General features: G+C 48.0%; 1 protein-coding gene and 3 long non-coding RNA genes across 6 annotated transcripts in view; 2 read left to right on the plus strand and 2 right to left on the minus strand.

Moving 5' to 3' along the window:
• Positions 1 to 10,802, plus strand: part of LOC140396231 (uncharacterized) — a 19,039-nt gene extending 8,237 nt beyond the window's left edge. The window contains exon 2 of the long non-coding RNA XR_011936488.1: positions 10,538 to 10,802. This is a non-coding gene — a long non-coding RNA (uncharacterized lncRNA). The remainder of the gene's footprint in view (positions 1 to 10,537) is intronic.
• A 53,142-nt stretch (positions 10,803 to 63,944) lies between these two features.
• On the minus strand, positions 63,945 to 92,559 carry LOC140396234 (uncharacterized). The gene is made up of 3 exons (XR_011936491.1): positions 92,189 to 92,559; positions 85,579 to 85,646; positions 63,945 to 66,954 (listed from the first exon to the last, which is right to left on the minus strand). It is a non-coding gene; the product is annotated as an uncharacterized lncRNA (long non-coding RNA).
• Positions 92,560 to 94,398: 1,839 nt separating this feature from the next.
• LOC140396233 (uncharacterized) lies at positions 94,399 to 97,834 on the minus strand. Its single transcript, XR_011936490.1, has 2 exons — positions 97,547 to 97,834; positions 94,399 to 94,714 (listed from the first exon to the last, which is right to left on the minus strand). It is a non-coding gene; the product is annotated as an uncharacterized lncRNA (long non-coding RNA).
• Positions 95,648 to 241,815, plus strand: LOC140396232 (protein Wnt-7b). Of its 3 annotated transcripts, XR_011936489.1 has the most exons (5): positions 103,433 to 103,643; positions 104,446 to 104,672; positions 210,647 to 210,918; positions 221,959 to 223,069; positions 226,800 to 241,815. XR_011936489.1 is itself a non-coding variant. In XM_072484565.1 (4 exons), the coding sequence occupies exons 1-4, from the start codon at positions 96,329 to 96,331 to the stop codon at positions 222,436 to 222,438; spliced, it is 1,050 nt and encodes a 349-aa protein (XP_072340666.1). In that variant the 5' UTR covers positions 95,648 to 96,328; the 3' UTR covers positions 222,439 to 241,815. The 3 variants fall into 3 exon arrangements, 2 of the variants coding, with proteins under 2 accessions (XP_072340666.1, XP_072340665.1); XM_072484565.1 differs by lacking the exon at positions 103,433 to 103,643 and adding an exon at positions 95,648 to 96,399 and having other exon boundaries at positions 221,959 to 241,815; XM_072484564.1 differs by having other exon boundaries at positions 221,959 to 241,815.
• The last annotated feature ends 1,978 nt before the right edge of the window (positions 241,816 to 243,793 follow it).

Raw genomic sequence — 243,793 nt, forward strand, 5'->3', positions numbered from 1 at the left:
TGACAGATCCAAGTTACTGAAAACACCTACATTACTCATTGACTGGAGACATATCTTGATGCATGAATGCTTGCACACATATGCCAAGTCCTACTCATTGATATCTAGATAGGACCAAAATTAGGCCATTCAACCTCTTGAGCTTCTTCTGCCATTCAATTAAATCATGGTGGATTTGCATCTTAACTTTATTTACCCAGTTGTGTTCCATGTCCCCTGATACCTTTGCCTAGCAAGAATGTTATCAATCTTAGTCTGACAAATTTTAATTGACCCTTTTGGGGAGCAAGTGGTAAGTTTTCACCTCCCCAAGAGCTCGTCAAGTTTGAATTTTGGGAATGAACCGAAAGTGCAGTTCTCGGCAGGCGTGGCAGCGTTTGTGCAGAGGGAAACCGAGTTAATGGGCGCGATTCATCCAAAGACGTGTCATTTTGGGAGGGTTTCGCAGGCTATATTGCCGCCGGGTGTTCGGGCGCGCTTCGGATCACTGTTCACCCACACGTAGTCATTTTTAGGAGCCTGGGAAGATTGTCGCTGAATCCTCCCACAATTCGAATGTTTTCTGTAGTGGCGAACTAAAGACGCCGGCAAGACCGGCTCCTCAGTCAGAGATCGGGGCATCATTTTTGAACCGTTAGGTTGATGGTCCCCCACATCCGCGCCCACGGACATCAGGACCCCTCGCAGACATGGGCAACACCCCCAACCCTCGACCTCAGAGGGGCAACCGGTCCATCACTAAATGTCTGCATGCCACCCCCTCCCACAGGCATGAGGGTGACCCGGCCCCCCACATCCATCCATATTCGTCGGCATCGGGACATCACCCTCTCACCCAAATGAGCATACCCCACTATAGGGTCGCTGAGGTCCCCCCCCCCCCCCCCACCTTTAAGGCCACAGCCCTTAATGCCATCCCCCATCCTTTTGGTTCCCCCCTTTCAGAACCCCCCCCCCCCCCCCCCCGCGCACACTTCAGGCCCTCCCCCTTTATACCCATTCTTCACCCTCCCACCCTTCATACACCCCTTCAGGCCTCCCCCCCCCCCCCCATATGCACCTCCTTCACCCCCTTTCATGGGCATGTCCCCCTCAGGCCTCGTCACTTGGCACCCAGGCAGTGCCAACCTGGCAACCAGTAAGTGCCTGGTTGGCACTGCCAATGTGCCAGGTTGGCATGCCTGGGTGCTAAGGGCATTCCCCTGCCCTGACCCCGATCACCTACGAGCGCAAATGGTCTCTGAGCCTCCCGGCGTGGCCATCATGTCTGGTTTCTGCTTTTTGGAGACCAGTATTAATTTGCTGGTGAGATCAGTGAATACCGGAAGCTGGGAGGCCTTGCATATGTAAATGAGCTTAGTTTCTCATTTAAGTATGTAAAACAGAACCACGCCCAGCAGGGGGGCGGGGTCCAGATCATACCGGGTGCAGCGGATCGGTGCATCGCACTGGGCTCGGCGCCCGGCGTAAAACCCGTTTTTCACCAGTAAGACCGGAATCGACACCGGATGCAACACGTGGGGAAATCGCGCCCAGTGTTTCAAGTCAATATGATTCTTCTTCAGAATGTTATCTCTGTTGCTCTCTCCACATTTTGTCCAGACATGCTACGTTTTTCCTGGCACTTTCTGTTTTGATTTCCGATTTCCAGCGTCCTGCAGTATTTTGCATTTGTAGGAAAGTTCCTGATTTGGTCTACACTGAGTTAACTGATTCCAGCCATTGTGGAGCTACAATTGGCCTCAGTAACCTTGGACTAAAAATGGATACGTTTGGCCATAACATTCACTATTGATAGAAATCCCAGCTGTGCGTGCGTGTGGAGTCAAATGAGGATAGTAACTAGTTTGGCTCTGATTTCCTTTGGGTCGAATAGTCTGTTAAAAACCACTGGCAAGGGTCAGGTATAAATATTGGCCAACTGTGTAAGGTGACAAGTTGCACGTAGCAGCCCCGAAACTGAAGTCAAACAGGTCCTGGATATCTTCAGGAGATAATAGCAGAAAAGCAAAATAGCAGACCAAAGCTACCTTCTGGCGATGTCCTTTGCTATGTTGCCTAAGTGCACTTCCGCTGACTAAATGACATGACACAGTCCACATCAATGGAATGCTGAAAAACATTGTATGTAATAAAACCAACAGCTTGAGTAAGAATTCCAACATTGGACGGCACATGGTAATCATGTCCTGATTGTTTATTGATGCTGTGGCAATTTTACTGGGATATTCATTGATTGGGTTTTTACCATTCCAGAGGTTATTCTGGGAGATGGCTAAACTGAAATAAGAACAGAAAATGCTGGAAAAACTCAGCAGATTTGGCAGCATCTGTGGAGAGAGAAACAGAGGTAACGTTTCGAGTTCAAAGTACTCTTCAGAACCTTCGCTGAGGTTTTCCAGCATTTTCTGCTTTTTATCTCCGATTTCCAGCATCTGCATATTTTGCTTTTATTGCAGATCACACTGTTTTGATTCAGTATGGCATTGCCGTTAGATCATGTCTTATAATATAAGGAAATTAATTGGCACTGTGCCTACATTATAGGTGTAAAATTGACAACAAATCATCCAATAATATGGTGCAGTGTGTGTGTGTATATGCATTCTGTGCCAGCAGTACTCACCATATATTGGCAAATGCTCTAGTGTTAGGCATCCAGGACTTATCTCCAAAGAGGCATTAATCCCTTTCCACTACGCAAATGGGCAGTGGAGTAACACTTGCTTTAGATGCCCTTTCCAAAATTAGGGGTATTGAAACAAACCCTGTGCTGGGCCTAGTAGCATAAGCATGCTGACATGTGTTCTAACCAGTAGACTTTAAAGGATTCAGAAGGCTTCCATTAAAAGGGCTGCACGGTAGCACAGTGGTTAGCACTGTTGCTTCACAGCGCCAGTGTCCCAGATCCGATTTCCGCTTGGGTCACTGTCTGTGCGGAGTCTGCATGTTCTCCCGTGTCTGTGTGAGTTTCCTCCGGGCGCTCCGGTTTCCTTCCACAAATCCCAAAAGATGTACTGTTAGGTCATTTGGACATTCTGAATTCTCCCTCCGTGTACTCAAACACTGTGCCTACATTATAGGTGTAAAATTGACAACAAATCATCCAATAATATGGTGCAGTGTGTGTGTATATGCATTCTGTGCCAGCAGTACTCACCATATATTGGCAAATGCTCTAGTGTTAGGCATCCAGGACTTATCTCCAAAGAGGCATTAATCCCTTTCCACTACGCAAATGGGCAGTGGAGTAACACTTGCTTTAGATGCCCTTTCCAAAATTAGGGGTATTGAAACAAACCCTGTGCTGGGCCTAGTAGCATAAGCATGCTGACATGTGGTCTAACCAGTAGACTTTAAAGGATTCAGAAGGCTTCCATTAAAAGGGCTGCACGGTAGCACAGTGGTTAGCACTGTTGCTTCACAGCGCCAGTGTCTCAGATCCGATTTCCGCTTGGGTCACTGTCTGTGCGGAGTCTGCATGTTCTCCCGTGTCTGTGTGAGTTTCCTCCGGGCGCTCCGGTTTCCTTCCACAAATCCCAAAAGATGTACTGTTAGGTCATTTGGACATTCTGAATTCTCCCTCCGTGTACTCAAACAGGCGCCGGAATGTGGCAACTAGGGGCTTTTCACAGTAACTTCATTGCAGTGTTAATGTAAGCCTACTTGTGACACTAAAGATTGTTATAAAAGGAAATTCAAAACATTTACTTAGCTGAACATGGATCCAGGAGGAAGGCTCCTGCTCCTCCCATCTTCACAATAGCAGCCCGTGCTTAAACACCTGACTTTCTCTTTCCTCCTGATTGCCTTCAACCCATTCCTAGGTACCCAGCCTAACTTTGTCCTCGTAGAATGGGCGTGTTGCCTCTGGGCGCCCAAATGACATCTGTCACTCACTGGAAATATGGTGACGAGGCTCGAGGCTAAATTTCAGGTGAGCCTCAGGTCTCCGACTTCTAGTGTGCAATCCTAACACGCTGTCTATATCTTGTATGAAACCAGACAAAACAAATTTCCACCTGAAAGATTTTAACCCCGTATGATCTATCGTTGACTAACATTAAACAGTCAAACCAGGAATTCTCTGGCTACACTACAATATTAGAAAAGTCATTAAACTTGGGAAATGATTTATTTTCTGGGTTTGATTGCAAAGTTAAATTTACATTTTCTGGGTGAGAATTCTAAAGAATGAATGTACAGAAAAATGAATAAAAATTAAATTGCTGTACACAAAAGTTTTTATAAAACATGATTTAATATAAAATATGATATAATCTAATACATTCTAATTTAGAACAAATTAGAAATACCAAATGAGTGAAACAATTCTAACATTTAGTTACATGTCCCTCAAAAAAGAGAACCCGAATGTGAATTTATACAACTCTGAAAGTTCCCCATCTTCAATTATCACCATTTTTGCAATGGTTTTAAAATACATTTATTTAGTTTTTACTATTTTTTATGCAAAACTGATAGGTGTGCTAACTGCTGCAATTTCTTGAAGTCATTTTTAAAAACCCACCTAATTATTCCTGTGCGCTTCTTCCCTCTCCACCTGGAGACAATATATTATGTGCTAAAAATTCTTTTATCTTCTTTTATCTGTACAATATCATCAAGAAACAAATTAGCATGGTGAATAATTTACCATTCTGCACCATCAATTTACACTTCCCAAATGGAGGTTCCTGGTCTGTCCACAATTTTCCTGTTCTTTTCTACCAAATATTTTCTCTGCTGTGCCTGGACAAACTGGGACAACTAATTCCAAGTAATTTTGAGCTAAATTCAAATTCGTCTGGGTTTGGATCCCCATTCTACTGTTAGATTGTTTTGAAAAACAACTAACTGGTTTTAACCATTTTACTGATTTTACAAAGTTTGTTAAATTAAAATATTTAATTATAATCAATAAAGACAGGGTCACTGAAAATCATGTTTTTTCTGTAACTTGACTTTTTTTGCATTCTCACCCACAAAATGAAACATTAATCTCCCCTTTTCACTCATAAAACCTAGCAATTCCCCATTCCCAACCAGAAAATTAATTCCTACATTCTTACCCAGATTATATGACATCAGCCTCTTGCCATTCATGCAGAAAGGATAATAGAAAATATAATATTAATTGTCAATCAGAAATGTAATATTTAATTCCCCCATTCCCATACAGAAAATGTAACATAAATTACCCAATATTTACCCATAGTGTAAATAGGTGTAACATTAATTCCCCCATTCACACCCAGGAAATGTAACATTAATTTCACAATGCTCACCCATAAGCATAATATTAATTTTCCCATACCCATAACTGTAACTGGAATTCTGCTATTTTCATCCAGAAAATGTAACATTAATTTCCCCATTTTCAACCAGAAAATGTAACTTTAATTAATCCATTTTCACTTAGAAACGAAATATGAATTCCTCATTCTCACTCAGAAAATGTAACATTAATTTCCCCATTCCATCTCAGAAACTGTAACTATAATTCTCCCATTCTCATTCTGTAAATGTAACATTGGTTCCTCCATTTCCACCCAGAAAGGGTAACACACGGCTTCCCAAGCCGACTCAAAGAATGTCAGTAATTTCGTCAGCTCCATCAAGAAACACAACATTCATTCCTTGTTATAATCCTGAAATCTAAGACCAACTACCCTATTCTAAATCAGTGCATTATATCATTAATTCTCATCCAAAAAGTAACAGTAATGACCTTAATCCTCACCCAGAAATGTAACATTATTCCCTCATTTCCACCCACAAAATTGTACATGTAATTCTCCCATTCTCATCCACAAATGTAACATTAATTTCCCCATTCTTCCGCAGAAATGTAATTTTAACTCTTCCAAATGTAACATTAATAATTCCACTTTAATCGGAAAATGTAGCATTGATTTCTTTTTATTCCTGCCCATAAAATGTTACATTAGTTCTCAATTACACCAAATATATGTTAATTCTCCCTTTTCTTCAGGAAATATTATTAATTTGCCTGTTCTCACCAGAAAATGTAACATCAATCCCTCTAAAGAATTAACATCCAATTCCCACATTCTCACCCTGAAAACGTAATCTAGTATTAATTTCCTGATTTTCCTTTGAAAATGCAACATTAATCCCTATTCACCCCACCAGTAAAATGTAACAACAGTTATCCCATACTCATCCAAAAAAATGTAGCTGCAATTTCCTCTGCACTAAAAAATGTCACATTAATTTCCTATAATTCTACCTGGATTTATTTTTTAAACCAAGCCAAATATCCATTAATATGATTAACAGAAATAAAATTGCCTCGAAGGAATACACAACTGTAGAAAAACTGAAAAGGTGTTTATGGTATCCAGGACAACAATTCGCACTCAATATAATGTGGCTGCACAGATGTTTGTACACCGACAATACCTAGACAATCTTTCATTTCTCAAGGGCAGAGATCTTGAAAGTAAACGGTACCGTTTGTATTAAATACTTGGGACGCTTTGAGCTCCAAATTGCTTTCATTCCTCCGTTTCGCAACTAAAGTTTAATGATTTAAGTGCATTAACCTCCAGCACTCAGTTGAATTGGCGCAACATTTCATTTTCTGAATTAAAAGAATCAACATTATTTAACACATTTCGAGACTAGACAACCATTGCATTTACAAATCAATTTATATAATGTTGAGTAGACGACTCAGTGTAGTTTAACATAACCCTTGATGCTTAACACATGGAGTAATACTTATTTCGAAATATAGTAATCCAAAGTTAGGGACTGCGTATCATATATAGCTCCGAAATAAATAACTGGAATGTTTCACTGGCCTGAGTCCGAATGAGAGTACATTTTCTGATGTGAGTGTAGTAGATTTGCTTCCCCCAGCAGAGCGATATCACTACGAAAGTAATCTTATTTTAAAAAAGATTTGTTTTTGTCATGAGTTAATTAAACTCCCTGGAGATTGCCTGTTGGAACGTTTCAACATTTGCCTTTTGTCTTTAGAACTCAAATATTGTAAGAAGTCAAACCACCGGAACATTTTGTATCATCCCTGCTGCGTGCCTTTGGCCCTGAATATCCAAGTGTACAGAGAAAGGGTTAATAAAACACAAAGTAAGCGCAAGAAACATCATTCGATTGAGATCAGTTTGGGATTTGCAGCGTTTAATGTCAAAAGTTGAAGTATGTTGGTGAAAGGCTTTTAGGCAAAATGAAGTATTAAAAGAGTAAAGTGCAAGTGCTTCAGAAACAAGCCAGGGATTTACGTTGGGCTAACTTCAGTCTTTGTTTGTACGTGGAAATAAATACTATTCACACCCCAGTCCGGCCAAATGAATTGACAAAATTAAATATTTAAGAAGGCATCTTTTCCCCACTCGAGATTATACTTTTACAATACATCACAAGCCTGGAGTGCAGCAAATAGGCCCACTCCCTTCCCAGCAAAACGAACGAAAACTTGGAGCCTGGAGGAAAAATGTAATAGTCCTTGGATTAGGTTTTTATTAAGTGTGCATTGTTTGCTGCTGGGTTATCAATCGGAAATTAAATTCCACCTTTTACAAAATGGGTGTAATTCAGTGCAGGAGGAGCATGTTTAAATTTGTCTATTTTCAACCACTTTCAGGAGACCGAATGTACAGTTTAATTCCCCGAATTATTTCTGGCTGTGATTCCGGTGGTCACTTGCAAAGTGCTGATTTCACCAAGGAAAGAAATGAAGGTTTAAATATTTAAAACAGTTAAAATAAATCCCAGATGTTATAAGGGCATTATGTAAGAACGCATTGACTTAAACCATTTCCCTAAACCACTTTAAAAAAAAAACTCTGTCGGGTTTCCATATGATGTTCCAGATGTTTGATCTTTCTCCAGCCAGTTCTCCAGTGTTACTGTATTATAGCGAAGTCCATTTTCGGTTCACACTTGTTAATTTCTAACACTGTTAATGAATGATTTGACTAGAAAATTATCTGGTGCATTAACCACAACATCATATTTAAAAAGCAACCGTGGCCCACAGTGCCGGATCATTTAGATGTTTAAAAAAATCAATGTCTTTCTCTTGTTCCCTATCTAATAAAATTATTCAACTCCAAACTTTGATGAGACAAAGTATAACAATTTCATCCCGGGATGTCGGTCATGGTTCGCTTTCCTATACTGGAATAATCCTTCAGGAAAGCTTTCCCCCTATAACTTCTGCAAACGCCAATCGTGTTCTGGTTATACGCGTTTACCCCCTCAGTGAAATTTACGGTGAAAGTAAAATAAACTCGGGAATTTTTTTTTTGGGGGGGGTGATCACTTTATGCCTGACTTCAATTTTGCTGGAGAACCGCGTGAAAGAATGAAAGTTAGGGAGAAAAATGAAAGGACCGTTTACTAGTGGGCTCAGCTGAAGTATAGCCAATGTCCCTTTTAACAAAGTGAGAAAAATGTACACTGTGAAAGGATTGAAAACCGGAACTTCTTGCATTCAAAAATCCCATCAGCAGGGGTTATGTTGTATGTAAAAGTATTATTTCTGCCACGGAAATGTATCAGTCGTTTCCCCGTTTTTATTTCCACGGGGATAAGATGCAAACACAAAATACTAAGGAATCTGAAAATCTGGGAACAGAAAATGGTGGAAATATTCAGCAGGCCTGTCCGCATCTGTGGAGAGGTGAACGTTAACTCTGTTTTTCTCTGCCTACAAATGCTGTCGAACTTGCTGAGTATTTCCAGAATTGTCTGTTTCTACCAGAGGATTAAATAATTTTGGTCCTGTCTTCTACCGTTGATCCTGAAAGAAATCCCAGATGATATGACTTGGTTTGAAGCGAGAGGAACTGACTGACTGTCAACAGCAACCCGGGAAGAATGAGGAAGTTTTGTTTAGCTTTTTTCGTTCTTCTTTTTGCATATATATTTTGTGCCTCCCAAGTATTTCAATATTACCCATATGTGGTAGAGTCTGGTGACAACACTGTTTAGTATTGTTTTCAAATACAACTACATTATTTGATGTGAATATTAACATTAAATATCGCAGCTTTCTGTAAAGCCACAGGGTTAATGAGGAAGCACTGGCTTTGCCCGTGCCAGGCCAGTTTCTGATCAGCAGTCGGTACTTGACGAGGAGTGCACCTTTAAGGCACCGTGTTGACCAATTTCTAAATTTATTAAGGAGTTCAGCTGAGTTGGCGGGCGGGAGGCGGGGGACATCTCTTCTCTCCCCCCCCCCCCTCCCCCTCCCCCAAATGGGCCATGGGAAGGAGCTCAGGAAAAATAGGTTCGTTTATTTTTTTTATTGCAGTTTGCACCTTAGAAATCGTTTATGTTAAAGGGCAAACACATTGAAATGAAAAAGGCGTCCATGTTATAATTTTTTTTAATGCACCACTAGCAAATGGGTTTTTGACACACTAAGTTTCCAAAAATATATACACTGGATTTTATTTCAGTAAGCTACAGGACTACTTTCTGCATCTTTTCAGCTATTTGTTTGGGAACGTACTAAATATAAAGACACCTTAAAAGGTCAAATCCACATTTTAAATAGTACAATTGCTAGCTAGCAACAATCCACGGAACGGTCACATTCCTCTCTTAATTTGCAATAATGAATAACCTCGTTTCACAGAGCAGAGTGCCAGGAAATTCTTCATTGAAGCAGTCATTTTTTGGTGGGGGCGATTTACTTTTAAGGATTTTTCTGAGAATAATCCCAGTATAAACAGATGAAGGGTTGAACCTGTGATGTGGCAATAAACAGAATCCGTTCGAGAGAGAGAGATAAGGGTTTGTTGCTTACTGCCTGCATTGACCTCAAATGACACGGGAATTCTTGGGTACCTTCATATCACTCTGAAATTAAATCGCCTTGCAATATTTGATTGCCGTATTTTACACACAAAGGAAAAAGTCCCGATACAGATTGTGAATCAATGTAGACTCCATTGGAAAGTGCATTCTTATTGGACTGAATGTTCTACACAACACCCAGTTTAACACAGCCACGGCTTCATTACCTCCCACTTTACATCTGAATATGCAGTAAATAGGCGTTTTAGTTATCGAATGGTTTGTTTAATGCAGTCTATTCTGATTCATAGATCAGCATTAGAGCATATATGGGTTACTGGATCGACAGGTTTTTAAAAAATGTACATTGGAATTTATTTCAGTAACCTACATTATGCATCTCCTCAATATCGCACATTGCATGTTTAAAGCTTTCTGAAGTCCAGACACAATTGCACTCCCTTTTAAAATTGTTCATTTATCTATCCCGTAGTATCTGGCAAGCGGACCAGTAGATAACAGTCTAAAATGCAGCATAACTGCAAAGGAATGTATTTATAAATGAGGATTGAGTGTGTATATATAGTTCGAAGTGTAACGATTTTATATGCTAAGAATGGACGATTAATCAAAAATACAATTCAAACAAGGTCGAATTTCGTGCAAACCTTAGCAGGGGATTTCAAATTTCGCCTCTGAAACTTATTTTTAATATTTAAACTTATTTTTTTTGTTTCATCAGAGTAATTCGTGGCTGATTTACAAAACTTTAAAATGAAGCATTGTTCATTTTGAAGCTGGAATGGGAATGCTGTCTTCATCCTGGTTTTAATTACCGGCTCTAAAAACTGAGTGAATTCAGCTCCGCCGATTTAAAAAAAACAATCTTTTTTTAAAAAATGCATGTAAAATAATGTATTTATAACTTCAAAGTATAGTGAAGCAGAAAGGAATCGGAAGCTAACAGTTATCTTCATCTAAGACGTAAATAAAAATCTGGAAAAGGTTGTCTGTGTATCTACATTAGTTAATGCTTTGTGTGAAGTCTTTCTCGCAATTAACTTGGAAACTGCATTTCTCCTGTGATTTTGTGTTTAGCAACACTTACGTGATCTGGAAACACGATAGATACATTTCAAACAGCGAAGTGAACAGCCTATCTGAAAATATGTTTTAATATATCAGCACCATTTTAAACTCGCTAGATGAAAGACCGATTTGGATCAGAAATGACCGTTACAATGAATTAGAAACATGGTTTTTTTGGGGGGGTTGTGTGTTGTTGGGAAACAAACTTAAAAAAACAAAAGCCATGATAAAGGGCACTTCGCAAAAGGTGGACTTTCACGAAATGATATTCGTGACCGATCAAATACAGTTGGGAAGGTAACGAAAAGTGCACGAGAAAATATTGCTATTTCAGTTCGGAAAATAACACCGTCTCCACTTCCGAGCACTCTGACAGTGCAGCAAGCACCGCTGTGGAGCGGAGCCCTCGGGAAAAGTCAGCCAGCCTCGCACTGCATGTGAAATTCACCCGGTTACTTGTCATCTACAGAAAACGGCCGGCGAATGATTGGAAGTTGGTGGAGGGCGAGTAGATTTTAATTTTACCCATTTTATTGGAATTTAATGCGGTGCTTGTTGAAACTCTGCCTTGCCCGAATTGAATGGAGTAAAAGGTCGCAACAATAAATACGTCTGGAAAGCGGCGCTGAATTTCTGACCAGAAATGAACAAGCCGACCCCGGGAGAGCACGAGACCCCCGAGCCCGGGTCTAGGCCAATCACCGTGCAGCGGCAGGGGCACGTGACGTTGGAATGTGGAGTAGCAACGTTGGGCGGGGTCACGTGGTGCTGTCACGTTGCATCCATGTCCGTCACTCAAGTTGGAGCTTCGAACACGTGCTAATTCCGAAAAAAAATTCCCCTGCTTTTCTATATTTTTCCTCTGGGTTTTATTCCAAGTTGTGTTTTCCTGGACTTTTTTTTTTAAAGAGATCGGACTCCCTCTGCTGGTGATTGCAGATAACTGCCGCTGTAATTAGGAAAATACCGTGCCCGAGAACTTCCGAGTTGGGGGGGGGGGGGGGGGGCAAAGATGCGCTGGAGAATCCCCTGCTAAGGTTTGCACAGCAATTACTCAGAAGTGCAACCTTCCCCGGGCAACTGCCGTGCACGAGGAACCATATAAAAATTAGACTCGAATCGATAACTTTGGATGGTTGCGAATGCGTTAGAACATAGAACATACAGTGCAGAAGGAGACCATTCGGCCAATCGAGTCTACACCAACCTCATTTCCACCCTATCCCTGTAACCCAATAGCCCCTCCTAACTTTTTTCTTTGGACACTAAGGACAATTTATCATGGCCAATCCACCTAACCTGCACGTCTTTGGACTGTGGGAGGAAACCGGAGCACCGGAGGAAACCCACGCAGACACGGGGAGAACGTGCAGACTCCGCACAGGCAGTGACCCAGCAGGGAATCAAACCTGGGACCCTGGTGCTGTGAAGCCACAGTGCTATCCACTTGTGCTACTGTGCTGCCCACAGTGCAGAAGGAGGCCATTCGGCCCATTGAGTCTGCACCGACCCACTTAAGCCCTCACTTCCACCCTATCCCCGTAACCCAATAACCCCTAACCTTTTTGGTCACTAAGGGCAATTTATCATGGTTAATCCACCTAACATGCACTTCTTTGGACTGGGAGGAAACCGGACCACCAGGAGGAAACCCACGCAGACACGGGGAGAACGTGCAGACTCCTCACAGACAGTGACCCAGCGGGGAATTGAACCTGTGACTCTGGCGCTGTGCAGCTACAGTGCTATCCACTTGTGCTACCCTGCTGCCCCGTTACATTAACAGGTCATCAGAAAAAGTTAGAAGGATTAAAATAACGTATAAATTCTGGCTATTATGTAAACCCAGACAAACCCCCCCTCCCATCACCCCTCACACCCTTGAACCACCACGGGACTCCCTCACTCACCCCAACTACCCACCCTCACAGGATTCCACCCCACCCAAGTGGACTACAACCCAACGATAGGAACTACCCAACCACGGGATTCTTACCCACCCCCCACCCGCCATAGGGACTCTTACCCGCACCACCCCAGCCCCCCCAACACTCACCTTCACCTTTCAGGTCCGACCCAATCTCCAATCCTCCATAATCTCCCCAACCATACCCTGGGCCTAACCCGAGTCCCATAACCTGAGGCCTGACTTAAACCCCAATGATACAGAGACTTCTGACCCCCCACCACACCCCAGGCATAACACAACTCAACCTCCAACCCCCTGACCTCACCCACCAACATAAGACCATAAGACATAGGAGCAGAATTAGGCCACTCGGCCCATCGAGTCTGTTCCGCCATTCAATCATGGCTGATATTTTTCTCATCCCCATTCTCCTGCCTTCCCCCTGTAACCCCTGATCCCCTTATTGATCAAAAACCTATCTATCTCTGTCTTAAAGACACTCAGTGATTTGGCCTCCACAGCCTTCTGCGACAAAGAGTTCCACAGATTCACCACCCTCTGGCTGAAGAAATTCCTCCTCATCTCTGTTTTAAAGGATCGTCCCGTTAGTCTGAGATTGTGTCCTCTGCTTTTCCTACATGTGGAAACATCCTTGCCACATCCACTCTATCCAGGCCTCGCAGTATCCTGTAAGTTTCAAAAAGACCTCCCTTCACCCTTCTAAACTCCAACGAGTACAGAACCAGAGTCCTCAACTGTTCCTCATACGACAAGCTCTTCATTCCAGGGATCATTCTTGTGAACATCCTCTGGACCATTTCCAAGGCCGGCACATCCTTCCTCAGATACGGAGCCCGAAAATGCTCACAATACTCCAAATGGGGTCTGACCAGAGTCTTATATAGCCTCAGAAGTACATCCCTGGTCTTATATTCTAGCCCTCTCGACATGAATGCTGACATTGCATTTGCGTTCCTAACTGCCGACTGAACCTGCACGTTAACCTTAAGAGAATCATGAACAAGGACTTCCAAGTCCCTTTATGCTTTTGATTTCCTAAGCCTTCTTCCCATTAAAAAATAATCTATGCCTCTATTTCTCCTTCCAAAGTGCATAACCTCTGCAGCCCACCTGCTTCCTCAATACTACCTGCCGCTCGACAGATCTTTGTATCATCTGCAAACTTAGCAACAGTGCCTTCAGTTCCTTCTTCCAGATCATTAATGTATATTGTGAGCAGCACGGTGGCGCAGTGGGTTAGCCCTGCTGCCTCACGGCGCCGAGGTCCCAGGTTCGATCCCGGCTCTGGGTCACTGTCCGTGTGCACATTCTCCCCGTGTTTGCTTGGGTTTCGCCCTCTCAATCGAAAGATGTGCAAGGTAGGTTGATTGAACATGCTAAATTGCCCCTTAATTGGAAAAAAATAATTGGGTATACTAAAACATTTTTTTAAAAGAAAAAGATGAATGTATATTGTGAAAGGTTGTGGTCCCAGCACTGACCGCTGAGTCACACCACTAGTCACCAGCTGACATCCTGAAAAAGATCCCTTTATCCCCACTCTCTGCCTTCTGCCAGTCAGCCAATCCTCTATCCATGCCAGGATCTTACCCTTAACACCATGGGCTCTTGACTTATTTAACAGTCTATGTGGCACCTTGTCAAAGGCCTTCTGGAAATCTAAATAAATCACGTCCACTGCTTCTCCTTTGTCTAACTTCCTTGTTACTTCCTCAAAGAACTCTAACAGATTTGTCAGACATGACCTCCCCTTGCCGTGCTGACTCAGTCCTATTTTATCATGCACTTCCAAGTACTCCGTGATCTCATCTTTAATAATGGACTCTAAAATGTTACCAATGACCAAAGTCAGGCTAACCGGCCTATAATTTCCCGTCTCCTGCCTTCCTCCCTTCTTAAACAGTGGTGCTCCATTAACCGCTTTCTAGTCTTCTGGGACCCTTCCTGCCTCCAGTGATTCCTGAAAGATCATCACCAATGCCTCCACAATCTCCTGAGCTATCTCTTTTAGAACCCTGGGGTGTAGTCCATCCGGTCCAGTTGACTTATCCACCTTCAGACCTTTCAGTTTCCCCAGAACTTTCTCCTTAGTAATGGTCACTGCACTCACCTCTGCCCCCTGGTTCTCCTGGAGCTCTGGCACCCCACCAGTGTCTTCCATTGTGAAGACTGAGGCAAAGTAACTATTCAGTTCGTCTGCCATTTCTTTGTTTCCTATTATTACTTCTCCAGCCACATTTTCCAGTGGTTCAATGTCTATTTTTGCCTCTCTCTTACCTTTTATATATTGAAAAAAACTCTTCGTATCTTCCTTTTATATTACCAGCTAGCTTGCACTCATACTTCATCTTCACCCCCCCTTATTGATTTTTTAGTTGTCCTCTGCTTGCTTTTAAAGGCGTCCCAACAATCCTCGCCACTTTGTATGCTTTTTCTTTAGCTTTTTTAGACCTTGACTTCCCTCGTCAGCCATGGGTGCCTTGTCCTCCCCTTAGCATGTTTCCTCCTCCTTGGGAAAAATTTCTGTTGTGCCTTCCGAATAACCCCCAAAAACCCCTGCCATTGCTGTTCCACTGTCTTCTCTGCTAGGCTCCAATCAACTCTGGCCAGCTCCTCCCCCATGTCTTTGGAGTTACCCTTATTTAATTGTAATACCGTTACATCTGATTGCAGCTTCTCCCTCTCAAACTGCAGGGTAAATTCTATCATATTGTGGTCACTGCTCCCTCAGGATTCCTTCACCTTATCCAAGTCTGCCTCATTACACATCACTAAATCCAGAATTGCTTGTTCCCTAGTGGGCTTTGTCACAAGCTGCTCCAAAAAACATCTCTTAGACATTCCACACATTCCTTTTCTTGGGATCCACTATCAACCTGATTTTCCCAGTCCACCTGCATATTGAAGTCCCCCATAATTATTGTAATATTGCCTTTTTTACATGCCTTTTCTATCTCCTGATTTATTTTCTGCCTCACATCCTGACTACATAACTGCCATTAGGGTCTTTCTACCTTTGCGATTCCTCAGAGATTCTATGCTTTCTGATCCTATTTTGCTCCTTGCTACCCCTCCACTCCGACTACTCTGATCTCTGACCACTTTGTCACCCCGCCTCTGACAACCCCCCCTCATCGCCAACTTCCTCCAACTAACCACCCCAACCTCACCAACCAGTCTTTTAATGTTAATCAGCTTGATAGAAGAACAGAATCAAACTCAGGGACAAATTAAAAGGGGCCGCTCCTGGCAGGTGCACAGGCCAAAAATAACAAGAGCGATGGAAACTTATGAAACATCAAATCTAAATATGATAAGAGAAATCGATAAAGCAATCAACCCCTGCGGTACCCACTGGGCACGGAAGACCATGAGGGTGCCTGTGGACACCGCATCCTCCCAGTCCAGGGATTGACGTCCCCAACCTCTGATCCGGAAGGTTGTGCAAGGTAGGATTGAAAAAAATTAAGGTAAGAAATCAGGCTGGGAAAGGCAATCTGATGCTGATTTCCAGTCCGAGGAAGTTCAGGCCTGTGACATACAATCAATGGTTCACTTGGAATTTGCTGCTGTCATTTTTGAACATTATCATGGAGTCTTGGTTTGAACAGAAACTCTTTCGCCAATACAGCACTACTTCAGGATTGCGTTTAAAATTCAGATGGTTATGCATTCATATCCTTGTCTGGATGTTCCATCCACAAACCTCACATCAGAGGTGAGAGAGCTACCAACTAAACCAACAAATGTCACTAGTGACTTTTGGTAGTTCTTTTGTTGCCCCTGAAATTTCTGCAAAAGACAGTGGTGTATGGCACGGTAGCACAGTGGTTAGCAATGTTGCTTCACAGCGCCAGGGTCCCGGGTTCAATTCCCGCTTGGGTCACTGTCTTGCAGACTCTGTTCATTCTTCCCGTGTCTGCGTGGGTTTCCTCCGGGCGCTCTGGTTTCCTCCCACAAATCCTGAAAGACGTGCTTGTTAGGTGAATTGGACATTCTGAAAGCTCCCTCAGTGTACCCAAACAGACGCCGGAGTGGGGCGATTTTCACAGTAACTTCATTGCCTACTTGTGACAATAGTAAAGATTATTAAAATAATCTGGCAGCGGACTTCTCCGGTGGCGGCTATGAAGGAATAAGTCGCACATTTGGTGGCTCCCGCTCTGGTCGGACATTTGGACCTTTCCCCCGTTCTTCTACAGGGTTCGAATTGTAAAACGGATGTCAGTAGCAATTGTTTACTGAATTCCCACTTCGGTGCATGGTGAGAAGGACTAGAAGTGTTCGTAAGGGCAGAAACAAAAAGATAGAGAAGGCTCGGGCTGTAACTGCAATAGAAGACAGCATGGTGGAGGTTTGGACCTCTGGCTTGTCGACCCAGCAGTCTATGGAGCAGCTGGTGCAAGTCATTCAGGAAGGCTTTGCTACGCAGAAACGGGACTGCTTGGACCCGATAAAAGAGTTGATTGAGCGGTTGGAGCATAGAGTGGACACCCAAGATCGGGCGATCCAGAAGGTGGAGAAGACGCTGGCTGAGCAGGAGGAACATCAGACTGTGGTGGAGCTGGAGGTGGGGATGCTGAGGGACCAGCAGAAGAAGCTGCTGGAGAAGGTGGAGGACCTAGAAAATAGGTCCCGCCGGCAGAAGCTAAGAATCGGCGGGCTCCCGGAGGTCTCCAAAGGAACGGATGCTGGGGCATACATTGCAGACATGTTTGTGAAGCTGCTGGGGGATGTTAAGTAATGGGTTAAGAGACATTGCAATTGGTTGTCTCATTTATGTTAAGTATCCATTAATTGACACTGATATGTAAAGGGGCTTCAGGTGGCCTCTGTCAGGTGATGTATAGTGAGAGTTTTGTGCAAAGGCTGTTGGAATGAAATAAATGGGTGTTTGTGAAAAAGGAACAGAAATTTAGACTCTTCATATCACAGCAACTAAAACGTCTTGTATTCCATTACTGACAAATAATATTTCAGGTAGAGTGGTTAAGGGTGTGTTAATGGCAGTTGAAAATGGGACTTTAGCTGATAAAAAGCTTGTGGTATTAAAACTGCATAGGCAATTTGCACATCCGTCTCCTCGGAGGCTGAAAAATTTATTAAAGGATGCAGGGGTAAGGGATGACGACTATACTAAACTGATAGAACAAGTTAGTGACCGCTGTGAAGTTTGTAGGAAGTACAGAAGGACACCAGCACGATCGATAGTAACCCTACCTTTGGCCAGGGATTTTATCAACATTGTGGCCATGGACCTTAAGATCTGGGATAAAGCAAATAATTATTTTGAATTTTGTAGATTTAGCAACCAGATTTAGTCAATCAACGATTGTACGAAGTAAAGAAAAGAGAGTAATTCTGGATCAAATCGTGGAAAAATGGATAGGGACAGGAATGAGTCCACCGGCAAAATTCCTTACGGACAATGGGGGAGAATTTGCTAATGATGAGTTTAGGGATATGTGTGAAAACATGAATATCAGAGTTATGAATACGGCTGCAGAAAGCCCATTTAGTAATGGTGTCTGTGAAAGAAATCATGCTGTCATCGATGACATGCTTCGGAAAATTTTGGCAGATCAACCAAATTGCAGGCTAAATTCAGCTTTAGCATGGGCAGTACATGCAAAGAATTCGTTGCAGATTGTTGGGGGCTATGGTCCTTATCAATTAGTGTTTGGTAGAAATCCTAAAATTCCGTCAATTTTGGATGACCAGCCTCCAGCTTGGGAGGGGACTACAATTAGCTCTGGTTTTGCTGAACATTTAAATGCATTACATAGCAGTCAAAAAGGTTTTTTGGAAGCAGAAGTCTCTGAAAGAATTCGCAGAGCTTTAAGACATAACGTACTGCCATCAGATGCCGTTTTTCAGCAAGGAGGCATGGTATACTATAAGAGAGACAATTCTAATGAATGGAAAGGCCCAGGGAAGATCATAGGCATAGATGGCAAAACAATTATTTTGCAACATGGTAATCAAACTGTTAGGGTACATTCATCAAGGATAATGGGTACAGATTACAAATTTTCAAATTTAGACAGAGCAGACAGACATGACGAGGAACCAGAGTCATCTGGTACGCATGTGTTACAGAACTATGAGGACCAATTAACTGATATAGACAGGGTTTCTGTGGAGGAACACAACACTTCTGATGAATTAGAACAGGCCATTTTTCCGAAAGGGCAACTGCCAAAAGTTGGTACAAAAGTGACATACTTGCCTGAAGGGTCTAGTCAATGGAAGGATGCTTATTAGTAGAGCAGGGAAGGCCACTGGAAAGTATAAACATTGGTTGAATGTACAGCATTCAGGGGAAGGAATCAAGACAATGGATTGGGTAAACAAAGTTCAGAAATGGAGGGCAGAGAAACGCAGTGCCAGTTCAGATAGTACATTGGATAGTGAACAGGTCCACAGGAAAAGGTCGAGAACTATTGAAAGGACATCCCACAGCAGAAGGGAAAGATCAAGCAGTAGCAGTACAGAACGAGATACCAGGCGGGAGAGGGGACGTAGTTTATCAAGATCTCGGAACATGAGTAAGACTACGAATACTAATAGGAGTAGAAGCCCACATGCACGTGAGATTTTGGTGGCTTCAAATAAATTAGATGAAAAAATTATCAAAGAAGCTAAACAGCAAGAATTGCATAGTTGGAGTGAATTTGGGGTATACACGAAAGTACCCGATAGGGGACAAAGAGCTCTATCCCACAAATGGATTTGCACGGAAAAGGTTCTTCCGGGTGGAACTTATAAGGCAAAGACCAGGCTTGTGGCAAGGGGATTTGAAGAAAACTTAGAAGATCAGGATTTTAGGGTAGACAAACCGACAGCAGGAAAGGTTATTTTAAAGATCTTCTTGGCTCTATTAGCCACAAAGCCATGGGAATGCAAATCTATAGATATAAAAGCTGTCTTTTTGCATGGGCATCAGCTCCAGAGAGACATTTTTCTCCGTCCTCCTAAAGAAGCAGCTAACACAGAAGGGGTACTCTGGAAGTTGAACAAATGTGTATATCATTTAAATGATGCATCTAGAGTCTGGTATTTTTCGGTAAGGTCAGTTTTGTTAAAGTTAGGCTGTTGCCAGTTGAAAGCAGATCCTGCAATGATTTACTGGCACTATAAAGGAAATATTTCTTGCATTTTTATGATGCATGTCGATGATTTTTTGTGAGGTGGGACTAGTGATTTTGAAGCTATTGTAATCTCTGGTTTGAGGAAAGAATTCAGGGTTGGAAGTCAGGTTTCCGGTGCATTTAAATATATTGGACTGGAAATTGGACAGACTAAGTTAGGTGCCACTTTACGTCAGCAATCTTATTTGGAAAGCATCAGCCCAATAGCAATTAGTCGTGGCCGAGTTTCACAAAAAGACGCAATGGTTTCAAAGATAGAAAAATGGGGCTGGTTTAGCACACTGGGCTAAATCGCTGGCTTTGAAAGCGACCAAGGCAGGCCAGCAGCACGGTTCAATTCCCGTACCAGCCTCCCCGAACAGGCTGTGGCGACTAGGGTCTTTTCACAGCAACTTCATTTGAAGCCTACTTGTGACAATAAGCAGTTTTCATTTCAAAAGAGCAACTGCGAAGTTTAATTGTGCAACTGAACTGGTTAGGTAGACAGACTAGACGGGACGTGAGTTTTGATGTCTTAGAGTTGAGTGCAAAAATGAATGATCCCAAAGTGGAAGACATAATAAGAGCAAATAAAGCGTTGGCCAAACTAAAAATGCAGGAGTGTGTTTTGAAGTTCCCGGTTTTAGGTGGCCTTAGGCACTTGAAACTCATAGTTTATAGTGATGCGTCCTACGCAAATTTATGTGATGGGGTTTCAAGCGCAGGAGGTTTTATAATTTTCCTTTTGGGGAACAATGGTAAATGTTGCCCGCTTGTGTGGGAAACAAAGAAAATAAGGAGAGTGGTAAAAAGCACTTTGGCTACTGAGACATTAAGCCTTGTAGAGGCGGTGGATATGGCCTTTTATATAAGTATGATATTGACAGAAATTTGGGGATTAGGGGATTTGTGTAATATACCTATTGACTGTCACATTGACAATAAATCCCTGTGGGAAAATGTGCACTCTACAAAAAGTGTCAATGAAAAGAGGTTGCGTATAGACATCGCAAGTTTGAAGCAGATGTTGGACAGAGGGGAAATGACAAAAATTAAATGGGTCGACAGGCGCTATCAACTGTCAGACTGTTTTACAAAAAGAGGGGCGAGTTCACAGAAACTTTTGGATATTGTTAATGAAGGGCGCTTGTTTCTGTGACTGTTTTTTTTTTCTTTCTCGTCCAAACAAAAAAAAGGGGGGGAAATGATGTGTGTGTTTTTGAGTTTCTTGAAATTTTGTTTTCACCTAATTTTTTTTTTTCCAAGGAAGGAGAGACTGTTAAGTAATGGGTTCAGAGACATTGCAATTAATTGTCTCATTTATGTTAGGTATCCATTAATTGACACTGATATGTAAAGGGGCTTCAGGTGGCCTCTGTCGGGTGATTTATAGTTAGAGTTTTGTGCAAAGGCTGTTGGAATGAAATAAATGGGTGTTTGTGAAAAAGGAACAGAACTTTAGACTCTTCATATCACAGCAACTAAAACGTCTAACAGGGGATGGGGCATTCTCCCGGCCCTTGGAGGTGGATAGGGCTCACAGAGCACTCGCGAGGTGGCCAGGAGGAGAGCAGGCTTCAACCAGATCAGGTCGATCCTTTATAAGAAAAAGGTGACGTTTGGACTGTTATACCCAGTCCGTCTCTGGATCACGCATGAGGATCAGCACTTCTCCTTAGAGTCGCCTGAGGACGCGTTGGACTTTGCGAAAAAGAAAGGGCTGGTGATGGATTGAGAACTTTTGAACTTGGCTGCAACGTTCATGTTTTTGTTTTTTCTTTTTGTTTCTCTGTTTTTGTAAAAGTTTCTCGTTTTGCGTTTCCTGTAAGATGTTTGTGATGCCGTTTGCATTGATTTGGAACCAGTGGTAGAGCTGAGTGAGTTAAGATTTTCATTTGCACTGTTGGGGGATGGAGGTGTGCTTGTTTTGATCTTTGTGTTTTTCTGTTGGGCAATTGTGTGGGGATTGTTTGATGTTGGAGTTTGTTTGTATGAGCAGGGGGGGTGGGTGGGGAGGGAACAATAGGTGGGAGACTATCTGGCACCAGGGATGGGGGCCACCAAGCTAGCTGGGCGAGCTAGCTCTCGGAAGCGCAGTGGGGGGGGGGGGTGCATATGTTTGGTTTAGTAAAGGGGTTGGGTTACAGGGTGTTGTTACTGGGGGTTCTGCTGACGAGGGAGGGACTTGGGCTGAGGGACAGAGAGGGGGTTGGGGCGGGGTCTGCCTGGGGATGGGCCGGTGGAGGCGCAGAGCACGGGCTGAGGGCAGGCCTAAAAAGGGGGATGGCCGATCGGCGGAGGGGGGGACAATGAGCCCGCCAACTAGGCTGATCACCTGGAATGTTCGAGGGTTAAATGGGCCGGTCAAAAGGGCACGTGTGTTCGCGCATTTTAGGGGATTGAAGGCGGACGTGGTAATGTTGCAGGAGACGCACCTTAGAGTAACGGACCAGGTTAGACCGAGGAAAGGCTGGGTCAGTCAGGTCTTTCACTCGGGACTAGATTCAAAGATTAGAGGAGTCGTGATCCTGATCAATAAGCGGGTGGTGTTTAAGGCGGGTAGAATAGTCTCGGGCGTGGGAGGTCGATACATTATGGTCAGTGGGAAGCTAGAGGGGGTGCAGGTGGTAAATTGGTAAATGTGTATCCGCCAAATTGGGATGATGTGGAGTTTATAAAGAGGATGCTGGAGAAGATACCGGACCTGGTATCGTCGCATAGGTTGATCATGGGAGGGGACTTCAACACAGGAATGGACCCTGGCTTGGACCGGTCAAACTCGAAAATGGGCAGAGTGCCAGCAATGGCAAAGCAACTAAGAGGGTTCGTGGAGCAGATGAGGGGAGGGGGGATTGGATCCATGGAGGTTTGGGCAGCAAAGGGTGAAGGAGTTCTCCTTCTACACACACGTGCAAAAAGTGTGTTCCCGGATTGATTTCTTTATTTTGAACAGGGCCTTGCTGGCTGGGTGGTGGACACGGGGTACTCGGCGATCACAATCTCAGACCATGCTCCGCACTGGGTTGACCTGCAGGTTAGTAAGACAGTAACCAGCGCCCGCACTGGAGATTAGATGTGGGACTTTTGGCTGACAAAGGGGTGTGCGAGCGGCTGAGGAAATGCATTCAGGGCTACCTGTAGGTCAATGACACGGAGGAAATTTCAGCAGCGGTGGTGTGGGAAGCACTGAAGGCGGTGGTCAGAGGGGAGCTGATCTCGATCTGGGCCCATAGGGAGAAAGTGGACAGGGCAGAGACAGACCGGCTTGTAAAGGAGATACTGCAGATTGATAGGAGGTATCCGGAGACCCCAGAGGCAGGGCTTTTAAGGGAACGGCGGAGGTTACAGGTGGAGTTTAGCTTGCTGACCACAGGGAGGGCGGTGGAGCAGCTGAGAAAGGTGAGGGGGGCGATCTATGAACATGGAGAGAAGGCCAACAAAATGCTTGCACAGCAGGTTAGGAAGAGGGAGGCAGCTAGGGAGATAGGGAAAGTAAAGGACGGAGATGGGAACCGGGTTGGTGATTCAGTCGGGGTGAATAAAGCGTTTAGGGATTTCTACAGCAGGCTGTACAGGTCAGAAGCCCCTACGGGCCCGGAGGGGATGAGGCACTTCTTGGAGAGGCTGAATTTCCCAAAGGTGGACGTGGAGCGGGTAGAAGGGCTAGGGGCCCCAATCGGGCTGGATGAGATAGTGGAGGGCTTGAAGGCCATGCAGGCGGTAAGGCCCTGGGTCCGGACGGTTACCCAGTGGAGTTTTATTAAACGTTCTCGGGGATATGGCGGCCGGTGTTGTTGAGGATGTTCAATGAGGCAAGGGAAAGAGGGGTGTTGCCCCCGATGATGTCACAGGCAACGATTTCGCTGATTCTTAAGCGGGACAAGAACCCGGAGCTGTGTGGGCCCTACAGGTCGATCTCCCTGTTGAATGTAGATGCCAAGTTGCTGGCCAAAATCTTGTCCTCCAGGATCGAGGATTTTGTTCTGGATGTTATTGGGGAGGACCAGACGGGGTTTGTTAAGGGCAGACAGTTGGTGGCCAATGTAAGAAGGCTGTTAAATGTGATCATGATGCCCCCGGAAGGTAGGGAGGTGGAGGTAGTGATCGCAATGGATGCAGAAAAGGCTTTTGATCGGGTAAAATGGGACTATCGGTGGGAGATACCGGGACGGTTCGGATTCAGGCGGGGCTTTATTGACTGGGTCAGGTTGCTGTATCAGGCTCCTGTGGTAAGTGTACGGACGAATAGGACAACATCGGACTATTTTAGACTGCACCGAGGGACGAGACAGGGATGCCCCCTCTCCCCACTGTTGTTTGCGCTGGCTATAGAGCCGTTGGCAATTTCTGTGAGAGCCTCGAGTGGCTGGAGAGGACTGGTCCGCGGGGGGTGGGGGAGGGGGAGGGGCAGGGGGTGGAGTGGGGGGGGGGGTTGGAGCACAGGGTTTCGCTCTATGCGGATGACCTGCTTCTGTAAGTTTCAGACCCAATAGAGGGGATGGAAGAAATCATGAGGACGCTAGGGGAATTTGGCCGTTTTTCAGGGTATAAGCTTAATATGGGAAAGAGTGAGATGTTTGTGGTGCAGGTGAGGGGACAGGAGAGGCAACTGGGAGAGCTGCATTTTAGGTTAGTAGAGGGAAGCTTTAGGTACCTAGACATCCAAATAGCGTGGGAATGGGACCGCAGCATAAATTGAATCTGGCCTGGCTAGTGGACCAAATGAAGGACAATTTTCGGAGATGGGATGCGCTTCCGTTGTCTCTGGCTGGGAGGGTGCAAACAGTGAAGATGACGGTCCTCCCGAGATTCCTATTTGTATTTCAGTGTCTCCCCATCTTTATTCCGCGGTCCTTTTTTAAGCAGGTCAACTGAGTGATCACGGGCTTCGTCTGGGCGGGCAAGACGCCGCGAGTAAGGAAGGTAATGCTTGAGCGGAGTCGGGGAGAGGCTGGGCTGGCGCTGCCAAATTTTAGCAACTATTACTGGGCGGATAATATAGCCATGATCAGGAAGTGGGTGGTGGGGGAGGTGTCGGCATGGGTGCGTATGGAGGCAGCTTCATGTAAGGGCACACAGTTTGGGGGCGTTGGTAACTGCGCCTCTGCCGTTCCCGCCGGCACGGTACTCCACCAGTCCAGTGGTGGTGGCGGCCCTAAGAGTTTGGGGCCAGTGGAGGCGGCATGTGGGAGCAGTGGGAGCATCGGTCTGGGCCCCAATCTGTGATAATCATCGGTTTGCCCAGGGGAGTATGGACGAGGGATTCCGGTTATGGCGGAGAGCGGGGATTGAGAGGATGGGGGATATGTTCATAGAGGGGAGCTTTCCGAGTATGAGGGCATTGGAGGAAAAGTTTGGGTTGGCGAGGGGAAACAAATTCAGGTATCTGCAGGTGCGGGACTTCCTCCGTAAACAGGTGTCAACCTTCCCGCTCCTACCGCTAAGGGGAATTAAGAACAGGGTAGTTTCCAGAGAGTGGGTAGGAGAAGGGAGCGTCTCGGACATTTATGAGGAGCCTATGGGGTCGGAGGAGACGCAGACCGAGGAGCTGAAGCGTAAGTGGGAAAAGGAGCTGGGAGGTGAGATAGAGGATGGTCTATGGCACGCGTCCACAAGCCTGATACAATTTAAGGTTGTTCACTGGGCTCACATGACAGTGGCCCAGATGAGCAGATTCTTTGGGGTGGAGGTCAGGTGCGCAAAATGTGCGGGAGGACCGGCGAACCACGGCCACATGTTTTGGACATGTCCAAAGCTTAGGGGATTTTGGCAGGGGTTTGCGGACGTCATGTCCACGGTGTTAAAAACAAGGGTGGCGCTGAGTCCAGAGGTGGCAATTTTCGGGGTGTCAGAAGACCCGGGAATCCAGGAGGAGAAAGAGGCAGACGTTCTGGCCTTTGCTTCCCTGGTAGCTTGGATACGGATACTATTAGCATGGAGGGACTCAAAGCCCCTGAAGTCGGAGACCTGGCTATCGGACATGGCTAGCTTCCTCTGTTTGGAGAAAATCAAGTTCGCCTTGAGAGGGTCAATGCTGGGGTTCACCCGGAGGTGGCAACCGTTCGTCAACTTCTTTGCGGGAAATTAATCGTCAGCAGACGGGGGGGGTGGGGAGTAGTTTAGATTAGAGTAGGGGGGGGCAATAAGGGTGGGACCTGTATGAGAGGTAAATGGCTTTTGCACTACGTTTATGGTTTCATGTCTATTGTTTATTTTGTTGTTGTTACTATACCAAAAATACCTCAATAAAATGTTTATTAAAAAAAAGAATCTGGCAGCCTGAGAGTGTGATGGAGGCAGGTTCAATCGAGATATTCAGAAGGGAATCAGACTCTTATCCGAAGACTGCGCGTTATCTGAAGAATGCGCAAAGTTACAGGGAGAAAATGGGAGAATGGAACTCGGTGAATTGCTCTTTTGGAGAGCCGGTGCAGAAATGTAGGGCCAAATGGCCTCCTTCTGCGCTGTACCAATTCTGTGATTTTAGGGTTAGTGTGGCCTAGGGAGGTATCCACAATTTCATTTAAATGTATATATTTTTTAAATCGCTTATTGTCACAAGTAGGCTTCAATGAAGTTACTGTTAAAAGCCCCTCGTCGCCACAGTCCGGTGCCTGATCGGGTAGGCCGGTACGGGAATTGAACCTGTACTGCTAGCATTGCTCTGCATTGCAAGCCAGCTACTTAGCCCAATGTGCTAAACCAGCCTGTATTTCATCATCATTTTGCCAGTAACAGAGAGGCTTTCTGAGTGTGATGTTCACAGTTTATTCCATATTTAGGAAAATAAGTAGCATAAGCAGGTGGCATTTTGAAGTTTGTCCGAAAGCTTTCAAGGAAAGAAAGATAGCCACAGACCACATTTTGCAAGGTACTGGTGACACAGTCTTACAGATCAAATGGTTGTGGAGGAAGGGATGAGGGTCTGAGGTGAAGGGAGAAATCTCTTTCAGAACTGCAGGCTCGCTTTGGGATATGGGTTGCAGCATGACATCTGGGGCACAGTTGGTGGGTGGCAGCTGTCAGAGGTGGCAGAGAGAGATCTTGCCTCGATTGCAGGCACAATTTCAGGTTATCAATTGGAGGAGGGTTCCATCCAGGGCTGCAGTCAGGCTTCACGTTGTTGGTAAGGGAATGAGTCTGCCCTGTGTGCTGGGCAGCATTGGGAAGTAGAGTGAAGGAATCATAGAATTTACAGTGCAGAAGGAGGCCACTTGGCCCATCGAGTCTGCACCGGCCCTTGGAAAGTGCACCCTACTAAAGCCACACCTCTACTCTTCCCCCATAACCCAGTTACCCCACCTAAACCTTTTGGACACTAAGGGAAATTTAGAATGGGCAATCCATCTAACCTGCACATTTTTTGGACTGTGGGAGGAAACCGGAGCACCCGGAGGAAACCCACGCACACGGGGAGAATGTGCAGACTCCGCACAGACAGTGACCCAAGCCGGGAATTGAACCTGGGATCCTGGAGCTGTGAAGCAACAGTGCTAACCACTGTGCCACCTGCTGCCCTAGGAGGTGGAGCGCTAAACCATGCTTGCAAACCTATGCTAATTCTGGGTAAATCTTCTCACTTATTCACTCGCCCATGTGTCTCCACCTTCCATTTCCTTTTTGCCTCCCATCCTCTACTCCCTAATCCTGTGTTTTTCAAACTTTTTTTCCGATGACCCATTTTTACAAAATGGCCACCTCTAATGACCCACGCCAAATTCACAATAGATTCTCCATCGTTACTCTTGAAAACATCATGTTCATTGTTGGCACTTCTGTATTATCAAATGTAAACATTTGTAAATGAAAATATATTTTCTAGTTTTTGTTGTTATTTGGAGATCTAAATACCTTGTAATAAAAATCTTTGCTCAGGTCAGTGTGCGAGTCTTTTGATCGCACACTCCTAAGCTATTTGAAGGGGGAATGAGGAAATACTGGGAAACACACCTGGATTTTGGGCTGATGGGGACCATTGATCGCAAAGTCAGTCTCACTGAGAGAGCGACTGATCTCAGAAAGTGAGTGGAGAGTGGTTCCTCATTTTAAATAAACATCAAACTCTTATGCACACCGAGCACAACTTTAAACATAGACCTGATTGACAAGGTTAAGAGTAACTGAAACTCAACAGACATCAACAAGATTAACTGTCGCAGAAATTGAACCAACACTGACAACGTTAATGGGAACAGAAATTCAAGATTTAGTGACAATAATAACCGTGGCAGACATTAAACATGCATCCGATTCAGAACGTTAACCCTGAAGTCGGTCTCCTTGTGTGATCATTAACTCTGTGCTTCCTATGAGCTGTACATGCATTTCCCCCGCTCACTGACATGGAGGGAACTTTGTGACAATGGACCAATTAAAATGTGGGAAGATCCCCACAGGCTACACAAGAATTATCTGTGAAATCCTGTATATGGCAGTGCTCCAGCTACAAGTTACTGACTGGGGTACTTGTGGAAACATATTCCAGTTGGAAGTCACTTGGTTTTGGGTGGGGAATGCAGGCCTCGAAAAATAAGAGAGTGAAGCACTGATGGAAACTAACTATGCAGGAGGAGTATCTGCAGGAAATAAATGTAAAGATAATTGAATTTTTTTCTTTTAAACTCCTCCGTTGTAGGTGCAGGTGCTGACTAACCTGGATGAACAGCTGCTGCAGAAACGGGAGTGGCTACTGGAGGCTGTGTCGGTAACGGTGACGATAACAGTGACCCAAGTAGGCAGAAAGTCCACGGCACTGGCCTCTACATCAGCGTCATGTGGCCACACACTGCACTGTAGCCAGAATTCACCCAGAAAATAGGAAAAAAGGTCAGGCAATCCTCGGGGATCATTTTTGGAGACCTTTTGGGGACCTATTTTACATCATCCCGTGACCCATCTGTGGGTCGCGACCCCCACTTTGAAAAACACTGCTCTAATCCATTGTCTCCCATTTCCCAAGCCCTCCTATTTCCTGGTGAAGATTCCCATCAACACCCCTCCCCCAATTCCCTTCTCCTCTCTTTTCTCCCCTCTCTTTATCACCTCTCCATTCTATCACTTCTTCAACTTGGTTTTGGGTGTGGGGAGGGCTGCACCGTACCATTGTGGATAGCACAATTGCTTCACAGCTCCAGGGTCCCAGGTTCGATTCCGGCTTGGGTCACTGTCTGTGCGGAGTCTGCACATCCTCCCCGTGTCTGCGTGGGTTTTCTCCGGGTGCTCCGGTTTCCTCCCACAGTCCAAAGATGTGCAGGTTAGGTGGATTGGCCATGCTAAATTGCCCTGAGTGTCCAAAATTGCCCTTAGTGTTGGGTGGGGTTACTGGGTTATGGGGATAGAGTGGAGGTGTGGACTTGGGTAGGGTGCTCTTTCCAAGAGCCGGTGCAGACTCGATGGGCCGAATGGCCTCCTTCTGCACTGTAAATTCTATGATAACTCAGTGCTGGGAAACCAGTGAAGATCAGTAATCAGACTCAAGGCAGCAGGGAGCGATTGCATATGTCCAGAAGCGGCAGTAACAGGAATGGGTGCAAGGGTCTGAAGGCAGCATTGGTCTTGGATGGTTGGGGGATGTGTGGCCAGTGCGGGAAATTAAAGGGAAGGCCTGAAAGTTCCAAAAATAATTAATTAAAAATACCTTCAGGAAATACAATGGATCTTGAAACAAAAAAGCTAATTATTAAATGAATCAAGCTTACCTGCCAGAGGAAAAAGTAGGAGTCAGTCAGCACAAGCACCACCAAGTACCAAGGAGACCGAAAGGTAAGTATACAGGTAAGTTACACTCTTTACAGTAAAAGCTAGGCATCATATATAGATGTGATACCTGTACCTGATGGAAAGCTTGAAAATTGCATTTTGATGCAGAATATAAATGTGTCAAATTAGGTTCTTGCCATAAAAATAACTTGCATTGAAGAAGCATAATGAAACAAATATGACACCAAGATTGGGATCTTAATAGGGGGACAGTTTTCAGAATTGAGTTTTGATGTTGGCTCAAAACTCACTTGTGCCAGCAAAAAAGATGGCTGACGTATTTTAACTCCTGGGCCTTGTTTAAGTAGCGCGAGTAACTGCCCTCTTGTTTCAGGCTGCAAGTTGCAAATTTGATGCTGCTTGCCGAGACCCAGAATATGTGGATGTGATTCGTGGGAACCCCCCTGCCCCCTCACTCTTCCAACTTCTTCCATCGGGCAGGAGATACAGGGGCGAAATTCTCCCGAAACGGCGCGATGTCCGCCGACTGGCGCCCAAAACGGCGCCAATCAGACGGGCATCGCGCCGCCCCAAAGGTGCGGAATGCTCCGCATCTTTGGGGGCCGAGCCCCAACATTGAGGGGCTAGGCTGACGCCGGAGGAATTTCCGCCCCGCCAGCTGGCGGAAACGGCCTTTGTTGCCCCGCCAGCTGGCGCGGAAATGACATCCCCGGGCGGCGCATGCGCGGGAGCGTCAGCGGCCACTGACAGTTTCCCACACATGTGCAGTGGAGGGAGTCTCTTCCGCCTCCGCCATGGTAGAGACCGTGGCGAAGGCGGAAGGGAAAGAGTGCCCCCACGGCACAAGCCCGCCCGCGGATCGGTGGGCCCTGATCGCGGGCCAGGCCACCGTGGGGGCGCCCCCCAGGGCCAGATTGCCCCGCGCCCCCCCAGGACCCCGGAGCCCGCCCACGCCGCCTTGTCCCGCCGTTCAAAAGGTGGTTTAATCCACGCCGGCGGGACAGGCAATTTATCGGCGGGACTTCGGCCCATCCGGGCCGGAGAATCGAGCGGGGGGGCCCGTCAACCGGCGCGGCCCGACTCCTGCCCCCGCTGAATATCCGGTACCGGAGACTACGGCAACCTGCGGGGGCGGGATTCACGGCAGCCCCCGGCGATTCTCCGACCCGGCGGGGGGGGTCAGAGAATGACGCCCCAGAAGTCTGAGAACACGCACGAACAGACTCAAAAACAGCTTCTTCCCCACTGTCACCAGACTCCTAAATGACCCTCTTATGGACTGACCTCATTAACACTACACCCTGTATGCTTCATCCTATGCCAGTGCTTATGTAGTTACATTGTATATGTTGTGTTGCCCTATTATGTATTTTCTTTTCTTCCCTTTTCTTCCCATGTACTTAATGAGCTGCTCGCAGAACTGCACCTCGGTACACGTGACAATAAACAAATCCAATCCAATCCAATCCAATCCTCCGCACACCGGACACACCGCAACCGTCATGTGGGCCCGATGTACCACCTTAAACTGGATGAGGCTTAACCTCGCACCCGAGGAGGACACGTCCAACCTCTGCAGGGCCTCTTTCCATGTACCGGCCCACACCACTCCACCCAACCCCTCCTCACATTCACGCTTAATCTCCTCCACTGGACCACCCTCCCTCTCCATCAACACAATGGAAACACAATGGATCTTGGAACAGAAAAGCTAATTATTAAATTAATCAAGCTTACCTGCACTGTCAGCCAGAGGAAAAAGTAGGAGTCAGTCAGCACAAGCACCACCAAGTACCAAGGAGACCGAAAGGTAAGTATACAGGTAAGTTACATTCTTTACAGTAAAAGCTAGGCATCATACATAGACGTGATACCTGTACCTGATGGAAAACTTGAAAATTGCAGTTTGATACAGAATATAAATGTGTCAAATTAGGTTCTTGCCATAAAAATAACTTGCATTGAAGAAGCATAATGAAACAAATATGACACCAAGATTGATGTCTCCCCTCCCCAATATCATCCTCCGACAACAGCTTGTTCTGCAACACCGGAGGCGGCAGCCCCGGGAAGGACGGCACCTCTCTCCTCACAAAATCCCTCACCTGCAGGTACCGGAAACCATTCCCTTGGGGCAACTCATACATTTCCTCCAACTCCTCCAGACCTGCAAACTTGCCCCTATAAACAAGCCCATAAAGTACTCTATCCCCACCTGCCGCCACCCCCAAAACCTCGCATCCCGCCCTGCCATCACAAACCTGTGATTATCACATATCGACACCCACAACAACGTGCACTCCATCCCAAAATGTTGCCTGCACTGGCTCCACACCCACAACGCTGAAACCACCACTGAGCTCTCAGAGTACCAGACCCCGAGAACGGAATAATTAAAAAAATATATATTTTTTATTCTCCTCCTTTTCCACATTTTCTCCCAAATTTACACCCAACAATAAACAATAATCAATAATGAATGTAATGTCAATCCCCATATCAATAACAACGATTCCATCCTCCCACCAAACCCCAGACATTAGTCCGCATGTTAACATAAACAAATGACAAAAAGGAATTAGGAATCACCCATAGTCACCATTAACACATACAGACCCCTCCCCCCAACCCTCCCAGCCCCAACCCCCCTAATGTTTGATGTGATCCAATTCTCGAAAGTGCATAATGAATAACATCCATGAATTGTAGAATCCCTCCATCCTTCCCCTCAGTTCAAATTTGACCTTTTCAAGCATCAAGAATTCCAGCAGGTGGAGAGGTTGATCTTCACCCTAACAGGATCCGACTTTGGGCGATCAACGAGGCGAAGGCTACAACATCTGCCTCCGCGCCTGTTTCCAACCTCGGTTGGTCCGACACCCTGAATATGACCTCCCGAGGGCCCGGGTCCAGTTACACGTGCACCACTTTAGAAATTGCCCTAAACACCTCCTTCCAGCAATCCTCCAGCTTTGGACAGGACCGAAAGATATGAACGTGGTTTGCGGGTGTGTGTTCCCCCCTCCCCCCCTCCCCCCCCCCCCCCCCCCCGTTTCCCCCCCTCCCCACACACACACAACGTTCACACACATCTTCTACCCCCTTAAAGAGCTGGCTCATCCTCGCCCTTGTAAGGTGCGCTCTATACACACCTTCAGCTGTATCAGCTCCAACCTCGCACACGGTGGAGGCGTTCACCCTCCAGAACATCTCACACCAGAGCCCCTCCTCCATATCCTCTCCCAACTCTTCCTCCCACTCTGACTTGATCCCTTATAGCAGCGCCTTCTCTTCCTCCAAAACAGCCCCGTAAACCGCCAATACTTACCCCCTTCTCCAGGCCCCTGTCGTCAGCACTTATTCCAGCAATGTGGAAGCCGGCTCTACGGGGAAGCTCTGTATCTCCTTTCTGGCAAAGTCTGCATGTATCTAAATATTTCCCCCTGCTCCAGCCCATACTTCGCTCCCAGCTCCTTCAATCCCGCAAAACGACCCCCAAGAAACAAATCTTTTAGTGTCCTAAGTCCTTTCTCCTCCCATCTCTGAAAATTTCCATCCCACTTCCCTGGCTCAAATCTATGGTTCCCCCGAATTGACATTTCCCTTGACCCTGCCCCCAACCTGAAGTGCTATCGAAACTGCCTCCAAATTCTCAACAACGCTATTACTACCGGAATCCTTGAGTATCTCGTCGGTGACGGCGCTGTCGCTAGCGCCTTCAATCCTGACCCCCTACCCAAATTCTCCTCCATTCTAACCCATTGGGAGTCAACCCCTCTGATCCAGCCCTGTACCTTCTCCACATTTGCTGCCCAGTAATAATACATCAGGTTTGGAAGACCCAAACCCCCTGCCTGCCTTCCTCTCTGTAGTAGCACCTTTTTAATTCTGGCCACCTTCCCTACGAGAACGGAATAATAATAATATTTATTAGTGTCACAAGTAGGCTTATATTAACTCTGCAATGAAGTTGTGAATGTTTTGCAATGAATGTGAAAATCCCCTAGTTGTCACACTCTGGTGCCTGTTCAGGTACACCGAAGGAGAATTCAGAATGTCCAATTCACGTAACAAGCACGTCTTTCGGGACTTGTGGAAGGAAATCGGAGCACCCGGAGGAAACCCACGCAGACACGGGGAGAACCTGCAGACTCCGCACAGACAGTGACCCAAACCGGGAATCGAATCCGGGTCCCTGGTGCTGTGAAGCAACAGTGCTAACCACTGTGCTACCGGGAAGGGTTGCCAACAACTGTACCCTCAGCCACGTTCCCCTACACGACACTTCCTCCATTCGCCCCCGCACCGACCTCTCCTCCACAGCCCATTTCCTCACCATTGCGATGTTCGCTGCCCAGTAATAATTCATTAAACTTGGCAATGCCAGCTCCCCTTCATCCCCTCTCCAAAAACAGTCTCCTCACCCGCCCAGATAAACCTCGAAATTATCTCATTTATCTTCCTAAAAAAGGACTTACGAACAAAGATGGTGAGGTTCTGGAATTCAAACAAGAAACTGGGCAACACCGTAATTTCAACCATTTGCACGCACCCAGCCAGTGACGGCAGCAACACATCCCACCTCTTGAAATCCCCTTTCATTCCTTCCACCAGTCGTGCCAAATTCAATTTATGCAGCTGTGCCCAGCTCCGCGCCACCCGAATCCCGAGATACCGAAAACTCACCCCATCACCTGGAAAGGCAACTCCCCAAACCTCCTCTCCTGTGCTCTAACATTAATCGGGACACCTCGCTCTTCCCTATGTTCAATTTATACCCCGAAAACTGGTCAAATCCCCTCAAGATCTCCATGATCCTTTCAAAGCTGCCGACCGGGTCTGAAATATACAAACCGGGTCCCGAAAGACGTGTGTTAGGTCATTTGGACATTCTGAATTCTCCCTCCGTGTACCAGAACAGGCGCCGGAGTGTGGCGACTAGGGGCTTTTCACAGTAACTTCATTGCAGTGTTAATGTAAGCCTACTTGTGACAATAAAGATTATTATTACAACAAATCATCTGCATACTCGTGTGTTCATCTCCTCTCTCCACCCCTCCCACTCGATCCCTTTCCACCTAGACAACGACTTAAGTGCCATTGCCAGCGGTTCTATCGCCAAAGCAACAGGAAGAGCGGGCACCCCTCGTCCCCCGATGTAACTCGAAGTACCCCAAACGTGTCCTGTTTGTCCAGACACTCACCATCGGCGCCCTGTTCAGAAACCGAATCCAATCCATGAAGCCCTGGCCAAACCCGAACCGACCCAGCATCTCCAACATATATGCCTACTCCACCCGATCGAAGGCCTTCTCTACATCCATTGCCACCTCTACTACCTTGTGCCTCTCCAAGGACATTGTAGTAACATTTAGCAACCTACGCACATTTGCCTACAACTGCCACCCCTTCACAAATCCCGTCTGGTCGTCCCCTATCACCCCCAGCATGCCATCCTCTATCCGCGGTGCTAACACCTTCGCTAACAACTTCACATCAACATTAAGCAACAATATCAGGAGGTATGGTCCTTATCTTCAAAATTAGGGTAATGGACACTTGCGACAATGTGGGGGGGGGGGGGGGGGAGAGATCCCCCCTACCCCTCGCGTCATTGTACATCCTCACTAGCAGAGGCCCCAACTCCGCACCAAACTTCTTGTAAAACTCCACTGTGAACCCCTCTGGCACTGGAGCCTTCCCTGCCGGCATCGCACGAATGCGTCCACAAACTCCCTCAACCCATTCGGAGCCCCAATCCCTGCATCCTCCTGTCATAATATACACATCAGTATATGATGGTGCAGAGACACACACTGACTGACACACTGCAAGACCAATCAACACACACAACTCAGCAGCCAATCACCAGTTAGGGCCCGGTCACTATAAAGACAGAGGGCACTAGTTTTCCCGCTCTCAGAGCCCGCAGTCAGTAGCACAAACATCCACCATGTGCTAGCAGTATAGGCTGGTCAGGTTAGGCATAGGTCTTCAGTCAATCTAACATAGTGTCGACCCACAGTGCAAGTATGTTTAACAGCTCTTAGTTAAATAAAATAGAGTTGTACTATTTCAAGTGTTAGCCTGTCTATGTTACTGCTAAGGTAAACGCAGTCTCCACAGATCCAGAGTACCCACTCCCCTCCCCTCCTCCAGTCTAGGGAACTCCCCTCCTCCAGTCTAGGGAACTCCAACCCATCCAGGAATCATTGCATCCCCTCCTCCCCAGACGGACTCTCCGATTTGTTCAGCCTTCTGTAGAAGGCCTCAAATAGCCCATCTATCCCCTATGGCTCCGACCCGAGCTTACCCCTCTCATCCCTCACCCCACCAATCTCCCTCACCACTGCCTGCTTCCTCAGCTGGTAGGTCAGCATCTTACTGGCCTTTTCTCCATACTTCTACACTGCTCCTCTAGTCCTCCTCAATTGCCCTACTGCTTTCCCTGAGGACACTAACCCAAACTCCATCTGGAAACTCCGTCTCTTCTTTAACAATCCCTCCTCTGGTGCCACCAAGTACTTCCGATCCACCTTCAGAATCTCATCTACCAGCCTTGCTCTCTCCTCCCCTTCCACCCTCTTCCTATGCGCCCGGATCGAAATAAATTAAGAGATGGGGTTTGTTTATACTATATTTCAAGGAACTGGTTACCATCAGCCGCTGTGGGGGTGGGGGGGGGGGGGGGGGGGGCGCGCTGTGATGGGGTGAGGTGGGATGGTTGGTTAGGGTGGTGGACGGGTTTCGGGTTTTGTGTTGGTTTTACTTTGTACTGGCGTACGCTGTCAATGTTAAAATGTTACAAATTTGGAATAAAAATACTTTACAAAAAAAAGAAATGCATTCTTGTGCAGCCTGATGGAAAAGGAGAGCTCCTCTAAGTTTCATTGCAGTACTGAGAACCATTGCAAGCCACATTCGGCCTCCTCAAGGTTGCTTCCTCCTCCAGCCACTCTTTCCCCCCCCCCCTCCCCATTACTTCTCTCCCACTATCCTGACCGCTTTTCCTGCCCAACATGTTCCATTTCTGCTGATCACCTCCTTTTCCAATGCTTTTCTCCACCTTATTGCCTTCTTGCCTTCCCTCATCATCATACCACTCTTTATCACCCCAAATCACCTCCCCTCCACATTGACCTGCCCCTGATAATCACCTCCCTATTCACTTTCCCCTCCCTATCACACACCCACTTTCCTTCTCTTATCAACTTTCCTCTCTCACCCTGAAGGTTACCATTGACCAGAGACTGAATTGGAGTCTCCAATTTTTTAAAAATCATGTCAGATACTGGGAACTCTGAGGTGACTAATTCATTTCCTGATTTCCCCAAATCCTATCCACCATCTATAAGTCAAAAATAAGAAGTGTGATGGAATACTCACCACTTGTCTGGATGAGTGCAGGTCCAACAACACTCAGCAAACTTGACACCATCCAGGCCAAAGCACCCCACTTGATCAGCACCCCATCCACCACCTTAAACATTCACTCCCTCCACCACTGGTGCACAGTGGCAGAAGAGTGTACTGTACAAGTTGCAGTGCAGCAACTCACCACGGTTCCTTCAACAGCACCTTCCAAACTCTTGACCTCTTCCACCTAGAAGGACAAGGGAGCAGACATGGGAACACCACCACCTGCAAGTTCCCCTCCAAGCCACACACCATCCTGACTTGGGCCTATATTACTGTAGATTCACCATCACTGGATTGAAATCCTGTAACTCCCTCTCCAACAGCACTGTGGCTACAGCACATGGACTGCAGCGGTTCAAGAAGGCAGCCCACTACTACCTTCTCAAAGGCAATAAGGAATGGGAAGCAAATGCTTAGCCAGCCATGTCCACCTCCCTTGATAGAATTAAAAAAGCTCTTCTCCCCATCACCCTTCCACACACCTCCCCAAATTGCTCTTCCATCCCATCCCATCACTGTGTTTCTCTCCTCCCCCACTCACAATTGCTTCCTCTTTATTGACTGCAGTTATTTTTAAAGAATATTTCTTTCGCTATGCCATTTAATATAAATGTAGTCCTGTCTGTTCTTTTCTGCATGGTCACATTACTGCAGTTCTTTTATACTGTTGCATTAATTACTGAATTTAAATGGATTTACCAGGGATTAGAATAGTTAGGTGGTTGTTTTTGACCAGCGCAGATGCGAGGGGAAGGGCCTTTTCTGTGCAGTAGGACTCTATTACACTATGACCAGCAGTTACTTGCTAATTGTACGTAGCTGATTTAAGTATATTACTCAGTCTATCTTTGTTACTAGCCTGAAAATAATTTTTAATGCAATAACATAAAAAAGAAAACTTTCAAAGTATTCAGAAATATTAGTTGGAATACTTTTGCTTCTATTTATTTGACTTCTGGCCCTGAAGTATCCAATCGGATCAACCCATGTTAAAACAAAATCATACAGTGATTTCAGGGCATTACAGACAAGATTAAAAATGAAACGGTATTTATCTGAATATACTTAATTATCAAAACTATGGAAAATCTCAGTTAACCCATCAGTTAGATTTTAAAAAGATGTAATTGAAACAGGTCTAAAATTGAGAGGCATTGTGGTCGACGGGAAAATACAGTTTTATGGCGAAGGATCCGTTTCTGGATGAAAATAGTTCTGGGAAAATAAATCTGCCCTGATGCCAAGTTGTTTGGTTTATTTCTTTGTGCCAGTCCAAATCTGAAGTGCAAATTTGAACCCTGGGCAAGCAGAGAGCGAGGCATGTCCTTTTTTGCCTGAGCTATTTTAACTCCTGAGCCTCATTTAAACAGACCAAGCCCTCCTTAATCTGACATCAGACAAGTCGGCAAGAGCCTAGCCAACACTCAACACAACATGGGAATGCTCCCAGCAAAACAAATGAAGGGGGTGAGCTGAGGGTTGGTGGGGATGCTGGGTCTAATGTAATTCCAGGAAGCCTGAGGCAGATGAGGCCCAAGGATTCATTGTACAGCCCAAAGGAGCACTAATGCTCATCCTGATTGTACTGATTTCCACTTTTCATTTTAGGAAGAGGTACCAAAGAATCTACCAGAATTCCCCTTGAAGGCTGGAACAGAAATTAAAGGCGGCTGTTTTATCACAGCTTGTGGTTTTCCTATCACTTGACATGTTGGAAAAAAGCTAATTACATCTTTGTGTAACCCAGACCAGTGAAACTGTTTCTGTTCCTTAGCCTGAGATTTCCTTATTCTTAAATGTCCCCTAATGGGATCTCATGAGCAATTTGCTGAAATTATTTCCTATATCCAAGTGGTATTACAATTTGACATAGTTTTACCCATTTCCCATCCACTTGCACATGCAAAGGTCTCCGCTTTCTCAATAATATATTATTCTTCAAATAATTCACAGTAATTCTAATTCAGAACACATATTTGATATACTTGTTTCATCTTCGCATCTACTTTCTGCAACTCTTATCGATTTCTCTGAATGAAACACTTCAACTCCCTTATCTTCCCATCTTTCATCTTGAATCATCTCACTAAAGGTAGTATCAGCTAGTTGTATTTCTATACATCTGTTTCATCTTATTTGCCTGTGATCACATCATCACACAACCAGGAAACAACCTTTCTCTATCTTTAATATTTCTGTAGATTGGGTTTATACAGGTTATTCAACTAAAGTAGACATCACTATCATCTGTGACCCAGCTATATCATTCCCTAAAATAAATTGAACCCCTGCAAGAGGTAATTTCTCTACTACTACAATCACTTCACCTGTCTGCAAACTACTTTTCAAGTTTACTTTAAACAATGGAATTCTTTTTGCTTCTCCATGGCATGGCATGGCTAGGGAACTAGGAGCATTTATGGAGCAGATGGGGCGGTGGACCCATGGAGGTTCCTGCACCCGGGAGAGATGGAATTTTCATTCTTCTCACAAGTACACAAGGTATACACCCGTATCGACTTCTTTGCAGTGGGGAAATCGGTGCTTCCAGGGATCATGGGAACGGAGTACTCCGCGATCGTTCTCTCTGACCACGCTCCACACTATATGGATGTGAGGTTGGAGACAGGCCGTGCCCAGCGCCCCACATGGAGGCTGGACACGGACCTCCAGGCCAACAAGGCCTTCTGTCAGAAAAGATCGCGGGCCATAGGTGACTGCGTTAGTAACAACCAAAATGGGGAGGTCTCACCCTCCACGTTCTGGGAGGCACTGAAGGCCGTGATTAGAGGAGAGATCATAGCCTACAAGGCAAGCAGAGATAGGGAAGAGAGGGTGGCCAGGCAACAACTAGTGGACTCCATCCTGGAAGTCGATAGAAAGTACTCCGAGGCCCCGACCGTAGGGCTGCTGGCGGAGAGGAAAAAGCTGCAAATGTACTTTAACATGCTATCCACTAGGAAAGCAGTGTACCAACTCCGTCAGACACGGGGGACCTCCTACGAACACGGAGACAAGGCTGGCCGCCTATTGGCTCACCAGCTGAGAAAGCAGGCAGCCACAAGGGAAATAGCGCAGGTAAAGGACAGCAGAGGCAGACTGGTAACAGAACTAAAGGAGGTCAATCGGGCATTTGAGACCTTCTACCGGGGACTGTACACCTCCGAGCCCCCCCAACGGGGACGCTCGGGATGAGCGGGGATGAAACTGTTCCTAGACGGACTGGAACTACCAGTTGTGGGGGAAGACAGACGGGCGGAGCTGGAAGCACCAATAGACCTGGGAGAAATCATGGAGAGCATCAGCTCCATGCAGGCGGGGAAGGTACCGGGACCTGATGGGTTACCGGCGGACTTCTACAAAATATTTGCACCAGTCCTGGCCCCACACCTAAGGGACATGTTCGCGGACTCACTGGCACGGGGCACCCTGCCCCCAACACTAGCGCAGGCCACAATTTCACTGATACCCAACAAAGATAAAGACCTGACAGAATGCAGATCATACAGACCCATTTCACTGCTGAACGTGGATGCGGAAATACTCGCAAAGGCCCTGGCCAAAAGGCTGGAGGGCTGTGTACCAGAGGTGGTCGCAGAGGATGAAACCGACTTTGTCAAGGGTAGGCAGCTCACAGCGAACATCAGGCGGCTGCTGAACGTAATAATGAACCCCCCCCCCCCTCCGCCCCGGGGAGAGAACACCAGAGGTGATCGTCTCCCTGGACGCAGAAAAGGCCTTCGACAGAGTCGAATGGAAATATCTCCTCGAGGTATTGGAACGGTTTGGGCTAGGAGCGGGGTTCACCGCCTGGGTGAGGCTCTTGTACAACGCTCCCAAATCGAGCGTCCGAACGAACACCACCAGCTCTAAATACTTCTAGCTGCAGAGAGGAACAAGACAGGGCTGCCCCCTGCCCCCACTCTTGTTCACGCTAGCCATCAAACCCCTGGCGATAGCCCAGCGGGATGCGAAAAGCTGGAAGGGAATCCGGAGAGGAGACAGAGAGCACAGAGTCTCACTCTATGCAGATGACCTGCTCCTCTATGTCTCGAAGCCACAGGAGGGACTGAAGGCAATACTGCAAATACTGAAAGAGTTTGGAACCTTCTTGGGCTACAAACCTAACCTGGGCAAAAGCGAAGCATTCCCAGTGAACCCAAATGGGGGAGGGAGAGAGCTGGAGGGGCTCCCGTTCAAAACAGCCCAGAACAGATTCCGCTACCTGGGGATCCAGATAGCCAGAGACTGGATACAGATCCACAAGCATAACCTGACCAGCCTGGTGGAGGAAGTAAGAAGAGACCTTCAAAGGTGGGGCTCACTCCCACTCTCCCTGGCGGGGAGAGTGCAGACGATCAAGATGAACGTACTGCCAAGGTTCCTCTTCCTGTTTAGATCCATTCTGATCTTCATCCCCAAGGCCTTTTTCCAAAACGTAGACAGGCTAATCATGGCGTTTGTGTGTGGGGGATAAGAACCCGAGAATCCCAAAACAGACACTGCAAAGAAGGAAAATCAAAGGGGGCTTGGCCTTACCAAACCTACAATACTACCACTGGGCAGCAACAGCAGAAAGAGTGAGGGGTTGGGTACAAGAACCCGACACAGATTGGGTACAAATGGAGGAGGAATCCTGTAAAGGAACGACCCTCCGGGCCCTGGCTACAGCAGCACTCCCATCCCCCTTAACAAGATACACAACAAGCCCAGTGGTAGCGGCCATGCTGAGAACATGGACCCAGCTCAGACAACACTTCGGGATAACTAAAATGTCCCCCATGGCCCCCATCTGCAGCAATCACAGATTCCCCCCAGCCATGCTAGATACAACCTTCAAAAGATGGAGGCGGGACGGGGGCACATTGACGGTCGGGGACTTCTACGTAGGGCACAGACTGGCGACACTAGACGAACTGACGAGGAAGTGGAGGCTAGCAAAAGGACAGGAAATGAGACACCTCCAAATAAAACACTTCCTCCGCAAAGAGACAGTGGGGTACCCTGGAGCCCCAGAAAACACACCACTAGAGGACCTGATAGGCTCAAGCAACGGGAAGGGGGGGCTATGTGGGAAAATATATGGACAGCTACTGGACAGAGCCCGGACTCCACTGGACGAGACCAGTTAGAAATGGGAGGACGAACTGGGGACAGAGGTAGGTTGGGGACTCTGGAGCGAAGCACTGAGCAGGGCGAACTCCACCTCCTCCTGCGCAAGGCTAAGCCTAATGCAGCTCAAAGTGGAGCACAGAGCGCACCCGAGCAGAACCCGAATGAGCAGGTTCTTCCCGGAGGTGAAGGACAAATGTGAGCGGTGCCAGAGGGGCCCAGCCAACCACACCCACATGAAATCCCTTTGGATTTCGGCGGCAGCGGTGCGCAGGGGCCTTCTGGGAGGTGAGTACTTACTTTAAAAAGCCTTGCCTTTACAGGAGCAGCCCTTTGGATTTCGGCGGCAGCGGTGCGCAGGGGCCTTCTTGGAGGTGAGTAGTGTATTTAAAAGCCTTACCTTTACAGGAGCAGCCCTTTGGATTTTGGCGGCAGCGGTGCGCAGGGGCCTTCTGGGAGGTGAGTACTTACTTTAAAAAGCCTTGCCTTTACAGGAGCAGCCCTTTGGATTTCGGCGGCAGCGGTGCGCAGGGGCCTTCTTGGAGGTGAGTAGTGTATTTAAAAGCCTTACCTTTACAGGAGCAGCCCTTTGGATTTTGGCGGCAGCGGTGCGCAGGGGCCTTCTGGGAGGTGAGTACTTACTTTAAAAAGCCTTGCCTTTACAGGAGCAGCCCTTTGGATTTCGGCGGCAGCGGTGCGCAGGGGCCTTCTGGGAGGTGAGTACTTACTTTAAAAAGCCTTGCCTGGTCCCGTGTCTGTTCTTCTTTTCTGTTTTATTTGTTTTTTTATAAGACGGGAACCGGAAGTTCGACCCGCGGACCTCTGGCAAGTCCCCACCCCCCCCCCCCCCCCCCAACCAATAAATTCTGGTGGAGAGGAAACCCGAGACACTACACGTGTAGTGTCTCCCACCCGCCCTCCTCCTCAAACCTAATAATAAGACCCATTGGTGTAAGGTAAGTGCCATATTATATTATTATTATATTATTAGCATTGTGCAGGTCAAGGTTCGGAGGTGGAGGAGCAGTCTCTGTCAGCGAGAGAACCTGAGAACATCTAAGACACTCAGAAGGTAAGTAAGTTATTTTTACTTTTATACCTTTTTTCAAATTGTGTGTGTTGGGGGGAAACTAAAGTGACATCACAGAAAAGCTGTGGCCAGAGTGGCTGGTTGGGATTCTAACCTAAATTTTTTAAAAATTTGAGTATCTGGGAACTAATTAAACGTAATAACTTAATTATAATTTAGAGGATATCTAAGCCAGAGATTGGAGAGTATTATAGTTAGCTATCGCATTTCTATTAGAAATCTAGTGCTAGGAAACAGATAGTTGACAGTAACTTTGAAATTTTAAAAAAGTATTTTAAAAAAAAAAGACAAATTTTAATTAATTGACGCAATGTCAGTTAGAGGGGTGCTGTGCTCTGACTGTGAGATGTGGCAGGTCCGGGAGGCTTCCAGCGTCCCGGATGGCTTCATCTGCAGAAAGTGCACCCAACTGGAGCTCCTCACAGACCGCATGGTTCGGTTGGAGCAGCAATTGGATGCACTTAGGAGCATGCAGGTGGCGGAAAGCGTCATAGATCACAGTTATGTAAATGTGGTCACACCCAAGGTGCAGGCAGAGAAATGGGTGACCACCAGAAAGGGCAGGCAGTCAGTGCAGGAATCCCCTGTGGTTGTCCCCCTCTCGAACAGATATACCCCTTTGGATACTGTCGGGGGGGATAGCCTATCAGGGGAAAACAGCAGCAGCCAGAGCAGTGGCACCACGGCTGGCTCTGATGTTCAGAAGGGAGGGTCAAAGCACAGAAGAGTAATAGTAATAGGGGACTCTATAGTCAGGGGCACAGATAGGCGCTTCTGTGGACGTGAAAGAGACTCCAGGATGGTATGTTGCCTCCCTGGTGCAAGGGTCCAGGATGTCTCCGAACGGGTAGAGGGAATCCTGAAGGGGGAGGGCAAACAGGCAGAGGTCGTTGTACATATTGGTACTAACGACATAGGCAGGAAGGGGCATGAGGTCCTGCAGCAGGAGTTCAGGGAGCTAGGCAGAAAGTTAAAAGACAGGACCTCGAGGGTTGTAATCTCGGGATTACTCCCTGTGCCACGTGCCAGTGAGGCTAGAAATAGGAAGATAGAGCAGATAAACACGTGGCTAAACAGCTGGTGTAGGAGGGAGGGTTTCCATTATCTGGACCACTGGGAGCTCTTCCGGGGCAGGTGTGACCTGTATAAGAAGGACGGGTTGCATCTAAACCGGAGAGGCATAAATATCCTGGCCGCGAGGTTTGCTAGTGTCACACGGGAGGGTTTAAACTAGTATGGCAGGGGGGTGGGCACGGGAGCAATAGGTCAGAAGGTGAGAGCATTGAGGGAGAACTAGGGAATAGGGACAGTGTGGCTCTGAGGCAGAGCAGACGGGGAGAAGTTGCTGAACACAGCGGGTCTGGTGGCCTGAAGTGCATATGTTTTAATGCAAGGAGCATTACGGGTAAGGCAGATGAACTTAGAGCTTGGATTACTACTTGGAACTATGATGTTGTTGCCATTACAGAGACCTGGTTGAGGGAAGGGCAGGATTGGCAGCTAAACGTTCCAGGATTTAGATGTTTCAGGCGGGATAGAGGGGGATGTAAAAGGGGAGGTGGAGTTGCACTACTTGTTCGGGAGAATATCACAGCTATACTGCGAGAGGACACCTCAGAGGGCAGTGAGGCTATATGGGTAGAGATCAGGAATAAGAAGGGTGCAGTCACAATGTTGGGGGTATACTACAGGCCTCCCAACAGCCAGCGGGAGATAGAGGAGCAGATAGGTAGACAGATTTTGGAAAAGAGTAAAAACAACAGGGTTGTGGTGATGGGAGACTTCAACTTCCCCAATATTGACTGGGACTCACTTAGTGCCAGGGGCTTAGACGGGGCGGAGTTTGTAAGGAGCATCCAGGAGGGCTTCTTAAAACAATATGTAAACAATCCAACTAGGGAAGGGGCGGTACTGGACCTGGTATTGGGGAATGAGCCCGGCCAGGTGGTAGATGTTTCAGTAGGGGAGCATTTCGGTAACAGTGACCACAATTCAGTAAGTTTTAAAGTACTGGTGGACAAGGATAAGAGTGGTCCGAGGATGAATGTGATAAATTGGGGGAAGGCTAATTATAACAATATTAGGCGGGAACTGAAGAACATAGATTGGGGGCGGATGTTTGAGGGCAAATCAACATCTGACATGTGGGAGGCTTTCAAGTGTCAGTTGAAAGGAATACAGGACCGTCATGTTCCTGTGAGGAAGAAAGATAAATACGGCAATTTTCGGGAACCTTGGATGACGAGTGATATTGTAGGCCTCGTCAAAAAGAAAAAGGAGGCATTTGTCAGGGCTAAGAGGCTGGGAACAGACGAAGCCTGTGTGGCATATAAGGAAAGTAGGAAGGAACTTAAGCAAGGAGTCAGGAGGGCTAGAAGGGGTCACGAAAAGTCATTAGCAAATAGGGTTAAGGAAAATCCCAAGGCTTTTTACACGTACATAAAAAGCAAGAGGGTAGCCAGGGAAAGGGTTGGCCCACTGAAGGATAGGCAAGGGAATCTATGTGTGAAGCCAGAGGAAATGGGCGAGGTACTAAATGAATACTTTGCATCAGTATTCACCAAAGAGAAGGAATTGGTAGATGTTGAGTCTGGAGAAGGGGGTGTCGATAGCCTGGGTCACATTGTGATCCAAAAAGACGAGGTGTTGGGTGTCTTAAAAAATATTAAGGTAGATAAGTCCCCAGGGCCTGATGGGATCTACCCCAGAATACTGAAGGAGGCTGGAGAGGAAATTGCTGAGGCCTTGACTGAAATCTTTGGATCCTCGCTGTCTTCAGGGGATGTCCCGGAGGACTGGAGAATAGCCAATGTTGTTCCTCTGTTTAAGAAGGGTAGCAAGGATAATCCCGGGAACTACAGGCCGGTGAGCCTTACTTCAGTGGTAGGGAAATTACTGGACAGAATTCTTAGAGACAGAATCTACTCCCATTTGGAAGCAAATGGACGTATTAGTGAGAGGCAGCACGGTTTTGTGAAGGGGAGGTCGTGTCTCACTAACTTGATAGAGTTTTTCGAGGAGGTCACTAAGATGATTGATGCAGGTAGGGCAGTAGATGTTGTCTATATGGACTTCAGTAAGGCCTTTGACAAGGTCCCTCATGGTAGACTAGTACAAAAGGTGAAGTCACACGGGATCAGGGGTGAACTGGCAAGGTGGATACAGAACTGGCTAGGCCATAGAAGGCAGAGGGTAGCAATGGAGGGATGCTTTTCTAATTGGAGGGCTGTGACCAGTGGTGTTCCACAGGGATCAGTGCTGGGACCTTTGCTCTTTGTAGTATATATAAATGATTTGGAGGAAAATGTAACTGGTCTGATTAGTAAGTTTGCAGATGACACAAAGGTTGGTGGAATTGCGGATAGCGATGAGGACTGTCTGAGGATACAGCAGGATTTAGATTGTCTGGAGACTTGGGCGGAGAGATGGCAGATGGAGTTTAATCCGGACAAATGTGAGGTAATGCATTTTGGAAGGTCTAATGCAGGTAGGGAATATACAGTGAATGGTAGAACCCTCAAGAGTATTGAAAGTCAAAGAGATCTAGGAGTACAGGTCCACAGGTCATTGAAAGGGGCAACACAGGTGGAGAAGGTAGTCAAGAAGGCATACGGCATGCTTGCCTTCATTGGCCGGGGCATTGAGTATAAGAATTGGCAAGTCATGTTGCAGCTGTATAGAACCTTAGTTAGGCCACACTTGGAGTATAGTGTTCAATTCTGGTCGCCACACTACCAGAAGGATGTGGAGGCTTTAGAGAGGGTGCAGAAGAGATTTACCAGAATGTTACCTGGTATGGAGGGCATAAGCTATGAGGAGCGATTGAATAAACTCGGTTTGTTTTCACTGGAACGAAGGAGGTTGAGGGGTGACCTGATAGAGGTATACAAAATTATGAGGGGCATAGACAGAGTGGATAGTCAGAGGCTTTTCCCCAGGGTAGAGGGGTCAATTACTAGGGGGCATAGGTTTAAGGTGAGAGGGGCAAGGTTTAGAGTAGATGTACGAGGCAAGTTGTTTACGCAGAGGGTAGTGGGTACCTGGAACTCGCTACCGGAGGAGGTAGTGGAAGCAGGGACGATAGGGACATTTAAGGGGCATCTTGACAAATATATGAATAGGATGGGAATAGAAGGATACGGACCCAGGAAGTGTAGAAGATTGTAGTTTAGTCGGGCAGTATGGTCGGCACGGGCTTGGAGGGCCGAAGGGCCTGTTCCTGTGCTGTACATTTCTTTGTTCTTTGTCTTTGTTCTTTGTTTTGGGCTTGCCCCAAGCTGGCTGGGTTCTGGACAGCCTTCTCCGAGACAATGTCCAAGGTTTGGGGGTGAGGGTGAAGCAATGCCCAATAGTGGCAATCTTCGGGGTATCGAAGCAGCCAGAGTTACACATGGGGAAGGGGGCCAACGCCTTGCTTTCGCTTCCCTAATCGCACGCCGGGGAATCCAGCTTGGCTGGCGATCGGCAGCACCGCCCAAAGCTGCAGACTGGCTCGCTGACCTCTCGGAATTTCTCCACCTGGAGAAGATTAAGTACGGCACCAGAGGGTCAGAGGAAGGCTTCCTGGATACTTGGGGGCAGTTTGTCGGTCTGTTCCAAAACCTGTTTGAGGCCAGCAACGAGGAGTAACCTAATAAGAATTTTTTTTAAAAATTATTATTAAAACACCAAGATAGATGAGTTACCAATGAGTTATAGATGGGCACCACAAGAGATGATTCCACTCTGTCCGGAAAATAAAAGGAAAGCACAGCCGAAGGCGGGGGGGGGGGGGGGAGGGGGGGGGGGTGGGGTGAACGGGGAAGGGGGAGGAACCATAGACAGATCCAGCGGGCAATGAAAGGCACGCAGGGTCAGTTAAACGAGGGACAAACTAAATCTCTGTATAATAAAGGAAATTAGCGCAGGCGAGAAAATTGTGATGTGTATATATACAACTGTTTATAAATATGAGAAATACCAATAAAAAGATTTTTTTTTTAAATACTTCTGTATCTTCTGCCTGATGTAAGGGTCTGAAAGAGGGCAAAGCCTGGGTGTGAGGGGTCTCTGACATTGCTGTCTGCTTTCCTGAGGCTGTGGGAGGTGTAGACAGAATCAGTGGGAGGGTGGCAAGCTTGTGTGATGCATTGGGCTGAGTTCACCACACTCTGCAGTTTCTTCCGATCTTGTGCTGAGCAGTTGCCATACCAACCATTGATGTAGATGGGGTGGGGGAGTGGGGGGGGGTGCGGGGGAGAGGGGGGGGGGGGGGTCGGGAGTGTCGTGCTACGCTTCCTGAAGACGATGTTCAGTTCCTTGGTCTTACCGACATTTAGGGAGAGGTTGTTTTTGATACACCATGCAACCAAGTGATCTATCTCCCTTCTGTAGTCTGATTCGTCTTTGTTTGAGATAAGACCCATGAGAGTCGTATCACCCGTAAACTTATAGATTGAATTGGAGTTAAATCTTGCCACACAGTCGTGTGTGCATAGGGAGTACAGTACAGGACTGAGCATACATCCTTGCAGATGCGCACATGTGCAACCTTGTATGGAGGCCAGAAATTACTGTCTGGCCAGGGTTTTATGAAATGAAAATCGCTTATTGTCACAAGTAGGCTTCAATGAAGTTACTGTGAAAAGCCCCTAGTCGCCACATTCCGGCGCCTATTCGATGCGTCGCTCTCCACCTGGAAGGGGACGGTCTCGTCCACCGCCGCACCGCGGCTTTGGCAATGTCCGCCTTGATGCAGCTGAAGGCCTGGCGGGTCTCGGCTGCCAGTGGGAAGATGGTGGCTTTGATTAGTGGGCGGGCTTTGTCCGCATAGTTGGGGACCCACTGGGCATAATATGAAAATAACCCGAGGCTCCTCTTCAGGGCCTTGGGGCAGTGGGGGAGGGGGAGTTGCATACGGTCGGGGTCGGGTCCTAGGACCCCGTTTTCCACGATGTACCCGAGGTTGGCTAGTCTGGTTGTGCGGAAAACGCATTTCTCCTTGTTGTACGTGAGGTTAAGGGTTTGGGCGGTTTGTAGAAATCTGTGGAGGTTGGCATCGTGGTCTTGCTGATCATGGCCGCAGATGGTAACATTGTCCAAGAACGGAAATGTGGCCCGCAGCCCGTACTGGTCCACCATTTGGTCCATTGTTCTTTGGAACACCGAGACCCCGTTCGTGATGCCAAAGGGGACCCGGAGGAAGTGGAAGAGGCGGCCGTCTGCCTCAAAAGCCGTGTAGTGGCAGTCCTCCGGGCAGATTGGGAGCTGGTGGTATGCAGATTTCAGATCCACCGTGGAGAACACCCGGTAGTTTTCATTTCATTTCATTTTCATTTCATTTCATTTTCGTAGTGTGCGATCTGGTTAACTATGTCTGCAATCCGGGGGAGGGGGTACGCATCGAGTTGCGTGTACCGGTTTATGGTTCGGCTGTAATCTATAACCATCCGGTTCTTTTCCCCGGTCTTGACGACCACACCTGAGCTCTCCAGGGACTATTGCTGGCCTCGATGACTCCCTCCCGCAAGAGTCACTGGACCTCAGACCTGATAAAAGTCCTGTCCTGTATGCTATACCGCCTGCTTCTGGTGGCGACTGGTTTGCAGTCGGCCGTGAGGTTTGCGAAAAGTGTGGGAGGGTCGGCCTTTAGGGTCGCGAGGCTACATGCAGTGAGTGGGGGTCGGGGCCCCCGAATTTCAGGGTTAGGCTCCTGAGGTTGCATTGGAAATCTAGTCCCAATACGAGAGGATCGCAGAGGTCTGGGAGCACATACAATTTAAAATTGGCGTACTCGGCGCCCTGTGTTGCGGTAGTGCACCCTCGGATTTGTACCGAGTGCGGCCCAGAGGCGAGGGAGATAGTTTGGTGCACCGGGAAAATTGGGAGCGAGCAGCGTCTTACCATGTCCGGGTGAATGAAGCTCTCTGTGCTCCCGGAGTCGAAGAGGCAAGGCGTTTCGTGTCCGTTTACCCGGACAGTCATCATGGACCTCCAGAGGTGTTTGGGTCGCGACTGGTCCAGGGTGACCACGCTGAGTTGCAGGTAACCGACGTGGTCGGAGGTGCTGGGGCAGTTCCACGATGTCTGCCCTTGTTGATCGCACGTGTCGAGCGGCGTAGTAGATGGCGGCTAAGATGGTGACCCCCGTTGGTCGAGTGTTTTGGGCAGTGAGGAAGATGGTGTCCAAGATGGCGCTGAGCCATGGATCGCACGTGGCCGGCTGCGTGGGGGAGGATGGCCAAGGTGGCGGCCCCCCGTGAGTCGTGCATGCTGTGAGGGCTGGAAGATGGCTGCCCCCACGGATAGCACGAGGCTGATGACGCACCTACAGGGAGCGGACTCGGCAGACACGCTGCCTCACTGAGGGGTCTGCGGGCCTGTGAGTCCGAGGGTCGGGCCTGCAGTTTAGAGTTCTTGGACCTGGCCAGGCAAACTTTGGCGAAATGTCCTTTTCCCCCGCTGCTGCTGCTGTTCACGTTACGGGCCAGGCAGTGCTGCCGGGGGTGTTGGGACTGGCCGCAGAAATAGCAGGGTAGCCCCCCATGGTGGGCGGGCGGCCGCGCGGCACAGACCTGTGGTAGTCTTTGGTCGGGGGTCCACGAGGGGGTCGTGGGGTGAGACGGGAACGCGTTAAGGCTCTGGAACGCTACTTCCAGAGAGGAGGCTAATTTTACCGTCCGATCCAGGTCCAGGGCCCCTTTTTCGAGTAGGCGCTATCTCACGTAGTTGGACCTGACTCCCCGCCACATAGACGTCTCGGACGGCGAGTTCCATATGTTGAGTGGCCGTAATGGCCTGGCAGTTGCAGCTGCGTGTGAGGACTTTGAGATCACGTAGGTAGTCTTCTAGCGATTCCCCGGGACGCTGGCGACGAGTGGTGAGGATGTGTTGCGCGTATACCTCGTTCACGGGCCCTTACATAGAGGCGTTCGAGCATCGCGAGGGCGTCTGCGTAGGAGGAGGCCTCATCGAGTTGAACAGAGATTCGATGGCTCACCCGTGCATGGAGGAGGCTCAGCTTCTGTTCATCAGTGACGGAAGGCGTGGAGGAGGCGGCGAGATAGGCCTTGAAACAGCGAAGCCAGTGCGAAAAAATTTATTTCGCCTCCGCGGCCCTGCGGATCGAAATTCCAGTCGGTGAGGTTTGAGGGCCGATTCCATAGTTGCGTTGTAGTTGATTAAATTGATGCATGACGATCAATTCACTCGAGACATGAGTAGAAATAAACTGTGGCTTTAATCAACTAGAACAGTGCCTGCCTGCAACTGATCTAATACTGAGAACTGCCTACAGGTCGACTGCTCTTTATACTCCCTTCAAGGGGAGGAGCCATGGGCAGAGCCCATAAAGGCCCCAACATGTTCCCTTATGGATAATGCCATACAATGACCCATAGGTGGAGCCACAAGGGCAACAACATAGCACAGATACAAATACAAGGGCAACAACATAGCACAGATACAATGGTGGATTATTAGTATAATACACTCACCATAGAAGGCACCACTGGAAGGGATCAAAGCAAAGTGGGAGGAAGAATTGGAGAGGTTATGGAAGAGGGGTTCTGGTGTGAGGTGCTCCGGAGAGTGAATACCTCCACCTCGTGTGCGAGGTTGGGGTAGATACCCGAAGGCGGTATACAGAGCACACCTCATGAGGGCGGGGATGAGCCGATTCTTTGAAGGAGTAGAAGATGTGTGTGAATGTTGGGGGGGGGGGGGTTGGGGGGGGGGGGGGGGGCCGCTAATCACGTTCATATGTTTTGGTCCTGTCCAAAGCTAGAGGATTACTGGAAGGAGGTTTTTAGGGTAATTTCTAAGTGATGAACGTGAAACTGGACCCGGGCCCCGGGAGGCCATATTCGGGGGTGTCGGACCAGTCAGGGTTGGAAACGGGTGCGTTGATCGCCCGAAGGCGGATCCTGATAGGTTGGAGAGCAACCTCTCCACCCTGTGCCTGGCGTGGCAGGGGGACCCTGTTGGAATTCTTGACTCTTGAGAAGGTTAAGTTTGAACTGAGGGGAAGGATGGAGGGGTTCTACAGTTCATGGGCATTATTCATTATGCCCTTTCAAGAACTGGATAACATCGAACATTAGTTGGGGCGGGTGGGTGGGTGGGTTGGGGGAGGGGGGGCTGTGTGTGTTAATGGCGACTATGGGTGATCCCTAATTCCTTTTTGTCATTTGTTTGTGTGAACATGCAGGCTTTCGAAGGATGAGGCTGGGAGCGGCCAGGGTCAGCAGGAGTCAGCTGACTTGCGGAAGTGCAATGGGGGGAGTAAATCAGCTAGGATGGGCCCTAGCCGGGGGGGGTTGGGGGGTTCAGTGGGGGGGAATCGAGTTGCTGCTGCTATGGTCAAGGAGGAGCTGGAGCGAGTGGGGGGGGGTCGAGACGGGGGTATGCCGCTGTGGGGAACGGGCTGGATGTGGGGTGCGGGCGCGTGGCTGGCCGAGGAGGGGTCATGGCTAGTCGGCGGGGGAGGGGGGGTGGGTAGCCCACCTGATCCGGCTGATAACCTGGAATGTAAGGGGACTGAATGGACCGGTTAAGCAGGCCCGCGTGTTCGCGCACCCGAAGGGGCTCAAGGCGGATGTGGTTACGCTTCAGGAGACACACCTGAAGGTGGCAGACCAGATAAGATTGAGGAAAGGGTGGGGTAGGTCAGGTGTTTCACTCGGGCTAGATGCCAAAAATCGAGGGTGGCGATCTTGGTGGGAAAGAAGGTGTAATTCGAGGCGTCGAGCATTGTGGCAGATAATGGCGGTAAGGTACATAATGGTAAGTGGTAAGTTGCAGGGAGAGAGTGTGGTACTGGTCAATGTGTATGCTCCGAACTGGGACGATGCGGGTTTTATGCGGCGTATGTTGGGTCGGATCCCAGACTTGGAAGTGGGGGGCCTGATAATGGGGGGAGACTTTAACATGGTGCTGGATCCGGCACTGGATCGCTCCAGGTCTAGGACGGGTAGGAAGCCGGCGGTGGCTAGAGTGCTGAGGGGGTTTATGGACCAGATGGGAGGGGTGGACCCTGGGAGATTTGCAAGGCTGGGGGCTAGGGAATTTTTATTCTTCTCACATGTCCTTAAGGCTTATTCCCGAATCGACTTTTGCGTTTTGAGTAGGGCGCTGATAGCGAAAGTAGAGGATACTGAGTATTCGGCAATAGCCATTTCGGACCACGCCCCGCATTGGGTGGACTTGGAGATGGGGGAGGAGAGGGACCAGCGCCCGCTGTGGCGCTTGGAGGTGGGGCTGTTGGCGGACGAGGAGGTGAGCGAGCGGGTCCGAGGAAGTATAGAAAGGTACTTGGAGTCCAACGACAACGGGGAGGTCTGAGTGGGGATGGTCTGGGAAGCACTGAAGGCGGTGGTGAGGGGAGAGCTGATTTCCATTAGGGCCCACAAGGAGCGGAGGGAGCGGGGGGAGAGGGAGAGGCTGGTGGGGGAGATGGTGAGTGTAGACAGGATGTATGCGGAGGAGCCCGAGGAAGGATTTTTGAGGTAGAGGCTTAGCCTCCAGGCCGAATTCGACCTGGTGACCACCAGGAAGGCGGAGGTGCAGTGGAGGAAGGCCCAGGGGGCGATTTACGAGTATGGGGAAAAGGCAAGCCGGATGCTGGCGCATCAGCTTCGGAAGCAGGACGCAGCTAGGGAGATTGGGGGAGTTAAGGACAGGGGAGGGAATGTGGTGCGGAGCGGGGTTGGCATCAATGGGGTCTTCAGGGACTTTTACGACGAAATGTACCGATCTGAGCCCCCACGGGCGGAGGGAGGGATGGGCCGCTTCCTGGACCAATTGAGGTTTCCAAAGGTGGAAGAAGGACTGGTGGCGGGATTGGAAGCCCCGATTGGGCTGGAGGAGCTGATCAAAAGTATAAGAAGCATGCAGGCGGGGAAGGCACCGAGGCCGGACGGTTTCCCCGGTCGAATTCAATAAAAAATATATGGACCTGTTGGGCCCGCTGTTAGTCAAGACCTTTCATGAGGCAAGGGAGGGGGGGGGCTTTGCCCCCGACGATGTCCCAGGCGCTGATCTCCTTGATCCTGAAGTAGTTGGGTGTGAGTGAGCATTATTTCAAATCATCGCCAGAAGAGACATACACCAGGCCAGTGATCTATAATTTCAGGATGCCCGCATACGGCCATGTTGGCTGTTCAGCAGGTTTTGTGATTTTTAAAGACACCTCTCCTGCAAATGCCTACAGGTTGACGGAAAATCCAGTTAAAATAATATTCCTTTACTCATTTGAAACTGTCCACATAATATTCATATTTTTCATAAGTGAGACAAACTCACCATACACCAAGAGTTAAAGAATAAATTAAACCTTCAGGAGATATGGGAGCACAGTGGTTAGCATTGTTGCTACACAGCGCCAGGGAAGCGGGTTCGATTCCCGGCTTGGTTCACTGTATGGAGTCTGCACTTTCTCCACATAAGGAGAGATTAGGACAGGTTTTAAGGAGAATGTCAAAGGACGATTAAGACCAACAGAAAGGTTTAAGGGGTAAATTCCACAACTTAAACCCTAGACAAGGGGCGAAATTCTCCGTTATCGGCGGAAACTCCGCCGATCGGCGCAAAAAACGGCGCAAATCCCACTTGCGTCACGTCATAAAAATGGGCCGATAGTCTGCGGCCCGAAATGGGCTAGCAGCGACGTAACGGGATCCGCGCTTGCGCAGTGGTTCACGCCGTGCAGCGTCATACGCGCTGCACGGCGTGACGGCTCATAAGGCCGCGCAGCTCCCCCCCCACCCGACCGGAACAGCCGACCGCAACACCCGACTTGATGGCTGGCCGTCGCTCAGCCCCGAGGTTCGAGTCACGCGATGTGGAGGCGCTCCTGGATGCGGTGGAGCAGAGGAGGGACGCCCTGTATCCCGGGCACGGCCGCAGAGTTGCCCCACGCCACAGCCGGCGTCTGTGGAGGGAGGTGGCAGAGGCCGTCACCGCTGTGGCCCTGACACCACGGACAGGCACCCAGTGCCACAAGAAGGTGAACGACCTCGTCAGAGCAGGCAGGGTGAGCGTCCCCCATATCCCCCATATCCCCTCTCCCCCAAATCCCCCCCTCCCCCATATCCCCCATATCCCCCCTCCCCCATATCCCCCATATTCCCCCCTCCCCCATATCCCCCCCTCCCCCATATCCCCCATATTCCCCCCCTCCCCCATATCCCCCCCTCCCCCATATCCCCCCTCCCCCATATCCCCCATATTCCCCCCTCCCCCATATCCCCCCTCCCCCATATCCCCCCTCCCCCATATCCCCCATATCCCCCCTCCCCCATATCCCCCCTCCCACATATCCCCCATATCCCCCCTCCCCCATATCCCCCATATCCCCCCTCCCCCATATCCCCCCTCCCCCATATCCCCCCTCCCACATATCCCCCATATTCCCCCCTCCCCCATATCCCCCCTCCCCCATATCCCCCATATCCCCCCTCCCCCATATCCCCCATATCCCCCCTCCCCCATATCCCCCATTACTTCCCCCCTCCCCCATATCCCCCCTCCCCCCATATCCCCCATATCCCCAAGTGAATCCAGCCCTAACCTTAACCTCTGCAATGCACGCGCAACCGATGGCGTGCATTCATATACCTGCCTAACACTGTTGCCTTTTACCCCTGCCACCACCCCCCCCCCCCCCCCCCCCAGGAGAAGCGCGCACACAACAATAGGGAGCATGTGAGGACTGGAGGAGGGCCCGCTGATGAGAGGCCACTGACCGTACACGAGGAAAGGGCCCTGGAACTGGCTGGCGGACCTGACGACCGGAGGTTGCTGATGCAGAGGTCGGGGCCCCACGAGCAAGTGAGCCACCAACAGCCGTCCCCATATCCCCCCTCCCCTATATCCCCCTCTCCGTATCACCTGATCACTGCCTGATGTCTAACCATGCCATGCTTCATTGTGTATCGCAGGACCAAACGTCCAGGCACCCATCCCCGCAGATGCAGACCGCCCGCAGGATGCCCCTCGGAGACCACGGGAGACGGAGAGACCCGAACCCTCCAGCATGCGACGCCCGCAGGATGCCCCTCGGAGACCACGGGAGACGGAGAGACCTGGAGCAACAGGGAGACGACACCCCCGTCCACGTGCGGGAGCGACCACCCAGCGATGAGGGGGGCAGCCACAGGCCCCCCGTCACATCCGAGCCAGGACACCACTACCCAGGACACCACTATCCAGGACACCCCTACCCGGGACACCACTACCCAGGACACCCCTACCCGGGACAGCACTACCGGGACAGCACTACCCAGGACACCCCTACCCGGGAAGACGAAATACCGGACAGTGACTCAGAGTGGATGGGTGGAGACGAACCCCCCACCCCCAAAGTGCATGGACTCCAGAGTGGGACGAAGAGCACGACACAACCGCCACTGCTGTCACAACACCCTCCACCATCGCAGAAACACTCACCACGGTTGGGCACCTTTAGTGATGAGGCGTCTGGTACACTCACTGGTGCGCACAACACAGCCGTCCCGGTACAGCAGGTGGAGGTAGGAGCAGCAGAGGGACCGGGCGGTCGGAGGGCAGCCCAGGCCAAGCGAACATCTGCCGCCAGATGGATCCCGGGTTCCTGCAGTTACCACACCCACACATAGATCCGATGCAACCACCGACACGGAGACGAGCGAATAGGGTGACGGGTGGCTTGCGGCGGCTGCGGTCGCAGGTGGAGGAGTCCACCCGCGTCCAGGAGCTGGGAGTGGTCCCGGTCATGCGTGCCACCCAGGCTGACACCGCACGGGTGGCGTCCGCGGTGGAGGCAATGGGTGCGACGGTGTCAGACATGGGGAACGGTTTGCGAGGCCTGGGGCCTTCCGTGCAGGCGGCGTCTGTGGCCCAGGAAATGGCTGCCCTCTCACAGGAGGCCATGAGCCAGTGCCAGCGCCAGATGGCAGAGGCGCTCAACGCCATAGCCCAGTCTCAGCAGGCCATGGCCCAGTCTCAGCAGGCCATAGCCCAGTCTCTGCAGGCCATGGCCCAGTCTCTGCAGGCCATGGCCCAGTCTCAGCAGGCCATCGCTGAGGGCATCGGCGCCAGTGGCCATGTGCGAGCTGGCGTCGCACTGTCGCAGACAGGGTTCGACAACCCCCTGGGCTCCATGGCTGCAAACCTGCAGACCCCTGTCGATACCAGCACGGGCCTCCAGGACTGGCAGCGCCAGATGTCGGGGGCGCGTCGGATGGCCAGTCCGTTCGCATCCCCCACCCATGTAGAGGCCTGGGGGCCATCGGGCACCCCGAGGGAGGAGGAGGTGGTGTGGTCCATCCCGGCTCCCTCTGTAGGGGAGGTCCCGGTACACCGCGACACCTCGGACTCCCCCCCTTCCGTCCCAGGTGCATCGGGTGGGCAACGGGCAGGACAGGCTGGCAGCTCGCCATCCCAGTCGCCCGGGCCGCAGCCTGGCCCATCTAGGCCAGGACGCCCCAGGAAACGGCCGCCAAAGGGATCCAGTGTCAGAGGGCAGGAATCACAGGAGTCCACCTCCAGTTCTGCTGTACCGTCTGGGGAACCACGTAGACGTAGTCAAAGGGCCCGTAAGGCCAAACAATTAGACACTGAGTAAGTTGGCACGGGTGCAGGGCACAGATGAGTTTTAGGCGCTAGGGCACGTGCATGAACTCCTTTGGTTATTAAAGTCAATGTTACACCTACCGAAGCTGCCTTTATGCTCTGTCCAAAGTGTGCGGGGGTGTCATGTACGTTGAGCGCAAGTGTGTGTGTGAGGGGTGGTCTTACCTCAGCCCCAGGTGAGTCTGCCCCCTTCCCCCTGGGCCGCCATCAACATCCCCCGGGCAGAGGACGGGACCGTGCGCTGCAGTATCACAGCCGCATGCAGGGATGGTCCGGGTGGATGGTGGTACTGTGGCCATGGGTCAGACATAGTCCAACGATGTAGAGCCAGGAGCTCATCGGAGGCGGGCTGTCATCATTCTCCATGGCCTGCGATAGACACGCGTCCACCCGCAACTGGGTGAGCCCGGCCCGTTGTGCCGCCGGTGGATCGGCAATTGGGAGTGGGGGGGTGGTGTGCATGCGGGTGGGGTGTGTGGGGTTGGGGAGGGGGGTGATGGTGCTGGGTGGATGGATGGGTGGGGGGTGTGGGTGGTCGGCTGTTGTCATGGTGTGCGGTCTGTGGCCATACTACCCGATTCCCACGCCCATCTAGTCAGTGAAGCGGGCGTCTATCAGTCTGTCCCGTGCCCGCTGGGCCAGCCGGTAACGGTGGACAGCCACCCGTCTGTGTCTACCCCGTCTGCCCTGACCATTGCCCCCATCCCCCTCATCTGGGGAGGACTGCGCCTCTTCCTGCTGCTCCTCCACTCCGCCCTCCTCTGCCTGCGGCACATCGCCCCTCTGCTGGGCTATGTTGTGCAGGACGCAGCACACCACAATGATGCGGCCGACCCTATCTGACCGATACTGGAGGGCGCCCCCAGAGAGGTCCAGGCACCTGAAACGCATCTTCAGCACGCCAAAGCACCTCTCGATCACTCCCCTTGTCGCTACATGGGCATCATTGTAGCGGTTCTCCGCCTCATTGCGTGGCCTCCGTATAGGCGTCATCAGCCACGATCGCAATGGGTAGCCCCTGTCGCCCAGCAACCAGCCCCTCAGCCGGGGATGGCGTCCCTCGTACATGCCGGGGATGGATGACCGCGACAACACGAATGAGTCGTGTACACTGCCTGGGTAACGGGCGCAGACGTGCAGGATCATCATGCGGTGGTCGCAGACCACCTGTACGTTCATCGAATAGGTCCCCTTCCTATTAGTGAACACGGCCCTGTTATCTGCAGGTGGCCGCACGGCGACGTGCATCCCATCGATCGCGCCCTGGACCATGGGGAACCCGGCAATGGCAGAGAAGCCCACGGCCCGGGCATCTTGGCTGGCCCGGTCCACGGGGAAGCGGATGTAGCGGTGCGCCATGGCATAAAGGGCATCTGTCACTGCCCGGATGCACCGATGCACCGATGTCTGCGATATGCCGGACAGGTCCCCACTCGGTGCCTGGAATGACCCCGTTGCATAAAAGTTCAGGGCCACCGTAACCTTGACGGACACGGGGAGAGGGTGTCCCCCGCCAGTGCCACGCGGTGACAGGTGTGCCAGCAGGTGGCAGATGTGTGCCACGGTTTCCCGGCTCATCCGGAGTCTCCTCCTGCATTCCCGGTCCGTGAGGTCCTGGTATGACTGCCGGGGCCGGTACACACGGGGCGCCCTCGGGTGCCTCCGTTGCCGTGGGGCCGCGACGTCCTCCTCCCCCTCCTCGTCCTGTCGGTCAGGTGTCCCTCCAGCCTGGGCGGCTGCCGCCTGCCCCTCTGCGGCAGCCTGCGCCGCCTCTCTGGCACGCTCCTCCTCCTCCTCCTCCTCCTCCTCCTCCTCATCCAGGGCAACATAGACATGAGCGGCTGCCACCACGGCGGCCAACATCGCTGGATGATCTGAAAACATGACGACCTGGTGGGGGGGAGGGGAACGACGACATGTCATCATTGCCCATATCCCCTCCTCCCCCCAGCCAGGTGGCATGGACCGCATGGGTCCAACTGTTGGAGGCTGGCACCTGGCCAGGTGGACCAACTCATTTGCCCTCCCATCACCCACCCCGGCACGGACCCCCCCCCGCCCCAACCTCCACCCCAGCACGGACCCCCCCCCAACCTCCACCCCGGCACGGACCCCCTCCACAACCCCCAACCTCCACCCCGGCACGGACCCCCTCCACAACCCCCAACCTCCACCCCAGCACGGACCCCCCCCCCCCAACCTCCACCCCGGCACGGACCCCCTCCACAACCCCCAACCTCCACCCCGGCACGGACCCCCTCCACAACCCCCAACCTCCACCCCAGCACGGACCCCCCCCCCCCAACCTCCACCCCGGCACGGACCCCCTCCACAACCCCCAACCTCCACCCCGGCACGGACCCCCTCCACAACCTCCACCCCGGCACGGACCCCCTCCACAACCCCCAACCTCCACCCCAGCACGGACCCCCCCCCCCAACCTCCACCCCGGCACGGACCCCCTCCACAACCCCCAACCTCCACCCCGGCACGGACCCCCTCCACAACCTCCACCCCGGCACGGACCCCCTCCACAACCCCCAACCTCCACCCCAGCACGGACCCCCCCCCCCCAACCTCCACCCCGGCACGGACCCCCTCCACAACCCCCAACCTCCACCCCGGCACGGACCCCCTCCACAACCCCCAACCTCCACCCCGGCACGGACCCCCTCCACAACCCCCAACCTCCACCCCGGCACGGACCCCCTCCACAACCCCCAACCTCCACCCCGGCACGGACCCCCTCCCGGCACTCCCCCGGAGCCCAGCCTACTCTAACCACCCACCCCCCCCCCCCCCGCCGCACACACACACAAGCCGAGACACACCTCTCCTCAGGCAATCAGTCTGCGGCCACGCCATTTCCTGCCCAGAGCCAACCCCCCAGGCCGTCACTCACCTCCTCGCTGGTCGGCGTGAGCCTGGAGCACCGGGTCACGCCGATGAAAAGGAGGTTTGATTGACGTCGACGTGAACGGTCATCACGTCGACGGGACTTCGGCCCATCCGGAAGGGAGAATATCGGCAGGCCGAAAATCGGCTGCCTTGCGCAGGCCCGTGACATTCTCCGCGGCAGCGGCGCCATTAACGCCCCGCCGACTTTTCTCCCTTCGGAGACTTCGGCGGGGGCGGGGGCGGGATTCACGGCGGCCAACGGCCATTCTCCGACCCGGCGGGGGGTCGGAGAATGACGCCCAAGGTGACTGATGGAAATCAGGGGCGCGATTCTCCGACCCCCCACCGGGTCGGAGAATCGCCGGAGATTCGGCGGGGGCAGGAATCGTGCCGGTTGGCTGAAATCGCGCCAGTCGGCGGGCCCACCCCCGGCGATTCTCCTGTCCGCGATGGGCCGAAGTCCCGCCGCTGTCAACCCACGCCAGCCGGCGTGGATTGAACCACCTTTCGAACGGTGGGACAAGGCGGCGCGGGCGGGCTCTGGGGTCCTGGGGGGGGCGCGGGGCGATCTGGCCCTGGGGGGTTGCCCCAAGGTGGCCTGGCCCACCGATTCGCGGGCGGGCCTGTGCCGTAGGGGCACTCTTTTCCTTCCGCCTTCGCCATGGTCTTCACTATGGCGGAGGCGGAAGAGACCCCCTCCACTGCGCATGCGCGGGGATGCCGTGAGCGGCCGCTGATGCTCCCGCGCATGCGTCGCACGGCAAAGTCATTTCCATGCCAGCTGGCGGGGCGCCAAAGGCCTTTCCCGCCAGCCGGCGGGGCGGAAATCACTCCAACGCAGGCCTAGCCCCTCAAGGTGAGGGCTCGGCCCCTCAAGATGCGGAGAATTCCGCACCTTTGGGGCGGCGCGATGCTGGACTGATTCGTGCCGTTTTTGGTGCCGGTCGGCGGAGATCGCGCCGATTGCGGAGAAACCCACCCCTGATGTGCACAGTGTGGTAGTACCAGGTATTGCAGTACCTAAGAGGCTGATGACCATTGGTTAGACCCAGGAGTCTACCATTGGCTGTTCTACGTAGCTCCGCCCTGACAGGCGGAGTATAAGGAACGGTGCCGTCCCAGCAGCCTTCACTTTCTGTATCGAAGCTGCTGGGGAACAGGTTCTAGTAGATTAAAGCCTTCAGTTATGAAATCACTTTGGCTTGAGTGTAATTGATCGCGCATCACACAGGAGACCAGAATTGGGAGAACACAGAGTTCCTAAAAAGCTAATCGAGGTAACAGAGAAAAGGAAAGGTGAGGCCAGAGAGATGAGAACCTGAATGCAAATTATAACAATCAATGAATAGCTGGTCTGTGAGCCCGTGTAGGTCATGAAACACAGAAGGTGATGAATGAACATAATTTGATGTGAGTCAGGATATGGCCAGAAGACGTTTGGATGAACTTCATGGAAGATGGGAGCATAATCAGAAGAGCATTTGAATAGTTGAATTTGGAAGTAACAAAATCATGGATGAAAATATAATATATGATAACAGATGAGTAGAGATTATTTATAAATAATGTTTCCTTAATGAAGTTTGAACAGGTTCACTTCCAATTTGAATAAAAAGAGGAAACTGGGATATTGCCAACAGGAGAGTGCAAAGGCAATAGCTACCGATTGGCACTGCTTTCTCACAGCGTCAGGGACCCGGGTTCAATTCCAGCCTTGGGTGACTGTCCTGTGTGGAGTTTGCACTTTCTCCCCTGTGTGGGTTTCCTCTGGGTGCTCTGGTTTTCCTACAGTCCAAAGATGTGCAGGTTAAGTGGGTTGGCTATGGTAAAGTTCCCTTAGTGTCCAAAAGATGTGTAGGTTCGGTGGGGTTACAGGGACAGGGTTGGGGGACCAGGCCTAGGTAGAGGGCTCTTTCAGAGAGTCGGTGCAGACGTGATGGACCGAATGGCCTCCTTCTGCACTCTGGGTATTCTGTGGATTGTGTGCTGAGATCTAAATGAGAAAGAAGAGGACAAAGAAAATCAGTTTGGTGGACCATTCATTCTAAGCTATTCTGAACTTGTAAACGTGAACTGAAATGGTTACTTATTGCCATTTTGCAATTAAATAAAGTGCTTAATAGTTTCTATGGTTGTTGTCGCCACCCAGTGTCAGAATAAGAAGGATAACTGAAATAGAACCTTACAAGCTTTCTTTAATTCATCCACCTGTGCCCAAGAGACTTAATGTTTTCCCCAAATTATCATTTCTAAAAGCTTCCCCACCACCAAGATTAGATTGACTTGGAGTTGCTGGGCTCATCCTTACAAGGATGTAACATTTGCAATCTTCAGTCTTCTGCCAGTAAGGAGGATTGGAAAATTCTGGCCAGTGCTTCTGCAATTTCCACCCTCACTTCACGTTTTGGGTCCATAATTGACACCACTTCACCTTTTCGGACCTTTTTTTACTGTTTGTGTGCCGATTGAAGACTTTCAGATTACCTTTTATGTTGGCTCTCAGACATTCGTGCTTCCCTCATTTGTTTTTCATATCCCCTCTGAAGCTATTACATTGAGCCTGGTTCTCAGTTGTGTTATTCACCTGTTATCTGCATCCTTTTTCTTCTGAATCTTACTCTCTATGTATTTTGTTCACCACATAGGGAGCTCTGGATTTGTTTGCCTTTCTTTTTTACCTCGTAGGAATGCACCTTGACTGTATCCAAACTACCTCCTCTTTAAAGGCAGCCTATCATTGTTAGATCATAGATCATAGAATTTAGAGTGCAGAAGGAGGCCATTCGGCCCATTGGGTCTGCACCGGCTCTTGGAAAGAGCTTACCCAACCCAACCTCATGCCTCCACCCTATCCCCGTAACCCAATAACCCCACCTAACCTTTTGGACACTAAGGGGCAATTTAGCATGACCAATTCACCTAACCTTCACTTCTTTGGACAGTGGGAGGAATACACTCTCAGTCCCTCGCCACTTCTTGCACAAACTCTCTCTTCCTCCCCACCTCTCGCACATACTCCTAGTTTCTCTCTAGCCCCCACACACTTCCATATCCCCCCACTCCTCACACACTCACTCTTTGCTCCACCCCTTGCGCACATTCTCTCTTTTTACCACCCTCCCTTCACACCATGCGTTGGCCTTATAGTTTCTCAATATTCTGTTATGTTGTTTTCTTTTGTATTAATCATTTAAGTGCTCAAATGTCAGTAAAACTATGTTTGTTAAGTGAAAAATATTAGTGCCGGTTAGCATTTTATTTCAAACCATGAATCATTGAATCATTAGCATAGCTAAAAATTAATTATGGAACAGTTTAATAATAGATTTCAAGTCCATTAAAACATGAATTATAGAGCTTTACCAACAAGATATGGACGAAAACTAGGTAAATAGAGTTCAGAAAAAGATCAGCCAGAACAGCAGAACAAGCTCAAGGGGCTGAATGGCCTACTCTTGTTCCTGCGTTCCTAGCTAGATATTAATAAGGCTTGGGCACATGTGTGCAAGCATTCGTGCATAAAGCTTTAGTCAATTCAAACTAATTCAGATCCCAAATAACTACTGAACAGCTAAACCAATGGCTCAGCTCACATAGTACCTTTTCGAATTTCTCCAGCATTCGAGGTTAAATGTTATCAGTTCCAGCAACCTGGTCAATCTACAGTGAGTGCCTCAAACCAAACTAAGGCCATGTATGCATTTAATGCAAGGAATCAATATCTAAAGCATTTATACCCATCACTGTATCATCTTGAATCGTGAAAATGAATACAAAACATATATATTTACATTTCAGCCATATTCTACTCCTTTATCCTAACCACCAGGCTAAATCCTTTGAAGGATCTATGCAGCTTTTCTGTTGACTCACAGAACTTCTACAACGTTACCATAGGAATGCCACCCGATCAACTGTCTCTTTCCAATGCATTTTTGGCATTTAAGTGTGGCTTTAGTTAACTTCAGCTGTATCTGATACCTGTGCATGCAATCTTGCCATTGTTTTATGCTTTGTGAAATATTTATTTTCAAGGCTACTTTCTGACTATTTTGGAAATAAGTTTTTTTTCTCTGCAAATTTTTTCCATCAACAAGTACACCCTAAACTTCATTTTTGAAACCTTTCTTTATACCTGAAAATTGAACTGATTCTTACAGCAAGTACCAGGTTGTCTGCAGCAGTAAGGTTCTCAATCAAATTAAATATGATGATGCAATAACTATTGATATGAATTGAGGGATTGTTAGAACATAGAACGTTCCCATCAGAAACAGTGGCAGGAATAGACCCCATCATTTGTTTCATACCTGAGACTTAAAAAAGTATGGGAAATAGGATGATGGAAACAGTTCATTCTGACAGCTGCGCAGTCACAATGTTGGACCAAATAGTTTCCATCTGTCCTGTGACGTTCTACGGTTCCCACATGGAAATAAGATCTATCATCTCAGGAGTACTGCTACTGATTAAATCTATTACTTCCCAACATGTTGAGCAAGGAAGAGGATTCTTGCCAGCAGCCTCAATTATATTTTCCCTGCCATACTATCTATTGAATAAGATAACATATTTCACCCCTGAAGGAGTCTGGATATAATTGTAAAGGGAATAGATAGGCGTTTCTGTGGTCGCAAATGAGACTGTATGGCAAATTTCCTCCCTGGTACTAGGATAAAGGTTGTCTCAGAGCGGCGACAGGACATTCTGGAAGGGGTGGGTGAACAGCCAGTGGTCATGGTACCAATGACATTGGTTAAAAAAAAAGGATGAGCTCCTAAAAGCCCAATATAGGATGTTAGGAAGCAAGTTGAAAAGTAGGACCACAAGGTAGTGATCTCAGGATTACTACCAGTACCATGTGCTAGTCAGAGTATAAATAGCAGGATATTTGGGATGAATCTGTGGCTGGAAAGATGGCGCAAGGTGAGTGTTTTTGATTGCTGGAATATTGGGACCGGTTCTGGGGGACATGGGACCAGTACAAACTGGACGGGTTAAACCTTGGCAGGACCTGGTATCCTGGAGTGAATGTTTGCCTGTATGGTTGAGGGGGGGGTTAAACTAGAATGGCAGGGAGATGGGAATCTAATCAGGATGACAAGGGAAAGAGGAACAAAGACAGTAGTAAAAGAAAGAACAGATAATGCAAAAACAGTAGACACGGTAATCAAGAGTGAGAGGCAAATATGACCACAGTACAAAACAACGTTATGATGATTAAAAATGCCAATAAAGACAAACCCATAGGGTTTGTATCTTAATGCAGGAAGCATTTGGAATCAGGTAGACGAACTGATGCCGCAAATCACGATAAATCAATATGATCTCATAGCCATTATGGCAACATGGTTACAAGGACATCAAAACTGGGAACTTAACATTCAGGGATATTTGACCTTTCAGAATGATAGGAGGGAAGAAAAATGGTGGTGGGGTAGCACAGTTAAAAAGAGATGAAATAAGGACAGTTGTGAGAGGCAATCTAGACCAGACATTGTCAAACTCGGGGGCGCGACCCGCGGGTGTCCCCAAACAGTAGCCACACTGTAGGAAATTATAAATCAACAAATAATAGGAGCATGTAAAAATAATAGAACAATAATTATGTGTGACTTGAGGCTTCATGTTGATTAGGTTAATGAAGTTGGTAAGAGTAGCTACGACAACAAATTCATTAATTGACTTAGGGGTAGTTTCCTAGAGCAATATGTCATTGAGCCAACCAGGGAACAAGTTATCTTGGATATGGTAATGCAGTCATTTTCAAAGTCAGGGTCGTAATCCACAGGTGGGTGTCTGGAGGGTCGGGGGGCCATCGGTCGTGGCGTTTCTGATTGCAGGAAGAGGTTCCCATCGGCCATGACAGGCTTTTAAAAATGCCGGCTGCAACTGACTTTCAGAATGCCGGCCATTCCACACATGCGTGCCCCCTCAGCAGTGCGCAGGCCCGGAGCCCAGCAAGGAAGAACTCCTCCTCCTGATGTCAGTGTGCTGGCCCAGGAGCGAATTCTTTTTAAAAGTCGATGGAGTCTTCTCTCCAGAACAGCGGCAGAGAGGTGATGTGCCCAGTATACTGACGTCACGTGCTCTGAGCGTAAGAGAGATTCCTCAATTTTGTAGCTGCCAACAGTGCTGGTGTGAGCTCCAGGGCCACTGGTGAACAACCCATGAAGAAGAAGCTGAAAACAAGAACAAAGCATTATAAAGATGATTTCTTGAGGTATGGGTTTATTAATTGTGCCATTGCAAATCAGGATGCAAATCATGTGTGTTATATGTGGGGATGTACAGGCAAATGAAAGATTAAAACCCTCAAAACTTCAAAGGCATTTCAAGACTAAGCATTGCGAGTTCGAGGATAAACTACTTGTTTTTTTTCAACAGATGTAGTAAGATCTTAAATCATCAGCTGAAGTCATTTTCAGAACTGTAACATTGAATGACAAAGCAAGTGAGATCGTGAGGACCAAGCCTGTCACATTAAAGGTAAGTGAAAATGGTGGGTCGTGACGTTTGGGCAGCTTGAGTTGCGAAGCTTGGGTGGCGTGGGTCGTGAAGGTCGGCCGGTGTGGGTCAGTTGGTAAAAATGTGTCCCGGGCAAAAAAGTTTGAAAATCACTGTTTTTCAAATGGGTAATGAGGCAGGTTTAATAAATTACCTCAGAGTAAAAGATCCCTGAGGAAGTAGAGACCATAACATGGCAGAATTTAATATTCAGATTGAGAGTGAAAAACGTGGGTCAGAAACAACTGTGTTTAATTTAAATAAAGGGAATTACAATGAAGTGAAGATAGAGTTAACTAAAGTGGACTGGGCAGATAGATTAGCAGAAAAGTCATTAAACAAGCAGTGGCAAACATTTAGGGAAGTAATTATTGACTTTCAGTAAAAATATATAAAAGAGGAAAGATTCTAAGAGCCCCGATGATTGGGATAAATTCAGAATCCAACAAAGGAGGACTGAAAAGATATTAAAAAGAGAGAAAATAAATTACGAGGACAAACTAGCGCGGAATATAAAAACTGACAATAAGTGCTTCTTTAAATATATGAAAAGGAAGAAAGAGGTCAAAGTGAATATCGGCCCCTTAGAAAATGAATCTGGGAGATAGTTATGGGGAACAAGGAAATGGCAGAGGAGTTAAACTGATATTTTGCATCAATCTTTACGATGGAAGGTACTTTGAACAATCCATTAATACTAAGGAATACAGGGGAATAATTAAATACCATCACCATCACTAGAGAAGTAGTATTAGATACACTAATGGGGCCAAAGGCAGATATGTCCTTGGCCCTGATGGCTTGTATCCTAGGATCCTAAAAGAAGTAACTACAAAGATAGTGGATCCATTGGTTGTAATTTTCCAAATCTCCTTGGATTCTGGAGAAGTACCGGAGGGCTGGAAAACTACCAATGTGACACCCCAATTCAAAAAGGGAAGGAGGCAAAAGGTGGGTAATTATAGGCCGATTAGTGTAACGTCTATTGTTGGAAAAACATTGGAATCAATTATAAATAAAGTAATAGCAGCACATTTGGAATATCATAATCTAAACAAGGTCAGCATGGCTTCATGAAAGGGAAATCGTGTCTGACTAATTTATTGACTTTTTTGAGGAAGTTTCAACCAGAGTGGATAGAGGGGAACCAATAGATGTGTTGTATTTGGACTAGGTATTCGACAAGGCACCTCACCAAAGGTTTAATCATATGATAAGATCCTATGGTGTTGGAGGCAGTATATTGGTATGGATAAAGAATTAGCAAATGGGCAGCGAGTGGAGATAAGGGGTTCTTTTTCAGATTGGTGACCTGTAACCAGTGGGGTTCCACAGGAATCAGTGCTGGGATCGCAACTGTTTACAATATATATTAATTACTTGGAGGAAGGAATCAAATGTACTGGAGCCAAATTTACAGATGACACAAAAATAGGTGGAAAGGCAAATTGCGAGAGGGATACAGACAGTTTGCAAAGAGATATTAATAGGTTAAGTAAGTGGGCAAATGTTGGCAAATGTGGGAAAATGTGAAGTTGTTCATTTTGGAAGGAAGAAAAGAACAAAGTATGACTTAAATGGAGAAAAGCTGCAGAAAGCTGCAACACTTGGGGGTACTTGTGCATGAAACACAGAAAGCTAGCACACTGGTGCAGCAGATAATCAGGGAGGCTAGTGGAATATTGGCCCATATTTCAAGGAGATTGGAGTATAAGAGCAGGGAAGTCTTGCATCTACTGTACAAGGTACTGATGAAACCACATCTGGAGCACTGAGAACAGTTTTGATCCCCTTATTTAAGGAAAGATATTATTTCATTGGAGGTGGTTCAGAGAAGGTTCACTAGGATGACCCTTGATATGGCTGGATTGTCTTATGAGCAAAGGTTAAACAGGTTGGGTTCTACTCACTGGAATTTATAAGAATGAGAAGTGATCTCATTGAAACATATAGGGTTCATAAGGGGCTTGACAGGGTAAATGCTTGAGAGGATGTTCCCTCTCATGGGAGAGTATTTGACCACAGAGCATAGTCTCAGAATAAAGGGGTGTTCCATTTAAGACTGAGATGAGGGGGAATTTCTTCTCTCAGAGGGTTGTGAATCTTTAGAACTCTTTGCCACAAAGATCTGTGGGGCAAAGGCCTTGTGCATATTTAAGGCTGAGATAGATAGATTTTTGATCAGTAAAGGAATCAAGAGTTATGAGGAAAGGGCAGGAAAGTGGATGTAAGGGATGTTGGATGAGCCATGGCCCTATTAAATGGTGGAGCAGACTTTAAGGGCCGTATATCTCATTAACACACAACGTCCCTTTTGAGCACACATGACTGTGTAAGACACACTCCTCCCTGAACTCAAGACAGTGTCTGTGGTTTTCTCCTCATGAGCTTCCAAACTCCAACCCCCCAAAACACGCTTTAAAATCTTCTCTCACAATAATGCTTTTCCTTTGCGGTTTGCATTCCAAAATCCAGTCCAGGTTATACAAATGACTCTTAAACGGAGGTTCCATTCCACTTTTTAAAAATAAATTTTGCGTACCCAATTAATTTTTTCCAATTAAGGGGCAATTTAGCATGGCCAATCTACCTAGCCTGCACATCTTTTGGGTTGTGGGGGCGAAACCCACGCAAACACGGGGAGAATGTGCAAACTCCACATGGACAGTGACCCAGGACCGGGATCGAACCTGGGACCTCGGGGCCGTGAGACAACAGGGCTAACCCACTGTGCCACCCCGTTTCACTTTTAACAGGAAATCCCATCCAGGATTTACAACAGCCCCTTTAGGAATTCTTTGTCTTGAGTGCTAGACAAACTGTTCACAATTGCTTTAACTCTCGATTCCCAAACTGGAGTCAAATGGCATCATTTTTGATTTACCCCTGAAGTCTGCTTTCCCAATTTAAATCTGGTTACTGCAATTGTCTCTCTAACTCATAACCCTTTGTTTACTTTTCTCTAATTCTTCTGAAGAATACCGTGGTCTCTGTTCTCTTAACTCCAGCCATCTTCTTTGTTTTTTAAACTTAGAGTACCTAATTATTTTTTCCCCCAATTAATGGGCAATTTAATGTAGCCAATCTACCTACCCTGCACATCTTTGTGGGGAGTGAGACCCACGCAGATACGGGGAGAATGTCAGTCCAGTCATCTTAAACATGTTTTCTACCCTAATTCACTGGTTATTTGGATATCACCTTGTTCCTGAGGAAACTTGCAAATTATTTGTCCTGTCCAGCCTCTCCTGGCAGTTTTGAGAGTTGCTCACTCCCCAGTGTCCTGTCTTCAACTGCTCTAGCTTCCAGTTAAAACTAAGAACAAAGGAAAGATGTGGCAGTGTTGAAGGAGAACCATGGTCATGGGGGGAGAAGGGGGCCATCTTGGATGGGTCCGGTTTAGGGTGAAATTAAAGGGGACAGAATTGGTAGGGGAGGATGGTGGACAGTAGAGGTGAATGGAGGCGCAAGCCTCCAATAAGACTTACAACATGGAACGTATGGGGGCTGACACACCGGTGAAGTGATCTCGGGTCTTGGCGCACTTGAAGCAGGGCGTGATCTTTCTGCAGGAGACACACCCCCAGATGAGGGATCAGGTTAGGTTGGGAAAGGGATGGGTGGGTCAAGTGTTTCACTCGAGGTTTGATTCGAAGTTGCGGCCGTGGCCATTCTTTTGAGTAAGAAGACGGTGTTTGTAATGCGGGACCCGGGGGAGAGCGAGTACTCCTTCTTCTTGCACATGTACAAAGTATCCTCCAGAACTGATTTTTGTTTTGTTGGTGGGGGTGGTGGGGACAGAGTGTGTGGAATTGTAATCTCGGAGCATGCGCCACACTGGCTGGAGGTTTAACTTAGCTCGATGCAGAAACAGAGGCCAGGATGGAGGTTAGACACGGAGCTGTTAGTGGACAGTGGATTCTGCGATAAGGTGCGTTCGGTGATTAAGGACTACGTGGAGCTGAACCAAAATGGGGAGGTTTCGGCGGCCATATTCTGGGAGGCATTGAAGGCGCATGAGATAGGAAGAGGAGTGTGGCTGATTACTGGATGAGTAGTCGAGGTGGAAAGGGATTATTTGAGGGCTCCCATCGTGGAGGGATTGGCGAAGAGGTAGAAGTTACAGGGGCAGTTCGATAGGGTGACTACGAGAAGGGCTGTTGGGCGGCTACAGAGGGCGAAGGAGGTGTGCAGTATGAATTTGGAGAGAAGGCGAGCCGCATGCTAGCTCATCAGCCACGGAGGCAGGCCCCTTCCAGAGAAATCCTGAGAGTACAGGGAAGGGGGAGGTAGCGGAGCTGGGGAAGATAAATGAGGCATTATGGGAGTATTACGAGAATTTGTATAGGGCCGAACAGGGGAGGTGAGGAAGGCGATATGGGATGTTTTTTGGACGGGTTGGAATTCCCACGGCTCGTTAGGAGAGGAGGCAGGCGCTAGAGGAGCCAATAGGGTTGAGAGAGGTGATGGAAAGCACAGGAAGGATGAGGTCGGGGAAGGCCCCAGGCCCAGGTGGTTCCCGGCGGAGTTTTATAAGGGGTTGTAGCACCATCGATCACACACGAGGCGAGACGTAGAGAACTTCAATCGAGGCTTTATTGAGCAGACTTGTTCCCCAGCAGCTCAGTCACAGAATGCAGCTGCTGGAAGCAAACCGGGTTCTTATACCCCGCCTATCTGGGTGGAGCCCAGTAGGCGGCAGATCCAATCAGGACCCAGCATCTGTCCTCCAATAGCTCCTCGGTATTCATGGTGTACCGTATTACCCCTAATACATACCACCACATTCTCCCCTTGTTAAAAAGGAACCCGACATGGTGCTCTGGTCGCCCTTTTCGATCGTCTCAGCCCGGGTGGTGGTGGTCGTCCTGCTCGAGGCTATGCCCTTGCTGAGCAGGAATTGACGCAGCTCGTCACTCATGAAGGAGGACCCCCTATCGCTATGGATGTAGGCAGGGAAACCGAACAGGGTAAAGATGGTGCAGAGGGCTTTAATGACCGTGGCCGCGGTCATGTTGGGGCAGGGGCTGGCGAAGGGGAAACGGGAGTATTCGTCAACGACGTTAAGAAAGTACGTGTTGCGATCGGTGGAGAAGAGGGGGCCTTTGAAATACAAACTGAGGCGTTCAAAGGGACGGGAAGCCTTTATCAGGTGCGCTCTATCTGGCCTGAAAAAATGCGGTTTGCATTCTGCGCAGGTTTGGCAGTTCCTGGTGACTGTTCGGACCTCCTCGACAGAGTACGGGAGGTTGCGGGCCTTTATGAAGTGGTAGAAACGAGTGTCCCCCGGGTGGCAGAGGTCCTCGTGGAGGGCTTGGAGACGGTCCACTTGTGCGTAGGCACATGTGCCGTGAGATAGGGCATCGGACGGCTCGTTCAGCTTTCCGGGATGGTACAAGATCTCATAATTGTAGGTGGAGAGTTCGATCCTCCACCGCAGGATCTTGTCGTTCTTTATCTTGCCCCGCTGTGCATTATCAAACGTGAAGGCTACCGACTGTTGGTCAGTGAGGAGAGTGAATCTCCTACCGGCCAGGTAATGCCTCCAATGTCGCACAGCTTCCACTATGGCTTGGGCCTCCTTTTCTACTGAGGAGTGGCGAATTTCTGAAGCGTGGAGGGTCCGGGAGAAAAAGGCCATGGGTCTGCCCACTTGGTTGAGAGTGGCCGCCAGAGCTACGTCGGATGCGTCGCTCTCGACTTGGAAGGGGAGGGACTCGTCGATGGCATGCATCATGGCCTTTGCGATATCCGCTTTGATACGGCTGAAGGCCTGGCGGGCCTCTGTCGACAGGGGAAAAGTAGTGGACTGGATTAGTGGGCGGGTCTTGTCTGCGTACTGGGGGACCCACTGGGCGTAATAAGAAAAGAAGCCCAGGCAGCGTTTCAGGGCTTTGGCACAGTGGGGGAAAGGGAATTCCATGAGGGGGCGCATGCGTTCGGGGTCGGGGCCTATCACTCCATTACGCACTACTTAGCCAAGGATGGCTAGACGGTCGGTGCTAAACACACATTTTTCCTCGTTGTAGGTGAGGTTGAGGGCGTTAGCGGTTTGGAGGAATTTGCGGAGGTTGGCGTCGTGGTCCTGCTGGTCGTGGCCGCAGATGGTGACATTGTCGAGGTACGGGAACGTGGCCCGTAAACCGTGCTGGTCAACCATTCGGTCCATCTCCCGTTGGAAGACCGAGACTCCGTTCGTGACGCCGAATGGAACCCTTAAGAAGTGGTATAGCCGCCCGTCTGCTTCGAAGGCAGTGTACTTGCGGTCACCGGGGCGACTGGGGAGCTGGTGGTAGGCAGACTTCAGGTCCACGGTGGAGAAGACCTTGTACTGTGCTATCCGATTGACCATGTTGGATATGCGGGGAAGAGGGTACGCATCTAGCTGCGTGTACCTGTTGATGGTCTGACTGTAGTCTACGACCACCCTCTGCTTCTCCCCTGTCTTCACAACTACCACCTGGGCTCTCCAGGGACTATTGCTGGCCTGGATTATGCCTTCCTTCAGCAGCCGCTGGACTTTGGACCTGATAAACTTCCGGTCCTGGGTGCTGTACCGTCTGCTCCTAGTGGCGACGGGTTCGCAAACAAGGAGGGCGGTTCGACCTTGAGTGTCGCGAGGCCGCAGATAGTCAGTGAGGGTATAGGGCCGCCAAATTTAAATGTTAAGCTCTGGAGGTTGCATTGGAAATCCAACCCCAGGAGAGTGGGAGCGCAGAGATGGGGGAGGACATACAGCCGGTAATTTTTGAACTCTCTCCCCTGCACCGTTAGGTTTGCGATGCAGAACCCTTTGATTGCAACGGAGTGGACCCCGCCGCCAGGAAAATGTTTTGGGTGCTTGGCCGAATTACAAGGGAACAGCGTCTTACCGTGTCCAGATGAATAAAACTCTCCGTGCTCCCCGAGTCGATCAAACGCGGTGTCTCGTGCCCGTTCACCAGCACCTTTGCCGTTGTCGTCTGGCGCGTCCGGGGCCGCAACTGGTCGAGGGTCACCGATGCCAAATGTGGTTGGTGCATCAGATCGTTGTCTTCAGGCAGTGTGGAGCCGTCCACGCTGGGGTCCTTGCCTGTCAGCCAAGATGGCGGCGCCCATGGATCGCACGCTGCCGGGGGTGGACAAAATGGCCACTCCCATGGGTCGCACGTGGCCGGGGGTGGACAAAATGGCCGCTCCCATGGATCGCACGCGGCCCGTGGGTAGGAAGATGGCAGCGCCCGTCCCCCCTTCGTGGTGTGCGGGGTCCAAAATGGCGGCGCCCGTTGGCCTCCCGTGGGTCGCTGGGGGGGTTGAGCCCGTGGTCCCGTTTCTTCCCCGGAGATAGCGGCGACCCCACGGGACTGGCACACCGCTGCGTTGTGCCCCTTTGTGCCGCAGCTTTTACAGGTAGCCGAGCGGGCCGGGCAGTGCTGGCGGGGGTGTTTCGGCTGCCCGCAAAAGTAGCAGCGGGGCCCCCCCGGGTGGTCTGGGATTCTGGCTGTGCACGCTTGCGGAGGGGTGGGGGGTGCCAGGGGGTCGGTCCCGGTGGGGGTCCACGGAGTCCAAGGGGCTGTAGTGCAGTCGGGGGCGTAGGCGCGGGCGTTTTGGGAGGCCACGTCGAGGGAGGCTGCAAGGGCCCGTGCCTCTGTGAGTCTGAGAGAATCTTTCTCTAAAGGTCTCTGGCGAATTTGCGACGATGCCAAACCTGCTATGTAAGCGTCTCTGATCAGGAGGTCCGTATGTTCATTCGCCGTTACCGCTGGGCAGTCGCAGTGTCTTCCCAGGATCGTCAGCGCATTGAAGAATTCGTCCAGCGATTCCCCGGGGATTTGTCGTCTCGTCATGAGCTGGTAACGTGCGTAGACCTGGTTGATGGGCCTAATGTAGGTCTTTTTCAGCAAGTTGATCACCGCTGGGAATTCTTCCGCGTCCTCGATGAATGTGTAGATTTCGGGACTCACCCTGGAATGCAGGACCTGCATCTTCTGGTCTTCCGTTGGTCTGCCGGGAGCCGTTCGGAGGTACCCCTCAAAGCACGCCAGCCAGTGTTTAAACGCCGATGTTGCGTTAGCTGCTTGGGGGCCGATTCGCAGGCACTCCGGGGCGATCCGGAGCTCCATATTCCTTTTTAAGTCTGCTCAACAAATTGTAGCACCATCGATCACACACGAGGCGAGACGTAGAGAACTTCAATCGAGGCTTTATTGAGCAGACTTGTTCCCCAGCAGCTCAGTCACAGAATGCAGCTGCGGGGAGCAAACCGGGTTCTTATACCCTGCCTATCTGGGTGGAGCCCAGTAGGTGGCAGATCCAATCAGGACCCAGCTTCTGTCCTCCAATAGCTCCTCGGCATTCATGGTGTACCGTATTACCCCTAATACATATCACCACAGGGGTTTGCGGCGGATTTGGCACCACATTTTCTGGGGGCATTTAGCAAGGCACTGGAGAAGGGGGAGCTGCCGGTGACAATAACACAGGATAATACCAAAGAGAGGGAAGGACCTGCGGGAGTGTGGATCATACAGGCCCATATCACTGTTGAATACAGACATGAAAGTGTTGGCTAAGTAAGTGGCAGGATGCGTTCCGGGGGTGGTTGCAAAAGATCAAATGGGCTTTGTGAAGGGAAACCCTTGGTAATATTAGGCGGATATTGAATGTGATCCTGGCCCCGTCGAGAGGACGGGTAACGGTGGTAGTGGTGTCTATGGATGCAGAGAAGGCTTTTGATCGGGTGGAGTGGCGGTACCTGTTTGAGGTTCTGGGAAGGTTTGGATTTGGGCCGAAGTTTGTGGTAAGGGTGCGTCTGCCGTACATAGCTCCGGTGGCAAGTGGATGGACAACTAAAATGAGCTCATGGAGTTTCGGGTTGCATAGAGGAACGAGGCAGGGACCGCTGTTGCTGCTGTTCTTTGCGCTAGCGATAGAGCCCTTGGCGATGGCTCTTAGGGGGTCATCAGAGTGGCAGGGAATTATGAGGGGGAATAGGGAGCACTGGGTGTCACTGTATGCAGACGACCTGCTGTATGTGTCAGACTGCTAGAGAGTATGGGGGGAATTATGGGATTATTAGAGAGTTTTGGGACTTTTTCGGATTATAACTGAAACGTGGCAAAAAGCAAGGTGTTTCCGGTGAACGAGACGGGTTGGGGAGCTAATTTTGGAGTGTTGCCATTTAGGAGGGGTTGAAAAAGAGGAAAAACTTGTACAGACTGTAAAATCGTGAGTTGAGAAGAATGTTCCCCAGAATATTTATGTTTTTGTAATTTTGAATACGTTTGGAATAAAATACATTTTTTTAAAAACAAAGGAAAGCCCTTCACTCTGGATAGTGACCTCCTGTTGCTAAGTAGCAACTTACTTCTATTTACACTTCACGCTGTAACCTTCTCTGAGCACAATTCTTCATGTTCCATAAAATATTAATTTTTTTCCATCTTTAATTAACTCTCTTTTAACTTTAATTAACTTCAATTAACTCTAATTAACTTTTTCTATGTTTCTATAACGCACTACTATTTCACTGCGTGAGTGTTAATTTTAACCAGAATGATTGCCTTTAGAAACTAACCAACACTGATGTTAGGCTAGTTGGTCTGCATGTATCTTTTTTATTGGTCATTTTTTCATTGCAGTTCCTCAGCCCTTCCAAATTTATTTTGTTTCCTGTCCATATTTTGCTCAATGCTCTATTGTATCAGTCCTAAATGCCATAAAGTTCTTCCTTTAACTCTCAAATTAATTTTAAATTCACTACTCAACCAAATAACGCCAACTTTTGCTGTGATACATTTACTTCTTTTTGCCAATTCAGTATCTTGTTTATCTTCCTAGAATCATAGAATTTACAGTGCGGAAGGAGGCCATTCGACCCATCGAGTCTGCACCGGCTCCTGGAAAGAGCACCCTACCCAAGGTCAACACCTCCACCCTGTCCCCATAACCCAATAACCCCCCCCCCCACCCAACATTAAGGGCAATTTTGGACACTAAGGGCAATTTAGCAAGGCCAATCCACCTAACCTGCACATCTTTGGACCGTGGGAGGAAACCAGAGCACCCAGAGGAAAACCACACACACACAGGGAGAATGTGCAGACTCCGCACAGGCAGTGACCCAAGCCGGGAATCGAACCTGGGACCAGTTTGAAGATTTGAAATTGCTGCCGCATTAATTTCTTTGACAACTCCTTCCTGAATTTATTACATTTTTCCCTCAGTAATTTCTGTTTTTGTTGTGTCTTTATCTTTGATTGTTCCCTCTCCTTTTCAACTTTTACATTAAATCTAATGTGTTATGGTCACTGTGTTCCAGATATTCCCAACCCTTACATTATCTAGTTCCATTAATTTCCTATAACTTTATCTAACACTGCCCCTTTCCATGATGGACAAAACATACTGCTCCAGGAAGCAGTACTGGGCAATTGTAGAAACATTTCTCCTTCTTTTCCATTTCCATGACCCTTACCCCAGTCCACATTTAGTTAATAAAAGTTACCCAATACCATTGTTCTGTTGGTTTCTGTATTTTACTCTAATCTGTGCACATATGTTTTCCTTTATTTAGTGGATCTTCCAACAACTGGGTATGTCACTAATTAAATCAATTTTTTTTTTAAATCAGCAGAGAGTAAGCCTCCAATCTTGTCCAACTTACCAATGAGAAGCTTTGAATGGAGGAAGAATGACATGCATGTCTTTCTGACCAGCTCAAAAGAAACGGGCAGATGCTGGAAAGTACATGCACTCAATATGTCGGGCAGAGAATGATAAACACTAGAACAGTAAGCATATAGGAAGTCACCCTGTACAAGTGAGTAACTTTTTGTTTTGCTTGGAACGCTATTTGGTCAGGCTACAAGAGAAGCATTGCTGATTCTTCTTCCCTCTCAATATGTGCAGATATATTTTTACTCTGCCTGAAGGAGAATGATGGGGGCTCTGTCTGTTTCTCTAGGTACAGCTAGAGACTCAATCAGGAGACTCATATGGTCCATTCAACATTGCTTTCAGCATTGGGATGTGACCAGATGAAATAATCTTTCTGACTCTTAAGATTTCCCATTGGCATTAAAGGTAATTTTGCAGGCCAGTGGGTCGAGAAAGAAATGTTTGCCCGCAGTCCACTTTCTCCTGACCTCCCATAATTAATTCATCCTCAGCAGTTTTCCTCCTTCTTTATAGTTAATGGGGAACTTAAATTAAATGTAGCTAAAGAATAAGAAGCCAAAAAAGACACTGTATGCAGGAGCAGAATGCAGTGCATGAGGACAAGGGCATTGGGGGCCTTCAGGGAAACCAACCATTTTCTTCCTAACTGCTCAATAGAATAGTTACTTACGCTAATTTTAAAACATTTTTACCTTGCCTTCACAATTTTAAATGTTATTTTCAGCAAAGTCATGAAGGTAGGTAGAATAGATCTTCTGGGTGGAGTGGAGTCATCAATATAAAGGGTAAATAGAATGGGGAGAGGGGGCCGGTGCAAGGAGTAATGTATATATTGTAACAATCCCGGCGAGACCAGCAATATTGTTAGGATCTGGCTAGGGATGAGTAATGTTTTGTAAAGTAGACATAATTTGAAATCCAAAATACTTACGAAGCGATAAAGCCACAGGATTCCACAGTTTTAAACAAACAAAATAAAGTTTGTTATACAAGAGTCAACAAAGCAAACCGTCAATACTATCTATCCAACACAAAACCATATAGAATTAACATGAGGTAAACATGAATTAACAGGCAACCTGTGGTCGAACACACCATAAACTGCACATTAAAAGGTGGACACAACCAGGACAGATCTCACAAGTGTTCTCAGCAATCTACCTAGATATTAGTGTTCATGGTGTGTCACAACAATTCTTTAAAACACTATTTTCCTCATTAGGATTTCAGCTCCTCTATTTCAAGGATCTTCCTCAACTGCAGTCCCAAATGCTCTCTTGCTTCTTCTGACTGCAATGAGTTGTCGGGCAACTGGACTCCATCTTAAATATCCCCAAAGACTGCTTCCCTTCCATCCTCTCAATTATTTCATCCAAGACTGCATCCTACTGAGTTGGCCAAGCTGCACCCCAGCATCTAACCACCTATAGCACGATCCCAGCTATCTGGCTGAACTGAGATGACAGCCACTGCTCACCAAAGGCTTCTCTCTGCCCCAACTGACAGCTTTATGGAGCAGACAGCCCAGCTTCACTGAGCTGACATTTGCCCCAGGGCTTCTCTGAGCCCCAATCTCCTCAGCTGCATGGAGCTACCAATTGCACCTGAGCTTCTCTAAGGCCCAGCGCACCCAGGAAGATTTCAGAGCCCCAGCTCCATGGAGCTAAATACAGCACTAGAGCAGTTACCTGTTCAGCTCCAGAATCACTGAGGCTTATCGTGCTGCCCCAGCTCCCATGGACAGATTTCGTGCTGCCAACCAGTCCCATGGGCAACATTTTTGCACCATCTCCCCAGCTGTCAAGGGGAACCTGAAACCAAGCATTTGTCCGCTTGCTGCGCTCTATGCCAGAGCTGCGGGCATGCTGTGAGTTGTAGTCCTCAGTCTACTCTCTCTCAGGGGTGCATCACAACTGCCCTCCTCTGCACCTTGCAGTTCCTCCCCCAGCACGACCCAGAGCAGCAGACAATCGTGTCAGATCCCCTCAAAATATGTTTTTAATTTTTTTTATTGAAGTTTTCCCCGTTATAATAAATAATGCAACAAAACCTCAAGATTGGTACAATACAGCATAAATGTCTCAGCATACATAAAAACAGAAGAGGACTCTCTTGAAAACTTCATAGAAACCAAATTTGCACAGCCATTGCATTGAATAGCCAATGAAGGTTGGAGCCCAGCCTTTCCCAAGGCCATGAATACCATCTTCTTTCACAGTGCTAGAAAACACTTTGAAGATGCTCTGGTATTTTCCAGGATCCACCTGAACGCGAGACTTCACCAGATCTAAGGGCACAAAGTAATGTGCGTTAGACCAGAACTCAGGATACGTCCAAAGCCGCAGTTGCAGCGCCCACGAGAGTCCAGGATCAAGATCTTTAGGCCATGCTCAAGAGCACGCCAGACCACATCTCAACCAGCTCCAGTCATACCAGAGGCATTAATAACAATTGCCTATGCCCCCTCTCGGATACAGACCTGTGTGTACCTTTGCAGGAACCAGTCAATGATTCTTTAACCCCCAAATAACAGAGACAATAATTATAGAAACAATTCATGAAGATTAGTTCTAAAAGGATATATTACATATAAAGACCAGACACAACAAACCCATCCCCGGCACAGCACAGAATGATCAGAATTCCACACAATTACACAGAGAAGATCAGCAAATATTCATACAGTTGGTTTGGATTATAATCGATGTGGTCAGCACCTCTCAACAGACTAGCAATGACAGGATAAATAAAAAAGTACTGCCAAAACCCGAGGGTCTCTGGGAAACAGGAACCAAGATACAGCCATGAGCACAAAGTTCCCTGGTGCACACCTCTCACCACAAGACAAGACAAGAAAAAGCAGTTCATTCGAAACCTCTCAGGACATCCCGGCCCAGAAGGAACCTCCCAAGCAAAAGGGAACAACAAGATACCGACCACAGTACAAGACCTGGCCCGGGAGTGTACACCCTCTCACACAGAGTCAAGAAACCAAGGTTAACCACACCATGCCAGGATTCACTACACACCCAACCTCGCTCCTCTCTGAACACATCAGAGGCAGCACACCATCCCTGTCAACACTAGAAGATTCACACTGTCCTTGACCAAGGAGATCCCACCACAAGGAGAGGAATATTCGTTGAGACTCCCATCAACTGGGCCCCTCAGGAGGGGTATGATCCTCCCCCAGTCGCAGCTAGGGAACCCCCTCCCAAAGGCACAAAATACCAAATCGGGGCCTACATCAGCACGCTATCTATGCAAATAAAAAAAAAGAAACCGCCAAAAGAGAGGAACACAAGGATTAGCCAAAGGATGCCAGACAAGGACCAACACCATGACAAAAATGGATACTGGGGCAGAGCTAGGTAGCCTCATTTCAGACATAACACTGCCTCCCCGGGGGAGCACCAGCTTCAAAAAGCAGGGCAATCTGGAAGTTAACTTGGGCATCTATTTCCCCCCCTCAGCCTAACCTCCAACTGAAAGAAGGACTCCAAAAGTGCCAATCCACAGTACTCAAGCTCTCATTCAAACTCTACAACCCACAGGGTACTACCTCTCCAGTGGAACTCTACCTCAGAGGGGGTGCAGACCAGGAGCCCCAAAAAGGGGACAACTCGGGGAAGGGAAACTCATTCCGCCACCCAACAAATCTTCCGCCCAACCCAGGTAATCACAGTTACTCCAGCCTCAACCTACCCAATCAAGTAACAACCTACGCAGCCAAAGGAATATTGAAGAAAAGTCAAACAAGGATTCCTAGACCACACCCAGGTGAGCACCATTCCACAGTTCCCTGTACTCCAGCAACTTCAACCACAGGGAAGAATCAGAAGGAACCCCATCCCCTCTCGGATACATGACCTGTACAGACTTTCATAGGAAATAAGCATGGATTCCATAAACCCAAAATAACAACAAAAAAAATTTAAACACGATGCAGGTAGTTCTAACTGGGGTTTTCCAGTGAGGACTTACATATGGATACCACCCTCCAGTACACCAAGCCACCACTCTGCTGACGTACCACTCAACCTTTCTGAAAACAAGGTGAGGGGTATCTAAAATGTACTCACGCTTTGTAAATACAAGGATTATGGCACATAAGAGAATTTTAAAATGGCATGACTATGCACAAATTTCCTATCAATTTTTTTTTGCCATAACAGGACAACAGGCTACCACCGCCTCCGTGCTCATATATGATGTACGCCCTTGTCAGGAAGAAAGACAATAACATAAAATTAATGGCACGGTAGCATTGTGGATAGCACAATTGGTTCACAGCTCCAGGGTCCCAGGTTCGATTCCGGCTTGGTCACTGTCTGTGCGGAGTCTGCACATCCTCCCCGTGTGTGCGTGGGTTTCCTCCGGGTGCTCCGGTTTCCTCCCACAGTCTACAGATGTGCAGGTTAGGTGGATTGGCCATGATAAATTGCCCTTAGTGTCCAAAATTGCCCTTAGTGTTGGGTGGGGTTACTGGGTTATGGGGATAGGGTGGAGGTGTTGACCTTAGGTTGGGTGCTCTTTCCAAGAGCCAGTGCAGACTCGATGGGCTGAATGGCCTCCTTCTGCACTGTAAATTCTATGATAATCTATGACAAGGGAATGAAGTTCAGGATTATTAATGAACTGCAGGATGATAACACATCCATGGAGTCTGGAATGCTCAAAGCCATGACTGGATTGCTGAGCAGCATTCAGGATCCTCCCAAAGCCCCATTGAAAGATGACTATGCCATCGTCCCGACGCCAAGGTACCAATAAACCTACACCCTGATATAGGCGATGACCCGATGTGTCCAGCTGCCTTCAACTCCCCTCAGTGAACATCGATGATAAGACAATGCAGGTCTCCGACCAACCCCGAACCTCAAAGACCGGATACAATGTGCTCCGTCAAACACAAAATGCCCAACCTTCAAGTCAAGATTACGAAAGCATGGCACCTGATTCTCAAATTCGGCCAGAAACTTGTCCCCTGCTCCCTCAAAGGACCAGGCACATGAACACTCTCCGTCCGGCTCCAACCCCCCGAATCGGTCAGGATAAACAACAGACTTTCCAGGGACCGAGGGCTCACCATGGAGATTCCCCCATCGAGCAACAGGAGTCTCTTCTCCACTTCCGCTATTCACTCAAGGATATTTTGTTGTTCATAAAAGTGAATACCAACAACCTGCGCCACAGAGCTGAGACTATCATTCCCAACATCATTCACAATGGCAGCCATCATCACAATGCTGACATCACTGAGGCATAGGCCCACTCACCAGCAAAACTACCACTACAACCTCGGCCCCACCCCAACCGCCTCCGACTGCCTCATTCAAACGAGGATTTTTTACTTAACTCGGCTCCTCACCGCAAAAATCTGGGCGGGATCTTCCAGTGATATAGCACAAGACATACACTCCAAAAGCAAATAATCTTGGAATGTTCATCAGGATAAAAAAAAGATTAGAAGATGGGCAGTGCCTGAGCTCGCGAAAATGCAGCTACTCCTGCTCTTACATCATGTGACCCCCTCACAATGTTTTAAATGGACATTGCACTCAGACCTTGGGCTTTAAAACACAGTCCTCTCCTGGAAAGTACCAATTGTCCAAGTATTAAATATTAATTCACCTCACTTTGTGGAACTCTTGCCTCTCAGGCAGAAGGTTTTACTTTCAAGCCTCACTTTCAAAAAAATAAAGACTTGTATTTACAAAGCACCTGTTATAACCTCAGGACATCCCAAAGCACTTTACAACCAATGAGATCCATTGAAATGTAGCCAGTGATTATACTTGACCGACTGATCCCGAGAGACCATGGAATGTCACATCTGAAGGGTGTCAAGGCCTACTTCAGGCAGAGACACTTGAAAGGGGAGATAGAAAAGATGCAAAAGACTGAACTTTCATCTCCTGTGATTGCAGAGACACCAGAGACTTATTGTCACATCTCAGCTGACACCCAAAGCCCATCTCCTGTTGATTTGTCTCTGAGAATTTTGAAATTCTCTGAGTTAAGACAACTGACTCTGGGGCAAAAGACATGTTGTTTGTTCCCTTCATGAATACACAGGGAAATAGGCTAAGCTAACTGCAGACCGGATCTGTGTGTGCTGGTGCTCGGGTGTCTGTGTGTGTGTGACACAGGAACAAGAAGAGAGAACAGCCAGTCACCCCTGCAAAGAGACAAGTGGGTGGTGTTGATGAATGGATAAATATTGGCCAGGACACCATGCATAACTCTCCTGCTCTTCAAAATAGTGTAATAATACCATTTATACCCACATGAGGGGGCACACAGGCTCTCAGTTTAATATCTCATCTGAAAGACAGCCCCGTTTCCTGCGTGTTTCACCCTCGCCAACAGCGAGGTTCTCCGTTCCCACAGCCAGCTAATGGGGTTTCCCATTGTGGGCCACCCCACGCCATCAGGAAAAGCGCGGACGTGGGTGCCCTGCCAGCAGGGCAGATGATTCCGCCGATGCAGAATCCCACAGAACACCTCTGAAGGTGCAGCACCTTGAGCACTTGAGCATCAGCCTAGATTTCTGTGCTGAAGTCCTGGAGTGGGACTTGAATCCGAGAGCCTGCTGAATTAGAGGCAAGAATGCTACCAGCGAAACCATGATACACACATAAAACCTGAGCAGATAAATTAAGTTGAGAAACTGCTGTATTACCATTTAACAGGAGATATGATAGAGGTATTTGAACTTATTAGGGGATGAGACTTGGTAGATAGACGGAAACTCTTTTCAGTAGTTGAGGGATCAAGAACTTGGCACCATTTAAATAAGTTTAAATGTAAGAGATAGAATGGAGAGCAGTAGAAACTTATTCACACATGCAATTATAAGGTTGTGGAATCCACTTCCAAGGTTAGTAATTAAGGCATAAATTATGGTAACATTCAACATTAGGTTGGGTAAATGGAAAGAAAGAGCTGTAGAAAGAAAATTAGAACATGATGGGTAAACATGATTACAACTATTTTTGAAATTGGAGGCTAAACGTCAACACAGGCTTGTTGAGCAGAATGGTCAATTTCCATGTTGTAGCTTCTATGAATGTCTCGGTGGTATTCTTTGGATGAGACATTAAACTGAGCCCTTGTCTGACGCTTCCAGTTGATGAATGTTGACATTATGTGAAGAGGAGGAGAAAATTCTTCAGTGTTCTGACCAATATTCTTTTCTCAAACCAACAGGACCAAAAACAAATTCACAGTTCATTCGTCCAATTGCTGCTTAAGGAATTTTGTTGCCCAGAATTTGCCAGCTTACATAGGAATAGGCAATGCACTTCAAATCTGTTCATTGTGCCATTTTTGGGATATTTCAGAAAAATATAAAATGCTTTTTTTAAATGTATGCCCATCTTCCTGCTGGACCACCTATTCCAGTTTGCACCAAATCCTCAAACATTAAAACAACAAAATCAATACTTGCAACAGACAAATGGAACATTTCAAAAACTGGTCCTGAACAATTTTGAATTGACAAAATTGCTTAATGGCACCCAAAGCAAATAAATTAAGTGGGCACAACTTTTGTAATGAAGGCATTAGATATCATGAAGAAATGTCTGTGCAATCACAAAACCACTTGAGTAATAAGTGAAATGTTTAAGTGTTACCTGTGCTCAGCAGCCCTGTGTAGATGGAAAAACTGGTCTTTCAACGCTGAAGCAACTAACGAACAGTTCTGAAGAAGTCAAATAGAAATTGAAATGTTAACTCTGGTTTCTCTCTCCACAGATGCTGCCAGATCTGCTGAGCTCTTCCTGCATTTTCTGTTCACATTTCAGATCTCCAGCATTCACAGTATTTTGTTTTTGTTAAGGGGTGAAGGGGCTTGTGTCACTGTGCTCAAAACAGATGTCTAAAGTTATTTAGATAAAGAACATTAGTAACACCAGGGTTCCTGAAAGAGAAGTGGTGAGGCTTTTCAATGAAAAATGGTGTACTGTGGAGACATGTTGCTGATAGTAATGAGATTGAGAAGGCGGATTGATCCTACCTAGCTGTGCAGTAACTGGTAAGTAGGGGTCAAGTAGGTCTCCCAACTATCAGATAAAGAAATAGTTGCATTTATATAGTGCTTTACGTGAAGGAAATGCGTCAGCCAATTTGCACAGAGCAAGCTCCCAGACACAGCATTCTGGGATGTTAGGTGAGGGATTAATATTGGCCAGGACACTGTGGATAACTCTCCCGCTCATGTTCAAAATAATGCCCTGGGGACTTCCGGTTGCGGCTATGCGGAGCTAAGTCGGCAGCTCCCGCTAAAAACGGACTTTTCGGCTCTTTTCAGGGCCCCCAACAGCATTTTTCCGACGTTTCCGGTGTGGGAAGGAGATTGCAATAGTTCCCCGACAGTGTATGGCTTGGACCAGGAGCGGGGCGATTAAAAAAGTGGTGCTGAACCCAAAGAAGGTGTGAGGGAAGAAGAGCAAAATGGCGGCAGGTGGGGACCAGGCAGCGTGGATGCAGTGGGCGCAGGAGCAGCAGGAGGTTATTCAGCGCTCCTTCAGGGAGATTAAAGTGGACCTGCTGGAGCCGATGAAGGCTTCTATCGACAAGCTGCTGGAGACCCAGACGGCCCAGGGGGTGGCGATCCGCGAGGTCTGGCAAAAGATCTCTGACATGAGGACGAGATCTTAGGCCTTGCGGTAAAGGTGGAGGCGCATGAGGCGCTCCACAAGAAATGGCAGGAACGGTTCGAGGAGATGGAGAATCGGTCGAGGCGGAAGAATTTGCGGATTCTGGGCCTGCCGGAGGGGCTGGAGGGGTCGGACGTGGGGGCCTATGTGGTCACCGTGCTAAACCCGCTGATGGGAGCAGGGTCCTCCCAGGGGCTCCTGGAGCTGGAAGGGGCCCATAGAGTGTTGGCGAGGAGGCCCAAGGCTAACGAGCCGCCGCGGGCGGTTTCATCGGTTCGCTGATCGGGAGTGCATGCTCAGGTGGGCCAAGAAAGGGAGGTTCGAATATACCAGGACTGGAGTGCGGAGGTGGCGAAGAAGCGAGCCGGGTACAATCGGGCGAAGGCGGTGCTGCACAGAAAGGGGGTGACGTTTGGCATGTTGCAGCCGGCACGACTGTGGGTCACCTACAAGGACCGGCACCATTATTTTGAGTCTCCGGAGGAGGCGTGGGCCTTTGTCCAGGCCGAGAAACTGGACACAAACTGAGGGTCGGGATGGGTGGTCGGGGATTGCTGTTGGGGTGTTACACTTTGAGGGGGGGGTTCTTTGCTCTTATTTCTGTTTTGTTCGATGAGGGTGGTTAGGGTGGGTTGGGCATTGTTTTGGTTGGGTCTGTCGGGTGGACTCTTGGAGGGGGGTAAGTAAATGGAGTAGGGGTGGATGGCCGGTAGGGGAAATGGGGCCCCGCGGGGGAGGGGGAGGCACGAGTCGGGGGTGAGGGGACTGGGCCTGTAAAAGGAGCTGCGTCAGAGGTGGGGTGGCCGGGCAGGTAGAAAGCGTGGGCTTTTTCCCGCGCTAAAGCCTGGAGAGGGCGGAGCCGGGGCGGGGAAGCGAGGGTTGTTTCTCGCACTTAGAATGGAAGGGGGAGGCGGCGAGCCTGTGGATGGGTAATGGAGGAGGAGCGTATGTCCCGCAATGGGAGGAGTCGAAGGAGAGGCGGGAGTAGCCGGGGTCAGCAGGAGACAGCTGACTTGCAGGTGTGCAATGGGGGGAGTAAAGCAGCTAGGAAGGATCCTAGCTGGAGGCGGGGTGGGTGGGGGGGAACCGGGTTGCTGCTGCTAAGGTCAAGGGGGAGCTGGAGCGAGTAGAGGGGTTTGGGACGGGGTTCTGCCGCCGTGGGGAACAGGCCGGGCGTGGGTTGCGGGCGCGTGGCTGGCCGAGGAGGAGTTATGGCTAGTCGGCGGGGGAGGGTAGCCCCCCCTGATCCGGCTGATAGCCTGGAATGTAAGGGGACTGAACGGACCGGTCAAGCGGGCCCGGGTGTTCGTGCACCTGAAGGGGCTGAAGGCGGATGTGGTCATGCTCCAGGAGACACACCTGAAGGTGGCAGACCAGGTAAGATTGAGGAAGGGATGGGTAGGTCAGGTGTTTCTCTCAGGGTTGGATGCCAAAAATCGGGGGGTGGCGATCTTGGTGGGAAAGAGGATGTCGTTCGAGGCGTCGAGCATTGTGACAGAAAATGGCGGCAGGTGCGTAATGGTAAGTGGTAAGCTGCAAGGGGAGAGGGTGGCGCTAGTCAATGTGTATGCCCCGAACTGGGACGATGTGGGTTTTATGCGGCGCATGTTGGGTCGGATCCCGGACTTGGAAGTGGAGGGCCTGATAATGGGGGGAGACTTCAACACGGTGTTGGATCCGGCACTGGATCGCTCCAGGTCTAGGACGGGTAGGAAGCCGGCGGCGGCTAAAGTGCTGAGGGGGGTTTATGGACCAGATGGGAGGGGTGGACCTTGGAGATGTGCAAGGCCGGGTGCTCGGGAATTTTTATTCTTCTCGCATGTTCATAAGGCTTACTCCCGGATCGACTTTTTATTATGAGTCGGGTTCTGATAGCGAGAGTAGAGGATACCGAGTACTCAGTGATAGCCATTTCGGATCACGCCCCGCATTGGGTAGACCTAGAGCTGGGGGAGGAGAGGGACCAGTGCCCATTGTGGCGCTTGGAGGTTGGGCTGTTGGTGGACAAGGAGGTGAGTGAGCGGGTCCAAGGAAGCATAGAGAGATACCTGGAGGCCAACAATAACGGGGAGGTCCGAGTGGGGATGGTATGGGAGGCGCTGAAGGCGGTGGTTAGGGGAGAGCTGATCTCCATTAGGGCCCACAAGGAAAGGAGAGAGCAGAGGGAGAGGGAGAGGCTGGTGGGGGAGATGGTGAGGGTAGACAGGAGGTATGCGGAGGTGCCGGAGGAGGGACTGTTGAGGAAGAGGCGTAGCCTCCAGGCAGAATTAGACCTGTTGACCACCAGGAAGGCGGAGGTGCAGTGGAGGAAGTCCCAGGGGGTGATTTATAAGTATGTGGAAAAGGCAAGTCGGATGCTGGCGCATCAGCTTCGGAAGCGGGACGCAGCTAGGGAGATCGGGGGAGTTAAAGATAGGGGAGGGAGTGTGGCACGGAGTGGGGTTGACATCAATGGGGTCTTCAGGGACTTTTATGAGGAATTGTATCGGTCCGAGCCCCCACGGGAGGAGGGAGGGATGGGCCGCTTTCTGGACCAAGTGACGTGACCGAAGGTAGAGGAGGGACTGGCAGCGGGATTGGGGGCCCTGATTGGGCTGGAGGAGCTGGCCAAAGGGATAGGGAGCATGCAGGCGGGGAAGGCACCGGGGCCGGATGGTTTCCCGGTCGAATTCTACAAGAAATATGTGGACCTGTTGGGCCCGTTGCTAGTTAGGACCTTCAATGAGGCAAGGGAGGGGGGTCTTTGCCCCCGACGATGTCCCGGCCACTGATCTCCTTGATCATGAAGCGGGACAAGGATCCCCTGCTGTGTGGGTCTTACAGGCCGATTTTGTTGTTAAATGTAGATGCCAAGGTGCTGGCGAAGGTCTTAGCCACGAGAATTGAGGATTGTGTGCCGCAGGTGATCCACGAGGACCAGACGGGATTCGTGAAGGGGAGGCAGTTGAACGCGAATGTGCGGAGGCTCCTGAACCTTATTATGATGCCGGCGAGGGTGGGGGAGGTGGAGATAGTGGTGGCGATGGACGCTGAGAAGGCCTTCGATAGGGTAGAGTGGGGGTACTTGTGGGAGGTGCTGAAGAGGTTCGGGTTTGGGGAGGGGTTTGTCAGGTGGGTTAGGTTGTTGTACGAGGTCCCGGTGGCGAGTGTGGCCACGAACAAGAGGTCTGAGTACTTTCAGTTGCATCGAGGGACGAGGCAGGGATGTCCCCTGTCCCCCCTGCTCGTCGCACTGGCGATTGAACCCCTGGCTATGGCACTGAGGGAGTCGAGGAACTGGAGGGGGCTGGTGCGGGGTGGGGAGGAGCATAGGGTGTCGCTCTATGTGGACGATTTGCTGCTATATGTGGCGGTCCTGGTGGGGGGAATGCCGGAGGTAATGAGGATCCTCAGGGAGTTCTGGGATTTCTCAGGGTACAAGCTCAACATGGGGAAGAGTTGTTCATGGTTTACCCAGGGGACCAGGAGAGGGGGATTGGCGAGCTCCCACTAAAAAGGGCGGAGAGGAGCTTCAGGTACTTGGGGGTCCAGGTGGCCAGGAGCTGGGGGGCCCTGCATAGACTTAATTTCACGAGGCTGTTGGAGCAAATGGAGGAGGCGTTCAAGAGGTGGGACGCGTTGCCGCTGTCCCTGGCGGGTAGGGTGCAGGCAGTTAAGATGACGGTGCTCCCAAGGTTTTTGTTCCTGTTCCAGTGTTTCCCCATGTTTATCATGAAGGCCTTCTTTAGGCGGGTCAACAGGAGCATAATGGGGTTTGTGTGGGCGCGAGGGACTCCGAAGGTGAGAAGGGTGTTCCTGGAGCGAAGTAGGGATGGGGGAGGGGGCTGGCACTGCCCAACCTCTGTGGGTACTACTGGGCCGCCAATGCAGCGATGGTGCGCAAGTGGGTGATGGAGGGGGAGGGGGCTGCATGGAAGAGGCTGGAGACGCTGGCAAAGGAGCCGCTGCAGCTCCCTCCAATGAGGTATACCACGAGGCCGGTAGTGGCGGCTACCCTCAAAATCTGGGGGCAGTGGAGGCGGCACAGGGGGGAAGTGGGGGCCTCGGTGTGGACCCCAATACGGGGGAACCACCGGTTTGTCCCAGGGAGAATAGATGGAGGGTTTTCGGGGTGGCACAGGGTAGGGATAAGAAGGTTGGGGGACCTGTTTATGGACGGGAAGTTCGCGAGCCTGGGTGAACTGGAGGAGAAGTATGGGCTCCTCCCTGGGGAACACCTTCAGATATTTACAGGTAAGGGCGTTTGCCAGGCGGCAGGTGGTGGAATTCCCGCGACTACTGCCACACACAGTACAGGAGTGTGCTCTCGGGGGGGGGGGGGGGAGTGGGGAAGATCTCGGAAACTTTCCAGGTGATGCAGGAGGAGGAGGAGGCCTCGGTGGTGGAGTTGAAAGGTAAGTGAGAGGAGGAGTTGGGAGAGGAGATCGAAGATGGGACGTGGGCAGATGCCCTCGGGAGGGTAAACTCTTCCTTGTTGTGCGCGAGGCTCAGCCTCATACAGTTTAAGGTGCTGCACAGGGCACACATGACCAGGACAAGGATGAGCCGGTTCTTTGGGGGAGAGGGCAGGTGTGTTAGGTGCTCAGGGAGCCCAGCAAATCACACCCATATGTTCTGGGCATGCCCAGCGCTGGAGGAATTTTGGAAGGGCGTAGCGAGGACGGTATCGGGGGTGGTAGGATCCATTTTAATTTTGTTTATTTACCCTGGGGGATCTGAGGAATTTGCTATATTTGCTTTGTGTTAACTCGGGGTGTTAATTTATTATTTATGTATGGGGAGGGGGGCACGGGGGTTGTTTTACTTTGTTCTGTATTTAATTCTATTGGGGTTTATTTTCATTCTGTTGTTGATATTTTGTGAAAATCGTAATAAAAATTATTTTTTTAAAAAAATAATGACCTGGGGGGAAGAGGGGGGGCTTCTACATTCACCCGAAAGAGCAGACACGGCCCCAATTCAAAGTCCCATCTGAACGACAGGACACCTGATAGCATAGCGCTGGAGGGCAACCCTTTATTTTTTTGTGCTCGAATCCTGGAGGGGGGGGGGGGGGGGGGGGGGGCATGAACCTGCAACATTTTTGAATGTGAGGCGAGAAAACTAAGCTATTGCTGGCAGAACCGATAGACAGACAGAGACACGTTTAATCAGGTAGTCTGCTGACTGTACAGCTCTGACTGGGACTAAAATCAGCTACTGAAGAAGCACCTGACTGAAGTCAGGCGAGATTGAAACTGTTCAATGACTTGTTTGCTAGATTGCCAGTCCAACGCCGGCATCTCCACATCATGTTTGCTAGATGGCAGTATTGACCTACAGTTAGAGCTATCAGGTGGAATTGCCAACTGTGCGATTGCTGCAATTATGTTCGCTCACCACAGGAGGGTGTTACTTCCAGTTAAGAATTTCCATCCTCTTAGTAACCCCCCACCAACGTCAAAATGCTGTTACTGGAGAATGGCTTGTATGGGAAATCAGATCTCTGAATACATTTTATATCTGAGCAAACAACAGATCTGTCACAGCACATTAGACGGTTCAATTACCTTTCATTTCAAAAATGTTATTTCAGAAAACTTACCGTCTTCTCCTGCCCCAGAGTGAAAAGGAATCCTCCTTCTGGCTGAAGACCTTTCCCCCAAGTTCAAAGCACGTTTAAGTATTTGCATCCATGTTTCGATTGAACAGATGCGAAGATAGTGTCTTACCTATTAATGAATTATATTTCGTAGACACATCTTCCCTTTTACTTAATAATGCATCAGGTGAGACTGTTAATATTAGTAGGATTAGTGAATTGCGTAAAGATGGCGAGGAAACAGAATTAGGAGAATTTTTAAAAAATTAATGAATCAATTAATTATTCGGAATGCAGACAGACCGGGCCCCAAGAAACCCGCCATTCTGACACCACAATCGTTATCACAGCAATAGCAAATTAGGGGGGGGGGGGGGGGGGGAGAGAGATCAAGAACTGGGTGGAATGGAAAAGGAGATGGCTTAAGAGGTCAGTGATAGAGGAAAGAGAAGAAAGGATAGCTAGTGAGAAACAAGAAGGCGTGAAGACATTGAAAAGAATAAAAGATTAAAAAGCGAATAAAAAATGTAGTGGGGCTGCGAGGAAATGACAAAGGGGGGGGGGGAGAGAAAATGATGGAGGTGACAATGAGATAAAGTGTGAAGGAAAGAAGAGTAAAGGCTGAGAGCGAAGGAGTGACCAAACACAGACTAATATTGAAGTAAAGGAAGCGATAAATACTTTAAAAACAAGTGTAAATCTGAGGTAGACAAAATGTGTGGGGCCTAACTTCCTATTTTGTTCCTAGTATAAAATGTTAGATATGCATTACAGGTTCAAGTTGATCAACAATTTCCGATAACAGCTAGATGATGGCGTGATATTTACCTACATCAGATACAAATGACTTGAAGGAGTGAGTGATAACTGGTACAATCGGAGACGCAGTATAGGAAACAGGTCGGCCAAAGTCACTGATTGATTCAAACAGGCACACACACACACACACAGATACTGACACACACACACAGATAGAGGTGTACATACATTCATACAGAGACACAATGTTGGCACACATGCACACAGGTACATGAATTCATACACAGATACAAGCATACACATTCTCACACACACACACGGATACAGACACACACACGCAGATACAGGCTCTCACAGATATAGGCACACAGCAGACACAGAGATACAGACACACACTGATACAGGCACACTAACAGATACAGGTACACAAACATTCACACACAGATACAGGCACATACGTTTACACAGGCAGATACAGGTATCCACACACACTCATGCACACATGTACACACAGATGCAGACACACAGATACAGGCGTACACATTCACACAGATAGAGGTGCAAACATTCACATACACGCACATTCATATAGAGACACAGATACAGGCACGCACTCACAGATACAGGTGCACAGAAATTCATACACACATTCTCACACACACATAGACAGATACAGACACACACTCACACACGCATATAGAAACATGCACACACAGATACAGGCACTCACAGATATAGGCACACAGCAGACACAGGTAGACACAGAGATACAGGCACACATACAGATACAGGCACACACACAGATACAGACACACCCTTGCACACACACACATCCATACACACACAGGGGCTAGTTTAGCACAGTGGGCTAAACAGCTGGCTTGTAATGCAGGACAAGGCCAGCTGCGCGCATTTAATTCCCGTACCGGCCACCCCGACCAGGCGCCGGAATGTGGCGACTAGGGACTTTTCACAGTAACTTCATTGAAGCCGACTTGTGACAATAAGAATTATTATTATTTGATACAGGCACACTAACAGATACAGATACACTAATTCACACACAGATACACATTTACACAGGCAGATAGAGGTACACACACATGCAGACACACATTCACACACAGATACAGGCATGCACATTCACATACAGAGGTGCACACACACATTCAAAAATAGACACAGATACAGGCATGCACACAGGTAGAGGTGCACAGAAATTCATACAAGCACACACATTCTCACACAGATGGAGACTCACACATTCACACAGGCATGTACAGGCACGCACATGCAGATACAGGCACACACAGATTTTGGCACACAGCAGACACAGAGATACAGGCACACACACAGATACAGGCACACACACAGATACAAACTCGGCCTTGCTCACACAAACACAGATATAGACACATACACAGGCACAGACAGATACGAGCACACGCACGTAATAAGGTGACTCTCACAATATATCCCCAGGTTTATTTGCTTCATGCAATACGATTGTACAATGTTCCCTAGGTGACGGCATTATTTACTCCCAGGTAGAAATTGAGTCTTGCTCTTCTCTTAGGAGGAAATTTGTGTGTCAACACTCAAGATAATTGCAGGAACGCATGTGTCTGTATTCAGACTGACTCCTTTCATTAGACTGACGAGATGATGGATAGTAACAGGCTGCACAATCTGTGGCACCCTCACAGCTCTCTTTGTGAAGCCACTTGAGAATGAGTGTTCCGAACACAGGAAGTCCTTCACCGTCTGTATCTGCAAAGAGAGGAGACATTTGGATAAGGAGAGCCGCCTCCTCGTGGGCAATGGGGAAAGGCTAGCTGGGAGTGGGGGGGGGGGGGGGGGGGGGGGCACGTGGTCTTGAACAATACTTCCTCCATTTCATCTCGACCACGAGGATTATGCCAATGTTACCAGGTTGTGCCACATTGTTGAACGAATATAGCTCGCCACAAATGCGTTTCCCTCCAGTTTAGTCCGAGGCGTTTCTCAGAGGCGGTGATAGTTTTTTTTTTTGGGGGGGGGTGGGGGGTGAGGGAATTCTAAGTGTAGTTAATGGAAAACTACTCAAATTTAGACGAGGTCAAATTTATGCTCGATTATTTAAGTATATGGAGTGTCTTGGCCCAAGCCCCCTTACATCAACTGCACACAAGCTGTAGATGTAAGTTGCTGATTTCGGACAAGGGCAACTGTGGACATTCATGCCTCTCGGAGAATGACCTCCTCACCAGCACCACTTTACAACAACCTGTCACATTGAGAATGCTCTTATTTGTGGCTGAAATTCGCTGAATAACATAAACAAAATGTGCAGCTTACATTCAAAATAAATGATGTTTCCCCGTTAATAAAAGGCTTGTTGTGCTCACTGTGGGGAATGAGTTCGTGTTGAGATTCGATGTGAAACGATTATAAGACATTCCCGTGCAGGATACACATTTCTTGTCTTTTTGTCTCGCTCTGCATCTGCTCTGAAGGCAGAAATGTTGCTCTGTGATGTCAGATCCAGGTTTGCTGTACCCGATTACGAAACTTCAGAGAAAAAGCCGCATCTTCGATTTAAAAATGTAGTTTGGGCGTTTCCATAACGCATTAAATGAAATAAATTAAATCAGGGGAAGGAGAAATCCAACAGGAATTGCCTTTCAGCAGAATAGCATTTATCTCAACACAACCTGTCACATTCTATCTTTTTAGTTGGCAGCGAAGGGGTTTTGGAACAAAAGTAGCACGTGTTTTGGTGAGCTATGGGCAGCAGCTTGCTTAGACACCGTTTTCCTATCTTGATTTATTAGAGGCGTATCTCTTGTCTGCATCTCCCTCATTTCGCTCCTTTGTGACGACCGTGTCGCTCTGCTCTGCTCCAACCTCCATCAGCAGGTAAATGGATGTCGCCAGGCGGAGGTCGACGCGAGCGAGTTGAGGAGATATTTTAAAACTAAAGGGCAACCGGCGACCGTCTGCAATTAGCCCAGCAGTTCAACACAGATCGTAGGTAGCAGAGTTACTGGAGAATTCGGGACAAGTAACAACACATGCAATGCAATGCCTGAACAGACCTGGAATAACCCGCTGCTATCCTCTCTTGCTCACACTGTGGAGTCAGTCTGTTTCCCTCTCTTTATGTGAACTGAATACAAATGGGGAAGAGAGATCCTCATGGAATTGGAAGGATCTGAACGGCCCATCATTGGCACTGCGCACGAGAGCAGGTTATTCAGTGATCTGAGTCTCGCCCGACTGCTCAAACTGGGAGACTGGTTCTGAGAGTTTGGGTGTGAGTGGTTTTTTTTTGGGGGGTGGGGGTGTTTCATTTCAACACGATCGCACAATTTGGGCTTTCCGGCGAAACCCTGATTCTAGAACATGCACAGGAACTTTCGACGGTGGATTCTGTATGTCTTTCTCTGTCTGGGCTTCATCTACGTCAAGTTAGGGTAAGTAAAGACATTGACAATCTTGGAGAGGCGGGGGGGGGGGGGGGCAATTAATCTTGACATTGTTCCAAAACAGATTACAGCCAGATGCTTCAATGCCATGGGATGTTCAAACGGCGGTGTTTTCTATCTAGTATAGAAACATTCCGCATCTCAATAAATATATTGAGGTGTCTGGGTGACACACGTGTAATGACCCCCCACAACCCCTCCAAATATGACGTTGGTCACCGAATGAGTTTTATATCGGATCTTTTTCAAAACAAAATTAGAAGAACAAATGAATCGCTTGATAAGAAATCTCCAGCAGCCAGTTTCCAAAGCATAACGAATTTACAGGCCTGGGCAGAATCCTCGATGCTATCCATCATACATACGTGTTGAAATTATTTGACAACTGGTTTGTCTGCCCTCCTCTGATGCAACAGATTGGAGCAAAGTGGGAGTTTAACGCGGACAGGCAGAAGAGCGAGCAGAATTTATTTTGTTTAAAACCTCGGTCAAAGTGGTGGAAATGTGCCCGCAAACCACAATACCAGCTATTGGCAAATGAGACTTTGGGGTTTAATCACTTCGACGCAGAGATTTTACTCCCAGTAAACAGGTTGTGCGTTTATGAATATTTGCCAACTTTCTTGCCTCTATGCCCTTATTAGTTGCAAGGCTAAGTTGTATTTCCACATTCCTCAGCACTAACCCAACAGTCCCGGGTTGTTAGAATGCGCTGCTACCTGTTACCCCCCCTGAACTCAAATACTTTCGGCCGCTGCATAGTTGTGGGATTTTGTATGAAGAATGCATAACTTTTTTTTGAAGAGTCTGCTCAATCCCATCTCTTAAAACGACTTGGCGATGCAGCTGGTAACTGGACTCTGCGAATAACAGTGAGAAAAGGCCAGTCCCCCAGAGTCCAAACAAATCAAGAGGAAGGAGCCACGCACGATATAGCAACCCGGTTCAAGATTAGTACCAAAAAGCACCAACTTTCAGCTGGATTGGCCACTCCACATGGCACCGGGAATGATTGGGTTCGGGGAAGGGGTCAGTTGCTGGGGATTTGCGCTCTCGCCATGGTACCAGCGAGGTGTTGCTTCCTGAGTGTGTGTGCGCTCCCCTCTCCCCCCCCCCCCCCCCCCCCCCTTCTCACCTGGACAACACAACTGCCTTCTGATCGCAAAACTAACCCTTGCCCGTGGCAGCTCCGAGCCGCAATACGGTGTCCACTCGCTCTCCGTCTGATCTGATAGAAATCAGCATTGAGACACCGACTAGCCGCGGATGTGGCTGAATGACGCAGTGCGGCAGTGTGGGCGATTTTAACACGTGTTGTACACATCAGGGAAGTTGGTCGTTGGCACACGGGTTTGAGAAAAGCAGAGGCAGGTACAATTGCGCCCGAATTGCGGAGGACGCGATTCCATTTGTGAGTGGCGTGGTTCAGTCGTCGGTTTCTCGCAGGATCATTTACCTTCCCAAGGTATTTGAAAGATACTTGGGAGTTTCCCGCGGTGGGTCTAATGCACCGCACCAGGTTAGATAACCTGACTGCACACTTCGAACCGGTGAGCCAGCCCCTGAAAGAGTTGTGTCGAAATATTTCGTTTTGTATGAAGTCTTTTCCCAGCAATGGTGCCTGTGCTCCCCAGGTTGACCTGGAGTCACTTCACCAGGGGGAATGTGAGCCAGCATCTGTCCAGAAAGCACGTTCTGCCTAGAGGGGGGCGGGACGAGCTTGCCCTGTTTGATGCTTTCTCGGGTGGGATGCTCACTTTTGAAGCCCGCAATTCTCACACGTTAGAAAACACTGACCGCAGGTAACACGCGTGTATCCAGATGATGCCGCGCACAGACTATTCCTCGACCATCTGCTGTGACTTTCGCGTCGCCTACATCCACTTGGTAACCATCAGCGGGCGGCACATGATTTCTGTCCAGAGATCTTGGTGTCCGATCGTCAGACAAGTGCATCTCATTTAGGGACTTCTAGCTTCACGCTCGGCTTATTAATCAGAAAGCCCCCTTTAGGGGGTGCACTTTGCATTAAACACGCAGTTTACAGATTCACGGACAGTGACAGTCTCATCATTCACATTTGTTCGTGTCCATAGAGTTCATCGATTGGCACAACTCTGCAGCCAGCCCAGGAATGATTACCCGCAGAACTGCCTTTTTAACGAACAACATATATCTTAGCTGTGTTTACCGCTAATTCCCGTCCAAACCTCAAACTTTATAACGAGATCGGATGTTGCGGGGCTTAGTAAACAAAAATAGACAGGAACGTCCCTGACCCTTAAGTGTTTCCAGCATTTTATGTTTTTATTTCATTTCCGCAGCATTTGGGACATAAAGTTTCCTATTTAACGCCGATTGACACCGCCAGAAGCGCCTCTGTTATTATCAAATGAAAATCGCTTATTGTCACAAGTAGGCTTGAAATGAAGTAACTGTGAAAAGCCCCTAGTCGCCACATTCCGGAGCCTGTTCGGGGAAGCTGGTGGATAATTAATATATATTAATTAACAAATATTAAATCCCCACTTCCCCTCAGCAAAGATAGTCAGCGGGACTTGTGCCAGTTTTAGCAGGCAGCCGGGTTAGTTTATAACGAACAGGATGTTGAACCAATGTACCTGTTACAGTTTAATTAAAAGCCTTTATTTATGAGTCCATTTAAACTTGTTCTTGTCAGAGGCAGTATACGGCAACGGCCTGGTCTGCTGAACTGTTTTTAAAGTGTTCTTAATCTGTTTAAATAGACGTGTTGCAAAAACTATTTATTGGTGATAATGGGCCCAAACATTGATTCTGTGCTTGACAAGAGATCAGTCAAACGGTGCAGATTAAACTAGCAATTAGATTGGACACATATAGAGCACCTCAGGTACTCTGGCTGTTGGGACAGAAAGCTCAGCGTCTCTCTCCTGCAGGTGTTTCACTCTGGGCATTACCTGGAAAACGTCGATCATTTAGAAACTGTTAAATTATTTTTTACTAGGCTTCATTGTTAAGGGAAATGGATAGTAAGACCCAAGCGGTAGGTGCTGGTCAGTTTCCAAACGCACAACAATTAAGGTAGTTTCAACCGTGCCACTATATATTATTCAGTAACATGTCACTGGCCCAGCTCCTAAGAAGTAATCAACTACAAGATATTCGTTAAATCCAGCTGCAATTGCACCTGGGTGTCAGTAATTCGAAAAACTATGCCTTAAGTCCCCAAGGCTTTCCAGTAACAAGAATGAACAGGAAGACGTGTTATTTGGGAGCAAAATCTATGTTCCTTTAACGGCCAGTTGCACCTAATGGTTATATTCAGGACTGGGTGAAACGACGACAGTGGGCAGAGCCTGAACTACTGATGAGGCCAACTGCAATGGTGACTTTCGGTGGTCCAACGAAATGGATCTATATTACAAAGCTGACTGTGGATTGCAAGGGCACCGATCCATTGTGTCCTCGTAACCTCAATCGCAGTAAATTCATGATTGTCAGTGTTCGGAATTAAGAAATTACTGGAACTCACTCACGAACAATAACGTTTTGACGTTCTGTTCTTTTATCTGAAACTTGTGTCCTACCCAAATCTCGAGTTTTATCATTCTGTTATGAATATAAATTGTGATTGCACATTGGTTTTATTTAAGTATATTATTTTTACGGCACAGCATCTGTGGGGAGAGAAGGGAGCTAACATTTCGAGTCAGTGGGTGGTGACCCTTTGTCAAAGCTTTGACAGAGTCACCCAGACTCGATACGTTAGCTCCTTTCTCTCTCCACAGATGCTGTCAGACCGGCTGAGATTGTCCAGCATTTTCAGATTTTGTTTCAGATTGCAGCATCCGCTGTAATTTGCTTTTATTTTTTACGGCTTTTGACGTAGAATTCAGATGCGTCTAACCAATGATGTATTTGTATTGTTATCATTGTGTTGCGCCTTTTGTTGACTTTACACCAACAGAGCAAAAGGTTAATAATAGAAATGATTTTTGAAACATCACAACTTGAAGCGCCTATATCTACTCAAATGATGCCAACAACTAACGTGACTCCAGCCCTTCATTTTGCAGGTAGTCTTTCTGAACGAATGGTAGCTCAGTTTTAGGAGGCAACATTTGTTAACCTTCCAGCTCCCGGCAAGCACCGATACAAACATAAGGCACTGTTCAAGAGACGGACACTGAGCACACAGGCAAACTGAAACACAGCGTGTTGGTCACAGATAGAAATGATTTGTAACATCTTTACTGCAGTGCGTTGACCCTCATTAATCCAGCCAAATAAACCCCGGGGTAAAGCACATCATTTAATGAAGAGGTGGGATAACATTACCATGACACCAGAGGCGGCTGTAAAGGAGTGGGTTATACATTCCAAGCAGCACAGTGAATGCAGGTGAGCTCTGCTCAGTGGCGGTCCCAATGCGGCTTCAAAAGAAAGCCTCCGCGAAGAGCCCAATAACATTGACAAGGTAAAGGGCAGTCTGTTGTCTTTCTGAAAGCTGGCTTCCTGCCAGGCATTCCTCCACCAACGTGAAGCTGAAGTTCTGCAAAGCCCCGCCCCCTCGGGATGACCTCACGATTCCCACCACAATTGTAATTGGTTCCCATCGACCCTTCCAAACCAGTTACATTGCGCCCTGCGTTGCCGTGGCAGCGCGCGAACCGTTGACTGGCTGGCGTGAAGAGTAAATACAGGAAATGGAACCCACACATCACCAAGGTGCCGCCGCGCCGTTACCACTGGTAACATCACTCTTGGCACTCCTTTCTGTTTCGGCTCCAAATCAACTATTAAATCCTGGAGTAGAATGTGATCGATGCAGACCGCTAGCTGCTCACCTTGCCGAGATCTTTCCTGCAGATGGTGTTGAGCAACCCATGTGTTCCAGCTACGAACACTCCTGGGGAGGGAGGGGGGCTACTGCTGGTCTGGAAACCACTCCCCCAGTGGCTTCACTGGCCAAGCAGCTCTGCATCCCTGCCTTAAGCTTGTTCCAAATACTCGGCGATTTTCGGCGTTAATGACATATGGGCGGAGCGTGCCACCAGCTCAAAATATTTGAACAGTTTATGGAGTGCGTGCCCCCTCTCTATCAGTATCCCTGTGTGTGTGTGTGACTTTACTGAAGTTACACTCCACGTGCTTTCAAACTCCACAGTGTGCAATCCCAGCTAAGGGGCGGGTGTCTGAGCTTAATCGAGTCAGATCAGAACATCACATTCAGGGCGATGCTGGACGTTTGCATGGCTGCTAGGATCAAACAGCTTTATTATGGTGATGCAAAAGTGACAATATCCCTGCGTCTCAGAGAACGAGGCAACTGTGGGCTCACAATAAATAAAGTATTGCTTGCTGGTGAGGCCAGCTTGGATTTATATTGGCTGGAGCAAAACTGGAACTGGTGTGAAATGAACCGTTTTAATATTTGGTGCGCCAGTTTACAACACCTTTTTTTTTAATAGCTTCAGTAGAGAGCCAGGATTACAATCAGCTTTTACATGTCGCTTATGGGATTCTGCTTACCGCCGAGCTGAAAGCAGTACGAGTGGGGTGGGTATTTTAACTAGGTGCTGCTGTAAGATAGGTTCCCTCTGAAATGAAGCAGAAAGAAGGCGTCATTCTTTAAAATGTGGTAGTTTTTTTACATCACCTTGGCAGTTCAAATACATTTCCTACTTGATTTCGTTTAATCAGTTAAATCGATTTGTTTCTAAGAGAAAGGAAAACAAAGTACACAATTGTAAAATCCCCAGCTCTAGTTATATCGATTCAGTTTAGTGACATTCGGCACGTGCTGTCAGGACCCTGTCACAATTCTCAACATTTTCATTAAAATGCATATTTTCCTTACCAGTGCCAAGAGCATACTTGCAAATTAAAATATTGAGTTTATTACTTTAAAAACTTGATGAAATCTCCTCCTAATGACAATAAAGAGCCAGTCCTTGTCTTCAGGGCACATTTATTGTTTGAGGCTTTGCACTCTTTCCCTCAAACTGATCATACATTACATATCCTATTGCTCTCCACTGGATATTTTCTATATACTATACATCCCTTGCTTGCTTGTAATGGCCACCAGAAGCCCCTTTCCTCACCAATCCGGTTACACTGTACTATAGCATCTGAACATTTTGAAGGTACTGTTACACCTGCTGTCCTGTATCTTACAGGGCGTGCATTATGATGTTCAATTCTCTTCCACCTACATCAATCAGCACAGTCAACGGTTCAAACAAGTTATATTATTACATATTGAAACCGCAGACATATTATCAAATGTAGACAGTAAACTTAAGGCAATAATTATACCTCGAGAATCTCCCCATCGTCATAACCCATGTCTCAAGTGCATCCTGGACTTCACGGATCGAGTGCGCATTATGATACCAGCAGACTGGAAAGCTGTCTCCCAGTGTGAGGCACGTCAGCTGGATGCTGCTTCCTCAATGGCCGGCAATAACCCTGTGGCGATGGATTCACATACAGAACGGTGGCATTTGCGAGGATCTGCTTTATATCTTTAAAACAAAATGCGTCCAATCTAAGATTTAAAACAGAACCAAAACCAGATAACTAAATTAGATTGGGGGCTGCCATGTTAACGCGAGGGATATGTCCGCATGACCTATTGCTTTGTCACTCATTCTTTAAAATAACGCATGACTGTTCTAATTTCCACCTCTGTCACCATAAGGTTGAAACCGAATGCCTCTTAAAAAGTCAATTTCACTGAGTTGTGTCCCGTAGCCAAGTCTAATCTCTTAATTTCCCTCCCTTTAAAATGTTGAGTCCGGAGGTTGTGGGGCTTGTCTCGCTGCCTATAAGCAGACCGGAGTGATTTCCATTGTCATTTTTGCCCCATTGTGATTTGAGAGGGAGTGGGCGGATTGCAGTGGCTGGGATTAGCCTGTCTGTCCAATTGCAACAGGCCGTCTCCTGAGAGCAGATGAACTCTCACAAAACACTCAACCATTTGAACTGCAACTCCCAACAACTGCTCCGTCATGAAAGAGAGGCAAAAACACCAATCTAGCGACAAGACACTGGTCAAGACTAATTACCGGGGAGTTGGACAAGGATCCTGCTCACAAATAGCATCTAACATCTCTCTAATAAAACCAACAACACCGATAGGAGCTGACGCAGACAGCGAGCATGATCATCTTTCTATCGCGCAGTGTGCTCCTATCGGTTTATTATCCGCAGATGTTTCTTATCCTCACCAGCGGAAGTTACCTGTAAGTCAGAACAATCGTGTTTTTTTTGATGACTTCAGATTTACACCGTAGGTCCGTCGAGTAGCCTGGGAGTTCTAACATTTGGGGAGAGAAGGTGCTGTGGTTTGCATTGTTTCTGTCCCTGGGTCTTCATCGGACGCCTGGCCTTACCTGTGCACCGCTCTGCGGTTTAGCAGCTACTTGCTTGCGGTTATGTTATTCACACCGCCAGCTAGGAAGTTGGATGTATGTGCGCCAGAGAAGGGAGGAAACGAGCAAAAAGCACATTGCTCTAAACTGGGAGGGTTTGCCTGAGCCCCGGCTTGCTGCAGGTACACGGTGCACTAACCTCCGGATCTGATATTCATTGTCCCACCCCTCCTTGTGTTAGAAATCTCACTCTCAATTTCATCCGTTTAAACTTACTGCACATGTGCTCTCTCTCTCTCTGGCCTAATTATATGTTTACCCAAATCCTTTCGAATATCTCTGGCTGCTTATTTTTCTCCGGGGAATTGGATAGAATGCGAGTTTCCTGAGACGGGAGCGAATGGAAACCTCCGCATTGTGGTGGAAACGTGTTCTCTCCTTTAACCCGTTCGTATTCTGGCTGCCTGCAAAAGGATCACTCGAATGGAAACTTTGTGCCGCTTTACGCCCATTGCAATAGGTCAGGAAGTGGGAGGGTGCCAATTTAGCCCAGCTAACACCGCAGAGAATATTTTGCGCAGGGGTCACACGAGTTAATGCTTCAGTTGCGATTTGACTTGAGTTAACTCTTTGTGCTGGTTTGTGATTTGTTTTTTTCCTCTCTCTGTTTCAGAGCGTTGTCCTCGGTGGTCGCCTTGGGAGCGAATATCATTTGCAACAAGATCCCAGGTCTGGCGCCCCGGCAGCGGGCGATCTGTCAGAGCCGCCCGGATGCCATCATCGTGATCGGGGAAGGGGCTCAGATGGGCATCAACGAGTGTCAATATCAGTTCAGGTACGGCCGCTGGAACTGCTCAGCACTCGGAGAGAAAACCGTCTTCGGGCAGGAGCTCAGAGTGGGTGAGTCAAAAACAACTTGCAGCCCGGTGCCAATGTAAACTTTTCATATCAGACTAGGGAGCAACTTTGCGATGTAGGCCCGCGATGTCCCGGACTCCCAGTAAATCACTGCAGTGTGAGCTGCCCTGTTAGATAGCCTGCCCTCATTGCACATCTGCATACATCTGTCCTCGGGAGTCATTGCTCAGCTTTTACCTGGTACCCAGGAATGGTCTGGGGAATTAAGTAAGTGATCCATTTTATGTTATATAGCTTATGCTGCTATCAATGATCTAATTTAGCACTCATCTTGCACGAGAAGTTATATACGATATCAGCTGTAGACTGCAAAATTACCATGACAATATTAGCATGTTGCTACGAAGCTGCTTTCAAAGCCACTTAAATGAAATATACATCTTTTAACACGAGCAGATTAATATTTGATTTAAAGTTGTAAGGATAAATGTGTTGGGCATTTTACTGCTGATATTGTCAGAGGAAATTCCCAGTCTCCTGTCATTTCAAAGGCAGAAAATATCAAATACCACATCCGCTTTGAACAGGTTAAAATTATTCATTGGCTGCAGTGCTAATTAAATTACATTTGCAATAAGATTATTCAGAAGAACAAAAAATGCAGTCAGATAACACACACAGCACCAATTTACAACACCTACATCTACAATGTCCCAGCTACTTCCTCTGAAATACAAATTTCTGGCCCTAATGTGTAAACCTGCTTAAAGAGTTCGGTATTTCTGAATGTACATCAGCATTGCCACAGACAGCACAACATTGTTGTATAGAATCATAGAAATTACAGTGCAATTTTCCTTCTTTTCCCACGTCCATAGAGCCTACTCCCGGATAGATTTTTTCATTTTGAGTAGGGCGCTAATCCCGAAAGTGGAGGGAACGGAATATTCGGCCATAGCCATCTCGGACCACGCCCTGCATTGGGTGGAGCTGGAGTTGGGGCAGGAGAGGGACCAGCGCCCGCTGTGGCGCCTCGATGTGGGACTGTTGGCGGATGAGGGGGGGTGCGGGCGGGTGCGGGGGTGCATTGAAAGATATTTGGAGGCCAACGACAACGGGGAGGTGCAGGTGGGGGTAGTCTGGGAGGCGCTGAAGGCGGTGGTCAGGGGAGAGCTAATCTCCATTAGGGCCCACAGGGAGAAGAGAGAGGGGAGGGAGAGGGAGAGGTTGGTGGGGGCGATTTTAAGGGTGGACAGGAGGTATGCAGAGGCCCCCGAGGAGGGGCTACTCAGGGAGCGATGGAACCTCCAGACGGAGTTCGACCTGTTGACCACAGGGAAAGCAGAGGCACAGTGGAGGAAAGCGCAGGGGGCGGCGTATGAGTATGGGGAGAAGGCGAGTCGGATGCTGGCACACCAGCTTCGTAAGAGGGAGGCAGCGAGGGAGATTGGTGGAGTTAAGGATAGAGGGGGGAATACGGTGCGGAGTGCGGTGCGAATAAACAAGGTATTTAGGGACTTCTATGGGGATCTGTACAGGTCTGAGCCCCCAGCGGGGGAGGAGGGGATGCAACGATTCTTAGATCAGCTGAGGTTCCCGAGGGTGGAGGAGGACGAGGTGGCTGGTTTGGGGGCGCCGATTGGGCTGGAGGAGCTGGTTAAAGGATTGGGGAGCATGCAGGCGGGGAAGGCCCCGGGGCCGGATGGGTTCCCGGTTGAATTCTACAGGAAATACGTGGACCTGCTGGGCCCGTTGCTAGAGAGGACTTTCAATAAGGTGAGGGAGGGGGGAACCTTGCCCCCGACAATGTCTAGGGCGCTGATTTCTTTGATCCTGAAGCGGGACAAGGATCCACTGCAATGTGGGTCGTATAGACCGATCTCACTCCTCAATGTTGATGCTAAGCTGCTGGCAAAGGTGCTGGCTACGAGAATTGAGGACTGTGTCCCAGGGGTGATTCATGAGGACCAGACGGGATTTGTGAAGGGTAGGCAATTAAATACAAATGTGCGGAGGCTCCTCAATGTGATTATGATGCCCCCGGTGGAGGGGGAAGCAGAGGTAGTGGCAGCTATGGACACGGAGAAGGCCTTTGACTGGGTGGAGTGGGAGTATCTTTGGGAAGTGTTGCGGAGGTTTGGGTTCGGGGAGGGGTATTTCAGCTGGGTCAGGCTGCTATATCGAGCCCCGGTGGCGAGTGTGGCTACGAATCGGCGGAGGTCGGAGTACTTTCGGCTGTACCTGGGGGGGGACGCAGGAGTGCCCCCTGTCCCCCTTGTAGTTTGCACTGGCTATTGAGCCTCTGGCCATGGCACTAAGGGAGTCCAGGAAATGGAGGGGACTGGTCCGGGGGGGAGAGGAACACCGGGTGTCGTTCCATGCTGACGACCTGTTGCTATATGTGGCAGATCCAGTGGAGGGGATGGCGGAGGTCATGCGGATCCTAAGGGAGTTTGGGGACTATTCGGGGTATAAACTCAATGTAGGGAAGAATGAGCTCTTTGTGGTGCATTCAGGAGACCAGGGAAGGGGGATAGACGAGCTACCGCTGAAGAGGGCGGAAAGGAGCTTTCGGTACCTGGGGATCCAAGTAGGTAGGAGTTGGGGGGCCCTGCACAAGCTCAATTTGACGCGGTTGGTGGAGCAGATGGAGGAGGATTTTAAAAGATGGGATATGCTGCCACTCTCACTAGCGGGTAGGGTGCAGTCAGTTAAAATGACGGTCCTCCCGAGGTTTCTCTTTGTGTTCCAGTGCCTTCCCATTGTGATCCCCAAGGCCTTTTTCAAACGGGTAAGTAGGAGCATCATGGGTTTTGTGTGGGTGAATAAAACCCCGAGGGTGAAGAGAGTGTTTCTGGAGCGTAGCAGGGACAGGGGGGGCTGGCACTGCCGAATTTGTGTGGCTATTATTGGGCAGCCAATGTGGTGATGATCCGTAAGTGGGTAATGGAGGGAGAGGGGGCGGCGTGGAAGAGGCTAGAGATGGCGTCCTGCGTGGGCACGAACCTGAGGGCACTGGCGACGGCACCGCTGCCGCTCTCGCCGACAAGGTACACCACGAGTCCGGTGGAGGCGGCAACGTTAAAGATCTGGGGGCAGTGGAGGCGACACAGGGGCGAGGTGGGAGCCTCGGTTTGGGCCCCGATTCAGGAGAATCATCGGTTCGTCCCGGGAAGGATGGATGGGGGTTTCGGAGCTGGCATCGGGCAGGGATTAGAAGAATGGGGGACCTGTTCATCGATGGGACGTTTGTGAGCCTAGGGGCGCTGGAGGAGAAGTTTGGGTTACCCCCGGGAAAAGCTTTCAGGTACATGCAAGTGAGGACGCTTGTGAGGTGGCAGGTGAGGGAATTCCCGCTGCTCCCGGCACAGGGGATTCAGGACAGGGTGATTTCGGGTGTATGGGTTGGAGAAGGCAAAATTTCGGCAATTTACCAGGAGCTGAAGGAAGAGGAGGAGGCCTCGGTGGAGGAATTAAAGGGCAAGTGGGAGAAGGAGCTGGGGGAGAAGATAGATGAGGGTCTGTGGGCTGAGGGTTAATTCTTCCTCCTCTTGTGCCAGGCCCAGCCTAATACAGTTCAAAGTTACTCATAGAGCGCATATGACAAGGGCGAGGTTGAGTAGGTTCTTTGGGGTGGAGGACAGATGTGGAAGGTGCTCGGGAAGCCCGGCAAATCACGTCCATATGTTCTGGTCGTGCCCGGCATTGGATGGGTTTTGGAGGGGTTTTGCGAGGACTATGTCCATGGTGGTGAAAACCCGGGTCAAGCCGAGCTGGGGGTTGGCATTATTTGGGGTAATGGACAAGCCGGGAGTGCAGGAGGCGAAAGAGGCCGGTATTCTGGCCTTCGCGTCCCTGGTAGCCCGGCGGAGGATTTTGCTATTATGGGAAGATGCAAAGCCCCCTAGTGTGGAAGCTTGGATCAATGACATGGCAGGGTTCATCAAGCAGGAGAGGATAAAGTTTGCCTTGCGAGGTTCTGTGCAGGGGTTCCTCAGGCGGTGGCAACCGTTCCTAGACTATCTCGCGGAGCGTTAGGAGGAGGTCAGCAGCAGCAGCCCGGGGGGGTGGGGGGTTCTTTCGGGGGGGCATTTGATGGGTGGGGGGGTTCCCTATTGGTGCTTTTAAATGTCATATGGGGGTTTATTGTATATGGGGGAAATCCAATGTACAATTTTTGTATAATTTTTGATTGTTGTGTTCTCGTTTCTTTCTTTTTGTTGGGGGGGGTTGAAAATCTGTTGAAAAATTTGAATAAATATATATTTTAAAAAAAATAGAATTTACAATGCAGAAGGAGGCCATTCGGCCCATCGAGTCTGCACCAGCCCTTGGAAAGAGCACTCTATTTAAGACCACACCTCCGCTCTATCCCCATAACCTAGTAACCCGACCTAACCTTTTGGACACTAAGGGGCAATTTAGCATAACCAATCGACCTAACCTGCACATCATTAATTAGTTTGGAGATCAGATACCAATTATTGTGATCAAAAGAATAACAAACTCTCTGAACCTTAAATTGCACCATCATGAAGGTAATTCATCAATAATTAATATCTAGGCTCTGAGCTTCTGCCCACAATTCAAGTTGACGTTAGCACAATAGGCCAATGATGTAAACACTCATTCCAGATACAAATCCCATTCTTGCAAATAAATCCCCATGCGCACAGAACACCAAGTGTACAGGATTTCATGTTACTGAGGATAATCTATTACCTTTGCCATTGTGTTAATTGCGAGGAAGAAAAATGAAGCTTCTGAAAACTATTATGCCCTATTATGTATTTTCTTTTATTACCTTTTCTTCCCATGTACTTAATGATCTGTTGAGCTGCTTGCAGAAAAATACTTTTCACGTGACAATAAACCAATCCAATCCAATCCAACTAGACAAGTTGCCTGAAAACTCAAAACAAAGTACTGAATAACCCTTGTTAACCTTGCACAGAGCATAATAATAAAATGGTTACATTCTTTTATACCAGCACAAACATGCTACTATTCCTGTACTACTGATAGATGTCCAGCCTTTCCCTGCTATGATAACTAGAGGTTGTTGCTCACCTCCAAGAATAACTGCAAAAGCATTTCTGATGTGAAGTTTCTATTTGGGAAGATTTCATTTGCATCAGGTGCAATGAAATGTAGTTTAAGTCAGACCTTGTGGTGTGTTGCAAAACAGCAATGTATAGTTCTGTTGAGACAATATAAAGCTTTCAATTTGTTTCCACCTTGTATTTTCCCTATGCCAATGTGATGTTACTGCTTTGAAATGTATTCCACAAGTGCGCTTTATTTTGTATGATATTTACAATTGCTTAGTGTGTTTCATTTTTGTTCTCATGGGTTAATTGCACCCATTGACTGAATCACCACAATGTGACTAATATTAGTATTCAATTTCTGATCAAAGAGAGAGGATCATACCTTATATATCTTATGTGAAACTTGTTTGTTTTGTAACAGAAGAGCTCCTCCATTACCATATTACATTCTGTTTAAACATAAAACTCTTCTAAGAATGTAGAGAATTTGTAAATGGAAAATTAGTTCCTGACAAAGTTGCAATAGTCAGAATATTTCAATGGGGACATCATTACACTTAAAAACATGGAGCTGGATTTTACAACTCCCTGTCAGGCATGTTTCTGGGGGCGGGTGGGGGCATGTTAAATATGTCAGGTGTCCAGCCCACCTCTTTCCCACCCACCCCTGACATGTTCCCCATAATAAAGAAGGGAGTGGGGGGGAGTTGATGGGTAAGTTCCCACTAAGCCATCTGCCCTTAGGCCTATTGAGGCCTTTAACTGTCCAATTAATTGGTAATTAAGGACCTGAATTTGCCTCCACTGCCATGAATTGCTGGGAAGTAGCAGGTGGGCCAGACTCTGCCCCTCTGTAACATCCAGCCATGGAATGCATTAATACCAGTTAATAGGGTCAATCAATGTTTGGAGGTTTAATTGGACAAATCTACCCTGTAAAATAAAGAGTATAAATTATGAAAAAGGTTGATATGCTGGAGTAATTGAAGTTGCACTCCAATGCTGGAGCAGGGGGTGATACCTGTTGCAGGAGTTAGGTGAAGGATAGAAACTTGTTTTATCCTGATGTTTATGATGTCACTAATATTAGATTAGAACTTCCATTCTTGTCAGCTATTTATCATTCAGTGGGGAGTGAGGAAGGGGGAGGGTTTGGAAATAATTTTACCAGAATTGAAATTTAAACAATGGAAATATGCAAATACAAAATGTCAGATGTGTCGCAAGTGTGGGATACAAGCCATTCCTTTGCACTTTGTATGTCCCAAAGCTTCATTCTGACAGAACGCCTCCATTGTTTGCAATTAATGTCTACTAAAATTATGTTCATGGGTTACAGTGAGTGCTGTGAACATGCAGATTGGATTTTAGTGTTGTTATTCTGTTCCATTTCACAAGACTGAACAGCTTTGACTGGTGTCAGCAGAGGGCATTGACAGGAATGAAATGTTTGTCTGGTGTGTCTGCAGAGCAAAACTTTGAGCTGAGTAATTGCTTAAACTCGTTAAAAAGTATTGCAAAAAAACCCATAAAAGTAAGATATCAGATGCAACATCTATATTTGGTAAACAAATGGAAAAAGATTGCTCAAACTAACACAATAGTCAGCCGCATTGACTCATGAATCATAAGAAATTTCTGTGAATGTGCAAGAAATGTTCTGTTATGTTCTCACAGAAACATTCTCTTTGAAAGATCTACACTGGAAGAAAGCCAAACAGTGGTTACACTCCAGTATTTACCACAGATACCTCCTGCAAATAACTTAAAACATTTGCACACCCAATTGAAGCTGACACCTTTCCAAAGATGAACACTGAAACATCAATCTCTGCTCTTAGTCTTAGTTCCAAGTAACCTCTGCTGCTCATTGTTGTCACTAGGAGCTCAGGGGCATCAAGCAATGGTAATTGTGGTGATTCAATGCAAGACAAGAATGCAACATTTGATACTTACTAATTATCTTTTTAAAGTCCAATACTTTAAATACTCAAGTAAAAGGCCATTGCCTCACGTGAATGTCTGTGGATGGGGGGGGGGGGTTTACCTTGGTGATTTTAATTAAACAAATATACTTTCTGAATGAAGAGCACCTTTTTATATTCAGAACAGATGCCTGGTTGTCGCCATGTCACTTGACAATGTTACGGAGACGTTAACAGCCCAAGAGTGACAAAAATGGCAGGGACAGCTGCTTTCCACTACATCTTAACACATCACTCAGGAGAGCTTTATTCTCACTTTGCCACATTGAACGTCAGCAGTAGGATGTTGTTAGACTAACTGGTGGCAGCTGGAGTCCTGTTATTAACATTAAAATAAATAAGGTGAATATTTTATTATCCTTTGTTGTTCTCATTTAAAAAACAAATAAAAGGAGGCATTAACATGAAAAGGTGCACAGTGCGTGCTTTCTCCTTTCCTTTCAGTAGCATGCAGGGTTTCTGGAATGGATCTAAAACCATAACAAGGTGCCACCAGGAGTCACATGCTCAGAGAGTAAACAGAACCTCCAGTTCTGTCACACCACTGATGCTCAGCTTCAGGTTATTTTCCTCATTTCAAAAGAGGAGACATGAGATACACTCATGAAAGAGCAGCTTTGTCTCACCATCAATGACAAAATATCCTCCAGGTAGTGTTAGTCAGGAATTTCTGTACGAGCAGGTCTTTGCATTCCAGTCACTCCAGTGTGTGCACAAAGCACATTTATTTGATGTGCAGATGAATGGAAAATCCCTCACACTGTGCCACTCGGAGAACGGTGTCTTGGGAATCTCCAGCTAAGGGTTTTATATAGAACATAGAACATACAGTGCAGAAGGAAGCCATTCGGCCCATCGAGTCTGCACCGACCCACTTAAGCCCTCATTTCCACCCTATCCCCGTAACCCAATAACCCTTCCTCACCTTTTTGGTCACTAAGGGCAATTTTATCATGGCCTATCCACCTACCCTGCACATCTTTGGGCTGTGGGAGGAAACCGGAGCATCCGGAGGAAACCCACACGGACACGGGGAGAACTTACAGACTCTGCACAGACAGTGACCCAGCGGGGAATCAAACCTGGGACCGTGGCGCTTTGAAGCCACAGTGCTATCCACTTATTTTTGCTTGCATTACTTAGTCCATGCAGATTCCCGTATTTTCCACAAATCAGCAGACCATTTTACATCTCTGTTGTATTTTATTTCCATTCTTAGAAAACATGAAAAACAAAAACAAAATACAGCAAGTGCTGGAAATCTAAAATTAAACAGAAGATAATGGTGATATTCAGTAGGACCGGCACCGCGTGTGCAGAGAAGGGGGTATGGTTAATGTTTCCCGTTGATTACCTATGAACCATTTGTCCCACAAAACCTATATAATAAAGCATCAGTTCTTTAATCAACCGATCTCCCCATGGTACCATTCACAGGTCGTCTGTTCCAGACTACAGTTCAGGCACTCCCTGTGATGAAGTGGTTTACGTAGCCCTGTGGTCAGTCTAATTGAATTATGAGGGAAGTTTGCTGATTAACAAATGGCTAAAAAATACAATTCAAAGTCAGAAAATAACAAACCTTTCTTTATACTTCTGATATTTTGATCTCTTGAGTGTGATGGATGTGCTCAAAACATTTCTCTAATTAGATAATAGCTGATGTAGTTCACTCCATTGTCCTTGCAAATACTGCCATATCCCAACCTCCCTTTCCTCTCCAAAACTTTGAACATGTTGTCACCTCTTTTCTGGAACTTCATGGGTGAGATTCTCCGACCCCCCGCCTATTTAATGGCGTCAACCAGTGCTGATGGTTGACGCCGTCCAGCGTGGAGGTAGGTCACGGCCTGGGGGGTGGGAGAGGTGTGTGTGGGTGTGTGTGCAGTGGGGGGGGGGGGGTTGGGGTGGGGGGGCTTCGGGGGAGTGCCGGGGAAGGGGGGGGTGAGTGCCAGCGAGGGGGACGGGGGGGATGAGTGCCGGGGACGGGGGGGGGGGGGGGGATGAGTGCCGGGGACGGGGGGGGGGGGGGATGAGTGCCGGGGACGGGGGGGGGGGGGGGGATGAGTGCCGGGGATGGGGGGATGAGTGCCGGGGACGGGGGGGATGAGTGCCGGGGACGGGGGGGTGAGTGCCGGTGAGGGGGACGGGGAAGAGTGCCGGGGACGGGGGGATGAGTGCCGGGGGGGGGATGAGTGCCGGGGACGGGGGGATGAGTGCCGGGGACGGAGTGGTGAGTGCCGGGTACGGGGGGGAGGTGAGTGCCGGGTACGGGGGGGTGAGTGCCGGGTCCGTGGGGGGTGAGTGCCGGGTCCATGGGGGGGTGAGTGCTGGGGTGGGGGGGTGAGTGGCGGGTCCGGGGGGGTGAGTGCCGGGTATGGGGGGGGTGAGTGCCGGGTATGGGGGGGTGAGTGCCGGGGACGGGGGTTGAGTGCCGGGGACGGGGGGGGGGGGGGTGAGTGCCAGGGATGGAGGGGTGAGTGCCGGGTACGAGGACGGGGGGGATGAGTGCCGAGGACAGGAGGGGTGAGTGCCGGGGACGGGGGTATGAGTGCCGGAGACGGGGGAATGAGTGCCGGAGACGGGGGTATGAGTGCCGGAGACGGGTGTATGAGTGCCGGGGGATTTGAGGGTGAGTGCCGGGGTGGGGGGGTGGGGGTGAGTGTCGGGTACGGGGGTGTGAGTGCCGGGGACAGGGGGGTGACTGCCGGGGACGGGCTGGTAAGTGCCGGGTACGGGGGGGTAGAGTGCCGGGGGGTGGGGGGGGGGGGAGTGCCGGGGGGGGGGGTGAGTGCCGGGGGGGGGGGGGGGGCCAGCGATGGGGGGGGTGAGTGCCGGGTACGAGGAAGGGGGGGATGAGTGCCGGGGACGGGGGGTGAGTGCCGGGTACGGGGGGGAGGTGAGTGCTGGGTGTGGGGGGGGTGAGTGCCGGGTCTGGGGGGGGGGGTGAATGCCGGGTATGGAGGGGGGTGAGTGCCGGGTCGGGGGGGGGAGTGAGTGCCGGGTATGGAGGGGGGTGAGTGGCGGTTATGGGGGGGTGAGTGCCGGGGACGGAGGTTGAGTGCCGGGTACGGGGGGGGTGTGAGTGCCAGGGATGGAGGGGTGAGTGCCGGGTACGAGGACGGGGGGGATGAGTGCTGAGGACAGGAGGGGTGAGTGCCGGGTAAGGGGGGGGTGAGTGCCGGGGACGGGGGTATGAGTGCCGGGGACGGGGGTATGAGTGCCGGGGATGGGAGGGTGAGTGTCGGGTACGGGGGGGGGGTGAGTGCCGGGTAAGGGGGGGGTGAGTGCCGGGGACGGGGGTATGAGTGCCGGGGATGGGAGGGTGAGTGTCGGGTACGGGGGAGGTGAGTGCCGGGGACAGGGGGGTGAGTGCCGGGGACGGGCTGGTAAGTGCCGGGTACGGTAGGATTGAGTGCCGGGGGGGGGGGGGTGGTGGTGAGTGCCGAGGACAGGGGGGGGGTGAGTGCCGGGGACGGGGGGGTTGAGTGCCGGGGCCGGGGGGGTGAGTGCCGGGGACGGGGGGGTGAGTGCCTGGGATGGGGGGGTGAGTGCCGGGTACGAGGACGGGGGGATGAGTGCCGAGGACAGGGGGGGGTGAGTGCCGGGGACGGGGGGGGTGAGTGCCGGTGGGGGGGGGGGGGGGGAGGTGAGTGCCGGGGACGGGGGTATGAGTGCCGTGGACATGACTGCCGGGGATGGGGGTGTGAGTGCCGGGGACGGGGGGGTGAGTGCCGGGGACGGGGGGGTGAGTGCCGGGGACGGGGTGGTGAGTGCCGGGGACGGGGGGGTGAGTGCCGGGGATGGGGTGGTGAGTGCCGGGTACGGGGGGGTGAGTGCCGGTGGGGGGGGGGGAAGGTGAGTGCCGGGGACAGGGGGGTGAGTGCCGGTGGGGGGGGGGGGAAGGTGAGTGCCGGGGACGGGCTGGTGAGTGCTGGGTACGGGGGGGATGAGTGCCAGGGACGGGGGGGGGGGGGGTGAGTGCCGGGGGGGGGGGGGGGGGGCGTGAGTGCCAGGGACGAGGACGGGGGGAATGAGTGCCGAGGACAGGGGGGGTGAGTGCCGGGGACGGGGTGGTGAGTGCCGGGGACAGGGGGGTGAGTGCCGGTGGGGGGGGGAAGGTGAGTGCCGGGTACGGGGGGGGTGAGTGCCAGGGACGGGGGGGGGGGGTATGAGTGCCGGGGACGGGGGTATGAGTGCCGGGGACGGGGGGGTGAGTGCCGGGGACGGGGGGGTGAGTGCCGGTGGGGGGGGGGAAGGTGAGTGCCGGGTACGGGGGGGTGAGTGCCAGGGACGGGGGTATGAGTGCCAGGGACGGGGGTATGAGTGCCGCGGACGGGGGCGTGAGTGCCGGGGACGAGGATGGGGGGGATGAGTGCCGAGGACAGGGGGGTGAGTGCCGGGGACGGGTTGGTGAGTGCTGGGTACGGGGGGGATGAGTGCCAGGGACGGGGGTATGAGTGCCGCGGACGGGGGTGTGAGTGCCGGGGACGAGGATGGGGGGGGTGAGTGCCGGGGACAGGGGGGTGAGTGCCGGGGACGGGTTGGTGAGTGCTGGGTACGGGGGGGATGAGTGCCAGGGACGGGGGGGGGGTGAGTTCCGGGGACGGGGGGGGGGGTTGAGTGCCGGGGACGGGGGGGGGGGCGTGAGTGCCGGGGACGAGGACGGGGGGAATGAGTGTCGAGGACAGGGGGGGTGAGTGCCGGGGACGGGGGTATGAGTGCCGGGGACATGAGTGCCGGGGGGACGGGGGGGGGTGAGTGCCGGGGACGGGGGGGGGGGGTGAGTGCCGGTGGGGGGGGGAAGGTGAGTGCCGGGTACGGGGGGGTGAGTGCCAGGGATGGGGGGGTGACTGCCGGGGACGGGGGGGATGAGTGCCGAGGACAGGGGTATGAGTACCAGGGACGGGGGTATGAGTACCAGGGACGGGGGTATGAGTGCCGGGGACATGAGTGCCGGGGACGGGGGGGTGAGTGCCGGGGATGGGGGGGTGAGTGCCGGGTACGGGGGGGTGAGTGCCGGTGGGGGGGTGGGGGGGGGGGAAGGTGAGTGCCGGGGACGGGGGTATGAGTGCCGGGGACGGGGGTATGAGTGCCGGGGACGGGGGTATGAGTGCCGGGGGGACGGGGGGGGTGAGTGCCGGGGGGGGGGGGGGTGAGTGCCGGTGGGGGGGGGAAGGTGAGTGCCGGGTACGGGGGGGTGAGTGCCAGGGATGGGGGGGTGAGAGCCGGGTACGGGGGTATGAGTGCAGGGGACGGGGGGGCGTAAGTGCCGGGGACGAGGACGGGGGGGATGAGTGCCGTGGACAGGGGGGGTGAGTGCCTGGGACGGGGGTATGAGTGCCGGGGACATGAGTGCCGGGGGGACGGGGGGGGGTGAGTGCCGGGGACGGGGGGGGGGGGTGAGTGCCGGTGGGGGGGGGAAGGTGAGTGCCGGGTACGGGGGGGTGAGTGCCAGGGATGGGGGGGTGACTGCCGGGGACGGGGGGGATGAGTGCCGAGGACAGGGGTATGAGTACCAGGGACGGGGGTATGAGTACCAGGGACGGGGGTATGAGTGCCGGGGACATGAGTGCCGGGGACGGGGGGGTGAGTGCCGGGGATGGGGGGGTGAGTGCCGGGTACGGGGGGGTGAGTGCCGGTGGGGGGGTGGGGGGGGGGGAAGGTGAGTGCCGGGGACGGGGGTATGAGTGCCGGGGACGGGGGTATGAGTGCCGGGGACGGGGGTATGAGTGCCGGGGGGACGGGGGGGGTGAGTGCCGGGGGGGGGGGGGTGAGTGCCGGTGGGGGGGGGAAGGTGAGTGCCGGGTACGGGGGGGTGAGTGCCAGGGATGGGGGGGTGAGAGCCGGGTACGGGGGTATGAGTGCAGGGGACGGGGGGGCGTAAGTGCCGGGGACGAGGACGGGGGGGATGAGTGCCGTGGACAGGGGGGGTGAGTGCCTGGGACGGGGGTATGAGTGCCGGGGACATGAGTGCCGGGGACGGGGGGGTGAGTGCCGGGGATGGGGGGGTGAGTGCCGGTGACGGGGGGGGGGGGTGAGTGCCGGGGACGGGGGGGGTGAGTGCCGGGGACGGGGGGGTGAGTGCCGGTGGGGGGGTGGGGGGGGGAAGGTGAGTGCCGGGTACGGGGGTGTGAGTGCCGGGGACAGGGGGGGTGAGTGCCGGGGACGGGCTGGTGAGTGCTGGGTACGGGGGGGATGAGTGCCAGGGCCGGGGACGGGGGGGGGTGGTGAGTGCCGTGGACGGGGGGGGGCGTGAGTGCCGGGGACGGGGGACCGGGGGGGATGAGTGCCGGGCGGGGGGGGGGGTGAGTGCCGGGGGGGGGGGGGTTGAGTGCCGGGGGGGGGGGGGGTGAGTGCCGGGGGGGGGGGGGGGTGAGTGCCGGGGGGGGGGGTGCGAGGGCAATGGAGTTTGTCTGCCTGGCCAGGTGTCATCCTCCAACAGTCGCGCCCATGCCACCTGGCTGGGGGAAGGGGGGGTACGGGCCGTCATATTTTCTGATCAGCCAGCGATGTTTGCCGCCATAGCGGCAGCCGCTGTTCTCCATGTTGCCCTCGAGGAGGAGGAGGAGCGTGCCAGAGAGGTGGCGCAGGCTGCCGCAGAGGAGCATGCCACAGAGGAGCAGGCGGCAGCCGCCCAGGCTGGAGGGACACCCGCCCGACAGGACGAGGAGGAGTAGGAGCAGGGGGAGCACGTAGTGGAGGAGGAACACGAGGAGGGGGAGGAGGACGTCGCGGCGCCACGGCAACGGAAGCACCCAAGGAGGCCCCGTGTGTACCGGCCCCGGTTGCCGTACCAGGATCTCACGGACCAGGAATGCAGGAGGAGACTCCGGATGAACCGGGAAACCGTGGCACACATCTGTCACCTGGTATCGCGTGGCACTGGTGGGGGGGTCTCTCGCCCGTGTCCGTCAAGGTTACGGTGGCCCTGAACATTTATGCCACGGGGTCATTCCAGACGCCAGGTGGGGACCTGTCCGGCATCTAGCAGACATCGGTGAACCGGTGCATCCGGGCAGTGACAGATGCCCTATATACCATTGCGGACTGCTACATCCACTTCCCTGTGGACCGGGCCAGCCAGGATGCCCGGGCCGTGGGCTTCTCTGCCGTGGCCGGGTTTCCCATGGTCCAGGGCACGATCGATGGGATGTACGTCGCCATACGGCCACCTGCAGATAACAGGGCAGTGTTCACCAATAGGAAGGGGACCTATTCCATGAACATCCAGGTGGTCTGCGATCACCGCATGATTATCCTGCACGTCTGCGCCCGGTACCCGGGAAGTGTACATGACTCATACGTGTTATCACGGTCTTATATCCCCGGCATGCAAGAGGGACGCCACCCCCGGCTGAGGGGCTGGTTGCTGGGCGACAGGGGTAACCCGTTGCGGTCGTGGCTGATGACGCCTATATGGAGGCCACAGAATGATGCGGCGAACAGCTACAATGATGCCCATGCAGCGACAAGGGGAATGATAGAGAGCTGCTTTGGCGTGCTCAAAATGCACTTCAGGTGCCTGGACCTCTCTGGGGGCGCCCTCCAGTATCCGTCAGATAGGGTCGGCTGCATCATTGTGGTGTGCTGCGTCCTGCGGAACATCGCCCCTCTGCTGGGCTATGTTGCCCAGAGGAGGGCGGAGTGGAGGAGCAGCAGGAAGAGGCGCAGTCCTCCCCAGATGAGGGGGATGGGGGCAATGGTCAGGGCAGACGGGCTAGACATGGGCGGGTGGCTGTCCAATGTTACCGGCTGGGCCAGGAGGAAGGGGACAGGCTGATAGCCTCCCGCTTCACTGACTAGGGGGCGTGGGATTCGGCGAGTATGGCCACATACCGCACACCATGGCAACACCCGAACACCCTCACCCCCTCTACCACACCAACCCCACCCGCTAGCACACCACCCCCCCATTGCCGATCCACCTGCAGCACAACAGCCGGACGCACACAGTTGCCGGTGGACACGTGTCTACTGCAGGCCATGGAGGATGATGACAACCCGCTCTGCAATGAGCTCCTGGCTCCACATCGTTGGACGATGTCTGACCCATGGCCACAGTACCACCATCCACCCGGACCATCCCTGCATGCGGCTGTGATACTGCAGCGCATGGTCCCGTCCTCTGCTCGCGGGGATGGCGAGGGCGGCCCAGGGGGAAGGGGGCAGACTCACCTGAGGCCGACGTAAAACCACCCCTCACACACACACTGGCGCACAACGTACATGACACCCCCCGCACGCTTCAGACAGAGCACAAAGGCAGCTTCTGTAGGTGCATACACGTGCCCTAGCCCCTAAAACCCGTCTGTGCCCTGCACCCGTGCCAACTTACTCAGTCTAATTGTTTGGCCTTACGGGCCCTTTGACTACGCCTAGGTGGTTCCTCAGATGGTACAGCAGAACTGGAGGTGGACTCCTGCGATTCCTGCCCTCTGACTCGGGATCCCTTTGGCGGCCGTTTCCTGGGGCGTCCAGGCCTAGATGGGCCAGGCTGCGGCCTGGGCGACTGGGATGGTGAGCTGCCAGCCTGTCCTGCCCGTTGCCCACCCGATGCACCTGGGACGGAAGGGGGGGAGTCTGAGGTGCTGCAGTGTTCCTGGACCTCCCCTACAGGGGGACCAGGGACGGGCGCCAGCAACTCCTCCTCCCTCGGGGTGCCCAATGGCCCCCAGGCCTCTACATGGGTTGGGGGTGCGAACGGACCGGCCATCCGACGCCCCTCCAACACCTGGCGCTGCCAGTCCTGGAGGCCCGTGCTGGTATCGACAAGGGTATGCAGGTTTGCAGCCATGGAGCTCCGGGAGTTGGCCATCCCTGTCTGTGACTGTGCAACGCCGGCTAGCACATGGGCAATGGCGCCGATGCCCTCAGAGGGCCTGCTGAGACTGGGCCATGGCCTGCTGAGACAGGGCCACGGCGTTGAGCACCTCTGCCATCTACCGCTGGCGCTGGGTCATGACCTCCTGTGAGAGGGCAGCCATATCCTGGGCCACAGACGCCGCCTGCACGGAAAGCCACAGGCCTCGCATACTGCTCCCCATGCCTGACACCATCGCACCCATTGCCTCCACCGCGGACGCCACCTGTGCGGTGTCGGCCTGGGTGGCACGCACGACCGGCACCACTCCCAGCTCCTGGACGCGGGTGGACTCCTCCACCTGCGACTGCAGCCGCTGCAAGCCGGCCGTCACCCTCTTCGCTCTTCCCAGGTTCGGTGGTTGCATCGGGGCTATGGGTGGGTGTGGTAACTCCAGGAACCCGGGATCCATCTGGGCGGCAGATGTTCGCTTGCGCCACGATGCCCTCCGACCTCCCGGCCCCTCTGCTGCTCCTACCTCCACCTGCTGTACCTGTACGGCTGTGTTGTGCGCACCAGTGAGTGTACCAGACACCTCATCACTAAAGTGCCCAACTGAGGTGAGTGTCTCTGCGATGGTGGAGGATGTTGGAGACAGCAGTGGCGTTGTGTCGTGCGCATCATCCGACTCTGAGTCCATGGTACTTTGGGGTGGCGGTTGTCTCCACCCATCCAATCTGTGTCACTGTCCTGTATTTCGGTTTCCTGGGAAGGGGTCTCCTGGGTAGGGGTGTCTTGGGTAGGGGTCTCCTGGGTAAGGGTGTCCTGGGTAAGGGTGTCCTGGGTAGGGGTGTCCTGGGTAGGGGTGTCCTGGGTAGGGGTGTCCTAGGTAGTGGTGTCCTGGGTAGGGCTGTCCTGGGTAGTGGTGTCCTGGGTAGGGCTGTCCTGGGTAGGGCTGTCCTGGGTAGGGCTGTCCTGGGTAGTGGTGTCCTGGGTAGGGCTGTCCTGGGTAGGGCTGTCCTGGGTAGGGCTGTCCTGGGTAGGGCTGTCCTGGGTAGGGCTGTCCTGGGTAGGGCTGTCTTGGGTAGGGCTGTCCTGGGTAGTGGTTTCGTGGCTCGGCTGCGACGAGGGCCTGTGGCTGCCCCCCTCGTCGCTGGGTGGCACACGCCTGCGTTGGCGCACCCGCACGAGATGGGGGCGTCGTCTCCCTATTGCTCCAGGTCTCTCCGTCTCCCATGGTCGCCCTGGGGCATCCTGCGGGCGTCGCGTGCCAGAGGGTCTGGGTCTCTCCGTCTCCCGTGGTCGCCCTGGGGCATCCTTCCGGCGTCGTGTGCCAGAGGGTCCGGGTCTCTCCGTATCCCGTGGTCGCCCTGGAGCATCCTGCGGGTGTCGCGTGCCAGAGGGTCCGGGTCTCTACGTATCACATGGTCGCCCTGGGGCATCCTGCGGGCGGTCGGCATCTGCGGGGATGGATGCCTCGACGTTTGCTCCTGCGATACACAATGAAGCATGCATGGTTAGACACGCAGGCGGTGATCAGGTGATATGGGGAGGGGGGATATGGCGGAGGGGGGATATGAGGGAGGGGGATATGGATGATATAAGGGAGGGGGGATATGGGGGAGGGGGGATATGGGGACGGGCTGTCGGTGGCTCACTTGCTGGTGGGCCCCCGACCCCTGCATCGGCAACCTCCCGGTCCTCAGGTCCTCCAGCCAGTTCCAGTTCCTCATGTACGGTGAGTGGCCTCTCATCAACTGGGCCTCCTTCCAGTCCGCTCATGCTCCCTATTGTTGTGTGCGTGCTTCTCCTGTGGGTGGCAGGGGTAAAGGGCAACAGTGTTAGACAGGTATATGAATGCACGCCATCGGTTGCGCGTATAGTGCAGAGGTTAGGGTTAGGGTTGGTTTCACCTGGGGGTGTGCCGCCCATCGGGCAGGGAGGGGGGGGGGACTCACCCTGGCTGCCCTGACGAGGTCGTTCACCTTCTTGTGGCACTGGGTGCCTGTCCGTGGTGTCAGAGCCACAGCGCTAACGGCCTCTGCCACCTCCCTCCACAGACGCCGGCTGAGGCGTGGGGCGACCCTGCGGCCATGTCCGGGGTACAGGGACTCCCTCCTCTCCTCCACTGCGTCCAGAAGCGCCTCGATGTCGCGGTCCTGGAACCTCGGGGCTGCGCAGCAGGCGGCCATCTTGTCGGGTCTTCCGGGATGGGGGGGGGGCACGGCTTTTGAGCCGTCACGCATGCGGCGTCAATGACGCCGCACGGCGTCACCGTCCACGTCGGGTGACGTCATCGCGAATGGCATCATGCCGCTGCTAGCCCATTCGGGGCCGGAGAATTTGCGTTGTTTGGGGGGGCCCGACACCGGAGTGATCCGTGCCGTTTTTGGCACCGGGTCCCGGACATCGCGCCAGTTTTCGGAGAATCTCGCCCCATGTTTGAATCCCTCCAATCTAGCTTCCACTCATGTCACAATCTTATCAAAGTCATAAATGGCATCCTATCAGAGGTAACCTAACCCTCCTCATCCTTCTCGACCTGACTGCAGCCTTTGACACTGTTTTTGAAAAAATTTAGAGTACCCAATTATTTTTTTCCAATTAAGGGGCAATTTAGCGTGGTCAATCCACCTACCCTGCACATCTTTGGGTGGTGGGGGCGAAACCCATGCAAACACGGGGAGAATGTGCAAACTCCACACGGACAGTGACCCAGGGTCGGGATCGAACCTGGGACCTCAGCGCCATGAGACAGCAGTGCCAACCACTGCGCCGCCGTGCTGCCTGCCTTTGACACTGTTGACAAACACACCATCCTACTCCAATGCCTCTAACATTATCATTCAGCTGGGTGAGACTGCAGTCACTTGGTCCATTAATCATAGCCAGAATATCACTGAGAATGATTTATCTTCCCATGCTTGCACCATTACCTCCACCACACCATTACGATGTCCTCCACGGCCCCTTCCTATTTCCTATTCACGACATTATCCCAAAATATAGCATTCGTTTTGACACATACACCAATGGCACCCAGCTGCACCTCATGACCACTTCCCTTAACTCCTCAATTGTTGCTAAATTATTAGACTGCTTGTTTAACATTCAGAATTGGGTGAGCAGAAACCTTCTAAATTCTAGTGAAAACAGGTCTAATTTGAGTAGCCTCCCCTTGTAGCTCAACCCCTGTAACCCAGGTATCATTTACTGTAATATAGTCCTGGGATTCAGATGATGTTACAAACTGCAACACCCAAGTTCATGCATATTTTTCACCCTTCAAAACACATCAGGGTTGTACTTCCGGTGGTGGATATGTGGTGAGCAGTCGCACATGCAGTGCCTCCCACTGGGGTACTTTGGTTTTGACCACTTTTGCCCGGTTTATGGGTGATTATTTTTGGGGAAATTAATTTAGTTTGATGGGATAGGGTCCCCTCACAGTGGTAATGCCAGCAAGTACAATACAAGGCAGAAGTCGGACAAGGGATCGACGTCAGACTCTGAAGTCCCTCGAGCCTCGGTGGAGTGGGGGGGGGACATGCTGTGCCCTTGACAGTTGAAATTTTGCCGAAAGCTCCTCCAAATCCATGAACACATCCCCAAAATATTCAAGGCCCTTTCCTTCCCATGACTTAAACGTTGTACCAAACCCAACGGCACAAACAGTTGGTTGTCGCAGATAGAGCCAACGGTGACAACTCAGCTTGTAATACTGCCTAAACTGCTTCCATATCCTTAAAGTAGAGAGCACCACCAAGTTTGAGTAATACCTCCCTGGGGAGAACAAGAACAAAGCCGTAACCAAAGCTCGTAAACCCGAGACCTTACACAAACTTGCCTCCACCTGCCCCCATATGTCACCTGACTCCTCCAACCACGCCAGCTCCTTCTCAATATCGGCCGCCCAATAATAAGCGAGTAAATTGGGTAATGTCGCCCACCCCGACTGCCGGTCCCTCTGAAGGAATACCCTACAAATTCTTGGTGACTTACTCGGCCAAATAAAAGAGGTGATTAACTTGTTAATCTCGGCAAAGGAAGACTTAGCAAAAAAAAAGGAAGTAATTGAAACAGAAATAAAAACCTTGGGAGAATGTTCATCTCAACAGTCTGTACTCTGCTCATCAAGAACAGCGGAAGGTGATCCCACTTCTGTTAACCAGACCTCACCCTACTCACAAACTTGTATAGTTTCACCTATGAAGCAAGAGTCAATCATGGGCCACTTGGATACCCAGACACCGGAAGCTATCTCTGGCAAGACTAAAAGGCAATACCCCCAGATGTGCTCCTCTTCCCGGGAGATTAAATGCAGATTCTGGTCAGAGCTACCTAGTGAGCGACCTCCCCTCATATATGGCCACTAGAAGTCCTCCATTGTGCCCGCTTTTGTTTGTCCTAGCAATTAAGCTGCTATCTATTGCGTTGAGGTCATCCACTAGATGGAGGGAGATAGAGCATGGGGGAGGGAGTATAGAGTGTCCTCATATGTGGATGATTTGTTACTATATATCATGGACTCACTCTCCAATGTGGAGGAGATAATGAAGCTGCTCAGGAGTTTTGGTTCTTTCTTGGGTAAAGCTAAATCTGGGCAAAAGTGAATATGTTTCAGTGAACCCCCACCCCCAGGGAGTGGAGCTGATCTGGGGAGATTGCCATTTTACCCGGCCAGGACTAGGAATCCGGATGGCCCATGATTGGGCCTTGGTTCCATAAACATAACTTTGCTAGCCTGGTGGATGGGGTGAAGGCTGATTTGAAAAGGTGGGATGACCTCCCTCTGTCTTGCGGGGAGGGTGCAAACGATGAAGATGAATATTCTCCCGAGGGTTTGTTTTTGTTCCTGTGTCTCCCAGTCTTTCTTCCCAAGGCTTTCTTTTGCAGGGTCAGTAAATTGATATCTACTTTTGTTTGGGCTGGTCAGACCCTTCAGGTTCACAGGATGTTTCTGCAAAGGGTTAGGCAGTCAGGGGGGTTGGCACTACCTAATCTGTAATGTTACTATTAGACGGCAAATACTGATAAGGTGTGGGGGTGTCTTAGGGATCCGGATTCTGTAGGGGTGCGGATGGAGGAGGGTTCATGCATAGGGTTGTGTCTGAGGGCCCTAGTTACTGCCCCACACCTGTTTTCCCCTGCAAGATTTACTTTGAGCCTGGTGGTGATAGCCACTTTGAGGATTTGGAATCAGTTTAGGTAGCATTTTAAACTGGGCTCCATGTCACTGTTGGCTCGATTTGCAGGTTTGTGCTGCCTGGCTTGGATTCATCGTTTAGGGCATGGGAGAGAGGGGGGTTGGAGAGGTTTAGGGACATGTATTTGGAAGGTGGGTTTGCCGGTTTGGATGACCTTTTAGAGAAGTTCCAACTCCCGAGAGTTAACGTATTCAGGTACTTGCAGTTTCACGACTTTCTACGTAAGAAGCTTCCTTTATATCCCCTGGCACTTGGACAGGGCCTTGTCCTTGGCTGAGTTAGGGGAGGGTAAGATTTAGGATATTTATGGGTAGATGTTGTTGAAGGAGCAGGCTTCGCTGGAAGAAATAAAGGGGAAATGGAGGGTGAACTGGGTGTAGTTTTTGAAGGGGGGATGGGGAGTGAAGCTCTTCACAATGCCAACTTCACTTCCTCATGTGCAACATTAAGCTTGATCCAGTTCAAGGTGATGCACAGAGTGTACGTGACCAGGGCACATATGAAGGAGTTCTTCTTGGGGGTGGAGGATAGGTGTGAATGGTGCCCTAGGGGGCCGGCGAACCTGTTTTGGTTTTGGTTTTGCCCTAAGCTTCTAAGCTGCTTGGTCTCCTTTTTCCTTTTTTCTATCCTCTACCCCCACACAGAACCTACTCATCCTCGCCAACGTCATAGGAGCCCTCTATACCATCTTAAACTGGGTGAGGCTTTGCCTCGCACATGACGAGAACACGTTCAACCTCCACAAGACCTCCACCCACGTCTCGCCGCCCATCTCTCCCAGCTCCTCCCCCCACCTATGTTTAATATCCCCCACCAGGGCTCCCTCCCACTCCATCAACTCCTTGTAGACATCTGATACGTCTCTAGATTTGTGTGGGCGAGGAAGCCCCCGCGGCTAAGGAGGGCTTTCTTGGAGCTGGGGCGATGGGCATTGCCGAGTATGATGAATTGCTACTGGGAGGTGAATATTACTATGATTAGGAATTGGGCCATGGGGGAGGGGTTGGTGTGGGGATGAATGGAAGCGGCATTGTGTACGGGAACCTGTTTAAGGTAATTGTTCTTGGCGTCTTTACCGTTCTCGCTGACCAGGCACTACGAGCCCAGTGGTAGTGCCGGCTCTAAGGATGTGGGAGCAGTGGTGGCAGCATCTACCGCTGGAGGGTGAATTGGTGTGGGCGCTGATTTGTAATAACCATTGGTTTGCACCGGCAGGGCTGGATGCGAGGTTTCGGGGATGATGGCAGGAGGGGATTGAGCGTTTTAGTGCTCTGTTTTTAGGGGGAAAATTTGCAAAATCAGAGGACCCTAAGGAAGAGTATGAGGTAGTCAGGGAGAATGGCTTTAGGTACCTGCAGGTTCGGGACTTTGTAACAACTTGGGGATGAAGATTGGGAGGTTAGGGTTAGGGTTAGGGTTAACAAACAGAAACGTTGGCAGCACCGTCATTTTTACTGGTGGCAGCACCCGCCTTGCCAGCGACAGTGGCAACATATCCCACCTCTTAAAATCCGCCCACATCTGCTCCACCAACCGAGCCAGGTTCAGCTTGTGCAGCTGCACCCAGCTTCGTGCCACCTGGATACAAAATATCTAAAACTTGCCCCCACACCCTAAACGGCAACTCCCCCAACCTATTTCCTGCCCTCTAGTCTCAATCGGGAACATCTCACTTTTCCCCATATTCAATTTGTAGCCCAAGAACCGGCCAAACTCTCCCAGGATTTCCATGATGTCGGTTCTATCGCCAAAGTGAAGAGTGACGGGGGGAGCGGGCACCTCTGCCTTATCCCCCGATGCAGCCCGAAGTATACCAAACTCACTTGGTTCGTCCGCACACTCGCAACCGCTGCCTTATACAGCAACCAAACCCAATCTATAAGCCCTGCCTGAACCCGAATCGCCCAGCACCTCCAAAAGATACGGCCACTCCACCCAATCAAATGCCTTCTCCGCATCCATCGCTACCACTACCTCCAACTTCCCCTCCGAAGGTATCATAATAATGATCTTTATTGTCACAAGTAGGCTTACACATTAACACTGCAATGAAGTTACTGTGAAAATCCCCTAGTCGCCACATTCGCTGGCAACTGCCTCTCCTTCACAAAACACGTTTGATTTTCACCTATCACCCCCGGGTCCAGTCCTCAATTCACGATGCCAACACCTTCACCAACAGCTTGACATCCACATTCAATAATGATTGAATCCTTATCTTTTTTTAAAATAGGGAGATGGAAGCCTGCGGCAATGTAGGGGAAAATGCCCTAACCTCTCCCTTGCTTCATTATACACCCTCACCAACAGTGGCTCCAGGTCCGCCCCAAACATGTTATAGAACTCTCCAGGGAACCCCCATCCTCACCGTATCATTTAGCTCCACATAGCCCCGAATGGCTGCTCTCACCCGCTCACACACCTCCTCATCCGCAAACAACACCCCCCCCCCCCCAAGGCCACGCACAAATCCACCCAGTGCAGCACGTGGTTTGAAATCACAATCGCCGATACGCTGCGTTGGCCATTTACGCCAGCAATGTCTTGTCCAGCACGGAAAAAAATCAATCCGGGAGTACACACAGTACATATGGGAGAAGTTTGAAAACTCCTTTGTCCTCGGCCTCCCGAACCTCCACGGGTCCACCCAACCCCCCCCCCCCCCATGCATTCCATAAACCCCTTCAGCCCCCTCCCACTGCCAACACCCTTGATGACTTGGGACTTGACCGGTCCAAGCTCGGATCTATAACCATATTAAAATCCCTCCCCATAATCAGCTGATGCAAGTCCAAGTCCAGGATCTTCCCTCACACCTGCCTCATAAAATCCACATCACCCCAATTCGGGGCATAGACGTTATATGAACCATCGGGATCCCCTCCAACGTTCCACTAACCATCATATATTTCTCCCCTGGATCGATCACAATACTCCCCAACCCAAACGCTACCCGCTTATTAACCAACACCACCACCCCTCCATCTTCATATCCAGCCCTGAATGAAACACCTGACCCATCCATCCCTTTCTCAATCTCGTTCCCAACTTCAAATGCACCTCCTGCAAGAAGCCACGTCCGCCTTCAAACTCCTCAGATGCGCGAACACATGCGACAGTTTAAAGGCCCATTCAACCCTCTCACGTGACCAGCCCCCTTCCCGTGCCGATCAGCCATATCCCTTTTTTGAGCCAGCCACCGGCCTGCATCACGCAACCTTCCAGGCCCAGCCTTGGATGTCCACCATTATTGATATATTCACAACTGCGCCATACCAACCACACCCATATCAGCAACCCCCCCCCCGCCCTGAAACAAGGAACCAACCCCACCCCTTCCTCCTGGGAACCCCCCACCGCACTTTCATTAACTAGCCCGTACTGCTAGCATGGTGGCCCACGCCCAACCACCCTTCCTCCCTCCAGTTCCCCTCCACCCCCCGACCAACCCAGCCATCCATCCCTAAAGAGGAACAACAGGCACGCTCACCATCGTTGCTCTCCCATGAGAACCTGCCCCTGAAAACCCAACACCAAACACTTTAAAAAACACACAAAACTCCCCCAAAGTTCAATGTCCTCACACTCCTCCCAGTCCATTGTCCCACATAAATTCCATCACCTCCGCTGACATGTTGAAATAAAACTCTCGCTTCTGGAAAGCAACCCACAGGCGGGCCAGGTATGATACCCCAAACCTCACCCCCTTTTTGAAGAGGGCAGCCTTAATCCAGTTAAACCTGGCCCTCCTCTTCGTCAGCTCTGCTCCCAGGCCCTGGTACACCCGCAGCTCATTCCCTTCTCAGGTACATTTCCTGGTCTACCTCGCCCATCGAAGGATCTTCTCCTTGTCCAGAAAGTGGTGATTCTTCAAAGATATCAAGTTTTTAACTTACCATTCTTATTAGAGTTTTGTTAACTGTCTTCTATCTTCCTTTACAATTGTTAACCAGCTACTGCTGTGTAACTTTATATAATGTGACAAGAGGCGATGCTCTGCAAGATTATGATGCCGGCCAGGGCTATCTTAAGTTAATCTGATAGATAAAGATGATTTTACCGATACATATGTTTTACCTGTGAGTTATCAACTTAGAGCTTGGCAGAGTGAGGAATGTCAGTGCTGGAGAATGACGTATCTTTCCACTTACTACTCTGATATCAGGATCAAACACTTGTCAAGTGTTTCCTGGGTTAGATACCAGATAAAGTATCACGTCCCCAACCACATGTTAACAATCTCTCCTGCACCAGTAGTCTTAATGAATTAATTTTCAACTTTACGATGTGCATGAAATTCCACAAAGAGATGTGATGATATTATGACAAAATAATTTAACCGACAATCTTGGCACCCAATAACTGGGGAAGGGACTTTCATCTCAACAGTCTAGATTGAAACCTGGCTGCCACTTTCTAACACTCACAATATACCTGATATGGGGACATATAAACCACAGTGAAGCTGGATGGTTTACACTTTTTTGCCAGCTGGGTAAAATTTAAGAACCTTTAAATTATACCATGGGATAATCATGCACTAAGACTTAATGTATTTGTCTGAAATTACACTTGCCCTACTTTATCAGAGCTGCTCATCTAATTATGTTCAATAGCAAGAGAGGAAGTTCAGGCACAAACATTAAACATTCAGGTACCAAGGTCCAACAGAATAATTTCAGGGCCCAAGTTATTTCATGACTTTAAATAATTGCAAATATTTAAATTGTTAACAGTATTGATCCCCAATTTCTGTAGGTATTTTTCAGCAGCTAGCTGAGTGTGACAAAGGCAAGTGGAATAAAAGTGAAGGTTAGGTAAATGATTGCAACTTGACCGATTTCAGTAATAACTCAATACAGGAAAATATACAACACCTGAAAGAGTAAATTGCTAAAACATACTGAACATTACATAATGCAAACAGATCTTCTATGGGTGCTTACAGCAAATTGGATTGTCTTTACATATACCATACATTCTGCCACTAATGTGCATCTATTTAACTTTATCTGTCCCTTTAAAGTCACAAAGGGCACGATCTATCATAAGTAAAACAGAGTCCTGTTCTGGACGGGATTAGCGGGGTCATTCCAGTGCTTGTCACGGTGGGAGGGACCCCACTATTGAATGGCACTCTGTTATTTTTTTCCTGGCTCAACCCAGCCTGGCCCAGCCCCATGCCCAGATTCCAACCACCCAGGGTACTGAGAGACCACCCCCAAGTTCAGTTCCACCTGGTCCTCCTTTGTGGGGACCAGTGTTAAATGGCGCCCAGCTAGCCGGTAGATCTCGGAGGCGGTTAATTAAGTGATCAGTTATGGGACCCAGGTTGCGACATCTCACAAGATCTTGTTAGATCTCACAGGACGTAACGACCATTAGGAGCCCTGGAAGAGGCCTCTCACAGGATCTACCAGGCGTCCGATTCCGGGAGATCAAGGCTGGTAATTCGCGCCCAAAGTCTATTTGCTGTAAAAATGCACAATTCTAGATCAATTAGAGGGAAATTGCAGCCATTGAAAAAAGTTTTCAGATTAGTAAATGGATCTTTGGCTCTCGGTGAATGGAAATCAACTGAATTGAACTTTGTTTCTCTTGTTGTATTACCGGTATATACTGTCTAGCTAAATCCGATCCATTTGCAAGTATTCTTATGGAGGTGTGTAAATCATCTAGTAATTAATTCAGTGAAATTTCAGAATCTTTTTCACCTCAGCAGGCACTGGGGTCAAGCACTTTTGGTAATCAATGGGAAGAGCACTGTTAATTAGCGGTAAAAACTGTCTCACCAGGTACTAACACTCAAGTTTTAATATACTTACAAATGACATAGAAACCATTTGGCAACAAACTGAGCAGAAATTCCTCTAAAGGTCCTTTATTTTAAAAGTGCTTTTAAAATATTTGATACACTGCATTGCAACGTGTAAAGAAGCAGATGGCATAAGAACACTAGACATAATAGCTATGTAACTGCTTTTACAGTGCTGTAATTGCAATTAATACCTGCTCGCCAAACTTGATACCGCAGTCAAAATTAGTCAGAGAGTAGAATGGTTAAGTGAATAAAATTTGTAACATCACTATTAGTTTAATTTATCACATGTATGTCACATTCTAAGCTTCTATACAGTATATATTTTATATCATACAACATAATCTGAGGGTAATTCTCATTTTCACTTTTCCATCATTTACTACGAATTGGTGAAGCTAAAAGATATACCCACATAATAATAATAATACTCTTCATTGTCACAAGTAGGCTTGCAATAACAATGCAATGAAGTTACTGTGAAAAGCCCCTGGACACCACATTCTGGCACCTGTTCGGGTACACAGAGGAAAAATTCAGAATGTCCAAATTCCAAATAACACATCTTTCGGGACTGTGGGAGGAAACCGGAGCACCAGAGGAAACCCACGCAGATACGGGGAGAACGTGCAGACTCCGCACAGATAGTGACCCTGGGATCCTGTGAAGCAACAGTGCTAACCACTGTGCTACTGTGCAGTGCATACCATGTTATATACGTATAAAATACTACACACTTTCTGTTGTGCAACCCCATGGTATAGGGAACATTATACTGTACTGTACTCTCTAGTAAGGTAAAGTCACCATAGTCCCAGATGACCATAGCTGCTTTCCCCTTTGAGGAGAGCTGACTGGTGGTGATTTAACTTAAGGATCACCACACCTCAGGCGAGGGGCAAAGTTCAACCCATGCTGTTGGCCGTGCTCCGCATCACAAACCAGTTGTCCAGCCAACTGAGCTAAATGTTGCACTGAAAACTGGAATGTATCATAATGTACACTCTTACGCTCTACATTTAACTATAGTACCATACTATATATCAGTACTATTATTTACATTAATACTGACTGTTCTGGCAATATTATAAACTGGGTTATATTACTTTACCATACACTATATAACTGTACTGATCATAACACCAATACACTAAATTGGAAACTACACTGAATATAATGCTTCACTTCGGCGCCGTGAGGCAGCAGTGCTAACCACTTTGCCACCGTGCTGCCCCAACTGATTAAAATATTTAATTAACTCTATTGTTGCAAAAAAATTCTCTACCATAGGACTGAACATTGTAACACTAACATTGTATTGAACACTAATACTTCAGAGGAATTCAAACCTGTATATATCCCTATAACTACTGTACAATATAATATTGTGCTCAATCGTAATACAGTATTCATTACTGCATTGTACTTTAATATTAGACCAGAGACTGTAACATTGTGTTGGCTATAATAATGCATTAATGAACTGTACAATATGCATATAATGCTAAACAGAACATCAAAGCTGTAAAGGAAAACAGCTTACAGAAATCTATAGTGTTCCAGAGAACCCCATGCACTTAACCTTACAGTGCTGTATAGAAATCTCTAATATCAAAGAGAAATTTGCAAGGCTCGAGGACCCAATAATGATGTACAGAAATTTAAAATGCTAAGAGGAAATATCAGGTTGTACATAACAGTACAATATGACAGTACAACATAACAGACAGTAGAATACAACGGAGCACATACTGCACTGGTGTTGTACAAAACAGCACATTGCCGCATTGAGCCCTGCAATAGTGCTGAGAAGTCCACACTACGTGTAGTACTGAACTCGCTCATTGTCCAGACCTGTGGAACCCTAATTAGATTGTATTCAATGATATAATACTGTACAGAATCCTAAAATGTACAGATCTTACAATACAAAATATTATCATTTAGTGTAGAACCTCATAATAATGTACAAAATCCAATAGTGCTGTGCAAAGTCTTACAACGCTATAGAAATATTTCCAATACTGTGCATAACCAGTAGCAGTGTACAGTACCCTGTAAAAATACACATAATGCTATTATGCTGTACATAATATAATTGTATAAGTAGCTATTAAACCATAATGTCGACTGAACTCTTAATTCTTACAATGTTGTAGAAAAGAATATAGAATCATAATACTGCACAAAAGCCGAAAATATTTTGCAAAAACCTACCAAAATGTACTGAAATTTAACATGATGTCCAGAATGCTACAATATTAGCAAGAAGCTTAATGGTGTTATATGGAGCTCTATAATGATATACAGAACCTTATAATACTGTACCAGATCTTGTGCTCTCCAAATGAAATACTGTTCATATTCATATACTGCACAAAATACTTATTATGTTGCACAGTACCCAATAACAAACACTGGAAGAGTTCAATATTGTGTTAAGAACTATTATATGGTATGGAAGATTTTAAACACAAGACTACATCGATTGTATGGAATACTCTACTGCTCTTTGGTGTGGTATTAATGTTCAATATAACAAAGTGTTTAAGGCCTTATTGTAGAGATCAATACAGTATTGAAGTGTTAAATACAGCATTATAATGTTCAATACACTATAACACTATATCAAACGCATCAGTATTGTACTAACCACTAATACTGCATCTGACACTATAATACTGCACTGAGCACTTATAACTGGTTAAGGAGAATAGTGATAGAAGGAATTTAAAAAAATATATAAAGGGGACTGGGAAGTAAGAAAGGGTCACCAGTTTTGCTAGTGTAGATAGTATGGATTGTGTCACAAAGTGCCTGTTCTCAAGGCCAGCTAATGCGATATGAACATGCCTCATGCTACTAGTTGGCTGTATCCAGTTTCTTAAGATTCTGTATAACCATTGCTGGAGTTATAAGTTGTTGCTTTGTTTCATCTATGCTACAGTTAGACAATGAATGATTTGCATTCAGTGAGTTTCTCACACAACAGTTTCTATGAATGCTTAGACTGGTTTAGTACAAAATGCTTTACAAATGATCAGGTTACACTTTGTAGTATTCAGCTTGGGCTGTTACTTAGCATTGAAACCTTAGCAGATTTCTTCAGGTCAACTAGCTTCTTTCTGGGGCTGGCACTGGCTCAGTGGTTAGCACTAATGTTTCATGGCGCTGAGGATCCAGGTTCGATCCCGGCCCTGGGTCACTGGCCATGTGGAGTTTGCACATTTTCCTCGTGTCTGCGTGGGTCTCACCCCCACATCTCAAAGATGTGTAGGGTAGGTGGATTGGCCATGCTACATTGCCCCTTAATTGGGAAAAAAATTGGGGTACTCCAAATTTAATAAATAAACTAGTTTCTTTCTGAAGTGTATCCAGGTCTGCTTAACTCAGAGAATACATTTAGTCCCTCTGAAAACAAGCTTTTTGGACTCAATATTTTGTTTAGGGAGGAGCCATTCAGGAAAGTCCTTCTCCTTTGGTTATTGGATCCTGGGCAACCCCAAAATATGCACCAACAATTTGCAGCTTTACAATAATGTATTAAATCCTATAGTTTGAAAATTGTTGTCTTTTATGTCACAGTAATTGAGGAAAATGGAACCATAAAACCTGGAATGTGTATATTTTCTGATTATTCACCAATCCAGCCCAGAAAGTTGCCACGACAAAAAGTATTCACTGTATTAAAGAGCAGAATACAAACAAAACAGTAGCTACTGAGCCTGTTAATACTGGAAGATTACTGATCAACAGGAGATGATCAACAATATTTGCAAACTTCTCCACTGCACACATTAGTTTTTGCCCATAGAATTCTGGGGTTGCAGTTGAACCACTATCTCATGTAGAAAAAGCTCTCAAAAGAATGGTCACGTTTATAGTAATTTGTTCAGTTTATAACAAAACCTGCAATTAAATAATACCTTTCACATAATACTTTTAAAATAATCCCTTTAACATAATAATGCTTCCCTTCAAAGCACATACAAAGTTAATTTGGCAGAGTCAAATAAGATGATTTTGGACAGATGACAGATGCGTGGGTTTCCTCCAGACCTCCCCCCCCCCCCCCCCACCCCCCTCTACCGCCGGAACAAGCCGGCAATTTCCACAAATCGGTGCCCTCTCGAGGCCGCCGCTAGTCCCAGGTGCTGCCGCCACTGCCCCTACAGCCTAAGGACCGCTACCACCACCGGGCCTGGGGAAACCTGGCCGGCGAGAACAGCAGAGGCACCGTCAACAATACCCCCGGCGAGAACAACGGAGGCACCGTCAACAATGCCCCCAAACCCGTATCCCTGCAAGAGACTGCCTCCACCCGCTCCCACACCGACCCCTCCCCCCACTAGCCACTTCCTCATCATAGAAATGTTCGCCGACCAGTAAGAATTCATGAAGTTCCGGAGAGCCAACCCCCCCCCCACTGGCCACCTTCGACCCTGCTCCAGCAACACCTTCTTCACCCGCAGGGCTTTACCCGCCCAAACAAATCCTGTGTCATAGAATCATAGAATTTACAGTGCAGAAGGAGGCCATTTTGCCGATCGAGTCTGCACCGGCTCTTGGAAAGAGCACCCTACCCAAGGTCAACACCTCCACCCTATCCCCATAACCCAGTAACCCCATCCAACACTAAGGGCAATTTTGGACACTAAGGGCAATTTACCATGGCCAATCCACCTAACCGGCACATCTTTGGACTGTGGGAGGAAACCGGAGCACCCGGAGGAAACCCACGCACACACGGGAAGAACGTGCAGACTCCGCACAGACAGTGACCCAAGCCGGAATCGAACCTGGGACCCTGGAGCTGTGAAGCAATTGTGCTATCCACAATGCTACCGTGCTGCCCTCAATACTGTTCCTTTCTTTTAAAACCACTCCTGGTCCGCGAATCTATCCACTGGTGGGACACCCTCTCCTTCCACCACTCCTGCACCTTTTTCCTCAACAAATCCACCCATTAACCGGGGAAAAGGTCCAAAAACACCGTCACAGGAGCCACCAAATGTGTGACCACTCACACCATGGCCACCACCGGAAGTCCCCTTATTCCTCTTTAAAGAAGTCGATGAATGGCTTCCACCTCTGAGCAAAACCATCAACAGACCCCCCTCAGAGCGAACCTGACCTTCTCCAACCTCAGGAATTCTGCCAGGTCACTCACCCACACCCCCACTTTTGCCGGATCCGAGTCCCTCCATCAAAGCAAGATCCGTCTCCGGGCTTTCAGGGAGGCAAAGTCCATGACTTCGGCCTCTCTCACCCCCCAGACTCCTGGGTCTTCCTACACCCCAAATATTGCTACCTCTGAACTCGGGGCCATCTTCACCCCCAGCACTTCGGACATTACGTCCGCAATCCCCTGCCAGAATCCCTTCAGCTTCGGACATGCCCAAAATATGTGGACATGATTCGCAGGCCTTCCCGCGCGCCGCCCACACCTATACACTATCCCCTCAAAAGACCTACTCATCCGTGTTACTGTCATATGTGCTCTATGAATTACCTTAAACTGAATGAGGCTTACTCTCGCATACGACGAGGATGTATTCACCCTCCGCAGGGCCTCATCCTACGTCTTAGCCTCCACCTCTCCACCCAGCTCCCCCTCCCATGAACGTTTTATATCTCCCACCAGGGACCCCTCTCAATCCATTAGCTCCTTGTAGATCTCGGTACCTTCCCCTCCTCGCCCCTTCCTTCGACAGTACCTTATCCTGCAACTCCAGGGGCGATAATCCACGAAAAGACGGCACCTCTCTCCTCACAGAATCCCAGACCTGCAGGTACCTAAAACCATTCCCCCTGGGCAGCTCATATTCTTCCTCCAGGTCTTCCAGCTTTGCAAATCTGCCCCCTACAAACAGATCACCGAATCACTCAATCCCTGCCTGTCGCCAACCCGAAACCTCGCATCCAGTCCCCCCGGCGCAAACCTATGGTTGTCATAGATCGGTGCCAACACTGAGGCACCCTCCAATCCCAAATGCCGCCTCCACTGCCCCCACACCATGAAGGCCAACGCCACCACCGTGCTCACGGAGTGTCTGGCCTTAAGCTCGTTCCCCTATAAGAAGCCGCCTCCATCCACCCCCACGCCGACCCCTCCCCCACTATCAATTTCCTGACCATAGCAATGTTCGCTACCCAGTAGTAGTTCACATTTTGAAGAGCAATCCTAGTAGTCCCATATCCCAATCCTATCCCATAATCCCTACAATTCATTCTGCCACAAATATTTATCCAATTTCCTGTTGGAAGTGTTTCCTGTTAAATGTGCATTCCAGCTCATAGCCACTCATTGCATAGGAAAAGGTTTCCCCCTTGTCACATCTAGTTCTTTTCTCAATCGTCTCATCCTCTTTGCTATCTGACCAGATACAAAGAGAAAATACAAGGAGTAAATCCCAAGCCAACAACCTGTTCAGAATGTAATTGTCCCCAATCTCCTTCCTATTTGCCCCAGCTCAGCCTTAGCTATGTACCCACTGAAATCCTACCACACATCCCAGATAATGAACATGGTCATCTTCACCTTGAAGGATGAACAAGGTTGACCCTTCGACCATTAGAACCAATTTATGTTTATTTATCCCATATAAATCCTCCATGATTTTAAATACTTCTATCAATTCACCATTTTGCCTTTTCTGATCTAAGAAGAGCAACATCAGCTTTTGTATCCATGTAACTGTAATCTATTATCCTTGGAACCAATCGAGGAAATCCATTTTATACCTGCTCCAAATCCTTCACATCCTTCCTAAAGTGCGGTTCCCAGAATTGAATATGATACACCAGATCATCTCATAAATTCCAGGCACAAAGACAAGCCTTACCTTATCTCTTAATTTACACAAATAAAATAAGTTTAGCCATTTTGATGGAGATCATGAGTTTGCTCTCATGAATGGACTGTTGAGTTGTATGGACATGGCAAAAATGATCTGGTTGTAAATCGAGGAGGATCTTTTCCCTTACACCAGGTACTTTGTATTGAATGGAACAATTGTTAACACATTCGGTAGCTTGATATGTAAATCAACCATCACTGATAGATCCAAAACTTCACTGGATCAGCAACCTCACAAAACACTGAAATACTCTGCAAAGCAAGATTCATAATCCTTACTGGCTTGGATGATGAAAAATAATACTTTTATGTCATTTTACAAATAAACTGTAGTTTGTTTTAGAATCTATTTCTGTTGCCTTTGGACTTTGTCAGAGAACTCGCCATTATGTGAGATTTACACAATGCCATTTTAGTGACCAGTTCAGACTTGCATTGTTACAGAATTGACAGCACTGACAATTTGTCAATGGGGAATTTGGCCATTGTATACTTCATGAAACTTCCCCAGTCTGAGCGCATAAAGACTGCCTATCACTTCATGTTAAATAGAGCAAGACACAACAAAATATGTTGTGGCAAATCAGAGGAGTGATGCATTGAAATAAAGTGCAGCACTCACTGTATTTTTAAAAAAATTCATGAGATGTGGTGGTATCACTGGCAAGGCCAGTTTACCCCCGAAGCCTAACATAGGTCAGCACTCAAGAGCAGGGTTAATGGTGGGTGGGGTAAACAGTGTGGTGGAAGCCAGTCTCTGGGTTTAGGGGATTTGTTAGTTCCTGGGTGTCTAGAAGGGACTGAAGGGAGATGTCCATTGGGTTTGGGGGATGTGGGATGGGTAGAGCTGGATCCTTCAGCATGAATCTCTCAACCAAGTACTGCCCATAGCTGCATCACTTCGAACAGTTTATTATGGGGAACCATTGGCAGGAGCAGGTCATCCATCACCCGGAGCATGCCATTTATTACAAGAATGTCACAGAGGGAGGAAAGTAGCCAAGTATTGTTGCTTTTGCGGTGCACCAATCACTGACATGCTTTTTTGGTCCTGAGCAGTGAAGGCAGAACAAGATCAAAGCTTCCCTGGGAGTGTAGCCAGCCAGTGCCCCATCTGCAACGCAGTGGCAGCCTTGTGTCTTGTAAGATGTTGGTTTGTATGGTGTCAAACTCTGTGTTAAGCAGCGTTGCTAACTTTTGGTTGGTTCAATTTGTTCTGTTTTATAGCCTTTGCTCCAGAGTCGCCAGGTATCTTTATGATACCGCCACGAGGATCAAGTTCAAGTAATGATCAATAACTCAACACACCAATTAGTAAGATTCAAATCAAAACACATTTATTATACACAGTAAATCACCACTCATGCATAAACTCTACTTTCTAGACTATTCCTATCACTAAAAGGCCTATACTTAGCTTCGGACTAGCCCACCAGGTCAGGGGAACAAATGGCCTTTCGTTCAGGTCCTGAGTCTGCAGGATTCAAAAGCTGGTATGGACTTGTAGCTAGGAGCGCCTATCTCGTAGCGAGCGTTGACTGGAGACTTACTTTGTTGATGCGGCAGCTTAGACAGGTCACTCTCACGGGTTGATTCAAGTTGCTGAGTGACCCTGCCAAAGAAGGACGATTTGAACTTAGGGGCTTTACTTTATAGTCCCCAGGGGCTTCCCGCCCTTCGGGGCGGACCCCGTACCTGGTTCCAAGTGATTGGACTGCGATCCGATCACTTGGATCGATTTCTCCAATACTGGAGTTGTTCCCTGATCGCTGGGCAGTCCCTAAATGTCCGTTGGCCTTCCTTTGTCTTGGCTCCTGCTTGCGCCGAGGAGTCTGGCTTGGCTTTATTCACCTTAACTGTTGTAATTGTGCCTTGGAATTGCTCATTACTATGCAGATGGCTGCTGGTTTCAGTGCTGTCAGGTTTCTTACAGGTTTCAATACACATGATTTCTGTATTTGCTAGTCTTTGCCTGTGTTGGCTGAATTTCCCTTCAGCCTTTGCGGTTCTCCATTTTAAGTCGGGAAGTGGCCAACCCAGGTGGCTACACTCCCTCCCTGTGATCCCTAACGCAAAGAGTGAAGGATCACATAACTGCATTGTCTTCATTCCCTGACCCAGCGAGCACTCTTCCATGGCCTCTACACTGAACATAACTATGCAATGAAAATGTTTTTAACTAACAATTTCTAAGTGGCACTATGTCAAAACAGGGACATGCATTACTAAATTTAAAAAACGGTACCTCTAACTGTCCTCAATAAACTACACTCACTAAACATTCAGTCATATTAACTTCCTAAACAATACAAAATAATAGCAGCATTTACATTTTTCCTGGCTTGGCAGTCAAGCACAGGGGTGTACAATATTTCCATTTCTTTATTTACAAAAGATGCAACACAAATGGTCTTTATTGTAGATCAAGGGGTCCGGGGGCCTGGTGAAAACCAAAAATAGGGGATCTCATTCTGTATACCGGGGTGCGAGCCCGGTAGGCTCTCCTTCGCTATTTCCTCATGCGGATAGTCTGCACGATGCTGCAGAGTATCGCCAACACTAATAGGGATTCGACTATGTAGGAAAGGGAGTACCATGTTATGAGCTTATCACACCATGATGGTGTGGTGTTGCCTGTTCTGGGCTCTGGGTGCTATGGGGAAGTCAATCATTAACGGCCGGGGGGGGGGTTGCGGTCAGAGGGTTCGCGTGCAACCAAATACACATCATAATGGTGGTGATCAACACGGTGGATGTCCTCATTGATCTTCTTTCTCTTCTCTTCTCTTCCTTTCCGTTTCGTCTCTTTTCCTGGAGCTTCTGGGGTTCTATGGATCAAGCATAGTGTCTGTTACTATCTTGGTTAATATCTTGTGCGTTAGTATGTCTGTCCTTTAGTGCCAATTCTCCCTTTACAATTTGTCACCATGTGTGACTCCCTCTTTTTTTAAAAACCGAATATTCAGGACAAGACGCACTTCAAAATACCGAAACAGTGCGAGCCGTCTCGGAAAACAAAACAAAACTTTATGAACCAAAAGTGCCGAAATGAGGTGCGACGGGTCAGATTTGGATGGAGTCCCCGGGTAGGACGGCAACCGATGCCGTGTGTGCTCTACCCGAGCGTAGCTGACCAGAGGAGGGGTCCTCAGGCAGGGCGGAGACCAATGCCGTTTCTCCATTGCCTGAGCAACCGACAAGAACGGGCAAAAATGTAGTCATCGTGGGGGTTGCCGTATTGGTTCTACCTTCGAACCAGAATAGCAGTTATGAACGGGGGTCTGGCAAGCTCTCAGCGGTTTCTGCCGATAAGCGTGCTGGCAAGTTTTCATAGATTTTTGCAGACAAATATGGCGTGGGGCCGTGAAAAAAAAATTCCGATCTTGCATACAACACATAACAATAACAGTAACAAACACCATGAAACAACATGCTGCAGGTTCCATCAGAAAGGACACCGTTTCTCCCAAGCGGTTCCTTTTTAAAACATCATCTGGACACCTCAGTTATCAGTTGCGAACAGGGTCGCAAAGGGGTTCTCGCTTTGGGAGTCAGACTCAAAGTCGTCATCTTCTCCTGGATGCCATACTCTCGAATGTATCAGGGCTGGTAGGGCTGCATGGTGCGATTTGGGGTCCACCTCGTCGTTCCGGACGAGCCTGAATGAATTATCGCGGTGCCAAAAAGTTGTGTCTAATTCTGTGGGGTCATAATCGTAGGGCGGTGGTCTTTGGTGGGGTTTGTTGAGGAATGTGATGAGGAAGGGGTCACTCGAATCGTGGTCAGATTCGCTGGGTGTGGGTCCTGTTGCCTGTGGATAGTAGGGAGGCGTGCTGTGGCTACTGTCTGAGTCACAGTTGCTGCTGCTGCTGTCTGTGGGCGTTCCGGGGCAGAGTCTAGAGGTCGGGGGTGGAGTCGAGGGCGAGTCCGTGGATGTGGTGGGCGTGTTGGGGGAGGGTAGGGATACGTTGGCTGTGGGTGGGGTGTGGTCTGCTGCATCGCGCATGACGTGGTGTGCGTGGTTAGACTGTGTTCCATATGCCTTAAGCTGGTTAATATGGAACCACGCAGTGTTTCCGTTGGGGTACTTAATTTTATACACGGAGGGGCTTACTTTGTCCGCAATGGAGTACGGACCCGAATACTTCGGTGACAGGAACGTGCTGGGGTTGTAAATTGAGAGCATGACCTGCTGTCCTACCTCAAAGTCAGTCGCATGCACATGTCTTGTCGAAACAGGCCTTGCTCTGTTTCTTCCGTGTGCCTAATCTCACTGCGGCTGCTAGCTGAGCTGTTTTCACATTCTCCACTAACTGTTTGACTGCGTTCTCGTGCATGAGGGCCGTCACTTCGGGACTGGTCAAGTCCAATCCTAATACAAATTCTGTTACTTTCATGGGGCGTCCGGTCATGAGAGTGTGTGGGGTGTAACCTGTGGAAGTTGAGACAGTATTTATCAAAAAGATCAGCGCAAAAGGGAGGACTGAATCCCAAGTGGTGTTTTGTTGGACCATTTTTCTGAGGGTTGATTTTAGGGTCCGATTCATGCGCTCCACGATATCACTTGACTGGGGGTGGTATGCGATGTGGAATTTTTGGATAATGCCAAATATCGTGAGGACGTTCTTCATGACACGTCCCGTAAAATGGGAACCTTGGTCGGATTCAATGCTGCGGGGGAGTCCCCATCTCGTAAAGATGTGGTGGGTTAAGATCTTTGCGGTGGTCTTTGCCGTGTTCGTTCTGGATGGGAATGCCTCTACCCATTTCGTAAAAGTGTCTATGACAACAAATACGTACTTGTAACCATTCCTGCAAGGGGGCAATGGTCCTATAAAATCGATCTGGAGGTTAGTCCAGGGGCCATTAACGGGGCGGGTGTGACTAAGCTGAGCCTTCTTTGCGTATCTGTCCGGATTGTTCTGGGCACAGATAAGGCAATTCTCAACGTAGTGCGTTGCATCTTCTTTTAAACTTGGCCACCAACAGAGCTGCCTGAGGTGGGCTGTAGTGGGATCAATTCCCTGATGTCCATGACTGTCATGGAATAAACAAATAAGTTGATTCCTGTCCAGGAACCACATAAAGGGTGTCTTTTAACACCACACCGTCATGTGTGGTCAGTGCATTTTTAAATCTGTCATAGGGTGCTGTAAATATTCCTTTCAAAATCTCCCTGAGATTGCTATCCTGCTTCTGGGCCTGCACTAAATCCTCGATATTAGTCTGCGAGACCTGAACTGCATTCACGGTGCGCTTTCGGGGGGTGTCCAAAAATATCCATGCCTGGAACCTGCTTTTGCCAGTGCGTCGGCTTTTACATTTCCAGGGGGGGATGAACGGTGGTGACTGCGAACTTTGACAATACCAAAGGTCCTGTCCTGTGCTTTCTCTAAAATGTTGCGGAGCAATGGGGCTGAAGGGAGGGGTTTTCCGTCTGTGGAAACAAATCCTCTTGCTTTCCACGGGGGTAGGAATTCTGTAAGGCTATTGCAGGCATAGAGGCTGTCCGAGTATATGTCTGCCGGGCTGGGGAAGGAATCTGGGTGATGTATAATCTATGCAACGGCTGCTAGTTCTGCCACCTGCGTGCCTAAGTGGCCTGTTAACTTTAAGGAGATCTCTTCTAGGGCACGTCCCTGCACGTCCTCAACATAAATGCCGCATCCTGTACTGCGCTTCCCTTCTAATACTGTGGAAGAACCATCCACATATATCCTTAAAGGTGCACACGTGTCTGTGTGCTGGGGGCTCTGGGGTGAACTACCTATCTTTCTGGGGGTGTTTTCGCAATAAAGGGGCCTGTGTTGTGGTGCGCTGAGATGATTTCACATTCGTGGGGGATGCCTGGGTACTGAAGGTTATCGGCTAGGAAAGTGTGGGTCTTGGTCCTTTTAACAGTGATGTCCCATCCCTGCAAAAGAAGGGTCCATCTAGCTGCTCTAATTTGGCTGACTGTACCGTCCTTAAGTCGTCCGTCTAGTAAAAGTTGAGTGGGGGGGGGTGTTCCGTGAGGATTGTGATGGGGTTTAGTCCGGTTATGTAGGGAAAATACAGAACTGCCCAGAAAACTGCAAGCAGGTGCCTTTCACAGGCCGAAAATCCCTGCTCCACAGGATCTAAAAGTCTGGAGGCGTAAGCCATGGGTCTTAATTGTTCGTGCCGTTCCTGAAGGAGCACGGCCGAAAGGGTGCGGTCGGTGCTAGCTATCTCTATAGCGTAGGGGGAAAGCGGGTCTGGAACTTGTAGTGCGGGGGCTGCAATGAGGGCTCTTTTCAAAGCATCCACAGCATCCGTATGCTGCGGAAGCCATTCCCAAGGGGCTCCTTTCTTTAGGAGTTCCGAGAGGGGTGCTGCCTTGCTGGCGAAACCGTCAATGTGGTTTCGGCAGTAGCCAACCAGTCCTAAAAACGACCGGAGGGCTGAAACATTCTGGGGAAGGGGCAATTTGGCAATCGAGTCAATTCTTTTGTGCTCGATCTTGCGTTTACCGTGCGTGATAATCATAACCAAATATATCCCCTTTGTTTTCCAAAATCTGGGCCTTTTTGGGGTTTACTTTGCAACCAATTTTCTGTAGGAGTTCCAGGAGTTCGGCCATAAGCTCGGTGTGCTCTGACTTGGTGTCTGTCTGCAGTAATAGGTCGTCCACATACTGGACCAGACATTCGGGGCGAGAACATTTTGATAATCCATTTGCCAGCTGTCGGTGGAAAATGGAGGGGGAGTTGTGGAATCCTTGTGGAAGGCATGTCCACGTGTACTGCTGATTTTTAAAAGTGAAGGCAAATTTGTACTGACACGCTTTTGCCAATGGAATGGACCAGAATCCATTACTGACGTCCAAAACCGTAAAATATTGTGAGTTGAGTCCCTGTTTGAGCATGGTCTCGGGACTTGTGGCTACCGTGGGGGCTGCTGCGGGGGGTGACTTTGTTGAGTTCCCCGTAATTGATGGTCAGTCACCACGATCCATCGGGCTTTCTCACAGACCAAATCGGGGCATTATTAGTGGAGGCTACTGATCTGAGTACGCTCTGCTCTAATAAGCTGTCGATAACTTTTGCGATTTCTCCCTCTGTCTCTTGGGTCAGGTCCTGTGATTTGAACGGAACCAGTCATCCGGCCACAGTCGTGTTTGTGGGTCGCGAATGCTGTCCTGTGCTTCTGCAGAACTGCCCTAACCTGCTTGTCTGTGCTAATCGTGGTCGGGTCAAACCAGAAATCGCCGACTGTGCTAATCTTGTTGGCGTATTCGCCTATTGTGAGCGTTGCGGGGGCTCTTGCGGATTTTGCCATTCTCCAAACACATTGGTTGACTCGATCAAAGGACAGGTTGTGGGAATTCTAAAAATCGATTCCCAAAATGTGTTCCGCTGTGTGGGGTAGATCGACTAAAACTATGGGGTGCTTTGTCGTTATATTGCCAATCTGAATGGGTACAGGGGCGGCGATGTGTCCCTGCTGTGAGTGGCCTGTGAAGCCGCTGAGGGTGATGGTGGCTGTAGTGGGCCATGTGTCTTTCTGGAATATGGTGGAGGAATTTATTGTGGTGCGGGACCCTCCTGTGTCCCAGAGAAATTCGATGGGCTGTCCCCGTATCTTTGCTGCAACTACCGGTCGGCCGGACCTATCCCAAAGGGTGTCGCAGACCCAACCGGGGGAGCCCGAACACCGTCAGTCTGTTCCGTTCAGGTCCGTCTGGTCTGAACGGGTGCTCACACTATGTATGGACCCTGTCCTATTCTTATTCAGAGTGCCTGCCTGCTGGGCTTTCTGTGGCTTTCGTGGGGCATTGCATTCTCGTGCAAAGTCTCCTAACTGTCCACAGTTGTAACACTCCTGTGGCTTCTGTGGGGGGCTGTTCCTGCTTTCGTTCACCCATGCGAGGTTCTGGTGCGTTTTCACCGCTTGGATGTCTGCTTCTGCCTGCTGTTCCTCGGGTTTCCTAACTGCGGGTTTGTTTTGTACAGACTGCTCCCAGGTGCGGGACAATCTTTTAAAAACCCATTTCTCATTGTGGGCTTCCTCTGAGGGGTCATAGTTGGTACAGGCTTTTTGTCCTGCCTCTGTGGCATGGGAGATAAGGGTGCGGGTCCATTTGGCCATACCGTCTTGGGACAAATGGGCACGTTCTAAATTACCGAAAACTGCTGTGAAATGAATCCACAGGCGTCCAGCAAACGCTATGGGGTGTTCTGTCTTTTTGTGCCTGCACTTATTCAGGCCTTCTACGGGGTCACCTCTGTTGTAGCTGATCACGTCTAGGATCGCTGCGTGCATCTCTGCAAGGGTGCCTCCTCCTACATTCTGTGGGTCGGGAAAGGCTGCTACGGCCGAAAGGTCTAAGCTCAAAACTGTGAGCTTAACGTGCTCACGCTCGTCCAGACTGTACATGGTCGCCTGCTGCTTTACTCTAGCAGTGAAATGGTAGGGGTCTGAGGGGGGGAGGAACGGTGTGATTTTCTCGCACGCGTCCCGTAATTGGGTCACGGTTAAGGGGGTGGTATAAAGAAATTCTGTATCTCCGTCCGATGTGACTGTGCGGTGGGTGGTTACTGGATTCATTGGTGCCTGAACTATCTGCAATGTGGGGGGGTTGGGGCGCTTTCCTCTTCTGGGGCTTTCCTTGCACACATGTTCCCTGAACATATCTATGCGCGGTCTCATTTAATTCTTCCCAATCCGGGCCGTCTTCTCTATCTAACTGGGATCCAAAGGTGCTGTGAAATCCATTCTGAACTGAAAGCAAAGACTGCAGTTCTGCAATCTGCTTCCGGCACTTTGCGTGATCTAGTGAGCTCTGTCTGTGCTCCGTGGTGGTAGCATGGAGTGCTCTTAATGCTGCTTTCAGGTCGCTACACTGCCTTTGCAATGCCTCTACCTGTTTCTCTGTTTCCTCTCTTACCAGGACTGCACGTTGCATGTCCTGATAGGCCTTTTCGTACTGTGTCTGGAAGCTGCTTAAATGCGCCAGACAAGACTGGTGTGCCCTCTTGGCATCATCCACCTCTCCGACCTTTGCTGCTAACTTCCTTCTCAACTCTATGTTCTCTTTCTCAACCTCACTTATATCGACCTTGCTCATTCGATGTATTCCTTCTATCTCTTTACGGAGCATCCGAACGACCTCCTCTGTGCCTCGCAATTGTGCCAAACAGGACACGATTGCCATCGGCTTGCGAGCTTTTTCTAAACTTTTCTTATGAAACTCTGACAGGTTCTCCCACCAAGTATGTCCTATACTCCCGGGTCCGGTTTCCTCATTGTCACAGAATTCGCTCCAAAGGGACCATCCTTTCCCTTTGAGGTACTTTCTGATTTCCTCTTCTCAAACAGGACACTGTCCGACTCTACTGCTGGTTGCTGCGACCACGAATTATTCGCAGTTCATGAGGCGTTGCATTGCCTGCATTGCCATCTTTCCTCTCTGAATGCTTGTCTTAAAATTTGGAATGAGGGCTATTGAGGCGGTGCTGTAATTACGGGTACAGCTTTTGCTATTTTCCGGAAAACAAACTCCCGACAGTTTTTCGCAACAAAAATCTATCAGTATTACCTTATAGCCCTGTTAGTTACGCATGCATTAACACACTTCCGAATTATGAGGATTGATCAGAACTGCTTGAACACTTGTGGTTTTCTGTTCCCAATTGGATTTCTAATTCAAATTTTGGGTTCTCCCGGAGTGGTTAAGCCACTTCTAAGTCGGGTCCCATCAGGATGTCACCAGTAATATGTTGCTAACTTTTGATTGGTTCAATTGGCTCCATTTTATAACCTTTGCTCTAGAGTTGCCAGGTATCTTTATGATACCGCCACGAGGTTCAAGTTCAAGTAATGATCAATAACTCAACACACCAATTAATAAGATTCAAATCAAAACACATTTATTATACACAGTAAATCACTACTCATGCATAAACTCTACTTTCTAGACTATTCCTATCACTAAAAGGCCTTTACATATGCTTCGGAATTGGCCCACCAGGTCAGGGGAACAAATGGCCTTTCGTTCAGGTCCTGAGTCTGCAGGATTCAAAAGCTGGTATGGACTTGTAGCTAGGAGCGCCTATCTCGTAGCGAGCGTTGACTGGAGACTTACTTAGTTGATGCGGCAGCTTAGACAGGTCACTCTCACGGGTTGATTCAAGTTGCTGAGTGACCCTGCCAAAGAAGGACGATTTGAACTTGGGGGCTTTACTTTATAGTCCCCAGGGACTTCCCGCCCTTTGGGGCGGACCCCGTACCTGGTTCCAAGTGATTGGACTGCGTTCCGATCACTTGGATCGATTTCTCCAATACTGGAGTTGTTCCCTGATCGCTGGGCAGTCCCTAAATGTCCGTTGGCCTTCCTTTGTCTTGGCTCCTGCTTGCGCCGAGGAGTCTGGCTTGGCTTTATTCACCTTAACTGTTGCAATTGTGCCTTGGAATTGCTCATTACTATGCAGATGGCTGCTGGTTTCAGTGCTGTCTGGTTTCTTACAGGTTTCAATACACATGATTTCTGTATTTGCTAGTCTTTGCCTGTGTTGGCTGAATTTCCCTTCAGCTTTTGCGGTTCTCCATTTTAAGTCGGGAAGTGGCCAATCCAGGTGGCTACAGCAGTACCTGGTGTGGCTGAGGAGCTCCACTCTGACATGGCAGTCTCTGCTGCATTTTCTACAGAGGGAGACGGTGGCTGAGAAGGTGCACAATTCACTGGCCCCAGTTTTCTCTGGGTCCCCTTCTTAGCCAGCTAAGATTTCCATTTCATCTCACCCCTTCCAAAGCCATTCCAAACAATCAGTCTCCAGAGATCATGGCATCAGTCACTGTCTCCCAGAAATCAGAGTGAATGACCACCATCTTCATATCTTGCTTGCAGAGCTCCTTGTAACGGAGGTATGGGTGCTCAAGAGGTCATAGTTCACCATACAGAATGTCTTTACGTATACAGCTGTTACCCATCTGATGAACATGGCCGAGCCGATGCAAACACTGTTGACTTAGCAATGAGTATATACTGATGGAATTAGTGCTCTGCATGACCTCTAAGTTGTTAAACTTGTCCTGCCAAGAGATGTCGGAGATACATCATAGACAATAAAGATGAAAACTGTTCAGCCTTTTCTCCTGTCCAGCATATGTTGTCCAGGTCTCACCATCTTAGAAGAATGCACTGAGGACCCAGGCTTCATACACTCACTGTTTGATGTTCCCAGTCAGGTTGCTGTTGTTCCACCACTTATTCAACTGGGATATAACAGCTTTTATGATGCATGTGCTGATTTCAGCACCAAGTGACAGATTGCTGGTGATTCTGGAGCCTAGATATGTGAAGCTATTAACAATCTCCAGCACCACATTGTCAATGCTGATAGTGGTACAGCAACATCCTGGACCATTAAATTTGACTTCCTGATACTCATGGTCAAATGTGAGAAAGCCTGGCCATTTGCCACTGAAAGTGTTCCTCATTATGGATTGCTGGTGTGGCACCATAAGAACACAAGAACTAGGAGCAGGAGTAGGCCATCTGGCCCCTCGAGCCTGCTCCACCATTCAATGAGATCATGGCTGATCTTTTGTGGACTCAGCTCCACTTTCCGGCCCGAACACCATTGGCATAGAGCAACTCTCTGATGAGGACATGCCCACTTTTGTCTTGGATCTCAGGCAAACACGGCTGAATATCTTTCCGTCTTCTGGTTTGTAAGTCGAGACTCTTTGTAGATGACTTGAAAGCAAGTGACAACTACAAAGAGACAAATTTGTCAAAGAGTGTTGTGCCCCTGTTTGACTCCACTGTGGATCTCAAAGGGTTCCAATGCTGCCCAGTTATAACTGACCGTACCATCATGTTGTCACAAAACGATCAAGTTGTCATGAATCTGCAAGTTTCCAATTTCTACTTCCTTGTTGATTTAAAGTGAGTTGCCGTAAACTTGTTCGAAATAAATGTGGCAAAACCGGTTTTAAATACTTCAGACCTTTCACATCTGCCAATTCACTGGTTTATTCAGTGTTGTTTTAATATTTTCCCAGAGCAGTAGATAATTTATTCCGATTATGCAATTGGCCGGCCAGCAGGTGCCAATCTCCATCTGTGTCTTGAGAACAGATTTGCAAATTCTCAAAGTGTAAGTTCAAATTTTCTTGAAGGGTCAGCAGTAAACTATCATTGAATGATTATCGTAAAAGAGAATGCAAATTCTGTCCTCCAACATTATAATAATCTTTATTGTCACAAGTAGGCTTACATTAGCACGGCAATGAAGTTACCGTGAAAAGCCCCCAGTCGCCACATTCCGACGCCTGTTCGGGTGCACAGACGGAGAATTCAGAATGTCCAATTCACCTAACAGCACGTCTTTCGGGACTATAGAATGATAACAAATTTACAGCACAGAAGCAGGCCATTTGGCCCAACTGGACTGTACCAGTATTTCTGCTCCATATGAGACTCCTAATCCAATTCATCTTACCATCTCAGCATATCCTTCTATTCTCATCTCTCTCAAATACTTAACTACCTTCCCCTTAACTATATCTATATTATTCATCTCCACTAATCCTTGTGATCCTGGCCACTCTATCACCACTACCCATAGCTCCAGACTACAACATACATGCAGAAGTGTGTGTTGCCACAGCAACTCAGACTCCATGATTTGCGACACACCACTATCTCTTTTTGTATTGATGGTCACTAGTTTTGATCTCCTGTACAAATGGAAACATCGTTTCTCCATCAACGCTAATGACAGCCTTTCTAATTTTAAAGACCTCTAACAGGTTCTTTCTCAGCCTTTCCTTTTCTGGAGAAATTAGTCCCCAGGCTGTTCATCCTTTCCTTTCTTAAATTCTTTCATGGGATATGACGGTCGCAAACAAAGCCAGCATTTTCCCATCCTTAATTGCCCTTGAGGAGGTGGTGGTGAGCCACCTTCGTGAACCGCTGCACTTCATGTGGTACAGGTACATCCACAGTGCTGTTAGGAAGCAAGTTCCAGGATTTTGTCCCACAGTGAAGGAATGGCAATATATTTCCATGCCAGCGTGATGTATGACTTTGCGGGAAACCTGAAGATGGTGGTGCTCCCATGCATCTGCTACCTTTACGATGGTAGAAGTTGAAGGGTTTAAGGTACTGTCAAAGGAGCCTTGCTGAGTTGCTGCAATGCATCTTGATGCCACTATGCAATGATAATGGCGCGAGTAAATATTTAAGGTGGTGATGATCGAGTGGGTTGGTTTGTTCTGGATGGTGTGGACTTTCTTTAACCTTGTTGGAGCCACACTCATCCAGGCAAGAAGAGAGTATTTCATCACTCTCCTGACTCGTGCCTTGTAAATGGTGGACAGAATTCAGAAGTCAAGAGGTGAGTTAGTCACTGCAGAATCTCCAACCCCCGACCTGTTCTTGTTGCCACAGTATTTATACTAACTGTTTCTTGTCATGATATTCAGGTAAACACCATGGTACAAACATACATACATACTGATGGACAGATCAACGGACCAATCAACAAACACACAACACCACAGCCAATCACAGGCAAGAGCATACACAGTACAAAACAGGGAACACGACACTTCCCGGGCATTCCAGCAGGAGACAGCTCAGGGCACAGAGCTCACAGCAATCCACTCAGACATCCACCATGTGCTGAGTGCCACTCCAAGATAGTGTTAGGAATAGGTCCACAGATTCAAGGGTTATGATCGAACCTCAGTAACCAGTTTACCACTGTAAATATATGTTCGTAATAAAACTGAGTTGTACCATTCGCAACCGTGTTGGTTCGTCTGTGTAGCAGAGTACCCAACACATCATAGTACCAGGATTGGAACCCGGTAACTGTAGGACCTTCCTACGACTCCTCCGGAATCTGCCATCCTGCGCCATGGACACCATCAGCACACCGCAGCTGCTACAAGTCGCTGGAAACCTCGGCGTCAATTGGAAGCTGTTCAAACAGCGCTTCCAGCTCTTCCTGGAAGCCAATGAAAAGGAGAGCGCTTCGGACACCAGAAAGATCGCCATTCTCCTCTCCACGGCGGGTCAACACGCCATCCATGTCTACAACTCCCTGGTGTTCGCGGAAGGTGAGGACAAGACCAAGTACAAGACGGTCCTTCTCAAACTCGACCAACACTTCAACGTCGAAGTCAACGAGAGTTTCGAGAGGTATCTCTTCCAGCAGCACCTGCAGGGTAAGGATGAGCCTTTTCAATCCTTCCTTACGCACCTCCGTATCCTCGCGCAGTCCTGTGGTTAAGACACCACCTCCGATTCAATGATTCGGGACCAGATTGTTTTTGGCGTCACCTCGGGCACCCTACACCAGCAGCTCCTCAAAATTAACGGCCTCACCCTAGCCTCCGCAATCGAAACCTGTGTCCTGCATGAAAACGCGACTAGCCACTACTCCCAATTTCAAGCGGCCGAATCGGCGCGGCAGGGGTCCTATGCGGCCGGATCGGCAAGGCAGGCGTCCCACGAGGCTGAACGGGTCCAGGCGATCGAGTTCCTCCCGGCCCGCGACCCGGACGAGGGCGGCCATTTCGTGCGCTTTTCAAGGCCTCCCGCATTTGTGCGCGCCAAAAACTACGTCGACACAGAGGGACGTAATGCGCAGGCGCGCTCGACGCAAGACCGAACTGCGCATGCGCGGTGGCGCAACGAACGCCATGACGTCACGACGTGCGGCAACTGCGGAGCCGCACATTTAAAGCGGCAATGTCCTGCAAGAAACCGACAATGCCTCCGCTGTGGCAAGATGGGCCACTACGCTGCCTGCTTTCGAGCAGCTCAACCTGCCAATGTTCCCAATTCCGACAACCTCGCAGGGACGTGCAGACCATTCAGCCTCCTTACTACGAGTCGTGTCCAGACGATATCCAGACCAGTAACACAGACGACCGGGACGCCTTCCGTGTTGCGGTCATTGATGGAAACCGGATGTCTCCAGCCAGGACCCACCAGCCATTGCAAGTGAACACTGTCAATCCGGGTGATGAATGGTGTGCCACCCTAATGGTCAACCGATCACCGATAACATTCCGTCTGGACACTGGCGCCTCCGCCAACCTCATAGCATGGTCAGCCTTCTACGCCATGAAGGTCAGACCACCAATTCGGCCATCCCGTTGCAAGATGGTCGACTACAATGGGAACGTTATCCCGGCTATGGGATCCTGCCAGCTCCAGGTGACACACAACACACACACAGCCACACTCTCATTCGAAATAGTTGGATCATCAAAGGACTCCCTGCTAGGCGCAAGGCATGCAAGGTTCTCCACCTCGTCCAACGAGTCCACACTCCAGAAGGCACATCTGACTTCCCGGATGCAGAATTCAGGGCACAGCTCCAATCGCTCCTCGCCCACAACCAGGAGGCATTCGAGGGCATGGGAACACTGCCCTACACCTACAGAATTCGGCTCAAACCGGACACTACCCCGGTCATTCACGCACCTCGCAGGGTCCCAGCACCACTCAAAGACCGCCTCAAGCAGCAGCTGCAGGATCTCCAGGACCAAGGGGTGCTATCCTGGGTCACGGATCCCACGCCATGGGTCAGCTCCATGGTGTGTGTTAAGAAGCCCTCCGGCGAGCTCCGGATCTGTATTGACCCAAAAGACCTCAACAACAACATAATGAGGGAACACTACCCCATACCCAAACGGGAAGAGATCACGAGCGAAATGGCCCGGGCTAAAATATTCACAAAACTGGATGCCTCGAAGGGTTTTTGACAGATCCAACTGGATCAGTCCAGCCGAAAGCTGTGCACCTTCAACACCCCTTTCGGCTGGTTCTGCTATAACAGAATGCCATTTGGCATCACCTCGGCATCCAAGGTCTTTCACAGGGTCATGGAACAGATGATGGAGGGCATCGAAGGGGTGCGCGTCTACGTGGACAACGTCATCATCTGGTCCACCACACCACAGGAGCACATCAATCGTCTCCAGCGCGTCTTTGCGCGCATACGGTAAAACGGCCTGCGCCTCAACCGAGCCAAGTGTTCTTTCGGCCAAACCGAGCTGAAGTTCCTGGGGGACCACATTTCCCGGTCAGGGGTCCATCCGGATGCAGACAAGGTGAGCGCCATTACAGCCATGCTGCAGCCGGCAGACAAGAAAGCAGTGCTACGCTTCCTAGGCATGGTCAACTTCCTGGGGAAGTTCATTCCCAACCTTGCCTCCCACACGACGGCTCTGCGCCACCGCGTCAATAAGTCCACGGAGTTCCAGTGGCTGCCCACACACCAGCAGGAATGGGAGGAGCTCAAATTTAAGCTCACCACAGCCCCGGTATTGGCGTTTTTCGACACATCTCGTGACACTAAAATTTCGACTGATGCCAGCCAGTCCGGCATTGGGGTGGTACTCCTACAGCGGGATGACACTGCATCATGGGCCCCGGTCGCCTCTGCCTCGCGGGCCATGACCCCCACAGAACAGCGCTACGCGCAGATCGAAAAGGAGTGCCTGGGTTTGCTGACTGGAATAGACAAGTTCCATGACTACGTGTATGGTCTCCCCCAGTTTACCGTTGAGACTGACCATCGCCCCCTGGTCAGCATCATAAATAAGGACCTGAACGAGATGAACCAGTTTACCACTGTAAATAAATGTTAGTAATAAAACTGAGTTGTACCATTCGCAACCGTGTTGGTTCGTCTGTGTAGCAGAGTACCCAACACATCATTTCTGATCACTGGTAACCCCCAGGATGTTGATGGTGGGGGCTTCAGTGATGGTGCTGCTGTTGAATATTAAGGGGGAGATGGTTAAATTCCCTCCTGCTGCAGATGGTCATTGCCAGAAATTTGTGTGCTGTGAATGTTACTCGTCACTAATCAGCCCAAGCCTGAATGTTGTCCAGGATCCGCTGCAATTGGACACAGATCCCAACATCAGACCTTATGATAGAGGGAAAGTTATTGATGAAGCAACTAAAGGTGGTTCGACCTGGGACATTGTCCTGAGGAACTGCTGTGTAACAGCGTTATGGAGCCCAGTTGATTGACCTCCAGCAACCACAACTATCCCGCTTTACTCGGCATGACACTAGAAAGTGCAGAGCTTTCTTCCTGATTCCATTTGATCTCCTGCTTTAAAGCCAAACGTTCAGCACTGCTTCCATTCATACCTGGAAAAATTCAGACCCTGATTTAAGAAAGTTCCATTCATTTCAGTAGTTGCATCGTTAATGTTCAAAAAAAATGTCATTGTACGTTTCAGCTTTACCCCAACATAAACCTGTGTTTATGTTTGAACAACACTCCTACATGATGGCATCAAACTATTTATACTGGGGACATGAATGTCCTGTCACAGCCTAAACACACAGCTATCTCACTGAGTGAAAGTACCAAATAGTTCAGCCAGTAACTTTCTTCTGCTTGAGTGAACAAGAGCAGAACTCACACCTGAAGAGACACATGATCGCAAGGCCGACCTGGTTTGGTGTTTTGTTTCTGCAGTCAGGGTACCATTGGCATTTTTCCATATTATGTCCTGCAGCTAGATACAATAGTAGTCCAAACCACTATCTGAATAGTTTGTTTTAAAAACATATTTATAGGAGGCTGTTCAAGATAAGGGACGATTGTACTCGGCATGGAAGATGTTTCACTTTTAAGATTGTGTATCATCAGATGCTCATAAGTCAGATGAAGTTTAGCACAGTTTTAATGTTACGCCACAACAATAAGTACACTTCAAAAATACATTGGCTGTAAAGCGCTTTCAGATGTCTGGTTACAGACAAAAAGTAGGCCATTCAGCCCCTCTCTGCTGTGCTATTCAATAAGATCATGGCTAATTTAATTTTAACCTCACTGTCACATTTCTGCCTACCATTCCCCCATAACGTTTCCTCAAGAATTTGCTTCTGCCTTAAAGATATTCAAAGATTTTGCCTCAGCCATCTTTCCAAGAAGAGAGTTCCAAATCACGCAACACTCAGAAAAAAAATGCCTCGTCTGTTTTAAATGGACAACCCTTTATTTTCAAACAGTGGCTGTTGTGAAAAGCACTATATAAATGCAAGTCTTTCTTTTCACAGAACTATGTTCCCAGCCTCAGAAGGGCTGCTGTGACGTTTCCATTCAGAATCCCTACAATGCGGAAAGAGGCCATTCGGACCATCGAGCCTGCACTGAGCCGCTGAAAGAGCACCCTATCTAGGCTCACTCCCCTGCAACCCCATGACCCCACCCAACCTTTGGCAAGTTAGCATGGCCAATCCACCTAACCTGCACATCTTTAGGCTGTGGGAGGAAACCGGCGCACCCGGAAGAAACCCACACAGACATGGGGAGAATGTGCAAACTCCACACATCAGTCACCAAGGCCGGAGTCAAACCTGGGTCCCTGGCGCTGTGAGGCAACAGTGCTAACCACTGTGCTGCCTCAAATTTCTTGCACCAACCTTCCAACAAGACTGCCAAACCAGATAAACAAACTTGTTTCTGGCCAATCAGGACAGAGTCATACCTGAGTAACTTGGTTATAGAGTCAGGCAGCACAGAAGGAGGCTCTTTGACCCATTGAGACTGCCCAGATTTATTTATCCTCATATAATAGAGTCATCAAAGAGAAATGTTCACTTCATCAATCTGGGCTGTGCGCAGATTCCTGATGTGAAGGGACAAACCTCCTGTATCACAAGGTCCATGAGGTGAAAACAAACGTGCACTATCGCTCTCCCCTCACCAAAGTTAAAGAACAGGTGAAACAAGTGACAAATGAGCGGGATTCTCCGGCCGTTCCTGCTGGCTGGATCTTCTGGTCCCGCTGACGGTGACCCCCCACACTGCGGGTTACCTGGCGGAGGAGGGAACGAACAATGGGAAACCCCATTGACATCGGTGGGATCACAAGATCTTGCTGCTGGGCAATGGTGCACTGCCTCCACAAAACACACCACAAGAGCGCGCTGAAAATCCCGCCCTAATTTCTCTCAGAAAATACCAATCCAGGCTAAAGAAAGTTCCAGGTTAACACTAGATTTTTTCGGAATGGGATTATTAATCCGGTTTAAGACATACACTTGAACGGGGTGGATGGGATGTAATGTTGGAGGACAGGAAACTGTTACTTGTCTGGTGCACTGGAATCGCATCTGGAAAATAGGAATGTATTCCATGGCTCTAGACAAGAATGTGAATCAATTCTAGAATATAAAGTGAACACAACATACAGCTCAAAATAGCTCTAACTTTGGGGGTTAAAAATAATGAGTTTGCAATAAAATTCAGTGAAAATTTACCTTGAGCACATTCAGTCCAGAAGTACTTATTGTGTAGATGCTTTGAACTATAAATTGAAGTTTCCTGTGTTCATTTACCTCCAGAACTATCAGTCAATCGTGTGGGTACAGTCAGGAGCCCAGGCTGTTGCCAGACTGGTGGAGGTGAACCTAGCATGTAGTGATGATAGATGACAGCCCTAAAAACAAACAAAACAAGCACTTAGACGCAGCATCCATGTAATTAAAACAGATTTTTAATTAGATAATCTTTTTTTATAACTGATTAGGGTTATTTTAGGATGAGTTTTAGAATTACACGTTTTAAATAATTAAAAGAATAACTTGGTTTCTCACACAAAAAGACTCTTTTTCAAACATAACGCCATTGTACTCTGGGGTAATTAAGATCAAATTCTTTTGCTTGCATAATGCACTTTAATCCAAGCACCAAAAATATTAACTTTTCTACTGAGGAAACTGAATGCTTCCATTGTTCATTGTCTTTGTGTGAGTGTGAGTGAATGTGTGGGGGGGGGGGGGGTGGTGGTGAGGGTGTGGTGTGTGTGTAAGTGAGGGTGCCTGTATGAATGTGTGAGGGGGCATGTGTGAGGGTGTGTGTGAAGGTTTGTGAGTGTTTGAGGGTGTGCATGATTGAGTGTGAGGGTGTGTTTTTGCATGTGAGATGAGTGTGTATACGAATAATAATCTTTATTAGTGTCACAAGTAGGCTTACATTAACACTGCAATACTTTCACCACACCCTCACCCCCCCCACACATTCACACACATCCTCACCCCCCACACACGCTCTCACACACTCTCACACCCTCACCCACACACACACCTATATTAACACTGCAAAGTGAAAATCCCCTAGTGATCACACTCCGGCGCCTGTTCAGGTACACTGAGGGAGAATCCAAAATGTCCAATTCAACAGGTGCGTCTTTCGGGACTTGTAGGGGGATTCTGGCGCACCCGGAGGAAATTCACGCCGTCACGGGGAAAACTTGAAGACTCCGCACAGGCAGTGACCCAAGTCGGGAATTGAACCCGGATCCCTGGCGCTGTGAAGCAACAGTGCTAGCCGCTGTGAAGCAACAGTGCTAGCCACTGTGCTACCGTGCCGCCCTGTGAGAGTGTGTGTGTGAGTGATTGAGTGTGTGAGTGAGAATGATCCAATCCATGTCCAATCCATGCCGGCGGCCGCTCGGCCAATCGGGGCCCGGAGAATTGCCGGGGGGGGGGCTGCTGCCAACGGCCCCCGACCGGCGTGGTGTGATCCTCGCCCCCGCCTGAAAACCGGCGCCGGAGAATACGGCAGCTGGCGTCAGAGCGGCGGAGCGGGATTCACGCCCCCCCCCCCCCCGGGATTCTTCGATCCGGCGGGGGTTCGGAGAATCCCGCCCATCGGGTCTGCACCGGCCCTTAGGAAAGAGCACCCCACTTAGGCCCACACCTCCATCCTATTCCCGTCACCTAGTAACCCCACTCAACGTTTTTGACACTAAGGGCAATTGATCATCGCCAATCCACCTAACCTGCACATCTTTGGATTGTGGGAGGAAACCGCAGCACCCGGAGGAAACCCACGCAGACACGGGGAGAACGTGCAAACACTGCACAGACAGTGACCCAGCTGGGAATCGAACCTGGGACCCTGGAGCTGTGAAGCAATTGTGCTAACCACTGTGCTGCCTGATCAATATGATCATGGCTGATCATGCAAATTCATTATCCCCTTTCCACTTTCTCTCCATATCTTGATCCCTTTAGCTCCAAGGGCCACGTCCAGCTCCCTGTTGAACATTTCCAACGAACTGGCCCCAACAGCTTTCTGTGGTAGAGAATTCCACAAGCTCACAACTCTCTGAGAGAAGACGTTCTTCCTCATCTCAGTCCTGAATGGCTTACCCCTTATTCTTAATCTGTGACCCCTAGTTCTGGACATCCCCAACATCGGGAACATTCTTCCCACATCTAGCCTGCCCAGTCCCATCCGGATTTTATTTGTTTCCATGAGATCCCCTCGCATTCTTCTAAACTCCAGTGAGTACAAGCCCAGTCAATCCAGTCTTTCTTCATATGTCAGTCCTGCCATCCCGGGAATCAGTCCGGTGAACCTTCGCTTGACACCCTCAATAGCAAGAATGTCCTTCCTCAAACTAGGACCAAAACTGTACACAATACTCAAGGTGTGGCCTTACCAAGGCCCTGTATAACTGCAGCAAGCCATCCCTACTCCTACACTTAAATCCGCTCGCTATGAACGGCCAGCATGCCATTAGCTTTCCTCACCGCCTACTGTACCTGCATTCCAACTTTCAGTGACTGTTCCACCATAACATCCAGATCTTGTTGTAATTCCCCTTTTCCTAAACTGCCCCCATTCAGATAATAATCTGCCTTCCTGGTTTTGCCACCAAGGTAGATAACCTCACATTTACCCACATTATATTGCATTTGAGGTATTTGCCCACTCAACCAGCCTGTCCAAGTCACCCGGTGGCTTCTTTGCATCCCCCTCACAGTGCACACTGCCACCCAGCTTAGTGCCGTCTGCAAATTTGGAGCTTTTGCATGCAATTGTCCAAATCATTCATGTATATTGTGAACATCTAGGCTCCCAGCACTGAACCCTTCGATACCATACCCCGGCGTTGGACCAGAATTTCCCACAGGCATGAATAGCCGGTCACTCCCGCCCTGAGTGTGTGAGAATGTGTGTGTGTGTGAATTATTGGATGTGTGAGTGATTGAGTGTGAGTGATTGAGTGTGTGAGGGTGTGTGTGTGAGTAATTGAGTGTGTGTGAATAATTGTGTGTAAGAGTGTGTGAATAATTGTGTGTGCATGTTTGGGAATACTTGCGTGAGGGTGTGTGTGATTGATTGGGCTTGAGGGTGTGTGTATATGTGTTAATGATTGTGTGTGTGAGGGTGTATGTGTGAATGATTGTGTGTGTGAGGGTGTCTATGTGTGAGGGTGTATGTGTGAATGATTGTGTATGTGAGGGTGTGATTGTGTATGTGAGGGTGTATGTGTGAATGATTGTGTGTGTAAGGATGTATGTCTGAATGATTGTGTGTGTGAGGGTGTATGTGTGTGAGGGTGTATGTGTGAATGATTGTGTGTGTGAGGGTGTATGTGTGAACGATTCTGTGTGTGAGGGTGTTTGTGTGAATGATTGTGTGTGAGAGGGTGTATGTGTGAATGATTGTGTGTGAGGGTGTATGTGTGTGAATGATTGTGTGTGTGAGGGTGTGTGTGTGTGAATCATTGTGTGTGTGAGGGTGTATGTGTGAACGATTCTGTGTGTGAGGGTGTATGTGTGAATGATTGTGTGTGAGGGTGTATGTGTGAACAATTCTGTGTGTGCGAGTGTTTGCGTTAATGATTGTGTGTGTGTGAGGGTGTATGTGTGAATGATTGCGTGTGTGTGAGAGTGTGTGTCTGTGAATGATTGAGTGTGAGTTATTGAGCGTGTGAGGGTGCGTGTGAGATCAGCTTTTGTGACCCATATTAGAAGAGCTAAATTGTCAGTGTATCAACATACACAATGTCGCCCTTCCTCTTACAGCATCTCTCCCTTTCATCTGTGTCCATTTTTAGATTTGATGCTCTTTGTATTTTTGAGCCTTCATCTAGTTAGACTCTTGGTTATCACCATAACTGGAATCTGTACTGTTTCCTGCCCCCTTGCTCCTTAGTCAGCACAAACAAAGAGAAAACACCCAGACAGCAAATGAAAGGCTCCCATTTCAACATAAAAGCCAATCATTCAATTTAAACAACTGGTTTTAGCGTTGATTATTTTTTTCACTCCGTTACTGTGGAGAAGTGTTTGGCCTCCACTCAGAAGCAGAGTTGAATAGCTCAACAGGTTGGAAACGGCAGACACAGGCCTGGGTCCCATCACTGTATAAAGCAGCATTTAGGAGTGTTACTGAGGGTGGTCCTCGAGCTAAAAGCTGCTTGGGATAGTGAACCTCGACAGACAAAAAAATAGTGATTAACGCTGAATTAATGAGTTGCAGTGAATAGCCTGTTCACACAATGACTTTATCAAAAGCTCTGCAATTGAGAAACGACACTAACATCTTCCAATATAATACACAGCAATTGCAGTTTCCCCAGCAAACATCAGACCCCTTCAGCATCTCTGTAACATTTGTGCATATATTTCAGTCTCGCATACCACACATTGCGGCTCTCACACATGAAGAGATTCTCACAAATGAAGAGAGACTATGTAAACTGCATCTGGACTACTCTTGAAGCACATTGTTCATTTTCACATTTTAAAAAAATATTCCCAAGTCCAAAGATGCGCAGGTTAGATGGATTGCCCATACTAAATTGCCCCTTAGTGTCTAGGTATGTGCAGGTCAGGTTACGGGGATAGGGCAGGGTGGGCAGGAAAGTGGGGCTCGATAGAGAGCTCTTTTGGAAAGTAGCTGCAGAGTCGATGGGCCAAATGGCCCCCTTCTGCACTGTAGGGATTCTATGAAGCGTAACTATACCCTGAGGGTTCCGCTTACTCGTCAAGTGAATCAGTGACACCTAGTGGTCGACAGTAAACATCCCTCCCAATTTCACTTTCATTTTAAAAAATCCTCGGAGGTTCAAATTCCTCCCCTCCCATTGGTTATCACAATTATTTTCAAATGTGGGGGCTCCTCTGAATTAGAGGTTCTCTTTGTTTCTACAGGGTTCAAGTGTCAGCATGAGGTTATCGCAAATTCAAACATACATTTCTGGCTCTGAATTACTTGCAGGAATCAATTTTAAGGTAAAGGGAGAATTTGTATTCCTATTATTATGAGCCAGGGTTTAGAGAACTCCAAAATGTATCATGGAGTTCACCTGACCCACAACTTTGAACAGATTGTTGTGCAACTTTTAAATGTTGTGCAGCCAATTCACCTGCTCTATTTAATCGTTCCCTAAAATTTGACACGTAAATCAATAACGTAAGTTCTGATTTCTCAGTCACCAATTTTTCCTTAATCAATTTAAGTGGTCCTCTTACATCATGACCAAAAATTAGTTCAAAAGGACTGAATTTGGTTGACTCATTAGGTTCATCCCTAATTGCAAACAGTACGATGGAATTCCTTTATCCCAATCCTCTGGATAATCGTGACAGTAAGCCCTCAACATTGTCTTTAATGTCTGATGCCACCTTTCTAACTCTCCATACGATTCTGGATGGTATGCAGTTGATTTAAATTGTTTTATTCCTAAGCTATCCTTAACTTCTTTGAATAACCTTGAGGTAAAATTTGATCCTCGATCCGATTGTATGTCTGTGGGTAGTCCATATCTCGTAAAGAATTTAAATAACTCCTCCACAATCTTTTTAGCTGTAATATTACGTACTGGAATGGCCTCTGGAAACCGAGTAGACACATCCATTATCATCAAAAGATATTGATTCCCACTTTTCGTTTTAGGAAGCGGTCCTAAGCAATCAATTAAGACCCTTGTAAAAGGTTCCTCAAATGCTGGAATGGGTACTAAGGGTGCTGGTTTTATCACTGCTTGAGGTTTCCCTATCACTTGACATGTGTGACATGATCGACAAAATTTAACTACATCTTTATGTAGTCCAGGCCAATAAAAATGTTTTTGTATTTTAGCTTGAGTTTTCTTACTCCCAAATGACCTCCCACTGGTACCTCATGTGCAACTCGCAACACCTCCTTTCTATACCCTACCGGCAATACTACTTGAACTTCTGCCCACTTTTCATCTGCCTGCTTATGTAAAGGTCTCCATTTTCTCATCAAGACATCACTTTTACGGTAATAACACTCTGGTATACACTCAGATTTCTCTTCCGTGTATGCTTTCTGATATATCCGTTTTATTTCTATATCTTTCTGCTGTAACTCCGCCAATTTTCCTGAACTAAAAAATCCGTATCATCCTCCACCTGTTCTTTTCCAACCATCTGATCAAAAATCGTTTCTGATATTGGCACTTCACCTTTATCTTCACTCTCTGATTTCTCCGCTTGTCTTAACTTGTGACTTTGCTACCTTGTTACTACACAATTGGGAAAAATGCCAGGATACTCGTCCTTCAACACTTCAGTTGTCTGATTTTCCACTGGCTTATCAACCACAGTAGGCATCACTCCCACCTGCGATCCAGCTATATCATTACCCAAGATAAACAGTGGGCGGGATTCTCCGACCCCCCGCCAGGTCGGAGAATTGCCGGGGGGGCGGCCTGAATCCCGCCCCCCCCCCCCCCCCCCCCCCCCCGGCTGCCGAATTCTCCGGCACCGGGGATTTGGCGGGGGTGGGAATTGCGCCGCGCTGGTCGGGGGCCGTTGGCCGTTGGCCGTTGGTGATTCTCCGGCCCGCGATGGGCCGAGTGGCCCCTGTTTTCGGCCGGTCCCGCTGCCGTATGTTACGACAGGTACTTATCGGCGGGAACTGGCTCTGTGGGCGGCCTCTGGGGTTCTCGGGGGGGTGCGGGGGGATCAGGCCCCGGGGGGGGGGGGGTGCTCCCACGGTGGCATGGCCCGCGATCGGGGTCCATCGATCCGCGGGCGGACCTGTGCCGTGGAGGCACTCTATTCCTCCGCGCCAGCCGCTGTAACAGTCCGCGATGGCCGGCGCGGAGATGAAACCCCCCTGCGCATGCGCTGGGATGATGCCTGCACATGCTGGCGCACCCGCGCATGCGGCAACTCGCGCCGGCCGGCGGAGGCCCTTCTGCGCCGATTGCCGTGGCCGGCGTGGCGCAAACCACTCCGGCGCAGGCCTAGCCCCTGAAGGTGGGAAGGATTCGGCACCTTCGGGGCGGCCCGACGCCGGAGTGGTTCACGCCACTCCTCGGCGCCGGAGTGGCCCGCCCCGCCGGTTCACGGAGAATCCCGCCCTGTATTCCTGGACAAGATACTTTCTCTATTACTCCTACTACCACTTCACCACTCTTCACTGGACTTTCCAACCTTACCGTTTATAATGGAACACTAGTTTTCTCACCCTGAATTCCACATATTACCACCTTTTCTGGCAACACTCTTCCCAAGTTACATAACTCCTCATCTCTTACCATTAAAGATTGACTAGCTCCTGTATCTCTTACAATTGTGACTTCTTTACCTGCTCCTCCTGATACACATGAGTAAACTTTACCCACACAAGTAAATTCTTTAAAGAGATCTGGCACCGTCTTATTAATCACCTCTTGATCAGGCTGTACAATCTTTTGCACCTTCTTCGCTTCACTTAGGCTTTCCATTACCACTTTAACAAACCCCACTGTCTTATCCTGTTTTACCACATCAGCCTTCCCAGTGCTTTTCTTCAACCACCAACACTGTGACTTTACATGGTCTAGTTTATTACAGTGAAAACATTTGAAACTTTTCATTTCTTTTCCACCCTCCTGGATTTCATTTTTAATATGAGTTACACTCTCCTTATTATCTCCCATCAGATCACCTTTACCTTTACCATTTGAGTATTTCTCATGTCGCTAGTTTCTATCCCTCACAGGCTGAAACTGATGTCGGAAACCAAGCTTTGATTTATGAACTAATTCATAATCATCTGCCATTTCTGCTGCCAACCTCGCAGTATTAACCCTCTGCTCTTCCACATGAGTTCTCATTACATCAGGAATTGAATTTTTAAACTCCTCCAAAGCTATAATTTCTCTGAGAGCTTCATACCTTTTGGTCTATTTTCAAAGCCCTTATCCACCTATCAAAATTACTCTGTTTGAGCCTTTCAAACTCCATGTATGTTTGACCAAATTCTTTCCTTAAATTTTGAAACCTTTGTCTGTCGGCTTCAGGCACTAGTTCATATGCACCTAAGATGGAATTTTTCATCTCCTCATACGTCCCTGATACCTCCTCCGGTAGTGATGCAAACACTTGACTAGCTCTACCTACCAGCTTTGTTTGAATTAGTAATACCCACATGTCCTGTGGCCATATCATTTGTTTAGATACCTTCTCAAATTAAATGAAAAAGGCTTCTACCTCCTTCTCATCACACCTTAGCAATGCTTGGACATATTTAAATAGATCCCCACCAAGCCTTCGACTTTGACGCTCTTTCTCACTATCCTCATCACTATCATCCAACTGTACATTTCCCTTTACTTCCGCCAATTTTAACTGACTGTCATGTTTCATGGCCATTTTCCAAAGTTCAAACTTTCTCTTTCTTTTTCCTCTCTCTCTCTTTCTTTTTCCCTGAACTGTATCTCCCTTTCTCTTTCATTTTGTTCTGCTAGGGCTATTCTTTCTGTTTTTCTTCCTTCTCTCTCTTTTTCTTTTTCCTCTCTATCTCTTTCGTAATCAAGCCGCTTTAACTCTTTTTCATGTTCAAGTTGCATGATTTGTAACTGAATTTTTGCCATTTCCAATGAGTCAAACTATATCTCAGGCAATTTTAAGTGCTTAGCCACCGCCATAATTACCTCATCTTTTCGCATTTTGTTAGGTAATGTTAACTGCAATGTTTTTGCAAACTCTAAAAGCCTGTTTTTAATTTCTGTCAGTAAGGTACTGCGTGTGACTGTCTCCACCCCCAAAAACTTCAGAGCCTCTGAAAGAGCCATTGTCCACAACACACTCCCTACATAAACTGAAATACCAGACCTGAAAAGCACCCACAATATGCTCACCACTCACTGTCTTTAAGTTCACTAAGCCAATCCAATAGATAGACTTTTAGCCCCCTTGAGCCCCCAATTTATTATGGGCCAGGGTTTAGAGAACTCCAAAGTATATCATGGAGTTCACCTGACCCACAACTTTGAATAGATTGTGGTATGGGGAGCACATGGCCCACTCGACAGGTATGTTGCAGCAGAAACTGTAAAGTAATTTTTAAAGCAAAACAATGTTTATTCTATGAACTCAGTTAACCTTTTTAAAACATAGTGAACATCTTAGCAACCATCAATTCAAATACAACCCCCAAAGAATACAACACTAAGTAATCCTTAAACTTTCCTTTTAACATCCATAAGACAAAAAAAAACTTTTAACAGAAGCACATCAGGTTTAAATTCACTACTGAGAACAGTTATCACTCGGAATTCACCAAATGATCAAGAGATTGTCTTTAGATGGCAGAAAGAACAACATTACACCTTCTTTGGCTGGCTGCAGCTCCAACACTAAAACAAAACCAAAAAACACAGGCACACACAAGCTTTTCTCAAAGTGAAACTGAAAGCTGACAGACAGCTCAGCTCCACCCACACTCTGACACCACTGCAGTAACTTGAGCAGAGAAACATTTCTTAAAGTGACATTCACTACAGCTATTTTATAAACCCCCATTTCTTAAAGGTACTCTCACATGATACTATAATGCCAATTGCATCATCAGGATGTCCCATGTCACTTTGCAGCAAAATGAAATACAGTTGCAGTCGTAAATAGGAAACACAACTGGAAATTTCCATATTACATGCTTCAATCAGATAAAAGACTGTTTTGCTGATGGCTAGTCAGGCCTAACCATGACTCGGAGATACTCCCATAGTGGGTGCAAGTGGAGATGCAGTCAAATTGCTGGGGGAAATTTGATCTTTCCTTCTCCTCTTCTCTGCCATGATGGTTTTTCGCTCCATCTCAAAGGTGTCTGCAGAGACCCCTGATGTAGTGTCTCCAGGCATCACCATTTTGTGTTTCCCATTGATGGTGGTCGTTTGGGTGGGCCCCTCTGGTCCGTTTGCCAGTGATCAATTATCCATACCACACGATCTTAGATAGCCAATTGTTGTCCACCTGGGTAATGTGACCTGCCCAATGCAATTAACTTTGCAGAAGGATAGCCTCCTCGATGATGGAGATAGGTTTCTAGGACTTTGGTATTTGTGGTGCAGTTCTACCAGTGAATATGGAGGATGATTCTGAGGGAGCATTAATGGAAGCCCTCTAGAAGGCGTACAAAACCGAGATAAGGGGCCCATAATTCAGCACCATATAGGAAGGTGACGAGTACTGTGGCTTTATACACTTTGTCTGTGCTCTCAGACTTGGACAATGGATATTGACCAGGATTCTCTGAGAATTCTGTGTCCAGTAATCCCCACCTGAGAACTCATTAGTTTAATGTCTCAATTCAAAATATGTGCAGAGGTCCTTCAGCATGTCACGGAGGTATTATCATAGATTATGTGCACGTCTCTGGAGTGGGGTTTGAGGTGATAATCTTCTGATTCAGAGGCACTGGTATTACAAGCTGATAAGTGTAAGTACACATCCCTGATCATATTGAATGCTGAAGATTTACCAGCAAACACACTGCTCATGGTAACTCTGGGTTTTATTCATCATTGTTAAAGGCATTTGATTTATTTTTAAAATTCCTCATAGCATTGCATTTTATTCATTTTTTACAGCTAGATAGTTTGTGCCCATAATATTCTGGTATTTAGGAAATGGTATTAGGTTTCATTGATATTCTGCTGTCTGCAACCTCAGCATTGTGAAGGAGCTTGTGTGTCGGTAACATGAAGAGCTCTACCGGCAGCAAGGGTCACCCACACTGGGAAAGTCAAAGGGTAGAGGCCAAGCAACTAACGGTCACAACACTCTAGCACAATCTGACCATCTGGCATCGGGAATTTGGAACTACTCAGAGAGTAAGCCATGGATCCCAGTCACAATATATTTATTGCTTAAGGTGTTGAGTGTTTAAGCATTTTCCATGGATGATCCTCGGTTACATTTTAAAACCCATTTTGCCTTCATCTGCTGTTGGGACAAGATTGTGGAACGGCTCAAAGTGTTTTTATCTGTCTAGGTCCTAAATCTGAATTTGCTCCCTAAACCTCTTTGCCTCATTAATTCTCTCTCCTCCTTTAAGATGAAACCTACCTCTTTGATCAAGCTTTTGGTTACCTGGCCTAGTGTTTGCATCTTTGGCTTGGTATCAATTTTGTCTGATCCTGTTTCCCTGAAGCAGCTTGGGATGTTAAAGGTGCAATATAAATGCAAGTTGTTGTTGTTGTTGTTGTTGATTTGTGATGCATAATTACAATTACATAGGACAACACTGAAATAGGACCAGTGCTTCCTCTCACAAGCTGCCATCTTAGTATCTGCTCTATGTCCTCTTTATTTCCTTTTCTTTCAACCATCTATCCAATCTCGTCCCAGAATGTTCATGTGATCTCAGTTTCAAACACTAACTTTGGCAGTACATTCACAGCGGGCTTCTGCTACCCTTTGTCCTAAATCTTAAATTTAATCATACATCTAATTTATTTTCTTCTAGATCACTCAGCACCTGGGGTTTGCTGTACACACACTATTCCAGCTCCTTATAAAGTTATACACGTCTATCAAATCACCTCAAAGTGTTCTTTAACACAAAGTCCTATATTTTCCTGCTTTTCTTTGTGATTGTATTTCCTCAGCCCAGGAAGCGTACCTTCCTATGGTGCGGAGCCACATTATACACAATTGAAGTCAGCCAAAAGACATCAATAAATACCTGAAGCTGAGGGCTAATCACTGAAACAGATGAACTATGATACTGTTATTTGTGCTTATGTACAAATATTAACAATGAAGAAGCAAAGGGACACAGATGTAGTAATCCAGATGAAGCGTTCATAACACCGTTAACAAATAAACTGTTCATCAGAAACAGGCTACCGGAATGTCACAGTTGGCAGATGGAAACACAGGAACAGGAGGAGGCCATTCAGCCCTTTTAATCTTTTCCATGGTGTAATTAAATCATGGCTAATCAGTATCCTCATTCCAACTATCTGACTTGGTTACTGTTATCCTTAACACCTTGCCGATCCAAAATTTATCACTCTCAATCTTGAAATGTTCAATTGACTTTGCTTCAACAAGCTTTGGTGGGAGAGGATGTCAGATTCCACTACTCGGTGTGTGAACAAGTGCTTCCTGACACCACCTCGAACAGTCCAACTCCACGTTTAAGGTTATGTCCCTTGTTCTGGACTTTCCCCATCAGAGAGAATTGTTTCTTGGAATCTACCCTATCCATTTTTGTTTTATCATCTCAAAGAATTCAATTAAATAACCCCTTCATACGCAAAGGAATAAAAGCCAAATACAAGCCTAATCTATGTGACCCATCCTCACAAGTTAATCTCTTTAGCCCTGGTATATTTTGATGAATCCGTGCTGCACCCTCCACATATCCTCCCAGAGGTGCAGTGCTAAGAACTGAATGCAGCTGTGCCAGTCATGTGTGAACATCAATAAAAATAATTGACTTCTTGGGGAAGGGGGTAGTATCGGCGGTTTACCGGGCTATTTTGGAGGAGGAGAAGGCGCCGCTAGAAGGGATCAAGGCAAAGTGGGGGAAGAGTTGGGAGAGGGTATGGAGGAGGTGTTCTGGTGTGAGGTGCTCCGGAAGGTGAACGGCTGATACAGCTGAAGGTGGTGTATAGAGCGCACCATACAAGGGCGAGGTTGAGCCGGCTCTTTGAGGGGGTAGAAGATGTGTGTGAACGTTGCGGGGGAGGCCCCGCAAATCACATTCATATGTTTTGGTCCTGTCCAAAGGTGGAGGATTACTGGAAGGAGGTGTTTAGGGTAATCTCTAAAGTGGTGCACGTGAAACTGGACCTGGGCCCTCGGGAGGCCATAGTCAGGGTGTCAGACAAGCCGTGGTTGGAAACGGGCGCGGAGGCAGGTGTTGTAGCCTTGGCCTCGTTGATCGCCTGGAGGCGGATCCTGTTAGTGTGGAGATCAACCTCTCCACCCTGTGCGTGGCGGGGCGACCTGCTGGAATTCTTGACGCTTGAAAAGGTCAAATTTGAACTGAGGCGAAGGATGGAGGGATTCTACAATTCATGGGCGTTATTCATTATGCACTTTCGGGAATTGGATCACATCGAACATTAGGGGGTTTGGTGGCTGGGAGGGTTGGGGGAGGGGGACTGTATGTGTTAATGGTGACTATGGGTAATTCCTGATTCCTCTTTGTCATTTGTTTATGTTAACATGCGGGCTAATGTTTGGGGGTTTGGCGGAAGGATGGGATCGTTGTTATTGATATGGGGATTGACATTACATCCGTTACCGATTATTGTTGGGTGTAAATTTGAGAGAAAATGTGAAAAACGAGGAGAATAAAAAAATATTTTAAAAAATATATATATAATTTATTTTAACAAAATGCATTAAGCATTAATGGTGATATTAGAGGAATTTGGCTGATTTTCAGAATATAAATTGAATATGGGAATCCAGGTGGCACGGGAATGAGAGCAGCTGCACAAGCTGAATCTGAGTCGGTTGGTAGAACAGATGAGGGGGTACTTTCGGGGGTGGGCTGCGCTCCCGCTGTCATTGGCGGGCGGGTGCAGACATAAGAACATAAGAACTAGGAGCAGGAGTAGGCCACCTGGCCCCTCGAGCTTGCTCCGCCATTCAATGAGATCATGGCTGATCTTTTGTGGACTCAGCTCCACTTTCCGGCCCGAACACCATAACCCTTAATCCCTTTATTCTTCAAAAAACTATCTATCTTTATCTTAAAACATTTAATGAAGGAGCCTCAACTGCCTCACTGGGCAAGGAATTCCATAGATTCACAACCCTTTGGGTGAAGAAGTTCCTCCTAAACTCAGTCCTAAATCTACTTCCCCTTATTTTGAGGCTATGCCCCCTAGTTCTGCTTTCACCCACCAGTGGAAACAACCTGCCCACATCTATCCTATCTATTCCCTTCATAATTTTATATGTTTCCATAAGATCCCCCTGCATCCTTCTAAATTCCAATGAGTACAGTCCCAGTCTACTCAACCTCTCCTCGTAATCCAACCCCTTCAGCTCTGGGATTAACCTAGTGAATCTCCTCTGCACACCCTCCAGTGCCAGTACGTCCTTTCTCAAGTAAGGAGACCAAAACTGAACACAATACTCCAGGTGTGGCCTCACTAACACCTTATACAATTGCAGCATAACCTCCCTAGTCTTAAACTCCATCCCTCTAGCAATGAAGGACAAAATTCCATTTGCCTTCTTAATCACCTATTGCACCTGTAAACCAACTTTTTGTGACTCATGCACTAGCACACCCAGGTCTCTCTGCACAGCAGCATGTTTTAATATTTTATCATTTAAATAATAATCCCTTTTGCTGTCATTCCTACCAAAATGGATAACCTCACATTTGTCAACATTGTATTCCATCTGCCAGACCCTAGCCCATTCACTTAACCTATCCAAATCTCTCTGCAGACTTCCAGTATCCTCTGCACTTTTTGCTTGACCACTTATCTTAGTGTCGTCTGCAAACTTGTACACATTGCCCTTGGTCCCCAACTCCAAATCATCTATGTAAGTTGTGAACAATTGTGGGCCCAACACTGATCCCTGAGGGACACCACTAGCTACTGATTGCCAACCAGAGAAACACCCATTAATCCCCACTCTTTGCTTTCTATTAATGAACCAATCCTCTATCCATGCTACTACTTTACCCTTAATGCCATGCATCTTTATCTTATGCAGCAACCTTTTGTGTGGCACCTTGTCAAAAGCTTTCTTGAAATCCAGATATACCACATCCATTGGCTCCCCGTTATCTACCGCACTGGTAATGTCCTCAAACAATTCCACTAAATTAGTTAGGCACGACCTGCCCTTTATGAACCCATGCTGCGTCTGCCCAATGGGACAATTTCCATCCAGATGCCTTGCTATTTCTTCCTTGATGATAGATTCCAGCATCTTCCCTACTACCGAAGTTAAGCTTTTTGCCCACCTCCTTTTTTAAACAGTGGTGTCATGTTTGCTAATTTCCAATCTGCCAGGACCACCCCAGAGTCTAGTGAATTTTGGTAAATTATCACTAGTGCATTTGCAATTTCCCTATCCATCTCTTTTAGCACTCTGGGATGCATTCCATCAGGGCCAGGAGACTTGTCTACCTTTAGCCCCATTAGCTTGCCCATCACTACCTCCTTAGTGATAACAATCATCTCAAGGTCCTCACCTGTCGTAGCCTCGTTTCTATCAGTCACTGGCATGTTATTTGTGTCTTCCACTGTGAAGACCGATCCAAAAAACCTGTTCAGTTCCTCAGCCATTTCCTCATCTCCCATTATTAAATCTCCCTTCCGAGAGGATCCCTAACTATGAGATCATTAATCAATCCTGTCTCATTACAGATCTAGACAGTGAAGATGACGGTTGCTGTTCATCTTTCAGAGCCTTCCAATTTTTATCCCCAAGTTGTTTTTTAAAAAAAGTATCCTGGACGTTTTGTAAATGGCTGACTGGCAGAAGACTATGATGATAATGGCTCACACGAATAGGCCATCCTTCACCACCGTCCTTTCCCACTGTTTTTACTGACCTTACTCAGTCCCCCATGCCTCCCCCCCCCATCCTTTTCTGGCAGTTTAATGAATGGCTGCCACCTCCGGGCAGCCGTTCACTAAAAAAGTAAATGCGGTGATCTTGGGATTTGTTTGGGCAGGTAAAAACCCACGGGTGAAGAAAGTGCTGCTGGAGTGGGGGCGTGTGGGGCGGGTGGGGGGGGGGGGGGGGGGGGGGGAGTTGGAGGCCAGAAAATGAGAGGAGGCCCTGAAGCATGTCAATGCATCCTCGTCATGTGCCAGACTTAGCCTGATACAATTCAAGGTGGTCCACAGGACGCGAATGACGATGGCCCAGCGAGGTAGGTTCTTTGAGGGGGTGGAGGATAGGTGTGGGCGCTGTGCGAACCATGTCCATATGTTTTGGGCATGTCTGAGGCTGAGGGATTTCTGGCAGGGGTTGCTGATGTCATGTCAGAAATTTTAAAGGTGAGCGTAGTTCCATGTCCAAAGGTGGCGACCTTTGGCATGTTGGAAGATCCGGGATCCCAGGGGGTGAGAGAGGCTGATGTTTTGGCCTTTGCCTCCCTGGTTGCCCGGAGACGGATCCTACTGGGATGGAGGGACTCTGAACCCCCAAAGTCAGGGGTATGGTTAGTGACATGGTGGGGTTTCTCAGGCTTGAGAAAATCAAATTCGCCTGAGGGATCTTTGCAGGGGTTTGCCCGGAGCTGGCAGCCATTCACTGACTTCTTTGAGAAAAATTAAACTGTCAGCAGGGGTGGTGGGAGGAGGGGGTGGGGTGGGGGGGCATGGGGGAACTGAGTAAGGTCAGGAAAAGCAGTGGAAAAGGGGGCTGGGGAAGGATGGCTTGTTCATGTGAGCCTTGTTGGCTGGGGTTTGTTATTGGGTGAGTTTGTTGTTTATCTTGTTTTGTTCCTGTTGTTACCTGATGGTTAAATTGTTAAAATTAGAGAAATGCCTTAAGAAAATATTTTCCAAAATGCATTAAGTGTGAGTTGGGCATTACCAACATAGTCTTCTGCCAGTCAGCCATTTATAAAACATCCAGGGTGCATCGTACATCCAGGGGCTAACAGGTAATTGAATATATGATCAGCTAACGGACTGAAATTCAGGGTGTAGGAATCACTAGAGCTTTGTGTGGAGCAGAATGTTTTGATGGGCAGCCAAACAATACCCTCTAAGCTATCACTGGCAGCCCTACCATATTGTTACACAACAACTTTGAAGCCCTTTGAGTGCTTAGATGTGATGTGGCTGAAGGATCTGATCACCAACAAGCGCTGGACAGTAATATCACAGTAAGAAGTCTTACAACACCAGGTTAAAGTCCAACAGGTTTGTTTCGATGTCACTAGCTTTCGGAGCGCTGATCCTTCCTCAGGAACAAACCTGTTGGACTTTAACCTGGTGTTGTAAGACTTCTTACTGTGCTCACCCCAGTCCAACGCCGGCATCTCCACATCAGTAATATCACTGCAGAGCTTTCCTTTACTGTAACAAAAATACTGAGAATGAATGAAAGACATTGCTTGATACAGTTTCCTGATCCACTGCCAACACAGGTGATGGCAGCAGCATAAGGGTTACATCTGTTGGTAACACTGAAACTAGATATTGGGTGAAGAGCAAACCTCTTGAATTTTGCCCCGCTGCATTTTGTCGAATATGAAGGCTACCGATCATTGGTCGGTGATGAGGGTGAACCTCCTACCAGCGAGGTCGTGCCTCCAATGCCGTACAACTTCCACAATGGCTTGAGATTCTTTTTCGACTGAGGAGTGTCGAATCTCGGAGGCGTTGAGGGTACGGGAGAAAAAGGCGACGGGCCTGCCTGCCTGGTTAAGGGTAGCGGCGAGGGCGACCTCTGACACGTCGCTCTCCACCTGGAAGGGGATGGCCTCGTCCACCGCGTGCATCGCGGCTGTGGCAATATCTGCCTTGATGCGGCTGAAGGCCAGACGGGCCTCAGCCGTCAGTGGGAAGATGGTGGCTTTGATCAATGGGCGGGCTTTGTCCGCGTAGTTGGGGACTCGCTTGGCATACAAGGAAACGAACCCGAGGCATCTTTTCAGGGCTTTGGGGCAGTGGGGGAGGGGGAGTTGCAGGGCGCATACGGTCGGGGTCAGGCCCTAGGACTCCGTTTTCCGCGACATAGCCGAGGATGGCCAGTTGGGTTGTGCGAAAAACGCATTTCTCCTTGTTATATGTGAGGTTGAGGGCTTGGGAGGTTTGGAGAAACATCTGAAGGTTAGTGTCGTGGTCCTGCTGATCATGGCCGCAGATGGTGACGTTGTCCAAGTACGGAAATGTGGCCCGCAGCCCGTACTGGTCCACCATTCGGTCCATCGTTCTTTGGAAGACCGAAACCCCGTTGGTGACGCCGAAGGGGACCCGGAGGAAGTGGAAGAGGCGGCCGTCTGCCTCAAAGGCTGTGTAGTGGCGATCCTCCGGGCGGATTGGGAGCTGGTGGCATGCGGACCTCAGATCTATCGTGGAGGACACCCGGTAGTGTGCAATCTGATTCACCATGTCCGCTATCCGGGGAAGGGGGTACGCATCGAGTTGTGTGCACCGGTTTATGGTTTGGCTGTAAGCTACAACCATCCGGTTCTTCTCCCCAGTCCTGACAACCGCTACCTGGGCTCTCCAGGGGCTATTACTGGCCTCGATGATCCCCTCCCTCAAGAGCATCTGGACCTCGGACTTGATAAAAGTCCTGTCCTGGATGCTGTCCCGCCTGCTCCTGGTGGCGACGGGTTTACAGTTGGCGGTGAGGTTCGTGAAGAGCGGGGGAGGGGCGACCTTAAGGGTCGCGAGGCTACATACGGAGAGAGGGGGTAAGGGCCCGCCGAACTTCAGGGTCAGACTCCTGAGGTTGCACGGGAGTCCAGCCCCAACAGGAGAGGAGCGCAGAGATCGGGGTGGACATATAGTTTAAAATTGGCGTACTCGGCGCCCTGTATCGCGAGGTTCGCGACACAGTACCCCCGGATCTGCACTGAATGCGATCCGGAAGCGAGGGAGATTGTTTGGAATGCGGGGGAAATTTGGAGAGAACAGCGCCTTACCGTATCTGGGTGTACGAAGCTCTCTGTGCTCCCGGAGTCAAACAGGCAGAGCGTTTTGTGCCATTGACCCAGACGGTCATCATCGAGTTCCTGAGGTGCTTGGGCCGTGACTGGTCGAGGGTGACCGCGCCGAGTTGCGGGTAACCGGCGTGGTCGAAGGTGGTGGGGTGGTCCCAAGATGGCTGCCCCCGTCGGTCGCACGTGTCGGGCGGCGATGAAGATGGCGGCCAAGATGGCGGCCCCCGTGAGTCGAACGTGTTGGGTAGAGTCAAAGATGGCTGCCCTCATGGGCAGCACGAAACAGATGATGCGTCTGGAGGGGGCGGTGCCAGCAGGCACGTAGCCACGCTGCGGGGTCTGCGGGCCTGTGAGTCTGAAAGTCGGGCCTGTGATTTAGAGGTTTTGGACCTGGCCAGGTAAACTTTGGCAAAGTGTCCTTTCTTGCCGCAGTCGCTACAGGTCGCGTTCCGAGCCGGGCAACGCTGCCTGGGGTACTGGTGCTGGCCGCAGAAATAGCAGGGCAGCCCCCGGGTTGGGCGGGCAGCCGCGCGGCAAAGGCCTGGGGCACCCTCTGGTCGGGTGTCCACTAGGGGATCACGTGGTCGGAGGGGAAAGCATTGAGGCTCTGAAACGCTGCTTCTAAGGAGGTGGATAGTTTTACCATCTCTTCTAGATCGAGGGCGCCCTTCTCGAGCAGGCGCTGACTGATGTAGTTGGACCGGACTCCAGCCACATAGGCGTCCCAGATGCCGAGTTCCATGTGTTGTGAGGCCGTGACGGCCTTGTAGTTGCAGCTTCGCGCAAGTACATTCAGGTCGCGTAGGTACTCCTCCAGCGATTCCCCGGGGTGTTGGCGGGGAGTGGTGAGGAGATGCCACGAGAACACTTCGTTCACCGGCCTCATGTATTGCCTTTTCAGGATCGCGACCGCGTCTGCGTACGTGGTCGCATCCTCGATTTGCACGGAGATTCTGTGGCTCACCCGGGCGTGGAGGAGGCTCAGTTTCTGATCGTCGGTGACGGAGGGCAAGGAGGAGGCGGCGAGGTAGGCCTCAAAGCAGCGGAGCCGGTGCGAAAAAATCCCTTTGGCTTCAGCGGCCTGTGGGTGGAGTTCCAGTCGATCAGGTTTGAGGGCTGCTCCCATCGCCATGTTGTAGCTGATTAAATTGATGCGACCATCAATTCACACGAGACGGAGAGTTGAAGTGAACAGTGGTTTAAATCAGCTAGAACTGTGCCTGCCTGCGACTGCTCTGCACTGAGAGCCCCCTGCAGGGCAGCAGATCTATATACCTCCCCCGAAGGGGTGGAGCCAGGGGCGGAGCCCACAAGGGCACCAACATGATACAATGCGATGTAATGTAATACAATGGTCTATAGGTGGAGCCCACAAGGGCATTAACATAGTACAATGCAATACAGTGGTGAATGGTTGCCGTAATACATTCACCACAGAGGCCTTCACCATTCTTCGGGCAGCGGAGAGCATCGGACCTGCGAGGTACACGCTTTTGGGACAGAGGATAATAAAGAGTGCGGGGCTTGAGGCCTTCACCATTCTTCGGGCAGCAGAGAGCATCGGACCTGCGGTCACTGTCCAAACAACCCACTGAGTTTGAAAAAAAATCCAAGAGTGAAGTCACAGGAAGGTGGTAAGCTGAATGGTTGCTGAGTAACTGACATTGGGGACTGTCAATGTCAAAATTCCAAGTGTCAATAGCTGAAATTAAAAAACATATTATTTGTATTGAGATTTGTTCTACTCTAAGACTTAAACCTTTACTTTTGAGACCTGTCAGGCGAAGACAGCTGAGTGGCGTCTCACATGTGGGGAGTCTTGAACCCTACCAATGTCCTAGATGACCACATGTGTGAGACGTGCTCCCAGTTGCAGAAACTGGAGCTTGAGCAGTGGCTGGAGACACTGTGGCGCATCCGCGAGGCTGAGTGTAACGTGGACAGCACGTGTGGTGAGATGTGGTCTCACCACAGCTCAAGGGACAAGAGGGAAAAAGGAAATGGGTGATCGCCAAGCAGTCCAGGAAGAACCAGCAAGTAGTGTAGGAGTCTCCTGGGGTCCCACTCACAAATCAGTATTCCAATTTGGAAGCTGGTACGTCAGAGGAATGCAGACAGAGCCAGGCTTCAGGCACCCCAAGTGGGTTGACTGTACAGGGGAGAGAAAGAAGGAAGAGCAATAGTAATAGGGGTTTTATTAGTCAGGGGAGCAGACAAGCATTTCTGAAGCCAAAGACCTGTCTCCAGGATGGTGTGTTGCCTCCCTGATGCCAGGGTTAGGGATGTCACTGTCATCTTAGTACCTGCAGGGCACCCTGAAGGGGGAGGGTGAAAAGTCAGAGGTCAAGGTAGCACAGTGGGTAGCACTGTTGCTTCACAGCTCCAGGATCCCAGGTTCAATTCGTGGCTTGGGTCACTGACTGTGCAAAGTCTGCACGTTCTCCCCATGTCTGCATGGGTTCCCTCCGGGTGTCCGGTTTCCTCCCACAAATCCTGAAAGACGTGCTGTTAGGTAATTTGGACATTCTGAATTCTCCCTCTTTGTACCCAAACAGGCACCGGAGTGTGGCGACAAGGGGATTTTCACAGTAACTTCATTGTAGTGTTAATGTATGCCTACTTGTGACAATAAAGATTATTATTATATTATTATTGCATGTTGGTACCGACGATATAGGTAGAATGCAGGATGAGGACTTGCATCAAGAAATCAGGGAGCTAGGCAGTAGATTAACAAGCAGGACCTTTAAGGTTGTTATGTCTGGGTTACTCCTGGTGCCACATGTGCTAGTGAGTATAGAAATAGGAAAATAGTGCAGATTAATTCATGGCTCAAGAGTTGGTGCAGGAGAGGGGGGTGGGGGGTGGGGGTTAGATTCTTGGATCACTGGGACTGTTTCTGGGGAAATGAGGACATGTTCAAGAGGGACGGACTCCACCTGGACCACATTGGGACCAACATCTTTGCAGGTAAGTTTGCTAGTGCTGCTGGGAGGAGTTAAACCACTTTGGTAGGGAGAGGGAATACAGAATATTAGTAAAATAGGGACACATCATGCTATAATAAAAGAAGCAAGTCAGAGTGAGCTCAGCTATGTTGAATGTCAAGAGAGTAAGACAAGAATGGATGGCCTTTACTTTAATGCTAGGAGTGTAACAGGTAAGACTGATGCGTTGAGGCGTGCTGATTGACACTTGGAATTGTGACATTATTGCCACCACAGAGACATGGTTAAGGGAAGGGCAGGACTGGCAACTTAACATTCTGGGGTATTGAATCTTTAGGCGAGATAGAGGAGGGTGTAAAAAGGAAGGTGGTGAAGCACTATTAATTATGGAATCATTACTGAAGTGAGGAGCGATGATGTCTTGGAAGGGTCTTCAAACTTTATGAGTAGAACTTAGGAATATAAGGCAGGCAGCTACATTACTGTGTTTTATAGGCCCCCAAAGAGTCAGTGGGAAATAGAGGAGCAGATATGTAGACAATTTACTGAATTATGTAAGAAGAACAATCGGATAATTATACTGGGGGATTTTAACTTCCCCAATATAAATTGGAATAGTCATAGTGTAAAGGGTTTAGAGGGACTGAATTTCTTGAAATATATTCAGGGGAGTTTTCTGTATCAATATGTAGAAGGCACAACAAGAGATGGATCTGGTTCTGGGGAACAAAGCCGGACAAGTGTTCAATGTGGCAGTGGGGGAACATTTTAGTGATAGCGACCACAACACGGTTCAAGTTTGTTATTGACAAGGAAAAGGATGACTGCAAAAGCCGGTTTTGGATTGGTGGCAAAGCAGATTTGACTGAAATAAGGCAGGACCTGGCCAAAGTTGACTCGGAATGGCTTCTTGCGGGAAAATCTGCATTGGAGCAATGGAGGGCATTCAAAAAGGAAATGGGGAGAGTACAGATCCAACATGTTCCCTATAGGGGGCAATGTAGGAGCAATAAGGATGCCTAGGATAATCCAGGACTGGATAAGAAGGAAAAGAAAGGCTTTTAGCAAGTCCAAAGGGAGAAATTCAACTGCGGCCCCTGAGGAATATAGGAAGTGCAAGAGGGAATTTACGAAAGTAATCAGAAGAGCAAAACGGGAGAATTAAAAAATCTTCCAAATAAGATTAGGGAGAACCCTAAATACATTAAGGTGAAGAGGCTAACCAGGGAAATAGTAGGGGTCATTCGAGACTAAGGCGGCAATGTGTGTGTGAAGCCGCAGGACATTGCTAGGGTGTTAAATGGATACTTCTCATTGGTCTTCACTAAGGAAGAGGACCACGTAGGTACAGAATTCAGGAAATGGGACTGTGAGGACCTTGAACAGTTTGATGTAGGACATGAAGGAGGTATTGGAAGCTTTGACTGGCTTAATAATAGACAAATCTCCAGGCCTGGATGAATTGCATCTCTAGGCTGCAGTGGGAGGCGATGCAGGAAATTGCAAGGGCTCTGACACAAGTTTTTAATTCCTCTTTGGCCAAGGGGATAGTGCCAAAGGATGGGAGAACAGCTAATATTGTTCCATTTTTCTAGAGAGGTGATAGAGATAAACCAGGGAATTATAGACTGGTGAGTCTCATGCCAGTGGTCGGGAATTTGGAGAAAATTCAGAAGGAGAGAATTTATTTCCACTTGTAAAGGCATGGGTTGATTAGGGATACTCAGGATGGCTTTGTCAGAGGGAGGTCATGCCTAATAAATTTGACAGACTTTTTTGATAAAGTGACTGTGTGCAGATGAAGGAAATGCAGTTGATGTAGTTTATATTGATTTTAGCAAAACCTTTGACAAGGTCCCACATGGGAGACCGACTGAGAAGTTTGAAGCATGTGGAATCCTAGGAAACCTGTTGAGATGGATCCGAAATTGGCTCAGTAATAGGACACAAAGGGTCGTATTTGATAAGTAAGTTTGCAGGTGACACCATGATTGTTAACTGTGAAGAAGAGGGTCGTAGGTTACAGGAGGACATAGATGGGTTGATCAGCTGAGCAGAGCAATGGTAGATGAGATTTAACCATGATAAATATGAGGTTATGCACTTTGGACGAAGAAACAGGACAAGGGGGTACGTAATGAATGGCAGGACACTAGGAAGCTCAGAGGAACAGATGGTTCTCGAGGTACTTGTTCACAGATCCCTGAAGGCGACAGATCAGTTGAAAAAGATCGTTAAGAAGGCATATATTGTCGTGGCAATAGAATATAAGAGCAAGGAGGACATGTTAGAGCTGGTCAGAATGTTAGTTAGGCCACAGCTGGAGTACTGTGTACCGTTCTGGTCACCTCACTATAGAAAGGAGGTGCTTGCATTGGAGGGGGTACAGAGAAGATTCACCAGGATGTTGCCTGGGATGGGGCATCTGAGCTATAAGGGGAGACTGGATAGGCTTGGACTGTTTTCTTTAGAGAAGAGAAGGTTGAGGGGGATATGATTGAGGTATACAGGATTATGAGAGGTTTGAACAGGGTAAATAGGAAGCAGCAGTTCCCCTTGGTTGAGATCTCAATCACACGGGAGTATAGCTTTAGGGAGAAGGACAAGAGATTCTAAGGGTATTTGAGACAAACAATCAGTGCTGAGAATGTGGAATGCACTACCTGGGAAGGTAGTGAAGGCTGGAACCCTCACAACCTTTAAAAAGCACTTGGATGAGCACTTGAAACACTGTCACATCCAAGGAAATGGGACAAGTGCTAGTAAGTGGGATTAGCGTGAGATTAGGGGTCGTTATTGTCGGTCCAGGCTCAATGGGCCGAAGGGCCTTTTCTGTGCTGTCCGACTCTATGACCAGGACAATACCCAGGATTGGGCTGACAAGTGGTAAGTAACATTCACGCCACACAAGTGCCAGGCAATGACCATCTCCAATAAGAGAGAATCAAATCATTGTTCCTTGACATTCAATGGCATTACCATCAAAATCCAGGGGGTTACCATTGACCAGAAACTGACCTGGACTAGCCATATAAATACTGCGGTAACAAGAACAGGTCAGAAGCTAGGAATCCTGCAGTGAGTAACTCACCTCCTGACTCCCGAAAGCCTGTCCACTGTCTACAAGGCACAATAAATGAGTGTGATGGAATACTCACCACTTACCTGGATGAGTGCAGCTCCAACAACACTCAAGAAGCTCAACACCCTCCAGGACAAAGCAGCCCGCTTGATTGGCACCCCTTGCACAAACATTCACTCCCTCCACCATTGAGGCACAGTAGTAGCAGTGCGTACCATCTACAAGATGCACTGCAGGAATTCCTTAGGCAGCGTCTTCCAAACCTATAACTACTGCTATCTAGAAGGACAAGAGCAGCAGATACATGGGGCATCACCACTTGGAGGTTCCCCTCCAAGTCACTCACAATCCTGACTTGGAAATATATATATTTTTGTTGCTGGGTCAAAATCTTGGAATTTGCTCCCTCACAGTACAGTGATGTACTTACACCACATAGACTGCAGCGGTTCACAAAGCCAGTTTACCACCACTGTCTCAAGGGCAATTAGGGATGGGCAACGAATGCTGGCATAGTCAGTGAAGCCCAGATCCCATAAAACTGAATTTAAAAAAAACAATTTCACGATCCTCCAATACAGTTGCAAATCCGTCGGTTTTTTGCGTGTGTTAGTCTCTCTGTTGTTTAAAATGTTAATATTCTAAATGCCTCAATAAAAGATTTTCTAAAAAAAAACAATTGCAAATCCAATGCGTTCTGAATAAATTATAAATATTGCAGCTCAAATTTCCTTGACTATTACTTTTAACATCTTTGGGTGGAAACCATCCGTACCTGGAAGTTTCAGTACATTATTTTAACCGGCATAATTCTTTGTTTATACTACTTCCAATTCTTCACTAATCTCTAGCCTCCCCTGGTATAGTATCCTATTTTCCACTGTGAAGATTAAACATGAATGTTCATTTCGCAGTTCTGACTTGCCCTTTCCTCCATTACTGCCATATCTAAATCTGTTTCTACAGAGTCCCCTTCCTATTTTACCTGGATATTTTAAACTAATCTCTTTGTTACTATCCTGAAAATTGTTTTCTCTCTACTATTCTTGCCATCCTTGTTGAATTCTCTTTTTATGCCATTCTGTATCCTTACCGAAAATTGATTTTGGTCAATGTTGTCCCAACAACCTGGGCGCGATTCTCCACTCCCATGCCGATTGGGAGAATCGCCTGGGCCGCCAAAATTTCCCGTGATGCCGGTCCGACGCCCTCCCTCCATTCTCCCAAGCGGCGGGAACGGCCCCATCGAGTTCCGCGGGCCGCAGGAAGATGGCAGACGGATCTTGCAGGGCTGCGGAAAGAAAGGAGGTCATCCTTCAGAGAGGACGGCCCGACGATCGGTGGGCACCGATCGTGGGCCACCCCACATTTGAGGTACCCCCCCGGTGCAGGATCCCCCCGCACAGGCCGCCCCCCCCCCCCCCCCCCAGCATTCCCACGCTGTTCCCGACGGCAGCAACCAGGTGTGGACGGCGCTGGGGGGAACCCGCTGTTTTGGGCTGGCCGCTCGGCCCATCCGGGCCTGAGAATAGCATGGGTGCCGGAGAATCGCCATTTTGGGTGTCTTGGGCGATTCTCCGGCACCCATGCTATTCTCAGGCCCGGATGGGCCGAGCGGCCAGCCCAAAACAGCGGGTTCCCCCCAGCGCCGTCCACACCTGGTCGCTGCCGTCGGGAACAGCGTGGGAACGCTGGGGGGGGGGGGGGGGGGGGGGGGCGGCCTGTGCGGGGGGGATCCTGCACCGGGGGGTACCTCAAATGTGGGGTGGCCCACGATCGGTGCCCACCGATCGTCGGGCCGTCCTCTCTGAAGGAGGACCTCCTTTCTTCCGCAGCCCTGCAAGATCCGTCTGCCATCTTCTTGCGGAGCGGACTCGTAGAGGATGGCAACCACACATGCGCGGGTGACGCCAGTTATGCGGCGCCGGCCCCTTCACGTATGCGGCGACAAGGCCTGCTGCGTGTAAATGACGCGGCCCCGCTCCTAGCCCATTATCGGGCCCTGAATCTCGACGGCGTTCACGGCGGCGTGGGCACTTTGGCGCGGGAGTGGAGAATCCCGCCCCCTGTCTTGAAAAACAGTGTTGTCTAATACACTCACCATGTGACTACTCGGTTACAGACATGTAGCAAATTGATGCTGCTCATTTTTAGAGCCACACAATACAGAGCGGTGTTAAAGTTGCAGCAGTGGGTATGAATATCGGTATCTCTCACTGCACCGCTCTTTTGTCATCCATCCCTAATTGAGTAAGGAAGAATCAATCAAGTTGCTCTTGGGGAGGAATCACATATCAGTCAGACCGTGCCTATGTTTATCAGAATATTTTTCAATTGTGTCTCCAGTGATCTGGAAGCTAGGGTGACTTAATGAAACAAGTTTGCTGTTTGTGGGAATGTGGGAATATTCAAATGAGTTTACTGTTAAACTTAATAGATATATTGAAAAGAACAATTGAAAGGAATATGGCATCTTTGGCATAAAAAGGAGAGATTATAGGAGGTTGGCCATGAGCCAAAAGGTCTTTTAAATGTACAAACTCTGTTCAGAAATGGCAGGTGACAAGGCAAGAGCGAGAGCACAGAAGCCAATCATAGTGATTTACATTAAATCCTTACAGTGCTGATAGAGGCCATTTAGTCCATCGAGTCTGCACCGACCCTCTGAAAAAGCACTCTACCTAGACCTACTCCCCGGCCCCATCTCGGTTACCCCAAGCATGATCATGGCCAATCCAGCTAACCTGCATATCCGTGGACTGTGTAATATATTCAATTATATTCTGCATAGTATTCTCTAAATTCTCCTTTTCTGTCAAGATTGTTAACTATTGTTGGTTTATTACTCGTAACTAAATCAAAAATGATGTAGGTTTCTGATATAATGTATAATGTATTGTGGGCAGCACGATAGCATTGTGGATAGCACAATTGCTTCACAGCTCCAGGGTCCCAGGTTCGATTCCGGCTTGGGTCACTGTCTGTGCGGAGTCTGCACATCCTCCCAGTGTGTGCGTGGGTTTCCTCCGGGTGCTCCGGTTTCCTCCCACAGTCCAAAGATGTGCAGGTTAGGTGGATTGGCCATGATAAATTGCCCTTTGTGTCCAAAATTGCCCTTAGTGTTGGGTGGGGTTACTGGGTTATGGGGATAGGGTGGAGGTGTTGACCTTGGGTGGGGTGCTCTTTCCAAGAGCCGGTACAGACTCGATGAGCCGAATGGCCTCCTTCTGCACTGTAAATTCTATGATCTATGAAACAGGGAGAGGATACTGCATTCTAAGCTATATCAGCATATAAAAGAGTAGAACCTGGGTTTTATTGATATTCTGGTGTATAGAATATTAATTTTCCAATTAAGGGGCAATTTTAGCATGACCAATCCACCTACCCTGCATATTTTTGGGTTGTGGGAGTGAAACCCACGCAGACATGGGGACAAGCATGGCACGGTATCACAGTGGTTAGAACTGTTGCGTCACAGTGCCAGGGTCCTGGGTTCGATTCCCGGCTTGGGCCACTGTCTGTGCGGAGTCTGCACGTTCTCCCCGTGTCTGCGTGGGTTTCCTCCGGGTGCTCCGGTTTCCTCCCACAAATCCTGAAAGATGTGCTTGTTAGGTGAATTGGACATTCTGAATTCTCCCTCAGTGTACCCAAACAGGCGCCGGAGTGTGGTGACTAGAAGTACAAGGTAAGAGCCCAAGCAGATAGCTCTTGCTGACTGTTCCTCCATTCACTTCAGGGAGTATATTCTGGCTGCCAGTTAGCATTTTCAATAGCCAAATGGCTGAGATCAGTAACTAATTTCTGTGGGAGGATCAAACTGGAATCCTAGCACTTCAATGTGAACATTCCCAAGTAAACTGAAATTTAGACAACTATTTTCTCTCTTCCCTCCCCAACCAAAGTACCCAAGCACAGAATAAAATTACAATAACAATAATGTCGTATCAGTTAACACATCCAATAACACGGTAGCGCAGTGGTTAGCACTATTGCTTCACAGCGCCAGGGTCCCAGGTTTGATTCCCGGCTTGGGTCACTGTCTGTGCGGACACTGCACTTTCTCCCCGTGTCTGCGTCGGTTTCTCCGGGTGCTCCGGTTTCCTCCCACAAGTCCCAAAAGACGTGCTGTCAGGTGAATTGGACATTCTGAATGCTCCCTCCCTGTACCCGAACAGGCGGCAGAGTGTGGCAACTGGGGGATTTTCACAGTAACTTCATTGAAGTGTTAATGTAAGCCTACTTGTGACATAAAGATTATATTATTATATGTTTGTAAACTGTCTGGTAACCCTTACTACTTGTGTCCATCAAAAACATCAGTTGATTATATGAACCCCACAAAGTCTTTCACTAGCATTGGATAATAATGACACTATTATCCCCTGCTCAAATCAAAACTACTTGTTGAACATTTTTCATGCAGAGAGCCCCCCTGAGTACAAGTGTTTGAAACCCATTTCCTTAATTGATGGTGTTCCCTCTCCTGGTTTAAGGCAACAGCAGCACATGTGGAGAAAGTACTGGCACAGACTCCATGGAGTCAATGGGCTGAATGGCCTTGTGACATATGGTTCTATGAGCCTAATGATCTGCCAGGAGCAGCCAGCTGGTGGCATTACTGCACTCGTGACATTAAACAATACACAATACCTGCAGCCTTACTCCTCCTCTGCTGGCAATCCAGAACAAAGTACCCAGCCATCTTTTGGTAATCTTTCAAACACATTTCTTCTTCCATTTGAGCTATTTGAGCAGTAATTAAACATCTTGTGATTGATACAATTACTAAAGAAGGCAGGTTGTTTCCTGTAATATTCTGTAAATGTTCACATTACTTCAATATGCCATGCAGTATAATATAACTCTAGATGAGTCATGCGACACAGTTGTTCATGAGAAAACTTGCTTGCCCACTTGCACTATTGATTTTCATTAAGCAGGCAAATATTTCTGCATAAAGAGCATATAATACAGATGTGTTTCCAGGTAGTCAAACAGCAAGGATTCCAGTAATGTGTAAAACTAGAATCCGAGATGTATTAATATGGTTTTTATGCAGAAATATATTCCCTGCTTTTCAAAAATCAGTAGTGCTGGCAAGCAAGTTTTCTCATGATCAACTCTGCTATATGGCTCATTCAAAGTTACTTTACACCGTACAACATATTGCAGTAATATGATCATTTATTGAATATTACAGAAAACAATCAATTACATTAATCATAGTGTGCTTAATTATTGCTCATAATTCATATGGAAGGAGAAAAGTGTCTGAAAGAAAATATCTGGATTCCAACATCTGTAAACTTCTACGCACTTCCCATTTACACTTGACAACATCAGCTGTGTTTTGTCTGTTACTGCTTTGTTCTTTGTGAGCATATTCACCTCTCAGCTATCATCTGTCTCAGCCCTGTTGCTGTCAGTTGTCCTTCAGTGTAACTCAGTTTGTTATTATCGTCTTTCTAATGGGTTCCTTGATCTCTGTTAATTGCTGCGCATCACACTCCAATCTCTGTTATTCTCTGTTTTGTGGGCTCTATATTATCCACTGCATAAGCCAACTCCAGCTCTCCATTATACTCTGTCAAACACATTCCTATTTCTCCTCAGCCTCTGATTAGTGACTTATTGCTCTCTTAAGTTTCTGTATGATGCACCACAATCTTTCCCTCACTTCTGTTGAACATCCTCCTAATACATGATCATATTCCTCGCAATATGTATTTACATTAACTTCTCGCCATTAACCTTCGTGCAACACTATTTCTCTGTCTTGGAACCTCTTCATGCCATTGTAAAGTTAGGGAGGTTAAAAGCTGGAAAGACCTAGCTCCACCTAGCTGCAGTATCCGATAATGTGTTTCCCATCAAGGCTTTGGCGATATTTTAGCTATTCTGCTCCACATCCTCCCTCATTCAGCTATTCGATAACCAGCGATTCTGATGAATATATTGTTTACCGAATGCAATGCTGCTGTACCTAAACTCACACCTTTGTTCAGCTGTCTCATGCTAATCCAAGTTATCCTGACTGAATTTTTATATCACCAAGTCTCACTATTTTGAACACCCGAATCATATTAACCCCACCCCCTTCTCCTGTCCAATGAGAATAATGCCATATCCATAAATCTATGTCCCCGTATTATCTTAACAGTTTTAATTTATATGGCTCTAGTTCAGCTACATCCTTTCTGTGGTACATGTTCCAAACTGCACACAGTATTCTAGATGACCAATACTCCATATAATGGCAAATTGCTTCTTTTGACCTACACCCCATAAGGTTTTTTGGCTGCTCCCAGATACTGGGGGCGATTCTCCAAAATGGAGCCCAAGTGCTTGCGCCGTCGTGAACGTCGTCGTGTTTCATGACGGCACGAAACTGGCACGGGGACAACCGATTCTGTCCCCCACAGGGGGCCAGAACAGCACTGGAGCGGTTCACACGGGCGCCGTGCCAAACCGCGCATGAGCAGTTAGGCCGCGCCTACCTGCGCATGCGCGGGGGACTTCTTCAGCGTGCCGGCCCCGACTCAACATGGCGTCGGTGTTCAGGGGCCGGCCGCGCAGGAAGGTAGGCCCGGGGGGGGAGAGGCCGGCCCGCCGATTGGTGGGCCCCGATTGCAGGCCAGATCCCATTAGAGGCCTCCCCCCCACCCCCCCCCCCCCCGGGGATGGAGCCCCCCTTCTGCCCTGCCCCCCCACAGGCCGCCCCCCCTGACGCTTCGTGCAGAGTTTCCGCCGGCAGCGACCAGGGGTGAACGGTGCCGGCGGGACTCTGTCGTATCCGCCTGGCTGCTCGGCCCATGCGGGCCGGAGAACCGGCGCCCCCGCCAAATCCAGCAGCCTGCGGCGTGTCAAACGCGCCGGCGCAAATGACGGCGATTCTCCGCACCTTGGAGAATCGCGCGCCGGCGTCGGGGCGTCGTGGCGCGGTTCATAGAATCATAGAATTTACAGTGCAGAAGGAGGCCATTCGGCCCATTGAGTCTGCACTGGCTCTTGGAAAGAGCACCCTACCCAAGGTCAACAGCTCCACCCTATCCCCATAACCCAGTAACCCCACCCAACACTAAGGGCAATTTTGGACACTAAGGGCAATTTATCATGGCCAATCCACCTAACCTGCACATCTTTGGACTGTGGGAGGAAACCGGAGCACCCGGAGGAAACCCACGCACACACGGGGAGGATGTGCAGACTCCGCACAGACAGTGACCCAAGCCGGAATCGAACCTGGGATCCTGGAGCTGTGAAGCAATTGTGCTATCCACAATGCTACCGTTGCGGCGATTCTCCGGCACGGGGCTCAGAGAATCGCCCCCATTGCCTTGATGTTTTGGGGGGTCTATTATGACTCTAAGATATTTTCTGATATACCTTAGTTAGCATTTTCCGACTAATTCTGAAATCATTCCAATCATTCCTTGACCCTAAATCCATTACTTTTATCCATATCAAATTAGTATTGCTAAATGTCTGCCCATTTCTCCAAACAATCTAGGCTTCTCCCCGTCCTCCACCGCTGTAACTACATCTGTTATTTTAGAAACATTGAGATGCTGAAGTAACCTCTTGCAAGTTACTAATAAAAATGTAGCATGATAGCATAGTGGTTAGCACTGTTGCTTCACAGCGCCAGGGTCCCAGGTTCAATTCCCAGTTTGGGTCACTGTCTGTGCGGAGTCTACATGTTCTCCCCGTGTCTGCGAGGGTTTCCTCCGGGTGCTCCGGTTTCCTCCCACAAGTCCCGAAACATGTGCTGTTAGGTAATTTGGACATTGTGAATTCTCCCTCAATGTACCCGAACAGGCACCGGAATGTGGTGACTAGGGGCTTTTCACAGTAACTTCATTGCAGTGTTAATGTAAGCCTACCTGTGACACTAAAGATTTTTTTTTAAAAAATGTTATTTTAAAAAAAGTCAGAACTTCCAGTCATAGCACCCATGGAACTCTATTTATCACACCTCTCTGTCCCGGTCACTTCCCATTCACAGATACTCTGTTACCTTTTACTAAGACAAGGTTTGATTTGTCTTGGTGTACTTACATCAATTACATGTGTGCTGATATTTTGTTCCAGCTTTTTATGAAACATTTAATCAAACTCATTACTAAAATCCAAATGTTGCCCTATATTCTTCCCCATATCCAGATCTTCTGATAAAAATATCCTTCAATTGTTTTGACTATGTTTTCCTTTAGCTTGCTCACTCTATCCAATGTTTTAATGTACTTCCAAGTACCACCTTGTCACTGATAATTGATTCCAGGATTTTACCTGGTTTTGATGTCAAATAAGTTGGTCTGCTCAGCCAGAATCCCCAGTTTCTTTTTCAAGGGCATTAAGTTTGCCATTTCGCAATTTTCTAGCCAATCTCTAAATATCTCTGCTAATGGTGTTGCGAGTTTGTCTTTAGAACTCTAGACTGTACCCCATCTGACTCAGGCTATTTAATTACTTGGCACCTATTCAAGTATCCAGCTACCAGTTCAGTGGTAATGTTAATCTTGGCTGTGGTCTAAGCTTGTAAAGATCTGGGTTTTTTTCTATTTGCCACTAGTGAATCCATTGTGTTTCAACTGCATTTTTATTTTTAATTTCAAATCTGCTGCTTTTGCACCTTATATTTCCCCCCTTTCTCTACTTTTGCCTTATTTTCCAAAGCTTTCATGAATATGGGAATCCATTTTCTGAGCTTTGCTAAAATGCCTATAAAGAGTACCTGCAGAATTAAGTGTTTTTTTCTTCAAAGATGCTGATTCACTTCCTGTGCAGCTCCAGTATTCTGCAGCTTATCCTTTGTATTGTAGCAAAGTTCATTCTATTGTCCACCTCAGTCTACCTCATGGTAGTCCTTTTCAAAAAAAGTATTTTTATTCGATGCTTTAGTCCTTAAGTAGGTATTTGTTTTTTTAAAATATTTTATGCAAGACATTTTCATATAAACAACCAAAAGCGGAAGAATAACTAAACAACATCATAAACAACCAACACCCACTTCCCTCCCTGCTTCCCTAATACCATCCCCCTTCTAACATCCCGCCTTCCCCATCTTAAGAACCTACTCACCCTTGCTACCATCAAATGCATCCTATGTATCACTTCAAACTGAATGAGGCTTAGCCTCACACACGACGAGGATGCATTCACCCTCTGCAAGGCCTCTGCCCACGTCCTGGCCCCCACCTCCCCTCCCAGCTCCTCCTCTCACTCACGCTTTATGTCCCCCAGCAGGGCTCCCTCCCAATTCATCAATTTATAGACATCGGATACCCTCCCCTCCCCTATCTCACCCCTCGACAGCACCTTGTCTTGCAACCCAGGGGCGGTAGCCAGGAAAGGACAGCACCTCTCTCCTTACAAAATCTCTGACCTGCAAATACCTAAACCCATCCCCCCTGGGCAACTTGTACTCTTTCTCCAGGTCCTCCAACTTTGCAAATTTGCCCCTATAAACAGATTGCCAAACCACTCAATCCCTGCCTGCTGACATCCCCAAAACCTCGCATCTAATCCCCCCCCGGCGCAAACCTATGGTTGTCGCAGATCGATGCCCACACTGAGGCACCCTCCAGTCCCAAATGCTGCCTCCACTGCCCCCACACCCTTAGGGCCGAACCCATTACTGGGCTCACGGCGTACCCGGCCGGTGAGAACGGCAGACGTGCCGACAACAAAGCCCTCAAATATGTTCCCCTGCACGATGCTCCCTCCATCCGACCCCACACTGACCCCTCCCCCACACCCCATTTCCTAACTATAGCAATATTCGCCGCCCAGTAGTAATTCATCATGTTCGTCAGCGTCAGCCCCCCTTGCCCCTGCTCCAGGAAAGCCCTCCTCACCCGTGGGGTTTTCCCTGCCCACCCGAATCCAAAGATCATCGCATTGACCTTCTTAAAAAAATGACTTGGGGACGAAGATTGGGAGGTTCTGGAATACAGACAGAAACTGTGGCAGCACCATCTCCTTTACTGTCTGCAACTTCCCCGCCAGTGACAATGGCAGCACATCCCACCTCTGGAAATCCACTTTCATCTGTTCCACCAGCCGAGCCTGGTTCAAGTTGTGACGCTGCTTCCAGCCGTGCATCACCTGGATACTCAGATATCTAAATCTAGTCCCCACCACTATAAACGGCTACTACCCAAGCCTCCTTTCCTGCCCTCTAGCCTCAATTGGGAACATCGCGCTCTTCCCCATATTCAACTTTTATCCCGAAAACCAGCCAAATTCCACTAAAATCCCCATGTGCCTCTGATACTGCCCAAGGGGACTGAAACATACAGCAGCAGGTCATCCGCATACAATGAGACCCTGTACCCCGCTCAATCTCTCTCCAGCCCCCCAACACCCTGAACACCAGCGGCTCGATCGCCAAGGCGAAGAGGAACGGAGAGAACGGGCACCTATGCCTCATCTCCTGATGCAACCCAAACTCATTTGGTTCATCCACACAATCGCAACCGGTGCCTAATACAGCAACCGGACCCAAACCCCTGCCCTATACCGAACCGCTCCAGCACCTCCAATAAGTACTCCCACTCCACCCAATCGAATGCCTTCTCCGCATCCATCTCCACCACTACTTCCACCTCCTGCCCTTCCAAAGGCATCATGATTACACGAAGCAGCCTCCTCACATTCGCTGTCAACTGCCTCCCCTTCACAAAACCCATTTGATCCTCACCTATCATCACCGGCACGCAGTCCTCGATTTGTGAGGCCAGCATCTTTGCCACCAGCTCGCCGTCTACATTCAGTAATGACATTGGGCAGTACGACTCGCACTGCTCTGGATCCTTATCCTTCTTTAATATCAGGGAGATGGAAGCCTGCAACAATGTAGGGGGGAGTCCGCCCCTCTCCCTTGCTTTGTGATACGCCCTCACCAGCAGTGACCCAGGTCCGCCCCAAATATTTATAAAACTCCACTGGGAACCCGTCCAGCCCCAGGGTCTTCATTCCTGCATCGCCCCATACTGTCCATCACATCCCTCCGTCCGATTGGGGCCCCCCGTTCCTGAACCAGCTCCTCCTTTACTGTGGGGAAACGCCAGCCCGTCCAAATACCCCCGCATCCCCTCTCTCCCAGCCGGGGGCTCAGACACGTATAGCCTCCTATAAAACACCTCCAACACGCCACTCACCTCCTCCGGGTCCATCAGCACTTTACCCTTATCATCCCTCACTCTGCCAATCCCCCTTGCCATCTCTTGCTTCCTCAGTTGATGGGCCAACATCCTGCTCTCCTTCTCCCCCTATTCATATACTGCCCCTCTGGCCCTCCGTAACTCCCCCACCACCTTTCAAGTAGATACTAACCCAAACTTCATGCGGAGCCTCTGCCTCCCCTTCATCAGCCCTGCCTCTGGTGCCTCTGAATACCCCATGCCCACCCTCAACATTCCATCCACCACTCTTGCCATCTCGGCCCGCTCTGCTTTCTCCCCGTGCACCCGAATTGAAATGAACTCTCCCCTAACCACAGCCTTGAGCACCTCCCCTATATCATTTAGCTCCACATAGCCCCGAATGGCTGCTCTCACCCACTTGCACAGCTCCTCATCCACCAACAACTCCACAACCAGTTTCCACTGTGGGCCACAATCCCCTTATGTTCTATGTGACCAGTCTGGTGGTGGGGAGGGGCTCCCCACCCCCTTCCTCTGCCGCTCAGCCATACTCCTTTTTGACCTAGCCCCTGGCCTGCATCACACAACCTTACAGGCCCGTCCTTAGATGTCCACCATCAGCGATCCGTTTCCAACTGTGCCTAACCAACGACACCCTTGTCAACAAAACCCCTCCCACCTCAGCCTCACCCTCAAACAAAGAACCAGACCCATTCCCCCCCGACCCCCCACATGTCTACCTCCTGGCAACCCCCCACTTCACTCCCGTTAACTAGCTGCCCAGCAAGCAGGGTGGCCCCCGCCTAAGTCCTCCAACCTCCCTCAGTTCCCCGCCACCCCAGCCATACATTCCAGAACAGTAACAAAAGGTGCATTCACCATCGTTGTTCCCCCATGAAAAAAATCTTCTCTCCAAAAAATCCACCATCAAAAACTTTAAAGAACATACAAACTCCTCCAAAGTTCAATGTCCTCACACTCCTCCCAGTCCATTGTCCCTCACAAACTCCATTGTCTTCTCTAACGTGCCGAAGTAGTAATCTCGCTTCTGGAAAGTCACTCACAGGCAGGCCGGGTACAATACTCCAAACTTCACCCCATTTTTAAAAAGGGCAGCCTTAATCCAGTTAAACCCGGCCCTCCTCTTCGCCAGCTCTGGTATACGCGCAGCTCGTTCCCTTTCCAGGTACATTTCCTGGTCTGCCTCACACATCGATGGATCCTCTCCTTGTCCAGAAAGCGGTGCAACTGCACCACCATCACCCGCATGCGGCCTCATCAGCACCCTGTGCGCTCAGTCCACCTCCAGGGACCGGACAAAGGCCCCTTCCCCCATCAATTTCTCCAGCATCTTAGACAGGTACACACTGGCCTCCGCACCTTCAATGCCTTCAGGCAGCCCGACAATCCTGAGGTTTTGCCTTCTGGAGTGATTCTCCAAATCTTCCACCTTCTCCCTCAGCCTCTTCTGGATCTCCCGCATCACTCCCATCTCAGCCACCAATGAGGCCAACTGCACCTCGTACTCCCACCTGCCTCCTCCATTCCATTTCTGGATCTGCAGACCCTGGGACTCTAGCCTCTGCGGTACTCGCTCAATCCCCGACTTAAGTGGTTCCACCACCTTGGCTAGGTCTTCCAGGGCCTCTTTCCTCACTGCTGAAACTCATCATTGAGGAACTATACCAACTGCTCTGTTGACCACTGGGCAGGCAGAGCAGCCCCCTTTCCCTCCACCATCCTATCCTATGCGCACCACGAAGACTCTCCTGCTCCAGCAGCCTTTCCTCTTGCACCACTCCTAGTCCGTGAATCCATCCACCAGCCACACCAGAGGAGTAAACCCTTCCCAAGGCACTCCTGCCCCTCTTGCCCTCAAATAGCATAGTAGCACAGTGGTTAGCACAGTTGCTTCACAGCTCCAGGGTCCCAGGTTCAATTCCCGGCTTGGGTCACTGTCTGTGCGGAGTCTGCACGTTCTCCCCGTGTCTGCGTGAGTTTCCTCCGGGTGCTCCGGTTTCCTCCCACAGTCCAAAGACGTGCAGGTTAGGTGGATTGGCCATGATAAATTGCCCTTAGTGTCCAAAATTGCCCTTAGTGTTGGGTGGGGTTACTGGGTTATGGGGATAGGGTGGAGCTGTTGACCTTGGGTAGGGTGCTCTTTCCAAGAGCCGGTGCAGACTCGATGGGCCAAATGGCCTCCTTCTGCACTGTAAATTCTATGATAATCTATGATAATTCCCATCTCAGAAAACTGCTAGCCAATCCTTAGGTTTCAATGGTCCCAGAAGCTGCAGTGAACATGACTGGGACTGCAAGGGATCCCCAAGGGTGGGGGGGTGTGGGTGGGTGTGGGGGGGGGGGGGGGGGGGTAATTTTGATGGCGGCACCAACGCCCTCCCCACCTGAGGCCTGAGCAGAGTCATTTCCTGGGCTTAGCCCCACCCCTGAACCCCTCCAACGTTGGTGACCTGTTTGTGATCCAGAACACCCAACACATCACCAACCACCTTGCAAATTGTGGCTGGGAGGGAAATGGCCCTTAAGTGGTAATTAATTGGTGACTTAAGGGCCTCCATTGGGGTAAGGGCAGGTGAATCAACTTAGGCTTCATCTCTCCCACTGTAAAGTTGTGGAGAGGCTGGAGTGAGTCAGAGTACGATGTCAAGGCTTTCCAAATAATTTTACAACACCTCCCACCCCCACCGTGCGACCTGCAAGCCCATAAGTTGGGGAAGGAAATCATTCTGCCTCAGATTTGAACATATACATCAGCTGAGAGACGTCAGTAGTGGACTGAGAATGCTGCATTTTTAGAGGTGCTGTCTTTTGATGAGACATTAAATTAAAACCTCCAAAAAACAGATCAACTGGTAATTCATTCATGCACTGTGGGGAAGTTGGACAAATTGACTATATTTACCTATAAACAAACAGTGACTACAGTTCAAAAATAACCAATTGATTGCAAACTCTTTGAGATATCCTGAGAATGTGACAAGGTGCTTCATAAGCAACAATTCTTTCTTTTTTTTCAAGAACCTAAGTGAACCAGCTCATACTGTTGGTATTCGACAGCCTCAGGCAGTTTTAGCTTTATAATTGACAGATTCTTGAAAGATGTATGATCATTAATTGGAAGGGATTCTGTGCTCCATCATCATTGCTGGTCAGTCCCAGACAGGTCTGATTATCAATTTCTTGGCTGACATTGCCAGTATTCACAACTCATCTTGAAATGGAGAATTTGCCATTGATGGATATTTTGAGTGCTTAGCAATAAACTACTTGATTTGAACGGTTCCTTGATCAATATTTTCTTTCTTAAATGAATGAACAATGCCATCCCTCCTTTTTCTTTTATATGAACATCTGCATGCTGCTGTCCTCACTGCTATCTTGGGAATTTTGTTAACTGCGCTTCCAATTACAACTACCCCTCAGGTCTGGTGGTGTAATTCTTCCCTACCTTTGCTGGAATTTTTGCGCTCTCTATCTCTGATGGTGTACTTTCTGGAGACACGTCACAAGCCCAGTGGTGCAATGGGGAGCATCCCTGCCCGTGAGCTAGAAATTCTGGAGTCAAGTTCCAACCCAGGACTTGATGGCCAAGGGAGGTGCATTAATAATGCAGCAAAACAAGTTGTGTATCAATGTGCAGATCTTTCCAACATATACCAATGGCGGCAGGGGGTAAGGTGGGAGGGATTCCTGGTCAGCCACATGATGGAAAGAAAATTGGCACCTCTACCATTACTATTCATAGCTTTGGACTACAACATGCATGTGAAAGTGTATGTTGTCACAGTAACTTGGTCTCCCTGCGGACTCTGGTTGGCTCAGTTGCCTCGTCAGCTGGTGTGGATCAGATTGGTGCCAATACTACAGGGTTTGATCCCCTTTCCGGTTGGGATGGATTCCCAAGGAGCAGTGGGCCTGCTTCTTGCCCTATCCATGGTGGAGATCACAGTGCTGTGGGCTGGACCTGCCTTCATGCAGAGAACTGATGAAGGAGTTACAAGCCCACTGACTCTTAGCTTGCCTGCAGTATATGGATCCTTCCCCTGCTTCGTTAAAGGACTCTTTCTCATGTTCTTTCAGTTTCTGCATCTGAATTGCATCTGCTGTGGTGACTCTCCCTTCGCCACCAGGGCTCTTTAATGTCATTGGTCAACAGGGCCTTTCACTGAAACTATTACATTTCCCTCCTTGCGCTCCCACTCCTCCCTTCCCCTCTCAACTATGACAGGTTTCCCTTGGTCCTTACCTTCTACCAGACCAGCCCATGTATTGAACTGATCATTTTCCAGTATTGCTGCCATAATCAAGCATATCTTCCCTTCATCATCCCTGGTATCTTTATTTTATCCAAGCAGATGAATAGATAGTTGTGTTTGTTTGCGTGTGTTATACCGAGCATAGCAGACCACACACAGGTTTAAAAGGGAATCCAGCAGGGCTATAAAAGGTTGAGGAGTCATAGCTAAGTAAAAAGAGGCTTGCAAAGGTTATTGAGAGGGCAATGGCTGAGTGTATAACTATGAATTGTAGGAAGAATAGGGATTGAACAGCTTGGCTGATAGGCAAGTTAAAGGGCAGGAAGTCCAATGCTGTAGGATGTTGGGAGATGAGAGTAGTATTGATCAGTGTAGGGAGAAATTCAGAGAATGTGGAAGGATTGTTAGAAGAACAAAGTGACACTATCACATCCGAATAATGACAGAAATGAATATAAATAGGGAAAAGAACAAAATCTTTTGGGAAAAGGAATTAAACACCAGAGGTTAGAGTCACTGGTCACAGAAAGAAAAGTCAAGACTAGTGAAAATATGAATGTGGGCAAAATATTAAAGAGCTTTTCAGTTTAGGACTTAGTTATTGTCTCATGGGATGTGAGCGTCATTGGCTAGGCCAGTATTCGTCGCTCATCTCTGATTGCCCTTGAAAAGGTGGTAGTGAGCCGCCACCTTGAACCACTGCTGTCCCTGTGGTGTAACTACACCCACCGTGCTCTAAGGGAGTACCAGGATTTTGATCCAGTGACAGTGAAGGAACAGCGATATAGTTCCAAGTCAGGATGGCGAGTGGCTTGGGGGGGGAGGGGGTATCGTGTAGGTGGTGGTTCCCATGCGTCTGCCACCCTTGTTCTTTCAGATGGTAGAAGTCGCAGAGTTGGAAGATGCTGTCTTCTCTAAGGAGTCTTCTCAGTTGCAGAGAAGGGACCGGAGGTAGGCAGGCAATCAATTTCCCATTACTGGCTGGTTTGCCGGCATGGGAAATGCTGGATCCGAGAGTGCGGGTTGGGATGTGACAGTAAACTAGTGCCTGTAAACCACACTGTCAATGCCAACTGGAGTTTTCCAATCGGCATGCAGGCCCTCTCTTTCTCCTGCCTACGTTGGCAGTGTTCACCTCTGGTGCGACAGTCAATTGGCTGTATCGTCCAAAATTATGTCCAGGATTTCCATCAGTAATATCTTCAGGTTCCCATCCATTATTGATCATGGCTTTGGGCATGAGACCCTGGAAAGAAAATTTTATCATGGCCAATCCACCTAACCTGCACATCTTTGGACTGTGGGAGGAAACTTTTTTCCCCTTGGAACTTGTTGCGAGCCTTTTTTACGTAGACGACAATCACAGCACATTACAGATACCTGATGAATACACTACTTCATAAAAATGTTGGGCTTAAAACCTCTGCAGTTGTTGGCCCAATCTCCTGCTGTAAACTGATGAGGCAAAAATCCCAAAGGACAGCAATCTGCCTGGTGGTGATTTAATCCTCGAGTGGGTCTGGTGCCGGTGTTGCCCCATGCTTCTCCCGGTCGGATTTCGCCGCCCATTCTTCTCGTGTACGCTGCCGCTTCAGCCGGCCCTCCCGTCCTCCACCTGTATTCTCCTTTTTCTCTGTTCCTGTGGATGTCAGGTTCGTTAACGTTTCCCTGCCCCCCCCCCTCCTTCCTCGCCCCCCCTCCCCCTTCCTCCCCTCCACCTCCCTGGCTCTCCTCCATTATTCCCTGTCTCTTTCCCCCCCCCCGTGGTTCGCCTTTCCTTCCTCTTAGACTGAGCCCCCCCACCCCCTCTTCCGTTCTATCTCCACCTCTCGTGCTTTGGCTGCTTTCCCCTGGTTCCTGGCTACCTGGCTATTTGTCTGCTTGTTTGTTGGCCACAAACAGGTCCCGGAACAATTGGGCGAATGGCTCCCATGTTCTGTGGAAGCTGTCATCTGACCCTCGGATGGCGAATTTAATTTTCTCCATTTGGAGAGATTCCGAGAGGTTGGACAGCCAGTCTGCAGCTTTAGGTGGTGCTGCTGACCGCCAGCCGAACAGGATTCTACGTCGGGCGATCAGGGAGGCAAAGGCAAGAGCGTCTGCTCTCCTCCCCAGAAATAGATCTGGCTGGTCTGAAACCCTGAAGACCGCCACTTTCGGGCATGACTCCACCCTCACCCCCACCACTTTGGACATTGCCTCGAAGAAGGCTGTCCAGTACTCCACAAGTCTGGGGCAGGACCAGAACATGTGGGCGTGGTTGGCCGGGCCTACTTGGCACCATTCACATCTATCCTCCACCTCCAGGAAGAACCTACTCATATGGGTTCTTGTTAAGTGGGCTCTATGTATTACTTTTAGTTGCGTCAGGCTGAGCCTTGCGCACGTGGAGGTGGAGTTGACCCTATGCAGTGCTTCACTCCAGAGTACCCACCCTATCTTGATCCCCAGGTCCTCCTCCCATTTCCATCTTGTTGCGTCCCATACAGTGTCGGCCCTTTCTACCAGTCGGTCGTACATGACGCGTCCAGTAACTCTTCCAGTAATGTCTGTCATGGCGGTTGTTGGTAAGTCCTTGTCTCCTTTCATAGGAAGGTACCTTAGCTCGTTCCCCCTGGCCAGAATTGGGTACTCTTAATTTTAAAAATTCCTCGCATTAATTCATTCCCAGATATCCATTCAATTTTACATACATTAACCATTTAAATGCCTAATTTAGGTTTGTGCCTTTTAATTACACCTAGGCGCACATTATTAATATAATTAAAGTTGCATACAGTCGACATTGCCATTTCCTTCATCTGCATTTGTGACCTCTCTGAGATAAGCAACTTATTCCCACTTGATGCTGATGTGGGGCAGTTTTTTTCTTTTTGATTCATTGCAATGAGAAAAATTGGGTTACCCAAACCCATTTCTTCAGAACCCTCTCAGTTGTTCGAAGAATTTTCCTTGCTTCAATCTGGTTAAAACGTTCTAGCTCATTCTACCAGTTAGTGCCCTATGAAGGATACTTGTGAGCCAGAAATGGGATATCTGCTGAGTGCCAGGTGGATTTGAAAGATCCCCAGTACTCCTTGAAGAAGAACGGGAAGTTTTCCTGTTGTCCTTCCCACAACCAAAATCAGTGAAAGTCATTAACTCATTACTCATCTCAATTGCTTATGGCGCCTTGCTGTGCACAATTCAACATGAATACCAGAAATGTCAGCTGCTGTTCGACGTACCAATAACCTCCATTATCAGGACTGCTCACTGACTGAAGGATAGCTTTGAATTAAGGGCTAATAATTCATGCATGATCTGCCCTCTACAAATCAACACCAACTGCACTCAATTAACACATGCCAAAAAAAGTGCTAACTGATGTCTTGTATGATGTTTACCAAGTTTACCAACAACTGAGGTCAACTAATTGCTTTCTAATTTCCTAGCTTTTGCCTTTCCCCATGTATAGTACAGGTTGTAAAGAATCATGGAATTCATTGTTATATTTTACATTTTGGTCATCCAGGGGTTATTTTTAGAATTTAAAATTCAATGTGTTTTTCAAACCAGTGATTTATCTGTAATCTTGCACCTTGTGTGATGCCTGGGGTGATGCTATCGGCACTGATGACTATCTGTTGCTTGTGTTTGCATTCCAGAATTATTAGATGTTGCAGCAAAAGATTTGCAGATCTTTAACTCATTCCCACCCAGAAGCATTCCCATGTAAAACTAACTGGAATGTGTAGACATTTTTGCTGCATGTGAACAGCACCAGAAATTCCTTCCATGTGGAAATATGCAATTTGCAGCATCAAGTTAGCCATACTGGGTTGGATTCTCCGATTTGCAGAATAAGTCCACAAAAAACGATGCCGTCCCCGCACCGATCCTCTGTCTGGTGGGGAACTAGCAGCTGCGCAGCGTAAAGGCCCCGGCTTTACCTGCGAATACGGCCGGAGAATTGCCCGGTCTGTGGCCGTGCACGCGCACGGCGGCGGCCTGCGGTGTCGCCCTGTGTAACATGGCGCCGGCCACGCGCGGACCCCGCCTGCCAAAAACTGCTCCCATGTACAACCCCTCGCCACCCCCGGACCACCCCCCCACCAGTGTCTCCAGCCCTCACCAAAGCCCCCCATGCCTGCAGAACGGCTCCCCCCAACTGTGGCGGCGCTGGCCACGCGAGGTTTCCGAACAGTGTGAGCACATGCGGCCCACTCCGTCGGGAAGTCGGCCCATCGCAGGGCGGAGCAACGGGGGAGGGTCTCTGGTGATGTCCTGAGGCCGTCTATACAGTGTACTCCCCAATTTTGCCATTTTGGAGGTGGCGGAGCATCGCAAAAGCGGCACCGTCCCCGATTTCAGCGAAAACGGGGATTCTCCAGCCGATCGCCGAACACGATTTCAGCGTCGGCGTCCGGAGAATCCCGCCCTCCACCTTTGCTTTGGAGTCGGGCATTAAGTTGAGTACTGTTTTTTTATCAGGTAAATACTGTGAATACATCTGAGCTGTTCTTCCAGTGAGAGGACTTATACAACAAATCCATATTTTCCCCAAACCTAACAATGGTTTGTGGCATTGGTCTGGTTAAGGAGAGAGGGAGGGGGTGCAAAGAAATTCACTGAAAAGGAGGGGAGGGTAATAAGGTTGGAGATTTCTGCCGTGATATTTTTTATAAAGTCTGTGCCGTCCCAGTTAGGGGCATATATATTCACAAATACCACCGGTGCCCCTTCCAGGACACCGCTTACCATGACATACCACGCCGTCGCGTCCCCCCCCCCCCCCCCCCCCCCCCCCCCACCAAACTGGGTTCATCACCGTCTTCGTCACAGTGAATGCCATCCTTTTGCTGAAAAGTATGGCCAACCCCCTAGCCCTCGATCCATAGAACGCTTAGTAGGTCTGTCCTATCCAACTCTTTCTTACTCTCAGTCGGTCTTTCTCCCTCAGGTGTATCTCTTGGAGGAAGACTATGTCGGCCCTCAAGCTTTTCAGGGGGCGAAGACTCTGGATCTTTTCACCGGGTTGTCAACTCCCCTGATGTTCCAGGCGACTATTTTCAATTTAGTGTGGCCAATCCTCCTACCCTGCACATCTTTTGCGTTGTGGGGGCGAAACCAACGGCAACACGGAGAGAATGTGCAAACTCCACACGAACAGTGACCCAGAGCCGGGATCGAACCTGGGACCTTGGCGCCGTGAGACAGCAGTGCTAACCACTGAACCACTGTGCTGCCCTTTGGCAGCTGATACCTTTAAGACATTCTAATAACTTTGGTCACGTGTGAACAAATATCCAGAGAGATGTGTGAACAAAATCTAGGAAAGAGCCAATCATATTATAAGATTAATATAAATTTGATTTGTGTGTACTTGAAACCAGGGTCTCTGTTGCATAACACCTGGAGAGTGGACCCTTGTGCTCCCCATAACCAAAATCTATTAAAAGTCGTGGGTCAGGTGAACTCCATGATACACTTTGGAGTTTTCTAAACCCTGGCCCGTAACTCTAAGAATAATCTCAGTTTCCCCTAAATTCATGTAAAATCCTATTGTCGGGTCTACTAAATCACATCTGCTGTCATTCTTATCTAAAAGTGACCATGTTACCATGGCAATATCAAAGAACTTTCCAGTCAAAGCATGCTGTTAGAGGACTGGCTGATTTCACTCAATACCCGAGGAGACACGTTCCTTCAATAATATCATAACCGTAACCTTCCAAACTTTCCCTTTGAGGGGGCGGGGCCTGTTCAGATTGCCCCACCTTGTAAAGTGATCTTTTAAAATGAGGTCTACAGTCCATAATTTTGAAATAAGCTTCAATTTCACAATGTTCAGAGACAGGAAAGGTAACAGTTATTAACATGACTTACACTTTAGAAGTTAGTAAATTCAGAGTCTCAGCTTAGCTCAGTTTGCAGCATCTCAATAAGTTGTGAGTTCTGGCCCGTTCACAACATCTGGGCATTATTAGGATTGATATCTCAGCGCAATATTGACAGAATGCTACATCGTTGAAGATGCCATGTTTTTGGTGAGACTTTAGGTCACGGAATCATAGAATTTACAATGCAGAAGGAGGCCATTCAGTCCATCGAGTCTGCACCGGCTCTTGGAAAGAGCACCCTACCCAAGCTCACACCTCCACCCTATCCCCATGACCCAGTAACCCCACCCAGCACTAAGGGCAATTTTGAACACTAAGGGCAATTTAGCATGGCCAATCCACCTAACCTGCACATCTTTGGACTGTGGGAGGAAACCGGAGCACCCGGAGGAAACCCACGCACATATGGGGAGAACGTGCAGACTTCTCACAGACAGCGACCCAAGCCGGGAATCGAACCTGGGACCCTGGAGCTGGGAAGCAATTGTGCTAACCACTATGCTACTGTGGAACTGTTTTACCTCTTCAGGACGGCATAAAATATTCCATGGTAATTTTCAAAGTACAATTCTCAGTGTTCTGGCCAATATTTGTCCCTTAACCAACACCACATCATCTCATTTACTGTGGTTTATTGCTTTGTTACAACACCCTGAGCTAGAGCACAGTCAATTCCAGCCCCACTGGGCCCGGAGTCACAACACAAGTGAATTATTAGAAAAATACCCGAGGGTTTGGCCCTTGGCTGCCCACTAATTAGTCACCGGGTTTGTAAATGTAAACACAATTACTGTTTATTTATAGCAAGAACTACAATGAAATATGCAGCAAATACAACTGGTTAATTATGGTCTAATTCCTAATTCTCACTTTAACTTGCCCCCTCCCTACACACTCGTACAAGACAGACAAACACAGAGAGGTGCAAAGGGGTTAAAAAAAACATAAGTAAAAGGGGTATAAAAACTGAAGTAAAAGGAAGAAGTCTTTGTTTCAGATGGTGGTTTTTTTAGCACACCTTCCTGCACAGAAAGCTTGCAGGTTAAAGTCTCTGTTTGCAAATGGTACCAGTTTTCTCTGTAGAATCATTCTATCTGGTCTCTGTAGTTTCTGAAATACAGCAGTCACAACATTTCTGGAGAGAAAAAGCAGATCCGGGTCTTGGTTTGCAGTCTGTAATCACTTTTCTATAGATAGATTTGTTCAGGTCGCTGTAGTTTCAGAAATACAGCACTCACAGGCTTTCAGGAGAGAGCTAGCAGGTTCTTGTCTCTGGGCTAAAAATAATAATAATAATAATCATCACTTATTGTCACAATTAGGTTTCAATGAAGTTACTGTGAAAAGCCCCTAGTCGCCACAGTTCAGCACCTGTTCGGGGAGGAGGTCGGTACGGGAATTGAACCCACGCTACTGGCATTGTTCTGCATTAGAAGCCAGCTATTTAGCCCACTGTGCTAAACCAGCCCCTGCTAGGATCAAAACTGAAACTCCTTGGGTCTCTGAAAATCATTCCAGTGAGAGAGGATCCAATCACCGGGCAGAGTGGCCTTTTGGGTTAATTCATTGGCCAGCAGCCAATCAATCAAACCAAGTCCCACCCCATCTCTCGTCTGGTGCTGACAACTCTACAGCCTCCTGTTTAAACCAGCTGAGACAAACAGACTTCTCTCCTGTAACTTCTGAATTCTTCTGTTTGGCACAGTGGTTAACACTGCTGCCTCACAGCGCCAGGGACCCGGGCTCAACTCCAGCTTTGGGTGACTGTCTGTGTGGAGTTTGCACTCTCTCCCCGTGTCTGCATGAGTTTCCTCCAGGTGCTCCGGTTCTTTCCACCGTCCAAAGATGTGCAGGTTGCCTCCTTCTACCATCAGCTGGGAAAGTACATCCTTCCTGACATTGACACGTTCTACGAGGGCCTGCAGAGAGGAGTTGCTCAACATAGGAGCTTGACCTTCATCTCCCATTCCTAACATCTCCAATGATTGGTGCTGGCAGTAAGGACTCCAGGCCCTCCTGTAATTATGGCAGCCGGATATGATGGCGAGACACGCACCAACAGAAAACCGTGCCGCTACGGGATATGGCTGTTAATCTCCCGGATTCATAATTAATGAGGTTGAGGGAGGAAGATGTGGCAGGGTTTCCCATCAGCCTCCACAGGGGGAAACACTCCCCATTCCCAACCCTGCCACGGAACATAGACTCGGATGGGAGAGTTCGGCAATCGCCTACATCTGTTTTGTCACTCGCCTCCCGAAGGCGTTAGGAGATGGGGTTTGTGAGGGGAGGCAGCTATTCTCGAATATTAGGAGGGTGTTAAATGTGCTTAGGACCCCGGCGGACGGAAAGGTGACAGAGGTGGTGGTTGCATTGGATGCAGAAAAGGCATTTGATCAGGTAGAGTGGAGGTATTTGAATGCGATGTTAGAGCGGTTTGGGATTGGGCCGAGATTTGTGCAGTGGGTGGTTATTGTATAGGGAGCCGAGGGCGAGTGTCCGCACAAACAGTATGAGTTTGGGGTATTTTGTTTTGCACCGGGGGACCAGGCAGGGGTGTCCTATGTCCCCTCTGTTATTTGCGCTCGCGATTGCGCTTTTGGCCATCGCACTGAGGGGTTTGGGGGTGTGGAAGGGAATAGTGCGGGGCGGGGGGGGGGGGGGGGGGGAGGGGGTGGAACATAGGGTGTCTTTGTACGCTGATGATTTATTATTGTATGTGTCAGAGCCGAGTGTGTCACCATCTGAAACTGAATTTGGTGTTTGGGTGATGTTAAGTCTTTTAGATTTGATATTCAGGGCTCGGGGTGAGATTTGAATCCTGGATTTTGATTACTGTCCTGAAATTGCCTTCTTAAAGAGGAAGTTTTTTTAATAAAAACTGTGGAGGAAAGTTACTGAACATATTCACAGGGGTCTGCTGATGAACTTTTAACACAAAGGATAAAACATTTATTAAACAAGGAAAGTGACTTATATTACACCAGACAAAGAGATTGGAAAGATCTCAATACCAACATTTGAAAATAATTCAAATCACTCTATTTAGAGTGTAGAGGGATAGTGTTGAGGAAGTGGGAAGGTTGCAGAAGGATGTGACAGGCGAGGAGAGTGGATAAAGTAGTGGCAGATGGACTACAATGTGGAAAAGTGTGAGGTTATGCACTTTGGCAGGAAGAATAGAGGCATAGACTATTTTCTAACTGGGGAGAGGCTTTGGCAATCTATTAGAAGCCTAGAGGGACTTAGTTCATGATTGTTGTTTTAATAAATATTTTTATTCAAATCAGAGTATACATAAACATGAACACATAATTTTTCAAAAACATTACACAATCCCCACAGTTTGACATTTTTCCCCTTAACATCCCCACCCCTACCCGCTGGCAACAAACAAGTCCTCAAACAGAGACAAGAACAATCTCCATCTCACCAAGAACACCCCTTCCGACCCCCTGAGGGCAAATTTAATCTTTTCCAACTGAAGGAATTTGGCTATATCCCCCAGCCACACTGACATCCTTGGCGGCTCCATCGACTTCCACTCCAGTGGAATTCGTCATCGGGCAATCAGAGTGACGTCGGCCACCACATCGGCCCCTTCCCCTCCAACAGCTCCGGCAGCTCCAATACCGCAATGATCGCCACCAGAAGGCCTGGCGGCATAGCCACCCCACAATTCTCGATAATGCTTCAAATATCGGGCCCCAAATCCCCACTAATCTTGGACATAACCAAAACATGTGGGCATGATTTGCCGGCTCCCCCTCCACATCTCTCATACTTCCTCTATCTCGAGGAAAGGACCCGTTCATCCGAGCCCGTGTCATATGAGACCTGTGCACCACTGTACCAAGCTCATCCTAGCACAGGATGACATTATATTCACCCAGTGCATAATGTCACTCCAAACTCCCCATCCTAACTCCATGCCGAGCTCTTCCTCCCACACCTCAACTGGTGCATACTGTGTGCCCACCAGCCATCCGTCAATATCCACGATCATCCCATCCCCAACTCATCTGGCAATAACAACCTGTCCAACAGTGTGCGCTCTGGTAACTGAGGGAACGACGGCATCTCCTTCCACACAAAATCCTGCACCTGAACTTCGCCTCAACCCCCTACCCCCCTCGGCAACTGGTATCTCTCCTGTAACTCACCCAACCCTGCAAACCTTTCTTCCATGAATAAGCCCCTCGCCTGTTCAACCCCTTTCCTATGTCACCGCCGAGACATTGCATTCATCCCTGCCGAGGTGAACCGGTGATTCCCACAAATAGGAGCCAGCACCAACATATCCCCCACACCAAAATGCCACCTTAGCTGATTTCAGACCCTTAATGACAATGCCATCACCGGATTCACTATCTACATACCCGGGGAGAACGGAAGGGGGGCCGCAGCCAGGGCCGTTAAGCTTACCCCCACACACAACGCCTCCTTCACCTGTACCAACTCTGCCCCGCACTGCCGGGCCTTCTCCATGTTTACCAGCCAGTAATAATACAACAAATTAGGAAGCGCCAGCCCCCCCTCCCCCGCCACCTTTGCAAAAACACTGCCGAATCTGTGGTGTCTTGCCTTCCGAGAACGGCGAGATTAACCTATCCACCTTACAAATAAAACAACTTTGGCAGGAATATAGGGAGGGACTGAAACACAAATAAAAACATTGGCAGGGGGTTCATCATGACCGTCTGCACCCTCCCTGATAAAAATAGTGGGAAGACAGACCACCTCTTCAGATCCACTTTCACCCCTTCCACCAAGCAAGTCAGATTCTATTTATGCATCACAGCCAGGTCATGGGCCATCTGGATACCCAAGTACCTGAACCTTCTCCTGGCCAACTTAAATGGCAGAGCACTCAAATCTGTCCTTCTCCCAGGGCGTTCACCGGAAACGCTATATTTTTGGCCATATTCAATCTTTATCCCGAAAAAGCGCCAAACTTCTCCAATATGCCCATTATCCTATCCATTCAATTCAATGGATTAGAAATGTACAGCAACAATTCATCTGCATACAGCGAGACTCTATGCTCCATGCCTCCCCTTACAATACCCGACTACCCTCCCGGTGCCCGAGTGCAGTAGTCAAGGGTTTGATAGCCAGCGCAAATAGAAGTGGGGATAATGGTCACCCCGCCTTATACCCCTGTCTAATCAGAAATATACAAACTAATCGTCTTTGTCCTAACACTAGCCGTGGGGTTGCTTTTATAACAATGGCACCCATGAAATAAACGTGGCCCAACAGGGATTCACCTCCAGGATTTCAACGCTGCCCTCTGAGATTTTTTTTCTTCTGGACCTCCACATTCAATCAAACTTCACCTTGCATCACAATTTCAGATCTTCAGCTATGCCAAGCAGAACACCAAAGCGCCCGCAGTAAGGAGTCACCAACCTTCGGCTGCCTCATCGAATCTTCAGAGCTTCTCCCAAGTCCACTTAGCTACATGTCTCTTTCTTTAACTTGGAGTCTTCTTCTCTCTTGTCATTTATCTTGACTCAGTGATCCCTGTCTTTGTCTCTGCCTGAGACTCTTCTGGGATCTCTTTCTGTCCCACTCCACGGTTTGGAACCTTCTTGGTTTAGGCCTTCTCCCTGTGCTCCTCCCCGGGACACCTTCTCTGGAACTGTGTTCTAGTTCCAGGTCACCTGATCTGCAGTTTCATATATATGTGTGTGCGCGTAGGGCCAGTTTCTGGCCTAAAGATGGTGAAATCAATGAACTTGAACCTTTCTCAGCTAGTGCATGTGTGCAAACCCTGAACTGTACATGTGCAGACATTCTCCGGCCAGCTCATGTGCAGAAGGCCTCAAGCAACGACCGCTGACTCTCAAACTCAACTGAAGGTAAGTTTCTTTTCTGACTTTCATCACAGTACCAATTGGATATCCTATGCTTTCCCCCCTACCCACCATGTATATTGTTCTGTATTTTATGGTGACCTGCTTTTTCTTCAGCATGGCCAAGTCTCTCTAACTTTTTAATTTAATTAGTATTCTCATAATGAAATCTTGGGAGTCAGCAGGATAGAAAACACTAGCTTGCGGTTGTCATTTGACCAGCTTGTAAGAATTTTCCTTTCGTACAGACATTCTGCCGTTGCAGACATACTTGGAGATTTCTTTGAATGGCGCCCCATGGTGAGAACGCAGCCAAGATCATCTTTAGCAAATCAGGTCTTGTTCTCTCTGCAGCAAGGTTTATAACAAACATGTAGAAAAAAGACTTTACTGTTATATTTGGTTTGAATGGGTTTGATTTTTTTTTCTTCATACTACACAATCCTGACCAATACCACAGCAAAGCAAGTCTTTGCAGATGTCAGTTTAACACGCTGTTGGAGGAACATGAGGACAGCCTGTGATGTACATTGTCTCAGTTTGTTGTGGAAGGAAGGGCTGGTGATGGCTGCTGTCGGCGAGATGGGGAGAGGTTTTTTTCTGTACATTAGGTACAATGCAACCCATTGGAGATTATGCCCCAAAGATTTATTCTTATTCTTTGGAGGTGAAATTCCACAGAAAATTTCTCTGAGCCTCAAAGAGGATTGCTAATAACTCTAGGATATTGATCCATCTCAACAATCAATAAGACTGAGTGGTCTGCTGTTTGCTGGGCAACATTACACCTGCCCAAAGCACTGGATGCATTATACTCACAGAATGATCAGCTGAGTCTATGTATGCGATTTTCCAGCCCTTCCTGTTAGCAGGATCTTCCATTCCTGCCAAAGTGGACCCCCCGCCGCAGGTTCCCTGCTGGTGGGGCCGGCAAGCCATTCAAAACACTGTAGTCTTTAGTGGAACCGGAAGATACTGCCAGTGGCCAATGGCAAGCTTCCTCTGCCACGGAAAAACCTGCTGTGGGGGGAGCGGGCGCAGAAAAATTCCGGCCTATATCTATCCTTTTAGATACTTATCTAGTTTCTATTCAAGAACCTAATCACCTCAGCCTCAACTGCTCTTGCTGCTAGCCTGTTTCGTCTAAATAAATCAATAGATGAATTAATGTCTGCTATTCTTACAATGAGAACATTTATTTTCATTTTAGGTGGGGCATTCCAAGAACTTCCATGAATGGTCTCCCCAATAACAAACTAAGAATATCCATTTGTCAATTGGGTCTGTTTGGTGGTTTGATAATTCTGTGGTGAAATGAACCGTTAGCCCACGCATTGTTTCATTACTGCTGTAAAAATGATTTTATGGACAGCAAAAAAGTCCGCAGGTGCCTGATGTCCTAATGGTTGCCATCCTATGCCTACAGGTAGCCGAGAAGCAGCATTCACTTATGCCATCACCGCGGCTGGTGTAGCTCATGCAGTGACTGCTGCGTGTAGTCAAGGAAACCTGAGTAACTGTGGCTGTGATCGAGAGAAACAGGGCTACTACAACCAAGAAGAAGGCTGGAAATGGGGAGGCTGCTCTGCAGACATCAAATATGGAATCGAATTCTCAAGGAAATTCGTAGATGCAAGGGAAATTAAAAAAAATGCCAGGCGGCTGATGAATCTGCATAACAATGAGGCTGGGAGAAAGGTAAAATCTATGTACCTGAGACACTGGACAGGGAGAACTTCAATTCCCATGCACCTGATGAATACGTCGACTTTTTCTTGTGTGTGTATTTGTGCTAATTAGTGAGATATTTTAAGATGAAATTCTTTTTTTTCTGCACTCCAGGTCACACATGGGTTAAATGAATTTCAGAGTCCCCCTCAAGTTTTTTCAGCAGTGTTGGGTCCGAAATTGTACCAGCACGAACTTCACATTGCCATCTTTGCTTAGTGATTCGGCTCAATTGCAGTCATTTTGAGGATAGAATTGAACTGTAGGTGCCCGATTGACAACAGCTAGGCTAAGAATTCCGACACTAGTTTCACTTAGCACTTCCAGTGCTAATTTGAGAGACTTTTGAACTCTGTTATTCTGTGCCGGACAACCTGAACCGACAGAGTAAATATTCCAACATATAAATAAATAGGGAAACATTTCAAATCCTGTTTCCACCCTTAAGATATTTAAACTGAAGAAAAAAGTGAGATTGAATGCTTGAACATAAGGAATATAAGAGGGCGACTCAGCTTGTGCCATTTCTATACAATTATCAGCAGATGGTTTGGTATCTGGCCAAGGAAGGGGCAACTATTTGAAAATAGGACTGAAAGATCCAACAATATGGCATCTCTACTAGATTCATAGCCTGTTGTATAGCCTGATATCTGTTGTAATGCTGAAGTGGGGCTTGAACATACAACCCTCTGGTCAGGGTGTCTTCCGCTAAACTGGCACCCTGGTATGGTTAAGGAAACCTTAATTTAAGAAAAGCAAAGTATTACAGATGCTGGAAATCTGAAATAAAAACAGAAAATCTGGAAATTACAAGGCAGGCAGCATCTGTGGAGAAAGAAATAGAGAGTTAATGTTTCAGTGACTTTGCTCAATAACAGATCACAGACCTGAAATGTTGACTCTGAATTTCTTTCCATAGATGTTGCCGGGCTTCTCATTATTATTAATAAAACCTTGTTTTGACTCTCCTTAAAATCAGATAGGGCGGCACGGTGGCACAGTGGTTAGCACTGCTGTCTACAGTTCTGTGGATCCATGTTTGATCCCGACCCCAGGTCATACTATCTGTGTGGAGTTTGCACATTCTCCCTGTGTGCTGGGATTTTACCCCCACAACCCTCAAGATGTGCAGGTAAGGAGGATTGGCCACACTAAATTGCCCCTTCATTGGAAAAAAATAATTGGGTACTCTAAATTTTTTTTTTTTAAAGTACAGCCAGCCTATCTAATACCTACTCTATATCAATTTTTATCCCAAGTGTCTCAACTACCTCTTCTTTCCCTATGTCTATGAAGAAGTTACCTCCCTCCTTATTAAAGACAGATGCAAAATGAATGCATACATTTTCATTTAAGTCCCTAACCAGCCCCAGTCCTGCTTTTAGCATTCTTTTACTGTTAATGCCTATTGAACAATTTTGGATTACTTTTTATGTTTGCTGTCAGTCTTTTCTCATACTCTTTTTGCCTTTCTTATTTGTTTCTTCACTTCCCCTCTGAACCTTCTTTATTGAGGCTGGATAACTTTATTATCACAATTCCCCCTGTCATCCATGGTTCCCTAAACCTACCATTTCTGTCCCTCATTTTCGCAGGGACATACCTGTTCTGCACTCTAATCCACTGGTCTTTAGTGGACTCCCACATATCAAATGTGTATTTACCCTCAAACAGCCGCTCCAGTCCACATTCTCCAGCTCTTACCATGTTCTGTTGTAGTTAGCTTTCCCCCAATTTAGCACCCTCACTCGAGGACCACTCTTGTCCTTAGAACATAGAACATAGAACAATACAGCGCAGTACAGGCCCTTCGGCCCACGATGTTGCACCGAAACAAAAGCCATCTAACCTACACTATGCCATTATCATCCATATGTTTATCCAATAAACTTTTAAATGCCCTCAATGTTGGCGAGTTCACTACTGTAGCAGGTAGGGCATTCCACGGCCTCACTACTCTTTGCGTAAAGAACCTACCTCTGACCTCTGTCCTATATCTATTACCCCTCAGTTTAAAGTTATGTCCCCTCGTGCCAGCCATATCCATCCGCGGGAGAAGGCTCTCACTGTCCACCCTATCCAACCCCCTCTATTAAGTCTCCTCTTAACCTTCTTCTCTCCAACGAAAACAACCTCAAGTCCATCAGCCTTTCCTCATAAGATTTTCCCTCCATACCAGGCAACATCCTGGTAAATCTCCTCTGCACCCGCTCCAAAGCCTCCACGTCCTTCCTATAATGCGGTGACCAGAACTGTACGCAATACTCCAAATGCGGCCGTACCAGAGTTCTGTACAGCTGCAACATGACCTCCCGACTCCGGAACTCAATCCCTCTACCAATAAAGGCCAACACTCCATAGGCCTTCTTCACAACCCTATCAACCTGGGTGGCAACTTTCAGGGATCTATGTACATGGACACCTAGATCCCTCTGCTCATCCGCACTTTCAAGAACTTTACCATTAGCCAAATATTCCGCATTCCTGTTATTCCTTCCAAAGTGAATCACCTCACACTTCTCTACATTAAACTCCATTTGCCACCTCTCAGCCCAGCTCTGCAGCTTATCTATATCCCTCTGTCACCTGCTACATCCTTCCACACTATCGACAACACCACCGACTTTAGTATCGTCTGCAAATTTACTCACCCACCCTTCTGCGCCTTCCTCTAGGTCATTGATAAAAATGACAAACAGCAACGGCCCCAGAACAGATCCTTGTGGTACTCCACTTGTGACTGTACTCCATTCTGAACATTTCCCATCAACCACCACCCTCTGTCTTCTTTCAGCTAGCCAATTTCTGATCCACATCTCTAAATCACCCTCAATCCCCAGCCTCCGTATTTTTTGCAATAGCCTACCGTGGGGAACCTTATCAAACGCTTTGCTGAAATCCATATACACCACATCAACTGCTCTACCCTCGTCTACCTGTTCAGTCACCTTCTCAAAGAACTCAATAAGGTTTGTGAGACATGACCTACCCTTCACAAAGCCATGCTGACTATCCCTGATCATATTATTCCTATCTAGATGATTATAAATCTTGTCTCTTATAATCCCCTCCAAGACTTTACCCACTACAGACGTGAGACTCACCGGTCTATAGTTGCCGGGGTTGTCTCTGCTCCCCTTTTTGAACAAAGGGACCACATTTGCTGTCCTCCAGTCCTCTGGCACTATTCCTGTAGCCAATGATGACATAAAAATCAAAGCCAAAGGTCCAGCAATCTCTTCCCTGGCCTCCCAGAGAATCCTAGGATAAATCCCATCAGGTCCCGGGGACTTATCTATTTTCAGCCTGTCCAGAATTGCCAACACCTCTTCCCTACGTACCTCAATGCCATCTATTCTATTAGCCTGGGGCTCAGCATTCTCCTCCACAACATTATCTTTTTCCTGAGTGAATACTGACGAAAAATATTCATTTAGTATCTCGCCTATCTCTTCAGACTCCACACACAATTTCCCATCCCTGTCCTTGACTGGTCCTACTCTTTCCCTAGTCATTCGCTTATTCCTGACATACCTATAGAAAGCTTTTGGGTTTTCCTTGATCCTTCCTGCCAAATACTTCTCATGTCCCCTCTTGCTCGTCTTAGCTCTCTCTTTAGATCCTTCCTCGCTACCTTGTAACTATCCATCGCCCCAACCAAAACTTCACACTTCATCTTCACATAGGCCTCCTTCTTCCTCTTAACAAGAGATTCCACTTCCTTGGTAAACCACGGTTCCCTCGCTCGACGCCTTCCTCCCTGTCTGACCGGTACATACTTATCAAGAACACGCAGTAGCTGATCCTTGAACAAGCCCCACTTATCCAGTGTGCCCAACACTTGCAGCCTACTTCTCCACCTTATCCCCCCCAAGTCACGTCTAATGGCATCATAATTGCCCTTCCCCCAGCTATAACTCTTGCCCTGCGGTGTATACTTATCCCTTTCCATCATTAACGTAAACGTCACCGAATTGTGGTCACTGTCCCCAAAGTGCTCTCCTACCTCCAAATCCAACACCTGGCCTGGTTCATTACCCAAAACCAAATCCAACGTGGCCTCGCCTCTTGTTGGCCTGTCAACATATTGTTTCAGGAAACCCTCCTGCACACACTGTACAAAAAACGACCCATCTATTGTACTCGAACTATACCTTTTCCAGTCAATATTTGGAAAGTTAAAGTCTCCCATAATAACTACCCTGTTACTTTCGCTCATATCCAGAATCATCTTCGCCATCCTTTCCTCTACATCCCTAGAACTATTAGGAGGCCTATAAAAAACTCCCAACAGGGTGACCTCTCCTTTCCTGCTTCTAACTTCAGCCCATACTACCTTGGAAGAAGAGTCCCCATCTAGCATCCTCTCCGCCACCGTAATACTGCTCTTGACTAGCAGCGCCACACCTCCCCCTCTTTTGCCTCCTTCTCTGAGCTTACTAAAACACCTAAACCCCGGAACCTGCAACATCCATTCCTGTCCCTGCTCTATCCATGTCTCCGAAATGGCCACAACATCGAAGTCCCAGGTACCAACCCATGCTGCCAGTTCCCCTATCTTGTTTCGTATACTCCTGGCATTGAAGTAGACACACTTCAAACCACCTACCTGAACACTGGCCCCCTCCTGCGACGTCAAATCTGTGCTCCTGACCTCTATACTCTCATTCTCCCTTACCCTAAAACTACAATCCAGGTTCCCATGCCCCTGCTGCATTAGTTTAAACCCCCCCAAAGAGCACTAACAAATCTCCCCCCAGGATATTTGTGCCCCTCAGGTTCAGATGTAGACCATCCTGTCTGTAGAGGTCCCACCTTCCCCAGAAAGAGCCCCAGTTATCCAGAAATCTGAATCCCTCCCGCCTGCACCATCCCTGCAGCCACGTGTTTAAATGCTCTCTCTCCCTATTCCTCATCTCACTATCACGTGGCACGGGCAACAACCCAGAGATAACAACTCTGTTTGTTCTAGTTCTGAGCTTCCATCCTAGCTCCCTGAAAGCCTGCCTGACATCCTTGTCCCCTTTCATACCTATGTCGTTAGTGCCAATGTGGACCACGACTTGGGGCTGCTCCCCCTCCCCCCTAAGGACCCGGAAAACACGATCCGAGACATCACGTACCCTTGCACCTGGGAGGCAACATACCAAACGTGAGTCTCTCACGCTCCCACAAAATCTCCTATCTGTGCCCCTGACTATCGAGTCCCCAATTACTAATGCTCTGCTCCTCTCCCCCCTTCCCTTCTGAGCAACAGGGACAGACTCCGTGCCAGAGGCCCGTACCCCATGGCTTACCCCTGGTAAGTCCCCCCCCCCACAAGTATCCAAAGCGGTATACTTGTTTCTCAGGGGAACGACCGCAGGGGATCCCTGCACTGACTGCTTTTTCCCAGTCCCTCTTACAGTTACCCACCTATCTCCAATCTTTGGTGTAACTAATTCCCTGAAGCTGCTATCTATGACCCCTTCTGCCTCCCGAATGATCCGAAGTTCTTCCAACTCCAGCTCCAGTTCCCTAACTCGGTCTTGGAGGAGCTGGAGATGGCAGCACTTCCTTCAGGTAAAATCAGCAGGGACACTAACTGCATCCCTCACCTCAAACATCCTGCAGGAGGAACATTGCACTCCCTTCCCTGCCATTCCTCTTACTTTCTACCAAGATCTGGCTAACAACTAAATTACATTTTTATAAAAAATAATAATATAATAAAATATGGTACTTACCTCAGACCAATGGGTTTTGTTATTAGGTTAGAGGAGGAGGGCGGGTGGGAGACACTACACGTGTAGTGTCTCGGGTTTCCTCTCCACCAGAATTTATTGGTGAGGGTCTTCCCAGACGTCCGCGGGTCGACTTCCTGTTCCCGCCTAAAAAACTAATTTAAAAAAAGAAAAATTTTCAGCTCCTGCTGAAATTGACTAACCAGCCAGCTCCACTCCCGCCGAAATCGACTGGCCTGCCCCTGCAAAGACAAGTGCTTTTAAAGGTTGACTTACCTCCCAGCAGCCACTTCCGCAATGCTCCCGCTGAAACTGACTCACCAGCTGATTCTCCCGCCGAAATCGACTGGCCTGCCCCTGCAAAGACAAGTGCTTTTAAAGGTTGACTTACCTCCCAGCAGCCACTTCCGCAATGCTCCCGCTGAAACTGACTCACCAGCTGTTCTCACGCCGAAATCGATATCCCGGAACGTTAAGATGCCAGTCCTGTTCCTCCTTTAACCATGTCTCCGTAACAGCAACAATGTCGTAATTCCCCACACTAATCCAAACTCTAAGTTCAACCCCCTTACTTGTTATACTTGTGTTGAAGCAAACGCACGGCAGACCCACTGAGATCAGCGACTTTCCTCTGCCTTCTCCATGAATATTTGAAAACTTACGGAATTATGATCACTATTCCCAAAATGTTCTCCCATTGAAAATTCGGTCACCTGGCCGGGCTCATTTCCAAATATTAGATCCAGTAAGACCTCCTCCCTGGTTTACTATCAACATACTGCTTCAAAAACCCCTCTTGGACACACCGAACAAATTGCTATCCACGAAGGGAGTCCCAGTCAATATGGGGGCAATTAAAATCACCCACCAGAACAACCCTGCGATTTTCACATCTTTCATGGATTTGACTACATGTTTGTTCCTTTGTAAAGCGCTGGCTGTTGGGAGGCCCATAGTACAACCCCAACATTGTGATTGCACCCTTCTTATTCGTGAGCTCTACCCATGATGCCTCACTGCAGGGTCCCTCCAAGATATTCTCCCTCATCATATCTGTGATATGTTCCCTAACCAGTAATGCAACTCCCCCACCCTTTCTGCTGCCCCCTCTATCTTGTCTAAAAGATCGATATCCCGGAACGTTAAGATGCCAGTCCTGTTCCTCCTTTAACCATGTCTCCGTAACAGCAACAATGTTGTAATTCCCCACATTAATCCAAACTCTAAGTTCAACCCCCTTCCTTGTTATACTTGTGTTGAAGCAAACGCACGGCAGACCCACTGAGATCAGCGACTTTCCTCTGCCTGCTCTCTCTCTTTGCTATATTTGTCTTAGTCTCAAGCTCTTCCCCAGTCTCTACACTTGCTGGCCTGCTGCTCCCGTTCCCACCTCCCTGCCATACTCGTTTAAACCCTCCCAAACCCTCCCAAAAGATTCATGTACTCTTAACAGAATGCTACATCACTGCTATTTGCTGCCAGCCTACTCTTTGGCTGAGGGTTTTCTCACCACTGGTCACATAACTTTAATTTTGCAGGAATTTGGCTTGTGCACTTTTGGTTTGGCTAGTCAATCTGTTAGCTAACCTAATTTACAGCTAGCTGTCCAGCAAGTGTGACAATAACCCTGTACAATGTGAATTATGACTTGCCTACATTGGATGCAGTAGCATGGAATCAAAACTTTCACATTTTTTACCAAACTTTCATAATGTCAATATCTGATACGGGAGAAATAATCTGTGGTATAATTTTATAATTACAATTTGCTGATGTGCAGATGTTTGTTTAATCTTTGTCATGTCAGCTAAGTGCATGTGAGCATGAACATTCGCACTCAGTACTTAAAGAGCTAAAAATACAATCTTTACACACCCATTACAGACTGGGCATGTATCATTTTACAGTGGGTATTTGACTATTATATTTATTTGCAATGGGATTTATTTAGTTTGGATGGTACCATACCATGGGCAGGATCTCAGTTGTAAAACAATCAACAGATATGTAAGAAATGCAAAGGGCCTTGTAACCTGCTTATTAGCTAATCAACTTATGTATAACCAGCTTATTATCCCATTGTTTCAGATGCCCAATTATTTCCAGTGGGAATTTACATATTCCAACCGGTATTATTAGGTCATGTTAATATAGTCAGGGGTCATTGGTTCCTGGCAAAGAGATGAGTGGATTAAAGATCCGATTCTTGACCAGCAGTAAAGGAACAAGAGTAAAAGAGAACACCACATTCCTTGAGACATATTCCACATTCCTGACCGTCAACAGAAAGAATTAGAAACAAAAAAAAAGTATCATTCCGAATACCAGTTGAAACATCTTAACTGTCAACAGGGGAAGGGGATGGGAAATAGATGGAAGTTAGTCCGCTGTAGTAAGTGGCAAAACCGGCTCACCTTGTGTAGAAGACGCAGGTTTGTGATGTGAGAGAACATGTTGATCTAATTAAAAGGTTTAGCATCATGCTTTTGTTCGCTTTCTGTCCCGTCATGCGGTCTAAATGTCTGTCAAGTCACTGGAGCACTCAAACGTTTTCTCACTGGTTATCATGTACCTCAACACATCTGAGATTTAAAGGATCAACCCATTGCTGATGCCATTTACCACAAGGTGGCTTATGGAGCTTGTTAGTTCAGATTGTGAGAGATTAGTTTGAACTGATAAACAGGCCTCTTTAACTCTAGTGGCAGAATCTCAGACCCAGTTTCTTGTGGATCCATGATTCTGTTGCTGGGTTAAGTAACTGTTTAGCAGCTGGTGGACAGACACTGGGCCTGCAGAATGCAATTGCCAGTGTACAAGTGCCTCAAACATGGAGGACAAACTAATGCGGGAAACAAAACCATTCCCACTGAGTGCAGTAAGGAATACCGTTCACAGGTTTGGGAAAGGAAACCAGCTTTACTTTGTAGTCGAGCTGTGGTACCTCTAGCGTAGGGCTTCATTTCCATGCTCTCCCACCAGCAGGTATTTAGATGGGGGGGGGGGGGGGGTGAAATAAAACAAATTAGTTTCCTTCTGGGTTCCATGACCTCTCAGCAATTTTATGCTGGGGTGGGAAAGCCCTTGGACAGGTCATCATCAACCAATTGAGAACCTTATGTGGTCAATTATTTACCACCCAATGACCGTTTCCCACCCAGCCTCATATTTAGGAAGGCGGGAGGATTTCATGGGTGTGAGGAAAGCCCCAAAATGATCATGTGTAGGCCTCGGGCGGTGGGGAGGGCCTCCATCAGATTTCCCTTCTAACTTTATCCCTCACCCTCAAGGTCTGGTGCGACTGGACCTCTCATATCATCTATCCCCCGATACCTCAACCCCGCACTATCCATCCCCTGGGCTTTCCCTACCCACCTCACACCTCATCCAGAGACCCTGAAAATTCACCTTTCCGTGCCCTCTCGGGGCTTAAGTCCGTACACTTCATGAACTCTCACATTTGTCCACTGCAATTCCTGTCACTGCCCAGGTTAGAGAGCTGCTGGCCAATCAGACAGGACGGCAACTCTCTAAGGCAGGACCTTCTCCCAAGTGAATGGCAGGAGTCCTGCCTGCAGTCAATTAACATTCATTCGGACATGGACTGTCTGTGGGACAGGCAGTGTTGGCTGGGAATGTGAGTGCTTGATCTTGCCACTATGAATATCAAGTTAAACCTTCAAAAGGTATCAAATTTAACCACCATTAAACAATATCCCCTTATGGGGACTTTTTAGAAAATCCCAACAGACATTAAGATGGTTTCAATATATACATTTTATCATATCAAATGTAATGAACGTAAAGAATGGAGGAATTACGCATGCAAGGAAACTCTAGAAACCTGGGTACTTATATAATAAAGGGGCTAATAAGGAAAAATACACTGAAATTGTTGTGTAAAGTGATGATGGAATAGAGAATTTCAATCAACAAGTAGGAGAAAACCTGTGGCTGTACACTGGCATCCTGGGCAAACTCAATCTCATAGATTTAAAGTAGATTTAATGGGTGCGATTTACCATCGCGTCCCATCGGAATCGGGACAGGACACTGCCGGTAGATCCCACGAGAGGCCTCTTCCGGGATTCCCAATGGTCATTATGCCTCGCGAGGTCTAATAAGAACCTGAAAGATGTCGCGATATGGATCCCGCCCACAGTGGGTGGGACCCAGACTTGCAGAGTTAAGTCAGCTTATCACTGTTGATGCCAGATCAACTGGTCCCCGAGGAGACCCCAGCCAGACACCATTTAGCACTGGTCCCCACAAACAGGGACCAGGAGGGACAGCACTTGGGGGGTCTCCCAGGCGATTGGAAGCCCCGAATGGTTGGTATCTTGGCAGGGTGCCAGCCTAATACCCTGAGAGTGCCACCTGGGCATCCGGGGAGTGCTACCAGCTGCCAGGGTCCCCAGGTGGCATGGCCAGGGTGCCAGGTTAGAGTGCAAAGGTGCCCAGGTAGCATTTTGCCCATGCTGGGGAGCGAGTTCAGGTGTGTCCTGCCCATATGAGGTGGGGTGCGATGGCTCGGAGGCCCCCCCAACAGGTGAGTTGGGGCACTGGGGTGGGGGGGGGGGGTTCAGGGTCGAGTGGCATCCCAATCTCTTCCTGTACTGACAAGTGGAGCTCCTCAGTATAGGAAATGCGACTGGGTGCTGCCTCGGCAGGGGCTGAGAAAAAGCAGAGTGTCGTTAGATAGCGGAGTCGATCCACCTAGAACAACCTCTCTAACCCCGCCCAGAACGTATCTTTTTTTTCCCGTTCGATTGTTCCCAATGAATCGCAAAGAAAAACTGAAAATTTAGGTGTGTCAACATCAGAAAGACAAAATAGATTAAAATTCTGTAGGCCTGTAATCGGAATCCAAAGTGGAACACTTCATCCATCTACCTAATTGCCTCGTACCCTGGTCCTTGTATTGCTCTTCTTCCTGCAAATCAGTCAGACTGGTCTAACTGGAAAGATAAACTATGGAGTGTGATGTTTTAAAAAAGATAAACAAAAGTCAAAGTTAAAAACAAGACAATACACTGGCAGAGCAGACTTATTCAAATACATTAACCAAATAATATTTTACAGCTCTATAAGATTATAAACAAGCAAATTATGCAAATAGTTACCTTATCATCAAAGAATAGCGTCCCCAATACTTGCTGGAGAGCAACCATTACAACTGAGCCAAAACCCAAATAAAGCAAAACTGAAGTCAAGATATTGATAAAGGGTGCAATGTTAGTGTTTTACAATTCACATGTAACACTTGTTATTCTAACTTCAATAGATTTTGGAAGAAAGAATGAAGTTGGAATGCAAATGTCACGGCGTCTCTGGTTCGTGTACAACCAAGACATGTTGGACAACTCTTCCCAAATTCCGAGAAATTGGATACATCTTGAAAGAAAGGTACAGTGAGGCTGTCCATGTTGAAGCTGTCAGGGCCACCAGATTACGACAGCCCACCTTTCTTAAAATCAAGAAGCCCAGGACCTATCGAAAGCCCATGGACACAGATCTAGTTTATATAGAGCGATCGCCGAACTACTGCGAGGAGGACAGCTCAACGGGGAGTGTAGGCACACAGGGAAGATTATGTAATCGCACCTCTTATCATGGAGATGGTTGCGACCTGATGTGCTGTGGTCGAGGTTACAATACCCACCAGTATACCAAAGTGTGGCAGTGCAACTGCAAGTTCCATTGGTGCTGCTTCGTCAAGTGCAACACGTGCAGCGAAAGAACTGAAGTCTTCACCTGCAAGTGAGGAAGTAATACTAACAGAAAATAAAACACTTCACGCTAGGGGGAAAAGAGACACAGTGAAAGAGAAATGGAGAGGAAAGAAATGAGAAGGAGTCAACAAAAGAATAATGGAATTTAATGCCAATTTACCACAGCATCAGTATCATAGCTACTTCTTTTAAAAATACGCTCTTTGCTTAAAAGGATGTTACAAGTTGGCTGACCTTTCCATCTCATGATTATCATAAAAGAGGAGTCAGTTGCAATTTGACATATCTAATGCCAATGCAAGTCTGCAACAATTGCAATGCAGTCTGGGAGCTGCAGTCCATTCTCATGGACAGTATTATTGATATCTGTATGGCAAGTAGTGGGTGAACAAGCTACAACTCCCAGAATGCTGTGCACTTTACAATCTCTCCCCACTTTCATATTCTCCACAAGACATTCTGCTCGACTATGGCGCAAGCCTATGCTTTGAGAAAACAAAAACAATACTTGCACACATAAAAAAGTGTGAAGCCAAGTAAGTAACTGAGTACTAGGAGAGACAACAGATGGCAAAGGAACACAAACATTGTTCAGTGCTACTGAGGACTGGAAATGACTGAGTTGCATCATCCCAGAAATGATGTGTTCACATTCAGAGCAAGGCAAGAGGAAGTGCAGATCATTTTGTTTGACAATGATTAAATATGTGTCTTACCCAGTCTCACTGGAGCTGTTTGGATACCTAAAGAAAAGTTTATTTATGTTATAGAATGAAAGTAAAACTAAGCACTAACAGGTAGTAATATTTGTAATTTTTTTTAAGGTAAACATGTTAGATTCTTTCCTGACTTATAACACATTCATTTGGATATTTTCCCAATATTTCTCCGACACTACTCTGCATATACATCAATTGTCTAACAAGAAGCATGGCTGGACTGATACAAAGGGACTCATTAACAAATTCATTTAAAAATTTACATCAAGGTATTCATAGATTCAAATGCTCTTTAAAATAATTAATTTATTTTGAAAGGAAGTTCCTGAATGCTGGGATAAAGGGATATTATATGCTACAGGTATGGCTGACCATGATTATTGACAACAATGTTTTTTTTTATAGATAAGGGAACCTTATTACCCAGGTTAATACATTGATACTTAATTTGATTTGTATTGTTTTTCTATTTATCCCTGGTCCTGTTGCATTTTTCAGAAAAGGGACATCCTGGATCTTGGCTGAAAATTATGCTCTGTTGGTTCTATTGCAATAAGTATTTCAGTGACTATAATGCAATTTACCCGTTGGTTGGTCTATATGTAGCTTGTTCCCTCACCCCATGCATTAAATGGAATAGAATGAATTGTAGGTTTCAGTAGGTGCTCTCTCATTTTACCTACAGTGTCTCTGACAATTTAGGTTCATCATGGGAACAGACAGTTCAATAACTAATCTCGAGTTCTAAAGCTGCATAAATCCTATGGTTCAACAACATAGATTTATTTCATCCTTCACATGGTTCCTTCTTTTGGTCCCCATTGCTATTTTGCCTCTTCAGTCACAAAGAGGAAAAGAATTGCCAATTCAGGTTTGGAAAATGGAAGGTGTGCATTGATCAGACAGTAGAAAAGACCCAGTCAGTTTGTTCACCCTGGGACATAAGCTCTCAAAGCACTACACCCCAGCAGATAAGCCTTGCCAAGACACTGTTTGGATTTCCTTATTGAAATCTCTTGAACTGGGAGGTCAAGGAAAAGCTGGGAATTGAATGTGATGCTCTCTGGAAAACCATCTCCAGAGTTTTGATATTATGCAGGAAGCTCATTGTGCCTAACAGTATAACTGAGAAATTGAAATGAGATGACTCAATGAGCGGGTTTCTCCGGCTGTGTTCGCCCGGCGACCGGAGAATCCCGCCAAGGTCAATGGAGTTCTCCATTGTCGGCCTCTCGTCCGTGGTGTTTTTGGAGTGGGCGGGGCAGAAGAATCCAGCCCTTTGTCTTTAAGTTAATATCTGACAGCTAGACCTCTCTTAGTCTAAACATTTTCCATATTTTAATCGATGGCCAAGTGCAATTATTATCCAATCTCAATTTTGAAAGTAGCATTTCTTCCTTTTAAATTACAGTCCCTGGCATTTTTCACTTTTGACATTGTCCTTCAGCTGATTATTATAGACCATGGATAGTGGCATAATTGATGCCAGTGACGTACTGTGCCAGCTAATAAGAAGACTGCTTCCATGGTTATGCTTCTAAAAATGACTGGCATGCTTGCATTAAGGACACCAGTCGTATCTGTATTTGTACCCAATTCACCACTGTAGGTAGCCAGAGTTGTGCTGCTTCAGCTATGCCTTCTACAATTCAATCTTTTCAATTAATTGACCAAAAATACATCTAGTATGGGAATCGCTAAGTGCTGAATGTAGACCCCAACCGAGACCATAGATATAGGATTATCGCACATGCCTAAATGGGAAACAACCTTTCATGAAGCTTTTGGGTTGAGAGCATGATTCAAGAAGACATTCAGTCACTTTCTAGTGAAGTTATTTGAAGTAAGGCCTTTCTATATTAACGCACTAGAAATTAGAGTTTTATGCCTGCACCTCTTCAAGAGATACAAACATACAAAAATTTTAGGTATTGCAAAATCAAACTCTACTCATCAGAGAACGATAATATCAAACTAAACTCAATTCAAGTATATTTTTCCAGGTAAATTATAAATAGTCCTTTCTCTGCTTCCAGTTGCTTGCTCACAAGAAATAATTCAGTTCAGATATTTGTGACCCTATTTGTGCTGGAGATTGCAATAATCTGTAAACCTTCAGAACGACTCACAATCATTAGTGAATCCTGTGTAAAAGCTTTATGCTTTCTCAAACACGTACATACCATATGATACAGGACTCATCTAAATATAAGATCTTGTGATCTAGGTTTGTTGATGGCATCTAGAGCAGTAACAGGTTTTACAGTTTTCTTCAGCATCCTAAGAAAGAAAAAAAAACTGCAGCTAGAATTCATGTGTCAAACGACATTGTGAATGGGCTCTACTGTAGTTTTGTACCTGTCGAAATTGTTGGCTGAAAGTCATTGCCTAGGCTCCCATAAAAATAATGGCTACTTAGGGAGCCATCCAAGGAACTGTACCCCAGAACTGTACCATAATGTATGTTGCAAAGTCACTAAAACATGGCACATTATGAATGCAAATTTAATGTTTCTTGGGTAAATTTGAAGAAGCTATTACTTATTATGTAATAGAGTATTATGCTTTAACGACAGAATTTATTGGGATAACAGACTAACCTTTTGGACCTACTTTAAGCTCTGACATTTAGTTTCTATGCTTTTGGGATCTACTGAGGGACATCCAATGATTTTTCTCCCCTTTTTTTCCAATATTTAACTAAGTAAAGGGAATAAGCTATATTACAAAACTCCCACAATATCAGATTCCCAAGATTCACAGGTGTTAAGAAAGCAGCCCCATGGGTGTCAAGAATTTGTGCAACAGTTTAATGTTTATAATGAAATCAGTACAGTGCCATAGTGTGGTGAGACCCAATTCACCAAACATGAGCAGCCAATCTAGAATGAGTGCTCAGGGGAGGCCCGTGCTCCCTCCCACTTGGGCTGGATGCAGGGGCCGAAAAAAATAACTGGTGCACAAGTCACCCCAATTAAATTCTTTAGAGGCTGGTAACTTGTTGGAGCCACTGGCCTGGAAACAGGTTGGTGTTTCCTGCCTGAGCAGAAATGGCAGAAGACCTGCAAAATAAAAATAAACCTATAAAATATATTTATCAAAAAGAACATGACACAAATATTCTGCTTTAAGTTTGCTGGTAATTTAATTTGTTGGGTTAAAGTGATTTGTGAAGGGGACAGTCTGTCATTGAAGTTCATAACATCATATTGGGATAGAATATTCATGTTCCCAGCTGGAATCCTCCAGAATAAAATGAAAACCCTACCAAATTGATTTGCAATTTCTGAGCGTGTTGTGTGATGGCTCTTTTTGGATTAAAAAAAACATACTTTTGACAATGAGTGAAAGGCTTACATCATACATTTTGGAACTGTGTGTATTTAAGTGCTGTTAAAGTTTAGTCTCACATATAGACCAACCAAGAGATACTCCAGCATTCTGCTAACTCAAACCCAGAGCAGGTTTGTTTGAACAGCAGTATTTTACCTGGCATGTAAAAGTTTCTCATTGTTAGCTTCAGCAATGGGCTTCCCTCCAGTTAGAACACCAACTTAAGTATATATTTTCAAAGAGAATATTTTTCTATTTGATATTTTATTTATATACTTGCAAATAACCACGTACCTCTTTGTAACTTGTTTTTCTTAAAATTGTTATTCCCATTTTTCCAGGTACACTTTTTTTGCTCGAAAATGCAGGCATATCACGTGATGCTTCATAAGCAATCAATGGGCAGGCGGCACTGCCACATTCAACTGGTTTATGCTTTCACTACTTTCCCTGTATCTGAAAGGCATAACAGCGAACTATCGGAGCAGAAATAAGATGTGTTTTGTTAGTTGTCTGAAGCCTAAGGACCGGAACCGGATAACCCCTGATATTATAGCCTCGATTGACAGAAAATAAATCCGTTTCTTTCTGACAAACATTTCACCATTAAAAAAATGAGATACAAAAACGGGCTTTGCTGTGTGGGTGCTTTGCTGTAAGGCTAGTATTGTCAAAGTGTCAGAATCATTAGCTCATTGACATATATTCTGCAAGCTAATGCTTCTGGTCTAATTCACCGCGGGGACGACGTGTCTGCTGCTTAAATAAAACCCAGTCTGAAGAGAGAGAGAGAGAGAGATATTAAAAGTGACAGGGTTGGTGAAACGGAGTCGGAGCTCTCCTAGCCAGGGATCTGCAGTGATCTCTCATCCCTGAACAAGTCCAATTTGCCCCCTCAAAACACCCCTGGCCCCTTTCTCCCTCAACTGTTCCCCACGTAGGAATTCGCTACCGTTCACATCTCACTTTCACAAACGCCTCCAACCCTCTTCGTTTGCGTCACGGGAGTGGTGCGTACAGCAGAATTCCTCCTGCACAGATCTAAAAAGAGGAACACGTGTCAACCTAGAAAGACTAAAAGAACAAAGCAATGTGAAGTTTGTTGACTTCATAATTACACAGATTACATGTGCAATCTGCCTGACGTGACTCATAGGAAATACACCCATCTGCTTTTTAAAACAACGGAAGCTGAAGGATTTCCCCCTTTCAAGAGGTTTCATTCCAAATTCATGTTGGACGAGGCTTTGTCAATTTGAAATCAAATAAGCTGAAGATACAAATTTGGACCTAATCCTAAGAGTTAAGGAAGATCTTTTTTTTAATGGCTGAGTGAGTAAATGCATTGAATTGTGAGCTTCAACTACAGGAGGAAAAGTTCAGGTATCTAGTTCCATGCTCTCGGCCAGAGATCCGGATATAATTGATTGTATACAGTATCATATCAGAACACCTCATGTCAACACTTAATGCAACTGTTGAAGCACCATGATTGTTATGTAAGCAAACATTCTGCACCAGCACTATGCCACAATAACCATCAGATAAAGGCTCAGCCAATCTGGCGATATTGGTTGAAGAAAAACTTAACCAAACAGTGGGGAACTCCCATACACGTCTTCAGAGAGTGACATAGATCCTTATCATTCACCTCAGCCAGCGGAACAGGCAGACAGAGACTCAGTTTAACATTTCATTCAAAGGATAACATTGTATTGATAGCATCAATACAGCACTCTTCAATACGGCTTGGGAGTATCAACATGGGTTATGTTCCCCCAGTAAGAAGCTTGAACCAAGAACCTTTTGACCCAAAGATGAAAGGGCCATCATCACAGCAAACTGACACAATGGAGTGTTAACCAATTTACTCAATCTCTCTGCATTAGGAAGGGAAAAACAGTTACTGAAAGTCACCCAGTGATCCTTGCTGGAAAATGTGTGTGTGGACAATGGGCCTGCTCAGAAAGGGCTCTGCTGAGCTGTTTCTCTTGTGATAAAATAAACAGAACATTTAACACTGCAGTATATAGTACTTGTTACTGGGCTAATAATCTAGGGAATCTGAGTTCCAATTTCACATGGTAGTTTGGGAATCTGAATTCAGTTTAAAAAATGTATAAATAAAAAATATATCTATTGAAATGACCATAAAGCCTTCTGATTGTTATAAAAGCTGATTCTTTGGCTGCCTTCCATCTCATGATGCCTTGGCCATCAACTCTCTGTTAAGCAGTACCTGGTGCAGCTGAGGAGCTCCACTCTGACATGGCAGTCTCTGCTGCATTTGCTGCAGAGGGAGACAGTGGGCTGAGAAGGTGCACGATTCACTGGCCCCTGTTTTTCTCTGGGTCCTCTCGGTCAGCTGAGCTTTCCATTTTTGCTCATCCCTTCCAATGTCCTTCCAAACAGTCAGCCTCCAGAGATAATGGTCATCAGTGATGATCTCCCAGTTGTCAGAGTCAATGTCCACCATCTTCATATCTCACATGCAGGAGATATGAACATCCAGCAGTTCCTGACCCAGTGTCCAGTTCACTGTACAGGTCTTTGGGAAGCAACTATCATCAATCTAATAAATGTGGTTGAGCCAGGGCAGATGTTGTTGGCTTAGTAATGAGTACCTGCTGATGGAATTAAAAAATATATATATATTTTTTATTCTCCTTTTTCACATTTTCTCCCAAATTTACACCCACCAACAACAAACAATAATCAGGAACAAGTATGTCAATCCCCATATCAATAACAACGATCCCATCCTCCCGTCAAACCCCAAACATTAGCCCGCATGTTCACATAAACAAATGACAAAAAAGAATCGGGAATCACCCATAGTCACCATCAACACACACTGCCCCGCTCCCCCCAACGCTCCCACACCCGTCCCCCACTACTGTTCGATGTTATCCAGTTCTTGAAAGTGCATAATGAATAATGCCCATGAATTGTAGAATCCCTTCATCCTTCCCCTCAGTTCAAACTTAACCTTCTCAAGAGTCAAGAATTCCAACAAGTCCCCTGCCACACCAGGGCACAGGGTGGAGAGGTTGCTCTCCATCCCATCAGGATCCGCCTTCGGGCGATGAACGAGGCGAAGGCTACAACATCTGCCTCCGCACCCGTTTCCAACCCTGGCTGGTCCGACACCCCGAATATGGCCACCCGGGGCCCGGGTCCAGTTTCACGTGCTCCACTTTAGAAATAACTCGAAAAACCTCCTTCCAGTAACCCTCTAGCTTTGGACAGGACCAAAACATATGAACGTGATTAGCGCCCCCCCCCCCCCAAACGTTCACACACATCTTCACCTCTTTCAAACAATCGGCTCATCCTCGCCCTCGTGAGGTGTGCTCTGTATACCACCTTCAGCTGTATCAGCCCCAACCTCGCGCATGAGGTGGAGGCATTTACTCTCCGGAGCACCTCACACCAGAGCCCCTCCATATCCTCTCCCAACTCTTCCTCCCACTTTGCTTTGATCCCTTCCAGTGGTGCCTTCTCCTCTTCCAAAATAGCTCCGTAAACCGCTGACACTACCCCCTTCTCCAGTCCCACTGTCTTCAGCACCTCCTCCAGCAATGTGGAGGCCATTCCACCGGGAAGCTCTGTATCTCCTTTCTGGCAAAATCTCGAACCTGCATGTATCTAAACATTTCCCCCTGCTCTAGCCCATACTTCGCTTCCAGCTCCTTCAGCCCTGCAAACCAACCCCATAGAAATAAATCTTTTAGTGTCTTAATCCCCTTCTCCTCCCATTTCCGAAAATTTCCATCCCACCTCTCTGGCTCAAATCTGTGGTTCCCCCGAATCGGCATTTCCCTTGACCCTGCCCCCAACCCGATGCCTTGGTGAAACTGCCTCCAAATTCTCAATTAAGCTATTATTACAGGACTCCCTGAGTACTTCCCCGGGCTACCTGCTGATGGAATTAATATACTTCAGGATCTTGGAGTTGGTGTTCCTTGTCCTACCAAGAGATGCTATGAATATGTCTGAAATAGCAACGGTGTTTCTCCTGCCTGGCATATACTGTGTAGGTATCACTACCAGAGTTAATACGAAGGATGCACGCTTGGTAGATGAACAGTTTGGTATCCTCAGTAAAGTTGTTGTTGTTCCACACTCTAACTCAACTTGGACAGAATAGCTACAGCTTTTGTGATTAATTAATTTCAGCAGAAGTAACAGATTGTAGAGCCTAGATATGTGAAATCATCAACAAATTAATTGTCACGCTGTCAATGCTGGCTGATGGCAGTATGGCAACACCCTAGACCATAACATATGTCTTCCTGATGCTGATACATAGAAACGTAGAAGATAGATGCAGGAGGAGGCCATTCGGCCTTTCGAGCCTGCTCCGCCATTTGTCAGGATCATGGCTGATCATCCAACTCAATAGCCTAATCCTACTTCCTCCCCATAACCCTTGATCCCATTCGTCTCAAGTGCCATACCTAGCCGCCCCTTGAATGTACTCAATGTCTTCGCCCCAACTACTTCCTGTAATAATGAATTCCACAGGCTCACCACTCTTTGGGTGAAGAAATGTCTCCTCATCATCTGATGTTAAAACCAAACTCTTTACGGGCGTGAAAGAGGCTGTCCATTCGCTGCTGATGGCGTTCCGCACTATGGAATGCCAATACAGCTTCATTGGCATAGAGCAACTCTCTGATGAGGACGGTGCACTTTTGCCTATGACTCAGACGAGCATTGGCTGGTTTAGCTCAGTTGGCTGGACAGCTGGTTTGTGATGCAGAGCGAGCCCAATGGCACGGGTTCAATTCCCATACTGGGTGAGGTTATTCATGAAGGCTCTGCCTTCTCAACCTTGCCCCTTGCCTGAGGTGTGGTAATCCTTAGATTAAATCACCACCAGTCAGCTCTCCCCCTCAAATGGAAGAGCTGTCTATGGTCATCTGGGACTATGGTGACTTTTTAACTTTAGTTCTGGAATGTAAGCAGGTAACCAATGTAGATGAACAGAAGGTATAAGTCAGCAGCAAAAAATATGCTAAGGAGTGTTGTTGCCAGATTTCAACCCTATTTGACCCCAGTGTGGATCACAATGAGTTCCAGTGTTGCCCCACCATAGCTAACCTTAGCCATCGTGTTGTCATGGAAAAAAGAGATCATATTGAGCAGCTTCGGCAGGAAGCCAATTTTGTACAGCAGCGTAAATAGACCGCCTGTGCTCACCTGGTCAAATGCCTTGGTGTGATTGATTAAGTTGACGCATAGTGGCCTCCTTTGTTCATGGCATTTCTCCTGCAGCTGCCAGACAGAAAAGATCATCTCAATTGTAGATTTTCCTGTTCTGAAACCACACTGGGATTCAGAATAGATACATTCAGCCAAGATCTACAATCCAACAACATGGACAAATATCTTTCCCAGATCAGTTCTAGCTCTAGTTGTGATTGCTACTGTCACCCTTGTTCTAGTAAGTGGCTGCAATTTTTGATTCAGAAGTATCCTGGAGGATTGCCCCCTCCCTTCAGCAGAGACAGAGAGGTTCATGCAGATGCTGCAGGAGTGCTGGTTTCCCAAGCTTGGTGAGTTCAGGTGTTATAGTGTCAGCTCATGAAGCTTTTCCCATAGCAAGCAAGTGAATAGCTTTGCTAAGCTCCTCCACTGTGGGTTCAAAATTCATCTCTTCCATGGCAGGCAGGCTCTCTATAGTGTGTTGAGCTTTCATGATGACCATATCTTCTCTCGAGTTAAAGTAGTGTTCCCCCCATATCTTCAAGTTTATTGCAGTTGATGATGATTCCCCCTCGCCTTTGTTTTCAATGGAGCCATTTTCTTCGCTGTTCGACCCGTTGCCATCTTGATCCCTTCATACATTCCACTAGCATTCCCTGTGTTGAAGGATATCTGGATATTCTGGCACAATTGTAACGATTGGCGGAGTGCCTAGCAGTCTGTTGTACTTTACTTTGAGTAGCTCTTAGTGTGTTCAGAGTCTGCTCGCTCGGATCTCTCTTCTAATGGAGAGTGAATTGCTTGACCTCAATGTTAGATTCCATCACAACGTTGTTAGCCTTGAACCAGTCAGCATTTTTCCACTCTTACTTCCCACATGTTGAGAGTGTGGTATTGTTAATGCCGTCTCAAACTGTGTTCATTTTCACTTCTGCACTCTGTGCATGAATGCTGGAAAGCGCCTTTTCAATCGAGACAAGGAACTGTTTGTTCTTATCTTAGTACAGTAAGAAGTCTTACAACACCAAGTTAGCCAAGCTATATAGCCAAGTTCCGCACACATGAGTGCGGCCTCAACGGGGACCTGGGATTCATGTCGTATTACATTCATCCCCCACCATCTGGCCTGGGCTTGCAAAATCCTACCAACTGTCCTGGCTTGAGACAATTCACACCTCTTTAACCTGGGCTTACCCCATCTCTGGATCTGTAAACACTTAATTAACTGCAAATGCTCGCATTCTAAGCATTGTCTTGCATCTTTGAATTTGTCTATATATATGTTTCTGGAACATACCTCTTCATTCACCTGAGGAAGGCGCAGTGCTCCGAAAGCTAGTGTTTGAAACAAACCTGTTGGACTTTAACCTGGTGTTGTAAGACTTCTAACTGTGCTCACCCCAGTCCAACGCCGGCATCTCCACATCTTATCTTAGTAGGCAATATGGCTAATGTTGATACAAAGACGGCCCTTCTGCTTTGAATGTAAAAGTTCACCAGTTGCATCCTAACCCTGGCGCACACCAGGGAAAGATTTACACAGTCAGTGCTATGGTAACTCCATGTATTAAGAATGTTCTTGGGGGATTCCCTTCTGATGGTGATCAGACCCAATGCCCTGGTGTTCGATATCGGCAGTATATCTTGTGGTGGAGCCAACAGCCATTGCCCAGCCTGGCCTATGAGTGCCTGCAGCCCTGATATGTCTGATTCTTACCTGTCCCCTGTAGCAAAGTTTATGTCGTAGCAAACCTGTTCAAGAAGGCAGCCCACTACCACCTTCTCAGCACAACAATGAATGAGCAATTAATGCCAATGATGTCCACATCCCAAGTATAAATAAAAGACAATTAGGCTTACAGATTAAGAACGGTCAATTGAGACAGAGTAAAATGGGGATATTGATATTTTTGGAACATTTAGGGAAGAGGAGGGAAAATGTTTCAAAAATTAAAGCCAATAGGCTTTGAAATGTGAGACTCTCTATTGTCCCATCACAAGAGGGTTAAACAGGATGCTTTTGCCAATAGTTACTTCCCCCACCCCATAATACTAATTGTCTGTCACATGGTTGGCTCAACAATACTGTATTTGAATTTTCTGTAGGGGAAAATCACGATCTCACCTGAGCAGCTCAAGTTGCAAATTCCACTTGCAGTGAACCAGCAATGTGAGATCATCTTGATCACAGAGCCAGGGACCAGCAACCTAGGATCGCATGTCAGCTTAACTCATGACAGAAGAAAGGGCTGAATTTAATAGGCATGTAACAATGTTTAAGCTACCTAACCTCACCGAGTAATTTAATTACAGGACTTCAATAAGGAACACAGAATATTTAACTTTCTTTTTTAAACAATTGACAGCAATTATTCTGTTATGGCTTAAAACTGTGGAAAAAATGTTGATCATGTTACGACCAGGATGGAAGGGGTTTCTCTAACCCCATTACTCCACAAGTCGCACCTCAAGTGTAAATGTTTTAGTCACTCACCAAATGGCCAATTGTTTACTTTTGCTATTGTTACGGCCGGAATATTAGACACTTTAAACAGGCTTCTTTCAATAAACTTGGGATAATTGATTTATGAAACAAAACTTTTTAAAAGCAAGTTGCAAAAACTGGATAACATATAATTTGTAACCCGGAAGTGTAACTATATACCCCTTTAAATACCACACATACACAAACATACACATATGACAAAACAAATAGGGTCTCTGCAGAGGTTCGTGTTTAAGGGAGAAAAATCACCTTTTGGCAAATGGGAAAACATGAACATAAAGTTTGAAGTGTTTTGACACTGTTGATCTGGTGTTCCTGCATGTGAAGATGGATCGCTGGTCACAGTAATTTCCTAGAAGTTCTTTCCAAAGGAGCTTTGGTATTGAGGAGGGCATGGTGGGATCAATGTCCTTGGAATCTCTCTCATGTCAGCTCTCAGGTTTATAAATGCAGATATGTTATACTCAGATCAGGATTTCTAGCTGGATACTGATAACGACACTGAATTTCAGACAAGGCAGCGAGAGTGTGAGTTGGGCAACCTTCCCATTTTCAGTTTATTATCCAACGAAGTCCAAAAAACAATTTGAAGGCAGAAACTCAGCTCAGTCAGGTAGTTTCCAGAAAATCAACAGGGCCTCACAACCTCTGAAAACAGTTGGTAAAAGCAAATTACTGCGGATGCTGGAATCTGAAACCAAATGTCTTTGTCTTTTAGCTTTGACAAAGGGTCATCAGGACTCGAAACGTTAGCTCTTTTCTCTCCCTACAGATGCTGCCAGACCTGCTGAGATTTTCCAGCCAGTTCTATTTTGGTCTCTGAAAACAGTTGTTTTTTTCCTCCAGCAATTAAAGTTCAAATAAACAAATAGTTCTTGGGCGGGATTCTCCCATCCCGCGGCAGAATGTGCACGCCAACGTAACACCATCGCGTTTAACGCCGGCGTGAACGGGCCGCTCCCACGACTAATTCTGGCCCCTACAGGAGGCCAGCACAGCACTGGAGCGGTTCGCGTCGCTCCAGCTGCAGATCCCGGCGCAAAATGTGCGCCGCGGGATCCGTGCATGCGCAGTTGCGCTGGCGCCAAATAGGACATGCGCAGTGGCACCAGCAGCAACGCGCGCATGCGCAGTGGCCTCCTTCAACGCGCCGGCCCCGATGCAACATGGCACAGGACTACAGGGGCCGGCGCGTAGGAAAGGAGGCCCCCAGCCACAGAGGCCGGCCCACTGATCAGTGGGCCCCGATCGCGGGCCAGGCCACATCAGAGGTCCCCCCCAAGGTCGGACCCCCCCTTCCCCGCCCAAGGCCGCTACCCGACCCTTACACGCCGGCCCAGAGCAGGTTAGAATGGCGCCGGCGGGACTCAGCTCTTTTCTTACGGCCGCTCAGCCCATCTGGGCCGGCAGTGTAGAGCGCCCGCGACCGGTGCCGCGCCAACCACACCGGTGTCAATGGTGCCGATTCTCCGCTCTGTGGAGAATCGCGTGCCGGCGTTGGGGCTGCATGGCATGATTCGCGCAGCCGCTGGCGTTTCTCCGACCTGGCGCGGGGTCGGAGAATCCTGCCTCTTATCTCCTCGGGTGACTTGCTGGTCATTTAGTTGAAGTCATTTGACTTATTTGGAAAGGCAGTTTCCTCACAGTCCAAAGCGAACTTATAAATAAAACCCAAGTCAGTTCCCAAGAAAATGTCCAACTAATCCGGTTTCCTTCCAATTAAAACCCCCCCCCCCCACAGTTCTTGGAGATATGCATTCATAACAATCTACATTGCTGATGTTAAATGTGAGAATATCCCAACACTCAGAAGGGGTAACTTGGAACACTGGTTCTTATTGGTATATATTTTCAATCTGTGAGAAAAATACGTAAACCGGGAGGAATAGTCCAGTCATTTTGTGAACAATTAATAAAGAATATTTATTAACTTAAAAGGATAAAAAAACACAACAAGAAGGATTATGATACACTACAACACATAAGTACATGGATGGCTACGCAGTATTACAGGAAATTACCCCTTGGTTCCAACTACCTATGTTTCCTGAATTCTGAGATGCCTCTTTGTTCCCAAACATCCAAAATTATCTAACTATTTGAGCTACATCTAGCAAATAATTGCCAAGCACAGGTCATGTGGCCACATTTGGGGAAACCGTCTTCAGTTTCAGCAAAGGCAAAATATGCTCGGTTTGTGACTCGGGATGATACGCCAATGATTTATACTGTTTTACTTCCAGGCTATTCATGACCTCTTTAAAAAATTCTGACATGAAATTTTACCCTTTATCTGATTGTATCTCTTTCAATAAACCATATCTAGTAAAGAACATGGTTAATTCCTCTACCACTCTATTGGCTGTAATGTTTCTTAACAGTATGGCTTCAGGAAATCTTGTGGATATACCCTTAATAGTTAACAAGTACTGATTTCCACTTCACGTTCTCAAGAGTGGTCCAACGCAATCGACTAGAACTGTTATGAAAGCGTCTTTGAAAGCTTCAAAAGGAATAGGGATCAAAGGTGCTTATTTTATGAAACTTGTGGTTTTCCTTATTACCTAATATGTGTGACATGTTCGACAAAATTTAATTACATCTTTATGTAGTCATGGCCAGTATCTTTGCTTGCGTTTCCTTTATTCCTAGATGTCCTCCTAATGGAATTTCATGAGGTATTCTGAGAATATCTTTTCTATACTCAGGAGGTAGTACAATTTAATGTATTTATGCATCTGCACCATTTGTCATCTGCACTAATATGCGTGGGATGCCATTTTCGCATTAGTATGTGATTTTTTTCATAACAACATTGAGGAAACACACTGAGCCTCCAATTTTGAGTAAGCTGTTTCGTATATTTGTTTTAATTTAAAATCACCCGAGTGTAATTCTATCAATCTCTTTGAGCTAAACACATCTGTTTCTTTCCCTTCATTGTTTCCATTTTCATGCGGCTTACTCAAGATTGTATCAGAAACCGTATCTCACTTTTCTCATCCTGTGCTCTTAACTCCTCCTTCTCTTGTCTATCTTATGTGCATTACCACACAATCCAGAAACACCCCAGGATGGTCCGTTTGCAATTTTTCTGCTTATTGATTATCTACTGGCTGTTTAACCACAGTAGGCATCATGACTATCTGTGTTCCAGCTATATAATTCCCTAGAATTAATTGAATCCCTGCAATTGGTAATATTTCTATCATTCCTACAACCACTTCTCCCATCTTCAAGCTACGCTTTAAGTTTATTTTCACCAAAGGGATTTTTTTGTCTCACCGTGAATGGTGCTAATCTGAACCTCTTCATTCAATATCCCTTCTACACAACAAATATCCTTATCCCACAACATTATGGATTGACTTGCTCCTATATCTCTTAAAATTCTACTACCTTACCCCATTCCATTTGGTAAACATGAAAAAACTTTACCTTCACATACAAAATCATTAAACAGATCAGCCATCTGCTGTTCACACTGTTTCTGTCCAAATTGTGCATACATGGTCACCCCGTTATTCACTCCTATTGTTTGTTCTTCTGTGCATACAACCCATACCAGCTTCTCTTGTTCTCCAGTCTTTAATTTACTATTTCCTTTCTTAAGGCTTATAGCACCAACCAGCTTTCCACGTAATCCCCAGAATAATGATTTGGTGTGGCCCAGTCTATTACAATGAAAGCACCTAACTTTCCTCATATCTCCTATTCCCTCAGCATCATCTTTTTTACTTTGAGGTGAAGTCTCCTTCGAATTTCTAACCACTCGCCTTCTTGCTTGACTGTCTTTTCTCACACCTTCCCATTTTCCATCTTTCTCAGATTTAAAAGTGTGTCAAAAAAGTATTTGACCTATGAACCAATTCATAGTTATCAGCAAGCCGCACAGCTTGCCTGAAAATTTGAACTCTTTGTTCTTCCACATGAGTTCTTATCACTGCCGATATTGAATCTTTGAATTCTTCCAACAGAATTACTTCTCTGAAAGTCTCACAGGTTTCTTCTATTTTAATGCTCTCACCTGCCTATCAAAATATCTTTGTTTAACCCTTTCAAATTCAATATAAGTATATCCAGAATGTTTTCACACATTTCAAAACCTTTGCCTGTAAGCCTCTGGTGCTAATTCATAAGCATTCAATATAGCTTTCATCAGTGCATCATATTCCCCAGACCGTTCCTCTGACAAAGACATATAAACTTCACTAGCCCTAACTACAAGTTTACTCTGTAACAGCAGTGTCCCATTATCTTGTGACCATTTCATTTGCTTCACTATTTTTTTAAACAAATTTTAAAATGCCTTGACATCCTTTTTGTCAAATTTTGGAAGTGCCCGTACAAATCTCAACATCTCCCCACAAAGTCGATGTCTAGAATTACTTGCTCCCTCAGCCTGCTCCCATATCTCTGCTTTAACTGCTCGCATGTTAAATTGAAATTCTCTCTTTCCCCTTTTCTCTTTTGGCCATTGCTAACGTCTCGATTTCCAAGTAAAGTTTCCTCATTTTATTTCCTTTTGAAAATTCTCTCTCTTTCCCTTTCTTTTTGCTTTTCCTGCACCTCCAGTTCAAGTTGTTTCACTTCTATGTCTTTCTCCCACATTTCTAATTTCTTCATTTCTATTTGTAATTGAATTTTAGCAAATTCAATTTCCTCACTTTTTGAAGAATTTGGTCTATCAAACAAACCTTGCAATTTTAAATGTTTCGCTGGGCTTTCAATAAATTCAGTTTTCCTTACCCCTGCGGTAATCCCAATTCCAATTCCAATTACTCTGCCAATTCAGTTAACTGACCTTTGGTTACTTTCTGTAAACTAGGCAGAGTTAAGTCATCCTTAGGATAGCCAACACCATGGCAAGAGTCATATTTCAGTCTCCTTATTTTAAACCTAACATCTCCTCACTTGGTTCCACACTTTCCTCACTCTTGTTACATTTAAAAGTCACAAATTTCCCTACACCCAGGGAATTATGCCTTTCAAAATCCCATTCAAGCCCTCAATTTTTGTTAAGAACCCACTGAGGTTAAATATGAGTGTATCCCAAATCCCAGAAGGGTAACTTGGTGTATATTTTCGATTTGGTATACTGTGAGAAAAAGTATGTGAACCAGAGAGGAATAGTCCAGTCATTGTGAGAACAATTAATAAAGAATATTTATTAACTGAAAAGTAAAAAAAACACTACAAGAAGGACTATAACACACTACAACATGTAAGTACTCTGATGGCTATACACACAGTATTACAAGAAATTACCCCTTGCTTCCAATAACCTATGTTACCTGAACTCTGAGAAGTCCCTTTATTCCCAAACAACATCCAATAGTATATAACTCTATAAGCTAAATCCAGCAAATAATTATCACACATAGGTTATGTGGCCATATTTGGGAAAACCATCTTTAGTTTCAGTGAAGGAGAAATCTGCTCGTTTTGAGGTTTGATCTTAATCGGCAACAACTTGTTTTCAGGAAAGTGTTTCTGCAGCTGGTGTGGCTGATGGTAGCTGTCTCTGTGTTGGTCTCTGTATCCGTCTCTGTCTCCATTTTTCTCGGTCATCGTGCTATGGATATACCATTTTCTCCTTTGATGTGAAGTTGACTTTTTGCATATACGTGTCAATTTCCTTATTTCTCGACTTTGAAGTTACCTTTTCTATACTCCTATTGTGTCCTCTAGTCCCATAGGTAAACACTTGCTTTTTTCACTGATGCTCTAATTCATATCTCAACACCTTTTCAGGCATCTCCATTTTATTTTCTTTAATCCCAATTTCATTTTTAAAATCTTAAATTTCCCCAATTCTTAACAATTGAGTGAAATGTCAATAACACATTGTGGGGTTGATAGAATGTCATAAATGGCAAGAGTACAGCTCAAATAGTTCTCATTGGCATCTGAACCCTGAAGTGAAGTGTAGAAGGACTCTGAAAGGTCCTCCTTGAAAACTGAATGGAACATATTTTCAAATCCATGTGCTCCATAAGAAGAAAAGAAAGACTCACATTTATATTGTGCTTTTCATGACCACCAGAGATCTCAAACCACCTTAAGGCCAATAATATACTTTTGAAGTGTAGTCACTGTTGAAATGTAGGAAATGTGGTAGCCAATCTTTCACACAGCAGCTCTCACAAACAGCAATGCAATAATGACCATCTTCTTTTGTGGTGAATGATGGATAAATATTGAGCAGGACACTGGGAATAACGAGATAAAAGCAAATTACTGCGGATGCTGGCTTATGAAACAAAAACAGAAAATACTGGACAATCTTAGGAGGTCTGACAGCATTTGTGACAGAAAAGAGAGCGAACGTTTCGGCCTGGATGAATCTTTGTCAAAGGAATAACAACCCTGCTGTTTGTCAAAATAGTGCCATGGGGTATTTTCTATCCACCTAAGCAGTGGGGCCTCAGTTTGATGTCTCATCCGAAAGATGGAACTTTGGACAATGCTGTACAACCTCAATACTGCACTGGAGTGTGAGGCTTAATTTTTGTTCTCAAGGCCCAAAGTGCGATTTGAACTCAGAACCTTGTGGCTCAGAGGTGCGAGTGCCACCAACTGAGCCGCAACTGACACTAAATGGGCATAATGAGCACATAACTAATCATAGGGACAAGAGTGAGCCATTTAGATTTTTAGGCCATTCAACAAGCTCAAGGTTGATTTGTGTTCTAAATTCATAAAGCAGTCACTGCCCACGTTTCTTAATACCATCAATTTTTTTCTGCGTACCTTCACACACATTTTTTTGTTTGGGCAAAAGTGGGGAAGCGGTGATAGGATTCCTGAGCTGATTATCAGCCCATTGAACTGAGTTACGAACGCTCCTTCCACGACTAACAAGTCCTGACTTTGGACTTGAACCTGGAGCTTCTGGTCTGGAGGTAGGGATACACCTCTGTGTCACAAGACCTCCTAATGGTCTATTAACCTCAATTTTAAGGTTATCAACTGATCTAGCATCAGCTCATGTTTGTGGAAGAGTGTTCCACATTTTTATCACCCTTTGTAGAAGTGATTCCTAATTTCACTCCTGAAAAATCAGGCTCCAAGTTTCAGCTCTCTCATCCTAGACTCCTTAACCAGCAGAAACATGACTAGAATTCAGTTTGCAAATATCTCCAACCATGTTACTTCGCACACATGTTTCCCGTACCCACTTCAACTGAGGCTGCAAGCTCTGCTCCGAAAGAAGTGGGCCCTTTAAATTAATATTCTAATTGGGGGGGGGGGGGGCATTTATAATATTATAAATGGTCATGGTTCTTCTGGTGTTCACACAAGATCTGGACTCAGTCATGCAATATGGTCCTAAACAATGGATATTCACTTTGGTAAGTGGTCTTTCTTTATTCTTTCATGGGCTGTGGGCATTGTTCGCTGGGGCAGTGTAATAGAGTATTATTATTATGCATTTTCTTATTTAAATCCATTGATGATGTCATAAGTACTGTGGCATCATTCGTTGTTGTTAACTGTGTATATTTGTATTTAACTGCGGTTAGTTCTGATTCTTTTCTGTTACTGTTATTTTGATGTTTAACTAGCTGCTCCCGTTTTTCAGTCCATACTGTATTTTAAACTTTGTTATTTTTATATATTAAAGATAATTAACTTTCGCAACATGTTTCGACTACCTTTTTGCGGTCAGGTTACTAAATCTTTCGCAAGGCTCAGCCTCATACAGTTTAAGGTGCTGCACAGGGCACACATGACCGGGACAAGGATGAGCAGGTTCTTTGGGGGTGAGGACAGGTGTGTCAGGTGCTCGGGAGCCCAGCAAATCACACCCATATGTTCTGGGCATGCCCAGCGCTGGAGGAATTTTGGAAGGGCGTAGCGAGGACGGTGTCGAGGGTGGTAGGATCCAGGGTCAAACCGGGCTGGGGGCTCGCAATATTTGGGGTGGCAGAGGAGCCGGGAGTGCAGGAGGCGAAAGAGGCCGGAATTCTGGCCTTTGCGTCCCTGGTAGCCCGGCGAAGGATTCTCCTTCAGTGGAAAGATGCGAGGCCCCCAAGTGTGGAATCCTGGATCAGCGATATGGCAGGGTTCATTAAATTGGAGAGGGTGAAATTCGCCTTGAGAGGGTCGGTACAAGGGTTCTTTAGGCGGTGGCAACCGTTCTTAGACTTTCTGGCAGAAAGATAGACATTGGTCAATGGCAGCACCAGCTCGGGGGGGGGGGTTACTTTATTTTTGTTTATGTTATTTACACTGGAAGGGTCTGAGGGGGTGTATACACCTGTTGTCTTAAGTCGGGGTGTTAATGTTAATTTATTATTTATGTTCAGGGGGGGAGGGGTTTGGGGGGGTTGCTTTTTTAGATTGTGTTTTGTACTTAACCCTGTTGGGTTCTTTTTTCTTTCTCATTTTGTTATTGATATTTTATGAAAACCTTTAATCACAATTATTTTTTTTTTAAAAAGTTACTAAATCTTTTGGCGACTAGAATAAAAGAATCTGAGTATCAGCATGTTCAACACAACGTTATGCTAAGTTTTCAAATGGAAAACAAGTTAGCAGCACCATGGCTATGTTTGGGTCATTCAGTGAGATTTTGGAAGAGACCAAGAACTGGACTGAATATGTGGAAAGATTGGAACACTTTCTCTTGGCAAATGTAGTCGCAGACAAGCTAGAAATTGCTCAATTCTCCTGAGTGTGTGTGTGGGGCAAAGATTTACAAGCTAGTCAGAATTTTAGCTACACCATGGAAACCAGGGGACATTTCATTTGTGGATTTAGTTACACTCGTTCAGAACCACCACAATCCTAAGCCCTCAAAGTGTACAACGTTTCAAATTGTGAGAAATGAACATTTTGTGCTGTTTTTACATGTATAAACTCTGGTTCACAATTAAGATGTCAACAATGAGACCTGATGGGAAAATTAACATGTCAAGTTCTGAGTAAGCTACAGTGAGCGAGTTGTTGTAACTATGTACAAGGCTGACCTTCGGGGAAGAACGGGATGTACAATAACAGAAATTGCTAAGCAAGGGGGAAGATAGCAGGTGCAAGCAGGGGGCCATCATTCTTATCTTTAACTGGCGGTCCAAGGATATACCAGGAGCTGACAGAAACCACTATGCAAGGGGGAGGCCAAATAAGGGATCACTGATAAGGGAACTGCCCTTTCTATAGTTTGTGGGATGTATTTCTCACGGATTGTATTTTCATGGATTGTATATAACAAAGTGATGCTGTGTGAATTCTTTGTGTCTGCTATTGCTTACTGGCGGCACCCGCTCTTGCAAGATCGATAATAAATACTTCTTCAGAATTTGACTAAGTGTAAGTTATTAAAAGGTGAGCTGTGTTTCTCACAAAATTCCATCGTCATTTTCAGAAGACGGGATAATCTATAGCTAACTTTGTTGCTGAATTGTGCCAACTCTCTAAACATTGCAAGTTTGGGGCAGTTTTGGAAGACATGCTCTGGGACAGACTATTTTGTGGCATTAAGAAAGACAGCATTCAATGGCGTTTTCTGGGGGAAGCCACACTTAATTTTAAGGTGGCTCTAGAATTTCCCAGGGCATGGAAATGGCTGCCAATAATGCAAAAGGTATTCAGAAAGCCAATGGCAGCATGCAG

Source organism: Scyliorhinus torazame, chromosome 19 (genome assembly GCF_047496885.1).
Source record: "Scyliorhinus torazame isolate Kashiwa2021f chromosome 19, sScyTor2.1, whole genome shotgun sequence".
In the NCBI taxonomy this organism is placed as follows: Eukaryota; Metazoa; Chordata; class Chondrichthyes; order Carcharhiniformes; family Scyliorhinidae; genus Scyliorhinus; species Scyliorhinus torazame.

What these genes read in the sequence shown, in the direction of transcription:
- LOC140396232 (XM_072484564.1), top strand. Translation starts at nt 103,561, where the DNA reads ATGATCATCTTTCTATCGCGCAGTGTGCTCCTATCGGTTTATTATCCG. An exon ending in CTCACCAGCGGAAGTTACCT is followed by an intron (nt 103,644 to 104,445) that starts GTAAGTCAGAAC and finishes TCTCTGTTTCAG; the next exon opens with AGCGTTGTCCTCGGTGGTCG. An exon ending in CGGGCAGGAGCTCAGAGTGG is followed by an intron (nt 104,673 to 210,646) that starts GTGAGTCAAAAA and finishes CTATGCCTACAG; the next exon opens with GTAGCCGAGAAGCAGCATTC.